Genomic DNA, 288358 nt, shown 5'->3' on the forward strand with positions numbered 1-288358 from the left:
CCCACAAGACGTGTGCCTGCCACCCGACAACAAGTAGTGGATTCTCTGCAACATTCTGTGTCATCGCGCACCATTAGTTGGGGGGAAGCAGCAGCCTAACTCTGGGAGTGGGGAACTGTGGAGAAACTGTAGAGAAATGTAGACACTGGAACACTTCCAACAAATAACTGAGGACCCAGGCTGCAAGTGACACTGTGATGTGAAAGAGAGGAATTCGTGGAGGACCGCATCAGACAGGTCAGAAGAGTGATCATCTCCCCCTCCCAATACAAAAGAAAATTGTAGTAAAAATTTTGATGATAATACTAACACATTAAAGCGCCAAAGAAACCGGTACAGGCATGCGTATTCAAATACAGAGACATGTAAACAGGCAGAATAGGGCGCTACGGTACGCAACGCCTATGTAAGGCAAGTAGCGTCTGGCGCAGTTGTTGGATCGGTTACTGCTGCTGCAGTGGCAGGTTATCAAGATGTGAGTGAGTCTGAAAGTGGTCTTATTGCCTGCAATGAAGTGAGGCTTTTCCCGTACGACCATTTCACGAATGTGTATTCAAATACAGAGACATGTAAACAGGCAGAATAGGGCGCTACGGTACGCAACGCCTATGTAAGGCAAGTAGCGTCTGGCGCAGTTGTTGGATCGGTTACTGCTGCTGCAGTGGCAGGTTATCAAGATGTGAGTGAGTCTGAAAGTGGTCTTATTGCCTGCAATGAAGTGGGGCTTTTCCCGTACGACCATTTCACGAATGTACCGTGAATATCAGGAATCCGGGAAAATTTCAAATCTTCGACATCACTGCGGCTGGAAAAAGATCCTGCAAGAACGGGACCAACGACGATTGAAAAGAAACGTTCAACATGACAGAAGTGCAACCCTTCCGCAAATTGATGCAGATTTCAATGCTGGGCCATCATCAACAAGTGTCAGCGTGAAACCAATTCAACGAAACATCTTCAATATGAACTTACAGAGCCGAAAGCCCACTCTGTACGCTTGATAACTGCACGACGCAAAGTTTTACGCCTCGCCAGGTCTCATCAACACCGACATTGGACTCTTGATGACTGGAAACGTGTTGCCTGGTAGGACGAATTTCGTTTCATATTGTATCAAACGGATGAACGTGTACGGGTATGAAGACAACCTCATTATCGATGGACCCAGCATCTTATCAGAGGACTGTTCAAGCTGGTGGAGCCTCTGTAATGGTATGGGGCACGTGCAGTTGGTGTGGTACGACTCTAACAGGTGACACGTACGTAAACATCCTGTCTGATCACCTGCATCAGCCGATCGCTCTGGCCGAGCGGTTCTAAGCGTTACAGTCCGGAACCGCGCTGCTTCTACGGTCGCAGGTTCGAATCCTACCTCGGTCTTGGGTGTATGTGACGTTCTTAGGTTAGTTAGCTTTAAGTAGTTCTAAGTATAGGGCACTGATGACCTCAGATGTCAAGTCCCATAGTACTTAGAGCCATTTGAACCATTTCACCTGCATCCATTCATGTCCATTGTGCATTCCGACGAACTTAGGCAGATCCAGCAGAACAATGCGACACACTACACGTCCAGAATTGCTACAGAGTGGCTCCAGGAACACTCTTCTGTGTTTAAAGACTTCCGCTGGTCACCAAATTTCCCAAACATGAAGATTACTGAGCATATCTTGGATGCCTTGCAATGTGGTCTTCGGAAGAGGTCTCCACCCCCTCGTACTCTTACGTATTTGTGGACAGTCCTGCAGGATTCATGGCGTCAATTCCCTCCAGAATTACTTCATACGTTAATCGAGTCCTTGCCACGTGGTGTTGAGTGCTATCGGGGGCCATAAACGATATTAGGCAGATGTATCAGTTTCTTTGGCTCTTCAGGGTATATGCTTAGTGATGTAACACTTCCTTGGAGAAAATTTTCTAAAGCCAAGACCACACAAATACTCTTATTTCTTTATTTACAACAACCGGATTTGACAGGCTTTGCTCCCATCTTCATGTCTTCAATAATTTTCGTTTTATGTTGAGTTATAACCTCATGCTACGTTATCATGTTACTGGATGAAATGTAGCTGATTATACAAAGATTTGTCATAAATAAAATATTTAAAATCGAAAAGCACCATGTGTGCAGGCCATGTCCATGTACGCAGCGCCCACAGATAACTGTTACGTCATAAACATCACAGTACACCATAAAATGCACAGTAGCAGATCTGTTTGCATTAGCTGGACATGTTCTAATCGCTGTAGATCCACCTTAAACAGTTAGTTAGGTAATTTTGTACGTTTTTATACTAAAAAACTAAAAACCCGCCTCTATTGCGAAAAAAGCACCTAGTGTTAAGTGTTAACCCAGATTTCGGCGTAGATAACTACACCTTCTTCAGAACAACAATAAAACCCACAAGTGCCTAAAAAGACCTTTGTCAATGATTAAAAGAGCGCCATAGCTACACATTTATAAACGAAAAAGAAAAGGGAAACACAAACAGTACGTATGTAGAAAGTCAAAACAACTAAAATGCCGGTTTTAACGGAATCTGTCGTCGTGCCTTCCTGAGCAGGGCATCCAGCGCATTACCTGAACTGGAGCAGCGGTGAGCCGAACGACGTGGGGGGTAAAGAAAACTGCGTGACGCTGAACGCCAGAGGCCAGATGAACGACCTGGGCTGTGACGTGGACGCGCCGTTCCTGTGCGAGCGCCGGCTGCGCTCGGCGCCGCCCCCCGGCTACACGCTGCTGCCCGCGGCGGGCTCCTTCGTGCGGCTCGGCGACGCCGGGGACCTGCGGGCGCGCGCCGCCGCCGCCTCCGCCTGCGCCGCCCAGGGGGCGCGCCTCTTCGTGCCGGACACCGCGGCCGCCACCGAGGCGCTGCTGCGCCACGTGCCCGTCGACGCCGGCCAAATGCTGGTCGGCCTCTCCGACGCACACACCGAGGGAGTGTTTGTCACTGATGCGGGTAAGCGTCGGCGAAACTTAACACACCTCTGAATGGGTCTGATCAAAAGTTCTCCGGCACAAGTCAGTTGGCATTAATGTGAGTTGTGTCCTTCCTTTCCCTTTAAGATGTCTCGAACTCTGTTAGGGCACTTTCAGTCACCTGTGTGATGTCTGTGTAGGAGTGTTACTTATCCTTTCTCCAGAGCCGAACCAGAGATGGTTGGACGCTTGTGTCTGGAGCGAAGTCTAGTTTTTGACTCACCCCAAACGAGGTTCATTGGGTTCAGGTCAGGACTCGGGACAGGGCAGACCATCTGAGGGATGTTCTTGTGCACAAACCATTTCCCAGCATATGGTGATTTGTGACATGCCATCATGATCTACGAAACCCTTCTCTACTGTAGGCAGTACACAATGCTGACAAATTTGTTGATATCCTTCCGCTTTCAGCGCTATAAAAATGATGATGATGTTGGTTTGTTGGGTGCACAACATCGTGGTCAGAGACTCCTGTACAACTTCCAGATATTTCTATTTCCAGTGTTGCCACTTCCCGAAATGATGATTTAACGCAATAAAGAGACAACACCCTAACCACACCCCCATACCGTAACACCATCTCATTAGTACGTCACTGTTGGCCCTCGCTACATATCATGGCAGGCTATGTTCTCCAGTCATTCGAAAAACCGAAACCCTTCCACGTGATTGCCACAGTGTATGGCGTGAATCATCACTCCAAATCACTTGTCACCAGTCATACACAACCTAAAGACGTCGCTCTTTACACCACATCAAGCGTCGACTAAAACTGACTAGAGCAATGTGAGATACATAACAAGCTACATGACCATCCTACCCAGTTCTTTGTAAGTCGCTACAGACTATCATTTCACTAACTGTACTGTTAGTAGCACTCAGGAATTCACCTGTGATTCCTTCCACTGACTTCACGTGATTTTCTACAGCTTCCTTCTGCAGTTCTCGACGGTCCATGTCCGTCTGGATATGAGGTCTGCTTGGTCGGGGTTCAACTCTGGTTTCTTCCTTGCGTTTCGACTTCACAATCACATCACCGACAGCCGACTTGGGCAGCTTTACAAGCATTCAAATATCTCTGATGAATTCGTTACTGAGGTGACGTCCGATGACTAGCCCAAATTCGAAGTTGCTGAGCTCTCTTGACCGACGCGTTCTGCTGTTACTGCTTGTCTACTGACAGTAAAATACCCCCGCCTCTGACATCTACTGCACTACATCGGACTATGCAGATACTTAGGACCAGAGAGTGTACATCCGTCATACACATTATGTGATCAAAAGTACCCGGACACCCCCAAATACATACGTTTTTCATATTAGGTGTATTGTGATGCCACCTGTTGCCACGTCCTCCATACCAGATACCTCAGTAGTCATTAGACATCGTGAGAGAGCAGAATGGGGCGCTTCGCGGAACTCGCAGACTTCGGACGTCGTAAAGTGATTGGGAGTCACCTGTGTCATTCGTCTGTACGTAAGATTTCCATAGTCCTAAACATCCCTAGTTCCCCTGTTTACGATGTGACAGTGAAGTGGAAACGTGAAGGGACTCGTACAGCACAAAAGCGTACAGGCCGAACTCGCCTGTTGACTGAAAGAGAACGCCGACAGTTGAACAGGGTCGTATAGTGTAATAGGTAGATTTCTATCCAGACCATCACACAATAATTCGAAAGTGCATCAGGATCCACTGCAAGTACTATGACAGTTACGCGGGAGGTAAGAAAACTTGGATTTCGTGGTCGAGGAGCTGCCCATAAGCCACACATCACGCCATTCAATGCCAAACGATGCCTCGCTTGGTGTAAGGAGTGTAAACATTGGACGATTGAACAGTGGAAAAACGTTGTGTGGAATGATGAATCACTGTTCACAATGTGGCGATCCGATGGCAGGGTGCGGGTATGGCATATGTCCAGTGAACGTCATCTGCCTGCGTGTGTAGTGCCAACAGTAAATTTCGGAGGTGGTGATGTTATGGTATGGTCGTGTTTTTCATGGAGGGGTCTTGCACCCCTTGTTTTGCGTGACACTATCATAGCACAGGCTACATAGATGTTTTATGCACCTTCTTGCTTCCCACTGTTGAAGAGCGATTCGGGGATGGCGATTGCATCTTTCAACAAGATCGAGCACCTGTTCATAATGCATGGCCTGTGGCCGAGTGGTTACACGACAATAACAACCCTGTAATGGACTGGCCTAAATAGAGCCCTGACCTGAATCCCATAGAACACCTTTGTGATGTTTTGGAACGCCGACTTCGTGCGAGGGCTCACCGACCGACATCGATACCTCTCCTCAGTGCAACACTCCGTGAAGAATGGGCACCCATTCCCCAATAAACCTTCCAGCACCTGACTGAACGTAGGCCTGCGAGAGTTGAAGCTGGCGCCAAGGTTAAGGTTGGGCCAACATCATAGGATTCCAGCATTACCGATGGAGGGCGCCACGAACTTGTAAGCCATTTTCATGCAGGTGTCCGGATACTTTTGATCACATAGTGTATCAACAGTCAACAGACTTTGTTGTACCACTGACTGCTGTATATTACGAGAACTAATGTGGAAAAGAGAAACCAGAAGGCACTTAGGAAAACTGCGAAGCAGTAATGTAAGATTTGTCTCCAAAATAAGTTCCATATACCCTTAAAGAACAAAAATAAATGTACAAACGTTTAGTACTCTTCAAAGTAGCACCATTGGGCGTCAATACACTTTTTCCAACGATCCTGCCAGCTTTGATAGGCTCCCCTGTAACACGATAACGGGAACTTCCTTCATACACCTCGTCACTGCAGCTTCGCGGCGTCTACCGTCCCAAAATGAGGGCACTTAACCTTCTTTTTATTAAGGGACACACAAAAAGAATTCCGCTGGTGCCACATCGGAACTCTATGATGGTTGGGGCAGCGTTTCCATACAGTGCCTGGCCAGGAACTCGCTAACAATGGAGGCGATGTGGACTTGCCACTTTCCACTGCCTGACGTGAAGTCCCCCGTTTCGAAGCCTTTCAACGACTTCCAAGTGAAACTGTCTGTTGACTGTTGGTCACTGTGACACAAATTTCAATTGGACAATGCCTTGCCTTCTTTTGGTTTCGGAAAAGCCTTTGTGTGCCACTATGCATTTTTTTTTTTTTTTTTTTTTTCAATTTAAGGGCATGTCGGTGTTCAGTGAATCGTGGCGTTCGATTTCCCTGATACATTATTCGAACAAAGGTACACACTACGAACAATTTCCACTGCGAAATAGCCAGCAGACAACCGGTAAGTAACGTGTTGCTTCCCAAGACCACTGACCAACTTTTCCCTCGCCAGTCGCAACACTGCAGTCCTTCTCTACACTTCAACTGATGTTGTTATTATTGTTGTGGTCTTCAGCCCAAAGACTGGTTTGATGCAGCTCTCCACGCTTCTCTATCCTGTACAAGCCTCTTCATCTCCGAGTAACTGCTGCAACCTACATCCTTTTGAATCTGCTTACTGTATTCATCTCATGGCCTCTCTCTGCCATTTTTACCCTCCACGCTTCCCTCCAGTACCAAATTGATGATCCCTTGATGCCTCAGAATGTGCCCGACCAACCGATTCCATCTTCTAGTCAAGTTGTGCCACAAATTTCCCATACTCTACTCAGTACCTCCTCATTAGTTACGTGTTATACTCATCTAATCTTGACCATTCTTCTGTAGCACCAAATTTCAAAACCTTCTATTCTCTTTTCGTCTAAACTGTTTATCGTCCGTGTTTCACTTCCATACGTGGCTACACTCCGTACAAATACTTTCAGAAAGGACTTACTGACACTTATATCTATACTCAATGTTAACAAATTTCTCTTCTTCAGAAACGCTTTTCCTGCCATCGCCAGTCTACATCTTATATCCTCCCTACTTCGACCATCATCAGTTATTTAGCTTCCCAAATAGAAAACTCGTCTGCTACTTTAAGAGCCTCATTTCCTAATCAGATTCCCTCTGCATCACCTGGTTTCATTCGAATACATTCCATTATCCTCGTTTTGCTTTTGTTGATGTTCGTCTTATATCCTCTTTTCGAGACACTGCCCGTTCCGTTCAACTGCTCTGCCAAGCCCTTTGCTGTTTCCGACAGAATTACAATGTCATCACCAAACCTCGAACTTTTTATTTCTTCTCCCTGGACTTTAATTCCCACTCCAAACTTTTCTTTTCTTTCCTTTGCTGCTTGCTCAGTATACAGACCGAATAACATTGGAGGTAGGCTACAACCCTCTCTCACTTCCTTCTTAACTGTTGCTTGCCTTTCGCGCCCTTCACCTACATCTACATCTACGTGATTACTCTGCTATTCACAAAAAAATGAACCACCTCCAGGCTGTCTTTCTACCGTTCTACTCTCTAACGGCACGCGGGAAGAACTAGAACTTAAATTTTTCCGTGCGAGCCCTAATTTATCTTATTTTATCGTGATTATCATTACTTCCTATGTAAGTGGGTGCCAACAGAATGTTTTCGCAATCGGAGAAGAAAACCAGTGATTGAAATTTCATAAGATGATTTCGTGTCAACGAAAAATGCCTTTGTTTTCATGATGGCCACTCTAATTCATGCATCATGTCTGTCGAACTATCTCCCCTATTTCGCGATAATACAAAACGCGCTGACCTTCTTTGATCTTTTTGGATGTCATCCGTCAGTCCACCTGATGTGGATCCCACACTGCACAGCAATACTCCAGAATATGGCGAACTAGCGTGGTGTAAGCAGTCTCTTTAGTAAACCTGTTGCACCTAAGTGTTCTGCAAATGAATCGCAGTCTTGGGTATGCTCTACCCACACCATCATCTACGTGGTCGTTCCAATTTAGGTTATGTATAATTGTAATCCCTAAGTACTTAGTTCAGTTTACACCCTTCAGATTTGTGTAACTTGTCGGGCAATCGAAATTTAGCGTATCTCTTTTAGTACATGTAATTAACTTCACACTTTTCTTTATTCAGGTTAAATTGTCACTTTTGCACCATATAGTTAACTTATCTCAATCATTTTTGCAACTAGTTTTGGTCATCTGATGACTTTGCAAGACAGCAAATGACAGGGTTACTCATATTGTCTCCTGTGTCGTTAATATAGATGAGGAACAATAGAGGGCCTGTAAAACTTGCTTGGGGTACGCCAGATATTACTTATGTTTTACTCCATGACTTTCCGTCTGTTACTATGAACTGTGACGTTTCTGAAAGGAAATCATGAATCCAGTCGCACAACTGAGGCGATACTTCGTAGGCAAGCAGTTTGGTTAGAAAACGCTTGTGAGGAACGGTATCGAAAGCCTTCTGGAAATCTAAAAATACGGAATGAATTCGACATCCTCTGTCGATAGAATTCATTACTTCGTGAGCATAAGGAGCTAGTTGTGTTTCACATGAACAATATTTTCTGGATCCGTGCTGACTATGTGTCAATAAATCGTTTTCTTCGACGTAATTCATAGTGATCGAACACAGTATATATGCCAAAACCCTACAGAAAATCGACGTTGGTATTATGGGCCTGTAATTCAGCGGCTTACTCCTATTTCCCTTTTAGATATTGGTGTGACTTGAGCCATTTTCCAGTCGTTAGGTACAGATCTTTCTGTGAGCGAGCGGTTTAGGTAACTGCTAAAAATGGACCTATTGTATCAGCGTACTCTGAAAGGAACCTGACTAGTATACAATCTGGGCCGAAGGCCTTACCTTTATTAGATGATTTAAGCTGCTTTGCTATACCGAGGATATCTACTTCTGTTTCTTATCTTGGCAGTTGTTCTTCGTTGGAGTTCAGAAATATTTACTTCGTCTCCTTTGGTGAAGGAGTCTCGGAAAACCGCGTTCAATAACTCTGCTTTAGTGGCGCTGTCATCAGTGACTTCACCGTTGTTATCGAGCAGTGAAGGTATTGATTGCGCCTTGCCTCTAGTGTGCTTTATGTATGACCGGAACCTCTTTGGGTTTTCTACCAGATTCCGAGGCAGAGTTTCGCTGTGGAACTTATTAAAAGCATCTCGCTATATTTCTAACTTCTGCAGAACTTTGCGAATCTTGGGGATTTTGCGTTCTTTTAAATTTGGCATGCTTTTTTCTTTGCTTCTGCAAAAACGATCTGACCAGTTTTGTGTACCATGGGGGATCAGTACCATCACTTATTAATTCATGTGGTACGTATCTCTCAATTGCCGTCGATACTATCTCTTTGAAATCATTCCATATCTTTTCTACGGTTACGTGATTAGATCGGAAGGAGTGGAGACTGTCTCTTAAAAAGGAATTAAGAGTATTTTTATCAGCGTTTTTAAATAGATGTACTTTGCGTTTCTTTTTGATGGTTGTGGTTGTTACGGTGTTCAGACTAGCAGCAACTGCCTTGTGGTCGCTAATCCCTTTGTTGGTCATGATACTCCGTATTTTTCAGTTATTTGTTGCGAACAGGTCAAGTATGCTTTCGCAATCATTTACGCTTCTAGTGGTCTCATGAACTAGTTGTTCAAAATAATTTTCTGAGAAAGCATTCAGTACAATTTCGGATGACCTTTTATGCCTGTCGCCGGCTTTAAACGTATAATTTTTCCAGCATATCTAGGGCAGATAGAAGTAATCTCCTACTATAATTGTATGAGTGGGGTATCTATTAGAAATGACACTCAAGTTTATTTTGAACTATTCAGCAACTATATCTTCTGAGTCGGGGGTCGGTAAAACGATCCAAGTAACAGCTTAGTCCGATTGTCAGGTGTAATCTCTACCTATACAATTTTGCAGGAATATCCTACTTCAATTTCACTACAATTAAACTACTTCTGATAGCAACTGTATTTAATCTGTCCTCTCTGAACACTGTTAGGTCGTTTGAAAAAATTTCGGCTCAACCTATTTCCGGCTTTAACCAGCTTTCCGTCCCTATAACTATTTGAGCTTCAGTGCTTTGTATTAGGCTTGGAGCTCTGGTTCTTTCCCAACACAGCTATGACAATTTACAACTACAATACCAATCGTTTCTACTACTACCTTACTGTGTTTTACCTGCCTCCTTTTAGATGGACGCCCTTTCTGTGGTTTCCTCAGACTTTCTAACCTAAAAAACCGTCCAGTCCCTTCCACACAGCCCCCCTATCTGTGTAGCCGCTTCCTGTGTGTAGTGGACTCCTGCCCTATTAAAAGGAATCCGAAAATCCACTTCCCGATGGTCCAAGTCAAAGAATCTGCAGCCTACACGGTCACAGAACCACCTGGGCCTCTGATTCAGACCCTCCACTCGGCTCTCCACCAAAGGACCACAGTCGATTCTATGGACGATGCTACATATGGTGAGCTCTACTTTAATTTCGCAAGCAAGACTGGCAGCCTTTACCATATCCGCTAGTCGCACGCATTCAGAGAGAATCTCCTCTGATCCAAAGCGACACATATGATTGCTACTGACATCAGTCACCACCTGCAGTTGGCTGCACCCTGTACTCTTCATGGCATCCGGAAGTGGCTTTTTCACATCCGGAACGACTTCCCCCAGTATGGACACGGAACGCACACAGGCTTCCTTCCCCTACTTGGCAACCATGTTCCTAAGGCGCCCCATAATGCGCCTAACGTTGGAGCTCTCAGCTACCACCCTCTGTGAATGCTCAGACCTTGTGGGCCAAGAAGCTTCCTCTGGAACAGGGTGGACGACTGCATTCGGCTTAGGGACGTCGTTAGCTACAGATAACGCCGGAAACCTGTTCGTCACACAAACTGGGAAGGCAGTCTTTCACTGTCTGCCAGACTTTGGAATGATCTCCCACTCGACAACAGGTGAGGGGTCAACCCCAGTGCATGCAGTACCCGGGCACAGACAATGTTACTCTGTGACCCGGAACAGCCACAACAGTGGACTGATGGGGAGGGGGGGGGGGGACACGTGAGGCGTGATCGACGTCCCTCGCAGCCCCACATCTCCCCACAGTGATGCCCCTTGGCAGCAGCCTCAAGCTGTGTGACAGAAGCCAACACAGCCTGGAGCTGTGAGTGAAGGGTCACCAACTCAGCTCTCATCTGTACACAGCAGTCACAGTTCCTATCCATTACTGAAGTCGCTCGTGTTTGAAGCTCGTAATATGTAACAAACGAATGGTATACTTGGCTTATTAGCATCAGTAACTCGAAGTGCTCTCTCACTAACGGTGTAACCGACACTGAGCTACACTAACCAAAAGAAACAAAAGCCTGTGTGATACGAGGGTCGATACAAGCGTCGATGAGAACGGCGGTATTATATGGTACACTGTAATTAAAACAAAAGGCTATGCCTAGTAAGCACTCAAACACACAATAAATTACAAAAATAAACTGTTATCTGCACAGATAACTTAATATAAGTAACTCGTGTTTGAAGCTCTTAAAAATATATAACAAATGGACGGTGTTCTCGTTTTATTAGCACCAGGAACTCGATCTGGTTTCTGTACAAATTTAAATAGCCTTTCAATCCCTGTATTTTACCCCTGCCAGCTTTAGAATTTGAAACGGAGCATTCCAGTCAGTAATGTCAAGATCTTTCTCCAAGTCCAAAAGGGTTATAAACATTGGATTGCCTTTCCTTAACCTATCTTCTAAGAGAAGTCGTAGGGTCAGTACTGCCTCGTGAGTTCAGCATTTCTATGGGATCCAAACTGATGTTCTCAGATGTCGGCCTCTACAAACTTTTCCATTCTTCCGTGAAGAATTCGTGTTTGTATTTTGCAACTGTGTCTTATTAAACTGACAGTTCGGTAGTTTTCACACCTGTCAGTACCTACTTTCCTTAGAACTGGGATTATTGTATGTTTCTTGAAATCTGAGGTTATTTCGCCTGTCTCACACATCTTCTTCACCAGATGAAAGAGTTTTGTCATGGCTGGCTCCCCCAAGGCTAACAGTAGTTCTAATAGAATGTTGTGTACTCGAGGGGCCATGTTTCGACATTCATGCAGTATTATATGTCCCATCTTATCTTCATCTACGTCCTCTTACAATTTCATAATATTGTCCTCAAGTACATCTCCTTTGTATAGACCCTCTAATATTCCTTTCACCTGTCAGCTTTCCCTTCTTTGCTTAGGACTGGTTTTCCATCTGAGCTCTTAATATTCGTACAGGTGGTTCTCTTTCTTCCACAGGTCTCTTTAATTTTCCTGTAGGCAGTATCTATCTTACCCCTAGTGATACATGCCTCTACATCCTTACATTTGTCCTCTAGCGAGTCCTGCTTAGACATTTTGCATTTCCTGTCGATCTTATTTTTGAGACGTTTGTATTCCATTTCATCTGTCGCATTTTTTTTATATTTTCTGCTTTCATTTAGTCTCTCTTGTATTCCCAAGGATTTATACTAACCCTCGTCTTTTCAGCTACTTGATCCCCTGCTCCCTTTACTATTTCATCTCTCAAAGCTACCCATTCTTCTTCTACTGTATTCGTTTCCCTTATTTCTGTCGGTCGTTTCATAATGCTCCCTCTGAAACTTTCTACAACCTCTGATTCTTTCAGTTTATCCAGGTCTCATCTCCTTAAATTCCTACCTTTTTGCTCTTTCTATAGTTCAAATCTGCAGTTCATAACCAATAAATTGTGTTCAGAGACCACATTTGTCCCTGGAAATGTCTTACAATTTAAAACCTTGCTCTGAAATCTCTGTTTATCATTGTGTAATCCATCTGAAACCTTCTGGTGTCTCCAGGTTTCTTCCACGTATACAACCTAACCAAGGGTTAGCTTTGATTAAATTATTCTCTGTGCAAAAATCTAGCAGGCGGCTTCCTTTTACAATCGTTTCCCCCTGTCCACATTCACCTACTACTTTTACTTCTCTTTTTTTCCTCCTATCAACTTCCAGTCCCCCAGGACTATTAAATTTTCGTCTCCCTTAACCATCTGAATAATTCCTTTTACCTCATCATACACTTCTTCAATCTCCTACTCATCTGTGGAGCTAGTTGGCATATAAACTTATACTGCTTTGGTGATTGTGAGCCTCTCTTGGGTGTTTTCTAATGTCATCTGCCTGTCTTCCAAACAGTCGCAGTGTTGGTGTATTTGTATCATTTGCCAGCTAGCAAAGACTTCCTCGTTCATCTATAAGCGACAGTCAAATGAAACCGAGACAGAACTTCTAGTCCTACAGAACTTCTAGTCCAACAGAAAAAACGAACACGGCCTTTTCGTAGGAAGTGAAATGCTGTTAAATTTATTATTGCGGTCCACTTTCGCTAGAGGCGTTACTTCTCGAATTATTCAAGAAATACTTACAAAAGTGACCTTTAAACGCGTTTTCTTAAATAACCCGAAGACTGTGGCCTCGAGCGAAAACGTATCCAACTACAAACTGTAATTACATTAAATTTCCTACAAAAATGTTCTGTTCATTTTTCTGTAGGACTAATAGTTTGCGCATGGCATGCGAGAGAGGTATTTCAAGTTGTTGCGGGCTCCATAATAGCTAGAGATGGGGGCAACTGAATGACCCCGTATGTTGACAACGTTCGTTGTAAAGAAACACAACATAGATTTAGGTGATAATGAGACCTATGTTGTCATGTTGAATAAACGGGATTTCTGCCGGGTGTTCGCGTCGTTGAAGCACGATATTTCGACGGCGTAACTCGCTGTGTTCTTGGTGCTACCCGAGAATGGTTCATATGGTTCAAATGGCTCTGAGCACTATGGGACTTAACATCTGTGGTCATCAGTCCCCTAGAACTTAGGACTGCTTAAACCTAACTAACCTAAGGACATCACACACATCCATGCCCGCGGCAGGATTCGAACCTGCGACCGTAGCAGTCGCGCGGTTCCGGACTGCGCGCCTAGAACCGCTAGACCACCGCGGCCGGCCGAGAATGGTACTTAGGTGGATCGAGTCCATTATTTATGTCTGGATGGTAATGGGAGTTTCGTAATCGGTCCGCGGCGCTGATGTCCGCAAAGGACCCCTATTATTCACCATGTCAACAGATAGCCTGAAAAGTTATACGTCTACGTTGTGTTTTTCTGTACAAGGAGGGAGTCACATTTCTCTACTAGGATTAGATGTGATTGAACTGGGAAGTATTAGTCCGGAACTGTGCCTTTGTGATGGTTCCTACGCCTCCGAGGTCTTTTCAGAACGCCATTTCTTATAGATGAGCGTCTGTCGGACATGGAGTTCCACGAGTGGCTACCCGGGCAGCCGGACGACGGGGGCGGCGGAGGCGCCGGCGAGGACTGCGTGGCGCTGCACTCGCACGGCTTCCTGGCCGACGTGTCCTGCGAGCTGCCGCTGCGCTACGTCTGCGAGTGGCTGCCGTGACCACCGTGTCTGCTTCGCCACCAGCCAGACATCGCCTCTCACAGCCGCGCACAAATGATATCTCAGGATGGACCTTACACTTTTCTCACGAAGGAAGCGTCTTCGGTTTATCCAACACATTTCGGTGGAGAAACAACGAGCTGTTCGAAATAGTCTTACAGATAAATAATACGCAAGAATTCTCAGCGTTGAGCCGAGCTGTAAATAATTAAGACACATGAACTCTAGAACCACTAGTCAAGTATGGCCCCCTTACACAGAAGCATACGCACTCGACTCGTGCGCAAAGCAGAGATAAGGAGTGGGCGTATGGTGGAGAAAGACGGAGACCAAGGTGGAAATAAAGTCTGTAAAGGCATGAAAAGACAATATTATAATCTCTTACCTCTAAATGCTGCATTCGCATCTCAAAAAACCCAAATTTAAAGCAAGAAAATAACTGTTCTGTGACGAATATTTGCCCTAGTCACGCAGCTGAATACTGCGAGAGCTTAATACAATTTCTTAGCTGTTGCAGCACACGTCATTACAGCTATGCAGGACGTAACATCTCGAGGACGTTAATACCATTTACACTTGTAAGGTGGGAAACAAAACAGAAGAACCCGATCCCCTCTGCAAATTTTCGTTCATTAATTTTATAAATAATCCGTGACACAAGATGTTGTACTTTTCTTGTTATTATAAGTTCCGGCCGAATTAGGCAATCTTCAGGTCGAAAATGCGAAGAGGATGGCAAGCAAAAAGAAGTGAACAAAGTAGTGTCCAGGTGCGCCAGACAGTGCTGGTGGTAACCCTCATCCTCTGCACATTTTCTATTTGAAGATGGCCTAACTCGGGTGAAAACACTAATTTTAATAAAAGTATTTGACCTAGACTGCACTTTGTTCATAAAGTCACAAACGATCATAGAAGATAATGAAAATCATCGTGCACTAGCTACTAATATTTTCAAATTACTTGCACAACACTCTCTCAGGTATCATGAAAATAAGATACTAGTAAACAAAGTACAGCTCCTACAGAGAGATAGAAGTAGCCATTCTCGCAAACACTCTACCAGTGAATGGGATGGCAAAAACTTGTAACACAAGTTACAGTAAGTATAATCTCTGCCATGTCTGAACAGTGACATTAGTTCTGCAGCAATAAATACGTCCCTAGACAAAAAATCATTCTCCATGTTGGCGTATGGAAAATTTTGTTTTACAAACTAATCGTTTACTCTGAAACTTCTGTGGTTCGTTAACCGAGCTTACTTTATTTTCACAGCTAGCAAACCTGTTCAAGAGCACTGTTATGCTTAAGTAGCATCTGCGTGCTGTTTGAGCCAGTACTTCGTCAATCACTATCGAATCATAGCGAATGCCTTACTGTCGAATATTTTTGCTTGCTCACTAGCAGTTCCTGCTTTTGTAAGAGTATTGTAACGATACTTACTACACACCACACTAGAAATAGCCCAAATCTCTGCAGATCTACAGAGTATCTTGAACGCCGTAGATACCTATTGTTACCTTGATCTGAATTTTGTAAGCAAATCAGAAAGAAACTTCCTGGCAGATTAAAACTGTGTGCCCGACCGAGACTCGAACTCGGGACCTTTGCCTTTCGCGGGCAAGTGCTCTACCATCTGAGCTACCGAAGCACGACTCACGCCCGCTACTCACAGCTTTACTTCTGCCAGTGAGCTGTGAGCTGTGAGTACCGGGCGTGAGTCGTGCTTCGGTAGCTCAGATGGCAGTCGGCTCTCAGCCGTGGCAGCGTGCGGACGGCCCCGCGCGCCGGCCAGTGCTCCGCTGCAGGCGTTGTTTACTTCCGCGTCGTAGCTTTCAGGCTTGCGTCCGTCCACTGTGAACAACATGTTGAGCGCTTACCGTCGTGCGACCCTTAAAGTTTCCTTCCCAGCTGAACATGCGCGACCTCGTGCACATGAAGTTGAAACGTTCATACGTGAAGAAGTTCGTTTAGATCCTAACCACGTTATCGGAATCCATTTTTCGATCACGAGTAGTGTCGTTCATATTAAAATGACAAACACCGAGGTGTGTGAAGATGTTATTCGCCGCCATGCCAATGGACTTAAGTTCAAATACTCTGATGGTCACGTCGGAGCTGTAACACTTGAACTCGCAGAGTACGGTCAACGCACGATTAGGGTGTTTGAACTACCTTTTGAAGTGCCGAAGGACGAAGTTGTCTCTGCGTTACAACCATACGGTAACGTCATCGGTTACGTAGAGGAAAAATGGCAAACCTTCACGACCTACCATGTCCTTAATGGTGTGCGTCAGGTCAAAATTGAACTGAAAAAACATATTCCATCATACCTGACCATTGGCGGGGTGCGAGCCATTGTCATGTACGACGGCCAACCCCGAACATGTGCGGGTTGTGGACAAGAAGGCCACGTCAGATCCGCCTGCATGCGACGCCGCCTGATCCAGACGCCGGTCGGCGAGGAAGCGTCCCCAGCGGTGATGACTCAGATCCCTGTCACATACGCCAAGGTTGCCCAGGAAGGTAGCACGTCTACACAGAGTCTTCCTGCTCCGTTGACGTCGTCTGATCAGGTAGATACAACCGCTCCTGAGATTCCTTCTGAGGTGCCCCAGACGCCAGATCCTAACCTGCCGAATCATCGCAGCACTGTGACTGAAAATGCTACTGAGATGGACGTTGATCCGGGAGTGGTACCTACTTCTGCTTTCCTTCAGACTGGTCCGGAGTCAGACGAAAGCCACCCGCCATCGGACTCTGAACGACTTGTTCGAAAACAAGGGTCGACACGAAAGAGAAAGAAACGTAGCCGTACACCCCCTGATGAATCCATTCTACGGATGGATACCGGGGATGCAGACCCGAAGATGGACGACAAACCGATCTTTGATGACCGAAAGGCTGATGCGACAGACCCGCCACAGGCGACCACTGGCAACGAACACCCCTCATTACTGACACCGTCGCCCCCACAGGTCGACGTTGAAGAGAGCCTATCCGATGAGACGAAAACTACGTCTCCTCTCCACGTGGATGACGCGCACAGCCGATGCCCTACCGCAGCATCAGTCTCCTGGGCAGACGACGTGGAGATCGAAGGGACTGGGGTGGACGCTGCTGATGATGGGGCACCTCCATCGGTTGCGCCCGCGCCTGCAAACTCTCCACAATAGCAGCCTCTTCAGCGGACCGGCAAGATCGACGACCTCTCGCTCCTGAAGAAGAAGCCCCGCCTGTGCCTGTGGGACTCCCACACCAGCATTATCGTGTCGCAACGATTAACCTCGCGACCATTCGTGCGCCCCACAAACTAGCGCCGCTCCGCGATATGATTTATGATGCGGACATAGATATTGCGCTTTTTCAGGAAGTGCATGTCGCCGATTTTTCACCACCACATGGCTTCACGGTGCATCTTTCTCCCGCTTCGGACACCGGTAGTGGTGTTGCCATCATCTTACGCGAAGGTCTTCCAGCCGAAGATGTCCTATACCTCCCCAGCGGCAGAGGTATGGCCCTTACTCTCTTTGGTGTACGCATCATCAATATTTATGCGCCGTCGGGCTCCAGCTACCGTCGTGAACGCAATGCCTTCTTCGCGAATGAAGTCACACCCCTTTTTATGGGACCACACGATGACTGGAACATGGGTGGAGACTTCAACTGCACCCAGCGACCTCAGGATCAATTGCCGCGTCACTCACCATGCGCCGCTCTGGAAACAGTCGTCACGCGGCTACAATTTGTCGACACGTGGAGACATGTTCATGGTGATCTTTTGGGCTTTACGTACCACACTGCGCACTCCTCTAGCCGACTGGATCGCATCTACATCTCGCGATCCCTAATTCAACACACTCGACAGGCTGAAATCTGGCCTGTTGCTTTCTCAGACCATGAGGCTTACTTCTGTGATGTTGTTCTCACAAGACAGGCAGTATGGCACGGACGTGGTTTATGGAAACTGAACACGGCACTTCTTAATTCACCTGACTGTCGACTTCTAATAGAAGACACTTGGATCACATGTAATAGACGCCGACCCACGTATCCGTCTACCATATCCTGGTGGATCCAGTGTGCAAAACCTGCTCTTCGAAAAACTTTAATCCGGTATGGCAAAGATGTTGTCGCCTGGAGGAAGAGCACTATGGACTTTTACTACAGGATCCTACGAGAATGCTCCACGATGCCAGCCTCCCCTGAGAGCCATACAAGGATGAACCAAGGCCCAAATCTCCAATCTCATGCGACGGCATTTGGAAGGGGCGATAGTACGACCTCGTACTGCTGATCGCATGCCTCATGAACATCCGTCGATGTACCACATCGTCCAAGAACGACAAAATCGACGCCGAAAATTGATTCACGTCCTAACGGGTCAACACGGGCGTCGCTACGTAACCCAATCTGCCATAGGGAATGTGCTTCACGCCCACTACCGGCAGCTCTACGCCGCAGTTCCACATTCCCCAGAGTTGATCGAGGAAGTCTCACAGCTCAACTTCGGTGGTATCCCAGGAGATGCGGCGATTGAATTGATGTCGGAGGTGACTGATGAGGAAGTCCGCGATGCGATCCGGGCAGGAACCATCAATCGCTCCCCGGGCCCCGACGGTCTTCCCCTCGAATTTTATCGCACCTTCCGTGATTTGTTAGAGTCCACCTTCACCTCCATCTGTCGGGAACTGATGTCTCCGGAAGTACCTGTGCCGGACGCTTTCATGGAAGGAATTATTATTCCTGTACATAAACCGCACGGTGGCAACAATATCAGTGATTATCAGCCCCTCACCCTCCTTAACAGTGATATGAAAATCTTCACTCGCCTTTTGGCAGCACGACTTAAAAACGTTGCCCGATATGTTGTGTCGCCAGACCAAGCATCTTTGGGAGGCGACAACAATATTCGCACGGCTTTATGCCGCTACAGGGATATGATCGCCGTTACCCAGGCACAACGCCTCTCTGGGGCACTTGCGTCTTTGGACTTCAGTCAAGCTTTCGATAGGGTTGACCATTCGTTCCTTACGGCCGTTCTCCACCATATGGGTTTCCCGGTCGCCGTTATCACGGTAGTGATGCGCCTTCTGCGGGGTGCCTCATCCAGGATTATGTACAATGGCAGACTCACTCCACCGATAATAATAGGTCGATCCGTACGTCAAGGTTGCCCTCTATCAGCAATTTTGTACGCCTTTTCCTTGGAACTCTTGCTATGTGGACTAAGACAACGTTTGGTAGGGTTGTCCATAGATCGCTACCGATTCTGTTGCACGGCCTATGCTGACGATGTCGTCATCTGTTTACGTAATGCCGACGAAGTTCGAGCTGTTTTGACGTGGGTAGCGACTTATGGTGAGGCGTCGGGTAGCTCTTTAAACGTACGTAAGTCACAAGTTATGTTCATTGGCACGGGACTTCCCGTGGAGTGCGTTACACCTCTCACCACCGTTGATACCATTCGTTGTTTGGGAATAGATTTTTCATCTGATCTCCGGCGTTCAGCCACCATCAACTGCCGACGCCTCCTTTTAATGATCAGAGCAGGTCTTATGGACCATCGCCTTCGATCCCTAGATATTCTCCAACGAGCTCGATATGTCAATACATATATCGCATCCCGAGTTCCCCATGTAGCGCAAGTTCTACCTTTCCCGCTTACTGTGGCACGTCGCATGTTGGCAGCGATGGCATCTTTCGTCAGCTCTGGGATGTTGTTCAAAGTTAACTATGCGACCCTTACTCTTCCCCGTGAACGAGGTGGGATAGGTCTGTTTCACGTGCCGGATAGAGCTCGCGCCCTATTTGTCAGCTCCCAGATGACGGTATGGACACGTTGCCCAACGAGCCTCACTGGTCTCCTCCTGTCGGCATACTCGCCGGTCTCACTGTCAGCCCCAGTGATAATCTCGGATGTTCCGGCCCATTTCCATTATATACGGTACTTCTTTCTGGAACTCAGTTATCTACGCCTCACCTTACCAAGACAGCTTTTACTCAAGACAAAGGCATTATACCATGTCCTCCAATTAGGTCGTCCTCCTAACCCGATTGAACTAAAGTTCCCACAGGTTGACTGGCGTCATGTATGGCGCGCGGTGTTCGCCTGTTACCTTGACACGAATGTTCAATCTGTCTGGTACATAACTGTCAATGGTAAGCAAATCAACCAATTTCGCCTTCATCGTATCCACCTCGCCCAATCACCTCTATGCTCCACGTGTGGAGTGCCAGACAATGATGAACATCGGTTTGTTTGCGGACCGGCGGCGGAGGTTTGACACTTGGTTCGACGTATTGTGGCTTTTCTAACGCGGGACATTCCGGATCGGATTACTCCCCTTTCATTATTATTTCCGGAACGTGACTATTTTCCTCGGACAAAGACCAATGCTGTGAATTGGATTCGCGGACATGCCATTCACTACTTATTTGGACAAACTGTAGACTCTGTGCTCGATTTTTGGACATACCTCAATGACCGTCATTATGTCGTTGTCCGTCACCCAAAATACAGACAATTTTTCTCGAACTTCCTTGGGAGTGCTTTCCACGAGCCGCCTCGCAGCTGGAATGTGTTAAGCCAAGAGAGGAGAAGGTTTCCTGCTTGAACCAATGAACATTTCTGAACTATTGAACGGAACAAATCAATTTCGAGAAGACGTGACTCAACATATTACCAGCGGGGCACAGAAGGCCTCTGATCAATATTAAAAAAAAAATAAATAAATAAATAAAATAAAATTAAATTAAATAAAATTAAATAAATAAATAAATATAAAACAAAAAAAAATTAAAATAAAATTCAGAAATAGGAAGATTTTGTTTTGTTTGTAAGGATAGCCCTAACCTTGATTTCCCATATTTCCCCTGGTATATAGGCAGCTCTCTGGGGTAGGTTTAGTCAGGAGCCAACGCCTGAAGTGGCCCAGATTTTTTTTTTTTTTTAGGATGAAAAGTGGCGGTGGCACTTGTTTTTTTTTTTAGTTCCATTTTATTTTAAAAAAAGGGGGTAGTAAAAAAAATTAAAAAAAAATAGTCTCGTGGTAACGTGAGCAGAACAAAAAAAATAATAAAAAGAAAAAAAAAGAAAAAAAAGAAAATAAAAAAATAAAAAAATAAAAAAAAAGATGGTAGAGCACTTGCCCGCGAAAGGCAAAGGTCCCGAGTTCGAGTCTCGGTCGGGCACACAGTTTTAATCTGCCAGGAAGTTTCATATCAGCGCACACTCCGCTGCAGAGTGAAAATCTCATTCTGGAAATCAGAAAGACATATGCACTTAAAAACAAATGTACTATTTAAAGTACTATCACTGGCCGCCAGTTGCACGTGACAATTATAAATACAATTACATGTAATTGATTATTACTTGAAAATTGTGTAATTAGTGAAAATGACAATACAATAAAGAGAGAAGGCCATCACGACGTATGAAGCTAGAATTAGGACTATTCGCTAGGCTACGCGAACAGTACTAGTTCAGATTTTCACTTTCATATGATATTCAGCATATTATCCACTTTCACTACAATGGTTTGATGTTGCACGATTGCAACCTTGTATGTCTCAAGTCAGTTATTAAAACAAAGAAGTAGTGTTCACACTAGTGTCTTTTCATTTTTAATTTCTTTAAGGAGTCAGGATCCAGCAACTGGCACAGATAGTAGTCGAACAATATTATAAATTAGGAAATAACCGTTATTTCTGTAACCAGATGCTTTTGTTATTTGGTATACTAAATGTGCAGTCTATATGCATTTCATTGCGCATATATATATTTCATTAGTTATTCCTAATATTTAACAGATTCTTTTGATGCAGGAATCATTAATATGACGCACTTATTCATACAATTTGCACTGTGAAATTCAAAGCTTCTATCAAAGTAAAATCAAAATCACAGTCTATTTATTAAAAAGTAGATTCTGGTCGTATGTAAAGTATACTAGCGACAAGACATAATCAAAACTTTCATTGCTCAATGGCAAAGGTAATACTATGGAAGACAGTGCAACCAAAGTGGAGGAAGGTTACTGAACACAGTTTGCAGAAAATCCCTTACGTCAAAAGATGCACTAAAAATTCCTGAATTCGAATCAAAAACAGCTGTCACTATAAATGGCTTACAAGTAGATATCCTAAGACATGGCGAAGCAACTGAAGTCACTCAATAAATGTAAGTCTTACACATCAGATTGTATATCAATTTAGGATCCTTCCACAGTACACTGATGAAAGAGTTCCATTTTAGCAGTCTTATACAACTGCTTGCTTCATGAATAATCTGTACATAAAGGCTGGAAAGTTCGGCAGGTAACAGCAGTCCACAACAAAGGAAGTAGGATAATCCGCTGTTATTACAGACATATGTCACTGACATCGATTTGCGGTACGATTTAGGAATATGTACTTTGTTCTGATATTATTAAATGCCTCAAAGAGAACGATCTATTGACACAACGTCAGCATGAGTGCAAAAAATATCGTTGTTTACTCACCTGAAGCTATCGAAAGGGCATCTGAAGTTGATTCCGTATTTCTAGATTTCCAGTAGGCTTTCGACACCATTCTTCCCTAGTGGCTTCATATCAAACTATGTGTGTGTGTGTGTGTGTGTGTGTGTGTGTGTGTGAGAGAGAGAGAGAGAGAGAGAGAGTGGAGTAGTTGTGCTACTGGGATCGTGGTGTCCTGTCTAGTTCGTAGTAGTTGACGCGAAGTCGTCGAGTGAAACAAATTGCACCACCAGCTGCAGCCATGGGTTCGAGACCAGGTCAGGACAGCCGCTGCCTGCACTGATTCTCCTTTGAGAGTTGGTGCCACAGCGCCACAGGCCTGCTGTCTGTGCCTGCCATCGTCACATATATGCCAGAGGGCAGCGGGTCATGTCCCGTGTACGACGGTCTCCAACTGCCTCTGCTGTGGACGCATTCGTGGTCTGAGTCACAAGTGTGGCCGTTCGCAGAGGAACGCCGACGCAGTTGAAGTACAAGAACGCCCCTGCTCGACCTGATGTTAGCATCGCAGGGTGCATGTGTGCTTCTCTCCAACAGTATGGAAGCAGCTGCCTGGCAGCCGTCACCAGCCAGGATCACAGGAATGGAGCGTGTCTGCCGCGCATTACTAACGACATGATCCGTATTTAATGTTGAATAAAATGTTTCTCTCGGCCAGCAGTGTCTCTGGGCCCACCAGCCCATCACCACCAACACTCACCTTAACAAATGTCGTTTGTACTTTACAAATCCGATATCTGCTGTTCCCAAAGGTCCTCTGTTATTCATAAGCATTATAAACGATTGAGGAAGCAATCTGAGTATCTCTCTTGCATTCTTTGCAGATTACCGACCACTAAGGTCATCAGAATATTATAATGAGCTGCAAAATGATTTAGACAAGTTACCTGTGAGATGCAAAAATTTATAATTGACCATAAACGATAAAAATTATGAGTTTCTCCACACGAGTACTAAGATAAAACCATTAAATTTCCGTTACACGGCAAATCGCATAAATTTAAAGGCTTTTGATTCAAATAAATACCTTAGGCTCACAAACATGAACAACACAGACCAGAGCCATCAGAAAGAAAATGTTGCGAGGAAAGCGGACCAAAGACTGTACTTAATTGGCAGAACACTTACAACCCGCATACAAATCTACTAAATATACTCCCTAAATTATGATTAAAATTTTTTCAGGCAATAGTCAACAACAGAAATATATTGTAGTAGATACATGACACAGTTCTGTGCTGTACATTCGTATTTATTCTGTCAAGTTTCGGTCTTTGATCATCTTCAGGGAACAGCAGTAACATGAAATAAAGAAAACAAATTGTAAAAACCTAGAACATTGAAATCAAATACAATAAATCAATCGTAATTTGCTACTTACGAAAGAAAACAATATAGCTTTCACATCTCATACGTCATACAACGTTAGAATTCTATCTCTATTACACCTGAAATTATTGTGCACAGCAAAATAACAAAGAATCCCACGAGATGATGTGGCAGCAAAGCAAACACTGAATGTTTTTATTTTAGGTCCGACCGAAACAAGTATTTACAGCACCAAACAAAAGAAACTACACAACAAAGGTACAGACAAGGCAGTTATCACATTGACTGAAGTAAATTTACAAAATAATTTACACAACATGGGTCTAAATTGAGGCATTTAAGCATATACACTTAAGTACATCTTTCTTCCATTCTGTACATGATGTGTTTAATTAGTTAAACAAAAATATCGTGATCCTTATATATACTACGTAATGTTAATGGACACCATAAAGTGTGTCATGTCTGCTATACGAACAAGTATCATTTTACAATCATGGAACAACATAGTCCATTATGGGATGTACTGAAGTATACCACACAGAAAACATGGTCATCTTTTAATTAGATGTGTATAAAGCTTTTGTATTCTGGGCTAAGACTGATTATTGTTGTTTTCTTGTTCTCCTTTTACTGTCGTGTTGTTATTTTTTTGCGTAATACTTCTTGCCCTCTTTATCGTAAAGTTGGTGATATTCAGATAGACAAATTATTTTATTGTGTGTTCCATTGTGTTTGCTATTAGGTTCTGCTTTCTGATAATTGGAGCGCTGAATACCTTATTGTATCGTCTTGTGTATTCACTCAGAGTCGTTTGCATTGGTTAACAAATGTATTTAAATATTCTTAAGCATTAGTGCTCATACCACCCACAGCTACATTCCACGCCCACCGCTTTGTGTGGCAGAGCATACTTTTATGCGTTATACAGTTCATCCATAAAAAAAAATTAACCATCTTTTTGTATCTTTTAATCTCTATGTGGTGTACGTGAAAAAATGTAATATGGAAATGAATGTGGAAAAACCTTTACTTGTAGTAGTGGACGTTAAGGTTCCACTTGGAATTTCTATGATTAAAGATGCTCTATTTATAAAGTAAATAAAGCCCAAAAGGAAATCGTTTTAATATGCTATCCAACTTCCGTCATGTATGATTCGTCACAAACAGATGTACTTACCACAACGGTAAGTTTATAGGGCTGAAATTATTTCCTACTGAACATTGAGTAACTTTTCCATATCTGAACCTGAGGTTGGAACCGTAAGAAAATCTAGATTTTGCTTCATGAGTTGGATATATACCAAAATCAAGAATTAAGTCATAAATCCATAACTCGTGGTTGCTGTGAGCTTGTATTGTAAAATCATACGAACTATTATCCGGATGACGAAGCCGCTTCTTCCCCAAAGTTCTCGAGATAGACTTACCTTAGTAAAATAAGAATTCTTTGTCATCTGAATGATTCGTAAGAGAACAGATGTGGTTCTGTCTGAACTATTGATTAAGTTAAAGTTAGGAGATAATTTATTTAATTACTTCTACATGATTTATTTAATTACTTCTACACGAGGCACTAGTGCAAGACCTCATGGTTGCTCTGTGCCACCGTCTCATAAACATATCTCCATTAGATTGTGAGGGAATTAAACGCAAATAAAGGTACTGCATGAGAGTCTCTTTAATATTTAAGTTATTACTTGATCGCAAGAGTACAATTTTCACAGAATAGTTGCATTAACGTTACATGATTCACATGGTGACCTTGGCACAGTTATACAAAGTCCTGCTCCATATGTAGATTTGGAAAACGTATAAGAATAAAAACATTTTACTAAATGAAATATCGGCTTGCTAAATTTGATCACGAATCAGATGCAGCGTGTAAACTGAATGGAACCTGCCCCTACCTTCTCAATCTTATTTGCAAATATCACTTTGTAAGTAGGCTGTTTAGGTTTTTATGTTGGTAACGCCGCGCTGTATATGAAAATCACTGACTGTGCTGTGTGAAGTCTGTGGCTGGTTGGCATTGTTGGAATATTTGCTATTGTAGCTTTTGGCAGTTGGATGTAAACAACGCGTAGCGTTGCGCAGTTTGAGGTGAGCCGCCAGCATTGGTGGATGTAGGGAGAGAGATGCCAGAATTTTGAGAGCAGACGATCTGGACGTGTGTCCATCAGAAAGAGTAAATTTGTATTACTGTATACCATGAACTGATTTTTATATATATATATATATATATATATATATATATATATATATATACGATGACTTTTGAACATTATTAAGGTAAATACATTGTTTGTTCTCTATCAAAGTCTTTTATTTGCTAACTACGCCTATCAGTAGTTAGTGCCTTCAGTAGTTAGAATCTTTTACTTAGATGGCAGTAGTGGCGCTCGCTGTATTGCAGTAGTTCGAGTAACGAAGATTTTTTTGAGGTAAGTGATTCATGAAAGATATAGGTTATTGTTAGTCAGGGCCATTCTTTTGTAGGGATTATTGAAAGTCAGATTGCGTTGCTTTAAAAATATTGAATGTCAGTTTAGTGTTGATCAGAATAAGTAAACAGAGAAATGTCTGAGTACGTTCAGTTCTGCTCAGCTGCTTGAAAATCAAATGACGTTTATCAGCACAGTAATTCATTAATTTTTCTAAGGGGATGTTTCAACTTAGCTATTCATTCGACATGAGTGTCTGAGATATCGTGCTAATCGAATATGGCTCGTCAAGCAGGTAGCTGTAGAAAAAATATTACTTTTGTGTTCCAGAGTGCAGTAATGGAGAACAGCTCTATATGATTCTGATCATAACTTCAACCATACAAACCCATAACTACTTTCACAAATAGGTTTCTCTCTTTCTCAAGACCCCCACACTCTTTGGCACACCATTTCACACGCAGGCAAATGCACGCCGCCGCTCTAGAACAGTCTCGAACAGAACAGTCAAAATTCATAAACAGGCTCAGTGCTCGCATTTCCCATTGGACAAGGCCTCTCTTGCCTCTTGCCTCATAGATCGTATGCAGAGAAACTATCTTAGCAGTCACAGCAGTGAATATACAGAAGTCTATGTCTGGATGCAGATATGATACCAAAGATTTCTTGCGAATGGTAGAAAGGTAATAAATGTAATACACAGAATTTGACAAACATAACGGATAACTCCCAACTCTTTTAGCTGAAGAGTGGAGCAGTCTTGCGCTACCAGCCTACCCTTGCGCCTCAGGAGCATAGCGCAGTAACAAAGTCAAATATAATTGGTGTACGTTTTTTGCACTTGCCTCCATAACCTTGTAAATGCCACCGTAATGTTAGTTCTTTTTTCTCAAAACTGTAACTGTGTATCCCTGTGCGCCACCTGTTCTTCTATTTCGCAAGCTATTGCGGGCACAGAAAAGCACACGCACAGATTAGTCAATTCCTGGTTTTTGTATACTGACAGTCATCCAGATTTGCATACTAAAAAGTTGGCTTAGGAGCGACTTCCTGATGGTTGTCACCATATTTTGTTACCACTTACGCCGTAAGCGTAGTAGGTTTTTTACTACGTATTTTTAACGATTTTATCATTTTAAAAAAAATTAAACTTTGTTAGGAAATTCTTACATTAATTATATGGCAATATTTTTATTTGTTTCCCTAGACCTGAAAAGGGTTTCAAATTAACCGAAACAAGTTATAATTAAGTTCTTGTTAAATTATACTGAGTTGAAAACCATTAAAATTAATAATTTCTTCTTTATATCTAAAAAAATTTTTGTACTAGAGTATCCTGAAAAGTAATCCCTCCGAATCCCTTATGTGAAAACTGTTAAGACTTTTAAATGAAACAAACGTCGTTGATGTTCCACATCTTTACTCTTCAAGCGTACATATTGATTTCCCATCAAAGTCACACTGTCAATGAATATGCTTCGTATTTCTCCCAACAAGAGACCTGTTAGTTGATTCTGTCATTGTAGTACGATTGACTTCTTGCCGGAGCCAAAACCTCACCTCTGCTTGCACTGCTTGTTCACCATGAAAGTCAATCCCACGAAGGTGTTTTGAGAGCAGATGAAAATCGGGTGGGGCCACGTAGGGACTGTATGGACGATGATCGACATCAGTGAATCCAAGGCGTCGGATTGTTGCCAATGTCACAATGCTCTTGTGTGGCCTGCCATCGTGATGCTGAAGGAAGAATTACTCAGTGTGTGGACGAACTCTTCGAATTCTGAAGTCGATTATAGCATGCTGCTTCTGACGTACTGACATAAATTCATTACACACAAATATATTACACGCTACAGTACGTAGATATGAAGAAATATGTAGACATGCGGAATAGAGATGTAGACTGTTAACAACATCTGTTTTATTGAAAATGCTTTAACAGTATCGACATAAAAATTGTCAGCAATTACTTTCTAATGCACCCACGTAACCTAAGTACGTATGTCCAACATCTCTCCATAAACTACTTGATCGATTTCACCAAATCTGGTATAGATATCTTTTCTGCAACGAAGTACTATGGGGGTAGTAACCACGTATCTCTCAAAGGGATGGAGGTGGAATGGAAAAAGAAGCGTAAATACGCAGACTACATTCATCCAATACTTGAGAATGGGAGGACTTAGCGACTTGCAAAAGAGTTGACTCATGATTTGCAGCTTTTACGAAACTACTTCCAGGTGACACCCCCGCCCCCCTCTTTCCCCTCCCTGCCACCGCACAGAATGATGAAAGGAAAATAATTTACAGCTTACTATATTTTTCGCTATTCATGCAGTAGAGCTATCACATCAGGAATTACGTTTTAATTTATTACTTCTTTACAACTAAGTCTATTATCGACACATTTTGCAGGCGCATCTACATATGTGCCACCGAATATACTTATATCATTATGTAACACACTGTTCAGGAAACATGACGTCATAAACAATGGGATGCGTGAAAACTATGTTCTCATAAAACGGAGCACAAATTATCCAGGCTGTTCTCATCCAGTATTTGATAATTTTGAGAAATTAGCGACTTCCAACAAACTTTAAACATAATTTCAAGCCTTTTCTAAGCTTCCTCTCGTTTAAATGTTTAACGCCAAATATTTAACACACTAACTCATTTTTATCAGATATCTGAAGTTGTTTCAACATGGGAGTTGGATTCTTTAAAGAATTTGTGGTTTACTGGTCACTTACTACCTGCAATGAAGCGCTGTGGGGTTAAGGACTACCTACACCCAAAAGGGAATGACACTGAAGCGTAACTAAGGAACAAATGGAGATATTTCAGTAAAATTTGTCAGGTAAATGACGTATTATTTGGGAGTGATGATCCGCACTACCACTTCTGGTAGTATAGTGGTTGAGAAGATTGACTTAAAAATATTCGAAAATAGCATGTTGGTACTTATTGACTATATCTAGTTGACCTGAAACACTTTTGTAAGTACTGTGACATTACTGTCACCTATCGCTATGAGATATTAATTCATCTATCACTATGAAATATTAATTCATAGTCTGCCGCGTTTTCGTGCTTACTTTAGTCGGAATAGTGGAACTGTGTGTTTGCAGAGGTTGCCTCGTACCGTCCACATTGGACTAGTGAGCGCCAGGAATGTTTCTATGGCCTTATTTGTTGCAAGCAGGCAGTCAGTGAATCTCACTAGGTGAAGAACGCCTCCTTTGGGGATACGACCAGTTTTCGTAGAGGCTGGGTCACGACCCACGCAACGGCTTTTGAAAGTTGGGTTCGTGCCAGCACCCCTATCGCCAGTGAATTCTGCTGCCACTCAACTGTTTCCAGAGAATAACTCAACATGACATTTTTGCCTTTGTGTACGAACAATAAGGAGCAACCCACCGTGTCACCACTACTCCAGTGTGGTAGTGTCAGTTGCAAGCTGTCGCTTGCTTTAATCATAAATATGTGTCCAAGTGATGCCAAATGTTTTTATATTTACACAGTTAAGTATTATATTCTCAATACCCTTCTAATCGTGAGCTACACCCTTAATTTTCATGTATGAAATTAGTGAATTTACTCATGGCACTTTTGTTTCCTAGAACTGGGCTCACTTTCAGAACTCAAATTAATAATCAAATTAACAAATTTAATAAGACTGAACCTTGATTTGCTGGTGTACCCATCTATTACCATCATAAAAAAACAGTGAATAGTTGAGGGAGTCTCAATGAGAACAGTGGCGCATTTAAGTTTACAAAAATAATAATAAGTTTTTACTAATCCTTTTATAACTATAATGAGCTGATAAATCTTACAAAAACTGACAAACACAAATCAGAAAGGGGTGGTGCTTGATTGGCAAGGCATTCATTGGGGCGGAAACTATATAAATTTCCTCCTGAATTAATCCCCTTTACAACGCAATCTAACTCTGTTTACAGGAATTCACTGTGAGGCCCAATTCTGTTCTAATGGAATCAGCTACGACCAAAAGTACACCACAAACTATGGTTCATGGAGAACAGGGAACTGTGAATATCATTTAACAACCCTTCGCTGGTGCAGGAATACTTTACCCATTCACCTTGTCTCAGGCGGCAGCAGATATCGGCGCGCTGTGGGCGAGGAGCGGTGCGCTGCGGCAGCTGAAATGTTCTGATGTGTCCATGAAAATTTCGTTCGGGTTATTACAACATGGGAAACTTCCCTATCAGAGCACTGAAATCCCGGCACATTTCAGTGTGAGGTGAACCCGTTTGCTGCTCTGGTCAAACCAATTTGACTACAGCAATGACAGTGCAGACGTCAGTCGGCCAACCTTAGGACGAATAAGTGCACTTCGTGACTCATTGTATGTCCGAGATGATACGCAGTTCCACTGTCGGTACAATAGGAAACTGCCACTGGCTCTTAGTCCACCACAAGTTGCAGACCACAGGTCTCACCCAATAGGGAAAGACCTACAGTTCCCCACCAGGGGAGGACAAGAAGACAAAGAAGGCACAGAATCACAACCACTTTCCCCCAAGTCTTGGTACTGGACCTGAATTAGCAAAAACGAAACCGCCTGCACTTTTTACAGACCAATTGAACCATCATCTTATCTTTGAATCTCCCCTCTTGACTGTTTTGCTGGCCCGGTATCCAATCCAGACACAACACCTGGGTTTCCACGCTGAAGGAGCAAGCCTCTGCTTTGCATATCGTGAGAGCAGTCAGTCAGCGGCTCAGAATTTCTAGAATTTCTCTCGTCCGAAAAGAGAAGATTTTAGACTAGGGAAGCGTCGTTCTCACGGTAAGCATGGCCATGTTTTAGCAAAAAACGACTGCTTAGACAGGACCACAGTTCTTCATTTGCAGAGAGATCTGATATTTCGAGGCCGACCATTTCCAGTTTCTGAAAGAAGGCTGTTAAGCTTTACACACAGTTGTGCCCATGAAATATGTGTTTCTGCCACTCGCTAAAAGAAGCTGACGACATCCTGGAGTCAGGGGAGTTACAGTAATGCCTCCACTAAACACGTGCACCAGCCACTGTGTCCGTATCATCCGAGTTTTTAACATGAGAAGGCTCTAGTTTAATGACCTGTCCACAGTTTGTAAAAAAGCTCCGACAGTAGACTCTCTTAAATGGCTTCCTCCACCCACTTCTCGTCAACTACCTACCTTCATGACTGATTGTCGTCCAGTCCAGGTAAAATATTTTGCGAACCGGTGCCTTTCTGCTCCGACCTTAAATGGAAAGAGGGGAGTGCAAGGGCCTGGACTCCCACTGGAAGTACAATCCAGAGAGCACACTCGCACAGCTAGGTCGCTGGACTCAGCATTTATGGCCAACAATCCATCTCTTCCCTTCCCTCATCTCCTTGCGCCCGGCAGATCCTGCGTTTTGCTCATCGTCAGTGTGTCACGTCAGTGTTGTGTTCAGTGCTGTTTCTCCTGTGCGTCGAGAGGTGCGATTTTAATTGTGTACTGCCTTGAGGTTCGCGGTCAGAGTTTCTTGTGTGCTACGCCATCCGTCGATACTCTTTATGCTCCAGTCAAACTGTGCCTTGTGTCCTTTTAATTGTCACAGTGTGTGGCTTTTTGTGTGCGCTACTTTTAAACAGTTTTTATCTCCATTTTACAGTCACCCCTTTTTTTTTTTGGTCTATTGCCTTCCATGATGTTCCCCCTTTTTAATATTTATGTTCACCATTGTCTCTCCTTTGTTATTTGTAAATGTCTTCTATTGTTTGTTCTATGTCTTTCGGCTGAAGAGCAGCGCTTATGCTGCTGCCAGCCCGCCCCGATGGGGAATTGAAAGACAATAATCTCTTCCCCCGTTCTCCGTTGCCTCGACTACAGCCTCTCTTGTACAAGTTCTCTACAGGTTCCACATGCAGTTATATGAACATTCTACCCATAGTTTTCTCATGTAAAAAATTCAAATGGCTCTGAGCACTATGGGACTTAACATATTAGGTCATCAGTCCCCTAGAACTTAGAACTACTTAAACCTAACTAACCTAAGGACATCACACAACACCCAGCCATCACGAGGCAGAGAAAATCCCTGACCCCGCCGGGAATCGAACCCGGGAACCCAGGCGTGGGGAGCGAGAACGCTACCGCACGACCACGAGATGCGGGCTGTAAAAAATTCGTAAATCACACATACCACATCCAGTACTAGGGAGCACCAAGATCATGACCTAAAATATGAATGTTAATCTGACTGCCAGAGTTGTTAAAGTGAGAGAGTGGCGTGCCACTTCTCACAGTTGCATTTGCTCTAACAATTTGTTTATGTCAACAGGTCTGCGTTGCTCTAGACAGATTTCTTGGCGTGTAAAGCTGACCAATAGTGAAGACAGTGGGTTGGCCCAGTACCAACTTCGTATTTAACAATGTCCTTATTGTATGCAACAAAGTTGTGTGTGCTTTCCCTGCCTTTTCATGAATTTCGAGACAGTTATAGCCCGACACATTGGCAAAACATAGACTTCCTCTCTCCATGCAGAGCTTTTTGCTTTTTAGGTGGAAGGGTTATGGAGCAAGGCATGTAGAGAGGTGATTTTGAGGGATTCTATCCTTGTGGATGTCTGGTACTGTAGTAACCAAAACCAACTGCGGGAACGCCTTGGGCTGCGGATCGGAGCCGCCAGGCGGGGAAGCCGCCGGCGGTGGAGCACGCACCACCGGGTAAACACAGGACGAGTCGGACGACAGACCAACGATAACTTACAACAACCGACCACGACCGACTACCACCGATACAACAAGGAAGAGAAACAACGGAGGCTTGTGGAAACCACAACACAAACACCAACAGAAAATCCACTCGGAACCAGAGCCAGGCAAATGTCAACAACGAGCAACGACCAGAACGCAGTACCGCCGAGATAGAAACGCAATCCAGAGCGAGTACCAAACTGACTGGACTAGGTTTTTCTATTTTTTTTTCTCTTCTTTATTGTATTTCAATTCCCCATCGGGGCGGGCTGGCAGCAGCATATGCGCTGCTCTTCAGCCGAAAGACATAGAACAAACAATAGAAGACAGAGAAAAATATACAAAGGAGAGAATATTGTGAACATAGATATAAAAAAGGGGAACATCAAGTAAGGCAATAGAAAAAAAGGGGCGACTGTAAAATGGAGATAAAAAACTGTTTAAAAGTAGCACACACACTAAGCCACACAGTGCGACAATTAAAAGAACGCAAGGCACGGTATGACTGGAGCATAAAAAGTATCGACGGATGGCGTAGCATATAACAAACTCTGACGGCGAACTTCAAGGCAGTAAACAATTAAAATCACATCTCTAGACGGACGGCCGAAGTGGCCGTGCGGTTCTGGGCGCTGCAGTCTGGAACCGCAAGACCGCTACGGTCGCAGGTTCGAATCCTGCCTCGGGGATGGATGTGTGTGATGTCTTTAGGTTAGTTAGGTTTAACTAGTTCTAAGTTCTAGGGGACTAATGACCTCAGAAGTTGAGTCCCATAGTGCTCAGAGCCATTTGAACCAACACATCTCGACGCACAGGAGAAACAGCACTGAACACAACACTGACGTGGCACACTGACGATGATCAAAACGGAGGATCTGCGAGGCGCAAGGAGATGAGGGAGATGGGAAGAAGAGAGGGATGGAGGGAGGAAGGGGAAGAGAGGGGGGAGATTGGCGGGGGGGCCGTGCTGAAGAGGGCCAGCTAGGGAGGGGAGTGGGAAGGATAGAGGCAAGTATGGGGTGCAGGGTCTCAGGGGGGGGGGAGGGGAAGGAGGAAAATCCGCTGTGGGAGAAGGAGGGGAGAGGAAAAAGGGAGCCCTGGGGAGGGGGGGGGGGGAGGAACAAGGCCAGGTTATAGTTGGAAGGAAGGGTAGATGTCACATCGAAGTTCGTCATCCGGGAGGGGGAGGTGCTCGAAATTGCCCTGATGAAGGAGATGGAGGGTGTGGAGGTGGAGAGTGGGAGGGATACAGCGATAGATGTGCGGCAACAGGCGGGGGGTGGAGAGGAAGGAGGAAACCAGAGGGTGGGGGGGGGGGATCGAGCCTGCGGACAATGTAAAGGATGTGGAGATGTTGGAGGAACAGGAGGAGGAAGGGGATCTGTTCATACAGGAGCCGTGTGGGGGAAGGAAGGCAGATACGGAAGGCAAGGCGGAGCACTTGGCGTTCAAGGATTTGGAGGGCCTTGTAAAAGCGGGTGGGGGCAGAGATCCAGGCAACAGAGGATAGGACGGATGAGGGATTTTTAGGTGTGGAGGATGGTAGAAGGATGCAATCCCCATGTCCAGCCAGACAGGAGTTTCAGAAGGTGGAGGTGGGAATGGGCTTTCTGCTGGATGGTCTGGAGATGAGGGGTCCAGGTGAGATGTTGGTCAAGGGTGAGGCCAAGGTATCTCAGGGTGAGGGTGAGCTGGATGGGACGACCATAAAGGGTGAGGTGGAAATCATGGAGGCGAAAGGAGCGAGTGGTGCAGCCTATGATGATTGCCTGGGTTTTGAAGGGGTTGAGATGGAGGAACCACTGGTTACACCAAGCAGTGCACTGGTTAAGGTAGGTTTGGAGGGTACGTTGGGACCGTTGAAGGGTAGAATAGAGAGCCAGGAAGGTGGTGTCATCAGCCTTCTGGAGAAGGTGGACTGGTGGGGGTGGCTTGGGCATATCAGCCGTATACAAGAGATAAAGGAGAAGGGAGAGGACAGTACCCTTGGGGACGCCAGCCGTGGGATAAAAGATACGGGAGTTGGTGTTGTGGAGGGTGACATAGGAAGGACGGTGTGAGAGGAAGGAAGCATCCATATGGACAAAATTGATAGGCAAGGCGTAGGTTTGGAGTTTAAAGAGGAGACTATGCTGCCATGCACGGTCATAGGCATTTTGGAGGCCAAGGGAAACAAAAACAGCAGAGCGATGGGAGTTGAGCTGGATGGACAGAATTTGAACAAGGTTTAGGAGCTGGTCATCAGCAGAGAAGGAGGGCCAGAAGTCACACTGGGTAAGGGGGAGGAGGTGGTGTTGAGTAATGTGCTGATGGATACGGTGGGAGAGGATGGATTCAAAGACCTTACTGAAGATGGAGGTGAGGCAAATAGGACGATAGGAAGAGGGGGCAGAAGGGGGTTTGTTGGGTTTGAGGAGGTCTTCCACAGGTCAGGGTAGAAGCCAGCAGAGAGGATTACATTATAGAGATGGTGGCAGTAGGTGACACAGCCGTGACCTGGGGCCATGTTGCATATGATCAGGAGGATACGTTTAATGTCTTGTGCTGGGATGGGAGTGTTTATGTCAGAGGGGGGCAACTGCCCCAAGTACTGGAGACTAGGAGCAAGTGGAGCGAATGAGGTATCGGCACATTCCATGACGGTGGGGAAAAGAGAATAATCAAAGTGGGGATCATCTGGGATGGAGAAGACCTGGGAAAGGTGGGAAGCGAAGTGGTTGGCCTTACTGAGGTTGTCAGGAAGGGGGCGATCGTTATGGAGAAGGGGGTAGTGGGGAGCGGAAAGGGAACCAGTAAGGCGATGGAAGGTGGACCAGTGTGCAGGTCTGGCGCCAGTCTCGGCGTTTCGTTGCTGTAATAGGGTTCCGTACGTGTCGCTGTATTTGCCGGTGGCGTTGGAGTGTATCCCTGTCACAAGTGTACAGGAACAAGCGATAGAGGTGGCGGGATTCACAGAGGAGGAGCACAGCCCACGGAGGGAGAGTGGGACAGTGTGGGTGGATGGTTTTAGTAGGAGCATGGGCCTCCACGGCGTCAGTAATTACCTTCTGGAGGAAGGACGAGGATGATGTCGTCAGGATGGCAATAGGTAAGAGGGTGGCTTTCAACCTGGGTGGAGATGGAGTCCCGGTAGGCATCCCAGTTGGTACCGTGATAGTCATAGACGACCTTGGGAGGGGTTGCAGGGTGCAGAGCTGGAGGGGGGGGGTGGTGAGCAGACATTATGGTGAGAAGGACAGGGAGGTGATTGCTACCTGTGGGGTCAAGGACGGCGACGGCGATACGCCCAAGGAGGTTGACAGAGGCAATGAAAACATAGCTGGTGGCGTCACTTTTGGGTTGGGTGTGCTGGGGAAGGGGAACAACGTCACCTTGGATCGTGGAGAGGAACTGATGCCACCGCCGAAGGGTGGCAGGAGTGCGGCTATGGATGTTGAGGTTGGCAGCAATCACATAGGAGGAGAAGGTGCGGTCAGTGTGCGAGATGAAGTCATAAGGAAGAGGAGCAGTGGAGTGGACACAAATGGTGGCACAGGTAATGGTGAGGGAGGGGAAGAAGACGCTGAGGATAAGGTGTTCAGTGGGGTCATTGAGGAGAGGTTGTCGCCAGACAGGGATATGCTTAAGGTGGCCAATCACGACTCCACCCTGCGCATGAGGACCAGGAGCATCAGTGCGGTGGAGGATATAGGGAGAGGTGTGGATAGAATGGTGGGGCTGGAGAAAGGTTTCGTTCAAAAGGAAGGTGTGGACCCGGTGGTGGGAGAGGGTGTGCTTGAGTAGGTATTTGTTGGGGTGGAAGGAGTGAACGTTCTGGAACAGGATGCGATACTCGTGCCACACCAGGGGGGGGGGGGGGGTCAGAGGGAAGGGAAGAGGCTTAAACTAGGGTGTTGAGGCGGGTGAAGGTGAAGTGGGCTTGGCTGTGGGAGTAAGTGGCGAAGGTGTTCAGGTGGAAAACGAAGCGAGTGGCAAGGGAGATTTGTTGGAAGGTGTGGGGGTGCTGAAAAGGGTGAATGTTTTCGAGTACAACAGTAAGGAACCGGATGAAGTCCTCGGCCATGGGGGTGGATGGAGGGAATTGTTGGGATGGACAGGGGGATCGACAGGACGAACAGGGACTGTAAGCTCAGGGGTGGCTGGAGGGGGTTTAGCTCTACACTTGGAGTAGGTGGGATGGGGGCCATTGCAGGTGTTACAGGAAGGAGGAGCAGCGAGGTTGGGGAGTTTTTAAGAAAGTGGGAAGCCTTGCAATGGGGACAGGTGAGGGGTTTTCTGCAGTTGGGAGTCAGGTGGTCATTGTACATCAGGCACTGCTGGCAATGGTAGGATTAGGGAGGGGATTTGGAGGATTCAACGGGGTGGCGACGGTGGTATATCAGGGCACCCTGGGTGAGGAGATGGTTAATGGAGGGGGCAGACTCAGAGAAGACCCGCATGAGGTAGGTGGGACCAGAGGCATTGTGGATACGGTGGGCAGAGTGGATTTCCAAGTCCGAGTGGGAGTTCAGTTCTGCCAACACTTCATCCTCCATGATCACCGGGCTGAGCTCGGTGATCACAGCAGTGTAGGTGGGGGGGGGGGGGGGGCGACGGGGAGGCTGGGGCTGATGAGGAGTGGAAGTGGAAAGGAAGGGTGTCAGAGAGGCGTGGGGGCCTACCATAACTCGTGGGAGTTTACGAATGGAGGTCTGTGTGAAAGGATGGAGACGGGGCCTCGATAAGGACTGAGTCCCTGTGGGGAATGAGTTGGGAGATGGGAGCAACAGGTAAGTACTTTCGTATCTCCACGGTGAGGGTACAAGCGTTGAGGAACTTAGGATCAGGAGTTGACAGGACAAAGGTGTGGAGGGTGGGGGCCGGGGTATGGGTGGCTGGAGGTGGGGTGGTGTCCATGGAGACGACAGAAGGAGGGGGAGGTGGTGCTGACTTTTTGTGGGAAGTGGCGGGTGCAGAGTCGGTAATGACGCGCTTTTGGGGTTTTTTGGAGACTGGAGGCTGTGAGGAGGGGAGAGGGACGGGGAGGAGAGGGAGGTGGCGGGTGGCAGATCCCTGTGCCGTAGTGGAGGGCCGAGAGAAGCAGCCCGTTCATTGGTGGCGACGAGGGCTCGGCGCGACGTGATGCGTGCGGGAGATGCAGACAACGAAGCGATGGGGTGGGTGAGAGAGGGGAAGCTGACTACTTGAGGGGTGGCAGCAGAGGCGGCAACAGAGGCGCATGTGAGGGCGGGGGTAGTAATGGGAGCCGTTGAGGGTGTGGAGGCTGAAGGAAGAGTGGTGTGGGTATACAGCAGGGGAGGAGATAGGGGGATGGGTAAGTGGGGGAAGGAGAGATGAGACGTAAGGAGGGAGGCCAGGGGCGGCACTCCAGGAAGTGACTGTGGGAGAGGGGGAGGGGGAGGTGTAGATGACAGTGGAGGTCGGAGTACTCATAGCAGACTAACGGCAATGGACGGACGGACTGGCAGCAGGCGGCGGCGGCGGCGGCGGCAGCGGCGGTGGCGGCAGCGATGGACGGCGACGAACAGGCGGACGGACAGCAGGCAGCAGCGGCGGCGGCGGCGGCGGACGGCGAGCAGGCAGGCGGACTGACGAAACGCTACAGCAGCAAGCGGCAGGCGGGCAGACAGACAGACACACCGACAGACAGACAGACACAATCTTCGAAGACGGAGATTCCACCCTGAGAGTAGCCCAGGCTTTGCAATCTGACGCTTTCGAAGGAGCGGATCCCTATATGCGAAACCCGAGGGAGCGGCTATTGGGCGCTGTCTGCACGTGGCGTAGCGGTGTCGCCCTCGCTGCACGAGAGCCGCTGCGCGGAATAGCCGCCGCGGAGGCGGAGCCCTCTATGGGCTGACGACGTCCATTTGTTCTGGCGCGTGTTCGACTTCCGCGGTGGAAGGTACTAGAGGTACCTTTCGACACACTTTGCTGATCTTAAGGAAACGTAAGTACACAATCTGCATCCATGTTCTCTGCAGCTCACTTACTTGAGTTTTTCTAGAACGCAACTTGTTTCACCAATTTGATTTGTTGTAATATCTAATTTTGAATTCCTTAACTTTCCATTCGAGAGCTGCTCAGATAAGTATCTTGCTGCGTTATTCTTCAGTCTTCCAGGTAAACTTTGGTACCTGACGGTGTTAATGTCTTTCTCTGCCAGTTTAGCTGAATATTAAGACACACCGTATGGACGTTGGCCTTGTGCACATAGACAAGGTACAACAATAATTTACCTAATATTTTCTGGTAGCAAGGCGCACTGCACTCGCTCGTCTTATATATTTTTTTCAAATAACCCTTGTGAATGGTATAATAAATCGTCTTTTATTACCATGAATTGGTTTCATTGAATAGGCAGCGGTAATTTCACTTTACCTAGAAATAAATTAGTAGTCGGCTCGCATTAATTCACAATACAACCACTAGACTAAGAACTTTCCGCAGGATGTGCCATTTGTCACTTGTTTGAGGTGTTCAGTTTGTCAACGATCCAGTAACTTCGTCAGCGTGCTTCAAGACACAAATTCAGGCCACACGTCTGAATACCACATTCAAATTTAACAAGCCTCTCTGTCTTATGGTGTAAAATAGCAGACAGTCAGGCATGATTATATACGAACAATATATGTCATAATGGCATATGTTCAACATCTTCACCTTAGTCTCCGGATCAATTTCAACCAAACTTGGTACACATATTACTTACTATCTGGAAATAAATAATGGCTCTGAGCACTATGAGACTTAACATCTGTGGTCATCAGTCCCCTAGAACTTAGAACTACTTAAACCTAACTAACCTAAGGACATCACACACATCCATGCCCGAGGCAGGATTCGAACCTGTGACCGTAGCGGCCGCGCGGCTCCGGACTGAGCGCCTAGAACCGCTAGACCACCGCGGCCAGCTGGAAATAAATAATGTGAGCGTAAAATCCACCAGGTCCCCCACTACGGTCAGGGCGGGGTGATAATGGAGTGATGGACAGATTGAGTGGAGGAAGAGAAAGGGGGCTGAGGAACTGGACTGACTGAAAGGGGAAGGAGAAATTAGCCAGAGAGGGGGGAAGGAGAAGACGAACAGAGAGAGCGGGGAAGAGATGTACGAGAGAGGGGGAGAGGGTAGATGGACAGAGACGAGGAGGAAAAAGGGGAGATGGACAGAGACGTGTGGGTGGATAGAGTGGAATGAGGAGGTGGGAAGGGAGAGGAGGAGATAGAAGGATACGCGAAGGAAGAGATGTACAGATGGAAGAAGGAAGATTGACTAACAGAAGTGAAGACATAAAGCGCATGCAGCAGGAGGCCCATATTTAATACACTACTGGCCCTTAAAATTGCTGCACCACAAACATGACGTGCTACAGGCGCGAAATTTAACCGACAGGAAGAAGACGCTGTGATATGCAAATGATTAGCTTTTAAAAGCATTCACACAAGGTTGGCGCCGGTGGTGACACCTACAACGTGCTGACATGAGGAAAGTTTCCGACCGATTTTTCGTACACAAACAGCAGTTGACCGTTGTTGCGTGGTGAAACGTTGTTGTGATGCCTCGTGTAAGTAGGAGAAATGCGTATCATCACGTTTCCGACTTTGATAAAGGTCGGATTGTAGCTTATCGCTATTGCGGTTTATCGTATCGCGAAATTGCTGCTCACGTTGGTCGAGATCCAATGACTGTTAGCAGAATATGAATCCGTGGGTTCAGGAGGGTAATACGGAACGCCGTGCTGGATCCCAATGGCCTTGCATCACTAGCACTCGAGATGACAGGCATCTTATCCGCATGGCTGTAACGGATCGTGCAGCCACGTTTAGATCCCTGAGTCAATAGATGGCGACGTTTGCAAGACAACAACCATCTGCAGGAACAGTTCGACGACGTTTTCAGGAGCATGGACTGTCAGGTCGGAGACCATGGCTGCGGTTACCCTTGAGGCTGCATCACAGACAGGAGCGCCTGCGATGGTGAACTCAACGACGAACCTGGGTGCACGAATGGCGAAACGTCATTTTTTCGGATGAGTCCTGGATTTGCTTACACCATCGTGATGGTCGCATCAGTGTTTGGCGACATCGCGGTGAACGCACATTGGTAGGCTATAATCGTCATCGCCATACTGGCGTCTCACCCGGCGTGATGGTATGGGGTGCCATTGCTTACATGTCTCGGTCACCTCTTGTTCGCATTGACGGCACTTTGAACAGTGGAAGTTACATTTCGGATGTGTTACGACCCGTGGCTCTACCCTTCATTCGATCCCAGCGGAACCCTACACTTCAGCAGGATAATGCGCGATCGCTTGTGGCAGGTCCTGTATGGGCCTTTCTGGATACAGAAAATGTTCGACTGCTGCCCCGGCCAGCACATTCTCCAGATCTCTCACCAATTGAAAACGTTTGGTCCATGGAGGCCGAGCAGTAGTGGCAAAGCAACTGGCTCGTCACAATACGCCAGTCACTACTCTTGATGAACTGTGGTATCGTGTTGAAGCTGCATGGTCAGCTGTACCTGTACACGCCATCCATGCTCTGTTTGTCTCAATGCCCAGGCGTATCAAAGCCCTTATTACCGCCAGAGGTGGTTGTTCTGGGTACTGATTTTTCAGGATCTATGCACCCAAATCGTGTGAAAATGTAATTACATATCAGTTCTAGTATAATAGATTTGTCCCGTTTATCATCTGCATTTCTTCTTGGTGTAGAAATTTTAATCGCCAGTGGTGTATATGCGATGACTCTGAAATGACCACTGCAGTTTAGCTGACACAATGTTTTCATGGAACTGTATCTTTTGTCATGTATCTTAAAGATCTCGCAACGTAGAAATGAGTGAATTTACTTTGCAAGGACAGTTAGTTTTCGTAAGAATTCTAACTGGGTAAGAATAACAGATCTCCAAATACTGCATCGTTCAAAAATAGGTATGAGAGACTTTTTAAGTTGGGCGTTCGATCTACATCGCCATCGTACTGCACTGATCTGTCAAACAGAAAGTTTGTTTTGGACCAGTGGCAAAACAACAACTGAAGCTATTGTCATTCCGCTACAGATCGAAAAAGAAAAAAGGTGTGTTAGTATTTCAATAGTTGCAAAATCTTAGGCGGCATTTTCTGTAATTACGAAAATTCCTACTCCCATTCCGCCAGCATTCATGTTCTATGTTATTACACAGAATGAATTTCTTCCGAAAATGAACCAACCAATGAGAGTGAAACGCATGCTCTACATCCCAGCCGTGTGTGCAAAGAGTCAACATCGCAATCAGTACCGTACCTCAAAGTTCGCCTTCGAAACCGTATTTTTCGGTATGAAATCGCCTAATAGAGGATAGCTTGAAGTAAAGCAGGGTTCGCCGGGAAATTTTTCGGGCTCTCAGTTAAATTAAACGAATGAAAAGAATATTGTTAAATGTAGTCGAAAGGACGAAACTTTTAAGCGGCTTGAGAGTGTTCTGTAAACTCATAATTATAAAAATAAATTGGTATACTATAAACAAAGTTTTGCCTGTGGCTAATTCATATATCTGCTTTCCAGCAAATAGAACTGACTAGTGTGCGTGATACATGTGCAACCTAATTTTCTAGACTATGTTAGTTTATGCAACAACAGAGAGATCAGTTTGTAATCGTTTCCTAACTCAATTAAAAAATCAGTATGTCACCAGTACTGAGTATTTTGATAAGATACATTACTGAATATAAGATAAATATATACATCAGGAAATACAGCTTTCGAATTCACACACACCTCTGTTTGACGGAACTCCCAAAGCTTCAGATTAACGACACAGAAAATAACTACCATCACGAACTGTATTCTATTAGTTGCGAGAGATACATATTTTCACAGATCGTTATCTATTGCTTGGTATAAATAGCGTTTGTTATCGCTGACATTTCATGAGATAAGCGCAATCGGGTACTGTAGTATATTAGTTGCTAGAGACAACTAGTTTCACAATTACAATGAATACGTTCCATATACTGTTTTAAAAATACATTTGCTACTTGCTTCTGTGTGTCATCCACGTGGTACACAGGAAAATGATATTTTCGCTATACACCTGTGTATCTGGTTTCACCATTTTAAATTTCAGACAGCTAGGATGTTACCAACGTTCACTGCGTATTTTCTAACAAATCATTATAAGCAGAAGGATTGTTTCAGAATAATACCCTACTGGCCATTAAAACTGCTACACCACGAAGATGACGTGCTACAGACGCGAAATTTAACCGACGGGAAGAAGATGCTGTGATACGCAAATGATTAGCTTTTCAGAGCATTCACACAATGTTGGTGCCGGTGGTGACACCTACAGCGTGCTGACATGAGGGAAGTTTCCAACCGATTTCTCATTCACAAACAGCAGTTCACCGGCGTTGCCTGGTGAAACATTGTTGTGATGCCTCGTGTAAGGAAGAGAAATGCGTACCATCACGTTTCCGACTTTTAAGAGGTCGGATTGTAGCCTATCGCGATTGCGGTTTATCGTATCGTGACATTGCTGCTCACGTTGGTCAAGATCCAATGACTGTTAGCAGAATATGGAATCGGGGAGTTCAGGAGGGTAATACGGAACCCCGTGCTGGATCCCAATGGCCTCGTATCACTACCAGTCGAGATGACAGGCATCTTATCCGCATGGCTGTAACGGATCGTGCAGCCACGTCTCGATCCCTGAGTCAACAGATGGCGACGTTTGCAAGACAACAACCATCTGCAGGAATAGTTCGACGACGTTTGCAGCTGCATGGGCCATCAGGTCGGAGATCATGGCTGCGGTTACCCTTGACGCTGCATCACAGACAGGAGTGCCTGTGATGGTGTACTCAACGACGAACCTGGTTGCACGAACGGGAAAACGTCATTTTTTCGGATGAATCAAGGTTAAGTTTACAGCATCATGATGGTCGCATCCGTGTTTGGCGACATCGCGGTGAACGCGCATTGGAAGCGTGTATTCGTCATCGCCATACTGGCATCTCACCCTGCGTGATGGTATGGGGTGCCACTGTTTACACGTCTCGGTCACCTCTTGTTCGCATTGACGGCACTTTGAACACTGGAAGTTACATTTCGGATGTGTTACGACCAGTGGCTCTACCCTTCATTCGATCCCTGCGAGACCCTATATTTCAGCAGGATGATGCGCGACCGCATGTTGCAGGTCCTCTACGGGAGTTTCTGGATACAGAAAATGTTCGACTGCTGCCCTGGCCAGCACATTCTCCAGATCTCTCATCAATATAACACGTTTGGTCAATAGTGGCAAAGCAACTGCCTCGTCACAATACGCCAGTCACTACTCTTGATGAACTGTGGTATCGTGTTGAAGCTGCATGGGCAGCTGTACCTGTACACGCCATCTAAGCTCTGTTTGACACAATGCCCAGGCGTATCAAAGCCGTTATTACGGCCAGAGGTGGTTGTTCTAGGTACTGATTTCTCAGGATCTATGCACCCATTTTGCGTGAAAATGTAATCACATGTCAGTCCTAGCAAAATATTTGTTCAGTGAATACCCGTTTATCATCTGCATTTCTTCTTGGTGTAGCAATTTTAATGGCGAGTAGTGTATATACAGACCCTGCTACGAGTGTTTTAATATTACACCTTTTTAAGTCACATAAGCTATTAATTTCAGTTTAAGTTCTGGACATACACAAGAGGTATCGCCGATTTGTATCGTTGATTCGATAAGCGTGTATTGTAATTAACATCTTCCGTACTGACCTGGTTTGTAGAATCTATTCGGCGTTTTCGATGCGTTGCAAGCACAAGGAGCAGAGAAGCGCTGCTGAGAAACGAACACCAGCCAAAGGCAGCTCAGCTTGGTCTAGTGACATATCTTCACTCACCTGTAACACAACAAAATAGACGTCACACACAAAGAAGGTGAAACGGAAAACAAATTGTTCCAAAAAATCCTCTCAACTAATATCGTTGACAATGAACTCTAACTTTTGTTGCCGAGCAACTGCATGTTGTAAATACAGTCCACATGCCAACGTCGGAGTAAAGTAATGACGTAGTATTTCACCATCTACGAATCATTATAGTATTGAAACTCGTCGCCAGGTTCTTCAAGACGGAAAAGAATGTATACAAATGTTTTGCTGCCTGGATATCCTCTTATTATGTTCAGCCCTTTTCAAAGAGACGTTCTTCCCAGTCCATCGGTGTAAACCACACTCTGAGAGCTGCCGCAGTGATGCTAGTCAACGAGATCTGAACCTCAAGTGACAAGTGATCGCTGTATGACTATAATCTCTTTGATAAGAATTTTACAAACGACACCAGGTCGTATAGTTCGAGTTTGTTTCTCGAAATTGATCGTCATACCAAGTGGAAAAAGCAGAGGGATAAATAATTAATAATACGATTTTCGTGAAAAGCTCAATCTAAACAATTTAAATAGTATCTCAGCAGAAAAACTAAAGACACTTGTGACATTCAGTACGGGAAATGGACAGAAGGTGTGACAAACCGATCAGAATGAGGTCTATTTCTGAAAAAAAATATTAATTGCTTGAAAGTAGTCAGAGAAATAGGAAAAAGTAATTAGTGACTTGAGGCAGAACTGAAATATCTCACGAGCAGCTGCTGCCAGCTATGTATATGATGTGTCAAAACTTCATCTCTTTAAAACCTAGCTATTTAGAGTAGAAAAAATTACACTGCTGTATAATTATGGAATTATTTCTTTAACGTTGAAAAATTGAAATTTGTCTGCTTTTTTTTTATATGTATACACTTAGTAATAATAGAATACCGATCAATGTTTGAATATATTTCATGCTTTCTGACAAAGCTTAAAAATAAAAAGGAATTAAAAAAAAGACTCTCAAATATTGTGTGAAATGATTTGTGTAAAAGTAAGAAATAAAACAGATTAGAGAAACATTTCACGCGCTTTACTTCCTCTACATGATATCAAATGTCATTCAGAGGTGCGACAAACCATTCTCTAAGCTATTTTAATTCTGTCTTTTAGAAAAAACATTTCACAAAATATTTAACAGTTTTGTTCTAATTTTTTTGGTTTAAGAAATGGAAAGTTTTGTAGTCATTAAGGCACTAATTAAACTGTAAAATGTAACACTTTTACCTAGGTTTTAACTATAATTGATTACACGTAATTCCAGAAGACGTTTTGTAATAATGGGAACAAATTTTGGTGGCCATTTTAAACTATTACCTGCTTTCCAGCCCAAAATTAAATGAGCAACTACAAAACTGACGCATAACATGTCGCAGTAACATTTGTAACATAGTAAGATTAGAAAGAATGCCCTGAATGAAACAACACTAAACAGATGTGTAGAAAGGTGTACCAACAGTTATTCAGGATCCATAGGAGACTGCGCTATTCTTTACCATAATGCTCTTAGTTTTGCATATCTTAGTAGGCAAACAGTTGTCAAAAACATCTAATCTGAGATGGCTTCGAATAACCCGAATCGCATTTATAATAAAATTACAAGAATTGGTATTATAGTTCTGATTACATAAGGTGATCCAATTAATCTAAGAATGTTATTGTTTTCGAGCATGGGTTTCCAAACTTTTTGTCAGTTTCAATAAGAAAAAATTACAACCGCGTTGTTATTTCGTCATAATAATCTATATCAACTCTTAATGCATCATTATAATGAAAGCCACTTGACAAAACGTTCGTCCGTATTAACAAGAAAACTTGGTAACGTACCTTGAAAATTTTTATGTAAGCAGTATTTATACACACAAGACAGATATAGTCAGCAGGGTTTCCTCCTCAAAATGATATCAGTGTATAGTATCTTTTCATAATCTAATAAGTTTATCAACAGAAATAGAACTTCTCATCGTTTCTCAGCTACTCCCATCGTCACAACGAATAGTTCCAAGTCGCTACAGTAATATTCTTCGTGACTTTGTCATTCTAAATATACCTGAGTATTCGCACATACTCGTATATCTGAAGTGAAGACATAAAGCGCATGCAGCAGGAGGCCCATATTTAATACCCTACTGGCCATTAAAATTGTTACACCACGAAGATGACGCGCTACAGACGCGAAATATAACCGACAGGAAGAAGATGCTGTGATATGAGAATGATTAGCTTTTCAGAGCATTCACACAAGGTTGGCGCCGGTGGCGACACCTACAACGTGCTGACATGAGAAAAGTTTCCGACCGATTTCTCATATACAAACAGCAGTTGACCGGCGTTGCCTGGTGAAACGTTGTTGTGATGCCTAGTGTAAGGAGGAGAAATGCGTACCAACACGTTTCCGACTTTGATAAAGGTCGGATTGCAGCCTATCGCGATTGCGGTTTATCGTATCGCGACATTGCTGCTCGCGTTGGTCGGAATCCAATGACTGTTAGCAGAATATGGAATCGGTGGATTCAGGAGGGTAATACGGAACGCCGTGCTGGATCCCAATGGCCTCGTATCACTACCAATCGAGATGATAGCCATCTTATCCGCATGGCTGAAACGGATCGTGCAGCCATGTCTCGATCCCTGAGTCAACAGATGGGGACGTTTGCAGGACAACAACCATCTGCAATAACAGATCGACGACGTTTGCAGCAGCATGGACTATCAGGTCGGAGACCATGGCTGCGGTTACCCTTGAGGCTGCATCACAGACAGGAGCGCCTGCGATGGTGTACTCAACGACGAACCTGGGTGCACGAATGGCAAAACGTCATTTTTTCGGATGAATCAAGGTTAAGTTTACAGCATCATGATGGTCGCATCCGTGTTTGGCGAAATCGCGGTGAACGCACATTGGAAGCGTGTATTAGTCATCGCCATACTGGCGTCTCACCCGGCGTGATGGCATGGGGTGCCGTTGGTTACACGTCTCGGTCACCTCTTGTTCGCATTGACGGCACTTTGAACAGTGGACGTTACATTTCAGATGTGTTACGACCACTGGCTCTACCCTTCATTCGATCCCTGCGAAACCCTGCATTTGAGCAGGATAATGCACTACCGCATGTTGCAGGTCCTGTACGGGCCTTTCTGGTATCGTGTTGAAGCTGTACACGCCATCCAAGCTCTGTTTGACTCAATGCTCAGGCGTCTCAAGGCCGTTGTTACGGCCAGAGGTGGTTGTTCTGGGTACTGATTTCTCAGCATTTATGCACCCAAATTGCGTGAAAATGTAATCACATGTCAGTTCTAGTATAATACATTTGTCCAGTGGATACCCGTTTATCATCTGAATTTCTTCTTGGTGTAGCAATTTTAATGGCCAGTAGTGTTATGTGCATTGCCTGTATCTCCTGAAACCGGAAACATGTAAAGTTGCACACAAACTTTCATAACGTATTTACGTAACGTTGGCGCCCAGTCCGTCTCTGCAGCTACTTGTATGACTGCAGAGCACCCTGATTCGATTCGAGGTGCTGCCAGGAATTTTTCTTTGGTGGACGAAATGGTACATTCAGCCTGGTGAGCCCAGCTGAGGAGCTGCTTCAGTGAGAAGTGGCGACTAAAGTCGCTGGGAAGCTAACTGCCGGCAGAGCGGTGTGCTCAGCCCACGCCCCTTCATGCGGCATCCTAATGACACCATTACGAGAGGATGATACAGCGGTCGGTCGGCACTAAAGGCTTGACAGGGGGAGTAGTCTGATGATGATGATGATGATGATGTGTGATTTGTGGGGTCCTCAACTGCGCATTTATCAGCGCCCATAGAAAGTCGCAATATTTACACAGTCCAATCTCGCCATGTTCAAGAATGATGATAAAATGATGAGGACAACACAAACACCGAGTCCCTCGGCAGAGGAGTAGTCGGAGGCTTAGCTTTTCATATTGTTGCTTATGATTACAATTAAAAGAATATGAAGCGCATGTAGCGGGAGACCCATAATTAATATTTGGTGCCTGTTACCTCGTATGGTGTCTACATAGAATAAATACACCAATGAGCCAAAACATTATGACCACAGTTTAAGATAGTGTTGGTCTTCTATGCAAACGTGATACAGCAGCGATTCTCCTTGGTATGGGTTGTGCAAGTCCTTGACAGGATTCAGGAACTACGTGGCACCATATGTCTAAGCATAGGCCATGCAATTCCCACGCATTACGGAATGGTGTTTTAGGGAAATGCATCTGGGGTCCGATATGTGTTCCAATGGATGCAGATCAGGCACATTTGACGGTCAAGTCATCAATATGAGTTCACTATAATGCCCCTCATACAGCTGTAGCACGATTCTGATCTTGCAACAATGACAGTTATCCTGCTGAAAGATGGCATCGCAATAGGGGTAGTCTTCAGGCATGAAGCGATGGAGGTGGTCCACAATAATTTTCTCGTATCGTCATTTTTTTCTGTTTTCACGTCGTTCCTTAGTTGTTTCAAAATTCGTGTAGCTGTGTTCTGTTTATGCAGCTAACAGAAGGCAGTTTCTTTACTGCCATATGCGTTTCGCTTGTTTTATTTGTGAAGCATTTTCAGTGGCCTGTAACACGTTTTTATTCATGCAAGAAATGTATTGTATGGTAGTTACAATATATATACTATGTTAAATTTTGTTGTATTTTTCAATTTTTTAAAGTTAGAATCAACTTTAGTAGCACAAATAAAGTGATCTGAAACTATCGTTCGGTGTCACTTCGCGTTTTCGGCGCTGTTAGCCCATACGTATAGTACTGAAAAGCGGCCAACTGCCATATGGAGACTAATGAACACATCTGTATCGATTTTTTTGGGATTACTCACTCCCTTTACTTACTTCGCCTGAATAATCCTATGGAACTTAACATATCCTCTGAACATTTTACGTATTGTAATGACTTAGTATCATTTTTTGAAATAAAGTAATTTGCTATTAACTCAACAACAGTTCATGGAGTATTAAAGAAAAAAATTTTGAACCCTGTTTTATATTTCTTACAAATGCAGTACATTAAGGATTAAATCGTAGGTGCCCTTTTTCCGGTTGGTGAGCTGTGGTAGGTTAGAGACACACAAGTCCTAGAAGGGGTGTCTAGTTCAAAGACTTCGACTAGGCTAGTGAGCCACAGAAAATTATTATTACCGTCATAGCGTGGAAGCGCTGTAACAAACGCGCTTGAGAAGACCCCACGCAGGATAGTAGTTTGGGCTGGGGTCTTCGTGCTCGGTTTCTATTTGAACTAGGAACATAGGGTAGAATGATTCTGGTTTGGCTCGAACCAGCCGCCATATGTATAGCCATTCGAACATCTGTCTTACTGTAGCTATTGCGGTATATTAAACAAAGCTATTGGCGAACCTAATTGTTCGCATCAATAAATAGTTTTGCAAGGGATATTAATCTGGCTGAAATTAAGGCACCATTTCTATGTGCATCGTTCGGAATTTACGTGCTAATACGTACAAAAAAACACGTTTTTCTGGAAGGTATTTGAAGCGCGCTGCTTCCGTACTTTAACTTGTACGAATCAGTTCAAGCCTTGCACTAAGGTAAATGAATGAATGTCAGAACGATTCTTTTTATCCAATAATCTGTATACATCGTGGAGATACGATGGTTTAAAGTCGAGGTGAAAGTAAAACGTAACAATCATTAGTACGCGGAAACGGTTTACAGTGATGCAAGTAATTAGAAAATGCATTCCTACGACAAAACGGAAAACTTCATTTGAAAAATCTAGCTTTCTACGGAGTTTACGTGCAGAAAACATATTTTTTGTGAGTTTTCTTCTTACGTGCTACTGACATGTTTCAGACTTGTGCGAAATGGTTCAAATTTTGTAAGAAGGTAGACAAATACATGTATTTAATAGTCGTTCTGTTGTTTTGTAAGGGCATTATCCTCTGGTTTGCTGTAAGCAACGTGGTTCGAAAGACAATAAAAAACCCTATATCAAATCACTAGTTGCCAAACTGTGGTGGTATAACGTCAAAATTACGGTAGAATAAGCGCTGGGAACCGGAAATAAAAATCCTCCTATCGTCACATAAGAAGAGGCGTATGTGTCCTGGTCTGCGTTAAGGATGTGAAAGAAGGGAACTAGCTTTTAGACTTATCTGGCAGCTCCAAAGACTTAAAAAAAAATCCTGATATTTCCGCACTTTTTTACGAGTAAATCCTTCTTCCCTGGCGCAGAGAGCTCCCTTATCATGGTACATCGGCATCTTGCACTTTATAGGCTCAAATCCCTCATCCTGCACCCAATATCCACTACATTCGTCAGACACAGTAAACAGCAAATAACATTATATGGCTGAAGAGCATACATGTAATAGCTAAAAAAGTATTTCTGTTGGCATAAGATTTCTGGTGATGAACTTGTTCTTGGTGGTGTACCATCTACCATCTTACTTTATTTGACACGATGAGTTGTATCACATAACAAGGCTACTAATACTAAGAAATAAAAAAGATCAAATGTCTCAAGATGTCAGTAATGCCATCACGTTATGTCAAGATGTTTCGATTTAAACGTTTTTGAAGCTGCCGCATAAGTCGAAATGCTAGTTCCCTTCTTTTACATCCTTAACTCTGCCCATGACATATTCGCCTTTTTTGTCCCAGGATAGGAGCATTTTTGATCCGGTTATTATTATTATTATTATTATTATTATTATAATACTTCCATAATCGCGGCATCGGCGTAAATTATCTAATTCTTTCAAGCTTTATTAAATCCGAGAATCGGTGGCTGATTCCTACGTTGCTAATTACTCTCTTCTCTGCTCAGTGACAATTAGTTTTTATGAAGAACTGAAAGCGTTTCATTTTCAGTTGTTTCAATGTTGTAGTACGCATCCCAAAAACATGATCTTTGGGAATCTGGATATTTGAAGGACAACGGAAAGAACTTTCTACGTCTGTGCATGCCACAATCATGTACAAACGTATTGCTGGCTTGAATAACGAAACGTGGAGCACTTTGACGATTCTTACACCTAACCACCCGTGCCGACTTACGCCACTGAAATACCGAGCAACACAAACACACGATTTGATCTGAATCCACAGGGTGAGGAAACACGGACAACGTGTCACAGGACAAGACTAACGACAAAGAAGATTGCTTGGCATCGGATTCCCTTTTCCCTTTGCTCCTTCCGTATCAAAGAGAACTGCAGATAAAAGATCGGCTGATCAAATTGACCAGACGCAGCAGTCTGAGCTTGTATTGTGCCCAGTAAGACTAGTTACACAGTGAAGTCTTACCCTGTAATCCTGGCGTTAGTAGCCAATTGCAGTAGTGCTCTTTATCATCAAAACAGAACGCATCTGCTCATGTATTTTGCAATAAATAAATGTTAGTCTGTTTACCGGAGAGAAGTATTGCGACCAGCCACCTGGATAGGATAATACGACACCGGTATCTGATTAGTCAGCTGATCCGATACAGGTGGGAGGAAGAGCCCGGCAGATGCTTGCAATAAGCTGTCGACTCTGCCAAGTAATTGGCGGCGACTGCGTGTCGGCGTCACACCACTGTCTGCGCAGCACTCTCGTCTGTCCCCACAGAACGCGCCTTGCAGTTCGCGAAGACATCCGACAACGCGGCACTGCAAGGTACAGTCAACGCACACTTAATTAAACTAGAAAATAATTATTCTATTTTAAAGGAATGTGAATAGTAACGTCACCAATCAGATGCAGGGATACCAGTCCATGTTGATATCGTTCTAAAACTTGATTTTATAATTTTAATACGTCAATTATCTGCGACAAAGACTGTTAGTATTAATGATGTTACGCCTGTTAAGATAGCAATGCATTACTAAGTGAAAGTTTTCAAGAATTTCATTTTCGCTTTATGTTTCTTTTTACACGTGACGTAGTGAACTTTGACGCTCTGTCTATGGAAAACTGGACCAATAAAATATGTAACTTACCATGAAGATTGAGTCACTGTGTATTACCATTATCTTCAGTTTACAGAAATTTATTTACATCTGCAAGAAGGAAGTTTCAATGAAAGATCTTAGTGCTATAATTTCATGTTTATTAACACGTTCGGTTTTCTGTGTCTCATAAATAGTTTTATGAGTTACTATGTATTCCCCCAGAAACACTCGTGTTCTGTGTTTACTGTTGCTAAAGACAGTGGCCAAACGGTTCTAGGCGCTACAGTCTGGAACCGCGCGATCGCTACGGTCGCAGGTTCGAATCCTGCCTCGGGCATGGATGTGTTAGTAAGGTTAGTTAGGTTTAAGTAGTTCTAAGTTCTAGGGGACTGATGACCTCCGAAGTTAAGTCCCATAGTGCTCGGAGCCATTTGAACATTTTGCTAAAGACAGTCTGCTATACTCGTCACTAAATACACTTTGCAGCACAGAACCAAGAAGATATCCACAATTTACTGTCAACTCTCTGCGCTCTACTTTCGTAGTGTTATCGAATACTGAATTATATTCTGTGTCGGCTATGGACAGTGATTTGTCGATATACGCGGGCTACTTAGAAAGTAAGTTCCGATCGGTAGCGCAATGGACTCCACAATGAAAGTAAAAAAACTGTTTCTTTTGCAACAATTAGATACACCTTGCAGCTACAACTCTACATAGTCAGCCGGCCGGTATGGCCGAGTGGTTCTAGGCGCTTCAGTATGGAACCACGCGACCACAACAGTTGCAGGGTCGAATCCTGCCTCGGGTATGGATGTGTGTCATGTCCCTAGATTAGTTAGGTTTAAATAGTTCTAAGTTTTAGGGGACTGATGACCTCAGATGTTAAGTCCCATAGTGCTCAGAGACATTTTAACCATTTGAATCTACATAGTCGCCGCTACTACTGAGACATTTGTCGTTGTATTGTACTAACTTTTAAACACTCTCCTCATAGAGCATAGCCGTTTGTGCCTTCTACCAATTCACTACGCTGATCTGTAGCTTGATGTGTGTGCCAAAATGTTGTCCTCATAGCCAGCGGTTCTTGTGAACTTAGGTGAAACTTGCAGATGCCAAGTCCAGGCTGTGTGTTTGGGGATGAAACACTTCCCGTCGAAAACGCTACAGGAGCGTCCTCGTTGCCCATGCAGCGTGCGGCCAAGAATTGTCGTAAAGAAGGAAATGCATGACGCTTAGATTGTGTGGGTTGCGTGACATCAGGTGAAATCTATCGCAGCCACTCACACATGGCGGGAGACTTTATTTCTTGTGACTTTAAGTGCTCACTGTGCGCTCAGAACTGAAAAAGCGCGGCGTGAGGTGAAGCGATAGACGGGTATACTGGAGACATTTCCCAGCAAATCTGTGCAAATATTCATCGGATTTTCACTGCACTTTCCATTTAGCGAGCGATCGGGCCCTACTTTCCGAATAACCCTCTTACTTGCTACATCTATACCTACGCTTAGCAACGGACCTTAAAGACAGGTCTGTGCATACTGTAGCTAGTTTATGACAACTGGCTGTCGGGGTAACCTTGTATGGTGTGTAATGATTAAACGGCGGCTAAAGGATTGCGTACATGAGAATGGGCGTAAACGAAGCAAGTGACCAAACTCAGGAGAATTTAAGACTGTTATTTATTGAACACCTCAACTTTAAAGTGCTCTTCGTTTCCATCAACCTGTCAGTACCTACATCATCCGATACTGTCTTGTCGCTACGTTCTGTACTGCTTAGATTATTTTCGTCTAAGAGGACACCCATTTAAGAATTTCAGGTGTAACGTCACATATGAATTTTTTCCTCCAATTTCTGTGTTACGTTAACGGATTAACCTGGCTGTTGATTTTTACTTTGTATGACGGCGTATTTTCCGAAACAACATTAATACTGATTTCAGCTCCTAAAACATTGAACTGCATAAAATACATTCTCAGTGTGAACTGGACGATAAATAATAAACATTCCGTCCAAATTTCATGTTACTAATACCAGTGATGTAAGCTGCGCTTTGTTACATCAGCCAACCGGTTTGCCCTTTATACAGCCATCAAAAAAAGTTTTGCATCACCTCGGTTCCGAGAGTTCCGGAACCTATACATGAACATCATTTCCGACCTTTTTATTGCTCATGAAAACCACACATAGCATATTGCATATTGCACCATCATACAGCGAGACCTTCAGCGGTGATGGTCCAGATTGCTGTACACACAGGTACCTCTAATACCCAGTAGCACGTCCTCTTGCACTGATGCATGCCTGTATTTGTCGTCGCATACTATCCGTAAGTTCAGCAAGGCACTGTTGGCCCAGATTGTCCCACTGGCGATTCGGCGTAAATCCTTCAGAGTGGTTGGTGGGTCACATTGTCCATAAACAACTCTTTTCAAATCATCCCAGCCATGTTCGATAGGTTTCATGTCTGGAGAACATGCTAGCCACTCTAGTCGAGCAATATCGTTGTCCTGAAGGAAGTCATTCACAAGATGTGCACGACGAGGGCGCCAACTGTCGTCCATGAAGACGATTGCCTCGCCAATATGCGGCCGATATGGTTGCACTGTCGGTCGGAGGGTGGCATTAACGCCTATCGCACAGCCGTTTCGGCGCCTTCCAAGACCACCAGCGGCGTACGTCCGCCCACATAATGCCACCTCAAAACATCAGGGAATCTCCACGTTGCTACACTCGCCGGACAGTGTGTGTAAGGCGTCGAGCCTGACCGGGTTGCCTCCAGACACGCCTCCGACGATTGTCTGATTGAGGTCATATGCAACACTCATCGGTGAAGAGAACGTAATGCCTATCCTAAGCGGTCCATTCGGAATATTGTTGGGCCCATCTGTACCGCGCTGCGTTGTGTCATGGTTGCAAAGATGAACCTCGCCACGGACGTCGGGTGCGAATTTGTGCATCACGCAGCGTATTGAGACCAGTTTGAGTCGTAACACGACGTCCTGTGGCTGCACCAAGAGTATTATGTAACATGATGCCGTTGCTGTCAGGGTTCCTCGGAGCCATAATACGTAGTTAGAAGTCATCCACTGCACCATTCTTTGGCGGCTTGAGCGACGCAGGTCATCGACAGTTGCTATCTCTCTGTATCTCCTCCACGTCCGAACAACATCAGTTTGGTTCACTCCGAGACGCCTCAGGGTGGCCGAGCGGTTCTAGGCGCTACAGTCTGGAACCGCGCGACCGCTACGTTCACAGGTTCGAATCCTGCCTCGGGCATGGATGGGTGTGATGTCCTTAGGTCAGTTAGGTTTAAGTAGTTCTAAGTTCTATGGGACTGATGACCTGAGAAGTTAAGTCCCATAGTGCTCAGAACCATTTGAACCATTTTTGAACCGAGACGCCTGGACACTATTTGTTAGAGCCCTTCCTGGCACGAAGTAAATGCGGACGCGACCGAACCGCCGTATTGACCGTCTATGGCATGGTTGAACAACAGACAACGTGAGCCGGGTACCTCCTCCCTGGTGGAACGACTGGAACTGATCAGCTGTCCCCCCCCCCCCCCCCCCCCGCCCCCTTCGTCTAATAGGTACTGCTCAAGCATGGTTGTTTACATCTTTGGGCGCGTTTAGTGATATCTCTGTACAGTCCAAGGGACGTCTGTGATACAATAACCAGATTCAACGTATATCTTCAGGAGTACTGGGAACTGGGGTGATGCAAAGAAATGGCTCTGAGCACTATGGGACTTAACTGCTGAGGTCATCAGTCCGCTAGAACTTAGAACCCCTTAAACCTAACTAACCTAAGGACAACACACACATCCATGCCCGAGACAGGATTCGAACCTGCGACCGTAGCGGTCGCGCGGTTCCAGACTGTAGCGCCCAGAACCGCTCGGCCACACCGGCCGGCTGGGGTGATGCAAAACTTTTTTTTATGTTTGTATATGTCACCACTCCGGTTGTTACCTTTGCACGCTCATGCACTATTTAAATCTGAAGCAGCGTTTAAAGCAAAAAATTGGTTTTCTGGTATAAAATGAAACACTTTTGAAATCTGTTATAATGGAATTTTTAATACTGTTAACACTGCAATACCTGTACATCTACTTCCACCTCATAATACCTCTTGAATCTATCTGGTACTTCGGCTTCAGCGAATCTTGTATTTTGTACTGTCAGGCCAGGTACACAGACAATTTCGGTTTCATCTCACAATTTGATTTCTGCACGTATGTTTCACATATTGTTGATCAGCTTATGAAAGGAAAAAGATATTCTTAGATTTAAGTGTTCTTGGAAGAGCACTATGCTACGGTCGCAGGTTCGACTCCTGCCTCGGGCATGGGTGTGTGTGATGTCCTTAGGTTAGTTAGGTTTAAGTAGTTCTAAGTTCTAGGGGACTTATGACCTAAGATGTTGAGTCCCATAGTGCTCAGAGCCATTTGAACCATTTTTTTTGAAGAACACTAGGATTGTGTTCCTTGTTTGACCACAAATATCTTCACAATATCTCCGTTTTTCTGTAGCCAGATGTACCTGTTCCAAGTATTTACGAACTAGTGATGACTTCGTGACAAGGACGGGTGGCCTTCTGTGCCCTGCTGTCAGTGTGCCACTTAATGCTGTTCGGCATCATCGTCCCAGAACTGTTTACGATGAGCCCACTTAACATGAAAAACAAAGAGCTCGTAGTCAAATGAGGCAGCTGATGGCACGTTCTGTTTACGCGTTGCTTAATTAGCTGGAAAACAGCTGGTCTGGGGCGGCAGTCGGATAACCAGAACGTTATGTTAATCGGCTTACACATCGTTAATCGACTTCAAACACTACCTCTGTCAACTACTAGCGATTCTGACGGCATAATTTATCCAGCTCGGTTTAAAACACTATCGGGCAGACAAATGTCAATTGAGAAGGTAGCATAATGTATCTAAAACCGGATGGCTTTTCTAGCGTAGCGGTGATGAGTTATACACACAAATATTCATTGCTAATCAGTCTATATGTTGGCAAGGCCGTATCGAAGTCCGTACCGTTCACATACTGACAGAAAAGAGTGGTGAGGAATTTGGGTTTATAATATGTATAAATTCTCATCGGAATATCATGAACGCAAAGCAGGTAGGTGAAGAATAATCTGTAACGAATGATGAGAAGACAATAAATTCTGACTTACTCAAATACACTGCCGGCAAAAGTTTAGTACACATGAAAAGATGACGTCGATTTTGGTACTTTAGCGGTATACGCCACCCGGGGGTAGTAGATGTATTGATAATTGTTTCAAAGTCGTCAACCAACAGATAACGTAGTGGCGTAGCTACCAGAGTGTCGTCTGTGTCTAGCCTATAATAGGGAATTCTCACAACCAGAAGGCTTAGTGTGTATGAAGTAGGCAGGTCACCATGCCACGGAGACACACTCGTGCTTTCTGCAGCCAACTGAACGAGTTTGAAAGGGGTCGAACGGCGGTCTTCCGAGTGGCGAGATAGTCCTTTCGAAGAACTGCCACACAAGTTGGACGTGTTCGAGCCATACAGCACAGATGCCCACCAGGATTGTCGTAAGGGCAGCAGTACAGCAATGTACATCAGAGGTAAGAGAGTTCAAGACATGTCAATACGAACTGTTGCGAACTGGTTATTAGCAGTGAGATGACGGGCACGGACACCTCTAATCTGTCTTGCACACCCGCCACAGCATTAACGCGCACAACTGCACTGGTGCCATGAGAATATCTTGGAAATGAAATGCGCGCCGTGGTCTTCAGCGATGACTCTTCCTGAAAGCAATTGACGGTCGTATCCGCGTACAACGTCGACTTGGTGAGCCCTGTCTCGTAGAGTGCATTCGTCCATGATACACTGGCAATAATTACTATTCTGGTTCACCTTTAGAGTTTCTTATAGGGGCATTAATCAACGCTCAGTACGTGCAGAATGTTTTTATAACCACTCTTGCAACAGGGTCCGCAGCTCGTGGTCGTGCGGTAGCGTTCGAGCTTCCCGTGCCCGGGTTCCCGGGTTCGATTACCGGCGGGGTCAGGGATTTTCTCTGCCTCGTGATGACTGTGTGTTGTGTGACGTCCTTAGGTTAGTTAGGTTTAAGTAGTTCTAAGTTCTAGGGGACTGATGACCATAGATGTTAAGTGCCATAGTGCTCAGAGCCATTTGACCCATCTTGCAACAGGAAGGTGATGTGTTGCTCCAGAAGGATAATGCTCGTCCACACGTTACCCGTGAAACTCAACGTTGACTGGAAGACGTTCAGCATCTTTCCTAGCTACCACGATCTCCACACTTGTTTCCAGTCGATATGTGTGGGATGTGATGGTTCTAAGCACTATGGGACTTAACTTCTGAGGTCATCAGTCCCCTAGAACTTAGAACTACTTAAACCTAACTAACCTAAGGACATCACACCCACCCATGCCCGAGGCCGGATTCGAACCTGCGACCGTAGCGGTCGCGCGGTTTCAGATTGTAGCGCCTAGAACCGCGCGGCCACCTCGGCCGGAGTGGAGGCTACACCACGTACTAATATGAGTGTTTCAACATGGGTGGAAACCTCATTCCTCAGAAACATTGGCGCTATCTGTAAATGTAATCATTTCATTTACTCCATATGTACTGTTGCAACAATAAATCTTGAATGAATTGGTAAAATCCAAAATTGTATGAAGTGGGAGAAAAATCAGGCTTACAATTCTGATTTAGCTGGAATAATAAAAAAATTACTGGTAAACGAGTCAAACGGATATTATTCTTGCCGAAAAATTTCGAACAACGGAAAGTAAACATCACATTATATTGACGAGGCGATGTATATGTTTATGAATGAAATTTATTAGATGTGATAGTTATTGCTGACTTATTTTTGCTAGAATAAATTCTCTAGTTAAATACTCTCAGATAGCTTATGTTAGCTTTTCCTTACAAGAACCTCTTCACATGTAAGAAGAGTTTCAACGGCAATAAAAACCGACATCTCATTAACAACAATAATAACACTAAAAGTGTTAATCATAAACACGATAAAATAACATGGTAATAGCTGTCCGCCTACCGATGTCAAAACAGTTAACTCTTGCCAACTATAAAGACACATCGGTAGCCCTTGCAGTTGCAGGAATAGAACACGTGGACCCAGTGGAGTAGGTGTTGAAACAATGATAGTAGAAAAAGATGACTATGGAATAGAAAAATCGCTGATAGAGAAGACGAAGGAATAAAACCGAATATGACCAGACATGAAAAAATGGGAAGGTCGCATGTGACAAAACGGTAGTATCACACAATTTTTTCAGTTTCAAGTTATTTTGCCTTTTGGTGTCTTAATGGATGACGTGCCCTATTTCGTCATTATTTTTGTGTTTCTTTGTTAGCTATGTTATACCGATTGCGTCCAAGAACGTGTATGTATCTGCGGGTTGTTCATATCAAAGACCCCAACGCTTTCAGTCATAGTGTTTGAAGTCGTATCCCGTTACACTCGTTGACACTGATAACTTGTCTTTTAGAGACGGCCAAAAATGAAGTCTGTAGCGTTGGCGCTGGTGCTGCCGCTCTTCAGTCTCGTCGCTGGTAGCTTTGACCTGCCAGATCTCTGCAAGTCACCGGGCCTCGAGAGCAAGTTCAGTTTCTCGCTCAGGAGCGAGCGCAACGACACCGGGCCATGGATCTCCACGGTGAGTGCGTCTGTCTCTCTGTCTGTCTGTCTGTCTCTCTCTCTCTCTCTCTCTCTCTCTCTCTCTCAGTATCATCATCACTATTCCCCAATTCCACACTTAAGTGCCTGGTAGAGTTTCCAATCGAACCACCTTCAGACTATTATTCTACCGTTCACTCTCGAACAGCGAGCGGGAAAAACGAACACTTAAGTATTTCCATGAGAGCTCAGGTTCCTGTTAATTTATTACGGTGATCATCTCTCCCTACGTAAGTGGGTGACAAAATATTATCGCCTTCGGAGGAGAAAGTTAGTGATTGGAATTTGGTGAAAAGATCTCGCCGCAACGACAAACGTCTTTATTTTAATGACTGTCAAACCAATTCACTTTTCATATCTATGACATTTTGACTCGTTATTTCGTGACACTAAAAAATGACAGTCCCTTCCTTCCCCTTCGGTCTGATGATGATCCCATACCGCGAAGCAGTACCCCTGAACAGGACGGACAATCATAGTCTAGGCAATCTCTCTCATAGATCTGTTGCATGTTCCAGGTGTACTGCTGATAAAACACAGTCCCTGGTTTGCCTTCCCCACAACATTATCTACATTATTCTTCCAACATAGTCAGCACGGATTGAAACAATTTCGTTTTCGTAATTGTAATCCTTAGGTATTCACTTGAACTGATAGCCTTTAGACTTACGTGGCACATCGTGTAATATATCCTGAATTTAACTGATTATTTTAATACTTATGTGGTTAACCTCACATAGTTAGTTATTTAGAGTCAATTACCACTTTTCGCACCAAACATATATCTTGTGTAAATAATTTTACAGTTGGTGTTTATCTTATTATGACTTTAATAGACGATAAACAAGAGCGTCACTGTAAACAATCTAAGAGCGCTGCTAGTATTGTCTCCTAAACCGTTTATATAGGTTAGGAGCAGCAAATGGTGTATAGCACTTCCTTGGGAACGCCAAACGTCACTTATGTTTTACTCGATGACTTCCCGTCGATTTCTACGAACTGTGATCTTGCTGACAGAGAATATTCAGTCAGTCGCACAACTGAGACGATACTCCATACGCACGGAATTTGATTAGAAGTCACTTGTGAGGAACGCTGTCAGACACCTTCTGGAAATCTAGAAATACGGAATCAATTTCAGATCCCTTGTTGACAGCGACCAAAAGGTTGGTATTGTTCACAAGAACGAAATTGTTTGAATAATTGCTAACTTTGTTTCAATAGATCACTTTCTTCGAGGTAATTCATAATTTTCCAACACAGTGTATGTTCCAAAAATCTACTCGATGTCGACGTCAGTGTGATGGGTCTTAATTCAGCGGATTACACCTATTTCCTTTTTTCAGTACCGATGTGACCTGAACAACTTTCCAATCTTTAATCGAACGAGCAGTTGTATTTGATTGATAAAGGTGTAGAGCTATTATGTCAGCACATCCTGTAAGGAACATAAATGGTATAGCATCTGGAGCGTGTAACGGAACTGAAATGATGGTGGGCTGACAGTAATTTTGGAGCCCGCGCATCGGAAACGGGCGCGCTGGTGTGAGACTGCCAGGGAGTGCACCCTGAGGCCATCTATTGGCGAAACTGGGAATTAGCGCTACCTGTCTGACAATGCACTAAGCTGTCGGAGTCAAATGTATTCTTTTTCTTGGTAATTATAAGTTATTACTGTATGATTTAATGTTATAAAGCGCTAGTAGTAAATTATTATGACTGGAATGAACTCCAGGGTAATAAATATAAATATTCTTAAATACTAAATGATTTCGGTGAAAAGGTGGTAGGGGAACGCCCCCACTCTTGGTGATATGAGCGTAGCTAGAGGTAGCTGGAGACACAGGGATGGAACAATGGAATGGCCTGGGGAGTGTTGACGTGACTGGACGTGCATAACTGTGCTCACGCAAAAGTGATTGTGCAACAGCGAAGAGGCGAATATCGTCGCAGTTTGTGGAGTGGTACGCGACGAATGGTTGTCGAAGCCGTCTCTATGCCACTGGTGCTGATTGTGAGAGTTCCTGCGCCCAGATTTTATGGCGGACGTGCAGTAGCTTATACGAGTGCTACAGCTCGTAGTTCCAGCCGCCATTAAGGGCATGAGGCGTGAAGAGCTGCGTTAGCCACATGCATCTCACCACCAGCACCGACACGTCTACCCAAGGCAAGACTGATTGCAATTGTTAAGTCGAACTTTGTATACATGTAAAAGGAGAATACCAGTTTTCTTTTATGCAAGTGCAGAGGACAGAATATAGTAATGAGTAAAATTACGACGCATGTTGTTCATTGTAAAGTGTAGTAACCTCAAATATAGTGTAGTGAAATCAGACTGAGGCCACCATCGCCTCTTTCATTTACAATTCTTTTGGGTGTAGAATACTTTAGCGTATAAGAATGTTGAAAAGAGCAATGGTCACACCAGAATGAGTCGCCTATTTATAGTTACTTAAATTTTTCTGAGTAACCTTTCAAGTAAAGTCACTTAACTAATTCTATATCAATTGTCCAAAGAGTAATATCCAAAATCATTAAATAAGTTGAAGGATAGAATTTTGTTAACCTAAGTTGCATAAATTGTCTTGGTGGTAATTACCAAGCCAACTCACAGAAATTGAGAGAGTATTTGCTTTGTAGAATCACCTAGAATGATCAGAAATAGTAATATTCAGAATTATGTTTAAAATTCAACTCAAGCCGTTTCACTTTGAAACGAGCCAAAAAATTGATTTATTCTTTTGCTCCTACAGAGCTGGCGACCGTAGTTATAAGTATTTTCAGGAGGATTCGACGGTAAGTCTGCTGCTCTCGTCGTGCTGATAGGATTATCCACTGCTGCTAGCAGTGGTGATTGGATACATAAGCTCACTACCAAGTTAAGTGGGTCAGGTAGGCAGTGTTACCGTGTGAACTGTAGGGCACTGTAGGCCGTGGATCGAACCCGTTCAATGATCACAGCTCTTTGGGAAATAGTCCGGTTAGGAGTGTACTAATCCAATAGGTAAATACTGGCGAGTAACGGTCAAAAATGTATACGCAAGTGAATTTAGCAAGGTCCATGTAGCACCTAGTTAATGTGGTGCAATGGCGAGGGTAGGAGTGGAGTAAAGGTGAGCTGAGCTTGTGGCAGCTGTGCTGTATTCAAAGATTAACAACGTGAATTCACTACTACCGCTTACCATTAGGACTGAGCTATTTACGGTTAAAATACGTAGCAGTAAGCGCAAAGGCGTGACAGCTACAAGTCCGTATTGGCTTTATACATACGGAATTAGGAAGCGGGTCATTCCGTCAGTGGAGGGGGTTAAAACAACCGAGTCAGTTGAGAACATACCCCATTTACTGATGGAAAAATTCGGCGGTTCGGTCGCATGTGGCGGCCGTGACAGGACTTACCAAGTTTGTAGAATAATGGCTGCAATAAAAGTGTTTTATATAAACTTGTAGTTTCAAGAAAATTTTAAATTTAAAATTCTGTTGTAGACAAATATACCACAATTGGTAAGTTCAAGACGACAACCTGCAAAGCAGCAAAAGAAAGTCCAATAGTAGGAGTTAAACAAGTAATACTTGGTTTAATACACATTTCTATTAGGCACGAAATACAGCAGCATAAGATGGAGTCGAATAGTAACAAGCAAGACGAAAACATTACAAGGTCAGATCCAGAATTAGGGACCATAGATATTGTTGTAGGGTTGGAAAATCTTATAGATGAATCCACACCCACAAGACAGGAGGAACGGGAAGTGAAACCAAAGGTAGTGAAAAGTGAACCCAATGTATCTGTGGATGCAAGTCACAAGGGAGAGGATATTGAATTAACAAGTTTGTTAAATAGGATGATGGCGCAAATTCGAGAAGGGAATGCTAGTTTGAAAGCAGAAATGGCTAGTCATATATCCCAACTGGATGAAAACCTATCTGGTAAAATAAAAGCCAATCTAGATATTTTGAATACGCAAAGCCAGCGTATCACAGAGGTAAACAAATCAGTAAATAGCATTGGGGCTGAAATAACAAATGTTCAGAGAAAAGTCACAGAAATAGAGAAAAGATTTGATACCGAAATTCAGAGAATAGAGAAATCAGTGGAACCTTTGGTTAGTGAAAAATTAGAACCGATAATTGAAAGTAAATTACAGGTGATAGTACCAGTTGTAAAGAAAGAGATTGTTAAAGAAACGGCAGCTGATATTGAAACACTGCGCAATACCATGTTGAGTTTTGATGCATGTGTGCAGGAGCAGGAAAATACACTGCGTAATGAGATAAAATTGTTAAGTCAGCAAGTTCAGAATCAGACGTTTCTTAACTGTAGTGGTATCCCATTGGTAATACAAAAATCGGAAATACTGAGTAGGGAGGAAAAATACGATCCTCAAAAGAAACAAGGTGGATGGCATCCAATGGATTTTATAAAAAATTGTGAACGTGTCTTACCAACAGACATGTCGGATAAAGAAAAAATTAATTTAGTAATAGACGCTTTAGCAGGTCATGCTAAACGTTGGGGATTGAATTTGGATATCGACAGTTTGAAGTTTACAGACTTCAAAGAAAAGTTCCTTGAGGAATTCTGGAGCACACAACAGAGAGATAGGTTATGGAGAGAATTCGTTGTCGCCAGAATGCCAGAACATGGGCGTGGGCTCATGAAAGAATACTGTGAAGGATGGTTCAAGCGTTTGGAGTATCTTATAGATCGTAGATCAGAATCGGAGATAGAGTGGGAGTTGTGGAAAAAGCTACCTGACGATTCAAAGCGTTATGTAGGAGGCACTCATCGAACATTCGATGAATTTTTAGAAAAAATCGAGAATGAAGATAGGTGGCGTGAAACTAGAGAGTTTTGAGGTTTCAGAAATCAGAATGGAATAGTAAAAGGTGGTAGGAATGAACCGCAAATTAACATGATGAGAGGAAGAGGTCGAGGAGGTAACTCTCAGCGAGGGAGAGGACACTATCAGGGAAACGGGATGCATTATCAAAATCAGGAAAACTAAATACCGCGCAGGTCAAGGGCCTAACGCGCGCGGAAAGAAAGAAATGGCCCAAATATAGGGAAGATCGGAGTAGTCAGTACTATAGTAGGATAGTGCGTCGTTCGCCTGAAGAGCAGTTACATAAACGAAACTTTGCGAAGTATAATGCAGGGATACAAACAGAGGAGAGAGAGCAGGGAGGAATTATTAAAGGAAATGAAGTAGGAAAAGAATATCGGTCGGATGTGAAGGCTCACGTGAATGAAATAAGTACAATTCGAGGTCAGAATGACGAATTGATGAAGGAAGAGTCAGAGAAGGCGCTGTTTGTCGGTAGGGAGGGCAACTGTGCAGAGAGGCAGGGGCAACGTAGGAGTGATGTGACTTATGGTAAAAGGTTCGTACGAATAGTCGACGAATCGCATCGAGAAGTAATTAAAGAGGGAAGGGTGGATAAGAAAAAGGGGCATAGTGCAGAGACGCATGCCGATTCAGACATTACCTCGTATGCAGAATATGTACATCAGCTCAAAAGCCAGCCAGCACAATTAGAAAGATCTTCCACTCAAGTGATTAGTTTGGACCCGAATATGACGGTGTCAGAGAGCCATACCGATTATGATGTGTACCTAGTGACAGCAAGAGTACATGACTGTGATGAAGATTCTTTTAAAGAAATTAGAGAAAGTGTATCTAACCAAGAGAAAGAGTGTTGTGATCCCTGTGGTACTGAAGCAAATGAGTTGAGTGAGACTGGAATTCCATTAGTAGGGGAAAATAATGAAAGTAAGAGTGGCGAATGCACTATCCAACAAAGGGAAAGTAGAGAAATGGATTATAATTTGCGAGAATTATTCGAATCCGAAGAAGGTCATATTTCTAAGGAGGAGGAATTATCGTCAGAATCATCAGAAAGCATCCAGGGAGAAAAAGAAGTAGAGGAAGTTTCCGATCCCGCAACCAAGAGTTCAGGCATGACAGATTCGAATGAGAACGAGATGGCATTAAAGGGCCTAGACGAAGGACTATTGGAAAAAGTGGTGAAAGAATTTAGGATGAAAAGGAGAAAGAAACCTCCAGATGGAATGGTCAGTATAAAAACCGGAAAAATAATATGGCAAGACTTGGCGGTGGAAAAGGATTTATTATGGGAAGATAAAGAAAGTATGAAAGAGGACAATAGGATGCAAACAATCCTGCCCATTAATGTATGTGGGCACGATTTATATGTATTGTTGGATACGGGTGCTCAAATAAGTGCTATTTCTCACGCATTTTTTGAGATGATCAAAGAGCAACGGGGAGTAGTCATGATGCCAGTAACAGGTGTTAAAGTGATAGGGGCGACAGGGAAATGTAGTAAACCTGTTAAACATCAAGTGATGATGGAATTTAAGATAAAAAACAAGCTATTTTCGAATGCATTTTTAGTAGTTCCAGAGCTCAGTGCCGAGATCATTTTAGGCATTGACTGGTTAATAAAACAGAAAGTAATTATAGATTGTGACAAAGGGATAATAGTTTGTAAAGTTGATAGTGTGGTGTTAGAAATACCATTTGAATCATCTAGAGTAATGGAAGAGAACCAGCTGAGGTGGGTAGAATTTAGAGATGATCATGATTCAGGAATAGGTCAAAAATTCGATTGGTTTCTGGTGAGGCAGATAGTTGAAGATGGAAATAAGGAGACACTCCTTCGAAATGTAGTGGATAAAACGGAAGGACTATCTGATGCCCAAAGGGAGGATCTATGGCAAATTCTGAAAGAAAATCAGGAGGTATTTTCGGACAAACCGGGACGAGTGATAAATTATGAGTACTGCATGGAGGTAGAGGAGCATGAACCTTTCTTTAAACCACCATATGATGTACCCTTGTCTAAGAAAGAAGCAGTTCAAAAAGAAATAGATAAAATGGTTTCATGTGGGGTCATTGAACGGAGTTCTGGCCCATATAGTAACCCACTGGTGATAGTAGGTAAGAAGGATGGAAGTGTACGAATAGTGATAGATGCTCGTACTCTGAATAAAGTAGTGAAGAGGGAGTTGGATCGTCCAGAGAACATAGATAATTTATTGCAGAAGTTTAATGGTGTGAAGTACATGACTAGTTTGGACCTAACTGCAGGATACTGGCAAATCCCATTAAGTGAGGAGTCTAGGAAGTACACGGCATTTTTATTCAATGGCAAATGCTACCATTTCACAGTGGTACCATTTGGCCTAAATACTTCCGTTTCAGTGTTCATTCGGGCTTTAGACAAAATTTTAGGGAGTGAACTTAGTTTGCTAATCACGGTTTATGTAGATGATCTGTTAATTGCTACAAGGACATGGGAAGAGCACATGGAGTTATGCGACAGGGTGTTCAAAGCTTTAATTAAAGGAGGAATGACCCTGAACCTGAAAAAATGCGAGTTTGTGAAGAAAGAGATAAAGTTTTTAGGTCACATAGTAACACCAGAGGGAATTGAAAAGGATCCCGATAAAGTCAAAGCAATAAGAAATTTTCCGGCTCCCAAGAATAAAAAACAACTAAAGTCGTTTATAGGACTTTGTTCCTTTTATCGTAAGTATGTGGATGATCAGGTGTTCAATAGCCCACATCTGAACAACCTACTTAAGAAGAACAGTGTGTATATATGGACTGATGAATGTGAAACAGCATTCAACCGGCTAAAAGACAATTTGGCTAAAAACATAAACTTATGGCACCCTGACCTGTGTGAACCATTCAACATGGCAACAGATAGTTCAGATTATGGATTGGGAGTATCCATATTTCAGGAGGTAATGATAGATGGGGAAAAAACTCATAGACAAATAGCATTTGCGAGTAGAACCATGTCTAAGTACGAAAGAAACTATACGGTTTCAGAGAAGGAGGCTTTAGCTATAGTATGGGGTTTTAGGAAATTTCAACTTTTCTTATGGGGGCATAAGACTGTGGTCCATACAGACCACAAAGCTTTAATATTTTTGAAGGACTGCAGATTGTTACATAACAGGTTGACCAGATGGGCGCTGTTTTTACAACAATTTGATATAGAGATCAAGTATGTTAAAGGGAAAGAACATGCAGTACCGGATGCTTTGTCGAGATTACTGGAAGGATGTGAGACACTAGAAAGTGTAAAGAATAGGGAAGATGTTTTTGAGGTGAATTACTTCAAAAAAACGGAAGGAAGAGAAAAAATTAGGGAAATATGTCGGAATATGCAAAGATATCAAAGTGATGATGATGCACTCAAGTCGGTAAAGGTCAAGTTTGACAATCCGGACGCAACTAACATAAGGGCTTCATATAAAATACATAAAGGTGTATATCTTCAAAGATTAAATAATCCAGGTAAGTGGAGAGTATGTTGGCCGGAACAACACACTGAAGTGCTGATAGATTATGTTCACTTGGCATATGGCCATTGTGGTGCACGGAAGTGTACCGATAAGTTAGATGAATGCTTTACCTTTAGCAACATGGCACGAAGGGTAGCACAGAGGATAAGATCTTGTGATCTATGCCAAAAGGCGAAAGTAACAAATGCAACTAATCAAGGGCCCATGCAATCAATAAAACCTGATGAAGTATTAGAAATAGCAGCAGTAGATATCTTTGGACCATTACCGAAAACCATGGGGGGTTTTGTGTACATATTTGTAGCAGTTGAACTTTTCTCAAAGTATATAAAGCTATATCCCTTGAGAAAAGCTACTGCCAGAGCTGTGTATGATAAAATGGTGTGTGATTATTTTGTGACAGTAGGGAAGCCAAAGAGAATACTATCAGATAATGGTGTTCAGTTTTGCTCAAAAATGTGGAAGGATGGGATAACTGAGAAACAGGTAGAAGTGGTACATATCTCAGGTTATCACCCATCAAGCAATCCGGCAGAAAGATATATGCGTGAGATAGGTCAGTTATTTAGGACGTACTGCCACAGTAACCACAAGAAGTGGGGCATGTATGTGAATGAATTCGAAGAAATCATGAATTCATTAACAAACGAGAGCACTGGATTTACTCCAGAAGAAATCCTGAAAAAGACGAAAAGTAAAAGTCTAGTAGAAGACCTACTAGAATTTCCACATAGAGTTGAATTAGATTATGATAGTAAAAAGAACTTAGTAAAAGACAAGATGAGAAAACAAGCAGATGCGAGAATTCGTCGTCATTACGAAAAAGTAAGGAATCCTAAATTCAAAATAGGTGATATCATTCTTGTAAAAACACATGAAAAGTCAAGTGAAATTAATAACGAGATCAGCAAATTTAAATATATATATAATGGACCATTTAAAATAGTGTCCATACCCAATGTGAATGCTTATTATTTACAGTACCCATTAACAGGCAAACGCCTGGGAGTAAGAAACATAGTGGATCTCAAAAGGTATGAACCACGTACTCTACCAGATTGAAAATAAATATATAAGAAAATATTAAAGTAAACCAATATGTAAATAGTTTTGTTTCTTTTGTTCTATGTGAAAGGTAAATGTTCACTAAAATATGTTGCAGTATTCTAATGAAACTTCTAGTTTAAGTAGAGACTAAACAGACTGGGAAAGACTGAGCTTCTAAGAAAGCCTTAATAGATGTGTAAATCAGTGTTGTGGAAGACATAGAAAAGTGAGGACGTAAAGTGAAAAGGACAGGCAATAAAGTAATAGGTGCATAACGTGTGTTTTACTTGCCTGAGATAAAAGAAGTGTATTTAAAATTTTTGTAAAAAAAAAAAAAAAAAAAAAAGATGTTTAAAGTGTACTGTGTTAGAAGTAAGAAAATTGGAAAGAATATATGTAAATCATTTATGTAATGTTTAGCAGGAAAGATAGAAAGAATTGGTGTTTAATTTTAAATATGTAGTATAAGTATCAAGGTGTATCAGTAAGAAAGGGAAAACCCTTGGTAAAAAGCTTAACGAAAATTTCAGATTCACTATAGGAGAGACTTCTTATTGAATTATCACTGTTAGATACTTCAATAAGAAGTGGGACATGTGTAACGGAACTGAAATGATGGTGGGCTGACAGTAATTTGGAGCCCGCGCATTGGAAACGGGCGCGCTGGTGTGAGACTGCCAGGGAGTGCACCCTGAGGCCATCTATTGGCGAAACTGGGAATTAGCGCTACCTGTCTGACAATGCACTAAGCTGTCGGAGTCAAATGTATTCTTTTTCTTGGTAATTATAAGTTATTACTGTATGATTTAATGTTATAAAGCGCTAGTAGTAAATTATTATGACTGGAATGAACTCCAGGGTAATAAATATAAATATTCTTAAATACTAAATGATTTCGGTGAAAAGGTGGTAGGGGAACGCCCCCCCTCTTGGTGATACGAGCGTAGCTAGAGGTAGCTGGAGACACAGGGATGGAACAATGGAATGGCCTGGGGAGTGTTGACGTGACCGGACGTGCATAACTGTGCTCACGCAAAAGTGATTGTGCAACAGCGAAGAGGCGAATATCGTCGCCGTTTGTGGAGTGGTACGCGACGAATGGTTGTCGAAGCCGTCTCTATGCCACTGGTGCTGATTGTGAGAGTTCCTGCGCGAGAGATTTTATGGCGGACGTGCAGTAGCTTATACGAGTGCTACAGCTCGTAGTTCCAGCCGCCATTAAGGGCTTGAGGCGTGAAGAGCTGCGTTAGCCACATGCATCTCACCACCAGCACCGACACGTCTACCCAAGGCAAGACTGATTGCAATTGTTAAGTCGAACTTTGTATACATGTAAAAGGAGAATACCAGTTTTCTTTTATGCAAGTGCAGAGGACAGGATATAGTAATGAGTAAAGTTACGACGCATGTTGTTCATTGTAAAGTGTAGTAACCTCAAATATAGTGTAGTGAAATCAGACTGAGGCCACCATCGCCTCTTTCATTTACAATTCTTTTGGGTGTAGAATACTTTAGCGTATAAGAATGTTGAAAAGAGCAATGGTCACACCAGAATGAGTCGCCTATTTATAGTTACTTAAATTTTTCTGAGTAACCTTTCAAGTAAAGTCACTTAACTAATTCTATATCAATTGTCCAAAGAGTAATATCCAAAATCATTAAATAAGTTGAAGGATAGAATTTTGTTAACCTAAGTTGCATAAATTGTCTTGGTGGTAATTACCAAGCCAACTCACAGAAATTGAGAGAGTATTTGCTTTGTAGAATCACCTAGAATGATCAGAAATAGTAATATTCAGAATTATGTTTAAAATTCAACTCAAGCCGTTTCACTTTGAAACGAGCCAAAAAATTGATTTATTCTTTTGCTCCTTCAGAGCTGGCGACCGTAGTTATAAGTATTTTCAGGAGGATTCGACGGTAAGTCTGCTGCTCTCGTCGTGCTGATAGGATTATCCACTGCTGCTAGCAGTGGTGATTGGATACATAAGCTCACTACCAAGTTAAGTGGGTCAGGTAGGCAGTGTTACCGTGTGAACTGTAGGGCACTGTAGACCGTGGATCGAACCCGTTCAATGATCACAGCTCTTTGGGAAATAGTCCGGTTAGGAGTGTACTAATCCAATAGGTAAATACTGGCGAGTAACGGTCAAAAATGTATACGCAAGTGAATTTAGCAAGGTCCATGTAGCACCTAGTTAATGTGGTGCAATGGCGAGGGTAGGAGTGGAGTAAAGGTGAGCTGAGCTTGTGGCAGCTGTGCTGTATTCAAAGATTAACAACGTGAATTCACTACTACCGCTTACCATTAGGACTGAGCTACACTCCTGGAAATTGAAATAAGAACACCGTGAATTCATTGTCCCAGGAAGGGGAAACTTTATTGACACATTCCTTGGGTCAGATACATCACATGATCACGCTGACAGAACCACAGGCACATAGACACAGGCAACAGAGCATGCACAATGTCGGCACTAGTACAGTGTATATCCACCTTTCGCAGCAATGCAGGCTGCTATTCTCCCATGGAGACGATCATAGAGATGCTGGATGTAGTCCTGTGGAATGGCTTGCCATGCCATTTCCACCTGGCGCCTCAGTTGGACCAGCGTTCGTGCTGGACGTGCAGACCGCGTGAGACGACGCTTCATCCAGTCCCAAACATGCTCAATGGGGGACAGATCCGGAGATCTTGCTGGCCAGGGTAGTTGACTTACACCTTCTAGAGCACGTTGGGTGGCACGGGATACATGCGGACGTGCATTATCCTGTTGGAACAGCAAGTTCCCGTGCCGGTCTAGGAATGGTAGAACGATGGGTTCGATGACGGTTTGGATGTACCGTGCACTATTCAGTGTCCCTTCGACGGTCACCAGTGGTGTATGGCCAGTGTAGGAGATCGCTCCCCACACCATGATGCCGGGTGTTGGCCCTGTGTGCCTCGGTCGTTTGCAGTCCTGATTGTGGCGCTCACCTGCACGGCGCCAAACACGCATACGACCATTACTGGCACCAAGGCAGAAGCGACTCTCATCGCTGAAGACGACACGTCTCCATTCGTCCCTCCATTCACGCCTGTCGCGACACCACTGGAGGCGGGCTGCACGATGTTGGGGCGTGAGTGGAAGACGGCCTAACGGTGTGCGGGACCGTAGCCCAGCTTCGTGAAGACGGTTGCGAGTGGTCCTCGCCGATACCCCAGGAGCAACAGTGTCCCTAATTTGCTGGGAAGTGGCGGTGTGGTCCCCTACGGCACTGCGTAGGATCCTACGGTCTTGGCGTGCATCCGTGCGTCGCTGCGGTCCGGTCCCAGGTCGACGGGCACGTGCACCTTCCGCCGACCACTGGCGACAACATCGATGTTCTGTGGAGACCTCACGCCCCACGTGTTGAGCAATTCGGCGGTACGTCCACCCGGCCTTCCGCATGCCCACTATACGCCCTCGCTCAAAGTCCGTCAACTGCACATACGGTTCACGTCCACGCTGTCGCGGCATGCTACCAGTATTAAAGACTGCGATGGAGCTCCGTATGCCACGGCAAACTGGCTGACACTGAAGGCGGCGGTGCACAAATGCTGCGCAGCTAGCGCCATTCGACGGCCAACACCGCGGTTCCTGGTGTGTCCGCTGTGCCGTGCGTGTGATCATTGCTTGTACAGCCCTCTCGCAGTGTCCGGAGCAAGTATGGTGGGTCTGACACACCGGTGTCAAAGTGTTCTTTTTTCCATTTCCAGGAGTGTATTTACGGTTAAAATACGTAGCAGTAAGCGCAAAGGCGTGACAGCTACAAGTCCGTATTGGCTTTATACATACGGAATTAGGAAGCGGGTCATTCCGTCAGTGGAGGGGGTTAAAACAACCGAGTCAGTTGAGAACATACCCCATTTACTGATGGAAAGATTCGGCGGTTCGGTCGAAGACTTGGCTTTACTAAGATGTTTAAGTTAGTTGCTTCATGGTACCGAACATATCTAGTTCTAACTTTCTCAAGTTTACATTTGTTCTCTACACGCTCTTCCTCTCTCTCTCTCTCTGTCTCTCTCTCTGTCTCCGTCTCTAAAACGCGCGCGCACACACACACACACACACATGTAATATGCGTTCTCAGGCACTGGAATTGGACTGAGAACCATTGCTTGACGGAGACTATTAGCTTGACTTGAACGAGCAGTCGTGACTTTGGAATCATTTACACGTTTCTAGAGCATATAGGTTCAAAGTACCTTACAGAAATTGGTATCTTTGGAAACCACCAGCACTCAACGCCAGTTTCCAAGCAAATTCTATTATGAAACCTCCTGGCAGATTAAAACTGTGTGGCCGACCGAGACTCGAACTCGGGACCTTTGCCTTTCGCGGGCAAGTGCTCTACCAGCTGAGCTACCGAAGTACGACTCACGCCCGGTACTCACAGCTTTACTTCTGCCAGTACCTCGTCTCCTACCTTCCAAACTTTACAGAAGCTCTCCTGCGAACCTCGCAGAACTAGCACTCCTGAAAGAAAGGATATTGCGGAGACATGGCTTAGCCACAGCCTGGGGGATGTTTCCAGAATGAGATTTTCACTGGCAGAAGTAAAGCTGTGAGTACCGGGCGTGAGTCGTGCTTCGGTAGCTCAGCGGGTAGAGCACTTGCCCGCGAAGGGCAAAGGTCCCGAGTTCGAGTCTCGGTCGGGCACACAGTTTTAATCTGCAAGGAAGTTTCATATCAGCGCACACTCCGCTGCAGAGTGAAAATCTCATTCTGGAAATTCTATTATGGTCGTATGTACATGCACAAACCAAATTAAATCTAGTCATTCATTTCTATCCACATTTCAGGATTCATAGCTATCACATAACACTTTTCACCAAGTTTAAAATTAGCTATAAGAAACGAAAACGTATGATTGAGATCAAGTGATGTATAGGCGGACTAAAAAAACTGCAGAAGTTAGAGTTGATACTTGCAAAACAACTAAGTAGACTGTAACATGGGAGGGAAAAGTAAGAAATGGAATATAATTTCATAGTATCAGATTTAACTTAGACAACAACGAAGCGATAGCAACAGCCAGTATTCTTATCAAGTTACTAAAAATGCTGCAGATAAGTAAAAACGGCTTTCATAATTAAATGGCTTATTGAAATATTACGGCAACGGCCTTGCCGCAGTGGATACACCGGTTCCCGCAAGATCATCGAAGTTAAGCGCTGTCGGGTGTGGCTTGCAGTTGGATGGGTGACCATCCAGTCGCCATGCGCTGTTGCCATTTTTCGGGGTGCTCTAAGCTTGGTGATGCCAATTGAGGAGCTACTCGACCGAATAGTAGCGGCTCCGGTCAAAGAAAACCATCGTAACGACCTGGTGAGCGGTGTGCTGACCACACGCCCCTCCTATCCGCATCCCAAACTGAGGATGACACGGCGGTCGGGTGGTACCGATGGGCCTCTTGTGGCCTGAAGACGGAGTGCTTTTTTTATTGAAATCTTAAAGAAGCCATTTATAAGGATGTCCTGATTACAAAGGGTCCAAATCCCTACTAAACACAGTTACAGGAAGATTAAAAGATAAGATTAAACAGCAGTTACAAAAATATCAACATGGAATAAGAGAAGATAATGGGACAACAGAAGCTGTAGCATCACTATGTATTATTTTTAAGGGGTATGACTATTTAACTTTCACGAAGTTTTTGTGTGGGAAACTGAAAAAAATAAAAAAAAGAACACTGATAAAACATATCAGAGATAAACAACTGAAAGCAAACATGAAAATACAATTACAGTAATTCAGCCGGCCGGTGTGACCGAGCGGTTCTGCGCGCTTCAGTTTGGTCAGGTTCGAATCCTGCCTCGGGCATGGATGTGTGTGATGTCCTTAGGTTAGTTAGGTGTAAGTAGTTCCAAGTTCTAGGGGACTGATTATCTCAGATGTTAAGTCCCATAGTGCTCAGAGCCATTTGAACCATTTTTTACCGTAATTCATGATCACTGAACAAAGTGAAATAAAATCAGTTAATTAAAAAACTACGATGGCTATAACTTCACTATAGTTCAATTCATTTATCTTGGCGGTTCGCGCATGCCCGCACAGACGCGGGTGATCGCTGCGTTGCCAGTTGTACGCGCCAAGAGAAGCAGCCCCATAGTATAGTTCGCAAACTTACGTTTAGGGGGGAGCGCGCAGTTTATGAAGTAAAGCCACCACGGCCGCATTAAACCTTTCGCTGCTACAGAGACGTGCTCCCCGCATTCTGCGATGTGCGCGATTTTGTCATCATTGCACTGCTCGCCTGTGCAGACCCATGCTGTTTCGACTGCTTTGACACACTTTATCATTCGACTGCACAAAAACTATTTGGTCCAAAAATTTGATTTTTACTCATCTTCTTGACTGATACCTCCCCCCCCCCCCCCCCCCCATAAATGGCTTAATCTTGTTCCGAAGTTCAACGCAGTTATTGTGCAGCATTATATGTAGTAAACCAATGCACGAAATTTTGAAGAGTTTGCAGAGGCAAAAGTCCATGGCGTATACTTTCCGTATAGTCGATTTTTGTTGTCACTAGAAATTTCACAAAATTACATTCAAACGAATAAAATTCATGAAGTAGGACGCTTCGATATTGTTTTTAAATGAAAAAAATATTTAGTACTGAACAAGGCTTGAACTCACAACCTTAGCAGCCCTACACTTTAACCATTACGCTAACGCAGCTCGTCATTCAATATATCTTCCAACATATCACACAAGATACCGACAAACACTGTTAGTATGACTATGAATTATTCACGTTTCGTCGAAGTACAATAAGAAATAAACAATCACCGTTGTTCTTTATTGCGAAAAAGCGGTTGGAGAGAATGATACAAACACCTTTCCTTGCTATCGCCTGAATTAGGAGGCTTATTGCTTGTTTGGTTTAATTAATTAATAGAATATGAAGCAATTGGTATAAAGAATGCTTTTTCCAAACTTTCTATAAAAGAAAGTCTGCTATCAAGACACTGCTTTCGCTCAGTTACTTTATTTATGACTGAAGGTTTCTAAAACAGAAGGCACTCGTCCGTGCTCTGCACTGCAATCCAGCTTTGGCAACGTCGTTCTCTGTACATTGGCTGACAGTGTTTTGTGACGTCAGATGCGCAGAACGAGCCTAAACTCGGCCGCCGTCATAAATGACGCGCACTTTAGTAACAAATATTGTACAGTTACTATAATAAAATAAATAAAAACAAAAGAAAGGACGATCCAAATGAGCAGTGAATCTGAATTTATGAGGATCGGATATACGAGGTTTGGTTGTAATCGTGTTTGTCTATTTCCCCTGTATCCATGCCAGTCTTAGCTGTTCAACACCCAAAATGAGTATCTGAAACAAGAAAGAAAGTATAGTAGGATTTAAGGCACCACTGACGATGAGGGTGTCAAAAGCGATGCCTAAGGTGGAACTGGGCGTAGGTGAGGATGGAAATCCATGATCATAGAAAAGTGATTGTCAAGATTTTCGCCATAATTCCATTTAGGGGAGCCGCCGGAACCTGAATCTCGTAGGTTAGGAAGGGATTTGAACCCCTTTCCGTTGTGAAAGTGAATCTAATGACTTTTCCATTGGTCAAATCGCTCAGTTTTGGTTTTCTGTGCTTCAGTAAATGCTAGTTCAAACATCGTACCAACTTCACATTAAACTAAAGATCTCACTATAAATAGCTAGGTAAGTTAGTTCAAGGGGCAGAGGAAGGCTAGGTGATACTACCTTCAGAAAGATCGTGCTTCTAAAAGAAGCTGTGGTATTCAAGTCGACCTTCGTGTTTGTGGCAGCTTCACTGGTTGTCTGCTGTAAATAAGGCAAAAACTTTACTGCATCATATATTCTAATTACGATCACTTTGACATAGTGTTTCAAAAGTTTATAAACACCTTTTAACAATGAATTTTATCAATATTTTGTTGCTAAGAGCGTATAATCTTAAACACTCGTTGATGATGGTGACGAGTGGCGGCTGAAACCTCTAACGTGTTGCCCATAATGGCAATGAATATTTGACGACGATGACGTTTGATGAGGGAAACAATAAATCAAGTAAGACGCGAACTGTGGCGATTTAATTATTTAAATTACAGAAGCTGTTGATCGAGAGCTAAATTTTTTCGCACTTATTTTGCTATGGTTCTGCTGTTTCACATTTTTTCATAATTAAACCCGACAAACTGTTACTAAACCAACATTTGTAATTGTTGTACTAGCCTTACAAACAATAAGTGTAGAGGCTTTTTTTGAGGGTGCGTAGATGGGGAGTGAAAACCGTCAGCCCAAATAGTTTCGAGACGGAATAAATAAAAAAATTAAGAAAACTGAAGATGGTGGTTTAAACGCTTGAGGTGTTCCATATGATCTCCCCTCACTTGAGTAGGACGCACAGAACATTTATAGATGAATGATTATCAGTCCTTTGGGACGTTGTTCAACTCCCGCGCCACAGTCACACCTTCCTCGGTCTTGACGAACTGTCAGAGACCCATTCTTTGTCGTTTTGTGGCAGGTTGGTATTGATAGTACCACTACTTGTCACCCGTCAAGATCTTCTTCACAAAAGAAATACCCGTATTTTTTCATTTCAGTCGAATTGCGGTATGCGTCCACGCATTGTTGTTGTAGAGTCAAGGTGTGCGGGACAAACATTGCACACTCTCCTCTCTTCTTCAAAACACTCTGGAGTACGTCTGGATTAGATGATTTAGAGGTATTCATTTCGGTGTTCCATTGCGATTTTTGTCCCAACAACGGCTGCACAGTACGTTTGCTTGACAATTAATTAACACTGCTGCTCAGCTGACTAATTGAACACACAACTGGTGTTTAGAGTTGTTACGAGGCGCGTTTAGTAAGAAATGCAATACATTCTTTTTTTTGAGAGCAGGTTTGTTTCACTCAGGATTCTAATACACCGTGCTATTCTCATCTCTTTTTGCTACAAAATCCTATTTTTAAGGCCGGCCGCGGTGGTCTCGCGGTTCTAGGCGCGCAGTCCGGAACCGTGCGACTGCTACGGTCGCAGGTTCGAATCCTGCCTCGGGCATGGATGTGTGTGTTGTCCTTAGGTTAGTTAGGTTTAAGTAGTTCTAAGTTCTAGGGGACTGATGACCACAGCTGTTAAGTCCCATAGTGCTCAGAGCCATAGCCTATTTTTAACATAATGTCCTTGTACTAGGAGGGCCTGTATGAGCGTCGTACCACTGTACTGGCCGTCGTCAGAGCCATCAACAACTTCGCCATCGTCTACACACTGCTTCCCGTGGAGTGCATCCTTCATTGGGCCAAACAAATGGAAGCCGAAAGATGCGAGATTCAGGCTGTAGAGTAGATGAGGAAGAAGAGTCCAATGAAAATTTTTGAGCTCCGGTAGTGTGTGCAGACTTGTGTCAGACCTTGCGTTGTTATGGAGAAGTTCGTTTGCATTTTTGTGGCAGCTAACACGCTGAAGTCATTTCTTCAGTTTCCTGAGGGTAGCACAATACACTTCGGAATTGGTCGTTGCACTGTGAGAGAGGACATCAAACAGAAGCACCCCTTCATAGTCCCAGAAGACGGTCGCCAACACTTCATTGGCTGAGGGTGTGACTCTGACCTTTTTCTTCACAGAAGAGATGCTGCGGTGCTACTCCATGGATTGTCGTTTTGTTTCATTTTCGAAGTGATGAAGCCATATTTTATCACCTGCTACAAAGTTCGATAAAAAAATTGTCAACATCAGCCTCATAACGGGCAAGCAATCCGGCAGAGATGGTCCATTTTGCTCTTTACGGTCTTAATCGGCGACGAACCCGTCGGGCACTCACCTTTGATTGCTCCTATTGACAGACGAGTTCGTCAGCATTACCAACAGGCAAGTCCTGTTGTACAGAAAGGTGATTCATTGTGGCCAGTCGATCACCTCGAATGAGAGTGACTGCACGTTCCAAAGTGGCGGAAGTCACAGCTGTGTGCGGCCGTCCGCCACGCGGCAGATCGGACACGTTGGCGTGACCTTGTTGCGATGATGGCAGACGCCTCGCCCAACGACTCACAGTGATTTTGTTCTCTGCCAGGTCTCCATAGACATTCTGTAAGTGTTCAGGAACATCTCTGATGCCCAGATTTTCCGCTAAAAGATACTCTCTGCTTGGAACGCACCTCCGTTACAGACACCAATTTGAAAGCTACGTATAGCGCCGCCACCTATCGGAAATTCATGAAACTACAGGAGCTGAAGTGGGAATATTCCACTGTGTCCCACAACAAACCCCGCATTTTTTTCGACCTAAATTGGCCGAGGAAAAAAAAGTGCGTAACTGAACGCCTATCGTAGTTCAAGCTGCCATCGTAATTAGTGCGCTGACGTCGCCTATTCGTCAGGAATAAAATAGGTCTGATACCTATTTGGACGGATAGTGTACGCATGAGAGCCGAGAATTAGGCTACAATTACACTGCTCGTGTAGAGCGCCATAATGCTTTGAAGCGACCCTGACTCATCGGAGGAGGGGGGGAGGGGAGGAGTCACGAAATTTTCTCCGTAACATCGGCTATTTGAGATCTGCTAATGATAGTACCACTCGAAGGCAGTGCTTCTGTGAATGCACTCCCGCTGCCTACTTGTCACCTATCCTCCTCGGTCGGAGGTTCGTGTGGGTATTGTTAGCTTCATTGTGCCAGATTACAGATTGTCTGCAGCAGACGGTGATGACTTGGGCGTCGTGACTGTGTAGCTGTGCTGCCTCGGCAGGTGAGTGGGGAGCGGTCTACGCCGGGCGGCGTGGCCGGCAGCGACTCCTGTCCCTGGGAAGTGCGCGTCGGCCACGAGGTCACCACCTGCCCGCTGCGGAGCCGCGGCGTGCGCCTCGCTGCCACCATCGAGAGTGAGTACTGCCAACGGCAAATAGGTCTTATTTGGCACAACCGGGGGTGTTTAACTTAGCCTTAGTGCTGTGCTAAGTGCAAATCATACGTTGTAGATGCTTACGATGGGTTCAACATCAGTTAGAAGGAGCACTTTTCCTTACTTGTACAGCTTTTTGTACGCAGTATGCTGTTTCCTTAATGGTATGAGCATATTCTTTGGGATACAGTTAAAGCTATCGCCAGTATTTTGCAAAAATTTAACGGCAAGCAACGAAACAGTCCTTCATGCATGCCTTCGGGGTTTCAGTGTCCTGACGTTCAATCTAATGACGACTCTAGGCAGACAACAGCTCCGAATTGCTAGTTTTTCTCGTTCTTTGTGCAAACATCGCAAGGCGTCGAGCACGAAGCATGCAATGTGTATACGCAGTGAGCATACTTCTAAAATTTCTCTGGAAATTCACAAATTCAATCAAAGTACAAACTTAAGCCCTGCTAAGCGCTACCTTCATTTCGTCTGTTTACGTTGAATTCTATCAATTTCAATGTGAAACAAATTGTAAGAAAAACACAGGATCTCTTTGCGCTTTCGTAGAATATGGTCGAACTCAGATATTATTCTTCTGAAAAGGGGAGGGGGGGGGGGGGCGTTACCTGTTAAGAATGGAAGTATAGAGTTCCATTGCAAGAATTGGAATATTTTCTAAAGTTTGGTGTGAAATGGATGAAATTCAAATTGATACCACAGTTAATTAGTGAGCTGTGTTCTAAAGGTAGATGGGTCATTCCATATCAGTTCAATCAGTGGCTCCAGTTCATAGTCTCAGATTTGACTTAAATTCAGTACACTAATTCTACCAGGTGTGGAACATTCGTGTACAAAGTATTAGTTTCCCCTGCCAATTAGTTCCTGAATTACGACTTGTGAAAGAAGGTGGCATGTCCCTGAAATTGCAACCCGCATGTGGCAATCTATCTTCAGGTCAAACTTCAGGTCTTAATAACTTTGAAACTATTCCACACAGTCCAATGAAATTTTTGCAACCCAGTAACATCCGTTTGGAGAACACCACTCCATGAATCAAAACACTAGCAACATGCCCGCACCTCGTGGTCGTGCGGTAGCGTTTTCGCTTCCCACGCCCGGGTTCCCGGGTTCGATTCCCGGCGGGGTCAGGGATTTTCTCTGCCTCGTGATGGCTGGGTGTTGTGTGCTGTCCTTAGGTTAGTTAGGTTTAAGTAGTTCTAAGTTCTAGGGGACTGATGACCATAGATGTTAAGTCCCATAGTGCTCAGAGCCATTTGAACCATTTGAACTAGCAACATACTTCTGAGGGAAAATAAAAAATTCCAAAATGTGATTAAAAAATGTAATACGTTAAAAGGTACATTTTGTAGGTGCCCTCTATGTCAAATATAATTCACTCAAAAGGGGTATAAATTTTTTGTGGTAAACTTAATGTGGCCTAAACACATACAGAACTCATCATGCCCATATCAGTCACAAATCAGTCACAAAAATGCAAAAATTTGAAAAAATACCTGAAAAACATGGATTTTCAAAGTGTGGTAGCACAAAAGGGACAAGACAAGTTGTATCCAAGCCAAATTTCACACACTGCATAAGTAGACCATAATGATATATATCTCAAAATTTCAGCCTGTTATTGCAAGACATTTGTATCCAATGGAAGTTGACAAATGTTTTTCGAGATGTGGCCATTGTTCGACAACACAATTTTGTAAAAACATATCATAAACTGCTCTGCCTCTTGTTATCCTCTCCCACAAATGTTTAATCACTAAGCAACAACATATAGACAGATTAACACAACCCATCATTAATGTTTACTGCACCTTAACAGCTAAAAACCAGTCGATTGTGCTTCGAACAGAAGTTCTCCCACACTTTAGCTACTGTACTCTGTACATTGAGTGGTAAATTGTACTGTCTTCCTGACACTGTGGTAGGAACTGGAACTGTCATAAGAATATGTTCAAAAGGAATCGAACACCCGTATGCCAAACGTGGCTAATGAAATGATCTTGCTGGTCCTGCTGGTGCCACGATGTTCACAAATAACATCACCTTCTGCTTCACAGCACTCTGCAACACATCCTAAGTACCATTTGTCATCATAAACAGAAATAACATTGTCAGAGTCCGCTGGAGACAAATGATGATGGATCCTTGTGCCTGCAACAGTTTTAACGTGTTCTAGTCTGCTTTTTAGCAACTCTTCGACTGATTTTACCTCATCTTTCGAAACATAGAATGATAGTACAACAGAGATATTTTTCTGAACCCAGGTAAATAATTGGTGTTACAATTGGCTAAGTGCTGAAAATCGATACTACTGCCGTATAAAATTGGTTTGTGGAGCACTGAATGTGGGCGCCCAAGGCGAACAGTTCGTTGTGTCTCCAGTCCAACAGTAAACTTTCTACTACAGTCCACAGTGAAACTCTCAGTACTCGAACTGTTTGAACATTTAACGTCCATATTTCACTTCCTCATGTTAGTGATGACAGTTTACGGTGGTTGCAGACTTTCTTTTTACCAGTCATATATGCGAAAAATAGGTATTCCGAATTATTTCTGATAGCCTTAGATCCTTTTTTTTTCATTGAAAACTGTAAATTTTTCACTGTACCAATATCAAAATTTATATCCTTATACCGTTTTAGGAGCTGTCACTGTTATTTGAAAAGATACATGATGCATAACGACTGAAGGGCAAATCAGTTCTTGTGACTAGAGAAATAGCTGCTGACAATTTTATACTTTTATTTTGACTTAGATGACACTGATTTTAGGTGCATCTGTAAATACTGTAAATTTTGGAATATACGGTTTAGTACACATAACATTTGAAGAGAAGCAAGATACTTTTAACACATATTATGAGCTAACAGCGTTAAAACTATAGTATACTTAAACATCTACGCAAATAAATGTAAGTACAATCAAAAATGTCAACACAAATCACGATACTGAAACCTGCTACCGGGGGTTATCAGAAGAATGTGATTATACCAAAACACATTTATTGATACATAATACATAGTTCTCCGTAGGTATGAAAAACACAGTTTCTTCGTTGCACACGAAATTCAAATATCCTTCTAGATTTTTATGTTTTCCTCTGCTGTACAATTTATAATCGTGTCACACGCCTCTTGACTTGATCTGCAAGTTCTATTGACACTTTTCGTCACAAGAAAAATAGTTGAACATTGGGATCACATCCAAGAAAAGCTCATTTTTAAAAGCTAAACAAATTACACCTGTAACAACTCCTGAGTAGAAAAATTCGATAAATTTTGCCTTTAAGGTCCTATATTACTTCTTGGATGTATGAATGTAATGATGAGTAGTCATTTATAAGGTAGCCTTTTAATAGCCACGAACGTCATTGTAAAATAGACACTGCTGTAGGATAAAAGGGTAAAGTTGCACACCTGCACCATCGGACAAATACTTTAAACTATTTACCTTAAGATTAAATCGACGCGCAAAAGAACTGAAGTGGCATAAAAACGTACGAGTACTAAACGTATGTACGTTCTATGTAAGTCATACATTTTTGAGTTATGTTGTTAATTACTCATGATACTACGAAGCACTTTGTACCTGTTAATATTATCGTAATATGGAACATTTATGCCATACCAAAATCAAACATTATTTGCATTTTAATAATCTTCACTTATTACATTCTGTATAAAATAATTTCCAATAAATATTAGGTTTTTGTTTAAAAGCTACACCTACCACATATATACTTGTTAGTTTTCAAATAAAAATAGCGTATTCTTTGACATGTAGGTGTCTCCTTCGTAAAAGTTTTTCTTCTGATTACTCTTCAAATTGTTTTAACTCATACGCCTTGTTTGTCTGACAGACCAATAAATGTTACACTTAACGTAACGGATAAAATATTACACTACTCTTTGTTGGAAGTGAAACATCAATACCGAGAGATGTGATCAGAATGAAATTTATTTCACCGACTACGGACGTGACATTAAGCAAATGATTAGTATGAAAGGTCTGGACGTACAATGTGACTGCGGAAATCCAGTACTGAGCAGCGCCACCATGTGCTGCAATCAGAGGTGCCTGGCGCCGTGGCATGGAGACAAAGAGTGCCTAAATGTGCTGCTACGCGGTTTGTAGGCGCGTACACAAAACATCAACTCTCACTGCAGGAGGACCTCAACAAACAAGTTGTCGACCGACCATAGCCCACACAAGTTCGATGGGCGTCATGTCATGGGAACGGGTAGGCCATGGAAGCAGTGGTACCCGTCATTCTTCGATGAGGGCTTGCATATTCCTCGCTTTATGCGACTGGGCGTTGTCCTATTGAAATATGGCGTGTGGAACGGCCAGCAGGAAGGGCAATATCTCGGGCTATGAAACCTCCATTATGCCGAGGTAGCTGTTCAGTTTCTCCTGAAGACTTAGGAGGCGAGATCGCGTGTTACAGGCAATGGCGCCCCAAACTATCACACTTGGCGTTTGTCTGCTATGCCGCACAGCAATACAGTGTACTTGACTGCGTGCGGCGTCGAACGCGCATGTGGCCATCTCTGTTGGACAAGTTGAACCGGGAGTCCTCCGAAAATACATTTTGCCACTCAGCACGCCAGTGCTGGCGCTCAAAAGTCCATTGCAGTCTGTGGCGTTCGTGGGTTCAGGCCAGCAGAAGTCGACGCAGTGGCATGTGTACCACCAGTCCAGCCCGCAGATACGTCCACATCCGTTGCAATACACCAACTTCACGCCAGCTCTGCGCGCGAAGCTGTTCTGTCCGTTACGGCCAAGCGGACAAGATAGCGGTCACCTCGCGCTGTGGCCATACTGTGTCGTCCGGTACCCTGTCGGCGCAGTGCACGACGTTCTTCTCTGCACTAGTTCCAATTACGCCTCAATGCTGAAGCAGTGCGCCCTGTACGCGATGCAATGTCACTGAATGATAGACTCGCCCCCCGGAGGCCAACTATTCTGCCTCATTCGAACACAATCAAATGTCGATATCGGCTAGGCGTAGCGGCGCTTGGTTACACGTTTCCATATCCTACAACGACCATCTGAGTGTTTCGTAACACAGTCCTGTCTCGTCAGGAATATGCAAGCCTTCTTGGAAGAACGACGGGTACCACTGCTTCCCCGGCCTGCCCGTTCGCCTGATATGTCATTGTGATCACATCTCTCGGTATTGATGTTTCACTTCCTACGTAAATTTTCCATAAAGATGGCACTGTTGGGCCTACGAACACGCCATCTCTCAGCCATTTAAATAATTTATTATGATGCCGCTGCTCTACACTTCATCTTATCGTGTCGTGTTGCAGATCGTCGTTTCTGACTGTTTCACTTTTACGACCAGCTGTGTACATCGGATTAGAGTTGACAAGTCCACTGTTGTGTTCACAACTGTTTCATTCGACCCATTCCATGCGGCTTTTCGCGGATGACGCTGTAGTATACAGAGAATTTTCAGCATTCGAAAATTGCAGATAAATGCAGGAAGATCTGCAGCAGTTAGGCACTTGGTGCAGGGAGTGGCAACTGGCCCTTAACATAGACAAATGTAATGTATTGCGAATACATAGAAAGAAGGATCCTTTATTGTATGATTGTATGATAGCGGAACAAACACTGGTAGCAGTTACTTCTGTAAAATATCTGGGATTATGCATACGGAACGATTTGAAGTGGAATGATCATATAAAATTAATTGTTGGTAAGGCGGGAGCCAGGTTGAGATTCATTGGGAGAGTCCTTAGAGAATGTAGCCCATCAAAAAAGGAGGTGGCTTACAAAACACTCGTTCAGCCTATACTTGAGTATTGCTCATCACTGTGGAATCCGTACCAGGTCGGGTTGACTGAGGAGATAGAGATGATCCAAAGAAGAGCGGCGCGTTTCGTCTCAGGGTGATACCGTTACGGAGATGTTTAGCAAACTCAAGTGGCAGACTCTGCGAGAGAGGCGCTCTGTATCGCGGTGAAGCTTGCTGTCCAGGTTTCGAGAGGGTGCGTTTCTGGATGAGGTATCTAATATATTGCTTCCCCCTACTTATATCTCCCGACGAGATCACGAATGTAAAATTATAGAGATTAGAGCGCGCACGGAGGCTTTCCGGCAGTAGTTCTTCCCGCGAACCATACGCGAGTGTAACAGGAAAGGGAGGTAATGGCAGTGGCACGTAAGTGCCCTCTGCCGCACACCGTTGGGTGGCTTGTAGAGTATAAATGTAGATGTAGATGTTGATGTAGAATAACACATTTTGCTATTACTCGTGTATACAGCGCTGCATTTCGTGGTGATACTCTGCGAATTAGTGGACTTAACGGAAGAGCTACATATGCAAAATCGCTTGTATATGTGTCGACGAATATGGTTATTTAGGAAAATACATTAATGAATTTTGCGTGTAGAAAACGGACAGTGAAATCTTATGGAACATTGACGCCTCGGGGCCTCGCCTAAAGAGTGTTCGTACTGAGACCCAAATCAGATGGGTGAATCGAACTGTTCCGTCTGTCGCTATACTACATTGCTTATCACTTGCTGGATCTTGTTGTTCAAGGCATTAAAACTAATGTGCCTAATCGGTGATTTCAGAATGCTGCTAGACAGACACTGATATTGCAGGACTGAACTGAAAGCTGTTTCACTGTTGTTCACAGTGCAGTCGAACCTGACGGACGCCGACGTAGCAGCGCTCGTGAAGAAAAGGGGTGAAGGTGAATAGCTTCTCCATACGTGCCATATTTTAACTTTCTAAGAATTACATTTTATCACCACGGTTTGTATCAATTCCTCTCATGTAAAAGATTTAGTTTGCAATATTTCCTAATAAGTTCTTGATATTGGTGTAAGGAAATGTGTGTATCCGAAAACTTCCAAATTTTAAAACAGAGTGACAAGTCACCTGTGTGCAATCAAAACAGTAAGTGAAATCAGAAAATGCACTCATTACACGTTATCACCTTTTCAGTTCTTTCAGGAGGGGCTAATACTTCTTTTATACAGCAAATAGCAAAATAACAATGTGATCTCAAATCGGATCTGTGATTTTTCCAGTTGGAATGTCGAGGTTTGCTTGCCTGATTGACAAAATACCGTTTGTATAAAGAGTTAATGTGATATGGTAGAAGAGACCTATTGGTCACAGTACGTTGATTCAAAAGAAATGTGATGGAGGATGTTGTTAAATCTGTAGAACATTTTTCGAATCATCAGGAACCAATAGATTTCCGGAAGACATGACTTCCTCAAGAGACGCTTTACGAGACAGAAGGACAATAAGCTAAAAATATATATCGCGAAATAGTCAATGCATGAACTATAGCTGCAGTTTTCTGATAATATCACGAAGGTTGCCCAGAAAGTAATGTGCCGCGTTTTTGTTTCTTAGTCGAAAACAATGCTACGAATGCGAAACCTTACTTGAAGTCTCCCGAGTGAGCGCGCCAAGTTTCCGTGACTTCCGACAGATAGCGTAGCTGCCGGTCAGTTTCAAATTGGCGTCTGTAAGTTATGTACGCTGCAAGCGACCTGCCGTTATTGAATTTCTCACTGCAGACAAGGAAACTGTGCGGAATATTCACAAACGCTTCTGCCAAGCCTATGGAGCATCTGATGTCCAAGGAAGTACAGTTAGTCACTGGGCACGGAGGGTGAGAAAGCTGTCGGGGAGACCATCGATGGCTATCACACCTGATATTCAAAAGTGTGTGCAAGATGGGTCCTGGAGTGTGTAACGGTGGATCACAAATCGCAATTTTGTCTTGATTTGTTGCAACGTTTTGAAGGTGAGGTGGAGGCCTTCTTGTCGTGCATTGTGTCCGATGATGAAACCTGGGTCTACCATTTTGAGCCGTAAAAACGACAGTCGATGGAAAGACCCCATTCCCAGTCCCCATAGAAGAAACAATTCAGAGCAACTGCTACCGCCGGTAAGGTCGTGATCACCGTGCTCTGGGACTTTGAAGATGTGATTCTCACTGGTGTGATGCCAAGAGTTGGTACCATTAATTCAGAAGAATAAGTCACCACATTAACAAAACTCAAGATGTGCTTCCGTCGACTCCGGCGCCACAGCAGCCTAGGAGATGTTTTGCTGCAACACGATAACGCTCGGCCCCATACAAATCTGAGGACTGCTGAACAAATCGCGAAACAGGGTTGGACAATGTCACCCCATTAACCCTACATCCCTGACCTATTTCCCTCGGACTTCCACTTGTTTGGGTCTTTAAAGGATGCCATTCGTGGAAGACGTTCTGAGGACGACGAGGTGGTGGTTCATACAGTGAAGTACTGGCTCTGCCACCAGGGCAAGATTTTCTGCGTCCTTGTTTCGGGCTGGGGGAAGGCCTTAGAAAGGGATGGAGATTACGTTGTAAAATAGGGTATGTAGATAAAACAACATTATTTCGCGTGTGTAACAGTCATGGTGTTCAATAAAGACTTGTAGAAGAAAAACAAATCCGGTTCATTACTTTCTGGGCAAACCTCGTACTTCGTATTATCGGAAGAATGGTTGTCACTTCCATGCGCTGTTTATTTTCATTACCATATTGATTCCTTATTATTTTAATTAAATGTACTGCATCATAATTTCAAATTTAATATCAGTGTTCCGATACTGAACCACTGTGAAGATATATTGTCTTTCCTTCTTACCGGGAAAAACTCCGATTGATACTGCTAATATCATTCCTATTACAGTGATACAGTTTAATTCTCTTTGTAAACAATATAAACTTTGTGATATGTTTAACTGTGTTTATTAGCACATATGACTTTATTAGTGATCTACTTCTTTCTGTTTATACATTTTCGTGTTGATAACCTACGTCATTATGGTGGCATCTGTACTATTTGATAGTCGTAGAATAACTTGATCTGGTTTTAATTTGTAATTTGGACTTCTGTCTCTTACATCATTTTCACGCTGCGTTCCATAGCTAATTTCCTTTTAGTAACCCGGAAACATTAAACATTTAAGATTTTTAAATAGGGACCAATGTCATATTACACTCTTACCTTTTGATATAAGCGTCTCCAATCCCATAAATGACTATTGCGACATATCTTCTCCGAAAAAGTAATATATATATATCTACCATCATTTGATGACTAAAAGACAGTTTGGCTAATTCCTTTTTTGTTAGTTTCTTATAAGATCGAAAAGAACAGAAATTTGGAATATAAATACAAAGACCTCTAAAATGTGATACAACAAACGATGACAATATAGATTTCACTTTTCAGATTTTCATCTGTAGCCAGCGCGGTAATATAGGTATTTGCTTATTTCATTTTTAAACAATGGAATTCACTTGTTCAGAACTATAATCTTTTGTTGACGTTACTCCGGAAGATTAAGGATTTTCCAAAAGTGAAAACATATGTCACGAAACAACATTGTCATTTCCATAGAAACTAACACTCTACTTAAATTTCAAACCAATCCAATCGACAAAACCTTGTCAGTACTGTATTTAATCATCTAATCTGTTACATTATTACTCTGCTACTCATCAGAAATCAATAAGTGAAATCAAATTTAGTCGAAGTACTACCGAAAACCAATTACAGCTTCAATGCATTCTGAAACAGAAGCTTTTGAAAAGTAGCATAAATTTCAGTTTTCAAGACCGGTAAAATCCTTAAGACATTAAAGAAATTCAGTTCCTTCGCAAGTATGGCACGTTCGATGGTAGACGGCCATCTTCAGTTTCAAGGTACAAGACAGTACAGGACAGACGAAGTATGGCTTAACGGTCAGTGTGTTATATAAATAGTTCTGAAAATAAATAGCCCCGCTTGCCAACAGCGCTCGCTAGTGCGGCCACCCATCCAAGTTTCAGCCAAGTACCACAGCGCTTAAGTTCGGTGGCCTAAGGGGAACGGCGGTTAACACTGTTGCAAGGCCGTTGGTCAGTGAGGACCTTATCTTACCATAATACCGTTACAAGTAGTGCGATAGATGCAAAACTTATTTTGATGTGCGTATGAAGAAAGCACCCTGCAATACTTCTGGTCTGGTGTGGGAGTGGGCTGGATTTCCGTACGCCCTGACACAAAGTTGCACTTCCGTAGCCACACTTGTGACCGAAGACGGGATACTTTCACAACTTCGCTGGACAGAGCGACTTGAATTTCTCTCTGTCCAGCCTTACCATCACTCATTGCGGGAAGTGATAGTACAGCCTATGCTATAACAGTCTCCACGCCAGCCAGAGGTGTAATGTGGGGCAAGTTAGCTCCAACTTCACCTACCTGCATCATCATTAACTATCTGTGGGTTAACAAAGCGTTGCTATAGTTGACAGATCTGGGTCGCTAGCCTGCGCCGTCAAGAGAAGACCTACTATAGTGTGTCAAAGAGTCAAAGGATTCTGCGTTCAGCGCTGAGCATCTGTGAGCCTGGCTTACTTGTTCACAGACGCTGCGGTCTGATTCCGCCGGTTGCCAGAGACGCCCAGCTTACGTCAGCATGGCCGCCGCTCTGGCCACGGCCTTGCACTGAAGCAGCATCATTACCTTGCACTCACGCTTAGTGCAGCGAGCCGGGCAAGTTGCTAAGAGTTACGCCGTCCGTTCACGGACTGTGAATTCGAACGTCAACGTTGAGCCTACCGAGTTCCTGACGACAGAGCGTGGAAAAAGCACGTTGGGGAGTATTTCCGAGCGAACGGAGTAGTTTCGAGCATGACAGATATTCTGAAAGTGCGTTTGAAGGTAGACCAGTAAGATGGCCGAATGATACCTACGTCACATTATACCATCTCTTTTCGTTGCAGTGTCTGGAGACTCCATACTGACGATCAACTGAAGCCAGTATTTGGTTGGTTACACTCTGTGAATATATAGCATTAAGAATACATGCCGTTTCAAAGCGCCTCGAGCTGAGTTCTCGAAAACCCGTCGTATATTGGTAGGATTTTTTGTGATAAAATGAAGGGAAGCATCATACCGGTGGTTATATAATTTTCGAATTATGACTAGCGTGCTATGAAAGTATGCATTTTCAAGGTAAAGATTCATGGAAGAAGATGAATGAAAAACACATTTTTTTGGCGTGATTTGTTGTAACTACTTGCCTCTTATCTGCGATTAAAGTCTTCATGAGATACCAACATACGTGACTATGTGACATGTTACGGAAGTTCAGAATACTGCAATGAATAGACACGCAGTGCTAGGAAGTGATAAATGATGTGTTGCAGATACGTGTATATCCAAGTTCTTCTACTCGCTTCGCTTTTTCTATGGGTTCTCAGGCTTTATTATTAATTTAATTCTGCACCTCTTGATGTAATGTAAACAAAGGTGCGCTTTCTTTCAGGAATGGGGGCATTCGATTGGCTTTATCTACAAGAGAGCTTGCACTGCCTGCAGTTAGATATTTTGCACTTCTTTGTTTAGTCGTGTGCCTCACACGCCCTGAGGATTCTGCTACTGAGTAGAAACAGCGATCAAATAAGAATTTCTTGAGGTTTTGACTAAAAAGTGAGAATTATCTGGAAGACTATAGTAAAGGAGGTAATTGGTTGCACAGCGTAACTCATTATCTGAAGTCGTGGTGGCGGATGCTAACAGAAGCAGCGAACGCTAGCTGCAAATTAAGTACAAAGTGGAGGGCAGCACTCCAAGTGAGAAAAGCACACACGCTGGAGATTACTTTCGTCGTTCTTCGGTTTACTCTCCGTCCATATTCTCTATTCATTAGAATGTTGATTCCGTTCGATGCTATAATTCTTCCTCACTTTCACTGAGGATAGTGATGTCATTAGCGAATCTTATCAGCGATATACTTTCACCTGGAATTTTAATCCACTCGTGAACCTTTCATTTATTTCTGTCTTTCTTTCATCGAGGCCCTGACCAAACAGAAGGTGCAAAACGACAACATTCCTCTCATACATCCTTTTTGATCCGAACCCTTAGTTCTTGGTCTTTCATTCATATTGTTCCCTCTTGTCTGTTATACATACTGTATATTACATGACTTTCCCTGTAGCTCACCCTTATTTCCCCCAGAATTTTGATCATCTTAAAGCATTTTATTTTGTCGAACGCTTTATCCAGGTGAAAAATCCTATGAATTTGCCTTGATCTTTCTTCAGTCTTGTTTCTATTGTCAACCACAATTTCAGAACTGCGTCTCTGGTGCCTTTACGTTTCTTAAAGCCAAACTGATCGTCGTCTGGCATATCGTCTTACACGTTGATGTACACTACTGGACATTCAAATTGCTACACCAAGAAGAAATGCAGATGATAAACGGGTATTCATTGGACAAATATATTACACTAGAACTGACATGTGATTACATTTTCACGCAATTTGGGTGCATAGATCCTGAGAAATCAGTACCCAGAACAACCACCTCTGGCCGTAATAACGGCCTTCATACGCCTGGGTATTGAGTGAAACAGAGCTTGGATGGCGTGTGCAGGTACAGCTGCCCATGCAGCTTCAACACGGTACCACAGTTCATCAAGAGTAGTGACTGGCGTATTGTGACGAGACAGTTTCTCGGCCACCATTAACCAGACGTTTTCAATTGGTGAGAGATCTGGCGAATGTTCTGGCCAGGGCAGCAGTCGAACATTTTCTGTATCCAGAAAGGCCCGTACAGGACCTGCAACATGCGGTCGTGCATTATCCTGCTGAAATGTAGGATTTCGCAGGGATCGAATGAAGGGTAGACGGACGGGTCGTAAAACATGTAAAATGAAACGTAACGTCCACTGTTGAAAGTGCTGTCAATGCGAACAAGAGGTGACCGAGACGTGTAACCAATGGCACCCCATACCATCACGCCGGGTGATACGCCAGTGTGGCGATGACGAATACACGCTTCCAATGTGCGTTCACCGAGATGTCGACAAACACGGATGCGACGTTTGGCCATTCGTGCACCCAGGTTCGTCGTTGAGTACACCATCGCAGGCGCTCCTGTCTGTGATGCAGCGTCAAGGGTAACCGCAGCCACGGGCTCCGAGCTGATAGTCCATGCTGCTGCAAACGTCTTCGACCTGTTAGTGCAGATGGTTGTTGTTTTGCAAACGTCCCCATCTGTTGACTCAGGGATCGAGACGTGGCTGCACCTTCCGCTACAGCCATGCGGATAAGATGCGTGTCATCTCTACTGCTTGTGATACGTGGCCGTTGGGATCCAGCACGGCGTTCCGTATTACCCTCCTGAATCCACCGATTCCATATTCTGCTAACAGTCATTAGATCTCGACCAACGGGAGCAGCAATGTCGCGATACGATAAACCGCAATCGCAATAGGCTACAATCCGACCTTTATCAAAGTCGGAAACGTGATGGTACGCATTTCTCCTCCTTACACGAGGCATCACAACAACGTTTCACTAGGCAATGCCGGTCAACTGCTGTTTGTGTATGAGAAATCGGTTGGAAACTTTCCTCATGTCAGCACGCTGTAGGTGTCGCCACCGGCGCCGCTCTTGTGTGAATGCTCTGAAAAGCTAATCATTTGCATATGACAGCATCTTCTTCGTGTCGGTTAAATTTCGTGTCTGTAGCACGTCACCTTCGTGGTGTAGCAATTTTAATGGCCAGTAGCGTAATATCTGAAAGGTGTTTCATTTATTCAACATCTCATCATCACTTATCATATCTTTTCGTCGTTGAACCTACACTCATGAATTTCGCAGTTCCGCCGCCTACGACGGAGTACAAGACGAAGCTGGGGCACAGCGAGTACAAGCTGGACCTGCGGCTGGTCAAGTGGGAGCTGGCGCGCCAGTACTGCCAAGAGGAGGGCGCCGACCTCGTCGTCATCAACTCCAAGCAGGAGGCCGACGTGCTGCGCAAGATCCTCGCCGACCACGGCGTCATCTCGGAGGACCCCTACGAGAACAAGCAGGTCTGGGTCGGCATTCACGACCGTCACGCCGAGGGCAACTTCGTTACCGTCTTTGGTGAGTTGCTCCTCACTGTAGCGCACTACGCATGCTAAAGGCTGTGTGCGTGTTTAGAAAAGCGTAGACTACTTCCGAAGTGCTACTAGCCGTGATACTTCCACTATATGGCGAATGCATGGTTCTAATGAACTAGAAACAAACTTGAAACGCGATCTGACTCGTGAACTGAATAGAAAACAATCACATAAATTAGCGCAACGGAATTAAATGAGCCTGCGTATATGTTTGCAAATGATTCACTGATAATATTAGTTCTCAAAGGCAGTATAGTGCACTAAACATGTTTAAGCCTGTAGGTACCACGTCATTACCCCAAGCCTTATGGATAAAGTATTCCACTTATAAACGTCTTGTTGTATAATGAACATAGACGGCTTGTGTGGCCGAGCGGTTCTAGTCGCTTCAGTCTGGAACTGCGCGACCGCTATGGTTGCAGGTTTGAGTCCTGTCTCGGGCATGGATGTCTGTGATGTCTTTAGGTTAGTTAGTTTTAAGTAGTTCTAAGTTCTAGGGGACTGATGACCTCAGATGTTAAGTCCCATAGTGCTCCGAGCCATATAATGAACATATACTTGACATCGAAATAAGTGTCCAAGGAATAGAAAAGCAACTGGAATCACTCAACAGAGGAAAGTCCTCTGGACCTGACGAGATACCAATTCGATTCTACACAGAGTACGCGAAAGAACTTGCCCCCCTTCTAACAGCCGTGTACCGCAAGTCTCTAGAGGAACGGAAGGTTCCAAATGATTGGAAAAGAGCACAGGTAGTCCCAGTCTTCAAGAAGGGTCGTCGAGCAGATGCGCAAAACTATAGACCTGTATCTCTGACGTCGATCTGTTGTAAAATTTTAGAACATGTTTTTTGCTCGAGTATCATGTCGTTTTTGGAAACCCAGAATCTACTATGTAGGAATCAACATGGATTCCCGAAACAGCGATCGTGTGAGACCCAACTCGCTTTATTTGTTCATGAGACCCAGAAAATATTAGATACAGGCTCCCAGGTAGATGCTATTTTTCTTGACTTCCGGAAGGCGTTCGATACAGTTCCGCACTGTCGCCTGATAAACAAAGTAAGAGCCTACGGAATATCAGACCAGCTGTGTGGCTGGATTGAAGAGTTTTTAGCAAACAGAGCTCAGCATGTTGTTATCAATGGAGAGACGTCTACAGACGTTAAAGTAACCTCTGGCGTGCCACAGGGGAGTGTTATGGGACCATTGCTTTTCACAATATATATAAATGACCTAGTAGATAGTGTCGGAAGTCCCATGCGGCTTTTCGCGGATGATGCTGTAGTATACAGAGAAGTTCCAGCATTAGAAAATTGCAGACAAATGCAGGAAGATCTGCAGCAGTTAGGCACTTGGTGCAGGGAGTGGCAACTGACCCTTAACATAGACAAATGTAATGTATTGCGAATACATAGAAAGAAGGATCCTTTACTGTATGATTATATGCTAGCGGAAAAAACACTGGTAGCAGTTACTTCTGTAAAATATCTGGGAGTATGCGTGCGGAACGATTTGAAGTGGAATGATCATATAAAATTAATTGTTGGTAAGGCGGGTACCAGGTTGAGATTCATTGGGACAGTCCTTAGAAAATGTAGTCCATCAACAAAGGAGATGGCTTACAAAACACTCGTTCGACCTATACTTGAGTATTGCTCATCAGTGTGGGATCCGTACCAGATCGGGTTGACGGAGGAGATAGAGAAGATCCAAAGAAGAGCGGCACGTTTCGTCACAGGGTTATTTGGTAACCGTGATAGCGCTACGGAGATGTTTAATAAACTCAAGTGGCAGACTCTGCAAGAGAGGCGCTCTGCATCGCGGTGTAGCTTGCTCGCCAGGTTTCGAGAGGGTGCGTTTCTGGATGAGGTATCGAATATATTGCTTCCCCCTACTTATACCTCCCGAGGAGATCACGAATGTAAAATTAGAGAGATTAGAGCGCGCACGGAGGCTTTCAGACAGTCGTTCTTCCCGCGAACCATACGCGACTGGAACAGGAAAGGATGTAATGACAGTGGCACGTAAAGTGCCCTCCGCCACACACCGTTGGGTGGCTTGCGGAGTATAAATGTAGATGTAGATGTAGATCCAGCAGGTAACGGGTATCTCATACGACAGTAGTTTATCGTTTCGTCATCTACTGCATTAATTTGAAACTTTATCAACGTTTTACCATGAGTGATTGCGGGTGTGGCAGATTCCGTCTCATCACTTAGCCAGAATACTAAATATGGACATCAGACACAGTTCAGCTATTCGATTTTCCCCATTTTTATTTGCTTAAATGCCGCCGTGTATAATAGCTTCTGACGCACAGAATCGATTACAGACATCCTTCACAAACTGTCATGATCTATTCACATAGGCCCTGTTGGTATCCATTAATATCTTTGATTTTATGGTATGAAGACGAATGTCCGAAAAAATAGATACCATTGATGATCTTGCAGCTCCCGAAGAATGAATGAAATTACAGTGAAAGCTAGACCATTAGCTGCTTACAGGACAGTTTAAAATGTGTACTCTGACGGGAACTCGAACCCGGGATCTCCTGCTTACGTGGCAGACGCTCCACCCGACTGAGCCATCTTTCTTTTTTTCCATTTGTTCGGTATTGCCAGTTGCGTTTGGTCTGGGCGGACTACACAAGACATTTGTTCAAGTTGATCATTGATTGTTTAACTCAGTTTTTTATTACAGAGGGCTCTTCGCCCTCTGACCGAACACGCTGAGCTACCGTGCCGGCTACCCATCGAGAACACAGAGGACAGTGCGACTGCAGGGATTTATCTCTCGCACGCTCCCCGAGGGACCCACATTTCCAACTTACCGTCCACGCACTACATTTGTAGTGCCACTGCCCACTATGTTCATTACTCGCGGCATGTCCGAAAGAACAGATACCATTGGTGATCTTGCAGCTCTCGAAGAATGAAATTACAATTAAATCCAGACCATTAGCTGGTTACAGGTGTTGATAAATATCAACGGGGACAGTTGAAAATGTGTGCCCCGACCGGGAGATAAGTCTCTGTAGTCGCACTATCCTCTGGGTCCTCGATGGCAGTCCGCAGCTCTTGCTCTTGTGGCTAGCGTTGCTGCTCTGGATCACGGGGTCCCGGATTCGATTCTCGGGCGGGCTGGGGATTTTCTCAGGCCGGGGACTGGGTGCTTGTGTTGTCGTCATCATTAGATCATCATCATCATCATTTGTGACAGTGGCACGATTGGACGCTGAAAAGAAAATTGGACTGTGTAAAAAAAAAAGAAAAAAGAAAGAAAGAGCGGGAACGGTAGCTGAGCGTGTTCGGTTAGAGAGCTGGCTTCTCTCTGTAACAAAAAGCTGAGTGAAAGGATCGACAACGAACTTTAATTGATGTCATGTGATGTCCGCTACGACCAAACGAAACGGACAAAATGCGAAAAAAGTAAAAAAAAGGGCTCAATCAGATGGAGCGTCTTCCATGTAAGCAGGAGATCCCGGGTTCCAGTCCCGGTCGGGGCACACATTTTCAACTGTCCCTGTTGATAGTTATCAACGCCTGTAAGCAGCTAATGGTCTGGATTTCATTGTAATTTCAATTTTATTGTACTTGCTACGATGCTTTTTATAGTATAAATTTCGTTTCGACTATGTAAGAGACACCATCTACATCTACATGTACATACGTACTCCGCAACCCACCATACGGTTCGTGGCGGAGGGTACCTCGTACCACAACTAGCAACTTCTCTCCCTGTTCCACTCCCAAACAGAACGAGGGAAAAATGACTGCCTATATGCCTCTGTACGAGCCCTAATCTCTCTTATCTTTGTGGTCTTTCCGCGAAATATAAGTTGGCGGCAGGAAAATTGTACTGCAGTCAGTCTCAAATGCTGGTTCTCTAAATTTCCTCAGTAGCGATTCACGAAAATAACGCCTCCTTTCCTCCAGAGACTCCCACCTGAGTTCCTGAAGCATTTCCATAACACTCGCGTGATGATCAAACCTACCAGTAACAAATCTAGCAGCCCGCCTCTGAATTGCTTCTATGTCCTCCCTCAATCCGACCTGATAGGGATCCCAAACGCTCGAGCAGTACTCAAGAATAGGTCGTATTGGTGTTTTATAAGCGGTCTCCTTTACAGATGAACCACATCTTCCCAAAATTCTACCAATGAAGCCGGCCGGAGTGGTCGTTCGGTTCTGGGCGCTACAGTCTGGAGCCGAGCGACCGCTACGGTCGCAGGTTCGAATCCTGCCTCGGGCATGGATGTGTGTGATGTCCTTAGGTTAGTTATGTTTAATTAGTTGTAGGTTCTAGGCGACTGATGACCTCAGAAGTTAAGTCGCATAGTGCTCAGAGCCATTTGAACCATTTTCTACCAATGAACCGAAGACGACTATCCGCCTTCCCCACAACTGCCACTACATGCCTGTCCCACTTCATATCGCTCAGCAGTGTTACGTCCAAATATTTAATTGACGTGACTGTTCAAGCGCTACACTAGTAATGGAGTATTCAAACATTACGGGATTCTTTTTCCTATTCGTCTTCATTAATTTACTTTTATCTATATTTAGAGTTAGCTGCCATTATTTACACCACTCACAAATCCTGTCCAAGTCATCTTGTATCCTCCTACAGTCACTCAACGACGGCACCTTCCCGTACACCACAGCATCATCAGCAAACAGCCGCACATTGCTATCCACCCTATCTAAAAGATCATTTATGTAGATAGAAAACAACAGCGTACCTACTACACTTCCCTGGGGAACTCCAGATGATACCCTCACCTCCGATGAACATTCACCATGCACCTAGTAAGGGTTGCATCTGAATTAGGTGACTCCTGATGTAAGTTCAACACCGCGTGGTTTTTGCGTACGCTAACCCAGTAGTATTTAGTACTGTTAACCTTCAAACATCGATTTTAAACAAGCGACTTTTTGTATGAATGACCTTGTGGGTGGTGGTACGAAAGCAGCACCGTATTTTAAAATCACTTTTATTGGGTTTCAGCCTTTCAAGCTGCGCTACTTCCCTTGATAGATGGCAAATAGAAAAAGAATCGTGGGCGGCATTGTTCGGAACGCGGCAGTTTGTAAGGTGTTGTCTGTGTGCAGGCGAGCCGCTGTCGGAGACGGGCTACGTGTCGTGGTCGCTGGGCGAGCCCAACAACCTGAGCGGCAGCAGCGAGGGCGAGGACTGCGTGTCGATGCTGCGCTCCGGCGACTACAACGACGAGATCTGCAACAAGAAGCTCGCCTTCATCTGTGAGCGGCCCTACTTCACCGAAATCTACAGTTGACGACCGCCTGACGGAGTTTCGTGGCCGCCTCGTCAGTCGAAATACCGGGGCATTGGCAGATTCCTTCTTCTTGTTTCCCAGCTGTATGACTCCTCGATAACAGCTCTTGTTTATAGGCTCCTACTTTTATACCTGCTGTACATCAGATCTTGCATATGCAAAGGCCATAGTACTTGAGTTAACTGTGTTATTTACCTGATCATTTCAAACGATACAATAAAAGGCTAGTGGAGAGTGTGGTTTGAGAAGCATTAAGCTGGACTATTTATTACTACTTCACCCATTCCTTCTGGTATCCCGGTAATTCTTGTTCCCGATATCGTGCAACGACTGAGTATTGTGAACATCGTGAATGATATGGTGAAGCTTTAGCTTCTCCCGCAGTTTACAAATAGGAATGCAGCTGGGTCATGTTATCGACAAAACCGATACTTCGGTGGTTAACCATCCAACATTTTCAAGGCAAAACTAGAGCAAGTAAGCGCTGTGCAAGTGAATTTGCAACCTCAGTTTCCAGAGAAATTTCGGGAAGGTAAAACACACACGCGCACACACAAGCACATCAACTGCCTCCTTAATATCCCTGCCGCCGTTGGATAAGCAGCTGCAGCAGCAAGTCGTATACCCCTAGCTTACTTATTTGTTACACAGTTTAATTCTTAATTTCTTTGCGTGTTTTTGGGTACTTGCATTGTTCAATTCATAAATTTCGGGCGTATTATAGTATTTGAGAGTTGTAGCATCGCGCTTTAGTACCTGAACAGTGTAAATTCGCGTAGTCGTCTGTCTTCTGTTTTTGTTTTGAACGGTGTCGGTTGGTCACAGCCAGTGTGCTCCCTGCCGCCGTTGCATAAGCAGCTGCAGCAGCAAGTCGTATACCCCTAGCTTACTTATTTGTTACATAGTTTAATTCTTAATTTCTTTGCGTGTTTTTGAGTACTTGCATTGTTTAATTCATAAATTCCGGGCGTATTATAGTATTTGAGAGTTGTAGCATCGCGCTTTAGTGTTTACTTCGTAGATTCTTACTTAAATTGCGTGTGAGTTTCGTATAGGAGGTGTAATTTCGAGTTTTAGTTACTGTAATCGTAAATTCAGGCAGATTATAGCGAGGTCGTTAGGCATTTGTACAGGTTAGTTAATACATTCTTGGCGTGTTTTCCTTGCGTTATCTAGGCACTGACTCGTGTTTCAGTAGCTGTTGTTCAACATCGATTAGAATGGATAGGGACTGTGATTGCTGTGTTCGGATGAGGCCTGAGTTAGCATCCCTTCGCTCACAGCTGCAAGCGGCGCTGACTTCGGTCGCGCAGCTTGAGGCTGTTGCCAATGGGCACCACTGTGGGGAGCCGGACTTGGGTATCACGGGGATATCAACCTTGTCCCATCTGTCCCCAGATCGGTCTGCCGCTGTGGTTGCCCCGGTTGCTGCCCGCAGTGGGGCTGAGCCCTCGCCTGTGGTTGATTGGGAGGTCGTTCCAAGGCGTGGCAGGCAGCGAAAGACGTCCCCGGATGCTGATCAGAGAGCCTCCCCGGTGCGTCTGACAAACAGGTTTCAGGCACTGTCTCTGGCTGAGCCAGATGCAGCTGCCTGCCCTGTTTCAGAGGATGATTCTCAGTCTTCAAGGTCCAGGCAATCACAGAGGGTGGGCTTATTGGTAGTTGGGATCTCCAATGTTAGGCGCGTAATGGGGCCCCTTAGGGATATGGCGGCTAAGGAGGGGAAGAAATCCAGTGTGCACTCCGTGTGCATTCCGGGTGGAGTCATTCCTGATGTGGAAAGGGTCCTTCCGGATGCCATGAAGAGCACAGGGTGCAGCCAGCTGCAGGTGGGTGCACATGTCGGCACTAATGAAGTGTGTCGCTTTGGATCTGAGGAAATTCTCTCTGGATTCCAACGGCTATCTGATTTCGTGAAGGCTGCGTGTTTCCCTTGCGTTATCTAGGCATTTACTCGTGTTTCAGTAGCTGTTGTTCAACATCGATTAGAATGGACAGGGACTGTGATTGCTGTGTTCGGATGAGGGCTGAGTTACCATCCCTTCGCTCACAGCTGCAAGCGGCGCTGACTTCGGTCGCGTAGCTTGAGGCTGTTGCCAATGGGCACCACTGTGGGGAGCCGGACTTACAAGATGAAGGCAGAGTTCACCATCTGCAGCATCGTTGACAGAACCGACTGCGGACCTTTGGTGCAGAGCCGGGTGGAGTGTCTGAATCAGAGGCTCAGACGGTTTTGCGACCGTGTTGGCTGCAGATTCCTTGACTTGCGCCATAGGGTGGTGGGGTTTCGGGTTCCGCTGAATAGGTCAGGAGTTCACTACACTCAGCTGGCGGCTACATGGGTAGCGGAGTCTGTGTGGCGTGGACTGGGCGGTTTTTTTAGGTTAGAAGGCCTCGGGAAAGTACGGGGTGGGCTGCAATCTCAAAGGGTGCACGACAAATACAGGACGTGCTTGAATCAAGGAACAGTCGGAATTGTAGTTGTAAATTGTTGTAGTTGTGCTGGCAAAGTCCCTAAGCTTCAAGCGCTAATAGAAAGCACAGAAGCTGAAATCGTTATTGGTACAGAAGCTGGCTAAAGCCTGAAATAAGTTCTGCAGAAATTTTTACGAAGTCTCAGACGGTGTTCAGGAAAGATAGATTAGGCAGAATTGGTGGTGGAGTGATTGTGTCTGTCAGTAGTGGTTTATCTTGTAGTGAAGTCGAAGTAGATACGCCGTGCGAATTGGTATGAGTGGAGGTTATACTTAACAGCGGAACTAAGTTAATAATTGGCTCCTTCTACCGACCCCCAGACTCCGATGATATACTTGCGGAACAGTTCAGAGAAAATTTGAGTCTCGTAACAAATAAATACCCCACTCATACGGTTATAGTTGGTGGGGACTTCAACCTTCCCTCGACATGTTGGCAAAAATACTTGTTCAAAACCGGTAGTAGGCAGATAACATCTTCCGAGATTGTCCTAAATGCTTTCTCCGAAAATTATTTCGAGCAGTTAGTCCACGAACCCACGCGAATTGTAAATGGTTGCGAAAACACACTTGGCCTCTTAGCCACAAACAATCCAGAGCTGATAGAGAGCATCATGACTGATACAGGGATTAGTGATCACTAGGTCGTTGTAGCTAGGCTCAATACCATTTCTTCCAGATCCACCAGAAACAAACGCAAAATAATTTTATTTAAAAAAGCGGATAAAGTGTCACTAGAAGCCTTCCTAAGAGACAATCGCCATTCCTTCCGAACTGACTATGCAAATGTAGACGAGATGTGGCTCAAATTCAAAGATATAGTAGCAACAGCAATTGAGAGACTCATACCTCATAAATTGGTAAGGGATGGAACTGATCCTCCATGGTACACAAAACAGGTCCGAACGCCGTTGCAGAGGCAACGGAAAAATCATGCGAAGTTCAGAAGAACGCGAAATCCCGAAGATTGGCTAAAATTTACAGACGCGCGAAATTTGGCACGGACTTCAATGCGAGATGCCTTTAATAGGTTCCACAACGAAATATTGTCTCGAAATTTGGTAGAAAATCCGAAGAAATTCTGGTCGTATGTAAAGTACACAAGCGGCAAGACGCAGTCAATACCTTGGCTGCGCAGTGCCGATGGTACTGTTACCGACGACTGCGGCGCTAAAGCGGAGTTATTGAACGCAGTTTTCCGAAATTCCTTCACCAGGGAAGATGAATGGAATATTCCAGAATTTGAAACACGAACAGCTGCTAGCATGAGTTTCTTAGAAGTAGATATCTTAGGGGTTGCGAAGCAACTCAAATCGCTTGATACGGGCAAGTCTTCAGGTCCAGATTGTATACCGATTAGGTTCCTTTCAGATTACTCTGATACAATAGCTCCCTACTTAGCACTCATATACAACCGCTCGCTCACCGATAGATCTGTACCTACAGATTGGAAAATTGCGGAGGTGGCACCAGTGTTTCAGAAGGGTAGTAGGAGTAACCCATCTAACTACAGACCTATATCATTGACGTCGGTTTGCAGTAGGGTTTTGGAGCATATACTGTATTCAAACATTATGAATCACCTCGAAGGGAACGATCTATTGATACTTAATCAGTATGGTTTCAGAAAACATCGTTCTTGTGTAACGCAGCTAGCTCTTTATTCGCACGAAGTAATGGCCGTTATCGACAGATGATCTCAAGTTGATTCCGTATTTCTAGATTTCCGGAAAGCTTTTGACACCGTTCCTCACAAGCGACTTCTAATCAAGCTGCGGGCCTATGGGGTATCGTCTCAGTTGTGCGAATGGATTCGTGATTTCCTGTCAGGAAGGTCGCAGTTCGTAGTAATAGACGGCAAATCATCGAGTAAAACTGAAGTGATATCAGGTGTTCCCCAGGGAAGCGTCCTGGGACCTCTGCTGTTCCTGATCTATATAAATGACCTGGGTGACAATCTGAGCAGTTCTCTTAGGTTGTTCGCAGATGATGCTGTAATTTACCGTCTAGTAAGGTCATCCGAAGACCAGTATCAGTTGGAAAGCGATTTAGAAAACATTTCTGTATGGTGTGGCAGGTGGCAGTTGACGCTCAATAACAAAAAGTGTGAGGTGATCCACATGAGTTCCAAAAGAAATCCGTTGGAATTTGATTACTCGATAAATAGTACAATTCTCAAGGCTGTCAATTCAACAAAGTACCCGGGTGTTAAAATTACGAACAACTTCAGTTGGGAAGATCACACAGATAATATTGTGGGGAAGGCGAGCCTAAGGTTGCGTTTCATTGGCAGGACACTTAGAAGATGCAACAAGTCCAGTAAGGGACAGCTTATAGTACACTCGTTCGTCCTCTGTTAGAATATTGCTGCGCGGTGTGGGATCCTTACCAGGTGGGATTGATGGAGGACATCGGAAGGGTGCAAAAAAGGGCAGCTCGTTTTGTATTATCACGTAGTAGGGGAGAGAGTGTGGCAGATATGGTACGCGAATTGGGATGGAAGCCATTAAAGCAAAGACGTTTTTCGTCGCGGTGAGAACTACTTACGAAATTTCAGTCACCAACTTTCTCTTCCGAATGCGAAATTTTTTGTTGAGCCCAACCTACATAGGTAGGAATGATCATCAAAATAAAATAAGAGAAATCAGCGCTCGAACAGAAAGGTTTAGGTGTTCGTTTTTCCTGCGCGCTGTTCGGGAGTGGAATGGTAGAGAGATAGTATGATTGCGGTTCGACGAACCCTCTGCCAAGCACTTAAATGTGAATTGCAGAGTAGTCATGTAGATGTAGAATAACACTATTCCAATAGCTGGAATGGCATGCCAGAACCTCCGCGCTGTTGTATTCCATATGATGACCGGCGCCAAGACAGTGTTCTGCAATGTTGGATTTGTTCGGCTGTTGTAAGCGTGTGCTCAGTACACCGGTCCTCCATAGTCCTGATAGATTGATCAATATATGGCATGCCGTAACTGCAAGGAATACGGTAGACGCCCGCCTAACGCAAACCAAGATCATCCTTAACGGAACGTAAAATGACCCTAGTCTCAGATATGGAGGTCGTAAATGCTCCTTGCCTAAGGCAAAAAGGCCGTACACCTTGGTATCAACTCCGTATTATCATCACTCACCGGGTGCACGTTTGGTAGATAGCGCGGGATTAGCCGAGCGGTCTAGGTCGCTGCAGTCATGGTCTGCGCGGCTGGTCCCGGCGGAGGCTCGAGTCCTCCCTCGGGCATGGGTGTGTGTGTGTTTTTGTTTAACTCAGCTGACAAACTCTCAGTGTCTGAGTTGACTTGGACTTAGCGAATCAACGTACGAAGCACTCCTTCGCTCTTAGCCGCATGGTGACAACTGTCGGCCAATGGATGCAAGTCAGTGTGAGCAGGTTTCCTATAAACATTGCCAACGTACAATCAGCGTTCCGCAGACCAACTCATCGCCGGCCGGAGTGGCCGTGCGGTTCTAGGTGCTGCAGTCTGGAACCGAGCGACCGCTACGGTCGCAGGTTCGAATCCTGCCTCGGGCATGGATGTGTGTGATGTCCTTAGGTTAGCTGGGTTTAATTAGTTGTAAGTTCTAGGCGACTGATGAACTCAGAAGTTAAGTCGCATAGTGCTCAGAGCCATTTGAACCATTTTTGACCAACTCATCAAGGGAGGAAAGGCAGCTGTCTTTTTCCACCTGGTGGACTGTCAGGCATTTTAAAAAGTCGTTTAAATTCTCACTGATATCCGTCCAAATAACGAAAATATCATCTACTTATCGGAAAAAACACGCAATTCTCAAAGATACATATTCTAAGGCACTTTCCTCGAAGTCTTCCACAAACAAATTTGCAATAAAAGGTGACCACGGGTACCCAATAACAACATCTGTCTGGTCATGGTACTGGTTATTGAATAAAATGTAAGTAGAAGTCAAAACATGTCAAAATTGGTTCGCTATTAAAAAAAAACCTAAAGTTCATTAAATTTAACGAATCACAGAAGCTCGACTGAAAAGAGAGAATACAGTATATCAAAAGTATTAGAAAATCAGAGTTATTCTAACGCATTCCCTCTAATCGACGTAAGAAATCCGCCGAGCTATTAATGTGATGCTCATACCGACAAGCGAGTGTGTACAGTATGTGTGTGTGTTATTTTTCCGGAATTGCTCTGCAAAGCGAGGTTTTAAATTCACTTGCACAGCGGTTACTTGCAGCAGTTTTGTCTTGAAAATGACAGTATGGTCACTTGTCGAAATATTGGCGATTGTCGATGACGTCACCCAGCTTCATTCCCGTAAGTTATTGGATCATCATATGGTGTTTACTTTCTAGAAAGTCGTTATTTTGTGGCGTGATCCGTAAAACAACAATAACGCACGGAATACTTAACAGCAAATAAAATAAACTTCTTTTGAAATCATTTGATGTTTCTAATGGCGATTAAGTTGTTCCGCAGACGTCCAGAAATCCATATTTCTTACATTTCACACGTACTGATTAAACATAAATATTTCGTTCTTAGGCTTGTTACCACAGTTGATGTTTTATAATGAAACAACTAAATTTGTTTTGCCATCCATTCCAGTTCAATTTATGTTTCTTAATACATCACATTCGTGTAATTTAGCCAGAGTGGCAGCGCGGTTTGAGGCGCCATGTCACGAATTGTGCTGCCCTTCCCGCCTGTGGTTCGCGTCCTCCCTGGCATGGATGTGTGTACTGTTCTTAGCTTAAGTTAGTTAAAGTAGTGCGTAAGTCTAGGGACGGATGACCTCAACAGTTTGGCCCCTTAGTGATTCACACACATTTGAACAATTTTGCAAATTAGTAAATTATCTAATCACATTTTAATACCTATCAAATGTAATTGTAACACGGAAAGTTTGCAAATAAGAAAAAAGGATGCAACCTCTCATTGCTTTCGTCTTCCTTCGATTTACTCTCAAACCATATTCTGTACTAGTTAGACTGTTCATTACATTCAGCAGATCGTGTAATTCTTCTTCACTTTCAACCAGGACAGCAATGTCATCAGCGAATCGTATCATTGATATCCTATCACTTTGAATTTTAATTCCAGTCCTCAACCGGTCTTTTATTTTCATCATTGCTTCTTCGACGTACATATTGAACACTAGGGGCGAGAGAGTACACTCTTGTCTTACACCCTTTTCAATCCGAGCACTTCGTTCTTGGTCGTCCACTCGTATTATTCCCTCTTAGCTCTTCTATATTTTATGTATTACCCATCTCTACCGGTAGCCCACACATATTTTTCTCAGAATTTCGAATATCTGGCAGCATTTACACTGTCGAACCCTTTTCCAGGTCGACAAATCCTATGAATATGTCTTGATTTTTCTTTAGTTTTGCTTCCATTATCAACCGCTACTTCATAACTGCCTCTTGGTGCCTTTACCTTTCCTAAAGCCAAACTGATCGTCATGTAACACATATTCAGTTTTCTTTTCCATTCTTCTGTGTATTATTCTTGTCAGCAGCTTGGGTGCATGAGCTTTTAAGTTGATTGTGCGCTACTACTCGCAAATATCAGCTCTTGCAGTCTTCGGAATTGCGTGGACGATATTTTTCCGAAAGTCACATGGTATGTTACCAGACTCATACAGTCTACACACCAACGTAAATAGGCGTTTTGTTGCCACTTCCCCCAATGATTTTAGAAATTCTGATGAAATGTTGTCTATCCCTTCTGCTTTATTTGATATAAAATTTCCAAAGCTCTCTTAAATTCTGAATCTAATACTGAATCACTTATCTCTTCTAAGTCGACTCCTGTTTCTTCTTCTACAACATCAGACAAATCCTCCCCCCCCCTCCCCCCCCATAGCTGGCACCTTACGGTCGCTAATGCTTCCGTACACAGGCTGCTTACTCTCATGTCGTCTGCCAGTACTCCGTGCAGTCTTCCGGTCTTTCACAGGGAGAGTGTGTGGGTGCGGCGCCTCCAGCACCATCTGTTCCGCAGCATCCCATCGCTGTCGTCCTTTGTAGGCGCCATAGCGTCCCCAGTATCCTGTTGCCGTTGACTGAACTCCTCCGCTGTGTCTAGAGCATCGTCATGAGGACTTCGTGTCACCGGCCCGCTGGCCACACCTGCATCCACGCTAGACAGTTTTTCTGTATCCATGGTCGTCTGCTCTTTACCCAGAAACGCCTCAGCATTGCTTACTGGTTCTGGTTGGTCGCTCTCCACCGTGAGGCGGCGCTTCTTCCGGCGCTTTCGTGATCGCTGCTTACGTTGCCTCTTGATGTTCGTGGGGGACTTCGGAACCGTGCGCCGTCGAAGTATCTACGTCCGTGAGTGGCTTACCCGAAGGGGCCGCGAGGGGCACCGAAGAAAGAGCGTCCTATGACTGCTGCAGGCGGTCCAGCGCAACGTCATCCTTCCATGGTTCGCCACGATCTTCTTCTGTCTGTATGTTACGGTAAGTTTTTGTCGCGCGTCCTACGTCATTGCGTAATGCTGCGACATACGCCATTGGAAGCACTGTCGGATGCGGCGTGAGCAGTGGATCATCCCGTGGCAGCTGTAACAAACTTCGTTGGGTACACTCAGAACGTAAGTGTTCCACCCCCCTTCCGCCCCCTACACCCAAAGGACATTCGTGGTTGTCCGACGTAGATGACAACCGCTTTAGAAACGGCGATGTACAAGCATGGTGGAACATGTTTTTGTAGTTCGATCAGTATTCGTCTGACCCCATTAAGGACAGGATACATTTTGAAACTCGCCCATTTTTCAGCCACATGGGATAGAACTGTTCCGTAAGGACGCAATGTGTCTGTCATCAAATTTTCTGGCAATTCGAATGGAAGCTCAAAGACGCCGATCGTTCGTAGTCCCACGCCGCTTGTTCAACTACAACCCCTCCAACATTCCGTCCGAGTGACAGAAACGAAGTCCTTGTCGGTGCCGGAGTAGTAGTTCGTCACATTCCGCTCCATTAATGAACTTAACTTAGACCACGCTGCTAACTATCAGTAAGTGTATTCCCACTAGTACGACAGGTTCGATTTTTACCTCGTCTCGTAAATAAAGTTCTATCTCGTAAGCCTTCGGTCGAGCATATTCGTTAGCAAAATTAAATTTCAGTGCCGATTTGCGGAACCACAAGGCCATGATTTGTTTACATACTATCGCGGCACACCGGTTCACAGTGTAAACATCTCTCACGCATACGTGCGTGTATCGTACTTCTAAACACTGCAGTGTCGTATTTATTCGCCTACAACAGGCCAGCAAAGTTCAATTAAAATGTATCCCCTGCACAGGTATTTACATAATGGAAGCACGAGTGAAGGTTGTGGGTGCCTGCTTGACGACAAATAAAAGTTTGGGTCTTGCTGTGAGTCACGCTCGGAGAGCCTAACAGTAAGGCGATCGCTTCCAGTAAGTGGGAGATCGGGGTTAGAGTCCCGCTCCGGCAAAAATTTTCATTGTCGTCTTCCATTGCACAGCTGATGGTTGTCCATAGTCGCAACTGCGAATACATTTCATGTATTTCATAAAGATTATAGTCAACGCAGTGACTGTTTCTTCGCGCTTTCATACTTCTGAACAGCACAGACACTGCAATATCATACCGTAAATATCGTGTAAATCGGGATGGACGGGCGGGGATTTGAACCGTCGTCCTACAGAATGCGAGTGCAGTGTAGCAGCTACTGCGCCACCTCACTCTTTTTCCGAATACAGCCGTACATGCTCTTAAGTCTGAGAACAATTGCCAATCGCCCACGGTACCTGCTCATCGTTGAAGTCACTCAATCCCACGTATGCGCGCACCGCTTATTAGTAGAAAACTATTATAATTCAAAGCAAGCCAATTCAATTTCACCTAGAGGACAAAGGGCGCTGACAACTAAATGGTAAGTGTAACGTTTTGGTCGACGATCAGTAGTATCGAGATGGAAGAAATACGTTACTCTATGAATAGCTGCACGAATCTCTGCGAGATGAGGCAGGCATTGTTCGACGTATCACACCCCAGTATGGGATTTTTGACAGACTAGCACAACACATTTCCACGCTCCCAGCACACCTGATAAAGTCTCCAACTTTCTTTTCTTTATATATCTTAGTAATGCAATCTGAAAATTCAGAAGAAAAACATTTCTTAAGATTATGAAACTTCCTGGCAGATTAAAACTGTGTGCCCGACTGAGACTCGAACTCGGGACCTTTGCCTTTCACGGGCAAGTGCTCTACCAACTGAGCTACCGAAGCACGACTCACGCCCGGTACTCACAGCTTTACTTCTGCCAGTGAAAATCTCATTCTGGAAACATCCCCCAGGCTGTGGCTAAGCCATGTCTCCGCAATATCCTTTCTTTCAGGAGTGCTAGTTCTGCAAGGTTCGCAGGAGAGCTTCTGTAAAGTTTGGAAGGTAGGAGACGAGGTACACATTGGTATTGAAATTGTGAGGATCAGCGTGTATAGACTACTGGCCATTAAAATTGCTACACCACGAAGATGACGTGCTACAGACGCGAAATTTAACCGACAGGAAGAAGACGCTGTGATACGCAAATGATTAGCTTTTCAGAGCATTCACACAAGGTTGGCGCCGATGGCAACACCTACAACGTGCTGATATGAGGAAAGTTTCCAACCGATTTCTCATACACAAACACCAGTTGATCGGCGTTGCCTGGTGAAACGTTGTTGTGATGCCTCGTGTAAGGAGGAGAAATACGTACCATCACATTTCCGACTTTGATAAAGATCGGATTGTAGCTTATCGCGATTGTGGTTTAGCACACTGCGACATTGCTGCTCGCGTTGGTCGAGATCCAATGACTGTTAGCAGAATATGGAATCGGTGGGTTCAGGAGGGTAATACGGAACGCCGTGCTGGATCCCAACGGTCTCGTATCACTAGCAGTTGAGATGACAGGCATCTTAGCCGCATGGCTGTAACGGATCGTGCAGCCGCGTCTCGATCCCAGAGTCAACAGATGGGGACGTTTGCAAGACAACAACCATCTGCACGAACAGTTCGACGTTTGCAGCAGCATGGATTATCAGCTCGGAGACCATGGCTGCTGTCACCCTTGACGCTGCGTCACAGACAAGAGCGCCTGTGATGGTGTACTCGACTACGAACGTGGTTGCTCGAATGGTAAAACGTCGTTTTTTCGGATGAATCTAGGTTCTGTTTACAGCATCATGATGGTCGCATCCGTGTTTGGCGACATCGCAGTGAACGCACATTGGAAGCGTGTATTCGTCATACTGGCCATACTGGCGTATCACCCGGCGTGATGGTATGGGGTGCCACAAGTTACACGTCTCGGTCACCTCTTGTTCGCATTGACGGCACTTTGAACAGTGGACGTTACGTTTCAGATGTGTTACGAACCGTGGCTGTACCCTTCATTCGATCCCTGCGAAACCCTACATTTCAGGAGGATAATGTACGACGGCATGTTGCAGGTACTGTACGGGCCTTTCTGGATACAGAAAATGTTTGACTGCTGCTCTGGCCAGCACATTCTCGAGATCTCTCACCAATTAAAAACGTCTGGTCAATGGTGGCCCAGCAACTGGCTCGTCACAATACGCCAGTCACTACTCTTGATGAACTGTGGTATCGTTTTGAAGCTGCATGGGCAGCTGTACCTGTACACCCCATCCAATCTCTGTTTGTCTCAATGCCCAGGTGTATGAAGGCCGTTATTACGGTCAGAGGTGGTTGTTCTGGGTACTGATTTCTCAGGATCTATGCACCCAAATTCCTTGAAAATGTAATCACATGTCAGTTCTAGTATAATATAATTGTCCAATAAATACCGGTTTATCATCTGCATTTCTTCTTGGTGTAGCAATTTTAATGGCCAGTAGTGTAGTTCACTCTACCCTTGATGATAAAATTCATTCTCGTTTCTCTAAATTATGCCAGGCTAAAGGCACGAAGACCTCTGCAGTTACAATTTTAATTTTAGTAAGAGCATAGCTGCAACACTTCACACAGATCAACCATACCTCCTCCCCATTGTGGTCGTTGTCTGGGCCGTATGTTAGTTGGATAGATCAATTCCGTATGTTAGATATTTTTAATATCATTTCCAGTATTTGGCTCGTTAGCAGAGACGTGTTGCAGGAATTTATTTCCGGATTACCGTAGTGTTTGCCAGTGTCATATCTCAAATACATTTTTTCCACACTACATGAGCAACATATCTCAAAGTGAATAGAGACGAGTAAAGCTAATGGTATGACTGCCATAAGCTATGAACTGCTAAAATATGGAGCACTCCATTACAACCGAGCGAGGTAGCGCAGTGGTTAGCACATTGGACTCGCATTCGGGAGGACGACGGTTCAATCCCGCGTCCGGCCATCCTGATTTAGGTTTTCCGTGATTTCCCTAAATCGCTCCAGGCAAATGCCGGGATGGTTCCTTTCAAGGGGCACGGCCGACTTCCTTCCCCATCCGCCCCTAATCCGATGAGACCGATGACCTCGCTGTCTGGTCTCCTCCCCCAAAAACCAACCAACCAACCAACCATTACAAACGAGACTACAAAATCTGATTAATACTTGTATGTGCTGGAGATATTGAGCTATTCCAGAAGCGTAGTTATAATTAATGGTAATAGCACTGTTTAAAAAAGTAGAACGCAGTAACTGCGAGAACTATAGAGGAATCAGCTTACTGAACACAGCATACAAAGTTTATGCAAGAATAGCAAGCAATAGGTTAAGGGTTATAGGAGAGCATCGGTAGGGGAGCAACAAAAAATTGTTCAAATGGTTCTAAGAGCTATGGGACTTAACATCTGAGGTCATCAGTCCCCTCGACTTAGAAATACTTAAAACTAACTAACCTAAGGACATCACCCACATCCATGCCCGAGGCGGGATTCGAACCTGCTACCGTAGCAGAAGCGCGGTTCCGGACTAAAGCGCCTAGAACCATTCGGCTACAGCTGCCGGCGGCGAGCAACAAATATGACATCGGAGGACAGGTCGACAACAGATGAAGTATTTACAATTAAGGAAATAATCTAAAAGCCGAGAGAGTGGAACGGGGAAATCATTTAGCATTTGTCGACCTAATAAACAATTTAAAGAGTCTTTACTAACGCACAAGTGTAACTTTAAATACAAGTTGTACTATAAGACAGCCGACAACCACAAACAAAAAAATTAGTCAAGGTTACAGTATTTCAGCAACACTATTTTACATTTATTAAGATGCTAGACTCCAAAATTGGAATGTGATTTTTAACGGGAAAATTAAGATTTTCAGAAATTCCTAAATGGTTCAAATGGCTCTGAGCACTATGGGACTTAACTTCTGCGGTCATCAGTCCCCTAGAACTTAGAACTATTTTAACCTAACGAACCTAAGGACGTCACACACATCCATACCCTAGGCACAATTCGAACCTGCGACCGTAGCGGTCGTGCGGTTTCAGACTGGAGCGCCTAGAACCCCTCGGCCACAACGGCCGGATTCCTACATGAACTGCCTCTTTTTTATGCAGACGATGTCACACAACTAGCAGAAAATGAATACGACTTTCAAAGGGAAATCCATTTATTAGTAAGCATTTGTGAAAAAAAAGATAAAATCAATGATTTTTATAGGAAAACACCGCGATGGACAGAAACCGTGATTAATAGAACAATAGATCAGGTGATACATTTTAACAGTTTAACTTTCCATGTCACAGATGATCATGACGAGGACGTACAGAAGAAACTAGCAAAGTTTGGGAATGTAAGTTGAATGGTAAACTGGTATGTAAAAAGTACAACGAAAAAAGTAAGATTAAAATAATATAATACTGTGGCAGCACCAGTGCTTCTTTATGAAAGTGAGCCACGAGATGTAAATAAACGCCAAGAAAGTCCTAACAGATGAATTTCTAACAACCCTAAAGCGATGCACAAGAATGACAGACTTCGAAATCCGGAAATTAGAGAAGAACAGAATATATTTAATAGCCTCAATAAAATACAACATGTCTCGCAACAGTGAGATGAGAAAGATAAGATTCCACCCATTTGGGAGAAGCTGACAAGGAGGACGAAGAAAGTGAAGGGTATCGTAACAGGTGAAACACAAAGAGTACTAATGTTTGGATTGATGGTGATATTTATAAAAGAAAGAGGTGGTAAATCCTATCTCATTATTTCGACACATTCAACGAATGCACACGTCTACTGGAGCACAAAAAGAGACTAACGAACATAGGGAGAAGATAGTGTAAGTGACAATGGATATTAAGCGCCTGCCAGTGTATGACTAGCTTCCACTGAAACGCCCCATCCATGCCATTCTGTTCCGACCGGAAGTTATACTGGGAGTCTCAATAACATCACAGTGCTGAGGTCGAGGCCACAGAACGCAATGTGATGCCTAGGTTATTGAATCAAAGGACAGAAGAATGAATTACACTTTCTGCAAATATGAAAGATAAATAGTATTGTATTTGCCTTCATTACTTGTAGCATTTTTGTTCAGCAACTTTAAATGCAATATAGCCAAAAAAAATTTAGATTCTTCTACACATATAAAACAAAAATACACGTGGGGCCAAACATCAAAACAGTAAAGAGCCTTCCTAAGTGAATGATACTGGTGTAATAAAACAGCTGCACCTAAAGTAGGCACTGACGATTGTACACAAACGAGGCAACAGTAATTTGTCGAAATGCAGGAACATATATTTATAAGGATATTTGTTTGGATTCTGTTTGATGAACTTTAAGAGACGTATATGAACCGTTTGCCTCAGGATAGAAGGAGACTAGAGGCAAGTGAGCATTTATATGCACAGAAAGTCCTAGAAAGGAAGAAATTACATCCAGTTCGTAATTAAAGAAATTCGTTAAGAAAAATATGCTTATCAAAATAGTGAATGAAAGAAAAATTGGATTTATTGTTTATCTCGTTCGATTTAGGTGGTTTAACAGGATATTAATGGGAAAGTGAAAATGAAGTCCCCTGCTTCTAGGCAGAGCGTAGGGGATCGACGCGGGAAAACCGCACCGCCATACTAGGCAAGGTCCTAATGGAGGTGGTTTGCCGTTGCCTTTCTACGACCGTAATGGGGATGAACAATGATAATAAGGACGGCACAACAACACACAGTCACCTTGGGGCAGGTGAAAATCCCTACCACGCCGGGAGTCGAAACCGGGACCCCTTCTCAGGAAGCGAGAACGCTACCGCGAGATCAAGAGCGGTGGACAAGGGGAAAGTACACACATAAAAAAAAGTTTTGCATCACCTCGGTTCCAAGAGTTCCGTAACGTGTACAAAAGCTGTAATTGAGATAGTTATAAGTATCATTTTCGCCCTTTTTATTGCTCCCGCCGGAAGTTGATGACAACTTCTAAAGGACAATTGCCTCCTTATGGTAACGTGTAGAACATACGTCGTGAACGATTGTCTACTCAGCACAGATTGCAGTGTTTTACTGGAATTCGTTCCGTGGAGATGCATGTCAAACGCAATATTCCATCACATTTACAAGTGTATGGTTACCACGTCCGTGTCATTTATACTGGCAAAGAGAGAACCTGCTTCCTATGTAATGAAAGTGGACACGTTCGGTCTATTTTCCCGCAGAGGGGTTTTGTATTAAAGCCGTCACTAGTGCAGCGTCGCAAATTGACGGTCGCTGACCTTGTTCCTTCAAATCCCGTAGTCGGACCTACTTCTGATTCGTACCATAATGAAAAAACGGTCCAGTCAGTCATGTCAATGAATTTCCGCCCTTACCTCCACGATAGGTTCAGAATCCTATTGCCATCAGCGTAGAACCTGTAACGGTAACAAACAAGTGACGTCGCACTCAGGATGGTGATGGTGAGGATTTGGCAGTGCCATCTGCGGCCAACCTTTTCCGCATCGACTGTATCCCCTGCTCCTCTCCATGCTACAATACCTACCGTCCGTGGTACGGTGACTGGTGAAGAAGTTATCTTCAGCATCCCTCCTGCTCGCGGAGTGGGTCCTTCTGAGATGCGTGAGTGCGGAGAGGGAACTTAGTTCTCCCCTTCGTCTTTGTGTCCTCCGTTACAGTATGAGACGATACAATGTCCTCCTGCTCCTTCGTGTTCAGCTGCCGACGGTTTCCTGAATTTGCCGACTTCAGCAACTCACGCGGAGAATAAAATTAGTGACCTAGTATCACCTGTTGCGTTGGCAGTTCCACAAAATGCTTCCGCCGTAGTGACTGAAACTGCATTACACGACCCTAGCGCTGAGGGGCAGGAAGCTGTGCCTATGACCCCTCCCACTCCTCCGTCTGCAGAGGCCGCCATGCCACAAAGCTTACAGAAACTGCGAATACAACCTGACCGTGCTGTAGCACGTAAGAAATGTAAGAAAGAAAGATTGCGATGTCGGGGATTCTGGTCCCCTGATGTCAGATTCCTGTGTGTATTCCTCAATGGACCTTGACACTGAGCTGTCTGTCTAATTCAGCTCGGACGTTCCGTACACCCCTGTATAGCTGTCATCAATGACCCGAGCCTACACGTTCCATTCCTTAAACATTAATCGTGTGGAATCAGAATTGCGATTGGCTTTGCTGCGACAGTTCATTTATGATTCATGTGCAGACATAGTCTTCTTACAGGAGGTGTTATTTAGGCATTTCTCCTTACCTGGTTTTCGCGTCATTTTAAATGTAGCACCCGAATATTCTACGGGGACCGACTTATTCCTTCGCGAAGGCATTTCTATTGCTGAGGTGGAGATGTTGGATTCTGACAGGGACATAGGCTGTCAACTTTCTAATCTTACCTCGGTTCTTTTATATGCTCCTTCTGGCACTGGTGACGCAGTGGATCGTTCGCGTTTTTATAAAGAGAATATTGTTTATCTATTGCGTAAGGCCCTCCGGGCATTCTGTTTGGTGGTAATTTTAACTGTGTGTTGCGTCCTGCACCTCAATCTCCAGATTTTAATTTCTGTCGGGAATTACATGAACTGGTCCGCTCCTTACGCCTACAAGACGTCTGGGGATGTAAATACCCTACGTTAGTTAAATTTATTAACTTTCCTGCGACTTCTAGTGGCCAGTTGGATATTTTACTTATCAGACTGCCTGCGAGATTGCATTCTTAATATTGAAGTCATCCCAGCTACCTGTACGGATCACTGTGCAGTGACTACAACCCTCAGTCAAGAATGGCAACCAGTCAACTTGTTTCACACTCCGTGGATGTTAAACATCGCTCACCTATCTGACCCCTCTCTCGATGATGTGATGCGAGTCCTGTGGGCCGGCCGTGGTGGCCGAGCGGTTCTAGGCGCCACAGTCTGTAACCGCGCGACCGCTACGGTGGAATCCTGCCTCGGGCATGGATGTGTGTGATGTCCTTTGGTTTGTTAGGTTTAAGTAGTTCTAAGTTCTAGGGGACTGATGACATTAGAAGTTAAGCCGCATAGTGCTCCTATTTAAACCATTTGAGTCGTGTGGGAGCGTAATGGCTCTGATCACTATGGGACTCAACTTCTGAGGTCAGTAGTCCCCTAGAACTTAGAACTAGTTAAACCTAACTAACCTAAGGACATCACACACATCCATGCCCGAGGCAGGATTCGAACCTGTGACCGTAGTGGTCTCGCGGTTCCAGACTGCAGCGCCTAGAACCGCACGGCCACTTCGGCCGGCGGGAGCGTAATCTGCGGTCCATTGCAAAGTACTCTTCCATCCTTGATTGGTGGACACAGCTGGTAAAACAGAGGCTCAGGCAAACTTTGATACTTTTCTGTACTGCCAAAACGCGAGACTTTCGGAGAATTTACGAATATTACTATTCCACGCCCCTCTGCGAATAGCGGATGTTAGGCGTGTAAAGGCAAAATTATTGACATTGAGAAGAATAGAAATGGAAGGGTTGAAAAATGATCCAAGCCACGATCATTGGTAACGTAAGAATTGACGTATCGTATCGGAGCAAGCTGATATAGTGCGTGTTATTCCGTCTCCCTTACTCCACCTCTCATTTTTTTACTACTGGAGTTAATTTTGTTCGACTGGTGGTTTTATTTATTTAGATATGATTATATATGTGTAGCAGCAAGTAAGTTTGTACATGGTAACTAGTAACTTTGCTTTACGATATTAAAGTTTGGATTTGCGATGTTCAGGCTGATATAAAACTGAAACTGAGAGCTGATGGCCGTACACAGAATTATTTGTAACAAGTAGCTATGGTTTTTATTCAATGTTATTACACTGTCTTTACTTAGTAATTCTTTCTTCATAAAAGCAAGTAACTTCGAGTAATGTTGAATAAATATTTCACTTTGGCTGTCTGAGTCACACTTGCACACGTATGTTAAGTTCAGACATGGAGTGGGAGAGGGAGGAAACACTTTTATCATAAATGTGGCACACCGTGGATCAAATTATTGCTTTTCCACATCTGCTCTGGATAAACATGTAGGGAACATTCACTTGCTACTGTAACGTAATCAAGAAAGAAAGAAAACTGTATCTGAACTCACTACCTTGCATCGTCTTCAGAAAAGTCAGTAATGAAATTCAAATGATCGTTACAGCACTGAATGTTGTTTGCGTTATGCAGTGGATTTTTGAATACTGTTAATTAGAATAGGCGCGCGGCTAGCCCGCGTTCTCTTAATCTCAGGTAAAAAACGTAAAATATTGCTTTGGTTTCACAGAGCAGACCTTGCCACAAAATGTGAAAATGATAAAGTCATAACACAGTTATTTGTTATATTTTTGCGACAAAAGACTCACGGCTAACATATACGTTTGCTTAACACGCGAGTTTTACTCGTAACGAACCCCAAAGGGAACGAAGACATTATTACAATGCTTTTTACTATTTATACATGTACTGAACTGTCCTTTTTATCTGAGCCACAGATCATAATCACTAATTCATTTAACAAGATTTTCAATGATAATAATTGTCATGGATCCAAAGTTAAAAAATGTATAAAATGTCAAATAATTATGAATTTTCTACATACACATATAGAACATTCGTGAAATGTTTACACAGTCTTGCTTTATTGCTTCACTTGGTCGTCTTTATTCGTGTTTAAATTATTTCTCTTTCGCCATGTGCGTGGCACTATATCGATACATGTTAACTGGTCTTACACATACGGAAAAAATTCTATCACACGCTTTTTATGACGACTGGCCAGGAGACGCTACAATGTCTTACACGAATACTATGTAGACATCCAAGACATCGATGAGTCCGGTGCAATGCTTGACGACCCACTAGTCAGCATCTCGTATACGACAATTACACCTGAACATAACGAAACGCTCTTAGCTGCGTTCCAGACTGAGGGAGTTTACAAATTTATTGTGGGACCACCTTCTAAATAGTCTCCGGGTCTGGATGAACTTCCCAAGACATTTTACGTGCGTTTTTGGCCGCTGCTGGGTGCTACCTTTACGTCTCTGTTGAATGAAGTTTTACAGGGTAGAGTAGTGCCGTCCTCGTTCAAAGTGGGAAAAATCATTTTAAGCCCGAAATGCCCTGGACCGGCTTCCCCTGATAGCTTTCGCACAATTACTTTCTTATACTCAGATTATAAGACTGTGGCTATGGCAGTTAATAGTGGATCTCTGATGCTGCCAAACATCAAAGCTGCTTGCCTGGTAGTACCATTCTTATTCCAATCGTCAAGTGTCGTGACGCGGTTTTGGTTGCTGCTGTTACGTCCGTCCCCTGTGCCCTTGATTTCCTATACTCCGATAGGCACTTTATCGTGTTAATAACGACTTTTTGCTTCGGGTTGTGGAGGCAGTTGGTTTCACTGTTGACACACGGTGAGTGTTCTCAAATTTGTTTACGGGTGTTTCAACTTCGGTGGTTGTTAATAGCCAACCGACGCCCCGGATAAATATCAGTCGGGAAGTGCCTCAAGGAAGCCCGCTGTCAATGAATTCGTTTGTGTTGTCTCTGGAGCAGTTACTTCGGATGCTAGCATCCTAGATGGAACGTTGGACGCTTTCTGGAAGGTCTATAGCTGTTCGTGCTTACACGGGTGATGTGATGGTTCTACTCTGCAATCGATGGTCATTGTCGGAGTTCAGGTGCACTACTTAATGAAGGTAAGGGCAAGCTTCTTAGTTCGCGACATTTTGATGACGCAGTTGTTCCATGGTCTACCGTGGTGGATCGGCTTACATCTCGTGGTATCGTCATTGATGCTGTCCACTCAAAATGGTGACACTCAACTGGAAATCTGTTACGGGAAGAATTCAGGAAGTGTTATTAAAACATGAAAGGCGATCTCTTACACTGCTCGAGAGCGTCCGAATAGTGGATGCATATGTTTTATGTGAAGCTTCTTACGTGGCCCAAATTTAACCGATTTCCTCGATGATGGCGACTGTATGGTTGCTTCTTATGGAAAAGACATATCTTTCGCTTACGGTATGAGGTGGTCACGAAGCCTCGTTCCTTTGTGTCGATGGGCCTGGCTGACATACGAAGGAAGACGCAGATACTATATCTGAGACGTAATGTTTTGATGATAACTCAAGAAACTCACACATCATGTCTCGTTTATTTGTATGTGTCCGTCCTGCTAGTCTTGAACCCCATATTGATGTTGGTCGCTTTCATTATAAGTTGAAACACATTCGTGACTTCTACCTTGCGGAGCGCTATTTAGGGGCTGACATTTTATGGAGACCCGTCCTCACCATGAAATTCCTACAGAATCGTTGGAAAGCAGTCCTTTACCCGAATCTCGTTGAAAGAGGATCGCCGCAAACAAACTGGGTGACAGTTTGGTGCAATATCAGCCTCCCGGTATTGCCGTTGAGCGTAGCGTACAAGATAGTAAATAACTTGATTCCAACGAACGAACGACTTTTCCGTATTAGGCTTAGCGACACGGATTTATGTAGTCGTTGTATGTCTACTGATACGATAAGATATCGCTTTACTTGTGGAGGCCATGTGGCAAATTGGTCTTGGATTAGGACGCAATTGGCCTTCCTTACTCGATCTTCTTAGTCTTTACACACTACGAACATCATATTGCCACCAGATTCTTCCTTTTTTCCACGCTCGAAAGCCCAGACCGTTATGTGGTTAGTGAGACACTTCGTTCTTTATGTTGTAGAAGGCGAGGGGGACGATCACATGAACTTCATGCAGTACAGCATCACGGCCTGCTAGACATGCTTGCGAGTGTCTCGAGATCTATACCTCTTCGCCAACACGTTGAACCTTGTTTTCCGTCGGCAAGGTGTTGGTTAATTTCATTTGTCTGATGTTAGGTGTTTTCCTTGTTATGTATGTTTCCCATATGACTCGCTTCGGTTTGTTCTTTCTTAGTTTGCCTGTTCACTTTGTTAAGTGTTTCGACTCAGTATCGTACTGTAAAATGTGTATAGACGAAGTATCTTTGAAATCATATTGGAATTTTTCTTAGTTTGCCATTTATAACATAATCTGATCCGTTGTCTTCCTGCTTTTAGATTCTATATAAAAACTTTTACATTTATAGAGAATCTAAAATAGGCATTAAGGTTACCTGAACTTCCACCCTCCCCCACCCCTCCCCTGAGGAAGGCCACTTGGATCCTAAAAATACTAGATAAATATAAAAAACACTAAACAAAAATTGTTTATACACATCATGAGAGCTTGGTGGTGGTTTTTCGGCTATGTTGTCGGTTTTCCTCCTTTCTTCTTTTATTATTGTTTCGTTATCATAACTAATTTTTTCTACCATTTGCAGCTTATATTACATGATGATTTGACTATGGTCTACTGAATTTTCTTGATAAGCACTGCGTCTCCAGGCCATCGGCCCATCGGGACCATCCAATCGCCGTGTCATCCTCAGGTGAGGATGCGGATGGGAGGGGCATGTGGTCAGCACACCGCTTTCTCGGTCGTTATGATGGTTTTCTTTGACCGAAACCGATACAATTCGATCTAGTAGCTCCTCAATTGGCATCACGAGGCTAAGTGCACCACGAAAAATGGCAACAGCGCATGGCGGCCCGGATGGTCACCCATCCAAGTGCCGGCCACGCCCGACAGCGTTCGGTGATCTAACGGGAAACGCTGTATCCACTGCGGCAAGCCCGTTGCTGAAATTCCATGATAGCACTCTGATTAAAAAGAAAAAAAGCTACGTGAAGCGCCTTGCCACGGTCCGCACGTCCTCCCTCTGCCACGGGTGTGTGTGTGTGTGTGTGTGTGTGTGTGTGTGTGTGTGTGTGTGTTGGCCTTAGCGTAAGTTATTTTAAGTTAGGTTTCGTAGTGTGTAAGCCTAGGGACCGATGACCTTGGCTGCTAGGTCCCATAGGAACTTACCACAAATTAAAGAAAAAATTAAGTATTTCAAAAATCTGTTGCTAATTTTATTAGAACCATCAAAATATAACGTTTTTCAAACTCACATAATTTTTGCTCTCTTGGAGCAAGATTCGAAGTTATAACTTTTTTTTTTGGTTGATTACCATTATCGACAACAGGTCTACTCAGAGTTGTGCAGCGCATTGCGTTTGGTTTTGGAGAACGATATATATGGCTCTGTTGTTGTGTTTGGGGGAAGAGACCAGACAGCGAGGTCATCAGTCTCTTTGGATTAGGGAAGGACGGGGAAGGAAGTCGGCCGTGCCCTTTCAAAGGAATCAACCCGGCATTTGCCTGAAGCGTTTTAGGGAAATCACGGAAAACCTAAATCAGGATGGCCGGACGCGGGATTGAACTGTCGTCCTCCCGAATGCGAGTCCAGTGTGGTAACCACTGTGCCACCTCGCTGGGTATATATGGCTCTCCGCACTCAAAGTATGTTCTCAGTTTTTATTAGGTTACGTGATATTACTCTTAAGAAATGTAGGCTGAATAAGGATGAAATTCTAGATTACATTGCTCTGATGTGCGAAAATCACAAAGGCTGCAGCGGTAGTGAAAATGATAATGTTTAGTTTTCAATAACGGTATTTTTTGAGCAGACTCCCACTGTAGATAATTCCTCGCACTTCACTTTAGTTTTCCCGTTGTTATGAAACAAGGTGCAGGGATCGCTGTAGGAGAGCTATAAGTTGGGTGATGGTTGACCGTGTTAAAATGCAGCACATCGGAATTAAATAGGTCGCAGCGGTCAGTAGGAATAATCGGTGATCGAATAAGAAACAATTTAGACTGCAAATTCTACGAGAAATGCATATGCATATGGTAGCACTCTCATAGCGCGTAATCTTTACATCAGCAAACTTATGCTTCCCAACCCAACTAAGCTCCTGAAGCATGTCGTTACAGCGCGAATGTGGTGTAAAAAATTCGTCTGGAAACACCGGGGCCTTGGTTCTCGGTTGCTGTTTGAGATGGGAACAAGGGGGATCAAAATTTTTAGCTTAGCCCGGACAAGCGCCCATTTGTATAATCATTCCAACATCTGTCGTACTCTGTTTTGCAGTATATTGCAAGATTTGAACGATGAACCGGAGCTGGCGCCATGAAAAATTGCTCGAATCGATTAATTCTCTTTGAAACGATTTTAAATGAGCTGAAATTAATCCTCAGTTAATGCCAACATTTATAAGTGCACCTCTCGAATTTTACGTGTGAAAGCGATTACCCTTAAATAACTTCGAAATGCAGCGATACTGAAGATTCATATTTGATCCATGGGTATATCGGATATTAGGCTAAGAAAAATTTTGACCGTTTGAAAAATCTTTCTTTGTTTGGATTTAAACAGCAAAAAACACGTTTTCCTGGGAGGATTTTGAGAGACGCCACTTCTGTACATTAAACTCGTGAGAATCGGTTCAAATTTTGCAAGAAGGTAAATAAATGGGCAAAGTCAAAACTGTTTCTAACCAATAATTTCTATCGGTTGTGGAGCTACATGGTTTAAAGTCGAGGTAAGTATAGCACGTAAAATTCGTTCTTAAATGAATTGCGTGCATGGAAACGATTTAAAATGAATCAAATATTTTAAAAAAAAACATTCTTACGATAAAATTGAAAACTGGCTTTCAAAAATCTAGCTTGATTCGGATTATAGGGGAAAAACCAAGCTTTTTTATTTTTTTAGCATATGCCAAGTTTTTGTTTCGGACTTGTGCAACTCGGTGCAAATGCTGTAAGAAAGTAGGCAAGTACATGCGATTAATGGTCACTCCTTTGCTTTGAAAAAGACTTATCCGTTGCCACGGTATAAGCAACATGGTTCGAAAGACAATGGGAAAATTCTGTACCGGTTCAGTTGTAGCCCGAGTCAACAAAAATCTACGTCGGTTACCAAGCTATGGCAGTCTAATGTCAAAATTGTGGTATAGTAAAAGCTGGGAACCAGAAAGAAAAATATTCTATTGTACGCGAATATGTCGTGGACAGAGTTAGGGATGTAAAAGAAGGGAATAACTTTTCGACTTACGTGCAGCTTCAAAGAAATTTAAATCAAAATATTTTGACATTTTTGCGCTTTTTCACGCGTTAACCCTAATTCCCCGGCGCAGTGAGCTCTCTTAGACCTACCTCATTTTATACGTATGGCGAGGGGTACAAGAAAAATAGACTAATTTATGTGCTTCTAGAGCAGGATGCATCTACAGCAAAATGTATCTGAGGGTGGTGGTGCATTTATAATGAGAAGCCTAGAGTGGGGACGCATGCTTCCTAATCTGTATTGACAGGTTGTGTCATATTGCGTGACATGTCAAATACTATGTTGGATGACATGATGGCATGTGTCATGTTATACGACATGACAGCACGTATCGTGTTACTTTACTTGACGCAATGTAACTACATGACATGGCTAGTAAAAGTAACAATTACAAAATCGCGAAGCGAATGCAACAAGAGGTTTTGATTTAAATGTCTTTGAGGCTACCATATATATCGAAAAACTAGTTCCTTTCACTTATGTCCGTAACTATGCATATTCACCTTATTTTGTGCGACGATAGGAGTATTTTTCATTCTAGTTACAAACTTGTATAGACAGTGATATTTAAGATACATGTTCAATAAAGCGTCATTTTTACTTAATACTAAGATTATTACTCTCAGTTAACTTGAAGATACAACATGCCGTTGTTACCTGCATCTATACAGGTGCCAGCACGCATCTCGTGGTCGTGCGGTAGCGTTCTCGCTTCCCACGCCCGGGTTCCCGGGTTCGGTTCCCGGCGGGGTCAGGGATTTTCTCTGCCTCGTGATGGCTGGGTGTTGTGTGATGTCCTTAGGTTAGTTAGGTTTAAGTAGTTCTAAGATCTAGGGGACTGATGACCTGAGCTGTTAAGTCCCATAGTGCTCAGAGCCATTTTTTTTATACAGGTGACAGATTGGGAGGTATGTAGGACTCTAAGGAGCTTTGTTTCTGTCAACGATGACACATGCGGCACTTCTTGATTTTCCACACCTGAATGACTCCGTACTGCCGTGAGCAAAAAGAGAGATATTTTTTTAATGTTCTGCTCTCGTTTCGTTATGCGTCCGTTACGATGGTACGCAAACAAACGTACGGTTTGTAGCACAGCATGTTTTCGTAAACTGTACACCGAGGATCTGAAAATGATAGCTTAGTCTGCCGAAACTAGTAATCATCCACTGTTCCTCTGAGCGTTAAAGGCAATAAAAACTTCAACCTGAAGCTTTCTTTACACTAATTCTTGCTCCATCTCCAACTGGCAATGTCAGATACTTTTTTGAGTCATCAGTCGTCTGACTGGTTTGATACATCCAGTCACGAATTCCTCTCCTGTGGCAACTTCTTCATCTCAGAGTAGCACTTCTAACCTATGTCCTCAATTGTTTGCTGGATGTGTTCCAATCTCTGTTTCTCTCTACAGTTTTTACGCCCCACAACTCACTCTAACACCTTGGAAGTTATTGCTTGATGTTTTAAGAGATGTCCTATCATCCTGTCCCTTCTCCTTGTTAGTGTTTTCCACATATTATTTCCTCTCCGATTCTGCGCAGAACCCCCTCATTCCTTACCTTACCAGTCCACTTAATTTTCAACATTCGTCTGTAACATCACATTTCGAATGCTTCGATTCTCTTCTGTTCCGGTTTTCCCACAGTCCGTGTTTCAATACCATACAATTCTGTACTCCAAACTCAGCTTCTCAGCAATTTCATCTTCGAATTGAGGCCTATGTTTGATACTATTAGGCTTCCCTTGGCCAGAAATTCCCTTTTTGTCAGTGTTAGTGTGCTTTTGATGACCTCCTTGCTCGGTGCGTCATTGCTTATTTTACTGTCTAGGTAGCAGAATTCCTTAACTTCGCCTTCTTCGTGACCATTAATCCTGATATTAAGTTCGAAGCGGTTGCGCATTGTTATGCATAAAATTGAAGCAAGGGGCGAAAGCACCCCTTAATAGACGCACATGGGGAAAGTGTACAGTGTAAAACTACGTTGACAGTTCAGTATACAGTCCTCAAACATTTTGAGGTCAGGGCGCCTATACAACATTAGGTTGACTCCGAACCATAACACCTGAACTACCAAGACGATCATGTCCGACAATGCTGGACGTAGCCCTACACAGTGCGAGATGTGAATATGTGGTGCATCGACGTGCATTGTCCCCATTTTCAGGAGTGCTTTCGGCCCTGACTTCATTCTTATGGCTGACAACGGGCGACCGCATCTAATAGCGCTGGCGGAGGAACTTCTGGAACAGAAAAATATGCAGCGAATGGACGGCACTGCTCGTTCCCCGACTTATATCACGTCGAGCACGTGTGAGATTCTTTTGGAAGACTTGTTGCAGCACGTCCACATGCTCCATAGACCACCCAGCAGTCGTCAACAGCGCTGGCCGAGGAATGGAATGCCCTGCCACAAGACCACGTCACCAATCTTGCAGCCAGCCATTAAGAATCATGTTCCGCCGTTTATAATATCCAGGGGAACATTATTAATGGCGGTGACTTCACTGCAGTTATTGCCTTTCAATAAACGTGTCAGTATCAAGTACCTCGAGTTCCTAAGATACGCAAATGGTTCAAATGGCTCTAAGCACTGTGGGACTTAAAATCTCAGGTCATCAGTCCCCTAGACTTAGAACTACTTAAACCTAACTAACCCAAGGACGTCACACATATCCATGCCCGAGGCAGGATTTGAACCTGAGACAGTAGAAGTTGGGCGGTTCCGGACGGAAGCGCTTAGAACCGCTTGGCTACAGCGGCCGGCTTGAAAATTCGTCGTAAGGTCTTATGCGACAAAACTGCAGAGGTTATCGATCCCCAAGCTTACACACTACTTGTTCTAACTTAAACCAGCTTACGATAAAGACAACACACACACCCATGCACGAGGGAGGACTCGATGCACTGACGGGGGAGCCTAAGATACGCAGCTGCCGCAGTTGCGGAAGACGTTCCACTGGACATGAGGTAGTCAATGTGGTACAAACATGGCGGATGTCCCTTCGCGTCCACACGTATAACGAAGAGCGTAGAACGGTCGTTCAGAAAATGCAAAATGGGCTGCACACTCACCAGACTTAATATTTACATATTTTCATCTGTGTCTAAAATAAAAACAAGACGTCTATTGGGAAACATCTACGTCTTCTGAAGTCATGTAATGCATTATAACAGGGGCCTGTGCTGCCGTTAACTCCAGACGAAATTCATCGTGAAATATTATTTCTCAGAATCACTTTGTAGCGGGTAGCAATGCCTAAGTTCATTTTGAGCACTTTTTATAACAGCCGCGATAGTAAACCCACGGACTTTACCTGTGTTACGTATTTGACTTGAATTCGATATAATAGGGCTGATATCGTGTCTCTTTTCCGATCGGCGGAACAGTGGTTTGCGCTTCTGTTGTCTTGATACTATTTGCTCAGATTCCATACACGCTATGTCACTCAAGTTCTCGTAGGAGTCCATTACAAACGCCACAGAAAAAAAAGTTCCATTAGCATAAAGCAAAGTCGGTGACGTAATCCAGTGACCATAAATTATAAAAATTACTTTAGAACGTCAGGGAATTTGCCATAAAGTCCGATACAACTTGACGAAAATAGCACATCGATAAATTTATTCATTACTGATAAATTTGGGGTGCCGTCTCTTAGGTGCTTCAAGCTGTATATATTGTGGGTCACGTAAGATGCAACACTCTTCTTGTGTCGTGATGGCTCAAGAAATCTAAACAAATTATAATACACAAAGGGTCTTGTAATATTCTTGTTTGTTTTCTTCCTCCTGTAACAACCGAGATATTCAAGCAAATATGCATCTTTAAATGGAATTATATACTTTGTTAACGGCAGGAGGAAGTTCTTGAAAAGACGAGTATACTGATAGAACAATTGTTAATGTTGGAGTTGAATCTTCTCGAAAATTTATTCTAAAACGTGTTACACTTTAAAGGTAAAGTGACCGTAATTAGATATCATGGTTTACAAACAACGAAGTACGGCTCTAATGCCAGACTCCGTCGTTGTGTTAAGGCTTGCGACAGTTTACTTGTTTCCATAAAAGATGTTAAAGTAAACATATGTACACTGGAAACAGTTTTTCTAAGCCCCTTCTGATACTCTGGAATGCAGCGTATAGTTCCATTAACGAAAGTAGTAACTCACTCCGTAACTGCGCCGCATAAAGCAGGTCCAAGACGAAATACGTGTTATCTTGACAGCCTAGGCCCATCTCCTAGTTGCATATTACGACCGAGCCTAGCATTGCTGTATTTGTCTCTTCAAGAGATTTCTGATGCCGTTAAAATAATTATATCAGTCCATGAAAAAACATAGTAGCTGCAATTTCGCAGTTGTTGCAAGAGTTAAGGTGATTAAACATAGGCCAAATTACGTATCCCTCTGCGTGCGTCATTGTCGGTAGCAATGTTTCGACTTCTTGAACAGTTCCGGTGTTTCAAAGTGAACAAACGGGTTTTAAGGTTTTGTAGCATTTATTACATTCAGCTTACAACTATCGATAATACACCAAGAGAAAGACCAACTCAAACAGTTTTGTTTGTACACCTCTGCGGAAAGAGAAGTGTGTGGAAGGACCAAGAGTGACTGAAAAACGTGTTGAACGAGTAAGAGCCTTTCATACATAACACCAAGAAATTACTTACACGTATGTGGAGACTTTTATGGAGACACTTAAAACTACGTCCTTATCGTTTGCTTTTGCTACAAGCTCTACTCCTGTATGCCAGGGTTTACGTGCAATCTTTGCAAACGAAATGTTGTTTCATGACGATGAAGAGTTCCCGGATCGTGTCGTCTTCAGTGATAAGCCGACATTTTACCTAAGTGGAAACTTGAACACGCATAATGTGCGCATCTGGAAGTCAGCAAATCCTCACGGCATCATACAGCTGCAAGGAGACTCTTCGAAATTGAGTTTTCTTTTTCTCTTTTGTGCCATCTGCCGGGTGAAAGACTTGGACTTTCCTTTCCGGTGAAGCAACTGAAACCGGTGCTTATTATCTTGATGCGCTAGAGCTATGGCTTTTTCCTCAATTGGTAGAAGCTTAACCACCAAACTTTGCCAGCAAGATGGAGTGACACCACACTGGCGTAACTCACAATGAGATTGGTTAAATGACGTTGCAGCCGACCGCTAGATTGGTCACAAGGGCCCGAATGATGGGCTTGCTTCGCATAACCACCACGTTCACATATTAATTGACGCCATGTGAATGGTTCAAATGGCTCTGAGCACTATGGGACTTAACATCTGAGGTCATCAGTCCCCTAGAACTTAGAGCTACTTAAACCTAACTAATCTAAGGACATCACACACATCCATGCCCGAGGCAGGATTCGAGCCTGCGACCGCAGCAGTCTCGCGGTTCCAGACTGAAGCGCCTAGAACCGCTCGGCCACAACGGCCGGCTGACACCATGTGATTTTTACCTTTAAGGGTTCATGAAGGACCATGCTTATGGCCGGTCGGTGTCGCCGAGCGGTTCTAGGCGCTACAGTTCGGAACAGCGCGACCGCTATGGTCGCAGGATCGTATCTTGCCTCCGGCTTGTATGTGTGTGATGTCCTTAGGTTAGTTAGATTTAAGTAATTCTAAGTTCTAGGGAACTGATGATCTCAGATGTTAAGTCCCATAGTGCTCAGAGCCAATTGAACCACTTTTGAACCATGTGTATGTGCCTCCGTTACCAGCTAATTTACCCGACTTTCCAGGGAACTGATGATCTCAGATGTTATGTCCATAGTGCTCAGAGCCAATTGAACCATTTTTGAAACATGTGTATGTTCCTCCGTTACCAGCTAATTTACCCGACTTTAGAAACAGCGTTGTTGCAACAATTACGCCAGACGCACTGTTACAGATTTGGGAGGAACTCGCATATCGACTCCATATGAGCGAATGGTGCTCTCATTGAAACTCTTTTATTTGCTGTATCATTTGATGTATTATTTACAATTGTAAGTTGAATGTAACAAATGCTGCAAACTCTTAAAAGCAGTATATTGACTTCGTTACGTCTTAAAGCGACTCATTATGTGTACGATTATTCCTAACTGGTCGCCTTACTTTTATTTAAAATTCTGCAGATTTGTTCCATACACGTAGTGCAATATTTAGAGCCAGGGCCTGAGAAACGTCTTCATCCCACGTCGTCTTGCTTGAGAGGCAACCAGTGGAAAACGAGTACGATTACATTTTCCACTGACGTAGTTGCTAAGGGAAGCGGGAAGAACTAGCGTCGAGTGACGTGAAACGCGGACGAGCGCCGCTGGTGTTTTGCGGAAGAGAGAGGCGTTTTAATGCCAGGTAGACAGCCAGAAACCTGTCGGCACGCGCGTCACTGCGTCCTTGCGAGGCCGGGAGGGGGCCCGCCGCGTGCGCCTCGGCCGGCCGTCCTACTGCGCGGCAGTCAGCGGGCGGATGCACGGCGGGGTCGCGGCGAGGGAAGAGCTTAGCGCGTAATCCGGCAGGGGCAGCTGGCGGCGGCGCCGCGAATGACAACGCCTCTAATCCCTCGCCGTCACCGCAACAATAGCACCTGCACCTGCAGCGCCAGTGCCGGCAGCCGACACACGCGCCAGCAACCACGGCGACTCCCCGACGACCGGCCGCTGCAGCCATAGCTTCCAGTAAGTTACGCGCCGCGCTGCTTTCATTAGAGTTCAGTCCACCACACGCTGCCGCCTGTATTTGTGTTGGCAGTGCTCCACCAGCTCTGCAGTCGCCCCGTCACCATACGCAGACTCTTTGCTTTCTCGTTCCTTTTCACGGGACATTCACCACTCTTATTCTTTCTCAATTGTAATATACTCTACAGGTGTACACATTATTTTTTCTGAAAAAAGAAAGCGCTACCCAGTTTCAGGACATGTTTTCGATCTTCAGGTGCATCTAAAATGAGTCCATAAGGATGCGCAACTAAGGTTAAAATAAGTTAAAAATCTATTAAAATAGAGCATCCCTGGCACATGACTTGCGAAAGAATAACGTCTTCAATTCTAGGTCTTCGAGGAAGTCTCTTGCAAAGGAGGACAACGGTGCAGGCTTACGGACGCGCCACACATGGCTCCGCATGAAAGATGGGTGGTTTTTCTAACACAGTGCCTCATGACACCCATCAGACCAGCACGACACCCAACCCAAATTTGTGTGGCACGCCACTAAGCACGGACCGCGTTCTATGAGAGGCTATGGCAGACATAGGACTGAACAGGATATTCTCTTGGATGTCAGGTACCAGGGATGCACTATTTTAACATATTTTAACCCATTTTAACCTTAGTTATCCATCCTTGTAGGCTCACATTTTAATATGCACCTGAAGGTGTGACGTATATCCTGAAACCGGATACTACTTTGCTTTTTCAGAAATCAATAATATTTACAGCCGTAGCGGATTTTATCATTGACAATGATCATTGCTTTCAGTTATTCATTTACCGTATGCGGAAAGAATGTATTTGACTCCTGTTTTATGTTCACCTTTCAACGATGCAAATGCATCCAGCGACGTGTCACTACTGAAATAAACCACAGCCATTACGATTTTACCATTTATCTACTACATCAAATGTAGGCAAATAACGATGCCACTACGGTGTTGCAACCGTGACGAAACACAAATCAATTATGGATATCTAAAGGGTACGGAATCCATGCGGAATTTCCATCCAAACATTACATGGGAACGTTTATGCCGATATTGGTGTGTGTGTGTGTGTGTGTGTGTGGGAGGGGGGGCAATAAAGATGTTTTACTGAAGACAATTTGTAAATTCTTATTTTGGTCGTCACAGTTGCATGAGTATACAATTTATTGCTACAGTCGTTACGAGCTGACTCGCCCATATGAAACCACACACCGTGTTGTTAACCGAAAGTGGTTACGACGGCTTGGTGCCTAAACGTACAAATTGCTTCATACAGAACGAATTATGCAGATGGGATGGAAATCGGTAGATGTGATGCAGGTAGTTACGATATTTTGGAATGCAAAACGAAAAGTCACTTTCTAAATTTTAGGATGAAAAAAGGACACTATATATATTTTAAACTTATTACATAAGAAATAAACAAAAAATAAAACTGTTGGACGCACCACACATACCTACACTACTTTAGAGCCCACGTCTTACGTGTGGTTTTCATGGAACCGAATCTTTTTTAAAAGTGCATTCTGTTGACACAAATGTCGGCCGTTGTGGCCGAACTGTTCTAGGCGCTTCAGTCTAGAACCGTGCGACCACTACGGTCGCAGGTTCGAATCCTGCCTCGGGCATGGACGTGTGTGATGTCCTTGGGTTAGTTAGGTTTAAGTAGTTCTAAGTTCTAGGGGACTGATTACCTCAGAAGTTAAGTCCCATAGTGCTCAGAGCCATTTGAACCGTTTGAGCAAGTCGCTGTTTTGCTTCTCCAATTCACAAAACATCCACAGAATTTTTATTTATATGCAACCCACGTTCTTTGTTTGATAAGTGCGGTGTGGAATCCATTCAACAGGTCTTTTAAGTCCTTAGTTTCCGTCAGAAGACCCACGCCATCCGTCAATCCTGGAGTTGGTATTGGTTCCATTTCACCTTTAATATTTTTTCAAATCCTTTTTTCTTTTCTTTTTCAGTGTCCTTATTACATTTTCGGAGTACAAGTTGAATAATAGCGGTGACAAACTGTAATCCTAGTTTACACTTTCTTAGCACGATCTTGACAATCAAGTTTGGTTCTCGCACTTGATCTCCGTAAATCTTCTACCTCAGTCGTCTCATACATATCCAGACGCTCAACTCCTCAGGATTGAGTCATCTCAATTTACCTTACATAGTTTGAGGCTGTCTGCAGGTTCGCAAATGCTAAGACGTTATACTGATTTTCTTTCCATTACAGAGTGTAAAGACAAAGGCTTTTCCTGTACCTTTTCCTTTCCTCAGTCCTCACTGGTGTTCCTGCAGTACCATTTTTGTTTTTCTGTTTATGGATTTGATAAGAGTTTACAAGCTTGGAACCATACTCATTACCTAATTGTTCTCATATGTATCTGCATTTGTCGTCTCTGACAACGTGATGACAGCACTTTTCTGTAAATCTGATGGTAACACACCCGTTTCACACAAGTTTGACATCATCCACTATTGCCTATCCGCAAACAGACTGCCGACGCTGCAGAGGAATAGCATCGTTGCCTGTTGACCCGTTTGAACCCAACTCTTTAGACGTCATATTCTGGCAGCATATATATTCTTTCCACTTTTGACGTGCTTTGGGACTGTCCTTCGCCATCGTACAGGTATTCGACACACTCCAGGCATCTATTTTTCCTCTGGGTTTACATTTGCGTGTCGTAAATTAAGACACTTACATTTTACTTTTTCAAAAATAGGTTTAATCTTCCTGTAAACGTTTTCGACTTTTTCTACAATCACTAATATTTAATTTCTTCACATTTCTCTCTCTCATCTCTATCCCTCTATATACTATAAGCCGGCTTACTTTCCATGTTATCTGTGGCATTTCTGCCTCTTCTTTTGCTGTTACCTGGTGACCAATCTCTACTTAATTAGTTCCATTTCTATCATTTTCAACTAGTCTGCAGTTAAACTACTGTAAACACTTTTAGTTAGGTCATTGGTCAGTGTCTCAGGGATGCCGGATATCACTTAAATAACCGGTTTTCGGTTATACCGGTTTTTTTTTCATCTCCAGTTTAATCTGACATAAAATCGCTCAAAATAACGCTCATCTGACATAACCTCTACATCTGCATGGATAATCTGCAAATCACATTCAAGTGCCTGCCAGAGGGTTCATCGAACCAACTTCATAATTCTCTATTATTCCAATCTCGTATAGGAAGTGGAAAGAATGAACACCTGTATCTTTCTGTACGAGCTTTGATTTCCCTTATTTTATCGTGGTGATCGTTCCTCCCTATGTAGCTCGATGTCCGATATTCGGTTTTTTATTGCTGTTATGTACAGCAATGGAGATAGAAATCAAAAAAGACTGAAAAATTAAAAGACTACCACAGCCTTTTGCATATAAGGTTCAAGACATATGGAATCGAACATAAAATAAAATATGTAAATTAATGAAAACTTAATGCATTCGCGGTTCGCTGCTTTTCTCTAAAAGTAACGTTGGGGTGAATATTAAAAAAATTCTAATTTTTTAAATCTCAGCTCAAAACATGTTTTAGTGGAGGATTATACCACTATTTTGCCATTACGAAAAGTCAGTGCGTAAGGGTAAAAACTGTGTCTGGAAAACTCTATTCTTCGTTTTATGTTGTCAATTTCCAATGCTACAACCAGATAAAGGCGTGTAATGTTGACGAATGCAGAAGATCAGCTACTTTCTATTTTTATAGTGAACTGTGAATGACTTGTTAAGTTGTAATTTATTACTGTTGCCATAACTTTCTCTTTTATGATTCCATAGAAATCACCGACAAATAATAAGCTTTTGTGTAAAATTTATAGCTTTCTTTTTCTTTAATGATTTCGAATGAAAACCCGTTTAGAGTGAAATATGTATCTTTACATTTTCAATTGATTTTCTGTTGATAAAACCAAAAATGCTCTTTCAGAAATTTCAGATGAAGAATTTAGTTAGTTGGAAAGCTGTTAACACAGGTGCATTGTTTTGACTTTGGTTTTTCACTACTCGATCAAATTCTTCTAGCAATATTATATCTCCCACCTCATCTTTATCCATTTCTTCCCTTTCTATAATACTGTCTTCAAGTTTGTTTTCCTTATATGGCCGTTCTGTACGTGCACCATTTAGCGTCCGTTCGGTATTTAGTACTGTCATGTCAGCAAAGGTTTTCACCAACTTTGATTCCATGTGAGACCCTTGTGCACAACGACTGTATATTATTGTAAGGAAGGATAGGAGTGCAGCAATCAGTGGCAATCCCATTTGTTTTTTATTATTCTTGGATGTCCAGATTTCAGCTGTAAATAACCATCTTCAGTACATTTGAGTGAGTTACAAGCCAACCGACTCCCAGCAATATTTTACTAGTGTACCGCCAGTAGGAAACCACACCTGCGTCTCCGTGGCTGTATTTCCTCTTTGTCATTCCTGCTTTGCCATTTCGCACTTTAAAGTCTTATTGTTTGGTTTTCGGAACTATGTGTTCATTTGAAAACCATGAATTATGCATTAATTCTATTTGGAATTTATTCTGTCATCTTTCCCATCATATTATTTATTAGATCCATACAGTTTTTCTGACTGGAACTGTATAATTTCTGTGCTTTAAGCTACTCTGAAATTTCTTGGAGAGCTACAGGAATACTCGTAGCCTTCTTTTAAACAGATCAAAAAATGTCAGTGGCTTTCAACTTTGAAAACCACACCAATAATAAATTATTAAAATGAGGATGAGTCAAGTAGACTGCTATTTTCATTTGCTTTAGTTTTGAGTACATACAAGACGTTTAGCTCGCAAAAAGTAGTTATTGTGTACCAAATTTGCAAACTTTATTTGCCAATATCGAATGAATAACCTCCTAGAGTACAGTATCTCTTAGAATGGAAGCTTTAAATCTACAAAAGCGCGCCATGAATATCGTATAATAATGATCACTCACAATCTTCTCGTGTATATTTAGAAATTTTAACAACAGTCTTACAACCGATATGTCTAAAAAGAAATTTATGGGATATAATTCACTTTATTCCAAATGTAGTAAGTATGTCAATAGCCGTGGCAGAACAAGTAAAATGATCATGCAGTTTTGTCATATGATGACATGGTTGGAGACCGTGGCTGTTATTTGAAAATAAATTTTGATGGTGTTGAGAGAGCAACCAGCCACAAATTTATTTCAAGTGCCGTTATTCGAATGGTACCATTAACGATTTCGAATCATTACAGTTCATCGTCAGGCGGCTCTCAGGCTTTCATTAGAACATATAGTGCGCTTTTTTATTGATTAGTCGTCCTAAAGTATAAATAATACATAACTACAAGCGCGCCCCACAGATGGTTGCGTTACAGGTTTGCACTGGGATGTGACGTACGTGAAATGTCGGTCTGAAGTATTTGTTGTCACAGTTTTCGTCCAACAAATTATGTTCCTAGTTTTGTCCACGTTCTTATCGTTACACACATGAATTTGTATCACTGAGCACTTTATATTTGTCATAGAATACATTTCTAACATGCGTCACATGTTTTGATAGATGCAAAGTATTTGCAAATACATGAGGGTCAAAGATGCTATGATATATCGATGTTTTATCATACATCTTTGACATTCATGCACTTGTAAAATGATCATTTTTCTAAAGTTCCTTGATGAATCGCAGGTGAATATGCTGCCAAATGATGCGTAATATCTGACATGCAACAGAATTATTTATGAACACAAATCTAAACTCTTTCTTTTCGATGCGAACCACTGCAATTTATTATTTTCAAACTTCTTACACAGTGAGTGTGGCAGAATGAGATGAAGTAACTGTTGTCAATGTTAGGTATTTCATATTACAGTTCATACTCAAGTAAAAATGCGGCATCAGTTAATGGTCATTCAACTTACTCGTTCTACATCAAACGAACAAGTAGTATATAACTACATGTACCCAACTGAAGTAATAGTGTAAGTATTACAGAATATACGCTCCAATAAAAACGAAAGTAACTCATTGGTCCGCCTCTGATCCTTATAAAAGCAGTTTTTTGGAGCGCAATTTTTTGATAGTGTTGTTAGACGTTTTGTTGAGGGACACCGTGCCAAATTATGTCCAATGAGAGTATTAGATCATCAAAATATCTAGCTGGTTTCAGGGCCGTCCCCATAATCCTCCAAAACTTATCAGTCGGGGAGAGATGCGACCTTGATTGTCAAAGTAGGGTTTGGCAAGAACGAAGACAAGCATTAGTAACAATCGCCGTGCATGGGCGGACATTATCTTGCTGAAATGTAAGCCTGGGATGTCTTGCCACGAAGGGCAACATAACTGTGAGTAGAAAGACAACCAAAGGGTTCCTGCTGTGAAATGGAATGGCGCCCCAGACCATCACCGCTGATTGTCGGGCAGTGTGACGGATGACAGGCAAGTTGGTGTTCAACTGGTGTCCAGGGCGTCTCCAAACACGTCTTCGCTTGTCATTGGGGCTGACTTCGAACTGAGGCTCATTGCTGAAGACATTTCTACTCCAATCAATAAAATTTCAGGCCTAAGACGTGTCTGGAGACGTCACGTACATTGGTGGGATACCACTCTGACAGTCGTACGCCATTCTGTCCGACAGCCAGGAGTGGTGGTCTGAGGTGTCATTTTTTTCCATAGCAGTACCCCTTTGGCTGTCATCCGCGGCACTATCACGGCACGGCGGTACGTCAACGGCTTTCTACTCCCAGTTTCCTTGCCCGTCTTGTCAAACTATATTCCAAGAAGATAATGCCTGCCTGCACAGGGCAAGTGATTCAAGTGCTTGTCTTCATGTTTGCCAAACATACCCTGGCCAGCAGGGTCAGCAAACCTCTCTCCAGCTGAGAATTTCTGATGTATTTTTGGCAGGACTCTCCAACAAGCGCAGGATGTAAACGGTCTAATGCGGCAGTTAGGTATTATTTGTCATGATATACGTCAGGATGACATGGAACAACTCTATCAAACAATGCCAAACCGAATAACTGCTTGGATAAGACACAGACGTGGACCAACACGTTATTGACTTACTCGATTTGTGTCGCTCTTTCTCCTGAATAAATGATCTAATTTTTATGCGACGGTAATCATTTGTTTGTCTATACATGTACATCGTATCTACAGATATCTGTCCCATTAAGATACCAGAGGTTGAAAAATGGTTCTGTGCCGCTGGTCCCGGGGGGACGGGGGGGGGGGGGGGAGGGGGGTTCAAGTCCTCCCTCGGGCATGGGTGTGTGTGTTTGTACTTAGGATAATTTAGGTTAAGTAGTGTGTAAGCTTAGTGGCTGATGACCTTAGCAGTTAAGTCCCATATATTTTCACACACATTTGAATATTTTTTTTGAAAAATGGTTCAAATGGCTCTGAGCACTATGGGACTTAACATCTGAGGTCATCAGTCCCCTAGAACTTAGAACTACTTAAACCTAACTAACCTATGGACATCACATACATCCATGCTCGAGCCAGGATTCGAACCTGTGACGTAGCGGTCGCGCGAACCAGAGTGAAGCGCCTAGAACCGCACGGCCACACAGGCCGGCCCAGAGGTTGAAAATACAGCTGCAATTGTAAGGATCTTTTATTTAGAATACGGCCAGTTACGGGCTCTTATACGCCCATATTCAGGTGTTATTAGTTCGTTCTGTGTCCCCGAACGCTGCGGTGGACTAGTACAGAACGTTGTGTATTACCACCGAGCGCAGAGAACTGCAATATATTCAGCCTCTGGTGTAATTCTGAGTTGCGGGTGTTCCTTGTGTCCCATTAGGATAATTACATCGGGTGCGTCTTTTTCAGAGTGTATATTGGGACTCCCATATCATTACTTCCTTAATGATTAAGTAAACACCGCACATGTTTCGTGCCTTTGAGTGTTAAGTACGACTAGAGTTTAGTGAGTAGTTTAAGTTTGTTTTCTAACAAATCGTGGAAACCTTTAGTAACCGTAACGTACTCCCAGTTCCAGTGTCACGGCAGTAAGCCAAGTGCTGTCGAGATTTTGAGCCATGTACTTCACCGGCCAGCTTCTGGCAGCGCTGCTGTTGGCGTGCAGCGCGTTCTCTCCAGCCGAGAGCTCCTGCGCCGGCCTTGAGAGCTCCTCGTTTTGCGGCGGTGATGTCTCCGCGGCCCTCAAGGTAACGCACGCCGTCTAACATGCTTCAAGCTACCGTAACATTCTTGACAATTCTTGGGACACTGAAGTAGTAGGCTTTATGTACTTCGTTTCCTGCTACAGTAACACTTTGGATATTACTTAGTTTAGACAAAGTGTCATTCCGTAACAAAAAGCAATTAGAATAGTGAGTGGTTTTTACACAATTACGCACTTAATGAGTTTGTTTAAGTTGTTGGAAATCGTAAGCAAAGATAATCAGCAGATATTCATCATTTGGATTTGCAGGTCCTTGTGTTGACCGTGTTTGCAGTTAAAATTGTAGTACTGAGAAAAAATGGTGTTTTGCAGAACCGGCGGACCTCACATCCTACAAAAATTAGCAGAAACAACAACGAAAACGCCGCCTCAACACCAACTTGGTTATTAATTTTATTACCTGTATGACGACTGCTAGTCTTATGGCAATTTACAATAGTGAAAATCATACGAGTATAAAGGCAAGGGTTCTGCAATAGTAGTAGTGCGATGACTGATGTATTCATACGTCGTTTTTATTATCAAGACAGTAGATACGTATAAGACAAACAGTCATGATGGAACTACATAGTTTCTTTTGTAACACGAGTAACGAAATAAATCGATTGCATTTCCTGGGTGGAAACCGGTTTTTAGGCACTCACTCTCCTGTTGTGTTCTTACATGTTAGTACTTTGTTCAACCCCTATTCTACGTAAGCACCTCAAAAATTATCTACGGCATTGATTTTGTTCGGGTTTGCAGTTCTTGTAGTGGCATTGTCACCCACACTACTCGTATTGCTCTTTTCAGCTCACATACGCTATCAAATTGCCTCCCATTTCGATAGACACGCCTTGCAAGTGTTCCCCAAAGATTTTCCATGGGGCTTAAATTCGGGTTACGTACAGGTCAGGAAAAGACATCGATCCGTTCTCTTCAAAACACCTTTCCATTTTAGCAAAAACATACGCAGATACTATATATTTTCAAACATTGGACTTTCGTCCCCTATGTCTTCTAACAAATTCTGTCTCTAACATCGCAGTGTACATGTTAAAGTTCATTTTATCGTTCAGCCAGCAATGCGAGAGTTACATTTAGCACAGAAGACTGCCGCAATCATAACATTACCCGCACCAAAGTTTCTGGTTTCTTACGTGTTGCTGTGTTCTCGAACCACGTCAATCATATTTAAATTATACTTTTTCTCTTCACTGAGGATCACTTTATCTCATTCTGCAGACCATGAAATATGTTTTTCAGTAAATTCCAATCTGGCCTGTTAATATTCAAGTGTTTCTAGCGGCTTCTGCAGTTGTTTCTTGAATGCAAGATATTTGTAATTTGACAATTTTGTCGTACACGTCTGGCAGTTACTAACGACTGTGACTCGCCAACAAACTGAGAAAAAATAGTTAAAATGGCTCTGAGCACTATGGGACTTAACTTCTGAGGTCATTAGTCCCCTACAACTTAGAACTACTTAGATCTAACTAACCTAAAGACATCACACACGTCCATGCCCGCGGCAGGATTCGAACCTGCTACCGTAGTGGTACCGCGGTTCCAGTCTAGCACCTAGAACCGCTCGACCACACCGGCCGGCCAAACTGAGAAGAATAAAGGTTTGTGGCTCTTGTTTTGCCGAAAATTAACCGTTTCAATTCCTCAGATAATTTTCTACTTTGACGATATTTTCCGTTGTGCCCATACTGCGTGTCCAATCTAAAGAAATTATCAATAACTGCACATCAATCGTTGAAGTTCTTGACGATTAGAGGGTCCAATTTACATGCGTTTACCGACTTTTGCTTTCTCGTCACGTGCTGTTTTCCGCGTAGCACTGTCACAGTCGTGGCTTACATACATAACAAGCCATGTTACCAAAGACTTCTGTTTCCTGTCTGCAGTAAAGGGACGTACGCACTCATTAACACCACACAGAGCGACTATCCTTATGCCGAGTTCCACTCTCTATCACCTGGATCGTTGATTTCTTATTATATACTCTACTACTGAAATAAAATGTGATACCACAGGATTGTCATCGTCTGTATACTGGATCTCATACTACGGCATATGCATTCCACACAACTATTCCAACCGACCACGTTAATTTTCCTACACATATCCATGCCTTTATACTGATTTCCACGACGGTGTTTTGCTATAACTGACTCTTCTCCGTCTCCAAAGCCGAGTGATCAACGCGTCTGATTCTCATGCGGAGGGCTCGGGTTCAGTTTCCGGTACTGCCTGTGATTGTTCCTTGGTGGGAGGACTGGTGCGGGGTGCAGTCCGCCTCGTGGAGCCAATTCTAGTTGAAAGAGAAGTAGCGGCACTAAGGTATGAAAAGTCAACAAAAGTCGGGAGGGATCCCATGCCCCTCTATACCGCAACCAAATGGCAGAGGATGACATGGCGGCCGGTCGACAATATGTCGCTTACTTTCGTCTTTATACAGGGTGGTCCACTGATCGTGAGCGGGCCAAATATCTCACGAAATAAGCGTCAAACGAATAAACTACAAAGAACTAAACTTGTCTAGCTTGAAGGGGGAAACCAGATGGCGCTATGGTTGGCCCGCTAGAAGGCGCTGCCATAGGTCAAACGGATATCAACTGCGTTTTTAAAAAATAGGAACCCCTATTTTTATTACATATTCGTGTAGTACGTCAAGATATATGAATATTTTAGTTGGACCACTTTTTTCGCTTTGCGATAGATGGCGCTGTAATAGCCACGAACGTATGGCTCACAATTTTAGACGAACAGTTGGTAACAGGTAGGTTTTTTAAATTAAAATACTGAACGTAGGTAAGTTTGAACATTTTATTTCGGTTGGTCCAATGTGATACATGCGCCTTTGTGAACTTATCATTTCTGAGAACGCATGAAGTTACAGCACATTAATGCAATAAATGCTCAAAATGATGTCCGGCAACCTCAATGCATTTGGCAATGCGCGTAACGACATTCCACTCAACAGCAAGTAGTTCGCCTTCCGTAATTTTCGCACGTGTACTGACAATGTGATGACGCATGTTTCCAAGCGTTGTCGGTGGATCACGATAGCAAATATCCATTAACTTTCCCCACAGAATGATATCCGGGGACGTCAAATCCGGTGAACGCGTGGGCCATGGTAAAGTGCTTCGACGACCAATCCACCTGTTATGAAATATGCTATTCAATACCGCTTCAACCGTACGCGAGCTATCTGCCGGACATGCATCATGTTGGAAGTACATCGCCATTCTGTCATGCAGTGAAACATCTTGTGGTAACATCGGTAGAACATTACGTAGGAAATCAGCATACATTGCACCATTTAGATTGCCATCGATAAAATAGGGGCGAATTATCCTTCCTCTCATAATGACCCACCGTACATTAACCTCCAAGGGCGCTGATGTTCCACTTGTCGCAGCCATCGTGGATTTTCCGTTCACCAATAGTGCATATTATGCCGGTTTACGTTACCACTGTTGGTGAAAGACGCTTCGTCGCTAAATAGAACACGTGCAAAAAATCTGTCATCGTCCCGTAATTTCTCTTGTACCCAGTGGCAGAACTGTACACGACGTTCAAAGTCGTCGTCATGCAATTCCTGGTGCATATAAATATGGTACGGCTGCAATCGATGTTGAAGTAGCATTCTCAAAACCGACATTTTTGAGATTCCCAATTCTCGCGTAATTTGTCTGCTATTGATGTGCGGATTAGCCACGACAGCAGCTAAAACACCTACTTTGGCATCATCATTTGTTGCAAGTCGTGGTTGACGTTTCACATGTGGCTGAACACGTCCTGTTTCCTTAAATAATGTAACTATACGGCGAACGGTCCGGACACTTGGATGACGTCGTGCGGGATACCGAGCAGCATACGCCCGTTGGCATCACAATAGCCACGCATCAACACGATATCGACCTTTCCGCAATTGGCAAACGGTCCATTTTAACACGGGTAATGTATCACGAAGCAAATACCGTTCGCACTGGAAGAATGTTACGTGATACCACGTACTTGTAAGTTTGTGGCTATTACAGCGCCGTCTGTCACAAAGCGAAAAAAGTGGTCCAACTAAAACATTGATATTTCTTTACTTACTACACGAATATGTAATAAAAATGGGGGTTCCTATTTTAAAAAAAACGCGGTTGATATCCATTTGACCTATGGCATCGCCATCTAGCGGGCCAACCATAGCGCCATTTGGTTTCCCACTTCAAGCTAGCCGAGTTTCGTTCTTTGTAGTTTTTTCGTTTGACGCTTATTTCGTGAGTGAACTCATCACGATTTATGTTGGTCCACTGAACGTTAAAAAAAGGCGGGACATTCTTCGTAATAATTGTGATAATCACATATGGCAACGCACGGTCGGCAACGTGTTGCCACACTGGCCACAAGGTTGGTAAGTAGTTTTTGTGACAGGACGTACGATTCTTCCACCAGAACGGAGCTCTTGGAACGAGTCGATACTCGGCAAATGGACTAGCCTGTCCATTTCCCCCACTTAAATGCCACCGAGCACATGTGGAAAGCGTTGGGTGGACGGTTAAATGCCACTGAGCACATGTGGAAAGCGTTGGGTGGACGTATTACAACACCTCCGCATGCACAAACGACTATCCACTAGCTGTCGACAGCGTTGGTTGAGGAGTGGTAGGCCCCACCACAAGAGCTCCTTACCAAAAATGTTCAAATGTGTGTGAAATCTTATGGGACCTAACTGCTAAGGTCATCAGTCCCTAAACTTACACGCTGCTTTACCTAAATTATCCTATGGACAAACACACACACCCATGCCTGAGTGAGGACTCGAAACTCCGCCGGGCCAGCCGCACAGTCCACGACTGCAGCGTACTAGACCGCTCGGCTAATCCCTTGCGGCCAACTCGTTACCAACCTTATCGTTTGCACGGGAGCACGTTGCAGAGGATAGACTGCCGTCCGTGGTGATCACACACCCTGTTAAGAACCCTCTCCTGCATTTTGTAATATCCAAGGGACCACTATAAATCGCGGCGACTTCAGTGTACTTATTCTCATTGAGTGAATAGTTTGTGTGTGTCTCGTTGCGTTTTACTTTCAATTTCCTTCTGCGCTATACTGTGCTGCTTACATTGTTTCAGAGGAACGTCATTCAGTTATCTAACGTGGTTCTGTGAGCTTTAATCATATCTCTATGCAGCTACCCGAAAACGAAATTACCACTATGCCAGACAAGACGCCCGGTTACAGATACCTACGCTGCTCGTGCGAAGCTAGGGTGGACTGCTGGTACAAAATTATTCAGTCTGTTGCTAGTACCATGACGTGTTTTTTCACAGGATTATACAAAACAATAACGTTTCAATTTTAATACCAGTATGTAGACAGTTACATTTTTCACCTACTAAACTCTTTCTAACTAAACAGATTTTATTTTAGACGAAGTACTATGCACTGGCACTCAAACGTTCTGTTTATCTGAATTCTGTTATAAATACGTAGGACGTTATGCAGATTAATGGCTCAGCTGAAACGGCTCCTGTAGGTGAAAAATGTAGCTATTCCTTCATATAATACGTTGAGGGTACAAAACATTTTATAAACCGGGGAACCAGAGCTGTAGAAATACATCTTGTCAAATGAAGAACTGCAACAGCTATTAAATTATTCTTTATAAAGGATCATGTAACAGCTGTCGCGGTTCTTCCTTTACTAAGATATTCAGGATGACTTCAAATGGTTCAAATGGCTCTGAGCACTATGGGACAACATCTGTGGTCATCAGTCCCCTAGAACTTAGAACTACTTAAACCTAACTAACCTAAGGACATCACACACATTCATGCCCGAGGCAGAATTCGAACCTGTGACCGTAGCAGTCACGCGGTTCCCGACTGAGAGCCTAGAACCGCGAGACCACCGCGGCCGGCAGGATGACTTCATTCGCTACACAAAAACACGCCACAGCACTGGTCCACTCTCCCATGGCTTAACTTCTTAGAATACAATGTTATGTTATCATTGGCCGCGCAATAGTGGCCAAGCCGTTGCCATCTTGCATTTTGCGAAAATCCAGATAATTCTGAAACGAATTGAAAATATATTCGCCATTTCCTACGCAACTCTATATTAACGGAGCGAATGATACTTTTTTGTAGATCGTAACAGAAAAGTTGGAAGAATTGTACAAGTTACTTATTCATACAGGTAATGAACACGACATTAACAATAAATTCTGGCATCTGCTTGGTGTGGCCGGTCGCGGTGGTCTAGCGGTTCTAGGCGCTCAGTCAGGAACCGCGCGACTGCTACGGTCGCAGGTTCGAATCCTGCCTCGGGCATGGATGTGTGTGATGTCCTTAGGTTAGTTAAGTTTAAGTAGTTCTAAGTTCTAGGGGGCTTATGACCACAGATGTTGAGTCCAATAGTGCTCAGAGCCATTTTTTTTTTTTTTTTTTTTGCTTGGTGTAAAGGAAATATAATTGGCTGTAAAAAGCACGTGAATTTCATTACCAAACCACCAGAACCAAGGGAATCGTAAGTTTGGAAACACTGTACTTCTTCCGGGCTTACTTGGCAGCGCTACCTGGCAAATGTCGTATAGAGAACGCGGCAAATTCTCCTTGCATGTATCCGCCGCATATTGTCAACACGGGCCAGAATGTTTCACACGCGGCTGGCTGTTGCGATCACACGTGGTCGTTGCTACTACAAAAAACGTTCGATATTAACAGGAAGCACCATCCTGATGAATATCTGTAGTTTATCGGGACAGTGTTTCCTTTTAATATTATTGTCATATACTGCCAAGCACAGTCAGAGAATTCAGTCAATAATAAACCGACGGCTAAACGGAGTAGTGTAAGAGGAATCATCGTGTGATAGGTTATTTGTATTTCCAACAAGCGACTTTCCCGTGCATATCGAAATGTCATAACGGACGGCGCTATATTTTCCCCATTAATAGTGTTTTATACACTGAAGCGCCAAAGAAATTGGTATAGGCATGCGTATTCAAATACAGAAATACGTAAACAGGCAGAATATAGCGCTACGGTCGGCAGCGCCTAGATGACCAGTTTCTGGCGCAGTCGTTAGATCGTTTACTGCTGCTACAATGGCAGGTTATCAAGATTTAAATGAGTTTGAACGTGGTGTTATAATCGGCGCACGAGCGATGGGAGACATAATCTCCGTCGTAGCGATGAAGAGGGAATTTTCCCGTACGACCATTTCATGAGTGTTACGTGAATATCAGGAATCCGGTAAAACATCAAATCTCCGACATCGATGCGGCCGGAAATAGATCCTGCAAGAACGGAACCAACGATGACTGAAGAGAATCGTTCAACGTGTTAAAAGTTCAACCTTTCCGCAAAATGCTGCAAATTTCGGCACTGGGCCATCAACAAGTGCCAGCGTGCGAACCATTCAACAAAACATCATCGATTTGAGTTTTCGGAGCTGAAGGGCTACCGGTGTATCTTTGATGAGTGCACGACACGAAGCTTTACGCCTCGTCTGGGCCTGTCAATTCCGTAGTTGGACTTTTCATGACTGGTGACATGTTACCTGGTCGGAAGAGTCTCGTTTCGAATTATTTCGAGTGGATGGACGTGTATGCGTATGAACACAACCTCGTGAATCCATGCACTCTCCATGTCAGCAGGGGAATTTTTTTTACCTTGTGGACGCTCTGCAGTGGTATGGGGCGTGTGTAGTTGGAGTGATATGAGACCCCTGATACGTCTAAATACGACTCTGACAGGTCACATGTACGTAAGCATCCTGCCTGATCACCTACATCGATTCATGTACATTGTGCATTCCGACGAATGGCTCTGAGCACTATGGGACTTAACATCGGAGGTCATCAGTCCCCTAGAACTTAGAACTACTTAAACCTAACTAACCTAAGGACATCACACACATCCATGCCCGAGGCAGGATTCGAACCTGCGACCGTAGCAGCAGCACGGTTCCGGACTGAAGCGCCTAGAACCGCTCGGCCACACCAGCCGGCATTCCGACGAACTTGGACAATTCCAGCAGGACAAAGCGACACCGCACACGTCCGTAATTTCTAGAGACTGGCTCTAGGATCACTTTTCTGAGTTTAAACACTTCCGCTGGCCACCAAACTCCCCAGACATGAACGTTATTGAGCATATCTGGGATGCCTTGCAACGTGCTGCTCCGAAGATATCTCCACCCCTCTTATTCTTACGGATTTATGGACAGCCTCTCCATCACTATGTCAGAGATTAGTCGAGTAGCTGCCACGTCATGTTGCGGCACTCCTGCGTGCTCACGGAAGGGGGGGGGGGGGGCACACGATGTTAGGCAGGTGTACCAGTGTTTCTTCGGCTCTTCAGTGTAGATATGAGGCTAATTTGTTAATTTACTGCATGATTAACGAAGCAGCCTTCACGAAACGTGTTAACACGTTTAAGAGTTCCTTCGGTTTCAGCTGACACTGACAGACGATCCAGGGGGGGGGGGGGGGGGGGGGGGGGGAGGGGGGGCACACGATGTTAGGCAGGTGTACCAGTGTTTCTTCGGCTCTTCAGTGTAGATATGAGGCTAATTTGTTAATTTACTGCATGATTAACGAAGCAGCCTTCACGAAACGTGTTAACACGTTTAAGAGTTCCTTCGGTTTCAGCTGACACTGACAGACGATCCAGTGGTGCCGGTACCAATTCGCAAGAGGTTGGCGCCGACGCCTGCTACAACTACTGCAGCGACATTGGCAACGAGGCTACCACTGACTACTGAGTCATCAACAACTTCGGTGAACACGGAAGATCCCGGGGAAATGCTGTACACATTCAATTACGAGGATTACGGCAGCTACGAATTCACACATCTGGGGCCAAGATTTGACGAGGCAGAGAAGACAGCAGAAGAGAAGGAAAGAGAGAGAGTGGAAAAAGAACGCAAAGAGTACGAGGCAAAGTACTGCGCCGACCAGGCTGGCGACATCGAAGTCACCAATCTACAGGACACTGGTAAGGTTACAGTTTTCATATTCTGCTCGTATTACGGCACCCTGTATTTTCTTGTAGCTTGCTCAAGACTCGTCGGTTCCTGACGTTTCACAAAGTAACATGTAAGACGTTGAGGATCCAGAAATAATAGGAGGATCGTTGCATGCACAATGGATAGTCGTAAAATTTTAGATACTAATTCGAAATTATTAAGTTATACCATGAAACTTAGTCTCGTTCTGTTTTTTGTCCTTCGATGTGACACATTTGTGACAACAATGGATTAGCTTGCGGAGATTTTGGTTGCAGAATTTTGAAAAAAAATGGTTCAAACCGCTCTGAGCATTATGGGACTTAACTTCTGAGGTCATCAGTCCCCTAGAACTTAGAACTACTTAAACCTAACTAACCTAACGACATCACACTCATCCATGCCCGAGGCAGGATTCGAACCTGCGACCGTAGCAGTCGCGCGCTTCCAGACTGTAGTGCCTAGAACCGCTCGGCCACCCCGGCCGGCCAGAATTGTACACTTCGCTTGCTCAGAAAACGTTCCAACTCGGTTTGTACCAATCGCTGCTAATAAATATCATAAACGTAATCTACAGCAGTGTGCAAATTAATTGAGATAAGCTCATACACTGATCAGTCAGAACATTATGACCACCGACCTAGAATCGATGTAAACCCGTCCAGGCGATAGCAGTGTGGTCTGGCGAGGACTGACTTCCACCTGCACTCAAGGATCTCTCTGCTGAGCAGAAGGAGGACGCCAAGATATCTCAAATTATGCTTGCCTTAAATCGGTCAGAGGATGTGAATGGACCCTTTAAGGCAGTTAATGAATTACTTTTGAGAAAAACTTTGATCCGTTTGGATAGAGGTGGCCACCCCTGATTCCTAAACGCATGCGCTCAGATGTTCTACAGAAATTCCATGACACACCTGAGGCCAGACATTTAGGATTTATCTTTATATGTATAATTCTACTGTACGTGTGTATGTCACTGAACTCCTCCTAAACGGCTGGACCAATTTGAATGAATTTTGTTGTTTGTGTTTGGGTGGCGACCTGGGTGGTTTAGATTCACAAATCTGCCCGGCAGATGGCGCTGCAGTCGGTATCTAGGTTATTTATCTATACTGCAACTAAACGGCTGGATCGATTTGAATGAATTTTTGTGAATGCATTCAAGTTGGGGCCTGGAAAATTAACATTCTTAAATCTGCACGGTAGGTGGCGTTGCATTTTTGTGTGCAGTATTGAACGTATTATATTCAGATATAAGTTACGTGCATAGGATTTCGTTTATTTTTCGATATTTTCATTTGAGTGTATTATATTATGTGTATTTCGTTATTTTGCCATTTTAATTTCTTTGTACAGCGTCTTTGGATATTTAAGGTGTCGCATTTCAATGAATATTAAGTGTGTTATATTCACATAAAGTTACGTACATAAAACAATGCCACGTCTTCGTGGACGAGGAGGATATATTGGTCGGCGGACTCGGAATTCACAATTAGTCCAGAACCGTCGGTTAAATAGATCGGCAGAAGATCAATTGACGGACTGACGGACAATGAAAATTTAAGAAACCAGGCTGCAATCAGACATGCTAATGAAAGTCAAGAACAACGCAACGAACGCCTTCGAGCTAATGCATTGAGACAAAGACCGGCCGCACGCTGCCAGCACAACCATATCGAGCAGAAGGAGGAGCGAGAAATTGTGGGTATTTTAGAACCGTTTTTACAGAATCACAACCAGTTGGTCCAGTTCAATACCGTTTCAAACAGACTGCAAAACGACAACTATATGATTGTCATCACATCAGACAAAGTACCATCTGGGCAGCATGCAAGCCGATAAAATGCACCGACCATTAATGAAGTTGCAGTTGTTATGGTTGACGACGCATTGGAACGTCGAGATAAACGAATCCAACGCAGAGATAATACAGTGCGTGGGTTCGGAAACGAGCTATTTTAGCCGCAAAAAATATCGATGTTGACGCTATTAACTTCAAAATACAACAGTCATTGCCCGGCAATGAGATATTGCTCAAATCGATCGACTCTGTTACCGATCCTGACGAAGCAGTCAACTGTCCTGTTAAAATTTTGAATTCGCTGGATTTACCAGGAATGCCACCACATAACTTGCGATTAAAAATTGGCTCACCTATCATTTTGCTTCGGAATTTAAATGCACCTTAGCTATGCCACGATACAAGATTAGTCATAAAAAAATTATGGGCAATGTTCTTGAAGCTACAATTTTGATCGGCGAATTTGAAGGTGAAGTTGTTCTCCTGCCACGAATCGAAATGATCCTGTCAGACTCACCCATTCCATTCAGACGTCTGCAATTTCCAATTCGCTTGGCATTTGCCATGACTATTAATAAGTCACAAGGTCAAACAATGGCGATTTGTAGGTTGGATCTAGAAAATCTGGTCTTTTCACATGGCCAATTATATGTGGCGTGTTCTCGCGATGGGAAACCATCAAGTTTATTGATTTATGCTCCTCAGGAATTGACTAAAAATATTGTTCATCAACTCGCATTAAGATAAAATTAAACAGACATTATTGATTATAACGAATTGTTTTTAGAAAAATTCATGTTATTTAAAAATAAAGATTAATGAAATTATTATATTATTTTTCTTTCATTTCATACTGCGTTTAATATCTTAATCGCTTGAAATGTCATGCAGGATAACGTCTGTCGGGTCCGCTAGTTAAGACATAAGATAGAATCCGCAAGAGATTTTTCTGGCCAGGTTTATTTAGGACTGGGGATGGTAGACAGTCATCATGTGATGAGTAAGTTGCACCGACAGTTTATCTCTGTCATAAGATTAGATTGAAAAACATTCACTCGATCCGTAATTAACGACCATGGGGCACCGTGTTTTAATACTATGTCTTCTACAATGAATTTGGCTACCTCGAATGCTTCGGCTATTTTCACGGCTTTTGTAATGGCATAGGGTGTCCGATAATCAGTGCAAACAATAATCCATCTATTGCCACTAGCAGACGTTGGAAATCGTCCGAGGAGGTCAATCCCAACACGCTGGAAAGGCGTTTCGGCTGGTGGAACTGGTATGAGCCTGTCAGGTGGTTTCTGAGGAACTGCCTTTCTCCTCTGGCACTCACGACACCGCGACACATAGTGATGGACACTCCTAAATAAACCTTTCCAGAAAAATCTGTTGCGGATTCTATCGTATGTCTTAATAAATCCTAAATGTCCGGCCTCAGTTGTGCCATAGAATTTCTGTAGAACATCTAAGTGCATGTGTTTAGGAATCACTGGTGCCACCTCTTACCTAGCGGTTCAAAGTTTTTCTTGCAAAGTAATCCGTTAACCACCTTAAATTGTCCTTTCACATCTTCTGACCGATTTAAAGAAAGCATAATTTGAGATATCTTGGCGTCCTTCTCCCTCTCAGCCGAGAGATCCTGGAGTGCAGCGAGACAGTCACTACCTTCATAAAAGTCTTCAAGGTCTTGCACAGGGTTTCTTGAGAGACAGTCGGCATCTTGGTGTTTTCTTCCACTTTTGGACACTATGGTAATGTCATACTCTTGAAGACGTCGTGCCCACCTGGCATGTCGTCCTGTTGGATCCTTAAGACGTGTCAACCAACAAAGTGAATGATGGTCTGTAACAACCGTGAACGGCCTTCCATAGAGATACTGTCGAAATTTGGACATGGCCCAGATTACAGCAAGACATTCTCTTTCTGTAGTTGAGTAGTTTCTCTCGGCTTTTGTGAGTGTCCTAGAAGCACAGGCTACATCCGAAATTTGCACCAGAACAGCACCGATCCCATACCCACTGGCATCTGTGTGTTGTTCTGTAGGTGCTCTCTCATCATACAGACGATGTACGGGGTCAGTCGTAAGAGCTTTTTGAATCACATCGAAAGAATTTTGTTGAGCACCACCCCAGATAAATTTAGCATTGGCTTTTAACAACTCTTGGAGTGGCCTGGTTTTGATACAAAAGTCTTTGATAAAACGACGTTAATAAGAACATAATCTGAGGAAGCTTCTCACATCTCTAGTACTTTTAGGAGTAGGAAATTCCATTACAGATCTCACCTTTTCTGGGTCTGGCCACTCACCTTCGTTTGACACAAGGTGTCCAAGTATTTTTATTTCTTTTGCTCCAAAACTACACTTTCATGGACTAACTTTCAGTCCGTCTTGTTGGAGGCACTTAAGAACAGCCTTCAGTCTTTTTATATGTTCATTAAATGTCTCTGAGAACACTGTAATGTCATCTAAATAACAAAGGCACATTGTCCACTTCAGGTGACTTAGAAGATCATCCATTTAAAAGTTGCTGGAGCATTATACAAAACAAAAGGCATTACCTTAAACTCATATAGGCCCTCAGAGGTGATGAATGCAGCTTTCTCACTATCAGCCTCACCTACATCGATTTGCCAGTATCCCAAGTACATGTCCGTGGTTGAAAAAAACGTAGCCCCCTTTAGACAGTCTAGTGTATCGTCAATTCGTGGAAGAGGGCAAACGTCCTTTCTAGTTACCTTATTCAGCTTCCTGTAATCAACACAAAAGCGTCAACTGCCACCCTTCTTCCTGATGAGCACCGCTGGTGACGACCTTCTTCTGTTGTTCCTTAGTGACATCTGGTGATAGTCGAGCATGAAGAGTTTGTCTCGCCCAGAGACTCGGCATGGGAGGTTTCTATGACGCTCAGATGTTCCGTAATTAACGGCTCAACGTTTGCCACGCACATGTGTCTTGGAAGGATCTGTAGTTCTCGGCGATAGTTAACTATCCACAGTTTACCGAATCCGTTCTTAAACGAGGCAACAGAGGCTGCGATGACCTAGCTATTCTTCAGTGGTACGCTTCTCTTACATTCCAGTACAAGATCCATGGGTTGATGAATGGCATGACACGTGACAGTTACCTTTCTAGTGCTGACTGCAGGAATGATCACTTCATTCAGCACACAGTCTCCACACACTCTGATGCGCATCTTCCTGTCCACAGTATCTCATCTCGTCTAGCATAGTCTTCGAGCAACCACAATCTATAATTGACTAAATAGCTTTCAAAAAGTCCCATCCGAGAATTACGTCATGACTACACTCTTGTAAGTCGACGAATTCTATGGGCTGTGTGTGGACACTTATACCCACATGAATGACACATCTTCCTGTAGGTTTTACATATTTCCCATTAGCCATCTTCAGCAGAGATTCAAAAACGGCCGGCATGCTCCTAAATATATAAATCTTGCACTTCGAGTGATTATAAATGTCTAACTTCCAACGAAGAGTAACATTTTAGTGTTCAAGGATACAGAGTAAGAGTTGTCAGGAAAAGCGCTCATGATGTCGTGAGAGCTGAGCACCTTGAACAGACTTTACCATCCCACGATATTGTTTTAGGGCTTGTTCTTTGCAAGTAGCCCTCAGGCACTAGTTCCAGTTGATAGCATGATGAATTAACCCAAATACGTCGAAATCCTTAGGCACAGTATTGTGCTATTCTTACATACCGTTTCAGAGGGCGGAGGAAGGAACATTTCAACATTATCTGGCTCCTTATCACACTCCTAAAGCAGTCAAGAAGTTCACGTAAGTAAACAACATTAATGTGCATCAGTGATCTGGTAACTAACCAGACATAAATCGTGTGCAGAATTGGTACATAATTGTGAGGTGTCTCGGTAAAATGGTCTGTTCAACAAAAGAACGCATAGTAGTATATGTGGTAAAAGTATGGTCTCCTGACAGAGTAGTGAGAAAAATTTACCTAACCTGGTCGAACGTATGCCACAACATGTTCAGAAGCTTATTAAAGCTAAAGGACACATTATTTATTAATATTCATTAAGCTAGCAACTGCATTATACATATACTAATAAATGTGCACAGGTAAAGTTTAATCGTCTTCTCTCAGTTTATTTGCACACTGCTGTAGGTGTGAGCAGCAATCTTAGTGGCTTTCATTTACAATCTTTACTTACATAAAACAAATATTATACAGTAATTTCGGGGCTGTAATGTCATTAGATCTCAGTTCTGGTGGCTACTATCCCTACGCTAACCAATCTCAGTGCATTGAGAGCATCTTTGGTGTCACCAACTCTCTGTGTGACGTCCAATTCAGGTCACTGCTAGCAGCTACTCGAAAAGTGCTACTCCCAACGTACAGGCGTGATCCGGCTTATGACTCCAAACATCAACTTTTCCGTGTTCGTCTTCGTCTGCTCTATATTACTTGTCTGCGTTGCTTCTATAATTGATTATTTTGAATTCGCACATGTGTTACAAGTATTGCTACAACAAATTTTTGTGTTTCATTGTTACATCTACGATGCTCTGGACTTAGGCCTGTCTGATTTCTGATTTCCCTTACGATCATTCTGGACACTGATTTCGTTTGGATATATGAATATCGACAGAGCTTTTCTCAGTCACCTATGAGAAACGGTACTGAAACACTCTGAAATACTTTCTGTTCCTCCTCTGAATTTGTGGTGCCATGTGCACTGTACTGTTATCGTGAAAGTAAATCTGCGAAGTTTGAAGTAGCATTATTTTATCCTGTTCGTTAATAAAGTATCTCAGAATTCCTGCCCTTGCTAACGTATCCCTAAGGCCCGATTTGAACTCTGTCAAAATCCTTGTCGTTAAGTTCTGCACACAGTTCCCTATCCTGATATCATGTTGTTCTTCAACTTTAGAGTCCTTTTGTAATTGATATCAGTTCTTATTCCGTGTTTCTATATACATGTGATGGCAAGAATTAAGTAGTTGGAAAACAGGCGTGTGCCTTACTTTTGTAATATGGGAATATAATCACTTCTTTATATTCGTTGGATGTTTTTTACGATTACAAAGTTTGGTAGTAAATACTTGAAAATTCCTAGACTGCTTTTTGTGTACCTTTAATTTTTGTATTGAGAGTACGTTGTGGCTTTCTGATTTTAGCGCATTTGGTGACGTGAAGTTCTTTTCTGTCTTTAGCAAGGGTTAATCTTTAATGCAGTTGCTTAACAAGCACAAACGCCACTTTTATAGAACATGGAACCATTTCTCCAGTCTTACGATCATTGAATACAAAATTTAATCTCACTATCAGTCAAAATTGGAAATCTATCTGTTCGTAGACGCATGTGGCTTTGTACCTATTTGATCAAAACTGGTATGTGCTTACATATGTACCAAGAGATGCCATATTCCTTCTTAAATACATCTTTACATTCCCGTTTACCCGCTATCTGAACTATGAGCTTTTGTAGCACACTAAAGACATATTTGCGTCTAAGGTTGACTGTGATACGTTTTTGAACAAGTCTTGAGGAGAGGAAGTGAATCACCCACAAAATATAAGTTGCCATCTAAAAAAGACGCACTGCTGTTCATACCTTCGCGACGAACAAAGATACAAGAAAGGCTGCCATGCTGCTTAATGTTCCTCTTGTAGTTTAACAACATTTATTTGATACATTTTTTATTTTGGTTCGGGACAAAATGTTATTTGGGATGGTCATAGTACATGAAACACCTTGTATAATATACAGGATATCCCAGGACGAGCAGTCAATATTGAGGTATATGACAGATCTCATCTGATGCAACAAAAACTTTATATGGCTATGTGGCATATTCCGAATGGTTTCCGAGGTGGAATACGCTTAACGTACATTTAGTTTTGGGCGAGTGGGGTGGACCCATGTGTCTTACCCGTCCTATTTCCTCGACTCTTTATTCTAGCGAGATATTTTTGGAATGAGGTATCAATGAATAAATATCTCTCTAAGTCTTAGACTTACAAACGAAACGTGAGTACGGGTGACGAACTGCTTGGTCACGTCATGAACGCTACTGCCCTCATTACGCAACATGCAAAAGCACTCAGACAAGGAACACAAGATGTTCTCCCAAGATTGTTCAAACGAATTATAGCTGAGAGTGGGATATATTAGCATATGTTGTAAAGTGTACAACAGTTGATATGACGTGTACATTAATCCTCCAAGGTGAATATGTTAAAAAATATAATTTCTCAGTTGTTACTTTGTAAATTGCATGTAACTATTGAACATGTGCCCATGTCTAAACGGGACAATGCACTAAGGGATACAGAAAATAAATAACAATATAGATTAAATGCGTTCTGTTTCGAAAACGATTTGGAATAGAGCAAGTGATCACACGAAGCATTTTGGTTTGAATGCTTGTTGCTGTTATATCCCTGAATGTAAACCATTCCTCCTGGGACACCCTGTGTACAGGTGCTCCCAAACCGTTCCTTATACTTCTATAACCGGAATCAAATCTCCTGGCTCATACGTGAGAGTATCTCTGCTAAATATTACCGGGTTGTACACCGTTTTGTCACAGAATTCAGCACGACGTATTATACTTGTTGTTGCAGTAGTTTTGGTGGTGGTCTTCTGGTTTGATGCAGCTCTCCATCCTGTTCTCTCCTGTGCAAGCATCTTCATCTCTGAATAACTACTGCAACTTACATCCTTCTGAAACTGCTTACTGAATCCATGTCTTGGACTCCCTCTATGATTCTTACCCAAGCCCAACACATTTCCGTCCTCTGCTAAATTGGTGATCCCTTGATGTCTCAGAATGTACCCTGTCAACCGATTCCTTCTTCTAGTCACGGTGTGCCACAAGTATCTTTTCTTCCCAGTTCTATTCAGTGGTTCAAATGGCTCTGAGCACTATGGGACTCAACTTCTGAGGTCATTAGTCCCCTAGAACTTAGAACTACTTAAACCTAACTAACCTAAGGACATCACACACATCCATGCCCGAGTCAGGATTCGAACCTGTGACCGTAGTGGTATCGCGGTTCCAGACTGCAGCGCCTAGAACCGCACGGCCACTTCGACCGGCTTCTATTCAGTATCACCTCATTAGCTCCCTGAGCTGCCCATATAATCTTAAGCAGCCTTGCATCCTTCTTCAAAGTCACATTTCAAACACTTCTATTCTCTTCTTGTCTAAACTATTTATCGTCCACGTTTCACTTCCATACATGGCTACAATCCATACAAATACTTTCATAAAGGACTTCCTGACACTTAAATCTATATAGGATGTCAAAAAAATTTCTCTTCTTCAGAAACGCCTTTCATGCTATTGACAGCCGGCCGAAGTGGCCGTGCGGTTAAAGGCGCTGCAGTCTGGAAGCGCAAGACCGCTACGGTCGCAGATTCGAATCCTGCCTCGGGCATGGATGTTTGTGATGTCCTTAGGCTAGTTAGGTTTAACTAGTTCTAAGTTCTAGGGGACTAATGACCTCAGCAGTTGAGTCCCATAGTGCTCAGAGCCATTTGAACCATTTTTTTTTTTTTTTTTTTTTTTTTTGCTATTGACAGTCTACATTTTATATCCTCTCTACCTCGACAACTTACCCACTACTTTAAGTGTGTCGCTTTCTAATCGAATTCCCTCACCATCACCTGATTTAATTCGATTACATCCAATTATCCTTGTTTTGCTTTTGTTGATGTTCATCTCATCCACCAGTCCATTCTGTTCTACTGTTCTTCCAAGAACTTTGCTGTCTCTGTCAGAATTACGATGTCATCGACAAACCTCAAAGATTTTATTTCTTCTCGCGGAATTTTAACTCTTTCTGCAAATTTTTCTTTCGTTGCCCTTACTGCTTGCTCGGTGTACGGCTTGGACAACATCAGGGAGATGCTACAACTCTCTCACTCCTTTCTCAACCACTGTTTCCCTTTCATACCCTTCGACTCTTATTGCTGCCGTCTGGTTTCAGTACAAATCGTAAACAGCCTTTCACTTCCTGTATTTTGCTCCTGCCACCTTTAGAATTGAAAGAGTGTATTTCAGTACACATTGTCAAAAGCGTTCTGCAAGTCTACAAATGCTATAAACGGAGAGTTGTCTTTCCTTTACCTATTTTCTAAGATAAATCGTAGGGTCATTACTAGCTTCTATGTACCTAAATTTCTCTGGAAACCAAAGTGATGTACCCCAAGGTCGACTTCTACGAGCTTTTCCTCTCTTCTGTAAACAATTCGTGTTAGTATTTTTCGGTAATATTCACACCTGTCAGCACCTGCTTTCTTTGGCATTGGAATTATTATTTTACTTGTACCACGTATATACAGCAGCCTGTGCTAGGATACTCCATTTCACGCACTGCTGCGAAATGACTACAGGTGTAGGTTTTACTTATTGTTAGAATACCTTGTCGTCACCATCTGTTGTCCGCGGTGCCGCAGGTTTCCAGGTCCCTGCCAACTACGAGGTGTTCCCCGGAGTGGGCATCTACCGCTTCCACCGGGCGGCGCTGCCGTGGGAAGAAGCGCGGCGCAAGTGTGAGAAGGAGGGCGCCCACCTGCTGGTCCTCAACTCGGAGGAGGAGTGGAACGTCGTGGACAGTCTGATGAGGCGCTGCCCCGAGCTGCTCGACTCGCATTTCAACTACTACTCCTACATCGGCGTCCACGACATGCGCAAGGAGAACCACTTTGAGACTGTGCTCGGTAAGTGTAATCGCTGTCACTAGGTCTTTCCTTTCCTATAAGAATCCTTCCTCACTGCGCCCCTGTCACCTTCAACGACCTCAACATTCTGCACTGCACAACGCAATTACTGGATCACTTTTTCGAAACCGCGTTATTGGCTCCCATTACTACGTATAAGTCTGAAATTCGGCTCAAAAATGCCGATATTCTTCCTCTGTAGCAGTGCAAAATGATGGTGTCCTGCGACCGCACCCTAGGGCTTCGCTACACTTCAAACAGCAAGATCTCGACATACACAGAAAAAAAAAAATGCCAAGGCTCAGAAATTTATGTGAATGATGTCACGTTGCCACCAACTTTTACCACAATTCTGCCAACCGCCACTTCCGACATGTCACACAATGGGAATGTCGCCACACCCCCTCTAACCCACATTTGACCCTTGTTTTGACGCCTGTCATATGGAGGTCAGGACGGCGACACGCGGCATTGAATCAGTGGTTTTCTTATCAGTGGCCGAGGGAGAAAATTCAGACACACCGCCTTTCATAATATGTGTGAAAAGGCCTTAGGGAGTGGCGTGAACAGTGTCACTGAAACAACCCCCTTCCTTGGGGCGTTGATTTCCGCATATTCCGCTGTCAGAAACGACAGTTCTCAGTGCGAACAGCAACAGGACGTTCTTGAGAACTTTCGAAACTACTGACTTCTCCAGACATTTCAGCCCCTCTTTAGGGACGTTGCTCAGCTACTCCCTCCTCCCCCCCCCCCCCCCTGAACATGCAGCGGACCCGCAATTTTTAGTGTTGTGTACAGATTGGAGCCTATAGCGTCAGTTCAGAATAATTTGATGAACGTAAGCGTGATATGAAGCCCCCTAAGGGTGCTTATGCTTATTCGGTCCTCGTGTTTCGCACCCTTGTGTCGCCTGATCATGGAGGGGTGTAACATTGACACATGTGAGAATGAAATGGCAGAGAATCCCTCTAAGACCTCCCATGTCGGCAGCATCCCTGGGAAACCCGTCCAGATTTGTCGAGAACTTTAAAAAACTACCTTTACAGAGATAACATTCCCTAGGCGCCTATAGGTAGGCAACCCCTTGACACCCCTCCAATTCCAGCTGGCTGCCTGGAGGCGCTTAGGAGTATTTTAAAGTTTGTCTGTGCAAAGGTACATTTTTAAAATTCTCAATAAATGTGAGCAATGAGTGTGTTGCCGAACTGTTGGTCTTAGAGGGCCCTTTAACCCTTTGACGCTTCATTTACTTATCAGTGAATCTTTCTACACAACGTATATTTCTCCATCTTCTGTCCCTGCCCACTCATTAGGCCTCTACATCTGACGGCTTATCTTTTAAATCACGTTTCAAATGTTTCGTTTACATGCCTCTGCTACTTTCACACATCACTGACATTAATACAGTCAGAAAAACATTACTGGCATTAAGACAGTCACAAAAGGTTTTATAAATTAATTTACGAATTCCATTCCGTCACGATCGGATATTAAATACATACTTCAACGGTATCGGCCTGTTATGGGGATATTCTGATGCATCCTTAACACGCTAAATGTATAGTATGATTCGCCGAAAATTAAAAAAAACTGCGAATATCCGAATATTTAATAATCCAAAATCTCAACATAAATTACAGAATGACATTTAATTATTCTCGAATATATTTCATATAAGTAGCTTTAGAAATAATAATCAGATACCAGTAAAATACATCATTATGCGATCGTAACTGATTAAAGTTTTTTCAAATACCAGCAGATTGCGTTTTTCATTTTCATCAGTTTCTGTTTGCAGTGTTTGGTAGAGGTAAAAATAATTTTTGAACAAGATAAAAATGTTCTGTCATTCACATCCTAATGAGATCTTCGCTTCGACTGTCAGTTATGGTCTTTCAGGACAAACAATTACTTCAAATCGTCTCGTCTGTATCATCACCAATTCTGATGTTACGTAAATGTTAGCTTACATTGTCTCTGTTTCGCAGTGTTCACCTAAATTAAAACCATTAGTTTCTTAAATCACTTTTGTATGACTCATACCTCATTTCCAAGTGATTTCTTCTGTATTACCTGTGCTGGTATTCGTCTTATTGAAACATTGTGTTATGATAAAAAACTGAAAGGGCACTTTTTCTTATTTTTGTGGGACATTTAGAGATATCATAAGAACATTGACAGATGAACACAGACGGAAATACTGTACAATACAAGTATCTTCTTGATAACGTTGAGCACCACAGTTGAACTAACACTAATTTTAATGAAATTCACTTCAGCTGTAATATTAAACATTTGTTTTTGTTATTACCGGTTTCATTCTTAGAACACCTGCCGTTTGCTGAGTTGTGCTAAAACCATGATATAAATATCCTGGTTGCCGTATACCATTTTAAATACCAAAATGATCACTGTTTCTGGATTTGGTCTTTAAGATTATACACGGCAACCAGACCATATACATCGTGATTTTAGCATAACTCGCCACACGTAAATGTTCTAAGAATGAAACCAGCCGTAACACCATAATGTGCAAGAAACAGGTCGTTTTAATCAGTCATTAAGAAAATAAATATCTTCCTTATTTGCAGTAATTTAGGTTCGATATTATTTTGTTCAGTGAACTGATGATTTAACGAATTGGTAATTGGTTCAAATTTTATGTTAATGTTGTAACAGGATATTTATCGTGTATGAACATAAGCACTAGCTTAGTTTCTCCTAGTCTCTGTATTACTGCCTTTAATTTTCTTTCGCTTCTTTCATTGCTTCAGCGTCATACAAGCTACAATATAGTGGTGGTAATTTGCCAATATGGTTTCGCAAATTATTTTAGGAAAAAGTTCTCACCTTCTGTGTCGATTTTTATAATTTTACTATCATCAGCTTGTTTGGCTTCTTAATGTAGGTGTTTCCATTGCAATTATTCCCATACCTAGTACGCTTAAACAGCTCAGTTCGCGGAGTTGGGAACTCTAATGTTTGATACATTTTAGGTGTATTCATTGCTTCTCAGGAAGTACTTTTGGACACACACTTCTGTGGCAATCTTTCTATCAACCATGTATATAAGTCTTCCATTTCACTGCCCACGCCCACTGAGCTACGTTTTTGCTGTGTACTGTACTTCACTCTTCACTCTTATTGCTGGGTTAACTGACGTGTCATGGTAGCTACAGAGAGCAGTGGAGTGAGCAGCTGGTTGGATTGTACTATGGCCGTGTTCATCTCTCTCTCTCTCTCTCTCTCTCTCTCTCTCTCTCTTGCTCTGTGGGAGAGAGAGAGATTCAGTGGGAATAATGTTCTTCTGTGAATTCTTCCCTCGTCACTGAGAGTATTTTCTTTGTTGTTTATGGTATTGTAATATTCTTTCGGTTTTCGGTTATTTTGATATGTCTTCCATGCCATTTCTTATCCTAATGAGGTGACAATTTTCTCGTATTAAATGTCCTGCACATGAGGTCTGGGTAAACTGAGTGATCAATGTTGTTGTTATCAAACATTGAAGTGTCTAGTAGTCAGTCCCATGTATTTAGATTGTCAATTAATACATTTTAATTCGTGAATCAAGGAACTATGTAATTATCTTCTTTCACTGTCACTGTTACTCTTGAATTGTCCTATTTGGTTTTAATGCGCTTATATTCCATGTTTTATAAAGAAGTTTCTAGTTTTATGTGTGAGATATTGTTGATTTATTACAGAGTGCAATTTTGTCTCTGCGTTATGGGACGCGTTTAGCCTTTTTTGATAGTTACTTCGTTTGAAGATGTTCTGCATGGTCTGTATTACGTACAACTATTGGGTGTCAGATTAAAAAACAAAAAATAACTAGTGTGATTCGATGTATGCACCTTTTCTTTCCTGGAAGTATGTAACATATCGTTGTACTGTGTGAGTTTGTGTTTAAGAAAGAGAACTGATACTCTTGTTTCCATTTGCGTTATCTATGACTATAAGATACTATGTTTTTGGCTTCTTCTATTTCGGAAAAAGTCCTAGATCAAATGTTATTAATTAAGATACGAAATTGGACTTGTCATTGAGAGGCCTCCTTTTTGTAAATAAAATGAATTGTTAAATTGAAAGTAGTGTAACTCTGTGATTACTTTTATGATTTATATCAATTTCTCTATGGAGGTATTTCAGATTTCAGGACTTGCTGCTCAGTGTTCTTTTGAAATTTTTTGTTATATACTCATGTGGAATTGAAGTGCGGAAGTCTATGATGCCAAAGAACATTAGTACTGCTATTGGTGTGTTTATATCTTTTATTGTTCAGGTTAACTGTGTGGAGCCTTTTATAACGCATCTAATATTTAGTTCGTAACGTTCAGCTAAACAGCAGCGTCAAACGTTTAGAGTACAGTATGCAGGAGCATCCATGAAGTTGATACGTCATCTCCAGGGGATACTGTCTTCTTTTATTTTGGTCTGACTCCAACAGTTGGTGTTGACTGATTTCCCTGGATTAATTTTTGTCTCAGTGTATGTTAAAGTAGGTTTTTCATATTTTTACCGTATTTTTCATATACATTCGTAACATTTTAATTGAACCGGATGTTAGTAGTTCCATATTATATTTTAGTAATATACGTTTCGTTTTCGTCATGTATTCCTGCTTATCCACGCTCACTCCAGTTAAAAGTCTACTCTTGTAGCTGTTGGTGCTCTTTTCTGTAATTTTTCTCTTCATTGATTTGTTTGCGCCTCTCTTTTATACTTTAGTTTGTCACTGGTAGGTTTTTCTTGTTGCGGAAGTTATCGATCTCTTCCATTTGCTGTCGATTCTCTGATTAATCCTGGAGCCATAACGAATTTTTCCGTTTCTGTTGGCAGTTTTCTATTTTAGGTAACTCTAGAGAATGTACCGATATTTAATTAAACTATTTCGCACATCATCTGCTGTAGGACACTGTCAAAATTCTTGCTAAGAGCTTCATTCGATAAGAAAAGAACAAACGGGTTACATCCCATCTCAGGAAGTAGTCCCTACAACAGATGACTCATCAGCCCAGAACGTTTCTGCTGTAGCGCTCATTTGTTCGCATACATTTCAGTAGCTTTCCAACTAAAAGATATAGTGCTGTCAAAAACTGTAGTTGGAGAAGTAGGCCATATAAAAGGTAAGTGGTCATGCAATTCGCTCATTTGCGGTCGCGTTTTGCAGCAGTGCTGATAGCAGCTCTATTTCTGTGTGCGTTGAGCTGTGGACTGGAGATTCAGTCCAACTCCTTAGTGGTAGCTCTTCTTATAAGAACTGAGTAATTCTTTCTCCAGTCGTTTCGGTCGTCGTTAAACGAGGATAAACAATAATCGAGTTAAAAGCAGACATGATGGTGCTTCCTACTTGAGACAGACCAGCGCTAACTGCACTACTGGCCATTAAGATTGCTACACCAAGAAAAAATGCAGATGATAAACGGGTATTCATTGGACAAATATATTATACTAGAACTGACATGTGATTACATTTTCACGCAATTTGGTTGAATACATCCTGAGAAATCAGTACTCAGAACAACCACCTCTTGCCGAAATAACGGCCTTGATACGCCTGGGAATTGAGACAAACTGAGCATGGATGGCGTGTACAGGTACAGCTGCCCATGCAGCTTCAACACGATACCACAGTTCATCAAGAGTAGTGACTAGCGTACTGTGACGAGCCAGTTGCTCGGCCACCATTGACCAGACGTTTTTAATTGGTGAGAGATCTAGAGAATGTGCTGGCCAGGGCAGCAGTCGAACATTTTCTGTATCCAGAAAGGCCCATACAGGACCTGCAACATGCGGTCGTGCATTATCCTGCTGAAATGGAGGGTTTCGTAGGGATCGAATGAAGGGTAGAGCCACGGGTCATAACACATCTGAAATGTAACGTCCACTGTTCAAAGTGCCGTCAATACGAACAAAAGGTGACCGAGACGTGTAACCAATGGCACCCCATACCATTACAGCGTGTGATACACCAGTATGGCGATGACTAATACACGCTTCCAATGTGCGTTCACTGCTATGTCGCCAAACACGAATGCGACCATCATGATGCTGTAAACAGAACCTGGATTCATCCGAAAAAATTACGTTTTGCCATTCGTGCACCCAGGTTCGTCGTTGAGTACACCATCGCTGGCGCTCCTGTCTGTGATGCAGCGTCAAGGGTAATGGCAGCCACGGTCTCCGAGCTGATAGTCCATGCTGTTACAAACGTCGTCGAACTGTTAGTGCAGATGGCTGTTGTCTTGCAAACGTGCCCATCTGTTGACTCAGGGATCGAGACGTGGCTGCACGATCCGTTACAGCCATGCGGATAAGATACCTGTCATCTCGAGTGCTAGTGATACGAGGCTGTTGGGATCCAGCACGGCGTTCCGCATTACCCTCCTGAATCCACCGATTCCATATTCTGGTAACAGTGATTGGATCTCGACCAACGTGAGCAGCAATGTCGCGATGCGATAAACCGCAATCGTGATAGGCTACCATCCGACCTTTATCAAAGTCGGAAACGTGATAGTACGCATTTCTCCTCCTCACACGAGGCATCACAACAACGTTTCACCAGGCAACACCGGTCAACTGCTGTTTGTGTATGAGAAATCGGTTGGAAACTTTCCTCATGTCAGCACCTTGTGGGTGTCGCCACCGGCGCCAACCTTGTGTGAATGCTCTGAAAAGCTAATCATTTGCATATCACAGCATCTTCTTCCTGTCGGTTAAATTTCGCGTCTGCAGCGCGTCATCTTCGTGGTGCAGCAATTTTAATGGCCAGTAGTGTACTATTTCACTTCTGAATTGTTGTAGAGTTTATGAGATAGTCCACAAACCGACCGAGTCTAGATGACGGAAAATACAATAAATCGGTTATATTACTTAAGTTTATATTGTTGACGACCTATAAGTGGAGAATCCACCTCAGGCAGAGTTCGAGATCACTCTCTGCTGATAGCGCCTCTTGCTGTCTAGTTCTTGGGAATACGACTGAGAACAGAGACAGAGCGAGATAGGAACTGCCCGCATTAGCTTGCTATGTTTAAAATGGCCATTACGTAGTTGCGTAAGCACTTGCAAGCACCACAGAAGAGCAGCCATTAGCATGGGTAATGGCGATACGATTTGTCATTCAGTTATGCCTCTGTCATTAGAATGTGTACTTTCCCTGAACGTCTATGTCATACCACTTTCAAGTGAAAGTAACGAATGAAGAAATCGCTTTGATGTATTGCTGAGGAATTGCTTCATAATTTCTTTCGATTAAATTCCACAACTATTTGTGTCCTTTCTTGTATTTAGGACTGAGAATACTCCAAACGTTTCTAGTTAGCTTCTTTTTATTTCGTAACATTTTTCTTACTACCAAAGTAATAAAAGTATGATACCATAGATGGAGATCACTGCGTAAAAGTGTTCTAGTACTGTCGTAAACAAGGGCGAATCCAACGTATAATAAATGAGATGTGAATGAGGACTACCTGAAAATATACATTATTTTAATGTGTTAATAGTTCTCGATACTTCGTCGTTTTATGCTGCTATCTTGTTTCCTTAATATAAGAAGAATCTTTCCGTTATAATTGTCCCCCCCCCCCCCCCCCCCTGCGGGTTCGGGGTTTAGAATAGGCCCGAGGTATTGCTGCCCGTCGTAAGAAGCGACTGACTAAAAGGAGTCTCACACTTTCGGCCTTTATGTGATGGTCCGCTGCGGTGTTTGACCTTCATTCTTAAAAAATTTCCTGAAGAGCGAGCCAATTGGGGAAGGGCGCCTTAAATGGTGCATCGTGTCCATCATGCACTGAGATCTCTCACATCCTTCGTCGACGTGGATCTGCACATCCGCTCCTTCTCGAGCTGTTGAGCGAGACCCCCATCCTGGGTGCGTTTTCCTCCGTCCACTGAGCAGTATCTTTTTCTGCACTGACCATGATAATGGACTTGTTTCCTTGTTTGCCCTTATATCCAGCACGGTAGCCAGTCTGTTGTGGCGGGGCCGCCATGCACCCTGATGGTTGTAGCCCCCCGACTACACAGGGATCGCTCTGCTGATACTTGCGCCGTTAACTCCCCTCGCCCAAAGGAGTAGATGCCCATCACCCTGGGGCATCTGGATTCCCGGCAATGGCCATCCTGCCACGTGGGCTTTCCTGTGGCTGGGTGTCGCCTGTGGGGAGGGCTCCTGGTCGGCCTGGTTGGCATCGAGGCGGATTACACGCCATGATGCGTAGTACGACATGTCTTGCTGATGCCCTCCCCCCCCCCCCCCCCCCCGCGCCCAGCAGTCTCTAACTGGTCAAGGTCTAATTTCAATGCTAAGAAATACAACCCCAAATCATTCCCCTCCCTGGCCACACCATGGGAGGAACACCAGGATGGCAGTGAAGCTTAATCACCCTGGTTCCTCATATGTACGAGAGTTGATGGGGAATCATGAAGCCTCAGTTCTTTGTGGAGCATTTAGAGGACAAGTTTTGGGAGGTGCAGGGTTTGTCCAAACTGCATCCTCTGCCCAGTAATGGGCAACGCTTGCTTGTCACAAGCTGGAGGATGTTTCTGTTACCATCACACCCCATAAGAGCTTAAAAATGGTCCAGGGTATTATATTCCACAGGGACATTCTTTTTTGTCTGATGATGAGCTGCACGTCAACATAGAGTGACGAGGTGTCCATTTTGTCTGTCATGTCCATCAGGGTCCGAGGGATAATCAGGTTTCCACCGGTGCATTCCTCTTGGCCTTCGAGGGTGACCTATTACCCAAAAAGGTCAAGGTGATGGTTTACTACTGTGATGTGAAACCAGATATCCCTCTTCTGATCCAGTGCTGGAAGTTTAGGCATATGTCTTCCCCCAGTATTACCAGTGTCACACGTCGTGATTGTAGACGTCCTTCACATCCCAATACTCCATGTGCCCCATCTCCCATCTGTGTTAACTGCAGAGAGCTTCATTCACCTTGCTTGCCAGACTGCAGGATTTTACAGAAAGAGAGGAAAATCATGGAACACAAGACGCTGGACCCACTGGCCTACACTGAGGCTAGGAGGAAACATGAGAGGCTCCATCCTGTGCATATGACCTCCACTTATGCCGCCGCTACGACAATGGTTCTAGCACCTTCCATCATTCTGCCATGTGCAGTTGGCTCTAAGAGCCATCAGACTCAATCAGACCCTTGATGGTGGGGAGCACTTCCCTCCCTGTGGCTCCTGAACTACCTACCTCACGAGCAACTCGCCCCCCCCCCCCAAACAATCAGGGACATCAGTCCCCACTTCTCAGCCAGAGAAGCCATTCCCAGGTTCCTACCAGTGGCAGACACCTGCCAGTGGCTGAAGCAACCACACCAAGCTGGTCATAGGGCTTCATTGTCCTCCTCAGTCTCTGAGACAGACTCAGGAGCCCTCCCAGCCAATAAAACCAAAGAAACAGTGAGAGAAAACCAAAAGGAAGAATACCTCCAAGAACCCAGACCTTAAAGTGGCACCCATACCAATGCTTCCTACAAGCTCTGCATCTGAGGATGAAGTCAAGGTTCTGGGATCCGCTAAGCACCTAGATCTCTCTGTGCCCTTAGACACAACAGATGTCGATCGCACAGGCACTCAGTCGGTGGCAGCAGATGACCCTGAGGCGTAAACTGCCTCATTGAGCGTTTCATGCCTTCCCTGCCTCACGATAACGTCATCCTGCAGTGGAGTTGCTGCGGTTATTTTCACCACCTGGCTGAGCTATGGTAGTTGGTAATCTTTAGACCTGCTTTCTGCATTGACCTCCAGGAAACATGGTTCCTAGCAATGTGGACCCTTGCCCTTCATGGCTACAGGGTATATTACAGGAACCCTAGCGAATGTAATAGAGTGTCAGGTGGAGTATGCGTCTATGTCCTGAACTTGGTATGTGGTGTCCCTTCAGACTCCTCTTGAAGCTGTGGCTGTCAGTGTACAGATGACACATGAAATAACTGTCTGCAATATATATCTTCCTCCAGATTGTGCAGTACCCCTGAACGTACTGGCTGCACTGATTCTTCAACTCCCTATACCTTTCCTACTTTTGGGAGATTTTAACGCCCATACCCCTTGTGGGGTGGCACTGTGCTTACTGGCAGAGGCAGGGATGTCGAAACTTTACTCAGTCCGACCACTGCCTCTTAAATACTGGGCACCCTATACTTTTCAGTGTGGCTCACGGCACTTACTCGGCCGTTGATTTACCCCTCTGCAGCCCAGGACTTCTCCCACCTGTCCACTGGAGCGCACATGACGACTTGTGTGGTAGTGACCACTTCACCATCTTCCTGTCACTTCCCCAGCGTCATGCACATGGACGCCTACCCAGATGGCCTTTCAACAAGGCAGACTGCGAAGCCTTCACCTCTGCTGTCACCGTTGAATCTCCCCCACATGGTGCAATCGATGTTGTGGTTGAGCAGGTCACTACAACGACCGTTTCTGCGGTGGAAAAGGCGATCCCTCGTTATTTTGGATGCCCCCAGCGAAAGTCAGTACCTTGACGGTCGCCGAAAGACGCTGAGGCAATTAAGGAGCGTCGGCGAGCTCTACAGCGGCGTAAGCGGCACCCTTCCCTAGAGCACCTAATAGCCTTTAAACGGCTCCGTGTCCGCGTTCGCCAGCTTGTAAAAACACGGAAACAGGAGTGTTTGGAGAGGTATGTCTTGACCATAGGATGCCATACGTCACCTTCCTAAATCTGGATGAAGATCGGACGTGTTTCTTGGTACCAGACCCTAACAGGTGTCACTGGCGTTACCATCTACGCGGGTTATCTACCGACGTAAAAGCGATTGCCGAGCACTATGCTCGATCCTCTGCATCGGAGAATTAACCCCCCCCCCCCCCACCCCAGCCTTTCGCACTCTCAAATGGCGGATGGAAGGAAGGGAAAGTCCTCTTGTTCACTATACGACACAGTGAAACCTATAAACCCCCTTTTACAGAGTGAGAGCTCCTCAGTGCCCTTGCACATTGCCCCCACACACCTCCTGGGCCAGATCGAATCCACGGTCAGATGATTAAACATCTCTCGTCTGACTAGAAGCGACATCTCCTCGTCATCTTCAACCGGATCGGGTGTGATAGCGTCTTTTCATCGCAATGGTGGGAGAGCACCATCATACCAGTGCTCAAACCCGGAAAAAAACTCGCTTGATGTGGATAGCTATCGGCCCATCAGCCTCACCAACGTTCTTTGTAAGCTGCTAGAACGTATGGTGTGTCAGCGGTTGGGTTGGTTCGGGTCCTGGATTCACGTGGCCTACTGGCTCCATGCCAGGACGGTTTCCGCCAGGGTCGCTCTACCACTGCACTGATGATCTCGTGTCCCTCGTGTCGGCCATCCAAACAGCCTTTTCCCGACGCCAACACCTTGATGCCGTCTTTTTTGATTTACGAAAACAACACCTTTTTTTTTTTACGAAAAACCTACGACACGACCTGGCGACATCATATCCTTGCCACATTGTATGAGTGGGGTCTCCGGGGCCAGCTCCGGATTTTTATCCAAAATTTCCTGTCGCTCCGTACTTTCCATGTCCAGGTGGAGCCTTCCATAGTTCACCCCATATCCAGGAGACTGGAGTCCCGCAGGGTTCTGTATTCAGGGTATCTCTATTTTATTGGCAATTAACGGCCTAGCAGCAGCTGTAGGGCCGTCCGTCTCACCTTCTCTGTATGCAGACGACTTCTGCGTTTCGTACTGCTGCTCCAGTACTGGTGTTGCTGAGCGGCGCCTAGGCAGCCGCAAAGTCGTGTTTTATGCACTTCTGTCGGCGTCGTACCGTTCATCCGGAACCAGAACTTTACCTTAATGACAATCCACTCACTGTAGTGGAGACATATCGATTCTCAGGATGGTTTTCGACGCCTTCTTGACTTGGCTTCCTCACCTTCGTCAGCTTAAGCACTTAATGCACTCTGTTGCCTGAGCAACACCAACTGGAGTGCAGATCGCTCTACGCTGCTGCAGCTCTACAGAGCCTTGACTATGGGAGTCTGGTTTATGGTTCGGCGGCGCCCTCAGCATTGCGTTTACTCGACCCAGTCCACCACTGTGGCGTTAGACTAGCGACGGTAGCTTTTAGGACGAGTCCGGTGACGAGCGTCCTCATTGAAGGATAAGCGTGCACAACTGCTCGCCAGTTACATTACACACGTTCGTATTTCTCCTGCGCATTCGAATTACCGTCTCCTTTTCCCTCCCACGGCTGTTCATCTCCCGCATCTGCGGCCCAGGTCAGGCCTTACAATTGCCGTTCGCGTCCTATTCCTACTATCCGAACGAGAGTCCTTGCCTTTACTACCTATACTCGAGGTCCACTCACGTGCACCTCCATGGTGTACACTAGGCAGCGGCTTCGCCTGGACCTTTCACATGGCTCTAAGGACTCTGTTAACCCCGCGGGTCTCCGCTGTCACTTCCTCTCGATTCTTGATATGTACCGATGCCATGAAGTGGTTTACACCGACGGCTCGAGGGCTGATGGTCACGTAGGCTTCGCTTATGTCCATGGAGGACACTTTGAACGGTATTCCTTTGCTCGATTGCTTCAATGTTTTCACTGGGGGTGTCCGGATACTTTTGATCACATAGTGTACGTGCCGTGTGTAAGACTTAACCCTAGTTTGTCTATATGGTAGCTTCTCGCTGTCGTCGGCGGACATCCGGTGTATTGCAGAAAGGGATCAGTCCTAGTCTGGAAATATTTTTGCAAAGTGACATAACAATGAAGTACAATGCTTAATATGGTGTGAACGATTAAAGGTATGCCTGACATTTCTGTGAAATAGTAGAAGAGGGAGGAAACTGTGACAACAGTAACAAATAAAAAAATTGAGTACATTCATAGTATACAATAAAAATAGAAAGTACCTAATCCGTGCGTGTGGCTAAATAATATGCTTTTATCTGCTTATAGTCCTTGAGAACGGTAAAATTAAGACTAAAAATAAAGTTCTTCAACCTCAGTTTTCACTATTTAGCACTAAATATTGGCAAGGTCAAACAGTGGTACAGTCCCCGATATGACTTTTAAGCAGAGTTTCATTAACTTAGAATCAAGAGGAGAATACTAGTGATTTTTTGTAGTATTCAACCACTTATTACTTTTAGATTAAAGCAGCGAACGATGGACGAACTAAGTTTTATTGACCTTTTCATTTCATATTTTTTGTCTATGTGTCTTGAAACTGAAGGAGTGAAAATTTGTGAATCTCTGTTCGATTTCCGCATTTATTACAGGAAATAATAGGAATATGAACCGTAAATCTGTTATTACAGAAACTGATTATTTTGAGCGGGTTAACAGTCAGGTTAAACTGGCATGGAAGGAAAACGATATAACAGAAAACCGGTTGTCTCAGCGATAATCGTCATCCGTACAGTAAAGCTGACGCTTGTCTGCACATAAACACGATTAGCTGTGGATATGGTGGTGAAATAAGTGGTACATTGTATGCGGATTCATCACCACCTCCAAACGCCGTGACCTACCTAGAGGAAGAACATGTGGGATGACGTCACTGTAATCGGCAACTGGAAGTGGATGTGTTTGCACTAATTCTCGTTTACTTTCTTCAGGACCAAAGCGTGAACTTTTCGTTTTTTTTATAAAGCGTAGAAGGCTGCTTATATCTTCTTGGAAAACTGGGCGAGGTGGTGCAGTGATTAGCACACTGGACTCGTATTCGGGAGGACGACGGTTCAATCCCGCGTCCGGCTATCCTGATTTAGGTTTTCCGTGATATCCCTAAATCGCTCCTGGCTAATGCCGCGATGGTTGCTTTGAAAGGGCACGACCGACTTCCTTCCCTTTTCATCCATAACCCGATGAGACCGATAACCTCGTTGTCTGGTCTCGTCTCCCAAACAACCCAACCCAAACCTTCTTAGAAATTTTCTGTCATGTAATCAACCTAATATAAATTTTCATCCATTATTTTAAGATACAAAGGGAAGACCTTTTCATGTGTTTTTAGTGTAAGCCGAGTTGCTGATGTTTTCTTGCTAATTATTAATATGTGATCAATACAGTTTATACACTCCTGGAAATGGAAAAAAGAACACATTGACACCGGTGTGTCAGACCCACCATACTTGCTCCGGACACTGCGAGAGGGCTGTACAAGCAATGATCACACACACGGCACAGCGGACACACCAGGAACCGCGGTGTTGGCCGTCGAATGGCGCTAGCTGCGCAGCATTTGTGCACCGCCGCCGTCAGTGTCAGCCAGTTTGCCGTGGCATACGGAGCTCCATCGCAGTCTTTAACACTGGTAGCATGCCGCGACAGCGTGGACGTGAACCGTATGTGCAGTTGACGGACTTTGAGCGAGGGCGTATAGTGGGCATGCGGGAGGCCGGGTGGACGTACCGCCGAATTGCTCAACACGTGGGGCGTGAGGTCTCCACAGTACATCGATGTTGTCGCCAGTGGTCGGCGGAAGGTGCACGTGCCCGTCGACCTGGGACCGGACCGCAGCGACGCACGGATGCACGCCAAGACCGTAGGATCTTACGCAGTGCCGTAGGGGACCGCACCGCCACTTCCCAGAAAATTAGGGACACTGTTGCTCCTGGGGTATCGGCGAGGACCATTCGCAACCGTCTCCATGAAGCTGGGCTACGGTCCCGCACACCGTTAGGCCGTCTTCCGCTCACGCCCCAACATCGTGCAGCCCGCCTCCAGTGGTGTCGCGACAGGCGTGAATGGTGGGACGAATGGAGACGTGTCGTTTTCAGCGATGAGAGTCGCTTCTGCCTTGGTGCCAATGATGGTCGTATGCGTGTTTGGCGCCGTGCAGGTGAGCGCCACAATCAGGACTGCATACGACCGAGGCACGCAGGGCCAACACCCGGCATCATAGTGTGGGGAGCGATCTCCTACACTGGCCATACACCACTGGTGATCGTCGAGGGGACACTGAATAGTGCACGGCACATCCAACCCGTCATCGAACCAATCGTTCTACCATTCCTAGACCGGCAAGGGAACTTGCTGTTCCAACAGGACAATGCACGTCCGCATGTATCCCGTGCCACCCAACGTGCTCTAGAAGGTGTAAGTCAACTACCCTGGCCAGCAAGATCTCCGGATCCGTCCCCCATTGAGCATGTTTGGGACTGGATGAAGCGTCGTCTCACGCGGTCTGCACGTCCAGCACGAACGCTGGTCCAACTGAGGCGCCAGGTGGAAATGGCATGGCAAGCCGTTCCACAGGACTACATCCAGCATCTCTACGATCGTCTCTACATCTACATCTACATTGATACTCCGCAAGCCACCCAACGGTGTGTGGCGGAGGGCACTTTACGTGCCACTGTCATTACCTCCCTTTCCTGTTCCAGTCGCGTATGGTTCGCGGGAAGAACGACTGTCTGAAAGTCTCCGTGCGCGCTCGAATCTCTCTAATTTTACATTCGTGATCTCCTCGGGAAGTATAAGTAGGGGGAAGCAATATATTCGATACCTCATCCAGAAACGCACCCTCTCGAAACCTGGCGAGCAAGCTACACCGCGATGCAGAGCGCCTCTCTTGCAGAGTCTGCCACTTGAGTTTATTAAACTTCTACGTAACGCTATCACGGTTACCAAATAACCCGGTGACGAAACGCGCCGCTCTTCTTTGGATCTTCTCTATCTCCTCCGTCAACCCGATCTGGTACGGATCCCACACTGATGAGCAATACTCAAGTATAGGTCGAACGAGTGTTTTGTAAGCCACCTCCTTTGTTGATGGACTACATTTTCTAAGCACTCTCCCAATGAATCTCAACCTGGTACCCGCCTTACCAACAATTAATTTTATATGATCATTCCACTTCAAATCGTTCCGTACACATACTCCCAGATATTTTACAGAAGTAACTGCTACCAGTGTTTGTTCCGCTATCATATAATCATACAATAAAGGATCCTTCTTTCTATGTATTCGCAATACATTACATTTGTCTATGTTAAGGGTCAGTTGCCACTCCCTGCACCAAGTGGCTATCCGCTGCAGATCTTCCTGTATTTCGCTACAATTTTCTAATGCAGCAACTTCTCTGTATATTACAGCATCATCCGCGAAAAGCCGCATGGAACTTCCGACACTATCTTCTAAGTCATTTATATATATTGTGAAAAGCAATTGTCCCATAACACTCCCCTGTGGCACGCCAGAGGTTACTTTAACGTCTGTAGACGTCTCTCCATTGATAACAACATGCTGTGTTCTGTTTGCTAAAAACTCTTCAATCCAGCCACACAGCTGGTCTGATATTCCGTAGGCTCTTACTTTGTTTATCAGGCGGCAGTGCGGAACTGTATCGAACGCCTTCCGGAAGTCAAGAAAAATAGCATCTACCTGGGAGCCTGTATCTAATATTTTCTGGGTCTCATGAACAAATAAGGCGAGTTGGGTCTCACACGATCGCTGTTTCCGGAATCCATGTTGATTCCTACATAGTAGATTCTGGGTTTCCAGAAATGACATGATACGCGAGCAAAAAACATGTTCTAAAATTCTACAAGAGATCGACGTAAGAGATATAGGTCTATAGTTTTGCGCATCTGCTCGACGACCCTTCTTGAAGACTGGGACTATCTGTGCTCTTTTCCAATCATTTGGAACCCTCCGTTCCTCTAGAGACTTGCGGTACACGGCTGTTAGAAGGGGGGCAAGTTCTTTCGCGTACTCTGTGTAGAATCGAATTGGTATCGCGTCAGGTCCTGTGGACTTTCCTCTATTGAGTGATTCCAGTTGCTTTTCTATTCCTTGGACACTTATTTCGATGTCAGCCATTTTCTCGTTTGTGCGAGGATTTAGAGAAGGAACTGCAGTGCGGTCTTCCTTTGTGAAACAGCTTTGGAAAAAGGTGTTTAGTATTTCAGCTTTACGCGTGTCATCCTCTGTTTCAATGCCATCAACATCCCGTAGTGTCTGGATATGCTGTTTCGAGCCACTTACTGATTTAACGTAAGACCAGAACTTCCTAGGATTTTCTGTCAAGTCGGTACATAGAATTGTACTTTCGAATTCAATGAACGCTTAACGCATAGCCCTCCTTACGCTAACTTTGACATCTTTTAGCTTCTGTTTGTCTGAGAGGTTTTGGCTGCGTTTGCTCTTGGAATGAAGCTCTCTTTGCTTTCGCAGTAGTTTCCTAACTTTGTTGTTGTACCACGGTGGGTTTTTCCCGTCCCTCACAGTTTTACTCGGCACGTACCTGTCTAAAACGCATTTTACGATTGCCTTGAACTTTTTCCATAAACACTCAACATTGTCAGTGTCGGAACAGAAATTTTCGTTTTGATCTGTTAGGTAGTCTGAAATCTGCCTTCTATTACTCTTGCTAAACAGATAAACCTTTCTCCCTTTTTTTATATTCCTATTAACTTCCATATTCAGGGATGCTGCAACGGCCTTATGATCACTGATTCCCTGTTCTGTACATACAGAGTCGAAAAGTTCGGGTCTGTTTGTTATCAGTAGGTCCAATATGTTATCTCCACGAGTCGGTTCTCTGTTTAATTGCTCGAGGTAATTTTCGGATAGTGCTCTCAGTATAATGTCACTCGATGCTCTGTCCCTACCACCCGTCCTAAACATCTGAGTGTCCCAGTCTATATCTGGTAAATTGAAATCTCCACCTAAGACTATAACATGCTGAGAAAATTTATGGGAATGTATTCCAAATTTTCTCTCAGTTGTTCTGCCACTAATGCTGCTGAGTCGGGAGGTCGGTAAAAGGAGCCAATTATTAACCTAGTTCGGTTGTTTAGTGTAACCTCCACCCATAATAATTCACAGGAACTATCCACTTCTACTTCACTACAGGATAAACTACTACTAATAGCGATGAACACTCCACCACCGGTTGCATGCAATCTATCCTTTCTAAACACCGTCTGTACCTTTGTAAAAATTTCGGCAGAATTTATCTCTGGCTTAAGCCAGATTTCTGTACCTATAACGATTTCAGCTTCGGTGCTTTCTATCAGCGCTTGAAGTTCCGGTACTTTACCAACGCAGCTTCGACAGTTGACAATTACAATACCGATTGCTGCTTGGTCCCCGCATGTCCTGACTTTGCCCCGCACCCGTTGAGGCTGTTGCCCTCTCTGTACTTGCCCAAGGCCATCTAACCTAAAAAACCGCCCAGCCCACGCCACACAACCCCTGCTACCCGTGTAGCCGCTTGTTGCGTGTAGTGGACTCCTGACCTATCCAGCGGAACCCGAAACCCCACCACCCTATGGCGCAAGTCGAGGAATCTGCAGCCCACACGGTCGCAGAACCGTCTCAGCCTCTGATTCAGACCCTCCACTCGGCTCTGTACCAAAGGTCCGCAGTCAGTCCTGTCGACGATGCTGCAGATGGTGAGCTCTGGTTTCATCCCGCTAGCGAGATTGGCAGTCTTCACCAAATCAGATAGCCGCCGGAAGCCAGAGAGGATTTCCTCCGATCCATAGCGACACACATCATTGGTGCCGACATGAGCGACCACCTGCAGATGGGTGCACCCTGTACCCTTCATGGCATCCGGAAGGACCCTTTCCACATCTGGAATGACTCCCCCCGGTATGCACACGGAGTGCACATTGGTTTTCTTCCCCTCTCTTGCTGCCATTTCCCTAAGGGGCCCCATTACGCGCCTGACGTTGGAGCTCCCAACTACCAGTAAGCCCACCCTCTGCGACTGTCCGGATCTTGCAGACTGAGGGGGGAGAATAGCAGCCTGCATTGCTGCGAAAGGTGGATATACACTGTACTAGTGCCGACATTGTGCATGCTCTGTTGCTTGTGTCTATGTGCCTGTGGTTCTGTCAGTGTGATCATGTGATGTATCTGACCCCAGGAATGTGTCAATAAAGTTTCCCCTTCCTGGGACAATGAATTCACGGTGTTCTTATTTCAATTTCCAGGAGTGTATTTTCATCCATTAATACACTTAGACAGAGTCGCCCTCTACCAAAACTGCGGTTCGGTACTTTTGGTACACTACCTAAACGACGAAGTAGGATTACCGGTCGTATTGGTAGCATTGATGGGGATAGAGACATAAATGACTGTGTAAGAGAGAAAATGGTAGCCGACGACTTCTCTTTGCCTCTTTTTTCTTTTGCCCATAATTAGAGCTGCATTTGTTGGTTGTCTGTCCATTGTGTATTTTATATCCTTAGAGACTATAAATTGAGTTTTATGAGCGACGACATTTGGTTGATCGCCCAACTTCTGTACTTTTCTGTAACCAAAGCAGCTACTTTTGATGCAAGTGCAATTTGCCTGCACAAATATATATATATATATATATATATATATAATGTGTGTGTGTGTGTGTGTGTGTGTGTGTGTGTGTGTGTGTGTGTGTGTGTGTGTGTCGTTCAACTGTCTGCAAAATTTGTGCAAGCAAATTGTACTTGTACCAAAAGTAACTGCTTTGGTTACATTATATATATATATATATATATATATATATATATATATATATATATTATTTCACACTAGGTAGAAGGTTCTTTATCATGATCAAAGACAAGAGTTTCCTTATTATTGATAAATGTGAAATTTGCTTATGAATAAGAGTAACATGTGTTATATAACTTTGACGATGTATTGAAGGGATGATTGACATAGTGGGTGATCAAAAAGTCAGTATAACTTTCAATACTAAATAAATCACGGAATAATGTAGATAGAGAGGTACAAATTGACACACATGCTTGGAATGACATGGAGTTTTATTAGAACAAAAAAAAATACAAACGTTCAAAAAGTGTCCGACAGATGGCGCTTCAGCTGTTCAGAATAGCAATAATTAGCATAACAAAGTAAGACAAACCAAAGATGATGTTCTTTACAGGAAATGCTCAATATGTACACCATCATTCCTCAACAATAGCTGTAGTCGAGGAATAATGTTGTGAACAGCACTGTAAAGCATGTCCGGAGTTATGGTGAGGCATTGGCGTCGGATGTTGTCTTTCAGCATCCCTAGAGATGTCGGTCGATCACGATACACTTGTGGCTTCAGGTAACCCCAAAGCCAATAATCGCACGGACTGAGGTCTGGGGACCTGGAAGGCCAAGCATGACGAAAGTGGCGGCTGAGCACACGATCATCACCAAACGGCGCGCGCAAGAGATCTTTCACGCGTCTAGTAATACTTTGTTGTTTTTTTTTTAGGTTCTAATAAAACACCATGTCATTCCAGGCATGTGTGTCAATGTTTACCTCTCTATCTACATTATTCCGTTGTTTATTAAGTTTCGAAATTTATACTGACTTTTTGATCACCCAGTATTTTTGTTTTGCTATTTTTTTCCTTTTTGCCTAGGAAACCGCGATTTCCAGTGCTATACGATCAATTTGTACGCTTCTCTTTATTTTTGCTACAGCCTCCTTACGTTTCATGTTACAGATCAAAAATTGTCGTATAAAATCGGAATTAAACATTGACAGTTTCAGTTTTGCTCTAAATACTGTTTATTTGTAAGTACCAGACAGATGGATAATGAAGAACAAAAATGTTCCATATGTTACCTGGCCCTTAATATATCCTCACTCAGTTTCTAGACAGTTCATCGCTTCCAATTTTTAGGGCATTCTATAAATATACTGATTGCATAAGTAAAGAAAGCGATCGTTATGAGGTAGCGCCCGACACTTATGCAACACACCTAACGTAAGGGTAACGTGGGTACGACCTTAACTAAGGAAACCTACTATGAAAGATACAGTAGTCTAAGCTTACGTATGGTGGTCTACAGCAGCCTATGGTAGACTTTGTAACTCTGCTCGTAGACTCCTTGCTGAGGGGGAGATATTCATGTTTGTCCCAGTTAGGATTAAAGATTGCCAGGATTCTCAAAATTTCAGGCTAATGATCCTAGAATGACCGTCCTGGGCAGTTTGGGTTTTAGTCGGACTAAGCTTTCACCATAAAGGGTGATTCTTATTAACGTTTAAAAACCCCCGAAGCGGCATAGACGGCGCTGGGACAAGTAATTTAAGATAAGACCCTGGGGGCTTCGCAAATGTCGGGATATACCCCAAAACTGGATGACAAACGTTGGACGTGTGACGTCACCGAATGACGAAACCGGACGCACTTTCAGCGGTTGGATTTGTCGCTTGAAAGGGGCTAGTGCTACATATCGCTCCACTAAGGAATTCTGTTTCCGTAAATGTAAAGCGATTCATCGCAGTCTTGTATTACCGCTACCACGACTACTACCGTGTCACACAGGATAATGAAAGAACGAAAATAGAGTACCCTAGCGAAGCGATATGCAGCACTGCCACTACGGGGGGGGGGGGGGGGGGGGGGGGGGGGGGGAATAGGATCGACAGGCTCTACCGCTGGATGTGCCATCTGGTGAAGCCACATTTTAGACATGGTATTTCCCAACATTTGTGGCCCCATTGTCTTATATGAAAACACTTGTCTCATAGTCATCTACACCAGTTGGGGTTTTTTAAAAGTCAATATCAATCACTTCGTATATTCTATACCGACTTTATTTACACAGATGAGTATTGGCTTTGTCGATAGCTGGTACCAAGTCGACTAAATGATAGCTGGAGGTTATCGGCAACCTGTTGTACGCACAGTAGAACAGGGGAGATGTTGGGACCTAATATCGATCCCTGTGGGATACATGACGCTAGATGTGTTCATTGTGACTACGCGGCCAGTGCGGCGAGCCGTTAGGAGTGATGCTTGTGTGCCCGCAGGCGGCCTGCTGGAGGACACGGGCTACGTGCGCTGGATGCCGGGCCAGCCGGACAACGCGCACCACCTGGGCGAGAACTGCGTGACGGTGAGCCGCGACGGCGCCTTCAACGACGTGCCCTGCTCCACGCCGCTGCCCTACGTCTGCGAGCACGACTCCTACTAGCTGCGCGCCACCGCCCCCATACTCAAAACTGCTTCCTGTGCAATCTGCTGAAACGACTGCGACGTGTGTAAAATGTTTTGGAACAAAATCGCAGCTACCTGCAACAGCCTGAAAAGCATTAACGTATCTTCCATATTTATGTCAGTCAATATATTTTACTATATACATGTGGAGTTTCATCATTATTTCCATTGTCAGATGTCTTCCTGTATTGTGTTCAAGAAATGCTTCAAATGGCTCTAAGCACTGTGGGAGGTCATCAGTCGCCTAGACTTAAAGCTACTTGGACCTCACGAACCTAAAGACATCACACACATCCATGCCCGAGGCAGGATTCGAACCTGCGACAGTAGTAGCAGCGCGGTTGTGGACTGAAGCGCCTAGAACCGCTCGGCCACAGCGGCCGGCCCTGTCTTGTGTCATTCATTTCATCACTGCTCCGTTGCAATTATGAGGGAAATAAATATTATCTGCGGCGTTGAGAAACAACTGAAACAAGTCGTCCGCAAAACTACCGTCCAATATAATTGATAACCAACAGCTGTATTATTTTTTTGAACATATTGTGTGTTCAACCATAACAGAATCATCTCTTCCAAGACACCGGCACAGATTTCGGAAACGCTGATCGTACGAAACACACCAGTTACATGGAAGCAATATTTATAGTTCTTGACTTCCGAAAAGCACTTAATCTATAACTGTACTCAGTATCCAAAGTGACATCGTATGGGGCACAAGCGAATTTTGCGACTGTATTGAGCAGTTCTGGTAGGGAGGTCACGGCACGTTATCTTGGATGGAGAGTTATCGATGGATGTAGAAGTGACTTAAGGTGTGCCTCAGAGGAGCCGACTGCGACACTTGTTGTCCAGGCTGTATATTAATGAAAAGACAATACTGAGAGAACCTAAGACTGTTTCCAGATCATGTATCCATAACTAACTGACAAATCCTCCATTGCCCGGATATTTATTTTGCCAATTTTCTGTCAGAATTGGAAAAAGAATGAACCGCCTTTATAGCGTAGTATAATTTTCATATATTCTGGAAAACACTTTTGAAACTATGAATCAGTCGTACAAACAAATGCGCATGCTATACAGATGCATAAGAGCAGCTGCTTCGAATATGTACAATTTGATATAGTAAACGTCACTATGGCAACACCACTTCATAGCTTTAGGGACGTCTAGTGTTTTCGCCTACAGCAGTTTGCGCTTCGCATTCGAAAATTCTTAAAAGCGCTGACAGGTGTCAGCGATTTCCTTAAGATAATTGTAGGAGTGTCTTAGTAGTGAAGAGTAAGGGAATTAAAACTTGATGCATGATGAGGCAATTTTTCACACATGTCGTTGTTTATGTCTTCGTATCTCTTGACATAAGCGTCGTGCAACGTTATACAGGGTGAACATTAATGAAACCGACAAACTGCAGGGACGGATTCCTGACTGGAAAAGGAGCAAAAGGTCGAGTGAACATGTGTCCAGAAGAGGGTGGTGTACGTGCAGTGACAACAAATTGTCTGGGAACACAGTACAGAGCTGCATTGTGTCCACGTCCCAACAGATGTTCAAAGTGGCCTCCATGGAATTGCAGGTGATAGAAATAGTAGCAGTTGGCATGCAGGATACAAAAAATCTTACTTTAGCTTACAGTACGTTGGTAGGCTACTTGCCTGGAGCTTACACACACACACACACACACACACACACACACACACACACACACACACATTTTTATAACATGAGTGGCTTAAGTACTATCTGAAAAAACTTAAAGAATATCAACTCATATCTTGATAATATTTCAAAGTAATACAAAGACCGACGACTTTCTTTGAATTTTACAAACTAGAATTGCGAAAATGCGAAAGAATTCTTTGTACGTACGTAAAGCTTTACCTCACAGCTGTTCATGTTAGTGTCAAGTTAATGATTTGTGGACGCCACATACGTTATCGCCATATCTCTAAACTTTCTTAGGATATTTAATTTTGATGATAAGGGTGCTTCAGCTGTAAGTACTTTACTTACAAGAACGACCGATTTCGCAGCATTTTAGTTGCCTCAATCGGTGTAATAATATCAGGTCATGTTGATCCAGCGTTCATAGAGGGAAATTTTATGACTGTGGACGCTGGGTCGTCCCATTACCTTCTTTCGATCATTAAATAGCTTGATATTATTGCACCTGATGATGCAGTCAAAATGCTGCGAAACCGGTCTTGCTTATAATTAAAGCACTTAAAACTGAAGCGGTCTTCAGAATGCTGTATCCAGGCTGTGTCTGCCCGGACAACAACATCTTCTTCGTTCTCATGATAGCCTCCTACCAATGAGTTTACAGTGATTTTTCATTAGGGAACCCTTTCCTATTGGGGTAAAATGAATATATTTTTTTCGTATGTAGTTTGTTGGCAATTCTAACTGAACCCAGGACCAGCCCAGTTAAAATCCCTCATCTTGTGGACACTGACTTTACGCAGCTTCCTCTCACCCTTAATCCTTCTAGATCTAGTGCAACGACGGTTAGTCTAGAGGAGAAACAAGCAAGAAACTTCCACCAGTATTTTAATCCTGTGAAAAATTCAGTCGCAACTGTATACAGAGTTATAAGCCTGTCGTCAGTCATGTGATGATAGATAAGCAGTTTCATAGCATCAGGGAATATTTACCGTTTTGGATGTAGGTATTTAGTGAACGAAACATACATGACAGACCTTTAACTGTATTATCTTATTGCATTAGACTGAATTCATATTTGGAACAAAAAGCTTTATTATTTCCAATTAGCTGATTTTATCTGCTTGGACATTATCAAACAGGCCGGCCAGTGTGGCCGAGCGGTTCTAGGCGCTTCAGTCTGGAACCGCGCGACCGCTCCGGTCGCAGGTTCGAATCCTACCTCGGACATGGATGTTGTGTGATGTCCGTAAGTTAGTTAGGTTTAAGTAGTTCTAAGTTCTATGGGACTGATGACCTCAGATGTTGGGTCCCATACTGCTCAGAGCCATTTGAACCATTATCAAACAACGGTACTCAAAGAATATAAGCGCCCATTTGTGAGACGCATTTAATGCTCCGCAAAGCAGTGTGGAATATCTCTACACTTAACAGTATACGCGTATTACCACCAAATTTGTCCGCGCCCGGTAGCTGAGTGGTCAGCTCGAAAAAAGGCCAATCCTAAGGGTCCGGGTTCGATTCCCGGCTGGGTCGGAGATCTTCTCCGCTCAGGGACTGGGTGTTGTGTTGTCCTAATCTTCATCATTTCATCCCCATCGACGCGCAAGTCGCCGAAGTGCCGTCAAATCGAAAGACTTGCACCCGGCGAACGGGAGGCCCTAGTCACACGACATTTACATTTACCACCGAGTTGCGTGTCGTACTCACACAAATAAAATGTTTGATATCCATAACGAAAACGAGTAATCAACATTTGGAGTTAGATACACATGATCAACGGTGACTGCGTTCAAAACATACTAGACAGACCCATTATAATGTAAAATATTGTGCGTGCTGACAGTTATTATTTCGACATAATTTTCTATTTTTATGCTCGGGTCCACATCACATTAAAGATTTTGAATGCTTTAATTTTTTCTCCATCTTCCTACATTTATATTTGAAACAAACGACTTATATCAATCGCAGACAACTAATTTGTCCCCCTTCATTAAAAAAGAAACAAATAATTTGTTGTAAGTGTTAATTTTTAGACGTACTCCATGAGTCACACAGGAGAGTGGGGTAAAGCATTATCGATGCTATTAACGTAACTCAACGAACGGGAAAAACATTGCAGATTCAGAACTAAACGACGGCCAGTTCCGAACCCGTTTTCATATAATGCATTGTTGTCAGTCAGTGTGCCTGTACAACAGACCACTTCTACGATGATGTGCTCCAATGATTCGAAGCTTACTACGCTTATATTGAGTTCCTTTCTTTAATTTTAGTCGGTCCATAATGACAATCTTCTGAAGATTGACGCTATAAGTTAAATTAGTACTCTGATGGCAATTTGCATGTAATCATTGACTGAAATTAAAGAAATATAGTCTGTACAGAGTCTTTAGAGCGAATGAACGTAGATTGTAACGCTAATAATAAAATCCGTGAACTTCCCATAGGCTTAAAGGAAAATTGTGCTTATAATCGATGTTTGTGTACGAAAAATTTAATGCCTAATGCAGGACTGCGTATGAGAAATGATACACGTTGCCAAATTTGATATAAACCTGTGAGCAGCAAAATGGCACACTGATTTGTACAGTGATGATTAATAGGTTAAAACGTCCCGAAGTTGATATCGTGGTTTTGGTTTTCGTTTTTAGCCCAGTTTAGTTGTAAACTGGGAGATTGTTGCACCACAGAGATGGTGATAAAAAACAGGAATTATCGATCGGATGTTTCCGCATTCACTGACAGTGGCTATAAAGTGATTAAAGCCCTAGACTGGCGATCAGGAGGAGTGAGGTTGAAGTACTCGTCCGGAAATCCCGCTCCAAGTTTTGCCGTGGATTCCTTGCATCGATTAAGACGAATCGTATGATGGTTCTTCTAATGGTTCTTCTTAAAAAGACACTGCGGGTTTCCTTTCCCAAAATTACTTACTCAAACCTGCTTCATGCCTCTCATTATTTTGTCTTCGCCGGGACGTTACACTCTGACGCTTCTTTTCCCTCCCTTTGCAGGTGTCAGTGTCATAATTTAATTAGAACAGTTGGTAAAAAGCGGTTTCCCAACGATCGGTATCAAGGGGCGTTGCATACAGCAGCGTTGGGAAAGATCGAACACCTAGAAAGACACAGGTGAAGTCAGAACCAAAGGAGTATCTCTGAGAACTGTTCCGAATTAGTTGTCTAGTACGAGCTGTACCTGTCGATCATCATCGACCCTCTGACAAACTCTGATCACCTTGAAGAGCGGGCGCGGTACTATGATCATCTAATAAAATGTAAGACGACTACCAGAAAGTAACAAAGATATGACGGCTAATAGCTGATCTTCCAGTCAGAATCAGCTAGAGTCTATGCATCTGAGATGTCCAAAGGAGCCGGCCGAAGTGGCCGTGCGGTTAAAGGCGCTGCAGTCTGGAACCGCAAGACCGCTACGCGGTCGCAGGTTCGAATCCTGCCTCGGGCATGGATGTTTGTGATGTCCTTAGGTTAGTTAGGTTTAACTAGTTCTAAGTTCTAGGGGACTAATGACCTCAGCAGTTGAGTCCCATAGTGCTCAGAGCCATTTGAACCATTGTCCAAAGGAACTTACCAAATCAGAGCTAGCACTGGTGGAGCGAACAACGAGCGTATGGTGTTCGCAGGTTCCATTACTACAGTGCAAAGGTGTATTTAGGCCATGGATTATGTGGAAAAACCATGTGACATACTCAGCGATAACAGGTCTTGCAGACCACTCGCTGCTTCCACAAACTGCCTCCATTCCTCCCAGTTTTGTGCTCGGTTCCTCCAGGGGTCTTCAGTCCCCAGGAGTGCCACGTCTTTTACCAGATTGTCCATTCAGCGCTGCCTTACTCGTCGTATGGGGTGTCTTGTGTTTGCTTTTCCCTCAAGGGCCTTCTTCATCTTTCTTGTTTCTGGTGTAGGGGCTACATGGCTGCCCACTGGGTTCTTTTGCTCTTCAGCTTCTGTAGAGTTGTTGGTTGTTGCATGAAGCAAAAGATATTCTTGTTCTTCCTCCACCTCTTTTCTCCTTTATCCAAGATCGGTTTCTATGTCTCCCTCATTACTCTTCTTTCAAAATAACAATAGTCTTTCCTTTACTCCTTTAGTCATGCTCCAGGATTTTTACCGTTCGCAACTTCTGATCACTATATTATAGATTCTTATCTTAGTGTTCGCTGATATTGATTTTGAGCTTAGCGTCTCCCTGAAGGAATACACGCATTTAATTCCCAAGACTATTCTTTCCTTGATGCCCATTTCTATGTCATTGTAAGTGGTAAGCCAAGATCCTAAGCATTTGAAATGCCAAACTCTCTTGAACCTTATGTCGTCAATGACACGAAATTCTTCTTGCTCTTGCCTTCTCCCTACTTGCACGAATTCCGTTGTGTCTTGATCCGCATTTAGACCAACTTTCTGAGTCTATATTTTTGTAGTACATTTCTTTCCACTCACGGTATTATTCATTTAGTCGTACTATATTATCTGCATATGCGAGACCATACAAACTACCAGCCATCAGTATCGCAGCCCAATCCGGTTGCTTACTTTCCCTTACTATATTCTCTAAGATGACACTGAACAGAAAATATGCCATTGCATTAGACCTGCCTCAATCTCAAAAGTTTCTGAAGTGACCTCTCTGAAATTAACTTCTACCCTAAACCCATCCATACAAGTCTGCACCATTCTCACTAGCCTGTCATCGATTCTGAAGTCACGCAGTGCATTTTATGGGCTATTGCGGTGGATGCTATCGTAAGGACGTAGAAATTTGACAAACACTGCTCTTCAAACAATTACCTTAAATTAAAATATGATCTCTTGTCGTCTGGTTTTTTGGAAAGCCAACTTGGTATTACTGCAAGTTGTTCTCTATGAATTGTTGTATTTTTATGAGGTTAATGATAAACAGTACCTTATAAATTACATTCATCAAGCTGGTAACTCCGTAATTACCACGGTCCATTTTACTTCTCTTCTTGTACATCCGGCATATTAAGGTCAATTTCTATTCTCCTGGAAATGCCATTGTTCCACATCAACTGGGTCAGTTTGCACATGCCAAAGTACCAGCCCTCACCTCCCTGTCTGATTAATTCTCCGCTTGGGGCTTTGTTGTTTATGAGACTTTTGATTGCAATCTTCACATCTTCTTCAGCCACATCCCACTCTTCATGTTCCCTTTCCTCCGAGGTGTGTCAAGGTATCATTTCATTCATCTTTCTACAACTCTCTCCTTCTTGATTATCAAATTGCCATTCTTATCTCTAATGAAAGAGGTTGGGCCCAGGAATTACATTTCCAATTTTTGACGCAATGGAAAAATTGCCTTGAATTCTTGTTGTGGCTCTCCACTTCAACTTGTTTTAATAAGCTTGCTAGATACATTCTCTTCTCTGCCCTCAGGATTCACTTCGTCTCCCGATCTTGAAAAAATGTTCCATTTACTGCTCATTCTCTCTGTCAGCCAGCCACTTCTCCCTGATTTTCCTTCATTTTTCTGCAGCCTGCTGGCACTCCTCGTTGAACCATTTTACTTCTCCATTCTCTTCTTTATTCCTTATGTATTCCCTGCTAACTAAGCACAGTGAACCTTATTTTTTTTGCACTTTCCTTCCAAATGGTTCTGAGCACTATGGGACTTAACATCTATGGTCATCAGTCCTTTCCTTCCAACTAGGGCGCTACTTCCCCTGGTTGGAACGAGTGATTCGTGATTCGAGTTATGTTCACGTGTCACTTCGAAAACCTGTAGTTGAACTAACACCTCTCCGAAACGCCCTTTCATACAGCGTGTAAATTATCGGATATGGTCTTTTAGAGCTAATAACATTGAAGATCACTAGCTCCCTGATTCACCTTGATGAAGAACAGCAGTCACTGACGATACACTTTCATTCTGCGACTGGCCGAATCCATTCACACACCACGTTTAACCATGTTTGTTCAGGTCTTTATTATTTCGGCAACTATCAGAGCAACAGTAAACACAGGTGGACAGACGTAACGTATTGTGTACGCTGTGCAGCGCGTCTGCATCCGCCCGTCGTCGGAGTGCGTGGTGAGAGCTTAGCGTCTAATCCGGCAGCAGATGTGGGCCGCTCAGCCGAATGACTCCGCCTCTAATCCAGCGCAGCGAGGACAACGTAGTCACAGCAGCTGCGGTATCGCACAGGACAGTGGCGCGGCGCTGGCAAAAGGTTAGTAGCACACGGCGCGCTGAACCTGTCTGGAAATCGTGCTGTCACACCACTAACAACTCGAACCGGGGACGAGTTAAACATCTAAGCCGACGCTGCCGCAGCACGACAACAAACTGAACAACTCTCCAGTTACATGGAACTGTTTTTCTCGCCGAGTTGAAAATATAAATGGTTCAAGTGGCTCTGAGCACTATGGGACTTAACATCTGTGGTCATCAGTCCCCTAGAACTTAGAACTACTTCAACCTAACTGACCTAAGGACAGCACACACATCCATGCCCGAGTCAAAATTCGAACCTGCGACCGTAGCGGTCATGCGGTTCCAGACTGCAGGGCCTAGAACCATACTGCCACACCGGCCGGCCATTGAAAATATAGGTTGTATCAAAAAGAACAGTCCGATTTGGCACGTCTGTATTTCTGAAACTAATAAACATGTACAATGAATTTTGTTTTTTGATGAACAGGAAACTCAAAAAGGTTTTTTTTTTCTTAGCTCTTCACAGGTGCTCATTAGCCCCTCCCCCTTGAGATGCACGGCATATGTCAATGACGTATTCAAATTCTTCCCACACTGCAGCGAGCATGTCTTGAGTTACAGCTACCAAAGCAGCTGTTACGCGATGTCTCAGTTCACTCATTGTTGCTGGTAGTGGAGGCACACAGACAAGAGTCTTTAAAAAAAACCACAAGAAATAATCACTGTCAAGTCCGCTGACCTTTTAGACCAGTAATGCAAGGCTGAATCATTTGGTCCAGTGCGACGGATCCATCGTACAGTAATCCTTTGAATTAAAAATTTCCCCACTTCCAGATGCCAGTGTGCTGTTGGTAAATGAAGTCCTTCGAATCGGTCTGTAACGGTGAAAAAAGATATATCTCAAGCATATCGAGATATGTGCATCCCGCAACAGTTGAAACGTCCCCTTATGAACAATTATACATGACTGTGCTTAAAGTGACACACAATAATTTTTTTTTTTTTTTTTTTTTTTTGCGCAACGCAGTCTAACTTTCAAAAATCCCTACAAAAGAATGGCCCTGACTAACATTTACCTATACCTTTCACAAATCACTCACCTCACAAAAATCTTGGTTACCGAACTACTCCAATACAGCGAGTGCCACTACTGCCAGCTAAATAAAAGATTCAAACTATGGAAGGCACTAACTACTGACAGGCATAGTTAGCAAATGAAAGATTTTGATAGAGAAGAAACAATGTATTTACCTTAATAGTGTTCAAAGGTCATAATATATATAGCAGTTCATGACATCCAGTCTTACAAATTTCAAAACTCCGCCATTTCTCTCCCCACATCCACCACTGCTGACGGCTCACCTCCAACTGCGCAACGCTACGCGCTGTTAACATCCAGCTGCCCAACACTACAATGGCAGACAACAATGCAAACTAGCCACAGACTGCACACAGCACAGCCAGTGAGTCTCATACAGAGCGCTACGTGGCGTTACCAATAAGAAAACCTAAACAGCCTACTTACACAGTGTTCTCGGCAAAGAAAAATGGACCATACACTTTTTCCCGTGACACTGTACAAAACACACTATTTTTTTGAGAGTCGTTCTCATGTATTACATCTTTATGTGGTTGTTCCGTATCCCGTATTCTCACATTATAACGGTTCACCTTCCATTTAAATGGAATGTTGCCTCGTCACTATACACTAAGCGTGGAAGAAAACTGTCATCCTCCATCTTGCCAAGAAAGGAATTTCAGAACTCCACTCTTTGTTGTTTGTCAGCTTCACGAAGAACTTGCAGTAGCTGAATTTTGTATGGTTTCATGTGTAAACGTCGACGCAACAACCGCCAGACGGACATCGGAGGCATGTTGAACTGTGGAGCAGCACGTCGAAAAGATTTCTGCAGACTCTTGTAAAGTGATGGCCGGACACGGCCCGGCGATTTACCTTTGCACGAACATCCTGTTTCTCGGAATTGTTCATGCTATCGTCTAATGCTATTTGCTGCAAGAGGATCCACACCATACCTAGTATAAAAGTCACGCTGAATAGTTATTACTGACCCGCACTGCGCAAAACATAGAACATAAAACGCTTTCTTTTCTCCCGACACCATTTTTACTTGAATTGAAGTGGGCGCACACTGCTGATACCTAGCGGGAACCATGTAAAACTCGACATTTTGCTCTTTCCAACAGTATGTTGTTCACGCACGTATCTCAAATAACATAGTAGTTATGATTTTTTTAAATCAGATGATTCTTTTTGATACACCGGTACTTCACTGACATTTGCCAAAAAAGCTAATAACCAGTCACACGAGGGACGTCTACCACAGCAACAGCAAGTGTTTAGAAATACAACTATACAGTATTTTCATCAGCTTCTCAGCCACTTCCCCTTCTTCTTCACCTTTCCCCTTCCTCCGTAGTGTCTCCAGGTCACGTCTAACCTGGGACTGGACGACTCGAGATTTCTGAGAACTATTCTTTCCCTCTTCCTACAATTCTTTCCTTGTCATTTATCAGGTTACTGTTCTTATGTCTAATGAAAAAGTTTGGGCCCTGAAATGAACGTTTTCGATTTTTGATGCAATGGAAAAATCGTCTTGAAGTATTGTGACTCTCTGCTTCAACTTCTAACAAAATGCGTATATCTATTACCTTCTCTGTTCTCGTAATTCGCTTCGTCCTCTGATCTTGAAAGAAATGCCCACTTCTCTGCTCATTTTTCCTGTCAGCCAGCCACTACACCCTCCTTGGTAATACAATGAAAGTGTTCGCCATCCGTGTTTCCTCCCGTTAAAACTGTGGGCTGAGAAGCCGTGATCGATGCACAAAACTGTAGTGTTCCGTCGCCGTCTGCGTGGGACGTCTTCAGAGTTGACACACTCGCAGTTCGGTAAAAACTGAAGCAGCTTAGAATTTAGGCTATGGGAGCCATTATGCGCTGCGTATGCGATGTACGGTAGTGTCCCCTACACAGTTCATAATATCCCTATTGATTCGGAGCCCTTGAGTTTACTACGTAGTTGTCAGTATGTCATCTCTGATGATGATCATCGCAGGCTGGAACGATATGTTAGTAAACAGTTTCACACATCCAACATGGCCTGTCGGTCCTTAAGTTTTAACAGGACTTTCTACCGAAGCTTACAACACCAACGTTTCTTACATCCACATTTACTGTTCAGGCCTAATTTTCCCATATATGCATTGTCTGAGGATCGCTATGCTGCACGTTGGATGCTGCATTTGTTACATGTCTGTGACTCAAATGAACAGATCGTCTGATACAGCATAAAATGTAATGTAAGGTAAGTGAAACTGGACTGAAACAAAACGAAACAATGGTAATAAGTGTCAGGATATTTCATTGCTCGGCTACTCGAACTGATAACGTGGCTTTAGATGTGTAGGTACAGTCACGTTCCAGTTCAAAGTAGCCAATGCTGTTACCTACAAGTGCGTGAGTAAGAAAACTGACCACGAAAACCAAGCGAGGAAAATTCCTTCGTGGAAAGCCACAACAATTTCCTGTTAATATCAGTAATTTTACTGACAGAGAGAAAGAGGAAAGTATCTGTATCATAGTGCCGACAGAGAAGGCGGTGGAGCGTGCAAGCAGATGTTGGCAAGCACAATTTATGTGAGTAGGTGGTGATACAATTACGGAAGGACGGACTCGAAGCCAAGTGGAGCAGGATTCATCTATTTGCCCCAAAAACAGAACAAGTAAAACGCATACAACCCATTGATAATATAGACAAACGCATTAACAGACAGCAATATTTGCTGTATTATTAACGACACCAAGAACACCATCTTTGTAGAAACTTAAGAATTTTGTCGCACAGGCCTGGACTTCCAGGCCAGCAAAGAAACTGTTCCGTCTACAGGATTTTATTTGTAAAGATGCCTGGATGAACGAATTATTGTAGCGGAAGAAAGAACCTATCTGCAGAAAGATTAGATTTCTTACCAGGAAATGTATCATCACAATTAAAGCACCAAGTGGTTGAATTATTTTTCATATCCACTACACTATGAGTATATGTTGCAAGGTGATAGTTACAAATATTGTCAGACATCTACGTCAGACAACGTTTCATTGTTGTGAATGCGGAGTTTCGTTTCCTGGTCACGTCTTCTCTGTGGTTTCTAGTCATGTCCTTTCATTGTTGTGAATGCGGAGTTTCGTTTCCTGGTCACGTCTTCTCTGTGGTTTCTAGTCATGTCCGACGCCTATATGCGCGGATGGTAGGCAGATGATATCAACTGTCCGCATTTTATCAGAAGTGTGTTTCTTTTATCAAGATACGTAAATGTGTGGAGTGTCTTTTGTGCTTTGACTTCATGCAATGTAACATGGCACTTTTACAACAAATTCCATAAGATCAGATGATGGCAGCATAAGACTATTGAAATCATCTTCCTGGAATAATAAAAGTTTCTAGACTGCGATCGCCGCTTACGAAATTTGTTCTTCATTCCCTAATACAGGAAAACTTCGTACTATGGTACAGAAATTGACTGAAACATTAACAATACGTGGAGACATGGAAGCGAAAGTCCAACTTTCGGCATCAGCTAAGGAGCACCAATATTCTCTTTTCTTCCATTGACAAAATTTTGTAAGAAAATGGTCCCCTTATTATTGTCGCCATTTAATCTATATCTAAATCTGTAAGAACAGCTCTGTAATTCTGCAAAAAAATAGGATCCGTAGTCATAATACGTCGAGCATCTCGCTCTCCAAACTAAAATAACGGCTGCATTTTTGCTGCTTGTAAATAACCGTCGCGTGTCACGTTCCTGGTGCAAACCTTTCGACGTGACGCTACCCTATTGACTTTCGAGTTAATTTCGCTACCTTTATATTCAGTAACTTCTCTGTCGATCTTACAACACTGAATGGAACTCCTTCTAGACCTTTCCACCAGAAAATAATTTGATGTGGTATCAAACCTTGGACATCGGCATTATTATACAAACACGCTCACCAACACGCCACGTGACCAGTTTGTTTTCGCTCCTATGATATTAGTTTTTACTGTTGTGGCATTAGAAGACATGAAATACTTTAGTCTTCTTCTCTGATGATCCCTGAAAAATTGAAGTCATGTGCTTCTTCTTATGTGACAAATATTAGAAAAGAAGTCTTGGTGGATAAATTTAACGATAAAGGGTTACGTTGTTCTGAATCATCGTAAGTAAAAAGTATAACAAATAATAGTTAACATTAGGTAACATAATGCAATACAATGTAATTCATTGCTCGGCGATTAATTTTCGTTCCCAAACTACCTAAATTTTGTATATCCTTCAAAATTAACATCAATTTTCAGTGCTTCTAGTGTGTAACTGTAAAGAATGCACTAGAATTTCAAACTAGTTTGTTCGTTACGTACTTCAAGTCAGTCTTCTTTCTTCGTAAGTGAACCAAATATGGCAATAACTAATTAGTTCAAAGCAACGGAGCAGCAACCCTTTTTACCTAATATAATTTAAAAATGGTTCAAATGGCTCTGTGCACTATGGGACTTAACAACACCTGAGGTCATCAGTCCCCTAACTAACCTATGGACATCACACACATCCATACCCGAGGCCGGATTCGAACCTGCGACCGTAGCGGTCGTGCGGCACCAGACTGTAGCGCCTTGAACCGCTTGGCCACTCCGGCCGGCAATATAATTTAAAACTACGCAAAATCATGATCCGTCGGATATCCCAATTTCAAACAGTATTTTCTGTTGTTATGTAGTGCGGTACAGCTTAAGTAACCTTTTAGATTTCGGCGGGAAAAATAAAATTACGGTCGGCTACAATTTAACGTCCGACAACGCATAGAAAGGTAAGTTGCCTCAGAAGTGCGTTGGGACGTTGCATCCTGGTTTACCGATACCTCTCTTGTTCGGCCGGCCGTTTTCAAGATGTATCTCGCGCATTCATTTGGCATATCCAATATACTCTACGTACGAAGTTACGTTCCAGGGTCACGCTGGAATGATATACACTCTCCATCTTCTCAAACAAACCGTTTCTGGAAGATCAACTGGTTTATTTTTTGGTATTGATTGCCCAACATCTAGTATTAATTTTGAGACTTTTTTTTTAATTAATGTTGGAAATTTTGGAACTGGGATAATCTATCTTAGAGGCAACTTTCAAGCTGTTAGCATGATATATAAATCCCTCTGTTCTTCCAACGACGGCTTTTAATATACCTTATACGATTATAATATATTTTTTGATGAAGTGATTTCTCCTTCGGATGTTTTGTTACTTTTCAGTAAAATTTGGAAATTTGTGGTAAGCTCCTATGGGACCATACTGCTGAGGCCATTGGTTCCTAGGCTAACACACTCTTAATCTAACTTAAACTAACTTACACTAAGGATAACATAAACACCCTTGCCCGACTGAGGATCCGAACCTCCGACGGGGGGACCCGCACGAACCGTGGCAAGGCGCCGAGACCACGTGGCTACCCCGCGCGTCACTTTCCAGTAGACAGTTTTCTTATTTTTGTTACACACTCCACATTCATTCCACAAAAGAGGTGTCCATGGAAAACTGTCCAGTCACAAGCCACGATCTGCAATTACCTGCGTAAAACATACTACAGATATATGTTCTGGAAACTAGCAGTCGTGAACTGTACCTTTCTGATGTATCAGGTGAAGAATATAATAGTTTTGTACGTTCGAATCTCTTCCTCTTGAATGGAAGTTACACAGAAATGTAATAATGCAATCATCTCACTTATTTTGGTAGCCCACTAGGGAATTACGTTTCAGTTGGCCACGGCTATTCCACGTTTCCGAGTATCGATGTGCAATATGCAGTAACGTAGTGGATCTTTCAATCACACTTCGAACGGAAACAAGGCATCTACCAACTACCCGGTATTAAATATATCTTACTGGGCATTTAATTAATTCCCTTATGTGCGTATGATAAGTAGTGAAAGTGGTACGTGCCACCGCTGTATTAATTAGTACACGCGTGCCTACAAGGAGCCAAGCAGGATGATGCGACTGCATTCAGTTACACAAACATTCGTATAAATAGCAATACTGCGGCACAAAATGTAGCCCACGGAGTTATAAAAATGACAACAAAATAATAGCACTAATGATTAAATAATGTTTATGACGTACTGAAAAGTACTTGGTTGCTTGTAATGAATTTTTTAAAAATCATTTATGTAATAATGAACATTTGAGTAATATCGTGCCTGGTGTTATCAGTAGTGACTGTCATCACAATGATTTAATTATTAACATTGAATACAACTGACAGCACTGAATTATTGCATTGAAAATATGTATCACTGAATTCTTACTTTGGATTTTGCTGATAAGACTTTCTGTATCAATAAGACCACAGTTTTTTATTTGGACTTACCACATATTTAGAATCGCATCACTAAAGAAAGAATACGACTCTTTTAATTCTGGTATGATGGTCGTAGTAGCGTCGGCAAACAAGGGCACGTTACACTTACCTCTAATCTGCAGAAAGGAAACAAGCGCGCTACTAGTGTTACTCCAGAATTATTCGATTTGCCTTTGCTGTGATTCTGTATACTCTTCGTGAGAAAGAGGAACTGACTATGGATATGATTAAAGGAAAAACAATCTGCAGATATAAATGTGCCAAAAGTTTTAGACACCATTTTAGACAAGGAAATATGATAAAATTTCTTTGACAAAGATCTTTGACGTGGCGCTAGAAAGGGGTATTACACTGTCGTCTATCTTTCGTCAAAATTCAAGATTCCGGATAACAACTAGTTATTATGTTCTACATTTGCTAGTACCAGTGTGTGTATTTGGAAGAAAAGCGACGGGAGAAAAGGAAACATATTTGGATGAATCCATAGGTAAGTAAAAACATTCAGTAAAATTTGTTACAAGAGCTGCAAGTGGAAGGCGTCAAGCCTCATATGTAAATTAATTACGAATGGATGAGAGTGTATTTAAGTATTTGTTCAGTAAAGTGGTTTCTCATATTACAAAACAATACTCGCTTGAGAAATGCTGCAGAAGGCAGGCAAACTGTGACGCTGGGATTTCTTCACACAGGAGACAGCTACTCTAATGTACAACACAGCACCCGAATATGAAATTGCACATGAACCAAAATAATTCCAGAGACGCATGTAGCGGTTTATAAGGCGCTGAAGACGGAGTATGTAAAGGTAAATAATTGTTTCGTATACTATATGGGCAATAAGAACTAATTTTACATTTGAATAATTTACTTAATGTAATTAGTGTTCCAACAACAACAAAATTAAGAAAAAGTTCGAAACAGATGAAGCGCTTTTTAACTTGTGGCATCGAGAGTTCAAAAATAGACAATAGAACGGAAAGCTACGAAAGATTTTTTTTTATTTTAGAGTGTGACCACATCTTCTATTCCAGCTTGCTGAAAAACTGCCGTGATGTTTTCAGATGCAGAGGACGATGGCTGTAGCTGTGATTGTGGACATATGTCGCCTGCTGCATATTCCACCTGCCCATCAACACACAATTAATAGCATGCACTGTGCTCCTTGCTCATCCCTGCCCCGCCCCCACCCTAATCAAAGCAAGTACATTAAAATAAGGAAAAAGTAAACTAGTCAGAGGACCATATTATCTCTGACAAAGACGTCAAGTAGCTGTAGGACGCCAGCGCTCCAAGTGGCTACATTTCACATTGCAGTGAACAGAAGAAAACGACTTTTATGATCAAATCTACGGCGAGACCCTAAATTTGATCATATTTGTTTGACGACAGGTGAGATTTGACGAAGTTCCCTATTACACCATCAAAATTCTTTGAAATAAATATTTGACAAATCAACTTTGACAAAGAAATAGGATAGTGTAATACCGGCCTTATTATTTTCCCAAGTTGTGATAAAATACGAAAAAGTCCGACATTATAAAATAGTAAATTACTACTCAGTGGAATCTGTGTACCCAATGGCAGGTGTCAGTCTTTCCCACGCAACACAAAACAAAATAATTCAAACATCGGAAGCTTGATTCCAAGCAGTCTCCAGAATATGAAGCAACCGTCTGGAATTTCTTTCCCATAATTCCAAATCAAAGATTCTGATATTTTGACTTAAGTGAAACTGGAACTTACTGTTGCTTTGTTGTTGGAGCGCAGTGTCGTCATACATCCGCTCGTTGCCAAGCGTCTCAAACAACGGGAGCTGCGTATAGTGTGACCTTGTTTGCCGGCAGTACTACGATCATCTTACCAGGTATTAAAAAAAGCAGTATTCTTCCCGTAATGATCCCATTCCAAAAATGTGGTAAGACCAAATTAAAAATTACATTTTTATTTCTACAGAAAGTCTTACAGGCAATATCCAAAATAAGAATTCAGTGCTACTGCAGTGCAGTAATTCAGTATTGTCAGTTGTATTCAGTGTCAATAACTAAACCACTGTAATGATACACACTGGTGATAATGAATGGCGCAATAGTAGTCAAATGTTAGTTGTTACGTAAATGTTTTTGAACAAATTCCTTTCAAGCCAAGCGTACCTTCAGTACGCGTATTACTGTATTAATCACTACTTGTCGTTGGCACGTAAGGGAATTAATTAAAAGTCCGTTAGCATGTATTTAACTCTGTGTTAGTTGGTAGATTCTCTTGTTTCCGTCCGTAGTGTAGAAGGTACCGTGTGCCAGTATCGACAGACGACGAGCGAGAGGTGCGACTCCCGAGCGGGAGGTGACCATACAGCTGCTCGTAACGTGTGTGAAATATGCAGAGAGCCAGACTTACAGGACTGCCTTCCAGCTCACAGCCACGTAGGGAGAATTTACCGCTCCGCTCCTGACTCGTTGCTCTACCACTCCGATTGATGCCAGAGCCCTTATCACAATAATTTAATTATTAAGTAACGCCTTTCTTGGAACATACTAACATATTTATGTAAGCCAACAGACTGTAATTACTTACTTATTCACACAAAAAAGCAACGTGAACTGATTGATAATGTAAAAAAAACGGTTATCAAAACATAACAGTGTCGTTCTAGATCTCACTGAAGATACCCTAGCGTGAAAAACGGAGAAACGCGTGCAGAAAAAAAATTACTGTTCAGCAAGAAAAGGCGATTTTACTTACAAAACAAGTATTTTATTGAGTTAAGAGACAGAGCAAGAGCACCAAAAGCAAATAAAAAAGTAAACAAAATGTAAAGTTCTACGTGCTATAAGTTTACAGACGTTATGCTGTCAAGTGATGACACTAGATGACTGTCAATCTAGCTGTAAGTGAACTCGGTAATTTGGTGAGTACTTGAAGTCAACTAAAATGAAGCGCTGTTGACTCTAACACATAAACTTGTCAATTTAACTCAGATTGATCCGCCGACATAGGGTGTCAGTCCACTGCTGAAATGGGGAGGTGTCAGTACTCAGCACACCGTTCTTTCTGTCGTTGTTATTTATGCCCCCCCCCTCCGCCCCCCACCATGAACCATGGACCTTGCCATTAGTGGGGAGCGATACAGACAGCCGTACCGTAGATGCAATCTCAACGGAGGGGTATCTGTTGAGAGGCCAGCAAACGTGTGGTTCCTGAAGAGGGGCAGCAGCTTTTCAGCAGTTGCAGGGGCAATAGTCTGGATGACTGACTGATCTGGCCTTGTAACATTTACCAAAACGGCGTTTCTGTGCAGGTACTGCGAACGGCTGAAAGCAAGGGGAAACTACGGCCGTAATTTTTCCCGAGGACATGCAGCTTTACTGTATGGTCAAATGATGATAGCGTCCTCTTGGGTAAAATATTCCGGAGGTAAAACACCCCCCATTCGGATCTCCGGGCGGGGACTACTCAGGAGGACGTTGTTATCACGAGAAAGAAAACTGGCGTCCCACGTGTCGTAACGTGGAATGTCAGATCTCTTAATCGGGCAGGTAGGTTAGAAAATTTAAAAAGGGAAATGGATAAAGTTAAACATAGTGGGAATTAGTGAAGTTCGGTGGCAGGAGGAACAAGACATCTGGTCAGGTGGAAACATGGCTATAAATACAAAATCAAATAGGGGTAAAGCAGGAGCAGGTATAATAATGAATAAAAAAATAGGAGTGCGGGTAAGCTACTACATACAGCAAGTGAACGCGTTATTGTGGCCAAGATACACACGAAGCCTACGCCTACCACAGTAGTAAAAGTTTATATGCCGACTAGCTCCGTAGATGACGAAGAGACTCATGAAATGTATGAGGGGATAAAAGAAATTATTCAGATAGTGAAGGGAGACGAAAATTTAATAGTCATGGGTGACTGAAATCCGATAGTAGGAAAAGGAAGAGAAGGAAACGTAGTAGGTGAATATGGAATGGGGTAAGAAATGAAAGCTGGAGCCGCCTGGTAGAATTTTGTTCAGAGCATAAGTTAATCATAGCTAACACTTGGTTCAATAATCATAAAAGAAGGTTGTATACATTGAAGAGGCCTGGAGATACTCGAAGGTATCAAATAGATTATATAATGGTAAGACAGAGATTTAGTAACCAGGTTTGAAATTGTAAGACATTTCCAGGGGCAGATGGGGACTCTGACCACAATCTATTGGTTATGAACTGTAGATTAAAACTGAGGAAACTGCAAGAAGGTGAGAAATTTAAGGAGATGGGACCTGGATAAACTGACAGAAACAGAGGTTGTAGAGAGTTTCAGGGCAAGCATTAGGGAACGATTGACAGTAATGGGGGAAAGAAATAGAATAGAAGAAGGATGGGTAACTTTGAGTGATGAAATAGTGAAGGCAGCAGAGAATCAAGTAGGTAATAAACCAAGGGCTAATAGAAATCCTTGGGTAACAGAGCAGATATTGAATTTAATTGATGAAAGGAGAAAATATAAAAATGCAGTAAATAAAGCAGGGAAAAAAGAATAAAAACGTCTCAAAAATGAGATCGACAGTAAGTGCAAAATGGCTAACCAGGCATGGATAGAGGACAAATGAATGTATGTAGAGGCTTATCTCACTATGAGTAAGATAGATACTGCCAAGAGGAAAAATAAAGAGACTTTTGCAGAAAAGAGAACCACTTGTATGAATATCAAGTGCTCAGATGGAAACCCAATTCTAAGTAAGGAAGAGAAATAAAGGTGGAAGGAGTATGTAGTGGATCTGTACAAGGGTGATGTACTTGAGGACAATATTATGAAAATGGAAGAGAATGTAGATGAAGATAAAATGGCAGATATGATACTGCGTGAAGAGTTTGACACAGCACTGAAACACCTAAGCCGAAACAAGGCCCCGGGAGTAGACAACATTCCATTAGAACTACTAATAGAGTTGGGAGAGCCAGCCCTGACAAAACTCTACCGTATGGTTAGCAAGATGTATTAGACAGGCGAAATACCCTCAGACTTCAAGAAGAATATAATAATTCCAATCCCAAAGAAAGCAGGTGTTTGCAGGTGTGAAAATTACTATACTATAAGTTTAATAATCCACGGCTGCAAAATACTAACACGAAATCGTTACAGACGAATGTAAAAAGTGGTAGAAGCCGACCTCGGGGAAGATCAGTTTGGATTCCGTAGAAATGTTGGAACACGTGTGGCAATATTGAAAAAAATGGTTCAAATGGCTCTGAACACTATGGGACTTAACATTTATGGTCATCAGTCCCCTAGAACTTAGAACTACTTAAACCTAACTAACCTAAGGACATCACACAACGCCCAGCCATCACGAGGCAGAGAAAATCCCTGACCCCGCCGGGAATCGAACCCGGGAACCCGGGCGTGGGAAGCGAGAACGCTACCGCATGACCACGAGATGCGGGCAGGCAACATTGGCCCTACGACTTATCTTAGGAAATAGATCAAGGAAAGCCAAACCTACGTTTCCAGCATTTGTAGACTTAGAGAAAGTTTTTGACAAATTTGACTGGATTACTCTCTTTCAAATTCTGAAGGTGGCAAGGGTTAAGTACAGGGAGCGAAAGGCTATTTACAATTTGTGCAGAAACCACAATGGCAGTTATAAGAGTCGACTGCCATAAAAGGGAAGCAGTAGTTGGGAAGGGTGTGAGACAGGGTGGTAGCCTCTCCCCGATGTTATTCAATCTGTATATTGGTCAAGCAGTAAAGGAAACTAAAGAAAAATTCGGAGTAGGAATTAAAATCCATGGAGAAGAAACAAAAACTTTCTGGTTTGCAGATGACATTGTAATTCTGTCAGAGACAGCAAAGGACGTTGAAGAGCAGTTGAAAGGAATGGACAGTGTCTTGAAAAGACGATATATGATGAACATCAATTAAAGCAAAACGTGGATAATGGAATGTAGTCGGATTAAGTCGGCCGATGCTGAGGGAAATAGGTTAGGAAATGAGACGCTTAAAGTAGTAAAGGAGTTTTACTATTTATGGAGGAAAATAACTGATGGTGGGCGAAGTAGAGAGGATATAAAATGTAGACTGGAAATGACAAGGAAAGCGTTTCTGAAGAAGAGAAGTTTGTTAACATCGAGTATAGATTTAATCGTTAGGAAGTCGTTTCTGAAAGTATTTGTATGGAGTGTGGCCATATATGGAAGTGAAACATGGGCGGTAAATAGTTCGGACAAGAAGAGAATAGAAGCTTTTGAAATGTGGTGCTGCAGATGAATGCTGAAGATTAGAGGGGTAGATCATATAACTAATGAGGAGGTATTGAATAGAATTAGGGAGAAGAGAAATTTGTGGCACACCTTGACTAGAAGAAGGAATCGGTTGGTAGGACATGTTCTGAGGCATCAAGTGATGGCCAATTTAGTATTGGAGGGCAGCGTGGAGTGTAAAAGTCGTAGAGCGAGACCAAGAGATGAATACGCTAAGCAGATTCAGAAGGTTGTAGGTTGCCGTAGGTACTGGGAGATGAAGAAGCTTGCGCAGGATAGAATAGCATGGAGAGCAGCATCAAACCATTCTCGGGACTGAAGGCAACAACAACAACAACAACAACATTTATCACGTAGCGGCTCAGTTGTTTCTAGGGGCTCCATCCACTTTGTTGCTGCCTTCCTGTCGCCGAATATGTCCTTCTTGCATCAGAAATCAAATTCGGTTCCTGACATGTCAGCCACAGAGGCCATCAATAGACACATTGCACTACGTGAGCATTAGAATCGTAATGAGGTCATTATACGTAAGTTTCCACATAAAAATGGTAAAATAATTAGATAACAAACGTAAAAGGTACCAAGCCCAAAGGTTGTTTTGAACACCACAATGTTGTACTAAGTACAGTCACATTCCAGTTGGATTAAATATTGTCCTTTTCGAGCCTGTGAATCGTGTAACGTAGCTAGAAGGAAAATTGTGGAAGATATGGAACAAACAAGGAGCGACGCTTTATCTATTTTACTTAATCTTGGCTATGACACAATACGCCGTAACTACGTCTGGAGGTAGTAAGTGAAAATAATTTGGCATAGATTTCTTGTATGAGATGTGTTCAAGCTCTAAGATATTCGTTTATCCTTCACAGGGCTGGGAGCTGACAGAAACAAACGATTCGGCTTAAAATACGCGGACAGTAGTGTATGTGCGACGTAAATGATAGTAGTCCCCATCGTACACAGAACTCTAGCAACTGTGGTGAGAGTTAGGTGCGGATTTGGTACTAGAAACAGTGACGTTTCCAGATGTTTCTTATTTCAATATTTGATCACAATATGAATTCTTTAGACGAGTTGCAATAATGACTGTGTGGACGATGCGGCCTATTCTACACCTTAGTTTGGATCCGTATGACGATGCTATGCTGATTATATTTATATGTTTGGCGATGACATTAAGGCCTTATCACTTTAGGACATGGTGTAAAAAATATTTGATGATGGTCATTACGGACTGAAACTGGTCATCATCTGATCAATTCATATTGTGATCAAAGACTGAAATAAAAACATTTGACAGTATTGGATCACTGTTTGTGTACGCGACCATGTCGCAGTTGGTGAAAGTGGCGTTTCCATTAGATAATAGCGATTATTCATTCTTTTTCTCCGCTTGTGTGGTGTGACATCCATTGAAATTCATTGCCAGTTGAATGAGACGTGTGGTAATAGCGTCATGAACGTGAAGGCCGTACGCTTGGGTGTGACTGTTCGAAGAAGGCTGAAAGCCGTATGAAAACAAAGCAAGAGCCTGTCTCACAGTGTGGCGGTCGGGGTGGCCGAGCTTTTCTAGGTGCTACAGTCTGGAACCGCGCGACCGCTAAGGGTCGCAGGTTCAAATCCTGCCTCGGGCTTGGATGTATGTCTGTCATTAGGTTAGTTAGGTTTAAGTAGTTCTAAGTTCTAGGGGACTGATAACCTTATAAGTTAAGTCCCATAGTGCTCAGAGCCATTTGAACCATTTTTTTGTCTGACAATATGGTCACGCGAGTGGAGGCAGTCTTTGGATGATTGTTCATTGCCTGTGGAACATATTGCCTCCAGCGTTTTCATTTCTGTGCATTGTGCTCAGTCCCGCTGGGAGTCGCGACTGTCGGAGACGAGATGATAGCGTGATTGCGGCTTTCTTTTAAACAACTAAACCACTTATTTTTAAAAGGAGACAACTCGCGATTGAGAAATTACTCAGGAGAAATACAAAAATTCACATATTTATTTAACAATTTAATGGTGAATTTATTTCTGTTGTGGCAAACAATTTTTTGATTGTGTGATACTAACGTTACCTTGTTTCAAAATATTTGTTCCTGCTTTGGTAATTTTCATTTCTTTGCGTTCTCCTCTTACAGCAATAAATGGGAAATAAATATATTCTAAGAAAATTATTAAAATTACGTGAAAGTATGAACTTATGATCAATGAATGACAGCGTGGCGAGTGCAGTAATGTAATGTGAATACGTCCGTCTGAGAGTACTATTACATTTGAATGAAATCTAATTAACATGGCGTTTCTCAATGCTTTTGAACCAAAATCACTCACTACGTTTAATATTAACTTTAGCATACTATGTGTTCAGAAAGCTGCCTGAAATCCATACAAAAATGAATACAAACCATGTTCCAAACAAGATTGGTTCTAGTCAACTTCATCCACTTCTGTACTAGGCCACGTCTCCATTATAAAAGACGTGATATTGTGGAGCTGTAATGTATTTAAGTAATTTCTCAGTATCATCTTGCCCTTTCTTTTGCCGGCCGGTGTGGCTGAGCGGTTCTAGGCGCTACAGTCTGGAACCGCGCTTCCGCTACGGTCGCGGGTTCGAATCCTGCCTCAGGCATGGATGTGTGTGATGTCCTTACGTTAGTGAGGTTTAAGTAGTTCTAAGTTCTAGGGGACTGATGACCTCAGAAGTTAAGTCCCATAGTGCTCAGAGCCATTTGAACCCTTTCTTTTCTGAACTACTTACAGCAAAAATCACTGATTGGTTCACCACCATTTCATGCCTGCGACACATTTATTTCTACACCGTGACAAATCTTGCAGTTGTACCCTATTAGAAATGATTTAAGACTTCAGTCCGCTCTCTACAAGAGGCAAGACAATGACGGCATCCCGTTTTAGTTCCAGACGATCCATCTGTGTGTCAACTAACCGAACGTGACAATTTTGTTCCTTTTTTAATTTTTGAGGAGATATCCTGTGTTAGTTGTGGTGTCACCGCCAGACACCACTCTTGCTAGGTGGTAGCTTTAAATCGGCCGCGGTCCATTAGTACATGTCGGACCCGCGTGTCGCCACTGTGTGATCGCAGACCGAGCGCCACCACAAGGCAGGTCTCGAGATACGGTCTAGCACTCGCCCCAGTTGTACGGACGACTTTGCTAGCGACTACATGGACGAAGCATTGCTCATTAGCCGAGCCAATAGTTAGAATAGCCTTCAGCTAAGTCAGTGGCTACGACTTAGCAAGGCGCCATTAGTAACATTGCATGTATCTAAAGAGTCTCACTTGTATCGCCACAACCTCCAGATGTACCAAAAGGATGGATTAAAGTTAAGTATTCCAGAAGCTACGTACTTTTCTTTATAGCATTCATTACGTATCCTGTTTCAGACCTCACGCACCCTGCTTTGGCTTAGCGCGTGCCTTTCGACTTCCTCTCATTGTGTCTAGGCTGTCTTGTCTAGACACAACATTAGTAATAAACTATTCATTTGCGACAGCCGATGAAACGAACCACTGGTATCCTCAACGGATGCAAAAAAGTGTGAGTGGGGCAGTCAAGGCATAATATTCACTCATTAAATCCGAAAGTGAACACTTTGAAGACAAACGCGAGCTGGCCATGCACTTTGATGAACAGCTCTTCTAATACAGTGAGATCGGTCAGATAACCGTGGACGTGTGTTCTTTCAGAAAGAAGTAGCGCGTCAGGCAAGGGAGGTGCAGGAGTTTCCTCGTGAAATCAACTTTAAGTGGTTTCTCACGCTCCTTGCTCACCCGTCTATGATCCTAGTAATTTCGAACGGTGAAAACACACACCGGAGTCGAACATTCTTCATTTGCGCTGCTGATTCATCCGCTGTCTTCCAGTGGTCTAAATAGTACTAAGGAAGAGTTCGCAGCGGCGTTGTGAAAATTTATATGGATCTGGTGAGACTATGTTGTGAGAATGCACCTCGTCTGTATTTGCTGGTAACAAGCTGATCTACTTAATTTAGATTCGCAGTTATGTTACCCACTCTCACAGACCGAAGGAAAACCACTAATTTTTGAGGTTACTATAGTAAAAGAAGCTGTACTAGAAAGAGATATTTAATATATGTAAAATCTATAAAATACGGCTGTAAAATAAATAAACTAGAGTCATAATACTATAAACTGATGCATTGGCTTGTTCGTGAAATAAATATCATGTGATATTCTAACATTCCGCGTGGTGTATGTTTCTTGTATATCGTGTCTCCCTACCACTTTCGCGCAACGACGCTCTGAGCGTGTTTCTTAGGGAATTGACTAGTTTCAACAAGGGACCTGTTGCTGGTAAGGAGACGTCAGACCACACATGACATGTAGAATTCAGAAGAGTTCAGTGAGACTATCGATGATATAACCAAATACTTAATGATTTCAGCATCAGCTCCACTGCAGTCCCTGTAAAAGAATCTTAATACTAACTAAATTTAGTGGAAGGAGTTCAAGACTTTCCTATTTTTAGTTAGCTGGTAAAATAACGTCGAAAAAGCAGTTAAGTTACCATTGGAAACTTTATTCCACTCACAAAACATTGTTTATAAATTGCACTATTGATAAAAGGAAATGTTTCAATACAGGATGGTAAAAACCAACTGCGTTCAAAAAAAAATGTGAACGAATATTCCCTGAGTGGGTTTCCAAGTTCTACAATAGATCGAAGGATGACCTATGCCATATCACAGCTATAATCTAGGTTTAAATTAAGTTTCACAAGAGAGAAAACTATCAAAATGGTCTACAGTGACCCTCAATTATCTTTAATTACTTATCTAACTTGTCGTAAATTACAGTGGCTGATGTGGCTTCTCAATAACTATATAACAGAAAAATCATCGAGTTTCAGATTTTTACTTCAAGTGGCAAATGTGAACACCATGCGCTTTAATTGACGATCGACACTAGCATTACGTAAAAAGGGGATGTAACAGATGAGACTTCTGCAGATCTGAGTGAAGCCTTATGTGCTCAAAAATGCGGCATCGCGAGCATTCATTACCTTGTCGGTGTTCGTCAGGGGGCGGCGGCCGGCGCAGCTCCGCTCACCTCGCCGAATCGGAAGCAACTCTCTCCTAACTTCTCCTTACTACAATTTACCGAAGTTGGTTTAAAAAAAACTATCTGGCCGTGTTTTCATCTGACCAATCAGGGTCTCAATGTTAACCTTAAGCTCCGCCTACAAAAATTCTGTCTATCCAATGAGAAACGTTACACTTTTCATGGTGGGGCAATGTTTTTTAAATTTTGCAATGTAACAGAGAGGCGAAAAAGTCTCACGCTAAAACTTTCAGCTGGTGCGGTCCTTTTAGCGTTATCGTAAGATCTATACTGTTTTTCTGGAGGGCTCTATCTTTTAACATGGGCTGGGGGGTGGTCCTGACGTAACAGAGACGCGAAAAAGTCTCTCGCTAAAACTTGCAGCTGGTGTGGTCCTTTCAGCGTTATCGTAAGATCTATACTGTTCTTCTGGAGGGCTCTATCTTTTAACATGGGCTGGGGGGTGGTCCTGACGTAACAGAGACGCGAAAAAGTCTCACGCTAAAACTTGCGGGTGGTGTGGTCCTAGCGGTTAGCTGGCGACGTGGGTGTCCGTCCGTCCCTTATCGTAGGGCCTTCCAGCTTAACACGGTTCTGCTCTCGGCTTCTGTTCTCGTTTCTCCCCTCGGAACTGCGTCTGTCTCACGGTGGGAAGGTATGACATGCACTTAGGCATTCTTGTGTTAGTCTGTGGTATTCCATTTGTTCACACGTTACTCGTATTACTTTGGTTAATTTAATGTCACGATTTATTCGGAGCTATGTGACATACTACTGGATTTGCTTATCATGTCAGGGTTTTCATGGAAGGTGTTGGATTTGCCTGACACCTTACAATATCAGTGGATGAAGCAACATAAAGAAAGATGAGGTTTTCTCGTGCGTGTTAGGTATCACACAAGCTTCATGATGAGACATACAGAAATTCCATTGCCGGTCCGGTCAGACAATCAGTTTTAATCGGCCATAACGTTTCATAACGGTGCATACTTCGCTTCAGAATGAAAGATTTATACTGGGTCTGAGCGAGTGATTATAAATAGCACTAGCTTTGCAGAGTATTGACGAATGAAAAAAGTACACGGAAAATAAGAACGAGAGAGATAAAGTGTGTGTGTGTGTAAATAGCGTTCGGAGTGTCACAGTATTTTTGAAACTTAATGTATCGATTTTTTTTTTTTTTTTTTTTTTGAGGCGTTAGCTCAAATGAGCTTGGAAAATTGCCTAGAGACCATATTCAGGCTAATCGGTGCAGCAGGTCAACAACCGTCTGTGGCTGAGGTACACCTCACTGTCTTGCAAGACATAGCACTGCACGTTAAGCTATAATCGAAAAGGTCATCGTCAATTTTTTTGTAGTAGTTATGTATTACATCAAATCCAGTCTGCATCTATTGACTAAAGTCGTCTAATATAGATTTTGTACTGTGTTTTCCCGGGTTTCATGTTCAAAACTGAATGAAATTGTTATAACCAGTACATGAAAGTCCAAGTGCGAGCAACAAATACGTTCATTGACACGACACCCTATGTGTGCCCACTGTTTCACTTGAACGAGACAGTCAAACTGACAAATACAAATAATATGTTGTGCGGCAGCAGGAGTATCTGGCTGCAAAGTTAAAATAATATGATTCTGACCCTAAGTAATGAAAATTGTGAGAACATCCACACGAGTGATGAAAGGAATCCGTTCGAATTCGGTTATACGATAGATCAGTCGAATCCAAAGGCCGTCAATTCATCTAAATACCAAGGAATTACAATTACAAACAACTTAAATTGGAGAGAACGAATGTGAGATGTTGTGTGGGAGGCGAAACAAACTGTGCGCTTTCTTGTCAGAACACTTAGAAGATGCAACAAATCTACCAAAGAGACTGCCTAGACTACTGCTGTCCGTCCTCTTTTGGAGTACTGCTACGCGGTACGGGAGAGAGTTTGACGGACATGATACAGAATTTGGGGTGTACATCATTAAAACAAAGGCGTTTCTCATTGTGGCGCCAACTTCTCAAGAAATTTCAGTCACTAACTTCCTCCTTAATAAAATAAGGGAAATCAGGGGTCGCGCGGAAAGATATAGGTGTTCGTTTTTTCTTCGCGCTGTTCCAGGGTGATAAAATAGAGAATTAGTGTGCAGGTGGTTCGATGAACCCACTGCCTGGCAGAGTATCCATGTAGATGCAGATGTACGAGTGGTACAGAAAATCCAGTACGATGGGGAAACTCTAGAAGAGACAGAGAAAAGTTCTGGAGACGGCTTATTAAGGGCCGAAATGGTATTAGAAAAAAGTAAGTAAACACTGCGATCAAGAAGTTATACATTCCCATTTCAGAAAGGGAAAGCTGCTCTCTCCTAAAGATGTGGTATGCAGCTTGACAAAATATTAAAATATTACGGGGTTACGCGCAATAGTAGAATCGTCGCTTCAGAGATTACTAATCGTAAAGTATTATTCTTGAAAGCGCTGTAATTAATCCGATGTGTTTTACCAGTAGTCGCGAACAAAGACAAAGACACTGTGCCCTACGCCATTTGGTGGCTGCACGAGATTACATTCCCGTGTGGGCAGTGGCCACCGCTAGCAGCACTTAAACAGCAGTCTCCACTCGCCGCCCTGCTTGTGACAGCAGACTACGGCGACCGCCTGTTTAATCTTGCATCGCTCCCTGTCGGGAGCCGGCCCCGCCGACAAGTAATCCAACACTGTCAGTGCGACGTAATGGGACACGCGTCCCGGCACCCCTAACGCAATAAAACTCTGCCTTCCGCCTCTCTGATGTCATATTATCGACGGCTCCCTCGGGCAGCGTTTTGCGTTTCACACGACCGGCCCCGGGGCTGACTTCAGGCTCTCCCTTCCGGGTAGGTCTTTCACAGAATTACCTAAGCTCTTTCTATTCCTCTCCCTCCTCTTCCATCCTGCTTTCACACACACACAACTACGTATCTCCATTTTTCTTCTCTATATTTGTCTCGCATCTTATTCCCTAACAAACGTGAGACAGATTGGACCGAAACAATAGCACCGAGGCGCGAGACGCGGTAAGGAAGGCATAGAAGCGGAGCAGAGACGAATGGAAAATCTTTCTAGCCACGATTCGAGCCACAAACTGAAAACAGTTCATGTAAACGACTTTGACAAAACATCGCCTTCTCTGTAATCCAGGATATGCTGCGATGTATAACAGAAGTAACGACAGATTACGAAGTTGGTGCAGGCACAAGTGTTTCGCTGCCTGCCTTCACTGTGTATTGTGGAACATAGGACTGCGCGGCAGGTAACTGGTACGTGGTCTCATGTTGGCCCAAAGATATCGCCAATTGTGGGCACGGGCTAACAACTAGCCAGTAATTTGAGGGAACTGCTTGACTAATGCACAGATATCTGGCGCTACATACCTCCAGAAAACTACCAAAGGATTTGTTGAATCCATCACACGCAGACTCGCTGATGTGTTGCGTTCCGGACGTGGACCAGCAAAGTAGCAAGAAGGTGCTTATAATTTTTTGGATCCTCAGAGCATCCTTACATAGAAACGGTTCAAATGGCTCTGAGCACTATGGGACTTATCTTCTGAGTTCATCAGTCCCCTAGAACTTAGAACTACTTAAACCTAACTAACCTAAGGACAACACACACATCCATGCCCGAGGCAGGATTCGAACCTGCGACCATAGCGGTCGCGCGGTTCCAGACTGTAGCACCCAGAACCGCTCGGCCACCCTGGCCGGCCCTTACATAGAGGCTCGATTTTTTATGTGTATGGAAAATGAGACAGATAACGCCTATCGGAGTGGAAATGTTTTGCACTATTTCTCAAGCTAACTAGCAATGATTGCTATTTTTCTACAGCACAAAAATTACATGTCAGAAGGGCAAACATAAAACTATCCACGAATAAAATGAGTATATTATAAGGATTTTGTGGAGTTGCTTCCTCTAACATAAGCACGTTTCTCATAAAATACACAGTTACAGAGTTGTAAAGCTACCGCAACCTGCTGTAGACTATCGTAAATAAGAGTAGAATACGTTAGTTTTCCTAGTAACTTTGGTCAGCTAAATCATAATCGCGTTACTTGTACATTACCTTTGTTGCATAAATATCATGCGTTACCTCATTTCGATCGCTGTGTTTGAGTATGCTATCAGTGTCTTATTCGATTCTCTCGGAAACCGTAAGCGGTAAACCATCCAGTGAGTGAGGGTATACAGAGTTTTTCCATAACAGCGTGAAAAAATTTAACAAGACATAGAGGATACTCCACTGAACAAGTTGAGGTAGGGAACCTGGACTCGGAGGCGCCAGATTAAGGAGGAAATAGGAATAAAATCACATTACTGTGCACTTATTTATTTACGGTAGTTACTGTTAACTGAAAATACTATCACTGACAGAATGAACGTATCATTTCTACTGCACCTTACAAAATATGTTGAAACTGACGGCCATCAATCTCAATGCAAACATGACATCGGCGAACAAGAAATTTGATACAGAAGAACGGGGGTCCATAAGTTTTCTTTAGAGCATAAGACTTACATAACTTTAAAACTGTACTAGATATTAACAAATGGTTATCAGCATGTGATAAGACAACTGATAAAGCTTCTTCTACTTCTAGGTGACATAATTTGACACAAAATTTAACTTGAAAAGCTGATAAAATGTGGACGCCAAAGAAGAAAGCTCAGTGTGTCCTGGTTCACACAGACGATGTCCGATACCTAAATGCAATGAAACTTTCCAACTCGGAATGGATGGCAACCACCGTTCCGATCAACTATTCGGGCTTACGTCAGTTATGGAAACAGAAAGCGTTCTCCATAAAAATGTCGCCCATCTGTTTCTTAGGCCAGCGTGGACCTGGTTCGGCATCCGTTTGCAAGAAGTCCGACAAAATCGGTGCGTAAGGCGGCCAGAAAGTAGAAGATGAGACAATCAACACTGCATAATGTCTTGCATTAGAGATTACGGCTACATCCCTACAAGGATGGGGGTGTTTCAGGCGTTAAAACCCAAGGACAAACTTCAGCGCGAAAATTTTGCAACGGATATGCTACGCAAGATTGACGCAAAAATAACTTCTTTTTGGAAAGGATTTGTTCCTCCAATGGAAAGAGAGAGTCCCAAGGTCAAAGTTTAGTGCTGACTGATGCAAAATTACATCATTGGTCCATTCTTCTTCATCGAGTCTGGCGTCAACGGCGGCGTTTACCTGCACATGATACAAGAGTTTGCTCTGCCACTATCCGAACCCTGAAACCTGGTGTCATATTCCAGCAGGGTAGGGCACCACCCCACTGGTCTGTAAATGTCAGTCAATTTCTAGATAAAGAGTTTCCGAATAGATGGATAGGACTAGATGATCGAATTCGATGACTGCCACTACCACCTGACCTCACACACTAGACTTCTTCCTCTGGGTTTTTGTACAGAATATGGCGTACCGAAACAAGCTTAGAGATATACAGGGCTTGAAGGCACGTATCTGCGGTTCAGTTTAACATATCACTGTGGAGGTCTTACATCGTACGTGAAGAGAAATGTAATTCCGGCTACACATTATCTGTGCCATTAAGGGTAGCCCCCCCCTCCCCCACGAACCATGGACCATGCAGTTGGTGGGGAGGCTTCCGTGCCTAAATGATACAGATAGCCGTACCGTAGGTGCAACCACAACGAAGGGGTATCTGTTGAGAGGCCAGACAAACGTGTAGTTCCTGAAGAGGGGCAACAGCCTTTTCAGTAGCTGCAGGGGCAACAGTCTAACAGTCTGGATGATTGACTGATCTGGCCCTGTAACACTAACCAAAACGGCCTTGCTGTTGTGGTACTGCGAACGGCTGAAAGCAAGGAGAAACTACAGCCGTAATTTTTCCCGAGGGCATGCAGCTTTACTGTATGATTAAATGATGATGGAGTCGTCTTGGGTAAAATATTCCAGAGGTAAAATAGTCCCCCATTCAGATCTCCGGGCGGGCACTTCAAATGGTTCAAATGGCTCTGAGCACTATAGGGATTAACATCTATGGTCATCAGTCCCCTAGAACTTAGAACTACTTAAACCTAACTAACCAAAGGACAGCACACAACACCCAGTCATCACGAGGCAGAGAAAATCTTGACCCCGCCGGGACGGGCACTACTCGGCGTCGTTATCAAGAGAAAGAAAACTGGCGATCTACGGATCGGAGCGTGGAATGTCAGATCCCTTAATCGGGCAGGTAGGTTAGAAAATTTAAAAAGGGAAATGGATAGGTTAAAGTTGGATATAGTGGGAATTAGTGAAGTTCGGTGCCAGGAGGAACAAGACTTTTGGTCAGGTGAATACAGGGTCATAAATACAAAATCAAATAGGCGTAATGCAGGAGTAGGTTTAACAATGAATAAAAAAATAGGAGTGCGGGTAAGCTACTACAAACAGCATAGTGAACGCATTATTGTGGCCAAGATAGACACGAAGCCCACGCCTACTACAGTAGTACAAGTTTATATGCCAACTAGCTCTGCAGATGATGAAGAAATTGATAAATTGTATGATGAGATAAAAGAAATTATTCAGGTAGTGAAGGGAGACGAAATTTAATAGTCATGGGTGACTGGAACTCGACAGCAGGAAAAGGAAGAGAAGTAAACGTACTAGATGAATATTGATTGGGGCTAAGGAATGAAAGTGGAAGCCGCCTGGTAGAAGTTTGCACAGAGCATAACTTAATCATAGCTAACATTTGGTTCAAGAATGATGAAAGAAGGTTATACATGGAAGAACCCTGGAGATACTAAAAGGTTTCAGATTTAGGAACCAGATTTTAAATTGTAAGACATTTCCAGGGGCAGATGTGGACTCTGACCACAATCTATTAGTTATGATGATGAAAGGAGAAAATACAAAAATGCAGTAAGTGAAGCAGGCAAAAAGGAATACAAACGTCTCAAAAATGAAATCGACAGGAAGTGCAAAATGGCTAAGCAGGGATGGCTAGCGGACAAATGTAAGGATGTAGAGGCTTATCTCACTAGAGGTAAGATAGATACTGCCTACAGGAAAATTAAAGAGATCTTTGAAGAAAAGAGAGCCACTTGTATGAATATCAAGAGCTCAGATGGAAACCCAGTTCTAAGCAAAGAAGGGAAAGCAGAAAGGTGGAAGGAGTATATAGAGAGTCTATACAGGGGCGATGTTCTTGAGGACAATATTATGGAAATGGAAGAGGAGGTAAATGAAGATGAAATGGGAGATATGATACTGCGTGAAGAGTTTAACAGAGCACTGAAAGACCTAAGTCGAAACAAGGCCCCGGGAGTAGACAACATTTGATTAGAACTACTGACAGCCTTGGGAGAGCCAGCCCTGACAAAACTCTACCATCTGGTGAGCAAAATGAATGAGACAGGCGAAATACCCTCAGACTTCAAGAATAATATAATAATTCCAATCCCAAAGAAAGCAGGTGTTGACAGATGTTAAAATTACCGAACTATCAGTTTAATAAGTCACAGCTGCAAAATACTAACGCGAATTCTTTACAGACGAATGGAAAAACTGGTTGAAGCTGACCTCGGGGAAGATCAGTTTGGATTCCGTAGAAATGTTGGAACACTTGAGGCAATACTGACCCTACGACTTAGAAGAAAGATTAAGGAAAGGCAAACCTAGGTTTCTAGCGTTTGTAGACTTAGAGAAAGCTTTTGACAATGTTGACTGGAATACTCTCTCTCAAATTCTGAAGGTGGCAGGGGTAAAATACAGGGAGCGAAAGGCTATTTAAAATTTGTACAGAAACCAGATGGCAGTTATAAGAGTCGAGGTACATGAAAGGGAAGCAGTGGTTTGGAAGGGAGTGAGACAGGGTTGTAGCCTCTCCCCGATGCTATTCAATCAGCATATTGAGCAAGTAGTAAAGGAGTAGGTAATAAAATCCCTGGAGAAGAAATAAAAACTTTGAGGTTTGCCGATGACATTTTAATTCTGTCACAGACAGCAAAGGATTCGGAAGAGCAGTTGAACGGAATGGACAGTGTCTTGAAAGGAGGGTATAAGAGCCGGCCGCGGTGGTCTAGCGGTTCTGGCACTGCAGTCCGGAACCGCGGGACTGCTACGCTCGCAGGTTCGAATCCTGCCTCGGGCATGGGTGTGTGTGATGTCCTTAGGTTAGTTAGGTTTAAGTAGTTCTAAGTTCTAGGGGACTTATGACCTAAGATGTTGAGTCCCATAGTGCTCAGAGCCATTTTTGGAGGGTATAAGATGAACATCAACAAAAGCAAAACGAGGATAATGGAATGTAGTCGAATTAAATCGGGTGATGCTGAGGGAATTAGACTAGGAAGTGAGACACTTAAAATAATAAAGGAGTTTTGCTATTTGGGGAGCAAAATAACTGATGATGGTCGAAGTAGAGAGGATATAAAATGTAGACTGGCAATTGCAAGGAAAGCGTTTCTGAAGAAGAGAAGTTTGTTAACATCGAGTATAGATTTAAGTGTCAGGAAGTCGCTTCTGAAAGTATTTGTATGGAGTGTAGCCATGTATGGAAGTGAAACATAAGTAGTTTAGACAAGAAGAGAATAGAAGCTTTCGAAATGTGGTGCTACAGAAGAATGGTGAAGACTAGATGGGTAGATCACGTAATTAATGAGGAGGTATTGAATAGGATTGGGGAGAAGACGAGTTTGTGGCGCAACTTGACTAGAAGAAGGGATCCGTTGGTAGTACATGTTCTGAGGCATCAAGGGATCACCAATTTGGTACTGGAGGGCAGCGTGGAGGGTAAAAATCATAGAGGGAGACCTAGAGATGAATACACTAAACAGATTCAGAAGGATGTAGGCTGCAGTAGGTACTGGGAGATGAAGAAGGTTGCACAGGATAGAGTAGCATGGAGAGCTGCATCAAAGCAGTCTCAGGACTGAAGACAACAACAACAACAACAACAACAAATGACTTATCTCATCACATCTGGAAAACAATTAAAATCCAGTATAGTTTCAAAGGTATTAAAATCTTAAGTTGTAATGGTAATTGAAGGACACTCTTTATTTGTATCATGAGTCTGGGAAGTGGCAGAAGACAGATCAATGAGCTAATAACAATGTTATCAAGTTCCTTAAACCGTTAAAACACCATATATCGTCCTATAACCGTCCAACAAAGGTAAATGGCCAAGAAAGAAAAATATATTTGACTTCTCTGTTGACTAAAATATTAAAAGTCAAGAAGCCACTTGGAATTTACATACAATTTATTCCGTTCGATACTCTAGAAACTACGTCCAGTGACTGGAAAAGAATTCAACTCTCAACCTATTACAAGGAGATAGGATCATGTTGCCAGGCTACGTCTCTTATTGCTTACACCTACGGCTAGACGATAAATTCCTCAAACAAGCCTCTTACGTTGCGACATAAAGTCGCGCAGGAGACTTGCGATCATTTTGTGAATATTGGGCATGCCTTTGTTAACGACTTTATTGCGCCGCTAGTAACAACAATGTTAAAAATATTTATTTGTTCGAACTTCTCGAACATCTACATCTACATCTATACGCTGAAAACCACAGTGAAATGCATGGCAGAGTGTACGTCCCATTGAACCGGTTATTAGCGTTTCTGCCTATTCCATTTGCGTATGGAGCGTGGGAAGAATGATTGTTTGAATACCTCTGTGCGTGCAGTAATTCTCCTAATCTTATCCTCACGATCCCTGTGTGTGAATGATACTTAGGGGTTTGTAGTATATCACTAGAGTAATCATTTAAAGCCGATTCTTGAAACTCTGCTAACAGACTGTCTCGGTATAGTTTCCATCTGTCTTGAAGAGTGTGCTGTTTAAGTTCCTTCAGTATCTCTGTGACATTCTCCCATGGATTAAACAAATTCTAGAACGAGTCGCACGAGTGATTTGTAAGCAATCTCCTTTGTGGACTGATTGCACTTCCCCAGTATTTTACCAATAAATTGAAGTCTACCACCTCCTTTACCCACGAATGAGCCTATGCGATCATTCCATTTCACATCCCTACAAAGCGTTATAACCAGGTATTTATAAAAGTGTTTCACCCAGGTATTTGTATGAGTTGACCGATTACAACAGTGACTCATTGATATTATAGTCTTAGGATACTACTTTTTTCGTTTTTTTCTGGACATTTAGAGCAAGTTGCAAATCTCTGCACCATGTTGAAATCTTATCAAAATCTGACTGAATATTTTTGCAGCTTCTTTCAGAAGGTACTTCATTATAGATAACTGCATCATTTGCAAAAAGCCTGATTTTACTGTTAATATTTTCTGCAAGGTGATTAATATACAGGGTGAGCACAAAGTCTTGCCCTGATTATAACAATTTATTACAGAATAACCGCTTGACATAATAATTTACATTTGATGCCGTTACGTAGGTTAGTGTTATTAATTTTTTGTAAGACCACTTACGTTAGTAAACCTCAATGTGTGCTCCCTTACTAGCTCGGGGAACGTCGAGGCGGTATTCCAGTCCCCGCCAGATGTTTCGTAACATGTGTTCTGTCACAGTACCCACAGCAGCTTGTATCATAGCCTTCAGTTCGTCGACGTCAGCAACTGGTGTGACGAAGACTCTGTCCTTAATATAGCCCCAGAAAAAGAAGGGACCTAATGTCTGCAGAGCGGTGTGGCCAGGGTGTTGGACCGTTCCTTCCAGTGACGGAAATGTTTCACCCAGGAAATCACGCACTATCAAATCCCAATTGGGGAGGAAGGGAGGGGGGGGGGGTGAGGGAGGAGGTGCTTCATCTTGCTGGAAAATTATCCATGGTTGATATTCTTCTAACTGTGGGGCAATGAACTGTTGCAAAACCTCTAAGTAAATGTTAGCGGTAATGAATTTTTCCGCGAAGATAAACAGTCTAAAAACCTTGTTGTGCATGAGGCCGCACCAAACATTCACTTTTTCGCTGTCTTGCTTTAACTGTACAGTAGCATGTGAAGATACTGAACCCCATATACTGTCATTATGACTATTTACCATTCCACTGACATGAAAGGTGGATTCATCGGTAAAGCATATGTGATTTTAGTAATCGTTAGCGCCATCAATCCTGTTGAGATTCACAGTTGCAAATTCAGCACGTGTCAGCAAATCATTCGGCTACATGGCCTGGACGATTTGCACTTTGTAAGCATGCAACCTAAGCCTTTCATGAAGAATCTTCACCACACTTGCTTGCGGTATTTGAAGTTCACGTGATGCTTGATGAGTTGATTTAGACGGACTCCGTTGAAACGACTGCCGAATACGAGCAACAGTTGCGTCACTCACACCGAGACCTGCCACTTCGAGGACGATCTTCAACGCTGCCTCTTTCGCTAAACTTTGCATACCATAGTTTTATTGATTTAACGTCAGGAGGGCTGCTTCCATAAGAATCCCAAAATTCACGCTGAACACTGATGGGCGATTTCGTGTCGTGAAACGAAATCACACATTGCGCTTTCTGCTGCTTCGAAGCCATTTCTCCAGCAACTATCGTGACCTAACAGACCGCGTCGGTGTTGTGGAGCACTAGCGTCATCTATTGGTCACAACAACTAGTAACACTAACCTATGTAATGGCAACAAATGTAACTTACTGTGTCAAACGGTTATTCTGTTATAATTTTTTTATAATCAGGGCAAGACTTTGTGCTCACCCTGTACAAGATGAACAGCAAGGATCCCAACACACTTCCCGGCGGCACACCCGAAATTACTTCGACATCTGACTATGACTCTACATCCAAGATAACATGCTTTGTCGTCACTACCAAAAAGTCCTCAATCCAGTCACAAATTTCACTTGATACTCCATATGGTCGCACTTTTGACGATAAGCATTTGTGCAGTACTGAGCAAATGGTTTTCGGAAATCAAGAAACACTGCCTCTATCTGTTGTCTTGATCCAAAGCTTTCAGCGTGTCAGGTGAAAAAAGTGCGAGTTGGGTTTCACATGATCGTTGTTTTCAGAAACCCTACTGGTTAACACTGAGGTCATTCAGTTCAAGATACCTCATTATGCTTGATCTCATAATATGCCCTAAGATTCTACAACAAATCGATGTCAAGTACATTTGGGCGGTAGTTTTGTCGATCATTTCTACTACCCTTCTTGCAGAAGGGTGTGACCTATGCCTTTTGCCATGAACTCAGCATGGTTTTTTGTTCGAGGGATCTACAATAGACTGTTGTGAGAAGAGGGGCTAACTCAGCTAGAAATTCAGTATAGACTCTGACAGGGATTACATCGGAGCCTGGAGCTTTGTTCAGATTTAACGAGTTCAGCTGTTTCTCAACATCATGACACTAATACTTATGTCGTTCATGTTTTTGCTGGTACGAGAATTAAATTGGCGCAATTCTCCAGGGTTTTCCTTTGTAAAGAAACGTTTGATAACGGAGTTAGGCATATCAGCTTTTGCTCTGATACCATCAATTTCAGTTCCTGTCTCATTCGCTAGGGGCTGGACACTAACTTTGGTGGCAGCGGTGGTCTCGCGGTTCTAGGCGCGCAGACCGGAACCGTGCGACTGCTACGGTCGCAGGTTCAAAACCTGCCTCGGGCATGGATGTGTGTGATGTCCCTAGGTTAGTTAGGTTTAAGTAGTTCTAAGTTCTAAGGACTGATGACCACAGCAGTTGAGTTCCATAGTGCTCAGAGCCATTTGAACCAATTTTTTTTTTTTTTTTTTTTTTTTTTTTGGTGCCACTAACAGCCTTCACATACGACCAGAATTTCTTTGGATTTTGTGAAATGTCGCTTGATAATATTCTGCTACGCTAGTCCCTGAAGGCATCACGCAATGCTCTCTTGACAGCCAAACTTGTTTTATTCAGCATCTCTCTATCTATGGCACTACGATTTATTTTACCTCTATTATGCAGTAATCTCCTTTTCTTTATAAATTTCTTTACAGTGACTGTATACCATGGAGGTTCCCTCCCATTATGAACTGTTCTACTGGGTACATATCTATCCAGTGCGCGGTCAACGATTCGTTTAAACTTCAGCCGAAGTTCCTCCACATGCTCCTTCCCTGTGCTGAAAGTTTCAAGTCCTCATTGAGATATGACACTGCTGATTTTTTTATCTAGTTTACTGCACATATAGATCTTCCTGCTTCTTTTAGTTGTCCTTTATACTTTGGTAATGATTGTCGCCACAAACGCGTCATAGTCACTGATACCAATTCCGATGTGGGTATTCCGAAAGAGGTCAGGTCTATTTGTTGCCATCAGGTCCAATATATTTGCATCTTGATTAGCGTTCCTAATTATCTGTTCTAGGTAGTTTCCACAGAAGGCATTTCGTAAAGTCTCACAGGTTGCCTTATCAGGGCTACCACTAACAAAACTGTAATTGTTCCAATTAATTGTTGGGGGATTAAAGCCTCCACCGATGATTGCAGTATGATTGAGCAACTTACGTACAAGTGAACTGAGGGTTTCTCTGAAGTTTTCAGTTACATCAGGGGACGAGTCTTGTTGGCAATAGAAGGATCCAATTATCATTGTATGTGCACCCCTGTTACTGTCTTGCCCAAACAATCTTACATGCATCTTCACGTTCTGTCTCGGTGGATTTGCATTTCTGGTCTAGTGCAACAAATACAGCACCTCCATTTCCCATTTATCTATCCTTTCGATATACACTTAAATTTTCCCCAACGATCTCACTGCTGTCAATTTCAGATTTCATCTACTCTTCTGTAGCTGGTATTATGTGAGATTCACTGCTTTTCATGAGCGCTTCAAACTCTGGCACTTTGTTGAGAATCCTTCGGCAGTTTATCATTAGGATTTTAATACTATCACCTATAGAAGGCATTTCATTCGATCTTACACTGATACTTCTGGGTTTCCTACAGCTATCATTATCTGGATTGTATGGAGGATAACCTACTGTAAAAAAACCTTGTGTGCACCCCACGCACACACACAGTCAGTTACCTGAGTAGCAGTCTCTGATATGTAGTGTACACCTGACCTATTCGTGGGGACCCTACGGTTCTTTACCCTGTGGCGCAAGCCCAGGAAGTAGCAGCCTATCTTTTCAAATAACTCTCGAAGTCTCTGGTCCAGTCCTTCCGGCCTATTGAGCCGTGCCACGACCTATCGATAACCATAGCACGTCTTTGAGGCAAAGATTCTGATTTCGGGAAAGGGTCAGTGAGGTGCGAGTGCTGAAAAACGGAGATCTGGCTGTACGACGCGACGTGAGGCGGACGGAGCTGGGTGGTGGTTGCGTTGCGGATTGAAGCGGTGCGATGTTAGGCCGTGGCATTCTGGCCTCTCGTGTTTCTGGGTCCGACAGAAGACGCTGTGATCACACACGACGCGGGGCGTGGGGAGTGCGACTCTGGTTTTGACGTCTGGTGATCGATGCAGATCAGTTTGACGGATGGTTCAGGGCTCCGCAGTAACGGTTCCCGCCAGAATCATAGCGGTCGCTAGTTGCACTGTCTGTAGTGTATTTTTGACAAATTTCTGTAGACTGGTTCCTCTCTGCCTCCTTGTATTGTAAGTGTTCCCGGATTAGTGGTACTTGTGTCCACTCAGATGTGTTCCATGTATGATAGGTCATAATACCCGTGTCTACCTGGCCGTTGACTTGTGGGTTCTGGTTATATAAACTTTGCTGATTATTTTCTGAGTAAGATACTAGTGCTGTGGTAATTGATACCATACCTAAAAACGGGAATAGGAATAATCCACTGAATTAAAGGCCCATATCACTAACGTCGATTTTCAGTAGGGTTTTGGAACGTATACTGTGCTCGAACATCGTGAATTACCTCAAAGGAAACTATTTATTGGCACATAGTCAGCACGGATTCAGAAAATGTCGTTCTTGCGATACACAACTAGCTCTTTATACTCGTGAAATAATGAGTGTCATCGGCAGGGGATGTCAAATTGTTTCCATATTTTTAGATCTCCAGAAAGCTTTCGACACTGATCCTCGCAATCGTCTTCTAACGAAACTGCGTGCTTATGGAATAGCGTCTCAGTTGTATGACTGGATTCGTGATTCCTTGTCAGAAAGGTCACAGTTCGTAGTAATAGATGGAAAGTCATCGAGTATAACAGAAGTAATATCCGGCGTTCCCCAAGCAAGTGTTATAGTCCCTCTATTGATCCTGATCTATATTAATGACATAGGAACAATCTGAGTAGCCCTATTAAATTGTTAGCAGATGACGCTGACATTTACCGTCTTGTAAAGTCATCAGACGACCAAAACGGATTGCAAAATGATTTAGATGAGATGTTTGCATGGTCTGGAAAGTGGCAATTGAGACAAGTGTGAAGTCATTCACACGAGTACTAAAATAAATCCGATAAATTCCGATTACACGATAAGTCACGCAAATCTGAATGCTGTAAATTCAACTAAATACTTAGAGATTACAATTACAAACAACCCATATTGGAACGAACACATGGATAGTGCTGTGGGTTGAGCAAATCAATGACTGCGCTTCGCCTGCAGAAGACTTAGAAGTTGCTACAAGTCTAGTAAAGGGACTGCTTACACTACGTTTATCCACCCTATTCTGGAGTATTGCTGTGCAGTGTGGGCTCCGCATCAGGTGTGACTGACAGATGACGTCGAAATAGTCCAAAGAAGGGAAGCTCGCTTTGTATTATAGAGAAATTGGGGAGATGTGCCACAGACATGAAACGTGAATTGAAGTGGCAATCATTAAAACAAAGGTGTTTCTCGTTGCAACGGATCTTCTCATGAAATTTCAATCACTATTTTTCTCCTCCGATTGCGCAGACATTCTGTTGGTACCCACCTACATAGGGAGAATTGGCCATCACCATAAAATTAGAGAAATCAGGGCTCGCACAAAAAAATTTAAGTGCTCGTTTTTCCCGCGCGCAGTTCGAGATTGGAGCTTGATGGTGGTTCATTGAACCTTCTGCCCGGCATTATATTATGAATAGCAGAGTAATACAGGGTGGTCCATTGATCGTGACCGGGCCAAATATCTCACAAAATAAGCGTCAAACGAAAAAACTACAAATAACGAAACTTGCCTAGCTTGAAGGGGGAAACCAGATGGCGCTATGGTTGGACCGCTAGATGGCGCTGCCATAGGTTCAACGGATATCAACTGCGTTTTTTAAAATAAGAACTCCCATTTTTATTACAAATTCGTGTAGTACGTAAATAAATATAAATGTTTTAGTTGGACCACTATTTTCGCTTTGTGATAGATGGCGCTGTAATAGTCACAAACATATGGCTCACAATTTTAGACGAACAGTTGGTAACAGGTAGGTTTTTTAAATTAAAATACAGAAAGTAGGTTCGTTTGAACATTTTATTTCGGTTGTTCCAATGTGATACATGTACCTTTGTGAACTTATCATTTCTGAGAACGGATGTTGTTACAGCGTGATTACCTGTAAATACCACATTAATGCAATAAATGCTCAAAATGATGTCCGTCAACCTCAATGCATTTGGCAATACGTGTAACGACATTCCTCTCAACAGCGAGTATTTCGCCTTCCGCAATGTTCGCACATGCATTGACAACGCGCTGACGCATGTTGTCAGGCGTTGTCGGTGGATCACGATAGCAAATATCCTTCAACTTTCCCCACTGAAAGAAATCCGGGGACGTCATATCCAGTGAACGTGCGGGCCATGGTATGGTGCACCGACAACCAATCCACCGGTCATGAAATATGCTATTCAATACCGCTTCAACCGCACGCGACCTATGTGCCGGACGTCCATCATGTTGGGAGTACATCGTCATTCTGTCATGCAGTGAAACATCTTGTAGTGACATCGGTAGAACATTACGTACGAAATCAGCATACATTGCACCATTTAGATTGCAATCGACATAATGGGGGCAAATTATCCTTCCTTCCATAATGCCGCACCATAGATTAACCCGCCAAGGTCGCTGATGTTCCACTTGTCGCAGCCATCGTGGATTTTCCGTTGCCCAATAGTGCATATTATGCCTGTTTACGTTACCACTGTTGGTGAATTTGACGCTTCGTCGCTAAATAGAACGCCTGCAAAAAATCAGTCATCGTCTCGTAACTTCTCTTGTGCCCAGTGGCAGAACTGTACACTGCGTTCAAAGTCGTCGCCATTCAATTCCTGCTGCATAGAAATATGGTACGGGTACAATCGATGTTGATGTAGCATTCTCAACACCGACATTTTGGATATCCCGATTCTACTTGGGCATCATTATTTGTTGCAGGTCGTGGTTGACGTTTCACATGTGGCTGAAGACTTCCTGTTTCCTTAAATAACTAACTATCCAGCGAAAGGTCCGGACACTTGGATGATGTCGTCCAGGATACCGAGCAGCATACTTAGCACACGCACGTTGGGCATTTTGATCACAATTGCCATATATCAACACGATATGGACCTTTTCCGCAATTGGTAAACGATCCATTTTAACACGGATAATGTATCACCTTTCAAATACCGTCCACATTGGCGGAATGTTACGTGATAACACGTACTTACACATTTGTGACTATTACAGCGCAGTCTATCACAAAGCGCAAAAAGTGGTCCAACTAAAACATTCATATTTCTTTACGTACTACATGAATATGTAATAAAAATTGGGGGTTTCTATTTAAAAAAAAGGCAGTTGATATCCGTTTGACCTATGGCAGCGCCATCTAGCGGGCCAACCATAACGCCATCTGGTTTCCCCCTTCAAGCTAGATAAGTTTCGTCCTTTGTAGGTTTTTTCGTTTGACGCTTATTTCGTGAGATATTTGGCCCTGTCACTATCAATGGACAACCCTGTATATATATATATATATATATATATTCTGCGTGTATAGAGCAATTGTAACGTGTCGTATGCAACTGTCGTTAAATAGGTAACGTTTAATTATTTTTATCACAGATCTCCTTAAACTCTTTCAAACTGTAAAAATGTGGACACAGACTTATTTCACCCAGCGGTTCCATGCGCTAAATAATTGATTATTATTATTTCCTTTTATTGAAGTTACTTTAACGTACAGTTAACTTATTGCACATCGAAGGGATGACCACATATGAACATGAAGGCTTCTGGTGTCAGGGTTTGAAACATTAGGATTCTGTATGTATATTTATTTGTAACACACTGGTTTGTTAATTTTAACTGCATGAAGCATATTTAGTTACAGCTTCCTCTGTAATGGTAGCTACGTGAAAAATAACCTGCTCGGCATTGTTGGTCCAATATGGCAAAATTTGCAAATTTGCATAAGAAAATGATAATAATGACGGAGATTCTTTACTACTTTCATAATGCATAAAATGAATAAGTATACTCAACAATATCTGGGCTAGAAGAGTCGTCATTAACAAAAATAGTTGTACCGACCGTAATGGCGGAGAACAAGAAGGTAAGATCTTAACTAATAAAACTTTCAGTCACTGCAGGAAAGGGCACAATTTTCCTACAAATAAAATATGTTTGAATAACAAATAGCATATTGTATTCTGAAAACGATTTAGATAAATTAATAATTATTACTCTTATTATAGACCTCTTAACATTGAATGTAGGAAGAATGTGTCTTGGTAGGGCAGTGGCACTACTCGAAAGGTTACAACGTCTTCCGTTTTATCAGACAAATGAAAATTAACAGAGTATGTATGTTCTTCTTTAATCAATGTCTACACAGATAATAAATCGTGCGTCCTTTCCACTCGATGCTCTTCACATGAAAAAATGTTAATGTTCTCCTCATATTACAGAAAAGTATTAAATCTTTTGCTCAAGTATATTCACAGGGAAAAATACAACAGGTGACGGCACGATTCGTCCTGGTGCGTGCTTGTTCAATTGTAAAATCAGTGTGAGCGAACCTACTTCAATTTCACGGCTCTTTCTGTTACTTTTGTGCGCTCTCTTCTCCCATGTTATATTTTGTCAGTAGGATAACCTGACTTCTTTCTGGAGCTCCTAGCGACTTGTTTAATATTCCGGGAGGAGGCGAGGCAGATAACATGTTAAAACCAATAACTCACTGCGTTCTTAACTCGCTCACCTGAATATTTTGTTTCACTGATCTGCCCTAAGCTGAGCTCACACCCAATTTTGCTGTCGGAGCCTTTAATTGGTATTTATAAGAAAGCAGTTTGTGTATTAGACGTGTTCTGTTCCCGTGCTTAGCCAGAGGAGCAGTTCCCACCGGCCACGCCGCCAGGCCTTGGTTTCCATGGAGATGCCGTCAGCAGCGCGGCATGGCCGGTTCTGCGTGGCCGTTTGCCCATGTCGAGCTACGACCGGTGCAGATTCGCGCCGCCATTGAGGAATCATCAATAATGAAATGTGTGAAACAGCATATCGTGTGAAACAGCATATCGTACATCAGTGGCGGTCACTCATTAGCCGTCAATAATTTCTGCCGCTTCCAGGCGACAACGTCAATGCCGCCAGCCGCCTCGTCACTGCAGAAAACGCTTCAAAATTCAAATGGTTCATATGCCTCCGGGCACTATAGGACTTAACATCTGAGGTCATCAGTCCCCTAGAACTTAGAACCACTTGAACTCAACTGACCGAAGGACATCACACACAACCATGCCCGAGGGAGGATTCGAACCTGCGACCGTAGCGGTCGCTCGGTTCCAGACTGAAGCGCCTAGAACCGTTCGGTCACAACAGCCAGCGGAAAACGATTGCCGCTGCCGTTACCGCAAGCCGCGTTGCCGCTCTGCATTGGGAATCGGCCTTTAAAGGTCAGTGTAGGGGGTCGGTTAACCACTCGGTGAGGCGAGGGTGGCTACGGCGGTTTCCACAAAATCTCGAGTTGCTGTATTTATGATACCGCTTTAATTCTGTAATTGCTCTTGTTGGTAAAATTTTATTTTCATTTGGCCACACCCCTTGAAATGCTTGATATTTCCCGTGTTGGGTCTAATTGTTGTTGTTGTTCTCTTCAGTACTGAGACTGGTTTGATGCAGCTCTCCATGCTACTCTATCCTGTGCAAGCATCTTCATCTCCCAGTACTTACTGCAACCTACATACTTCTGAATCTGCTTAGTGTATTCATCTCTTGGTCTCCCTCTACGATTTTTACCCTCCACGCTGCCCTCCAATGCTAAATTTGTGATCCCTTGCTGCCTCAGAACATGTCCTATCAACCGATCCCTTCTTCTTGTCAAGTTGTGCCACAAACTCGTCTTCTCCCCAATTCTATTCAATACCTCCTCATTAGTTATGTGATCTACCCATATAATCTTCAGCATTCTTCTGTAGCACCCCATTTCGAAAGGTTCTATTCTCTTCTTGTCTAAACTACTTATGTTTCACTTCCATACATGGCTACACTCCATACAAATACTTTCAGAAACGACTTCCTGACACTTAAATCTATACTCGATGTTAACAAATTTCTCTTCTTCAGAAACGCTTTCCTTGCCATTGCCAGTCTACATTTTATATACTTTCTACTTCGACCATCATCAGTTATTTTGCTCCCCAAATAGCAAAACTCCTTTATTACTTTAAGTGTCTCATTTCCTAGTCTAATTCCCTCATCATCACCCGATTTAATTCGACTACATTTCATTATCGTCGTTTTGCTTTTGTTGATGTTCATCTTATACCCTCCTTTCAAGACACTGTCCATTCCGTTCAACTGCTCTTCCGAGTCCTTTGCTGTCTCTGACAGCATTACAATCTCATCGGCGAACCTCACAGTTTTTATTTCTTCTCCATGGATTTTAATACCTACTCCGAATTTTTCTTTTGTTTCCTTTACTGCTTGCTTAATATACAGATTGAATAACATCTGGCACAGGCTACAACCCTGTCTCACTCTCTTCCCAACCGTTGCTTCCCTTTCATGCCCCTCGACTCTTATAACTGCCATCTGGTTTCCATACAAATTGTAAATAGCCTTTCGCTCCCTGTATTTTACCCCTGCCACCTTTAGAATTTGAAAGAGAGTATTGCAGTCAACATTGTCAAACGCTTTCTCTAAATCTACAAATACTAGAAATGTAGGTTTGCCTTTCCTTAATCTAGCTTCTAAGATAAGCCATAGGGTCAATATTGCCTCACGTGTTCCAACATTTCTGCGGAATCCAAACTGATATTCGCCGAGGTCGGCTTCTACCAGTTTTTCCATTCGTCTGTAAAGAATTCGCGTTAGTATTTTGCAGCTGTGACTCATAAAACTGATAGTTCGGTAATTTTCACATCTGTCAACACCTGCTTTTTTTGGGATTGTAATTCTTATATTCTTCTTGAAGTCTGAGGGTATTTCGCCTGTCTCATACAGATGGTAGAGTTTTGTCAGGACTGGCTCTCCCAAGGCCGTCAGTAGTTCCAGTGGAATGTCGTCTACTCCCGGGGCCTTGTTTCGACTTAGGTCTTTCAGCGCTCTGTCAAACTCTTCACGCAGTATTGAATCTCCCATTTCATGTTCATCTATATCCTCTTCCATTTCCATAAGATTGTCCTCAAGTACATCGCTTTTGTATAGACCCTCTATATACTCCTACAACATTTCTGCTTTCCCTTCTTTGCTTAGAACTGGGTTTCCATCTGAGCTCTTGATATTCATACAAGTGGCTCTCTTTTCTCCAAAGGTCTCTTTAATTTTCCTGTAGGCAGTATCTATCTTACCCCTAGTGAGATAAGCCTCTACATCCTTACATTTGTCCTCTAGCCATCCCTCCTTAGCCATTTTGCACTTCCTGACGATCTCATTTTTGAGACGTTTGTATTCCCTTTTGTCTGCTTCATACACTGCGTTTTCATATTTCCCGCTTTCAACAATTAAATTCTGTTACTCAAGGATTTCTACTAGCCCTCGTCTTTTTACCTACTTGATTCTCTGCTGCCTTCACTACTTCATCCCTCAGAGCTACCCATTCTTCTTCTAGTGTATTTCTTTCCCCCATTCCTGTCAATTGTTCCCTTATGCTCTCCCTGAAACTCTGTGCAACCTCTGGTTCTTTCAGTTTATCCAGGTCCCATCTCCTTAAGTTCTCACCTTTTTGCAGTTTCTTCAGTTTTAATCTACAGTTAATAACCAATAGATTGTGGTCAGAGTCCACATCTGCCCCTGGAAACGTCTTACAATTTAAAACCTGGTTCCTAAATCTCTGTCTTACCATTATATAATCTATCTGATACCTTCTAGTATCTCCAGGATTCTTCCATGTATACAACCTTCTTTTATGATTCTTGAACCAAGTGTTAGCTGTGATTAAGTTATGCTCTGTGCAAAATTCTACCAGACGGCTTCCTCTTTCATTTCCCTCCCCCAATCCATATTCACCCACTATGTTTCCTTTTCTCCCTTTTCCTACTCTCGAATTCCAGTCTCCCATGACTATTAAATTTTCGTCTCCATTCACCAACCGAATAATTTATTTTATCTCATCATACATTTCATCAATTTCTTCATCATCTACAGAGCTAGTTAGCATATAAACTTGTACTACTGTAGTAGGCATGGGCTTCGTGTCTATCTTGGCCACAATAATGCGTACACTATGCTGTTGGTAGTAGCTTACCCGCACTCCTATTTTTTTATTCATTATTAAACCTGCTCCTGCATTATCCCTATTTGATTTTGAATATATAACACTGTATTCACCTGAACAAAAGTCTTGTTCCTCCCACCATCGAACTTCACTCATTCCCACTATATACACTCCTGGAAATTGAAATAAGAACACCGTGAATTCATTGTCCCAGTAAGGGCAAACTTTATTGACACATTCCTGGGGTCAGATACATCACATGATCACACTGACAGAACCACAGGCACATAGACACAGGCAACAGAGCATGCACAATGTCGGCACTAGTACAGTGTATATCCACCTTTCGCAGCAATGCAGGCTGCTATTCTCCCATGGAGACGATCGTAGAGATGCTGGATGTAGTCCTGTAGCACGGCTTGCCATGCCATTTCCACCTGGCGCCTCAGTTGGACCAGCGTTCGTGCTGGACGTGCAGACCGCGTGAGACGACGCTTCATCCAGTCCCAAACATGCTCAATGGGGGACAGATCCAGAGATCTTGCTGGCCAGGGTAGTTGACTTACACCTTCTAGAGCACGTTGGGTGGCACGGGATACATGCGGACGTGCATTGTCCTGTTGGAACAGCAAGTTCCCTTGCCGGTCTAGGAATGGTAGAACGATGGGTTCGATGACGGTTTGGATGTACCGTGCACTATTCAGTGTCTCCTCGACGATCACCAGTGGTGTACGGCCAGTGTAGGAGATCGCTCCCCACACCATGATGCCGGGTGTTGGCCCTGTGTGCCTCGGTCGTATGCAGTCCTGATTGTGGCGCTCACCTGCACGGCGCCAAACACGCATACGACCATCATTGGCACCAAGGCAGAAGCGACTCTCATCGCTGAAGACGACACGTCTCCATTCGTCCCTCCATTCACGCCTGTCGCGACACCACTGGAGGCGGGCTGCACGATGTTGGGGCGTGAGCGGAAGACGGCCTAACGGTGTGCGGGACCGTAGCCCAGCTTCATGGAGACGGTTGCGAATGGTCCTCGCCGATACCCCAGGAGCAACAGTGTCCCTAATTTGCTGGGAAGTGGCGGTGCGGTCCCCTAAGGCACTGCGTAGGATCCTACGGTCTTGGCGTGCATCCGTGCGTCGCTGCGGTCCGGTCCCAGGTCGACGGGCACGTGCACCTTCCGCCGACCACTGGCGACAACATCGATGTACTGTGGAGACCTCACGCCCCACGTGTTGAGCAATTCGGCGGTACGTCCACCCGGCCTCCCGCATGCCCACTATACGCCCTCGCTCAAAGTCCGTCAACTGCACATACGGTTCACGTCCACGCTGTCGCGGCATGCTACCAGTGTTAAAGACTGCGATGGAGCTCCGTATGCCACGGCAAACTGGCTGACACTGACGGCGGCGGTGCACAAATGCTGCGCAGCTAGCGCCATTCGACGGCCAACACCGCGGTTCCTGGTGTGTCCGCTGTGCCGTGCGTGTGATCATTGCTTGTACAGCCCTCTCGCAGTGTCCGGAGCAAGTATGGTGGGTCTGACACACCGGTGTCAATGTGTTCTTTTTTCCATTTCCAGGAGTGTATAACTTCAACCTATCCATTTCCCTTTTTAAATTTTCTAACCTACCTGCCCGATTAAGGGATCTGACATTTCCTTTCTCCTGATCAGGACGTCCTCTTGAGTAGTCCCCGCCCGGAGATCCGAATGGGGGACTATTTTACCTCCGGAATATTTTACCCAAGAGGCCGCCGTCATCATTTAACCATACAGTAAAGCCGCATGCCCTCCGGAAAAATTACAGCTGCAGTTTCCCCTTGTTTTCAGCCGTTCGCAGTGCCAGCACTGCAAGGCCGTTTTGGTTAGTGTTGCAAGTCCAGATCAGTCAATCATCCAGACTGCTGCCCCTGCAACTACTGATAAGGCTGCTGCCCCTCTTCAGGAACTACACGTTTGTCTGGCCTCTCAACAGATACCCCTCAGTTGTGGTTACACCTACGGTACGGCCATCTGTATCGCTGAGGCACGCAAGGCCCCTCCAACGGCAAGGTCCATGGTTCATGGGGGTAGGGGGTTTCTAATTAGCGAAGTTAATTATCATTCCTGTAAAGTCTAAACACTGCTAAATAATCCTTGTTAAATTGTATTCGGTTTGGGCCATGGTTTGCCATTATCATTTCAGAATAATTTTTCTGTTGTTATTTCCAAGCTCTAACGAAGTCTAAATGCTCTTGCAATGTGTTAATCGAAATATCATTGTCACCACTAAAATTGTTTTAAATATTCTCTGAACGTAGCTTTCCCATCTTGTTACGTAATTTTAAATAAATTGTCCTAAGTGTGTTACGAATGGTACTAAATATTCATTTTGGCCTAAGTCTTCCAACTCTTGAGCAGTCAATAAATAGCAGGAATCACATGACACATCGAAGAACGTAATATTAAAAGACTTAATACGTAGCACTACACCACACGAATTTAATCTTAACAGCAATCCTCAACTCAAATGCCGATGATAAAAAATTCAGTTCACGTGACATTTTGATAATTATTGTTGCCACAACTGCGTCACGGCCACTGATACTAGTTTCTATGTGGACATCCTGAAGGAGGTCAGGTATTTGTTGCCATTAGATCAAATATGTTTCCATCATGAGTAGCATTCCTAACTATCCGTTCTAGGTAGTTTTCACAGAAGGTATTTAGTAAAGTCTTATGAGGGCCACAACTAACAAAACTGTAATTTTCTCAATTAATTGTTGGGTGATTAACGCCTCCACCGACGATTACAATATGATTGGGTAACTTACGTTCAAGCGAACTGAGCCGGCCGCTGTGGCCGAGAGGTTGTAGGCGCTTAAGTCCGGACCTGCGCTGCTGCTACGGTCGCAGGTTCGAATCCTGCGTCGGGCATGGATGTGTGTGATGTCCTTAGGTTAATTAGGTTTAAGTAGTTCTAAGTTTAGGTGACTGATGGTCTCAGAAGTTAAGTCCCATAGTGCTTGGAGCCATTTGAACCGTGGTTTTCTCTGAATATTACGATTACGTCACAAGGTGAGTCTGGTGGGATAAAATTCAATTCAAGTGACACTATACTATGTATTACGTCTATAATAAGTTCTGGTGATGGGCTAATCTTGAAAATCGTAAACAACTAAACGCTTTTAACAAGTGACACATATTATTAGCTACTAAATAAAGTGATAAACAAAGCCTTGGGCAATATTTAAGGAAATATACATTGCTTGGTAGTAAAAAAAAATAAAATAGGAAGGAACTGAGGAAAGAAGTAACGAGTGACAGTTCACGTGGTGAGAGGGTATATGATGCTATTCAGTCATTCAGGATCCAAGTAAAATGTAAAAATGTCGTGTGACTGGGGCCTCCCGTCGGATAGACCGCTCGCCTGGTGCAAGTCTTTCGATCTGATGCCACTTCGGCGACTTGCTCATCGATGGGGATGAAAGCATGATGATTAGGACAACACAACACCCAGTCCCTGAGCGGAGAATATCTCCGACCCAGCCGGGAATCGAACCCGGGTCCTTAGGAGTGACATTCTTTCGCGCTGACCACTCAGCTACCGGGGGCGGACAAGGATCCAAGTCAAATTTACAAATGAGTATCAGCTCATTAATCATCATGACACTGCACGCCTCTGGGCTGGATGCATTCTCTGATTCAGTTGGGAAGCCGTTGAGGCATGATGGCCCACAGGTGTTGCAACTGGTCGGTCCTTCATTCCCTAATCCCGCCAGTGGGATGGAGCTGGTTCCACATATGTTCTGTCAGTGACAGATCTGTGGATCGTGTTGGCCTCGCAGATAGTTCATTGAGGAATGTGTCATACATGGACAACCACTGTCATGTGGAAAAATGGCTCCACGATAATGGACGACCACTGTCATGTGGAAAAATGGCTCCACGATAATGTCGCATGAGAGATAACACGTGAAGACGCCGAATTCTGTGACGTACTCATGTGACGTCAGAGTTCCTTTGTCTTTACCAGCCGAGACCTGAAGTCATTCAAGACGGCCCTCCACACCTCGACGCCAGGAGTAACACCGCTGTGCCTGTCCAAAACATTGAAAGGACGGGCCCTCTTCGCAGTCATTTCCATACTCGCCGACAATCTTCCGGAGTAGTCTAGAATTGCGATTCATCACTGGAAACAATACGAAGGTATTCAACAGTAGTTTAGGCTCCGTGGACACCACTCCAAACACAGCCATTTGTTTTGTGATGGTAATGGCAGCGTACTCATGGGACGATAATACCTTAGTAGGGTTGTTACTGATCTTCACCCAATAGTGTGGGATGACACAGAATGATCCCGGGAGTCTATTACACTACTGGCCATTAAAATTGCTACACCAAGAAGAAATGTAGATGATAAAGGGGTATTCATTGGACCAATATATTATACTAGAAATGACATGAGATTACATTTTCACTTAATTTGGGTGCATGGATCTTGAGAAATTAGTACCCAGAACAACTACCTCTGGCCATAATAACGTCCTTGATACGCCTGGGCGTAGAGTCAAACAAAGCGCCACAGGTACAGCTGCCAATGCAGCTTCAACACGATACCGCAGTTCATCAAGAGTAGTGATTGGCGTATAGTGACGAGCTAGTTGCTCGGCCACCATTGACCAGACGTTTTCAATAGGTGAGAGATCTGGCGAATGCGGTGGCCAGGGCAGCAGTCGAACATTTGCTGTATCCAGAAAGGCCCGTACAGGACCTGCAACATGCGGTCCTGCATTATCCTACTGAAATGTAGGGTTTCGTAGGGATCGAAAGAAGGGTAGAACCACGAATCGTAACACAACTCAAATGTGACGTCCACTGTTCAGATTGCTGTCAATGCGAACAAGAGGTGACCGAGACGTGAAACCAATACCCCATACCATCACGTCGGGTGGATACGCCAGTATGGCGATTACGAATAAACCCTTCCAATGTGCTTTCACCGCTATGTCGCCAAACACGGATGCGACCATCATGATGCTGTAAACAAAACCTGGATTTATCCGAAAAAATGATGTTTTGCCGTTCGTGCACCCAAGTTCGTCGTTGAGCACACCATCGCAGGGGCTCCTGTCTGTGATGCAGCGTCATGGGTAACCGCAGCCATGTTCTTCGAGCTGACAGCCCATGCTGCTGCTGCAAACGTCGTCGAACTGTTCATGCAGATTTTTGTTGTCTTGCGAACGTCCCCATTTGTTGACTCAGGGATCGAGACGTGGCTGCACATCCGTTACAGCCATGCGGATAGGATGCCCGTCATCCCGACTGCTAGAGATACGAGGCCGTTGGGATACCGCACGGCGTTCCGTATTACCCTCCTGAACCCACTGATTCCATATTCTGCTAACACTCATTGGATCTAGACCAACGCGAGCAGCAACGTCGCGATACGATAAACTGCAAACGCGATTGGCTACAATCCGACCTTTATCAACGTCGGAAACGTGATAGTACGCATTTCTCCTCCTAACACGAGGTATCACAACAATGTTCACCAGGCAACGCCGCTCAACTGCAGTTTGTGTATGAGAAATCGGTTGGAAACTTTCCTCATGTCAGCATGTTGTAGGTGTCCCCACCGGCGCCAATCTTGTGTGAATGCTCTGAAAAGCTAATCATTTGCATATCACAGCATCTTCTTCCTGTCGGTTAAATTTCTCGTCTGTAGCACTTCATCGTCGTGGTGTAGCAATTTTAATGATCAGTAGTGTACTTATTTTCGGATGGCAGGCGCAGGTAAAAGCGATTACCACGCGCTTTAAGCACGATACGGCAATCCTCTTGTGTGGTGATCATGCGCGATCAACCCGAACCCTAATGACGATTGTGCCTGCCCTCCAGTTCACTTGCATTCAAATATCGGGCCACCGTCGTATTCGATTGCCGCACAAACCTCGATTCTTCTGTCAGGTGCTGATAAATGTGCCTCACACGAGTACGTTGCATCTCTGTGTCTCCGTAGTGAACACTCAACACCTGGCGGTGGTCAAGCCACTTATATACCCTACCCGGCCAGATAAAAACAATAAACACGAAGAATACTAACTCACTCTGGTGGTAGTTTGGTCATATAGAATATCTTATCATTAAAACACCCGCTGATGGTGCATCTGTGTATGCATTTGCACTTACTTTTGACCATGGGGTTTGGCTCCTTAATTTTCCTTGTCAGGCAGTTGATTTTTCCCTATGGTAATCCTTACACGATTCTGAAACTTGATACCTAAAAATCAGCTTGCGCTGTATCAATTCATATTCTAAAAACACCAAAGCGATAAAATGGAACCGGTGATTCTGAAGTATCACTAACCATTAGGCTTTTTTACCTCAACTACTTCTGCTGAAAAAATAAATTTATGTTCTATCTGCGAAACAGGGCAACGGCCTTGCTGCAGTGGATACACCGGTTCCCGTGAGATCACCGAAGTTAAGCGCTGTTGGGCGTGGCCGGCACTTGGATAGGTGACCGCTGCCATGCGCTGTTGCCATTTTTCGGGGTGCACTCAGCCTCGTGATGCCAATTGAGGAGCTACTCTACCGAATAGTAGCGGCTTCGGTCAAGAATACCATCACAACGACCGGGAGAGCGGTGTGCTGTCCCCACGCTCCTCCTATCCGGACTCTCCACTAAGGATGACACGGCGGTCGGATGGTCCCAGTAGGCCACTCGTGGCCTGAAGACGGAGTGCTTTTATCTTCTAAACAACATATCTGTCTCATATGAAAAAGCCGTATGCAACTTGTTGTGAATGTATTACAGGCTGCTGTATTCTCCAAAAGATGGTATGGGGTAGAATGAAGCCCAAACGTGAGTTGTATTGAATTCATATGCAATTGTGAGAGAGCAGAAAGTGGCGTGGCGTGAGATGACCAGCTAGTGCACCATTTGTTTGTCTACCTACTGGTTCTCCTGGCGAGATGAGTGCTAAAATTCTGGCTGGGTCTGTGAGCCGGAGTGCCCAGATAAGTTCACTTGCAGTTGCGTCCTAGTGAGCAGTCGGTCCAGCTATCAGCCAGCCCCCTCCTCTGCTCTGAAAGTCCTTGCAAGTTGTAATTTCGGTATTGAACCAATAAAGAGGAGGGATGCTTCGTGTGTATTTTTCTAATTTGGCGAGGAAAGTAAATGCATCATGCTAAGTGGTAGTCATTACGGATCAGAGACCGAAGTGACGAGGAAACCGTTGTTAGAATTTAGTGTAAATGGTAGCTTCGTCGATTGCTGGTAGTTGAAATGGCGGTCTGTAGCTCTCTGAGCTATCTGCCGCTTTCCGAGTAGCTCATGACGCTCGTTCTGCCCTTGGTGTTGACCACTTGATTGCTGCGACCAGTAGATTATCAACTTCTTACTGTTCAAGTTGCCGGCCGCTGTGGCCGAGCGGTTTTAGGCGCTTCAGTCAGGAACTGCTCTGCTGCTAGGTCACAGGTACGAATCCTGCTCGGACATGGATGTCTGTAATATTCTTAGGTTAGTTAGGTTTAAGTAGTTCTAAGTCTAGGGGACTAATGACCTCGCCCGCATCTCGTGGTCGTGCGGTCGCGTTCTCGCTTCCCACGCCCGGGTTCCCGGGTTCGATTCCCGGCGGGGTCAGGAATTTTCTCTGCCTCGTGATGGCTGGGTGTTGTGTGCTGTCCTTAGGTTAGTTAGGTTTAAGTAGTTCTAAGTTCTAGGGGACTTATGACCACAGCAGTTGAGTCCCATAGTGCTCAGAGCCATTTTTTGACTAATGACCTCAGATGTTAAGTCCTGTTGCGCTTAGAGCCATTTGAACCATTTGAACTGTTCAAGTTTTAACAGCAACATTTGGCGTCGATGGAAAAGCAGATAAAAATCTTCGTGGAACACAGTCTCCACACCTTCCAAATCAACAATGTCATTGCAGACAATACGTGGCTTGGATCCAAATAAATAGTATCGACAGCAATTGAGAGATTTTTACAAAACAAATTAAAAAAGGCGGATCTGATCCCCAATGATACACAAAACAGATCAGAGCCATGTTGCAAAAATAATGAAGAAAGCATGACAAATTTAAACAAACGCAAAATCCTAAGAATTTTCAATCCCTTACAGAAGTTCGAAATTTAGCACGGATTTCAATGGAAGGTGCTTACAAAAGTTTCTACAGTGAAACTTTGCCTCTAAGCCTGACAGAAAATCCAAAGAGATACTGGTCGTACATCAAAATTGTTAGGGGCAAGACACAATCAATTCCTTCTCTGTGTGATAGCATTGATAGCATTGAACATACTATCGACACTGCTGGCAAATCAGAGCCCCCTCTCATATTTCTATCTTACTCTGAGTAATTCGATTTTACTCTCTAATTGCATGTGTTGAAAAGTTGCTATTCCTTCACACGGACTTCCCACGCAGCGTCTCTCGTCACCCGGGTGGTCCGGTGACAGGCGAGTTCTGCTGAGTTTGAAAGGGTTAAGTCGACAGGTGTGAGGGAGTCGAGTGGATGTTTTCCAGACGCCGACATTGTCCTAAGAGTGGCGGCAACATGCCCGCAGGGGCCTGAAGGAGCGGCTGGGCTAGAAATTCTGCTACTTCGTAGAAATTTAGTGAAAACACTTTCTGGCGAGCTACCAGCAAGGCGTGGGAATGACTTGCGTTCCGAGGCAGTCTTGGCGGGCAAATTCCCGCGTTTTCTGCAAAATCGTAACTGTGATTGGCTTGCTCAGGGCATAGCTCTGTGACGTAGCAAAATCGGCGCAAAAATTGGCGCCAAGAATGTCCATTGGTGGAATGGTAGTGCTTCGGCAATAGAGTGGAATTTTCCACCGGTTTTCGAGTTGCTCATTGGAACATTTAACCACGACCTCTGTCGTGGGGGTGGGAATGTTCTGTGTTCGGCTTGTACGGGTGCTCTTGAGAGAGTCGGCTCTCGCCCTTAGGTCGGAGTAGGTTACAAGACTGAGCTCTTGCTGCTCTGGACAGCCTGCCTTGTGTTGGCTGTCTAATATACTTTTATTTCATTGTAAGTGTTTGACGAAGTTGCTGAAGTACCGACTTCAATGTAACTTTCCGAGTACAGTTGGCAATTGAGCTTTCTGCGTATAAGCGGCCTATGTTGTCTGTCTAGAGCAGATTTGGCTAAAGTTGACTGTATCGGAGTTACTGTGTGACTTCGATTGTAAAAATCAATCACTGTACCGTCAGTGATTATGTGGCGAGCTTTCTTCGTCTCCCTCAGAGGCGCATTTGTATTGCTAGGAAGTCTTTAGTCAGGAATAACTAGACCAGTATAGTTTGTTTCGGGCTATACTCGCGACATTATCATCACCACGACGGGATGTCGAAGCAACCAGCCATCGCCTTTGGTAATCCAGATCGTGTTCTTGCAGTTAAGAAGACAGCTTGGTAATGTATGTCCGCAGCACCGGCAGATTAGGGATTTTCCTAGGTGATAATCAGAGCTCAGCAGAGCGCGCCTGTGCGTCTTTGTTCTGTCTTGAGTGTTCACTGTCTGAGTTCTCACTACTGTAGCAGCAATTAATGTTGGGTTGGCTGTGTGTTTCTCTTAAGATATGAGTTGCAAGGAATTGGCTCCACATACCACTTCATCATAAATGTCACAATCTAGTTTAGAAACAACTTCACCTTCACAGCATTTATTTGAGTTTCTAATTTGAGCGAATTTGATGCATTGTAAATGTTTCATGTGTTTTGTTTATTATTTTGAGTTTAGTTGTAATAAATCACATTGTTATTTTGGACGGAACTATCATTCTGTTAATCGGTTGAGCAACCCTTCCGTTTCTCACTACTTTAATGAAACTTCCCTTTATTTAACTTATTTATCAAATTAAATTATTGCAGGTGCCAAACTCTTTTCTACTCCACTTGCAGAATCGATTACAGTCAGTTCGCGTTTCTTTTTAATCCATGTGCAACAGCGAAAGTCGGAGTTAGACTAGAGGGGGGGGGGGGGGGGGGGGGGGCTTAGAGCATCATTTATAGATGAAAATTCTAGCCCCGGCACCTCGCATAAAATGGCGACCCTTAGCCTTGGATCTTTCCTGTGAATCGCTGATAAGCAAACAGTATTGTCAGTAGGAACACTCAAAATTGTTTACTTAATTTTTTAATGATTAATACCCAAGTTCTTTTTCGTGTAGTTCTGCCATTAGTTTTAAGTAGCGACACATGATTACTGTTTTTGTTTTCAGCGTATATATTTGTTTGTTTGATCATTGTTTTATGTGTTTCTTTGATGTGGCGTCTGGACCACATCACACGTTGTCGGGTTTGTGTGCAGTCTCTGTACCACCACAAATCGTGCATGTCATTACAGCGTTGGAACGGCGTTGTGGAAATTTTATGTCTATGTGGAAAAATATTGGGAGTAGATGATTTTATTGTGCATTTTCGATAAATTTGTTTTTTCATGAATTATCACGAGAAGTAAGGCACGACTATTATCGAGCGAAACTAAAACAAAAGAAGATAGCATAATGGATAATGGGCACGTTACTGACGAGGATAGGTTCGGAGATGAGATGGGCACATTTCTAGCAGGACAGGACGACAGGGTCATTACATCTACATCTACATCTACATTTATACTCCGCAAGCCACCCAACGGTGTGTGGCGGAGTGCACTTTACGTGCCACTGTTATTACCTCCCTTTCCTGTTCCAGTCGCGTATGGTTCGCGGGAAGAACGACTGTCTGAAAGCCTCCGTGCGCGCTCTAATCTCTCTAATTTTACATTCGTGATCTCCTCGAGAGGTATAAGTAGGGGGAAGCAATATATTCGATACCTCATCCAGAAACGCACCCTCTCGAAACCTGGCGAGCAAGCTACACCGCGATGCAGAGCGCCTCTCTTGCAGAGTCTGCCACTTGAGTTTATTAAACATCTCCGTAACGCTATCACGGTTACCAAATAACCCTGTGACGAAACGCGCCGCTCTTCTTTGGATCTTCTCTATCTCCTCCGTCAGACCGATCTGGTACGGATCCCACACTGATGAGCAATACTCAAGTATAGGTCGAACGAGTGTTTTGTAAGCCACCTCCTTTGTTGATGGACTACATTTTCTAAGCACTCTCCCAATGAATCTCAACCTGGTACCCGCCTTACCAACAATTAATTTTATATGATCATTCCACTTCAAATCGTTCCGCACGCATACTCCCAGTTATTTTACAGAAGTAACTGCTACCAGTGTTTGTTCCGCTATCATATAATCATACAATAAAGGATCCTTCTTTATATGTATTCGCAATACATTACATTTGTCTATGTTAAGGGTCAGTTGCCACTACCTGCACCAAGTGACTATCCGCTGCAGATCTTCCTGCATTTCGCTACAATTTTCTAATGCTGCAACTTCTCTGTATACTACAGCATCATCCGCGAAAAGCCGCATGGAACTTCCGACACTATCTACTAGGTCATTTATATATATTGTGAAAAGCAATGGTCCCATAACTGGAAGGTGATTTGGACGCGATCTTAGAGCAACGTTGCGGCCATGATTATGATAATGAGGTGGAGGATGAAACAGAGACAGGCACACAGGTCGAGACGGTAGCAGAAGTTTATAGTCAAACTAACGAGTGCAGACAGAGGCCAGCTCGTTCACGTCAGAGCTCCAGCGCCCAGGTGTCCAGAGTTACATCGCCCATGTGTGACGAGGATCAAAATGATGACATTAACCCAATACTAAGCTTCCTACGATCAATGAAAGAAGAAGCTGACGAACAACGTAAGAAGGAGAAGGAAGAAGATGAGAAACAACGTAAGAAGGAGAAGGAAGAAGCTGACGAACAGCGTAAGAAGGACACTCAGACAATAATTTTGCATATAGGGGAAATTCGTGGGGAATTACTAACAATAAAGAAAGAATGTGGAGAAGCAAAACAAATGTCAAAGATAGCACAAAAAGTAGCAGGCCTAGCCACAACGGCAGCAACAGGGGCAATGAAAATCGCAAAAGTAACTTCTCAACTCGCAGGTCGCTTGCGACGTGCGACACAAGCCCACTCAAAATCCCTAGCGTTCTTAAAAACCCAAGGTAATACCGCGGTTACGAACACCACGAAACGAATGAAAGAAGTAGACTGTCGAATAGCACAACTAGAGCGAAACGGGCACACGAGCACTGCGCGTTCGGATACCAATGATGGAGTACGCAGAATTGTGTCTCCGAGGAAAAGCTCGCCGTGCTCTAGCCCAGTGACTGAGTATGGAACTAACAGTGCACACGCAGAAACAGCGAGTAATAGCTCCAATAATTGCAGCCCACTTAGAAGAGTGAATGGTGAATGCCACTTCCACTGTGATACAGAAGTAGCACATCACAGTTATCAGCAAGATAGATCAGTACACTCAGCAGGCGTGCAAGTATCGGAAACGAGTGACAACACCAGTGCGAGGATCGGACAGGATTTTGATCACAATCCCTTCCTGTCAATACTAAAATTCCAAAAGTTCAGAGATAATGGAGGGTCGATGCATCCCAAGAAATGGGTGATGCAGTTTACAAATTCACAACCGTCATCATGGCCAACCATGGCAAAATTAGAATTCATGTGTGGACACATCGAAGGCTAAGCCATGGAGAAGATGAGGGGTGTGGCAGCGACGTGTCAGACTTATCAAGAATTTGTTGATGCATTCCTGGGGATCTACTGGTTAAAGGAAACGCAAGGCAGGATTAAAGAGGAAATAATATTTTGTCTTGAACTGGAAGTGTCCGGGAAAAGGAGCGCAACCAAATTTTTTGATGATTTACTCAAGAAGAATCAATTTTTAGATAGTCCATATAGCAAGGGAGAAATCATCAAATTTTGTTTTTCCAAATTGCCGGTTAGGTACCAACAGACACTTGTCGGGAATTGTGGATCTGACATAGAAGCATTCAAGAGTCTATTGCGTGAACTCGAAATTGTCTTTGACAAACAAGACGCAAAGGACAGGAAGAAGGGGCAGAGTAACAAATACCAACGACCAGCAAGGGAGGACGACAACATACGCCATAATCGCACTGGTCATTTAGGAAACCAGGGTTACGGAAATCAAGATTACGCTAACCAAGGTTTTGGAAACCAGAGACATGGAAACCAGAACGTCAGGGAACAGGGTCATGCTAGACAAGGAAGAGGGGACAGGAGGAATAACGAACGGCAAAGCGACCGTAATTGGAGAGAGCGAAATCAAGGACAACAGGAGAACCAGGAGATTGAAATTAGACCTGCAAATCCTAATGCACGTCATAGGAGGGGGAGTCTAACAAGGGATTGGCGCTAGTCCATAGGACTCCACCACATCTCTCACACAAAGAAGTTCATGGAATAATAGTAGCTTAAGTGGTGTACATAGAAGAATAGGCAAATATATGAACCTTTCTTCGGGGAACAATAATCGTTGCATTAATAGATTAAGATTGTTAAAGCATTAACACGCTGCGTTGTCTTGTAAGAGAATTTACTGCTGCTAGTCATTTTTTTTTTTTTTTTTGTTTATGTTCGCGACTCCCAATGTCGATGGAGTAGGAGGCACTACCATTCCATGAGGAATGTTTTTGTCCTTTCCTGTCTGGTGTCCATGTTGAGGGATAATGATGAGTGAGGAGATGTCGCACAAACGGGCGCATACAAGAACGTGCTCTTAGAAGCGTTCTGAAAAGTCGTGATACGCTCCATAGCGGCCACAACCGGTTCGTAAGACGTTCATACCAATGCTTGCAGGCACGCGTCAGTTCACTGCAAGATTGTGGTATATTGCGTGATTTCGAGGATGAATATGGGCAGTATGGTTTTTACAGTGATGCGCCAGCATCGTTGTCTTGCAAGTCGGGGTGAACCTGTGAGCTTTTTGCTCCAATGGTGCCCTAGAAGGTAGAAATGCGGGCATAAAGCCTACCATGCCAATGTGCTGGTTGGGGATTTAGCGTGATGCTCGTGACTGTCACAGATGAATAACCAAGGAACTATACTTGGAGATTCGTGACATACTGTGTAGCTGGCGTGCGCTGGGCGACTGAATCCTCAACAGGAACGAGTCCTGTCTTGGTCGTATTACATTGCCTCTGGAAAGGTGTGCTTTGATCGCGAAAACCGCTTCACATAGAAAAAAAGAAGTTGCAACTATAAATCTATTGTCTTGTATAGCCATGGCCAACCCAGTCTCTGGAGTTTCAGCGAGGCATAGCGAGAACTCGGAGAGGCCATGTCGTACCGCGCGCACATCACTGTCGTCAATAGCGGCGAGCAGCGAGACATCTCAGCGTAACAAGAATTATGTAAGAGTGTTGCATAAGGTAAAAAAACAAAAAAAGAAAGAGAGAGAGAATACCATATACTAGGATAAGTTAAACTTTAGGATTTAACAATAACTAGATCCTTAATATTGTGGGGGTTTTCTACCACAAGTGTTTGGCGGGCGCCTGTTGGGTTGCTATTTTTCAGGTCACCAAACCACAGACCCGACATGGGGGGACAACGGGCGTGCGAAAGTGCAATAGTTGCATGTTCTTTATAGCACAGTAAAACTACAACCTGAATAATAACATAATTTATTCAAAAGACATAGAATGTAGATCGTTGGCATATGGTAGTTAATTCTTGAGCATGTGTACTGTCGATCTATATAAGTAATAGTAATATTAGTGCAGGCCCACACATTTAGTTGTTCATCTAATCTCGCCAGGCCACAAGCGAAAGTGAGGCTGGCCGTTGACACTGACATGCGACCAGCACGCAACAACCAGCTAGCTCTCCGGACGCGGCAGCCGTTTGGAGGGATTCACTGCGGCAGACCACGTTGTCGTGAGTACACGAAGAAGATCACGTACAGTGTCAGGACCTGCGCCTCATGTGCCTGAGGACAGAAAGGGACGCTATATACTCACCTGTTTGAGTTTTTTCAACTCACTAGCATTGGCCATTCTGCATACACAAAGCAGTATCGTGCCACAAACTATAACAAATGAATTGTCTCATTTCTAACTTCTCCTCTCACTTAGAGAGCAGTTGTAGCAATCGTCGCTCCTAGTTCGATCCTGTCTGGATGACCTCACACACCTGTGGAGTCACTCCACGTGCCATAATCCCTCGTCGAACTGCAATATTGGGAAACGTAAAGTACTGTCCAGGGAGAGAAGAGATCTGGACTAGTGATGTATCCCAACTAGTAGACCTCAGAGACAATTAATCGACGTGAGGAGAGCCTGTTACTATGTCTTCCTACTGTACTGCCATGGTCATATGCGTGGGTCTTGCTGCAATCTCAGCAGTGTGCTGCAGATGCTCCAGCACTTCCTATTGGTGTTGCAACAACGTAGCAACAACACCCAACGTTTAGCACTATGTGATGTCAGAACTGTGGCTCCATCCCAAAAGCCTCCTCCGATGATCAAGTCATGGAACCACGTGCATCAATGCATATGACTTAACATACCAACCCCCTCAGAGAAACTAACGAATTTGTGAAGTGCTTCGAATATTTCTAACAATGTGATTTACTGCCTCATTCTCACCCAAGTCGCGAACATTGTGCAGTGTGCAATCACAGCTGGACACCCTATGAACCTTGTTTTTTTTCTTAAATTTCCTTCTCTAGTGTTGTTTTTGTAATGTATGTTAAACCTTGCATGTGTTTGTGTTTTGCATTGTAACTCTTACGTAAGCGATAGAGTAAGGCACATAAAATTACAAATTACTGTACTGTTCTCTACACTATGTTTTTTTTGTATTCTGCATTTATTGTTGTGTGCAAGCAAACAGTGTGCCTGAAGTCCCCATAAACTGAAGCAGATACCACCACTGTCATTGTGAATGGACCATCAGTTCAGGCAACATTTTGTAAAGGTTATTCTCGCTGCAGGGAGACAGAATGAATCGGAGGTTGTAATTAGATTCTGAAAGCCTCTAAACCTGACAGAAAATCCAAAGAGATACTGGTTGTATCTCAAGAATATTAGGGGCAAGACACAATCAATTCCCTCTATGCGCGATAGGATTGAACATTCTATTGACACTGCTGCCAACTCAGAGCCCCCTTTCATATTTCTATCGTACTCTGAGTAATTCGATTTTCCTCTTCAATTGCATGTGGTGAAAAGTTGCTATTCCTTCACACGCGGACTTCCCACGCAGCGTCTCTCGTCACCCGGGTGGTCCGGTGACAGGCGAGTTCTGCTTAGCTTGAAAGGGTTAAGTCGACAGGTGTGAGGGAGTCGAGTGGATGCTTTCCAGACGCTGACATTGTCATAAGAGCAGTGGCGACACGCCCGCAGGGGCCTGAAGGAGCGGCTGGGCTAGAGATTCTGTTACTTCCTAGAAACTTAGTGAAAACACTTTCTGGCGGGCTACTAGCGAGGCGTGGGAATGACTTGTGTTCTGAGGCAGTCTTGGCGGGCAAATTCCCGCGTTTTCTGCAAAATCGTAACTGTGATTGGCTTGCTCAGGGCATAGCTCTGTGACGTAGCAAAATCGGCGCAGAAATTGGCGCCAAGAATGTCCATTGGTGGAATGATAGTGCTTCGGCAATAGAGTGGAATTTTCCGCCGGTTTTCGAGTTGCTCACTGGAACATTTAACCACGACCTCTGTCGTGGGGGCGGGAATGTTCTGTGTTCGGCTTGTATGAGTGCTCTCGAGAGAGTCGGCTCTCGCCTTTTGGTTGGAGTAGGTTACAAGACTGAGCTCTCGCTGCTCTGGACAGCCTGCCTTCCGTTGGCTGTCTAATATACTTTTATTTCATTGTAACTATTTGACGAAGTTGCTGAAGTTCCGATTTCAACGTAACTTTCCGAGTACAGTTGGCAATTGAGCTTTCTGCGTATAAGCGGCCGATGTTGTCTGTCTTGAGCAGATTTGGCTTAAGTTGACTGTATCGGAGTTACTGTGTGACTTCGCTTGCTAAAATCAATCACCGTAGCGTCAGTGATTGTGTGGCAAGCCTTCTTCGTCTCCCTCAGAGGCGCATTTGTATTGCTAGGAAGTGTTTAGTCTGGAATAATCAGACCAGGATAATTAGTTTCGGGCTACACTCGCGACATTATCATCACCACGACGGGACGTTGAAGCAACTGGTAAGCCAGATCGTGTTCTTGCAGTTAAGAAGACAGCTAGGTAATGTATGTCCGCAGCACCGGCAGATTAGGGATTTTTCTAGGTGATAATCAGAGCTCAGCACAGCGCGCCTGTTCGTCTTTTTCTAACTTTGTTCTGTCTTGGGTGTTCATTGTCTGAGTTCTCACTACTGTAGCAGCAATTAATGTTGGGTTGGCTGTGTGTTTCTCTTAAGATTTGAGTAGCAAGGAATTGGCTCCACATACCACTTCGTCATAGATGTCATAATCTAGTTTAGGGACAACTTCACCTTCACAGCATTTATTTGAGTATCCAATTTGAGCCAATTTGATGCATTGTAAATGTTTCATGTGTTTTGTTTATTATTTTGAGTTTAGTCGTAATAAATCATTTTGTTATTTTGGACAGAACTGTCATTCTGTTAATCAGTAGAGCAACCCTTCCATTTCTCACTACTTTAATGAAACTTCCCTTTATTTAACTTATTTATCAAATTAAATTATTGCAGGTGCCAAACTCTTTTCTACTCCACTTGCAGGGTCGATTACAGTCAGTTCGCGTTTCTTTTTAATCCATGTGCAACAGCAAAAGTCGGAGTTAGAACAGGGGGGGCCTTAGAGCATCATTTATAGATGAAATTTCTAGAAGAATTTGGTGTTAAATACACTGCTAGCCCTGGCACCTCGCAAGATAACCTTCTTGTAGTGAAACTGCATAATTATAGAATATCGTCTCAGTTATGCCACTGGAGTCGTGATCTACTGTCAGAGAGGTCACAGTTCGTAGTAACTCAAGAAGCGTCATCGAGTAAAACTGAAGTGATTTCTTGCACTTCCCAAGGCAGTGTTATAGGCCCTCTGCTGCTCCTTATCTATGGAAACGACCTAGGAGACAATCTCAGTAGCTGTCTCAGGATGTCTGGCAATGACGCTGTCGTTTATCGTCTAGTAAAATCGTCAGAAAATCAAAACCAAATGCAAACATCTGTATGGAGCAGAATGGCCCCATATGTTGAAAGTGTGAAGTCATCCACATGAGTGCTAAAAGGAATGCGTTAAACTTCAGCTACACGATGAATCAATGAAGACCATAAATACACAGCATTTGCAAATACGAACAACTTAAATTGCGAAGAACGCATAGAAAATGTTGTGGGGAGGCGAATCAACGACTGCGTTTTATTGACGGAACACTTAGAAGGTGAAAGAGATCAACCAAAGAGACTGCCTACACTACCGTTGTCGGTCTTCTTTTGGAGTACTGCTGCACGTTTTTTGGATCCTTACCAAATAGGATTAACGGAGGACATCGAGAAAGTTCAAAGAGGGGCAGCGCGCTTTCTGTTACCGAGAAATAATGGAAAGATTGGCGCTGACGTGATATAGGATTTGGGATGGAAATTATTATTTGAAAGGAGTTTTTGGTTTGCAGCGTGATCTTCTCACGGAATTTCAATCACCGGCATTCTCCTCCGCATGCGAAAACATTTTGTTGACGTCGACCTACATAGGGAGAAAATATCATCACAATCAAATAAGGGAAATCAGAGATCGCACGGAAGAATGTAAGTTCAAAAATAGCTCTGAGCACTATGGGACTTAACAGCTGAGGTCATCAGTCCCCTAGAACTTAGAAGTACTTAAACCTAACTAACCTAAGGACATCACACACATCCACGCCCGAGGCAGGATTCGAGCCTGCGACGGTAGCGGTGGCGCGGTTGCAGACTGAAGCGCCTAGAACCACGCGGCCACTCCGGCCGGCAGGATGTAAGTATTCTTTCTTCCGAGGGCTGTTCGAGAGTGACTAGTAGAGAATTAGTGTGGGGGTGGTTTGATGAACCCTCTGCCATGCACTTCAGTGTCACTTGCAGAGTAGCCATGTAGATGTAGATGTAGAAGGCCTTCATCCCGATGTGTTGATTTCGCTCCTAATTCATAGCACCGTACGACGTAAGAACTTGCTGATGTTAGTTACAATGCTTTGCTGTGCTTCGTTATCAGCATCATCAGGCTAGCTTTCTGCGGCTGCAGCCCTCTCTCACCACATCTATTACGTCTTTTGAATCCCCACATTTCCAGACGGTACACTTATTCTGTCAGGGTTGTAATCTTTTAATTCTCCCAGGGGAAGCCCACTTTCGCTATTTCCTGGGTCACCTGCCAATGACTTAACGTATTCAAGCCACATGAGCATTTCGGTTACAGCTGTCTCTAACATTACTTATAATTCCGACTGTCCCTCCTATTTCTCAACTTCTTATACATCCCTTCTTAATCAACTGCCGGACATGCAGTGTTGTATTCTTCATATTTCACTTTTTTCTGCTTTTTAATTTCCCAGGTATAATATCCATTTACAGTACTCTGGACTATTGTTTTGTATATTTCGTTCTTTGTAACCAGAACATCTTCAATTCACAGTACCACTTTTCTTTGTTTTATTGCTATCCCACATTGACCAACTCTTCACAATTTTTGCTACTGACAGCGGAAAAATTATGAATCTTTGAGAAAAATGCAGCGCATACGGAACATCTACGTCAACTTCTAAGTAACTACTTTGCAATTCACACTTAAGTGGCTGGTAAAGGTCTCATAGAACACCTTCAGTTTCAGACCCAGAAACAGTCTTGCTTGCAGGGGAAACAATGATTATATTGATGCGTTTCGACCTTCAGGGCATCATGAGAAAATCTATGAGGAAAAAGGAATAATGTTCGCATTGATTGACTGTTGCGTCGTTTCTTCGTAGAATATTTTTATACATTACCAATGAATCACACACAACATTCGTGTTTACAATATTTATTAATTGGTTGACGAACCGGACTTCGCCTGTTACGCCGTCATCAGGTACAAAGATAAGTATGTGGAGCAGTATAATTTGTTTGGATCACAGATTTTTAACTAGTGCATGTAAAGAGTACCTCTATTTCCTGAGAAGAAAAATTTTAACTTTAGAATTACGAATACAATAAGCGGGATTATTTCTGTGTATATACGATGCAAGTTTATTTAACTAAGATAAAATAGTTCATTAGTTAAAGTGTCACATGTTTTAACTATCCCTTATTTTATTATGATGATCATTTCTCTCTATGTAGATCAGCGTCAACAAAATGATTTCGAATTCGGAGGAGAATGTTAGTGATTGAAATTTCGTGAGTAGATACCGCTGCAGCGAAAAACTCTTTTAATTTAACGATTTCCACCTCGAATTCTGCATCACGTCTTTGCCACTCTCCTCCCTATATCTCGATAGTACAAAACATGCTGCCCTTCTTTGAACTTTCACGAAGTCCTCCGTTAATCCTATTTGGTAAGGATCCCAAAACGCGCAGCAGTACTCCAAAAGAGGACCGACACCAGTGGTGTAGGCATTCCCTTTGGTAGATCTCTTGCACCTTCTACGTGTTTCGCTAATAAAACGCCGTCTTTGATTCGCCTTCTGCACAACATTTTCTATGCGATCTTTCCAATTTAAGTTGTTCATTCCTAGATAGTTACTTTGATTGATTTATGTGCAACTCAAGTTTAACGCATTTGTTTTAGCACTCAAGTGGACCTCATACTTTTTATCATTTTAGGTCAATTGCTAATTTTTGCACCGTACGGATACCTTATGTATATCATTTTGCGTTTGTTTTTGATCTTCTGACGACTTTACTAGACGATAAACGACAGCATCATTGTCATACATCCTAAGACGGATGCACATATTGTCTTCTAAACCGTTTCGATAGACAAGAAACATCAGAGGGCCTATTACACTATCTTAGGGAACACCATAAATCTCTTCTGTTTTACTCGATGACAGGAAACAGCGAATCCAGTTTCCTGAGACGATATTCCGAAAGTACGCAATTTCGCTACAAACCGCATATGAGGCACCGTGTCGAAAGCCTTCTGGAAATCTAGAAATGCGGAATCAATTTGAAGTCCCTTGTCGATAGCACTCAACACTTCGTGTAAGTAAAGATCTAGTTTTGTTTGTCTAGAACGATGTTTTCTAAATCCGTGTTGACTATTTGGCAAGAGACCGTTCTCTTCGAAGTAATTCATGATGTTCGAACACACATGTTCCAAAATTCTGCTGCATATCGACGTTAATGACATGCGTCTCTAATTTCTTCAATATTGTTGTGACCTGTGCAACTTACCAGTCTTTGGGTTTGAGTCTTTCGTCGTGCGAGCGTTTGTATATTATTGTTAAGTATGGAGCTATCGCACCAACATATTCTGAAAGGAACGTAATTCATAGGAACACTTGCTTTTATTAAGTGATTTAAGCTGATCAAATATTCCGAGGACATCTACTTCTACGTTACTCATATTGGCAGCTGTTCTTGATTCGAATTCTGGAATATTTACTTCGTTTTCTTTGTAGAAGAAATTTCGAAAGGCTGTGTTTAGTAACTCCGCTTTAGCAACACTGTCACCAATAGTATTTCCATTGCTATCACGCAGAGAAGGCATCGATTGTGTGTTCCCACTAGCATGCTTTGCTTAAGACCAGAATGGAATTGTACTACGCAAAAATTTTTCAACACATGGAGAGCAATTATAGTAACTCCTATTTCCTCTCAAGAGCACTGGTGTGATTTATGCACCTTCCAGTCTTTATGTACGGATCTTTGTTCGAGTGAGTGGCTGTGTATATTGCTAAGTATGGAGCTATTCTGTCAACATATTCTGAAAGGAACCTCACTGGATCGGAAGATTTGCGTTTGTTAAGTGATTTAAGCAGCTTCTCTACTCCGAGGACATCTATTTCTGATTTACTGATGTTCTTAATTCAGATTCTGGAGTATTTACCACGTCTTCTGTGATGAAAGCATGTCGAAAACCTGTGCCTGAGCTACTAAATCAAGCTCAAAATTGAATGAAATGAAATGCCAAGGTAGGGTATAACCTTCCTAATGGTTTAATCTGTGAACCGCTATGAAATTGCGAGCACTGCTGTTCTGGAACACTACTCTACCAGCTCAGACGCCACGATATTCACTAAGTTATGCTTGTTATCCATTTAAATCAATGACAAGGGCTCATTCAGAATAATGTTATTTCCAAATAATCAATGACTAGAGAATGGGTAACTCAGAAGAACCTTAATGCTCATAGAAGACGTCATCACATTTACTGCAACATAATGAAATATAAATGGAACAGCTTTCTGACACTACGATACTAATTATTTTTCATCATTTGCCGGTGATTAAAATGATCTGATTTGCAGAAACGGCACTACCGAAATTAAAAACACAAAATATTCAACAGTAAAGTGGACATCTATGTAATGCAGAACCAAAGAGATGCTGCATACTTACAGTTTTTGTACATGTACAGTACATGAGATGTTAAAGCAATTGGACTCATTTTCATCGAACATCAAATGTAACAAATATCAGCATGCAGCAGCTTCTGGCCGTACTTCACCCATAAGTATAGTTTACTCTTGCATAATTTGTGTTTCCTCCCCATGAATCATCGACCTTGCCGTTGGTGGCGAGGCTTGCGTGCCTCAGCGATACAGATATCCGTACCGTAGGTGCAACCGTAGCGGAGCGGTATTTGTTCAGAGGCCAGACAAACGTGTGGTTGCTGAAGAGGGGCAGCAGCCTTTTCTGTAGTTGCAGGGGCAACAGTCTGAATGACTGACTGATCTGCCCTTGTAATATCAACAAAAACGGCCTTGCCGTGCAGGTTCTGCGAACGGCTGAAACCAAGGGCAGACTCACTACAGCCGTAATTTTTCTCGAGAGAGTGCAGCTCTGCTTTATGGTTATATGATGATGGCATCCTCTTGGGTAAAATATTGCAGGGGTAAAATAGTCTCCCGTTCGGATCTGTGGGCGGGGACTATTCAGGAGAACGTCGTTATCAGGAGAAACAAAACTGGCGTTCTACTCATCGGAGCGTGGAATAACAGATCCCAAAATTGGGCAGGTAAATTAGAAAATTTACAAAGGGAAATGGATAGGTTAAAGTAAAATATAGTGGGAATTAGTGAAGTTCGGTCGTGGGAGGAACTGGATTTCTGGTCAGGTGAATACAGGGTTATGAATAGAAAATCAAATGGGAGTAATGCAGGAGCAGATTTAATAATGACTAAAATATGGTAATGCGGATAAGCTACTATGAACAACATTGTGAACGTATTATTGTAGTCAAGATAGACACGAAACCCACAGCCCATACAGTAGTACAAGTTTATATACCAACTAGCTCCGCAGATGAGGACGAGATTCAGGAAATGTATGATGAGATAGAAGATATTATTCAGATAGCTAAGGGAGGTGATAACTTAATTGTCATCGGGGAATGTAATTCGATAGTAAGAAAAGAAAGAGAAGGAAAAGTATTAAGTGAATATGGACTCGGGGAAATGAATAAAAGAGGAAGCCACCTGGTAGAATTTTGCACAGAGAATAATTTAATCATAGCTAACACTTGGTTTAATAATCATGAGAGAAGGTTGTGTACGTGGAAGAGACCTGGAGACATCCAAAGGCTTCAGATTGATTATATATACTGGGATTTAGGAACCAGATTTTAAATTGCGTGACATTTCCAGTGGCATATGTTGACTATGACCACAATTTATTGATTATGAACTGCAGATTAAAACTCAAGAAATTGCAAAAAAGCAAGAATTTAAAAAGATGGGACCTGGATAAACTCGAAGAACCAGAGGTTGTAGAGGGTTTCAGAGGGAGCATTATGGAGCAATTTACAAGAACAGGGGAAAGGAATACAATAGAAGAAGAATGGGAAGCTCTGAGAGATGAAATAGTGCAGTCAAAAGAAGATCAAGTAGGTAAAAAGACGAGGGCCAGTAGAAATCCTTGGGTAACACAAGAGATATTGAATTTAATCGATGAAAGGAGAAAATATAAAAATGCAATAAATGAAGCGTCTAAAAAACGAAATCGACAGGAATTGAAAAATTGCTAAGCAGGAATGGCTAGAGGACAAATGTAGAAGCATATATCACTAGTGGTAAGATAGATACTACCTGCAGTAAAATTAATAGGACCTCCGGAGAAAAGAGAACCACCTGTATGACTATCAAGAGCTCAGGTGAGAAACCATTCCTAGGCAAAGAAGGGAAAGCAGGGAGTTGGGACAGCATATAGAGCGTCTGTACAAGAGCGATGCACTTAAGAGCAATATTATGGAACCGGAAGAGGACGTAGAGGAATATGAGAAAGGAGACCTGATACTGCGTAAAGAATTTGACAAATCACTGAAAGACTTAAGTCAAAACATGGCCCCAGGATAACCGCAGCTCGTGGTCGTGCGGTAGCGTTCTCGCTTCCCGCGCCCGGGTTCCCGGGTTCGATTCCCGGCGGGGTCAGGGATTTTCTCTGCCTCGAGATGAGGTGTTGTGTGATGTCCTTAGGTTAGTTAGGATTAAGTACTTCTAAACTCTAGGGGACTGATGACCATAGGTGTTAAGTCCCATAGTGCTCAGAGCCTTTTTTTTTTTTTTTTTTTTTTTTAAATACCCGCAGACTTCAAGAATAATTTAACAATCCCAGTTCCAAAGACAGCAGGTGCTGACAGATGTGAAAATTACCAAACTATCAGTTCAATAAGTCAGGGCTGTAAAATACTGATATAAATCCCATACAGAAGAACGGAAAAACTGGTAGAAGCTGACCTCGGGGAAGATAAGTATGTTTTCCGGAGAAATGTAGGAATACGCGAGGCAATACCAACCATACGACATTTCATAGGAGATAGGTTAAGGAAGAGCAAACCTACGTTTATAGCAATCGTAGACTTAGAGACAGCTTTGGACAATGTTGACTGGAACACCCTCATTCAAATTATAAAGGTGGCAGAGGTAAAATACAGGGAGCGAAATGCTATTTACAATTTGTATACAAACCAGATGGCAGTTATAAGAGTCTAGAGGCATGGAAGGGAAGCAGTGGATGAGAAGGGAGTGAGACAAGTTTGTAGCCTATCCCCTATGTTACTCAATCTGTATATCAAGCAAACAGTAAATGAAACAAAAGGAAAATTGGAGCAGGAAGTAAGGTCCAGAGAGACGACATTGCAATTCTGTCAGCCAGAGTGAAGAAATAAAAACTTCGAGACTTTCCGATGACATTGTAATTCTATCAGAGACAACAAATGACATACAAGAGGAGTTGAACGGAATGGACAGTGTTTTGACAGGAGGATATAAGATGAACATCAACAAAAGCAAATCGAGGATAATGGAATGTAGTCGAATTAAATCGGATGTTACTGAGGAAATCAGATTAGGAAAAAAACATGGAAATTTGTGGTAAGTTCCTACGGGAACAAACTGCTGGGATGATCGGTCGGTCCCCAGGTTTACGCAGAACTTAATCCAACTTAAACTAACTTACGCTAAGGACAACACACACCTATGCCCGAGGGAGGACTCGAACCTCCGACGAGGGGAACAGCGCGAACCATGGCAAGGTGCCCTTAGACCGCTAGGCTACCCCTCGCGGATCAGGTTAGGGTTATAAGACGCTTAAAGTAGTAGATACGTTTTGCTATTTGGGATGCAGAATAACGGATGATGGTCGAAGTACGGAGGACATGAAATGTAGGCTGACAATGGCAACAAAAGCGTTTCTGAAGAAGAGAAATTCGTTAACATCGAGTATAGATACAAGTGTCAGGAAGTCCTTTCTGAAAGTATTTATATGGAGTGCAGCCATGTATGGAAGTGAAACATGGACGATAAACAATTTAGACAAGAAGAGAATAGAAGCCTTTGAAATGTGGTACTACAGAAGAATGCTGAAGATTGGGTGGGTCGATCACGTAACTAATGAGGAGGTAATGAATAGAAAAGGGGAGAAGGGGAATTTGTGGGACAACTTGACTAGATGAAGAGATTGATTGGTAGGAAACATTCTGAGGCATGAAGGGATCGCCAGGTTAGTTCTGGAGGGAAGCGTGAGGAGTAAAAATCGTAGAGGGAGACCAAGGGAGGAGTACAGTAAGCAGATTCAGGGGAATGCGGGTTTCAATAGTTACTCGGAGATGAAGAGACTTCCACAGGATATAGTGGCAAGGAGATCTGAGTCAAACCAGTCTTTGGATGAAGACCAAAATAACAACAACAATTTATGTTTGTAATTTAGTAATACTGATTCTAAGGAAAAATGTTTTTATCATTAGAGAAAGAAAAAACGTAATTAGTTTTTCACTTTACCCGCCGCAGTAAAAAGTGATCTGTGCTCTACACAAATACCAATAACGTAACTACGTATTGCCTCATCTGAAGATTATGGTTTGAACTATCGAAACGTGTGCTTCAACAATAAACAAGTGTTGACTCCGTCACTTACGAAAGGAAGATTTCGTAGCGAATAGGACAATTTCACTTCATTTGTAAATCGACAAAAACTCCCCAACGTTGTAAACCGGAATTAACGTTCTGCAGTACACGTCCTCAGACTGACAATTGATGATGAAACTATATACCTTATTTATAAGATATTGCCAGCTTCACAGTAGCAACTATCTTTCTCCCGTTTCCCCTGTTAGTATTTCGTTCATAATATCAACACCCTCGATACCCATACCCTCGATACATGTCCTGTACCTAGGCTCTAACAACTGAGATCCGATCCTCTGGAAAACGAGTAGATGAAAGACACAATCGAAGCGAGTGCCTCCTATTTCTGGAAACTGCGCTCGGTGTAATAGTTGAATAACGGCGCGCTGCGTCCAGTGAGATCCTCCTCGGGTGCGCTCTGCAGCGGACGCTGAATTTTGCAGGCGCCCCTTTTTTCCGTACGTCTCTGCAAACAGGCAACTTGCCGGCCGGCCTCTGCAGCGCTAACAATGGCCGCTGCCCCAGCACGGCGCCCATTGTCTCCGCGTAATAACCGCCACGGAATGCAGCGCCGCGCTGAGGCGCGCCGCCTGCTCCTGGGGGACAGTCGCTGCTACAATTTGTCAGTCCCCTGGAAAATTGTTTTGTTGCTGCTCACGCGGAATATTACACTTTACACGTGTTCTTTCACGTGTATATACGTGGAGGACAGTTCAGGAAGCTACGTGTTGTTCTGTTCATTCGTGTGCTCGTAGGGCGATTCTGTCCGAGATATCTGTCTTTAAAATTCATCATCAGTTTTGTCTGCTGACTAATTGCATGATGACTCCGCGCTACTCTTAAATCATTTAGTTATCATGGAAGAACGTACCATTACTAGCTGGCCAAAGTCATTTAGTTGCCTTTCAAAAGCGGCAAGCTTTTCTACTTGTCTCTTTTCATTCAGTACGATACAAAATTCAACGAGAAGATGAAGAGGAGGCAGTATCTAACGATAATAACTCTGAGAAGTAATATGACTTCAGTGACTGTACGTGCTGACTTCTTGGTAACATGTTGTATTAATTAACTTTTTCAAATTTAATCTTTTGCTGGGTCTAAACTCGCTTTTCTGAGAGCGCTTGGACCAGCACGCACAGTGGATGCAGGACAGACGATGCAGGATGTAATAGAGAAAAGCAGGGCTTGGTATGCAGCTGAGACATAAACATTTGGAGAAACAGAGCCAGGCCATAACACAGGTAGAGAGAGAAGTGTTGTCAGAGTGAAAATTGTGTCACCAGACGACTTCCTGTCGGTCTACAGCTGTTGCTCGGTTTTGTGGCATGTTTACACTCTAACCATAAAATCAGAGAACTGTTGGATGGCAGAAACAACTTGCATCAGCAGGTGGCTGGCGCACCGCCCACGCTAAAAAATTGGTTCAAATGGCTCTGAGCACTATGGGACTTAACATCTGAGGTCATCAGTCCGATAGAACTTAGAACTACTTAAACCTAACTAACCTACGGACATCACACACATCCATGCCCGAGGCAGGATTCGAACCTGCGACCGTAGCAGTCGCGCGGTTTCGGACTGAAGCGCCTAGAACCGCAAGCCCAGCGCGGCCGGCCCACTCTAAAAATAGTGCCTTCGTCAGATATGAATCTCTAGCTTTCCAAAAACATGAAGTTATTATAAAATTAGCTGCTAGCCTCGAGCACAGTTCCTCAACTTTCCAAGGACCAGGCAAATGACGCTAGCTGCTGGACACAAAAATGCCAATTGATAAAATGCATGTAACATCATGATACCGGATCTTGTATAAGGAAGTATTTTAGAGTAGAGAAGAGAACAGAAAATGAAATGAGCGTATGGCATTGTTGGCCTGGAGGCCCAGTCCGGGGAAGTTCGGCCGCCAGGTGCAGGCTTATTGCAGGTGACGCCACATTGGGTGACTTGCCCCTCGGTGATGACCAGACGATGACAACACAATACCTAGTCCATTGGCGGAGAAAATTTCCAACCCGACCGGGAATCGAACCCGGGCCCGCTACGTGGAAGGCAAGCACGTTGCTACTCAGCCTAGCAGGCGGGTAGGAGAGGACAGACAAATCATTAAAGCTTTGAGCAAGACACGCTTCCTTGGTAGGATATTTTGCTAAAGAAGCATTTATACCACTGGCAGAGAAAGAGTACTTGTAAATTGATTGGTGGTCATGTTTTCTTGGCGAGGAGGAAAGAGCAGTCTGTTCGACTCAGATAGACAGCTCCCTGCTCGTCTTATTCTTACAATTCATGGTGAGCAGTAATGGTAGCACTGGCATTTTACGACAATCCCTGATCAGGATTCTGTCTGAGCATTGCAAGCAATTTTTCCAGGTGCATGAGTGCATATGTAGATCCATAACGTTTGTTCTGTTTCTTTTTTTTTTTTTTTTTAATTCAGCATTCAGCGAACGAGCCTTTGTAATCGACCAGTAAGAAATTCGTGAGGTATTTCAGAACATCTGTTGTGGTTATAGGTGCCATTTTCAAACTTTTGAAGTAACTTTCCCAACTGGAAGACTCAATTTATTTGTAGCTCTTGTACGTTTTAGGATTTTTTAATTTTGTTTAACAGCATGTAGTCAGACACATTTATGTATTTCTGCTTTGTCTGAACAAATTAATGCCCTCACTCAAATATTGTTAGCACCTTAAATATTTTCACTTTTTATATTAGTAGTTTCCACCCCCTCCCCTCCTTTAACATCCACTGCAAAGGCATTAAAATTGCGTTGCGTTAAGTAGTCCATTTATGAACAGTAGTTTAGCTTGGGTATTAAGGGTGTACCTGTGTGATAACAACTTTTCTGATTCAGTTTATTACGTTCTATGCATATGGGGTTTGTACCTTCAGGGACACCGACTCAGTGGGTGCTCAGCGTGTGTCATACTCGCACCCCGTCGCATCCCCTACTCAGCATCCCTGATTTTTTATGGGCGCTCAATACCCACACAAAATGGGGAAGGAAAAAAAAGAGTAAATATAAAAGTCGTTACTCATGCAAATTATGATGTCACACTCTCACGTTGGCCAATGCTCGCACGACCTAGCACTTCTCTGTCCTCTAGAAACAACTTGACAAGTGCCCAGTGTTACTCTCTTGCGAAAGTTTTCCAACGCTCCGCCCAACGGTCAACAGCCGGCAGAGATTTCGAGAGAACAGGGTTACTAGAGAATATGGACTTGGTAGCAGGAATAAAAAAGTAGGGAAACTAATTGAGTTTCGCTATCAATTTCAGATGGTAACAGCGAATACTCTGTTCGGGAATCACAAGAGAAGGAGTTATACTTGGAAAACACCGGGTATAAGGAAAGATTTCCGTTAGATTACATCATGGTCAGACACAGATTCCGAAATCCCAGGATCAGATATAGACTCAGATGAAGAGTAGGCTAAAATTTAAGAGATTAGTCACGAAAAATCAAAGAAGTGGGATACGGAAGCACTAAGGAATAAAGAGATACGCTTTAAGTTCTCTAAGGCTAAAGATACTGTGATAATGAATAGCTCAGAAGGCAGTTCACTTGAAGAACTGCAAGCACAGAAACTGGAAAAGAAAATGTAGATACAAAGAAATTAAGTGCGAAGAATAAATACTTCTATTGGTCGATGAAAGAAGGCTACAAAAATATTCAGGGAAATTTAGAAGTACAGAAATAAAAGTCATTTAATAATGAAATAAACAACAAGTGCAGGGAAGCCGAGGAGAAATGTCTACATGAAAAACAGGAAGAAATTACTCGTAAAAAAGGAATGATTGTCGGAAGGACTGACTCAGCCTACAGAAAAGTCAAAAGGATCTTCAGTGACATAAAAAACAAGGGTAATAATATGAAGAGTGTAATGGGGATTTCACTGTTAACTGCAGAGGAGAGAGCGGATAGGAGGAAGGAGTACACTGAGGGTCTCTATTAGGAGGAGGACATGTCCGACGACGTGTTAGAAGAGGAAGAATCAGGAGTTGATAGGGAACAGGTACGGAATCCAGCATTAAAATCAGAATTTAGAAGAGCTTTGAAAGACTTAAAATCGAATAAGGCAGAAGGGGAGGATAATATTCAATCGGAGTTTCTAAAAATTGTTGCGAGACGTGGCAGCAAAACGATTATTTATGTCAGTGTGTAGAATGTATGAAGCTGGCGATATACCCTCAAACTTTCTGAGTAACATCATACACACAGATTCCAAGATTGCAAGAGGCGACAAGTGCGAGAATTACCACAGAATCACCCTAACATCTCATACATCCAAGCTGCAGACAAGGTTAGAGTACAGACGAATGGTTCTGTTAGGTGTCGATCAGGTTGGTTTTAGGAAAGGTAAACGCACCGCAGAGGCAGTTCTGACGTTGTCGTTGATAATGGAAGCAAGACTGAAGGAAAATCACGATATGTTCATGGGATGTGTCGAACAGGGTAAAGCGTTCGCCAACGTAAAATTGTGCAAGATGTTCAGAGTCCTGAGACCTATAGTGTTTAGCTGTAGGGAAAGACGGGAATTATATGATATGTACAAGAACCAGGAGGGAAGACCGAGAACGAAGTGTCGGGATTAAAAAGGGTGTAAGGCAAGGATGTAGTCTTTCGCCCCTGCTGTTCAACCTACACGTCAAAAAAGCAATGACTGAAAAGAAAGGTTGAAGATTGGGAATAACATTCAAGGTGAAAGGATATCAATGTTAAGATTCGCTGATGATTTTTATGTTCTCAGTGAAAGTGAAGAAGCGTTAGAGGATCTGTTGAATGGAATTTACAGTCTAATGAACACAAAGTGTGGATTATGAGTAAATCGAAGAGGGACGAAAGAAAAGAGAAGTAGCAGAAATGGGATCACCGAGAAACTTAAGGTCAGGACTGGTTTGAAGTTAAGGAATTCTGCTACCTAGGCAACAAAATGACCCAGGACGGTCGGAGCAAGGAGGACATCAAAAACAGATTAGCATAGGCAGAAAGGGTATTTCTGCCTAGGAAAAGTCTACTAGTATCGAACATAGGCTTTAATTTGAGGAAGAAATTTGTGAGAATATACGTTTGGTCCACAACGTTGTTTGATAAAACTCGGACTGTAGGAAAACCAGAAAAGAACAGAATCGAAACATTTGAGATGTAGTGCTGCAGAAGAATGTTAAAAATTAGTTGCACTTAAGAACTCGGTGGACTTACAAGGGATGAGGAGGTTTTCCACAGAATCGGTGAGGAAAGGAGTATATGGAAAAGATGATGGGAGAGGATGACAGTACATCTGTAGAGATGTCAGGGAACAAGTTCCATGGTATTAGAGGGGGTTGTAGAGCATAAAAACTGTAAAGGGACACAGAGACTGGGATACATCCAGCAAATAACTGAGGACGTGATTGTTAGTGCTACTTTGACATGGAAAAGTTAACACTGGAGAGGAATTCGTGGCGGGTGCATCAAACCTGTCAGAAGATTGATGACTCAAAAAAAAAAAAAAAAAAAAACTTTAGTTTACATTTTTCTTGCGTAGCACAGTATTATTTACAATTACAATTTATTTTATTTATTTGTTTGTTGTAGTTGGTTTTTGGAATTGATAAATTCAATGTTTACTGGTCAATGAAGGAATGTGATTGAGCTATGACATATGCAAGTATTGCTTCAGGTGGCTCCGATTCATCTGCTGTATCAAATGAAACAAGGAGAGCTGGTGGTGGCCGTTATCTTCAGAAATAGACAAATAAAAGTGGAAAGACAAAAAGAAGTGGATATTACTCGAAGAGAAATGTGGTAAAATCTTTTATTTTGTGTGTAAGGAAATGAGTAGTAGACCTCTCGCGAAGAAAACTAAACAAGACGAAGTCGTAATAAATGTATTCGCTGAAGTCAGTTTTCTTCTTGGAACAAAGCGTTAGAAAGGTTTACTTGTGATGAAAAGTGGAATTATCGTGTCTTGTTGTAGTAGGAAGTGTGCAACTGATAAAAGTGTGAACTTGGAACTCTAACACTACAACACAGTTTCTCACGTATTTTTGTAGCTACTTGATTTCATGAGTCCAAAATCATTTTTAAGTATCTGTATGTATGAATTTTATCAGTAATTAGTGTTCATTAAAATTTAATCTACGTTGAAAAAATATGCAAGAAATAATTAGATCAGATCTTTGTATTAAACACGCTGACAATTTCATGGAAATTTATATCATACAAAGCACGAATAATATCTTTACTGTAATATAACTTCATTGGCGGTAGAGCGCACAGTCAAAGATGTAAGGGCAGAGAGAGCTGCAAAGCATCTGTGGTGTGGTACAAATCCCTGTGTGTTGGCGTGCAAATACCAAATGGAAACTGTGATGAAAATGATGTTATATTATGTGGCAAGATAAGGTACGAGTGAACCAGCACGTATATGTGCCCAGTACATGGTCGCAAAAAATATTTTGAAATTAATGAAGAATACTGTGACCCCAATTTATTAAAACTCTTCGATAATTACGAAGAGGCTATTAGCCAGTAATGAATTTCATATCAAGCATTACGACGCGCAACGAGCAACTCATGCTAAAGGAAGATCGAGCCAGTATTTTGTAGCTTTGAAATAGGTATTCCAGCGTTATATTAAGGTTGTTTTGGATCGTTGAAGTGTGTTTTGTCAAAGCACAATCTTTGCGAGTGAAATTTTGATGACCCAAGTAGTTAACGACCAGCTGGGTCCTATCCTTCTCATCCACATGAGCCTTAGGAAGTCATAAATGAACCAAAAATATTGGCATCTTAACTAAAACAGCCAAAATTATAAAACACATGAGCCTTAGGAAGTCATAAATGAACCAAAAGTATTGGCATCTTAACTAAGAAAGCCAAAATTATAAATACATAAAGCTAACTTCCGAGGAAGTTATAATTGAAGAAGCAGTTGATCAGAAAAATGGTTCATTTAGATTTACAGTTGATTTTCAGTCAAGCAGTTGCTGTAGTGAAGGGCAGTAGTAACAAAATTATGATTTAAATGTATGCTCACTCGCAGCCAATATCTGTATTTCATTTAAATCTTTATTCCTAATGGCTACTAGACCAAAATGGTGCCTGTTCTTTAGGACATACATATAATTTCAAAGTCATTTCAATCATTACTATTAGGTTGATGAATAGGTTTGTAGCGTGTGGCCATATTTGCATCTTTGCTTGCTTATCACCAATTAGCTCATGAACAACACCCGACCATTCCTCTTCAGCATCGTTACTGTTGAAGAGAAATGGCGTGCTTATAGTAACATAAGGAAAAGAAAGGAGTGGTTGAGCCAAAACAAAGCAGCAAATGCGCGTTCAGACCTGCGCGCACCCACAAAAGATAATGTTATGCAACTGGTCGCACAGCGATGGTGTGGTGTACTACGAGTTGCTTCTCCGAGACGTAACCATCACTGCTGACATTTCTTGTCAACAACTGAGACATCTTGCAGACGCAAACCAACACCAACGAACAGAAGACTGCGTGAAGCGATACTCCTCGCTGCTAGATGATAACGTCTGCCCATATTCTGCCAGACTGACAAACTGTATACATGAGTTGTATTGGGATGTCATTTGACACCCTCCTTATTCCCTTGCCTTTGCGCCCTCAGATTTTCATCTTTTCCACACTCTATCGAACAACTTTCTAGGAACTTCCTCTCCCGATGAAAATGCTTTCCGAAATGTTTCTACAAGTCCTTCCTACAGTAGCAGAATCACACAGAGCGAGATGGGGCAGTGGTTAGCACACTGGACTCGCATTCGGGAGGAGGACGGTTCAATCCCGCGTCCGGCCATCCCGATTTAGGTTTTCCGTGATTTCCCTAAATCGCTCCAGGCAAATGCCGGGATGGTTCCTTTGAAAGGGCGCGGCCGACTTCCCTCCCTAATCCGATGAGACTGATGACCTCGCTGTTTGGTCTCTTCCCCCAAACAACCCAAAAAAAGTAGCAGAATCGAAAAGTTACCCCAGCATTGGTGGACTTTTGTAAATAATGAAGGGGGATATATTATTGATGACTAAAGTCTCTGTTATGTGTATCTGTTGCGTTTATTAAACTTATGGAAAAACGCTACGAACTTATGCACCAATAAATGTAACCTTTGCTCATTTTGGAGCTGGTGACCGTCTTTGTTCTGCAATGTAAATTCATTCGGGCAATTTTGTTAAACAAAATTACGGCTAACTATGCAAGTAGGCTGTTTTGTTTTTTTATGTTGGTACCACCATGTAGCGCTCTGTATGAAAATCACTGACTGTGCTGTGTGCAGTCTGTGGTTGGTTTGCATTGTTGGAATTTGCTATTGTAGTGTTGGGACAGTTGGCTGTTAACAGCGCGTAGCGTTGCTCAGTTGGAAGTGAGCCACCAGCAGTGGTGGATGTGGGGAGTGAGATGGCGGAGTTTTGAGAGGGGATGATCTGGACGTGTGTCCATTAGAGAGAGTAAATTTCTAAGACTGGATGTCATGAACTGATATATATATATATATATATAATGACTTTTGAACGCTATTAAGGTAAATACGTTATTTATTCTCTATCAAAATCTTTCATTTGCTAACTATGCCTATGAGTAGTTAGTGTCTTCAGTAGTTAAAATCTTTTATTCAGATGGCAGTATTGGCGCACGCTGTATTGCAGTAGTTTGAGCAACGAAGATTTTTGTGAGGTAAGTGAGTCATGAAAGGTATAGGTTATTGTTAGTCAGGGCCATTCTTTTGTAGGGATTTTTGGAAGTCAGATTGCGTTGCGCTAAAAATATTGTGTGTCAGTTTAAGCACAGTCATTTATAATTTTTCTAAGGGGACGTTTCATAACTACAATGGCTCTCTACCATTTTCTTGCATTTCTATCGTCGTTGTACACAATAAACACTCGTGCAATAACGATCAAATCTTCGTGTACGCATTGATCTTAGGATTTGATGTCTTGTTTCCATTTGCTACGGAACATGAGGTGCACATGTCACTAAAACCCTTTTTATACAGCGGGGAGTGTAGGTATATTATGCACTGTTTAATGTCTAAGAGCAAAGAGAGAGAAATGAAGTGTGCAAGAGCAGTTTTGTTCAGAATGTTATCTTGACTGCAGGGCTTAGCAATCCGTGTCATACAGATGTAAATCTTAATTGCAATGGAATAGCTGTTACCCGCGGCTACACTCGCATATCAGCAGTTCTGTTACGATACGTAATGATGGGGAAGTGTGCTTTTGATCTATAAATACCTGGGTATAGAGTGATGTAGATATGTATTGGGTGTGAATGAATGTTTGTGGTGCTCGTTTGTACATACGCAATGAAAGGGCGAGTAACACAGCCTTTTTTAGAAATAATTTGACTGTCGTTATTTGTCAGACACTTTCTTCATTAAATACGCTGTAAGGAAGCGCAGATATGCTGACATTTCTCCCTTTGTCTAGTCTATGTAGCTACTTTCGTTGGGTTGCTACATTACAGCGCTTTGTACTTGTTTTCAGGGAAGCTCACTTTAAATAAAAGATGAATATCTTTTAGATCAAGCCCCATGCTTCTTCTGCTATTCATTGTTTAATATACATATTCAGAACGTTTCCACGTATGCATAAACTGTTGACAGACCACATTCCGACCTTAAGTACGTTGAAGTTTATGTTTCTGCTAAAACTGTGTCATGGAGCCACAGAAATATTTTAATTTTAACGAATGAGAAGGATCTATAAAGTACAGCGAATATACTGGGCAATGGATGCCGCAGAATGTGATTCATTGTAAACACGCAATTGATAGTCATTTATTTGTAACCGTGGGAAATGTTGCGTACAGACGCTACACGCGTACAGGCCACAACGGTGCGCTGCTGCTCGCTGCAGACGTTTACAGGACGTTGCTCCGTTCGCACATGGCAGGTCCCGCGTCAGCGGTCCTTGCGTTTAAAGCGGATGGCAGCTTGTGTATTTGCCTTCTAGAGCAACAAATATACGGGAATAGAACATCTACACAAAGGCGAAGTAAGGTGGTGAGAATTGTGAGTAGGGTGAGCTGAATAATGTTGGTAGTTTGTAAGGAATCACGGTTCCAGTCTCCCTATAAGGTTATAGTAAGTTATGAGACGATTAATTTGGTGCGGAACACTTGATGGTAGACGATGTTGCCTCAGAACTGGCCATGTTTCTTACGATTATCAATTGCGGCAATTGGCGTGCTGCAACTAATATTGCTCAGTTAATATGAATGTTGTCTGCGTTTGAATCGGGTTCCTAATCTGTCAGGGAGTTTGATACTAGCACAGAACTGCCTTGTAATGTACACTGCTGGCCACTAAAATTGCAATATCATGATGGCGACATGTGACAAATGTCAAATCTGTGTGAAGTGTACCATACGCTTCTATATACAAATCGTTAGGATTACAGCACAACCACACCAAGTATGTAGGCGAAATACTATCTATGCTCTTTATATAAATGGTCTAGTATAATTAATGTGACCACCATTTATCTCGAATTCCGCATGCAGTAGCCACTGGCAGACAACAGGTGTCAGCACTAGCAGTGGGCTGTACATAGCGCGAGTCAGGGGCAAACTGAAAACATTCCAGTCGTTGTCGTAAAGTGGAAACGGAGCGATTTATCTGACGTCCAACAGGGCATGATCATTAGCTTTCGGGTCAAGGGTGAAACTACTTCCGAAACGACGAAGTTTGTAAACTGTTCATGTGCAGCTATGATTAAAGTGCACCACGTATGGAAAAATCCAAAAACAGCGTCGAGGCAACTGTAGTGCACAAATGGCCATAGATGACAGAGGTGAACGACGGTTGCGGATAAGTGTACGGGCGACAAAAGTGCAACAGTTGAGCAGTGACCACCCAGATCAACTAAGGACTACCAGTAGCGTCTCCCCAACGACCGTCCGGCGTGCTTTGTTGTGTATGGGCCTCTCCAGGAGGTGCATACCCATGGCGACTACTGTTCACCGACGACAACGACCGGAATTTGCACAGCAACATCGCAACTGGACATCCACCGAGTGGCGAGAGGCGGCCTTTTCAGTTGAATCACATTTTATGCTCCGTCGGACAGATGGCCATTGGATCGTCGGAAGGGTTTATGCCGGAGGAGGGAGAGGTTTGGTCTGGAGAATGTTTTCGTGGCACTCCCTGATCTCGTCATGCTAGAAGGCCCAATGGATCAACACAAGTACGCATCTGTCCTTGCGGACCGTGTCCATCCCTACATGCAGTTTGTCTTCCCTCAGGACGGTGGCATCTATCGGCAGCACAGTGCAGCGTGTGGCACAACTCGCAGTGTACATGCGTGGTTCGAAGAGTACCAGGATGTGTTTACCTTACTCCCCTGGTCATCAGACTACCCGGATTTAAACCCAATCGGGAATCTGCAGAACATCCTCGATCGGACTGTTCGCGCCACGGATCCTCAGCCGAGAAACCTATCGCAGCTGGCCACACCACAGAGTTGGCATCGCTCCACATCCCAGTAGGTACCTCATTAACTCTCTTCTTGCATGTCTCGCAGTTATTTACGTTTTTGACAGGTGTCACACTAATGTGGCTGTACAATGTTGAATAAAAATAAAATTATACGGACATGTGGCCTAAAACGATTTATTTCCTTTTAAAGCTCATTTCCAGCGTCTCTTCATCATATATTATTCGTGTGAAACACCAAGGTCCAGGACATACCAAAGTAGCACTTGAAATTATTTCTTACTTATATTGGTCTGCTTTAACCTTGATACATGCATCAACATGCCGTCGCACTGAATGTCGCATGCACTAATTCGCTCTACAGTACTGCGCATGGTATTGAATCTTTCCACAATGCAGACCCGAAGACTGTCTACATTTCATACTACAGATCAATACAGAAGAGCTTTCAACAGCATCAGCCGATAGGTATGATGAGTTTCGGTCCGGAGAAGTTGGAAGCCAGCGAATTAATCCACTTATTCTAACCACCTGTCACAGGAACTAATTCCGTGATGAATATCAGCAAACAACTGCTCGCCAAGTTCGTAGCGATCACTTAAACGATTGATTATAAGTCTAAATAAGCTAGTGAAGTGAGCCACACATCTACAAAGCAATGAAGTGACTTGCATCTCAGCATTACCTTTGATCAAGTGAAACACAAAATACTGAAGCTAGGAATTACAGTTTAATCAGACGTCACATACACTGGGTTGTAGGACGGCCGGGATAGCCGAGCGGTTCCGCTGCGGTCGCAGGTTCGAATCCTGCTTCGAGCATGGATGTGTGTGACGTCCTTAGGTTAGTTAGGTTTAAGTAGTTCTAAGTCCTAGGGGACTAATGACCTCAGAAGTTAAGTCACATAGTGCTCAGAGCCATTTGAACCATTTTTGAACTGAGTTGTAGGAAAAGAGTCCCAATAAACATTTTCGGACCCACGGCCATAAAATACATTTTCTTATTATACATGTGAGGATTATCTCCTGGTTTGAACGTATTTTTGCTGTTGTGTTATGGGAAATATATATAATTTTGTTTAGCTATGAAGTAGATGAGTCAGTCTCAATAAGTAACTACCGCTCATCACATTTTTCCATGCGACTCCCAGCGTTAGCGGAAAGCGTCGGTTTATTTTCCTCACGCATAAAAGACCTTTTAAAGTTGAATTTTGTGTACTAATTCATCTGTTCAACAGCACTATCAGCAGAGAAAATACGAAAAGTGCCCAGGAATCTAGCAGCGACCTACTAGTACTGTTGCACAGCAGTGGTGGCACGCTAACAGCACGGCATGAGCCGCCACACGGGATAATCACAAATTTTCAACAATATCACAAGTGATATGGAACATACCTTTAAACTAAATATCGTGTTAGATTAATGTCAGACCCTCACGTAGAACAGACCAAGCAGCAAACCACTTCAATAGAAAACTGTTTCTAACGAGAGACAAAGCCACCTTTCCCGTTAACGATGGGCATCGCAAGGAAGAAGTGATTAACAGAATTTTTTGATGTAAGTCCTTCTACATACTGCAAAAATGAAACTTCAGCTATTTTCCGAAAAAGTGGAGAAAATAGACGTTGATGATTTGGGAGTGTCATCAACAGCGTTTGTGTACATTAAGAACATCACCGACGAATTATTTCCTGGTAAAAATGGTAAAGCAAGTAATATCGCCGAAACTATTTTCATTGTTTTGACTGAATGGAAGGAAATACGCATCAGAATTAATCCAGACCAGTTAGACAATTCACTCTTTCCAGATAATATTGTACTTCCGGGTAATGACTACGAACTCAGGTTTCTAGCCTCATTTATGGTACTTACCATAAACCTCTCGAAGATGGAACAATATTTAAAAAGTCCTCGAAGCATGGAACCGTCATCTTTGGAACAAAGACACTAAAACAACTAAAAAGTATGTAAGTTTAACGGATAAAAAGATTATAGTCATACCGTTAAATGAGCACATAGGTCGCTTTTGAGCGCTATAGCTGATGCACAGTTGGTGCCATGCGCCCATATGACACTCCACCGCTGACGTATGGCGTGGTAACGAGGCAGCGTGGTGGTACGGAATCCGCGCAGTAAGACTTGTCGACGTGGAGACTGACAGAATGGGAAAAGGAGTGAACTTATTGGCGTGTTCATGGCCGTGTCATGAACGAAGTAGCCCTATTTGTTGCTATATTAATGTGCACTGTCCATAGTCCTTACAAGGAATAGCGGTGCCACTCGCTACCTTATAATACGGCGTAAGAACAGTAGTCGTCAAAATGTCTGACTCGACAGGGACCGGAGACGAGTGTCACCCGTTGTCAATGATAATCGGTTTCAGTCTACATCTACATTTGAATTTGCATTTACATTCTTTGTAAGTCACCATACGGTGCATGACCGTCATTTTCTTTCCTGTTCCACTCGCAAACAGAACGAGGAGGAGGAGAAGGAGGAGGAGATTACTGTTTAACGTCCCGTCGACAACGAGGTCATTAGAGACGGAGCACAAGCTCGGATTACGGAAGAACGGGTAAGGAAATCGGCCGTGCCCTTTCTAAGGAACCATTCCGGCATTTGCCTCAAGCGATTTAGGAAAATCACGGAAAACGTAAATCAGGATGGCCTGACGCAGGATTGAACCGTCGTCCTCCCGAATGCGAGTCCAGTGTGCTAACCACTGCACCACCTCGCTCGGTCAAATAGAACGAGCGAAAAAGAGCTGCGTCTATGTTTCAGTGCGAACCATAATTTCTCGGATATATTCCTCGTGATATTTATGGGAAGTGTATATTGGCGGCAATATAATCGTTCAGCAGTCAGCTTCAAATGCCGGTTCTCTCAATTTTCTCAGCAGCGTTCCGTGAAAAGAACGTCGTCTTCCCACCAGAGGTTCCCATTTGAGCCCACGAAGCATCTCTGTAACAGTCTCGTGATGGTCGAATCTACCGCTAACAACTATAAGAGCACGCCTCTGCATTGCTTTGATGTCTTTCTTTAATAGGACCTGGTGGGGAGTATAAACACTCGACTAGCACTCAAGAATGGTCTGCGTTAGTGTTCCATACGCTGTCTTCTTTACAGATCAACTAAACTTTCCTAAAATTGGCCCAATATATCGAAGTAGAACGTTGACCTTCCTAACTACCATACTTACGCGCTCGTACCGTGTCATATCGCTTTGCAATGTTACATCTACATACGAGGCGTGTTTCTTAAGTAAGGTCCGTTTTGTTGCAGACAGTAGTAGTTCAGGCGCATTCCGCAACGAGCGCATGCGTCGTGTACTGGCATGCCTCTGGAACAACTGTGCTCAGTTTCAGCTCTGTAGCTAACCTGTACAGTTCTGATCTGCGCTTTCAATATGTTCAAGTCTATCAACTCGCCCACCGCGTATGAGGTTCGCTCAGTGATACTGTTTTTGTCAGCAAGGAACCAGTCTGCTGCAGAAATTCATCGATAGATTTATGAAGTGTACGGTGATACTGTTATGAGTGAAAGCAAAGCGCGAAAATGGCTACGAGAATTCAAAGATGGCCGTGACAACGTCCATGATGAAGATCGCTTCGGTCGCCCTTCTTTGATTACAGTCGATCTGGTGGCTTCAGTTGAAGGGAGGATTCGTGAGAACAGGCGCTTCACAATAACAGGTCCCCAAACGAATTTCCTGACGAGACGAGATCAGTGTTTACAACATTGTTTCTGAACACCTAATGTTTAGGAAACTGTGCTCCCGTTGGGTCACAAAAACCAAAGATGAGTGTGTGATGAAGTTCTTGAGTCGTTATCACGAAGAAGGTAACGGTTTCTTGAGTCAGATCGTAACTGAAGACGAAACATGGGCTTCGCATATCACGCCCGAATCGAAGCAACAGAGCATGAAATGGAGACATACACACTCTCCTGTAAAAGTGAAAGCCAAAAAAGTCTCTGCCCCAGCGCAAAATCAATGTGTCTGTGTTTTGGGATAGGCATGGTGTTTTGTTGGTCGACGTCATGCAATGTGGAACCACTATCAATACAGAAGCATACTGCCAAACCCTCAGAAAGCTACACGGAGCGATTCAAAATAAAAGATGTGCCATGCTGACTAAGGGAATTGTCCTTCTCCATGACAATGCAACCCGCGATTTATTGGACACTTTCGGCTGGGAAGTTTTAAACCACCCGCCCTACAGTCTTGATCTTGCTCCGAGCGATTACTATCTGTTCTTCCACCTCAAACAAAACCTTAGTGCAACCGTTACAATGATGATGACGGCGTGAAAACGGCAGTGAACTCTTTGTTATCGGAGAAGGCGGCAAGTATTTATGAAGAGGGTATTTTAAAATTGGTTGAGAGGTACGATACATGTTTCAACAAACTTGACAACTATGTAGAAAAATAGAGTGAAGTATGTACTTTCTGAAAATAAATTTACATTTTTGAAATATCCTTTCGTTGTGTAGTTATGTTCAAACGGACCTTACTTAAAAAAACACGCCTCATATTTATTCGGCGTGACTGTGACAGGCATCGCACTACCCATGCTTTATTAGAAAGTTACAGAACAAATTCTCCTACTGATCTCCATTAAACTACATTTTTCCATATTTAGAGGAAGCAACCACTCATCACTCCAATGGAAATTTTGTCTGAGTCATGTTTACTCCTCCTTTTTGTCATCCATTTTCTAACGGTTTTGGTGCGGCCTGCCACGGATTCCTCTCCTGCTCCATCCTCTTCATATCAGAGTAGCACTTGCAACCTGCGTCCTAAATTATTTGGTGAATGCATTCAAATCTCTGTCTTCCTCTACAGTTTTTACCCTCTGCAGTACGCTGTAGTACCATTGAAAATATTCCCCGATGTCTTAACAGATATCCTATCATCCTGTCCCTTGTCGGTATTTTCCGTAAATCCCTTCCTTCCACCGATTCTGCGCAGAACCTCCTCATTCCTTATCAGTCCACCTAATTTTCAACATTCTTCTCCTATAGTAGCTCAACGGTAACACATTCCCGTAAATCACAGCACCACAAGCCAACAGCGGCAGGCTGCTGCTTACCCTGTTGGTCATTCATGTCTATAGAGAAAAATAACGGCCCTATCACACTTACCCGGAGCACTGATATATCCTCGTCTGTGATGGAAAGTGGCCATCATGGAAAACGTACTGCGTACTGTTACGGGACAAGTCTTCGAGCGATTCCCAAATCAGGGTACCTACTCCATATGCTTGGTTGTTCTGAGTCAGGCACCGTGTCAAATGCTTTCCGGAAACGTGTGGATACCGAAAGGATCTGCCGCTGTCGGTGAGGATTGGTACATCTCAACCAGTTTCCCTAAGCAACAATGAAGCTGGACAGAGGTCGAGTGTAGTCGTGCAGTGTCGTCAGCCGAGTCACGATTTTGCCTCTTTTCAGATGATGGGATGCGTCTAGTGCACCAGACGGCCCAATGAGGTGTTTTAACTAGCAGTGTGTGGGGGATGTAGTTCAGGTCACAGCTAATTCTGCGATGTTTCGGGGGCGTTTTTCGTAACGCGGTCCAGTCATCAGAATACCGTGAAATGCCAAAGGACAGGGCGTGTGGAAAGAAGAAAAATCGTTGGGGGGGAGGGGGGGGGGTGGAGACCAGCAGCTCTAGAGTGGTACCCAATAGAGGGGAATGTCACAAAAGGCATACACTTTCAAGAACGTACTGTTTGCATGTACAACTATTGTCAGTAAATGGTATAAATAAGGAATCCTTAATTTGTCAAAATATGTCTAACTGATTAGCTTCAACTCTGAAAGTTGTGGAAAATAAGAAAATGAAAACACAGTTATTCATTTTATTCCTTTTTCATACACCACAGAAATTCCAACAATTTTTACAACAGGAGATAGGGTCGGTGCCTTGTAGTAATTTTTATTGGGGTTCAGTACCTCAATCGGTAAAAATGGAACCCTTATAAGCCCACTTCCTTGTCCATCTATCTGTCTGTCTGTCCATCCGACAATTAAAAACCATTTTTGTCTGGAACGGGTAGACGCCTCAAGCTGAAATTGATGTCAAACACTAAGATCTATGGTTCATTGGCGGTATAATAAACGTTAGTTTCTATGCAATCAGAAGGTACTGTCATTCATACCACATGTTTTGATAGACGCAAACTCACTATTAATGTACTATAGTGCAGAAATGACCATAGATGATTGTGTTCAGTTTGTTTTCACTGTATTAATAAGTCTTTTCGATAAAATGAATAATTAATCTTTTTACTGGTACTTCACCGAAGCTATCTACTTGCTTCAATTTTAACTGCGTTGTTGACTGGTATGAAGGACAGATGTTATGGCTGCTGTGCTCGAGGAACGTGAAAATCGCCCCCAGTGTTCTGCATCTTCCCTCGGGAGGCTTCCGTCCTCTAACAATCCCTGCACCCGATCTACGAGTAAAACCTTACTACTCTACAATCGCCTACCTACCTTACGATAGCACTCAGTCAATACATAGCATGAAGATCCCCAGTACGAGGGCCAATCTGTGTGTTCGTGCTTACGCAGAAAGGGTAAATTCGGGGTGCTGGACCACTCTTTTCTTCAGCATAAAATTTGTGTATTTAACTTGTTTTGACTTCTGGCATCTTGTTCGTACGTAGTGCACTGTAGTAGTGAGGCAGTTCTACTTAAAATACGGGAGATATGATAAAATGAAAATATACATGAGGGTTGTGGGAGTGACACACCCTATAAAGTTCCACTTGTTACCGAATGCTGAACAACACTCATGGGACCATCGTGAACAGGAAACACACGGAATGCACTTGTCTTTTTTATTAATTTATAATTGTTTTCACCGTACCCAACGCATTCATTTTCACCTTGTTTATCAGATCTACTTTCGTAATCTTCTACAGTGTCTTCAGTATTCTGCATCTGACGAGCACCGTGATTTATTCACAGTATTTCTCTTTTTTTAGCTTATATTCTTTTTCTCTTCACAAGTTACTTGCCGTGGTGATCTTTTTTGTTTGTGTTTTTTGTTTCCTTTCTTTTCCAATCCATATTTTTCTTTACAGTTTTAATATTTTCTGCAGAGTTTAAATTTTCGGATGCAGTTGTTGCCTTCCTCATATAATTTGTAATGGTATAAATGGAAAGAAAGGTGATATTTCTTTCAAACGTTTCGTAGTTGTTGGCTTAGAAGCAGTCAGTTTCTAGGGGGAGTGGAGTCCGAAGTTCTTTCAGTGAAAGAATTTGACTTGTGCGTCTAACTCTTCTCTTTTAATGTGCTTGGATTCACATGCTCTTTTGGTGAGCTTTCAAATGGAATGGTTGACCTGTGCGTGACATTCAGCTCTTCCATTTGTTAGCACATACGGATATTCCGACAAATAAGCATCGTCTGGGACTGCAGTCTTATTTAGTGCTATTATTCCGTTTGCCTTGAAGACACTTGTTAGCATTTTCATTGTTGGCTGATGTAGCCCACTCTGGGTTAAGTAGTTTTCCAAATTGAAGACTGTTAATTTTTATGGGTGGATTATTCGTCACGAAAATGATGCATGCGTTGTAAAAGCAACATTCCTATTATTTGAAAAATGATTGGTCCAGGGGCTGCAGTCAGTGGGATTTATGTGGAAGTAGACTTATTAAAAATGGTTCAAATGGCTCTAAGAACTATGGGACTTAACATCTGAGGTCATCAGTCCCCTAGACTTAGTACTACTTAAACCTAACTAACCTAAGGACATCACACCCATCCATGCCCGAGGTAGGATTCGAACCTGCGACCGTAGCAGCAGCGTGGTTCCGGACTGAAGCGCCTAGAACCTCTCGGCCACAGCGGCCGGCTAGACCCATTAAAATAATCCCCTGTTCCTCTGCAAACTACAATGTTTCCAAACAGCTTGTGTGGGACATGCTTGTACATGATGCAGCTGGTCTCCTGAACGTGAAATGGGTTTCTAGCCAATACCAATACCAACTATGAAAAAACACATGTATTTCTGTCCCTTTTAAAAAAATAAATTACACTCCCATTATCACCTAAGCTAAATTTAACTGTGGCCTAAATCTCTCACGTTAAAACATGTGGTCCATTGCTCCCCATTGCGCGGGAGGGATGCAATATCGAGAGTTCTGTCCATAGAAAGCGAGCTCGGTGGTAATTTTATGCTAGTTTCATACCTACACATTTGTCAAACTGGCAGTAAAAAACTGCATTGCTATTGTGCGAAGTAACCCATAAAATTAAAAACGCGTAATTACATAATAAACCTTTTTGGCTTACCAGAAGATAGAATGAGATTTTTCTCGAGAACTAACATGAAAATAACAGCAACACTTTTACACCACCTTCGTTCACAAAAGAACCTACTCACAAGTAGCGTGAGGTATGCAACAGCTGCGCATTTGTGAAATACACCACAGGTCCGTCTCACCCAGTGATCCAACTCTCCCTCACTTAACCTACTTGGATTTGTGTGTTTATTTATTTGTATATGTGTGTGTGTGTTTTGTATCTACATGAGCTTACATATGCCAACATCTGCTTTATTCCTCACATGTCTTGATCGCTGCTTCGTCAGTGCTAACACGGATCTCAGCGATCTATCGAATTTGGCAAAGCCCCCTAGAAAGTTGGTGCTCGCCTTTCAGCGGGACTGACAAACGGCGCGAGGCGCACGCCGGCCGCTACCTGTTGCTTTCTGTGCGCCCTCTGCTAATCTTCGCTCGTTTTTGTCGATTAGACGCCTGCTCCGTGTCTTGCCGCAGCCGCGGATCTCAATGGGCTCGGAGCGTTCCTGCGCGAGAAAATCGGTTTGCGAGATAGCGATGCCACCGCCTGCTCCATCTGGATGGAAAATACTGCAGCTGCGGTATCTTCCTGACGGTAATGAGATTTCGCGCTGCGTCTGGTTGCACACAGAGAAAAAGCAATTTCCGGGACGGTATGCGCCGGCTGGAATGCTCGTTTAACACAACTTCTGAGGACGTAAAAGTGTTCTTCATTTCAGATGTGCTTTTTTCTCCGTACCGTTTGCAGTGGATAGGAATTCTGAAAATATAAATCGCATAGCTGTCTTGTTGAGATGAAATCTCAGATAATAAATATTACATACAGAAACAGTTGGTATCAATCCCTACCAACAGTTTCCAGGACCCTAATCACATCACCATCATATTAAAGAGATATACATCACGTTTACGCTCATACTATCATAAAAATCATCCCTTATTTTTCAATTACTACATTATTATACATGAATCTAGAACTTCTATGCAATCCAGTGGGTGAAGAGTGGAAACTAGGACTCTGATAAAACGCCCCTAGTTAACCTGTCTCTCTCCATCTCCCTCTTTCTATCTTAATCTCTTTCTCCTTTTCAGTATCTCTGTTCGTCACTTATTTCCCTTCCCTCTATCCATTTTCTCCTCTCCCCTCTCCACAAAATTTGATGACCAAAATTGAGAAAAGGACATTTGCCAAAGATACCACTGTTTTATGTATTTAAATTTCATTCAGCTATTATTCCATCATCCAGCGCATAATACTACAGCGATTTGACGTCTTTCTGTCAATCTCCGTCTTCCCGCTTTCTATGTCCATTTCCTCCCACCCAACTGCCCACCTTCCTCCACCCCTTTCCCCCCACTCTGACCATGTACATTGTTTGAAGCTATTGAAAAGTCAGATTCTGTAGCAGTATTCAAATAATCCATAAGTACAACTTTCTTGCTTGCTGACAATGTTTCACTGTATGTGCTTAAACGTTTATTATAGTAACATGTAAATGTTTGAAGTCAATCGAAAAGGTTGTAAGTAGGCTGTTTAGGCTTTTATGTTGGTAACGCCACGTAGCGCTCTGTACGATAATCACTGACTGCTGTGTGCAGTCTGTGGCTGGTTAGCATTGTTGGAATATTTGCTATTGTAGTGTTGGGCGGTTGGATGTGAACAGCGCGTAGGGTTGCACAGTTGGAGGTGAGCCGCCAGCAGTGGTGGATGTGGGGAGGAAGATGGCAGAGTTTTGACAGCGGACGTGTAACCGTCAGAAAAAGGAAGTTTCTGAGACTGGATGTCATGAACTGTTGAACACTATTAAAGTAAATACATTGTTTGTTCTCTATCAAAATCTTTCATTTGCTAAATATGCCTATCAGTAGTTAGTGCCTTCAGTAATTAGAATCTTTAATTTAGTTGGCAGTATTGGCGCTCGCTGTATTCCAATATTTCGAGTAACGAAGATTCTTGTGAGGTAAGTGATTCATGAACGTTATAGGTTATTATTAGTCAGGGCCATTCTTTTGTAGGTATTATTTAAAGTCAGATAGCGTTGCGCTAAAAATATTGTGTGTCAGAGTAGTGAAGATCAGAATCAGTAAAGAGAAAGCTGTTTGAGTACGTTGAGTTTTGCTCAGCTGTTTGAAAATCATATAACGTTTATCAGCACAGTCATTTATAATTTTTCTAAGGGGACGTTTCAAGGTATATTTGAGATTTTTGGTAAAAATATTATATATATATATATATATATATATATATATATATATATATATATAAAAAACTGTTGGTTTGGTCTAATACAGGCGTATTTCTAGGTATCGAATTCATCAAAGTATATATATATATATATATATATATATATATATATATATATATTAGACCAAACCAACAGTTATATTTTTATAACGTTCCCCCTTTAATTACTTACGAATTACATGCATTCCCTATGGCATTCCAGTAGGTATATATAATCATTTGAGTATTCGAATACAACGTTATGAGAAAATTTCAAAGAATTTAGTCAAGAATCTTCGAAGATTAACGATTTTGAACAAAGAAACGTTTACATTTTTATAACGTTCTCCCTTTGCCTCCATGTATATTACATACATACTAGATAACGTTCCATTAGATATATAAAAGGACTCGAGTATTCGAATAAAATGTTGTGTCAAAATTTCAGAGCAATCTGTGAAGAACTTTCTGGGATACGAGATTTTGAAGAACCGAACATATACGTTTGTACTTATAGAGAATCTGTAAACGCTACTAATCGCAGACCTCCGAAACTTTTGACCAAATAGTTTGAAATTTTGAAACAAGATTGCGTTGAAATACGCGACCCTTATATATATATATATATATATATATATATATATATATATATATATATATATATATATATTTCAATACACCTAATAAATATTTTTATAGGTTTAATAATGAGGAAACGTTGCTACAAATAGTCACAAAAAGTATATATATATAAAGAACGTTCCGAGACACAGAATTTTGAGCAAACCGACCATTTACATTTTTATTTACATAGATGGTTTTTCGCAGACAACGCTCTTATCGAATGATCTACGAGGCTTTTAATCTAGTCAACCTCCTTCCTCTATCTGACTCATTTTATCTCAAAACCTCAGAGCTGACAGCCTCTCCAACGCATCTCGGCATCAATGATAAAAATCAGTTATAGTTCCTAGATTATTTATATCTATTTCTAAAAATGAAAGCACAACCACTTTTCAGTACCTGTGTACCATCTTAAGGCGCATATTAAAATATGAGTCCATAAATCATGCATAACTGGGGTTAAAATAAATTAAATTATGTTAAAATATGCATTTCTGGTACTTGGCGTGAAACAGGATATCCTCTTCGATCCCAGTCCTGCCAACTCGCTAGACCAGCATTCTTGGGAGACAGAACGTTGTGAGTAGGGGTGTAGCGACTGCGTAGCGTTTGTTTACAGGCTGATTCTTTCGCTCTGTGACGCAGTGTGGAATGTTGTCAAGCCTTCCGAAAGATTAACCAGAGTCACCGGCAGAGGGAAGCTGTGAGGGTTGCTGGTGAGTCGTGTCTGCACACCTCGGTGGTCAATCTATAAGTCTGTAAACTGACGACGTAACTTATATTACGATATGATAATAGTGTATTATTCATGGTCTTATCATCTGACAATAATGATTTTATATTTCGCGTTCACCTTTATTAACCGGATGGTGGTCAGACGACTGAAACTGCTTTTATAAATTTTACCAGCAGCTCAACGCGATAATAAAATATTTTTCACATCTATAAGAGCTGTGTGGAATCACCAGCTGAAAATGAGCTAAAGTGGCTGCAGTCCGTCCCAGAAGGCTTTTCCCAGGGTTCACTTGCACTATGCAAATATGAATAGGGCAGAGCCATATTTATTTCGTGAAACAATTCAAAATAAATATTAACAATTTCACAAGCTGTGACATGGTCCCGAATAAACCAGTGACCCGAATATAGAATACATTTCCTTTCCTTTACGTATATGGTCACAAACTTTTTGTTATCAGGCTACCAGTTTCGGTCTATAATGACTATCTTGAGATCTGTTTTATAAAAACATGTCCTAATGTACAACCACTATGACTGCAGTACATTAGGACATGTTTTTATAAAATAAATCTGAAGATGGACAATATAGATCGAAAACGGTAGTCTCATGACAAACAATTTGTGACCATAGACGTAAAGTAAAAGAAAATTCACAGTGACAACAGCCATCGGTCATTTTTATCCACTGTTGCCAATCTACTCTTGGAACACGTTCACAGAGATGCGAGTGTTTTCGGTCTCAACGACCTACCTCATCGTGAAGTCCTGTTCGAGTATCTATTTGTAAATTTAAGGCACTTTAAGAACTTTTGTACTACTTATGAAAATAATTTTTGAAGGAAAGAAATATTGTTGGGAAAAGTAATGAACACTGAAAAGTGGACCACCTGTCGAAAATATTAAGATACGCTGATAAAGGCTACAGGAATCACCAATGTCTTAAAGAGCTAAAATTAGTATGCGGAAAATAAAATGTGGCACTATATATCTCGTCGTGAGAACGGATCTATTTGCTAAGAGGAAGAAAAGTATGCTGCGCCTTGACGAAAACGATATTATCGCATAACAGTGTGTAATGAAAAAAAAATCGATTTCTTGATAATTTGACTTTTGTTTTTAGGGGGTGTTATATAACAAGAACATCAGATTTTTTTGTAGAATTTAATACAGTCATTGAGTTATTTTTATTTCTACTCTGTTATTTTTGTTAACAACTTTGTTTCCATTTGTGAAAACTGGAAGTTCTGTGCGTATTTAGTTTGAAACAAGCCCCGGTATTTTGAAGGTAAGCAGAATGAAATACGTAATATCCTTGAGAACAACGTTAGAAAAAGCATACATTTTCATAAATTCACAACCATAGAAGAAACTGAGTCCCTCCATATCAAAATATTGCATGTGGTACGCGAATGAACTACCTCGTAAACTGCACTGGATGCTGTGAACATGTATCAGCCTTTCACTTGTAGCGTCTAGCTTTGGAATGAGGCAGTCTCCCCACATTAGTAAACATAAACACGAAGTGTGTAACATTATTAGCTAACAAAAAAATGGTTCAAATGGCTCTGAGCACTATGGGACTTAACATCTATGGTCATCAGTCCCCTAGAACTTAGAACTACTTAAACCTAACTAACCTAAGGACAGCACACAACACCCAGCCATCACGAGGCAGAGAAAATCCCTGACCCCGCCGGGAATCGAACCCGGGAACCCGGGCGTGGGAAGCGAGAACGCTACCGCACGACCACGAGATGTGGGCTGTTAGCTAACAGAATAATCGTTTAACAGAACCCTAGCTTCCAGTCGAACACTTTATCAGAGTCCAGTGACACAGTGCAGTCACATGTCTCACAATAGCACCCAGCACTAGAGCATACACAGTCCCATGTTACCCAGTCCCTGTAACATAACTAGCACGCACAGGATTGCCATTTATTACTGTTGTACTTCAGTCATGACATAGCAATCGTAAATTTAATAATCAGAGTGACTTCCTCTTCAACAGTTACGAGACGATGGCTGACAGTCAGTGTGGTGCACTCAGACCGACTGTAAACAAAGAATGACATGTTCTTCTGTAAAGTAAAATCGTGAGAAGTGAGTTTAGCCGAAAGCATGCAGAGGTCAACTATGTAATTCCGAAAGTATATTTAAAACAACGATTCCAAGTATTAATTCCACAATCAAACGTAACAGACTTCAATCTGTGATAAAACTAGCTTCAGGAGAGGTAAGACCTTGAATTTATAATAACAAAAAGTGTAATACGTAGTACGTAATGCACTAAGTATCTTCCAAACAGTTTTTAATTAGCAACCTATTTGCTACTACTTCACTGCACAGAATCATGCCACGGGATCTACACGCTGATGAATACCCATAACATTACCAGCTAACACTACACGCAAAACTAAACTACGTCGCTGTATATAAATTGATCTTAATCGGACTCCTTGTAAATCGTAATGTCTGCCAAACAGCGTGCGTCTCCGTCAAACCAAGGTCTATTGTTTGTCAACACTACACAGTTCGGTCGTAACCGAGCAACTCAGAACAGACACCAGACCAAACCAGCATGGAAATAAGAGTGATAGAATGGTAATGGCTCATTCTCTGCGAAGTAGAAAGCCACACCGTTCGCAGCCAGCTGCTGGGTAAGAGGAAAGTCACTCGCCAAAGACTTCATACTAACACAGTGACTAAGCAAAGAGATTGCGAAATAGCTTGTATCGATAATGAAACTGGTTACAGCGAGATCCCATAGATTAATAACAAAATACGTAGCTCGATTCACAAAAAAGGTAAAATATTCTTCGAAAAATATATTGTGAAACTGACATCCTTCAGCTTCTCCGTTTGATCACTGTTCCTACCATTAACTTGATTACGTAATATACTGACACCTTCATACAGTTGTTATTCGTAGACAAACGGTTGTTATGACAAAATGTCCTTCCAAAATCGAAATCTAATCGCTACTGATTTCCTGACTGTAAACAACTGAGCATCGGTATTCTAAGAGCGGTGTTACCAAAATAGAATGTATCTCGTAGACGCATTCTTAACGTCAGACATGGTTACATGGAATGTGCGCTCGTTCTAAGGAATTTCGTCATGCAATTCTACTCGCGTTTCAGCAAACCAGATGACTAGTTGTTGACATTAGCAATCTTGATGTTTCTTTCAAATTTAATTTTGTTCCAAGACCAGGTAGTGCGATAACAAATCCCTCTTTTCTGATACTTATTCGCTACCTTGATTAATTCTATAAACTTTTCAGTAAAACTGCTGGCGAGTTGTTGACATTAGCAATCTTGACGTTTCTTTCAAATCTAGTTTATTTCCAAAACTAGGTAGTGCGATAGCAAACCCCTTTTTTCTCATACTAATTCGCTACTGTGATTAAATTAGCTGTAGAGCGGAAGTAAAAATGGTCATTTCTACTGGGAGAAGCAAAAAATTTGGCCTGTGAAGACAAAGATTTGTATTTCGTTGTTATATTCAAACGCGTAGTACTGTTAACACATTAACACTTTATTGGTTTACACATCTGCATTATGGTACAAAAGGCGCGTTCACATATTGAAATACCACAAATTATTTCTTCTCGGTCTTCATGTTGTTAAAAGAAAATACCTGTGAAATTATTTTCCCACTCCCCTTGGAACGTGTAATAGGAACATTCCATTCTCTCACTGTTTTCTCCTACATCGGATCTTATCAACTTTCTTTCAAGTTTAGCACAACGGTTTTGAAAGCCTTCCTGTGTTACCATTTAATCAACTGGTGAACTTTTGAAGTTTTCGGTTCGCTAATCCATTCCGGGTTCTTACAAACTTCGGCCGTTTGTCGGATTATGCTGTTCCGGCAACGCAGCCGCAAGTGGGAAAACTTCTGTAAATATTGGAGGCTCCCTCACAGAGGGCGAGAAATGAAAACATCCGGCACCTCATCTAGTACGGCTTGTTTGGTTGAGCGTTTGTTCTGTTTTTCTTTCCGCACTCTTTCCTCCGTGAGGGACCAATAAAACGATCACAAGCCTTCTTTTTCTCTTATAGCCTGACCTGTTATCGTAGCATGTAACATACATAGGCGTCTCGTGTACCGAACAAAAACTTTCATTTAAAGCCTAATCCCACCCCATTTGCCCGCGAGCGAATGAAAAAAAATTCCAGTCACTTTCCAAGAATTGTGCTGCTATTTACAGTAGAAGATGATAAGGCAAGGTACAGCTTTGTATTCCTTCTATAAATAATTAATTTCTTCTCAAAACAACACGGTTTATGTATATTTTACTGTTCAATATGTGGTTCCATTTTAGCGCGGCGTCTGTCATTAACTTAAAGTACATAACGCGTGAGTAAATACTACCTCCAATGTAATGTATATCTCCATTACTTTTTATTCACAGCCGTCCAGTTTCAAGCTACCAACTCACTATCAGCTGTATTGTTAAAAGTGAGGCTAGAAAGAATTTGCGGCGCAAATATCAATGACGTAATTTTAAAAAATCTAGTAAAACTAAAGTATTAAGGATAAGGACAACCACTCGGTTTGAAGATGAGCCATTTGCTAAAAAGTTTAGGTTCTTCTATTACACATCAGTACTATCTTTAATGATCTTCGACACAGAGAGTTTCGGAAATATCTGTGCTCTGGAAGTGAGCGTGTCTTTTGTACCTCCATGATCAAGAATACATTAAATGGAAACTATTTCAGAAATGATTAGCTATACGAACTATTCGGCACAAGTTAAAGGAAATAAAGAAATGCTGTCTGTAATAGGAAGCGTAGGGCTTCAGTTATCTTGCAGCTACGATTGCAGGTTTGAAAGATCTCCGATGGTACGGAAGATCCAGTGAGTAATTTCCGTTCCTGAAAAGCGTTACCAGCTATGGTTACAGTAATCTTTCTTCCTATGATTTCTTTAGTGTGGAAATAGATGGCAGATCTAGAGAAAAAAATCTAGCTTCTCATCTCTTTATTTTCCCATTTTGATTGTAGTTTTACACTACGTTTGACGAACGGCACTTTGCGGCGCCAGTCCTGAAGTTGCTCTTCAGCGCACAATGAAAACGGTAGTTGGTAATAAATAGTTGTGATCCGGACGGTGATTGATTACTTATTTAACACACACACAGCTGTTACACACGCATTCTCAATAAAGCGTTGCGCATATTGTCCGTTTTTTGTTCTGTGGCTATATTACTGGGCGTCGTCAAGGCGGGATATTTTTAACAAACGCCCGACTACTTTTGATTTAGTCGCCCATTTCATAATCGTTGAATCGGAGGAGCAGAAACGTTGTAAGACTTCAAAAACTTTGGGTTAATTTCATTTGCATTAAACCGCCTAATGAAACGAGAAAAATTCCATGATATTCTATTCAATTGAAAAACACATATTTTGAGAATTTGTTACAGCCATGTTCGAAACTGTTCCACAAATCAAGAGTCGAATTTATTTACGTTTTTCCACAACACCTATCCACATAAGTAAATAATTTTATTGATATCAACTTCGTCTTGGTAACAGACAGGAATCATTTCACATTTCCCTCTTGTAGGAAGACATTTAACGTAGTCTGAATGTTATTACAGGATATCTGGTCTGCATGCTCTGCACAAGAGTACACGTCGTACTTTCACAGGCAGAAGTCTAAGCTACATGATATTTGAGGAGTAGTTGCAAATAATTTCGCATGCTATTTTGTCGCTGAGATGTGTTCCTGTGATTCAAATGGTTCACTTCAGGAAAACTGGATTTTACTTCCTAGCATGGTTTGTATTTAATACAAATTCCGCTATCGATCTAAATATTTTATCATGATAGAACTGTTCGTTGCGGATAAATCCGTACGTGAATCTAGAGCAAAAGAGACATTAATAGCAGCAGTGAAGATAGTGACACAGAGTGCAAGAGCACTAGTTTGAAGAGAGCAGCTCGCTGTGGTTTCCACAACGTAGCCGCCTACGTCCATGTTTCCCACAAAACGAGAATCCGCTGCATCCTTCTTCATCACAGACGGCACTTATATTGTCACATTATCATGGAAGTAAATTTGATGTTATTTGTGACTGTGTCATACAAGTGTTTTTCATGTTTGAATGGTATTACGTGCATGCATGTGAAGTTCCTACAAATGAAAGTCTGACTGAACAAAAAGTTTGGTGATGAAAATTGAGAAAAGGTCATTTGCCAAAGAGACCATTGCTTTATGTATACAAATTTCATTCGGCTATTATTCCATCATCCAGCTCGTAATACTATAGCGATTTGACGTAAATATTGGTGGATTCAAATGGTTCAAATGGCTCTGAGCACTATGGGACTTAACATCTATGGTCATCAGTCCCCTAGAACTTAGAACTACTTAAACCTAACTAACCTAAGGACAGCACACAACACCCAGCCATCACGAGGCAGAGAAAATCCCTAACCCCGCCGGGAATCGAACCCGGGAACCCGGGCGTGGGAAGCGAGAACGCTACCGCACGACCACGAGATGTGGGCTAAATATTGGTGGAAGGAAGGGGTGAATGTCTGGTTTTTTTTCTTTTCTTTTTTTTTTTAATAGGACTGTGTGAATACTCAGTCTAAGTCTATGCTGGAAAATATTTCTTTCGAAAATGTGAAATAATGAGTAATAACCTAATCATTTTTGTTATACGTACTTTATCGTAAGGCCGAGCTTTTTACAATACATTTAGTCTCAGTTCAGTGCGGCTTCTTGTACTGGTGAGACACTAAAGGTGATATGTTCATGTTCTTAAACAAGAAGTTGGACATACCATTATCATTTGATTTACTATGTATAATTTCGACTTCATTAACGCAACTGACTGCACCGCATGTAGTGTTTTAATCTTTGAAGTGTGAAAGCTTTGTAACAATAATTAATAATTTGCACAAGTTGTCTCACATAATTAAAAATTGTTAGCCTGTACGGACATAGCAGTAATATCTGTCTAGGAGATTAAAATTCACACTGGAGCCTCTACATCTTTCGTGTAAAAGGGTCCCCTTCAGTTACTTTAGAAACCTACTGAATTCTGTTACTGACCCCAAAATAGGACACGTAGCTTACCAGCTGGCGAGAAAAACTTCGTGTCAGCATGCAGAACGAAGTATAGATAGCAGTACACTGAATATTCAGTGCTGGTTTTTCTGTAAACATATCAGCCAGTGCTACTTACCTCAATGCCTAGTGCCGTCACACTAGAGTTAGTACTGCGTACCTGTAACAGGGAAAAAACGATGTTACTGCAAAAACAGATTTAAAGACTTATTTACTTAAACCCCTAGTTTCCAAGTGAATTTTTATATTTAAATTCTGAATTTATGAAAAAAGGGCACAATGTCCTTCAATTTTAGTAAACTAAAAAGAAATACCGGTAAGAATTCCCTTCTACATTCTACGCCCACTGAAACTGCAAGACGTAGGCAGTTTATACACCAAATTCGTTTCTCCCTTATTTATTTCCTATAACACACGTTTGTCATCATGATCATTCCTCACGTGCAGTGGAGTTGCGTACTCAGCTGATTTTCGTCTCGGAAGCTGCGGTTGAGCTATTCATTCACGTAAATCTGTAATCATGAACGTATAGATAAACTTAGCACTGACCTATGGGCGAGTGGGGCTGTGACTCGTTGTGTAGCGTTGCAATGTATTAACGTTGTCAAGGCATAGGGCATAACAGGGCGTCAATACAGCCTGTGCATTCTCCGAGCAAAGCAACCTTAAAGAACCTTCAGAAATTTGAGATATACTTTTCTTCGTGTGTCGCCTGCGCGGCATTCACGTTCAGGACCACACATTTATCCGAATGGTAGAAGTCTTCTTCGCACGTCATCATAAGTCAGTTAATTTTTGAACTTCAATGTGTGATGTATCCATGCGCCTCTTG

General features: G+C 43.2%; 2 protein-coding genes and 1 long non-coding RNA gene across 3 annotated transcripts; all 3 read left to right on the forward strand.

Moving 5' to 3' along the window:
• The first annotated feature begins 2832 nt into the window (after positions 1-2832).
• Positions 2833-14672, forward strand: LOC124595514. Its single transcript, XR_006978218.1, has 2 exons — positions 2833-2957; positions 14137-14672. It is a non-coding gene; the product is annotated as an uncharacterized LOC124595514 (long non-coding RNA).
• Positions 14673-52731: 38059 nt separating this feature from the next.
• Positions 52732-100592, forward strand: LOC124595592 (hemolymph lipopolysaccharide-binding protein-like). Its single transcript, XM_047134391.1, has 6 exons — positions 52732-52875; positions 60681-60848; positions 81012-81144; positions 87830-87886; positions 94848-95114; positions 100248-100592. Exons 2-6 carry the CDS (start codon positions 60693-60695, stop codon positions 100430-100432), a joined length of 798 nt encoding a protein of 265 aa, XP_046990347.1. The 5' UTR covers positions 52732-52875; positions 60681-60692; the 3' UTR covers positions 100433-100592.
• A 31123-nt stretch (positions 100593-131715) lies between these two features.
• Positions 131716-181727, forward strand: LOC124594742 (asialoglycoprotein receptor 1-like). Its single transcript, XM_047133119.1, has 5 exons — positions 131716-131958; positions 139955-140129; positions 148791-149136; positions 159395-159658; positions 181399-181727. The coding sequence occupies exons 2-5, from the start codon at positions 140001-140003 to the stop codon at positions 181560-181562; spliced, it is 903 nt and encodes a 300-aa protein (XP_046989075.1). The 5' UTR covers positions 131716-131958; positions 139955-140000; the 3' UTR covers positions 181563-181727.
• Positions 181728-288358: the final 106631 nt, after the last annotated feature.

Source organism: Schistocerca americana, chromosome 2, assembly GCF_021461395.2.
Source record: "Schistocerca americana isolate TAMUIC-IGC-003095 chromosome 2, iqSchAmer2.1, whole genome shotgun sequence".
Lineage (NCBI taxonomy): Eukaryota > Metazoa > Arthropoda > Insecta > Orthoptera > Acrididae > Schistocerca > Schistocerca americana.

Coding starts and splice junctions, on each gene's coding strand:
- LOC124595592 (XM_047134391.1), top strand. CDS start 60,693: ATGAAGTCTGTAGCGTTGGCGCTGGTGCTGCCGCTCTTCAGTCTCGTC. Junction 87,887..94,847: donor CGTGAAGAAAAGGGGTGAAG/GTGAATAGCTTC, acceptor TGAATTTCGCAG/TTCCGCCGCCTACGACGGAG. Junction 95,115..100,247: donor CAACTTCGTTACCGTCTTTG/GTGAGTTGCTCC, acceptor GTCTGTGTGCAG/GCGAGCCGCTGTCGGAGACG.
- LOC124594742 (XM_047133119.1), top strand. CDS start 140,001: ATGTACTTCACCGGCCAGCTTCTGGCAGCGCTGCTGTTGGCGTGCAGC. Junction 140,130..148,790: donor ATGTCTCCGCGGCCCTCAAG/GTAACGCACGCC, acceptor CTTCGGTTTCAG/CTGACACTGACAGACGATCC. Junction 149,137..159,394: donor CACCAATCTACAGGACACTG/GTAAGGTTACAG, acceptor GCGGTGCCGCAG/GTTTCCAGGTCCCTGCCAAC.